The sequence below is a fragment of the Marmota monax genome, unplaced genomic scaffold (genome assembly GCF_021218885.2).
Source record: "Marmota monax isolate L192 unplaced genomic scaffold, Marmota_monax_Labrador192_F-V1.1 WCK01_AAM20220418_F8-fsc00131, whole genome shotgun sequence".
NCBI lineage: Eukaryota > Metazoa > Chordata > Mammalia > Rodentia > Sciuridae > Marmota > Marmota monax.
Genome location: NW_026693141.1, coordinates 3,895,184 through 4,158,673, shown reverse-complemented (window position 1 = coordinate 4,158,673; position 263,490 = coordinate 3,895,184). Strand labels below are relative to the sequence as shown.

The following is a 263,490-nucleotide window of genomic DNA, read 5'->3' as shown; positions in this document are numbered from 1 at the left end:
AACCCTGCAGTGACCTACTCCCTACACCAAGTATGAGATCACAGCCCTGTCCAGTGCACTGAGGGTAATGATAGCAAAACCCACAGTGGTACCAGCTCAGCTTCTGGGTAGATTAACTCAACCCCTAACAATAGTAGCCTAGCAGAAAACAGGGCATGACCATTTACCAGCATAATACACTTTTTAGTTTCTACTAGCTTGTTACACATAATGTTCTGCATTCAATATCAAATCATGACATTAAAAGAAAAGAAAAATGAGAGAGAGGCTTATTGTCAGGAGATAAAGCAATGAAGAGAATTAGCAATTAGGATCCATCAGACAGGGATTTTTAAAATAACTATGACTAATATGGTAAAAGTTCTAGTAGAAAAGTTAGAAACACATATGTGAATATATGGAGCGTTTTGGAAAATATGATTTATTTAAAACAGTCAATGTGAGAAGTAACAGTAACAAAGATGAAGGATTCTATTTTTTTTTTAAGTGCTGGGGATTGAATTTGAGGTATTAACCACTGAGCTATATCCCAAGCCCCCTTTTTATTTTTTGTTTTTAGACGGTTTTGCTGAGTTGTTTAGAGCCTCACTAAGTTGCTGAGGCTGGTCTCAAACTTGCAATCTTCCTGCCTCAGCTTCCTGAGTTGCTGGGATTACAGGCATGTGTCACTGCACCCAGCAAGAATTCTTGTAATAGAATTATCAACAAAGTGGATACAGCTGATGAGAGAATCAATGACATTGAAGATGAAACAACAGAAATAATAATAATAATAGTAATTATTATTGTTGTTGTTGTTATTATTAATAACTATTATTATTATTTTGGTAGCAGGACTGAACCCAGGGCTGCTTAATCACTGAGTCACACCCTGAGCCCTTTTTATTTTTTAAGACACTTCCTTTTAGTTTCTAAGTTGCTTAGGGCCTCACTAAGTTGCAGAGGCTGACTTTGAACTTGTGTTCCTCCTGCCTCAACCTCAGAGTCACTGGAATTAGAGGCATGCTCCTCCATACTCAGCAAAACAGTAGAAATTATCTAAAAGGAAACACAAACAGAAAAAAATCAGGGAAGAGCTTACAGAACATTAAAAATTGTGGGAAAATATCAAGGAGAAGCTGAAGAGGGAATTGGACAGAAGAAATAAAGACATAGGGCTGGGGTTGTAGCTCAGTGGTAGAGCACTTACCTAGCATGTGTGAGGCCCTGAGTTCAATTTATGTACCATATAAAAATAAATAAAATAAAGGTCTATCAACAACTAAAAATATTTTTTAAAAAGAAACAAAGATATAATGATGAAGAATTTTCCAAAATTAATGAAAGACAACAAACTAAAAATCCAAGAAGCTCAACAGCATAAAAGCAACCAAACCAAATCAAGGCCAAAACATATATATTCATCATAGTCACACTGCTGGAAGCCAAAGATAGGAAATTTTAAAGTCACCCAGAGAAAAAAAGATATATTACATACCGAAGAACAAAGATAAGATTAGAGCAAACTTCTGGTCAACAACTTTATAACACAGAAGACAATGGAGGGACATTATTTAAATTCAGAAAGTTTAAAAAAAACCAACCCTGTATTCTATATTCAAGACAAAGTATCTTTTTAAAATAAAGATGAAATAGATATTTTTCAGACAAAAGTGAGAGAATTCATTGTCAGTAGACTTGTATTACAAACTGTTAAGGAAGTTCTTTGAAAGAAAAGGTATGCTACTAGTGGAAATTTGGTATACATCAAGAAATAAGTAATGAAAATGATAAAATTAAGGTAAATGAGAGAGATGTTTTCCAGTTAATTTTTAGTCTTTTTAAAAGAACATTTACCAAGTACAATATTATACTAAGTATGATATTTATAGCATCTAGAATTAAAATGTAGGACAGAATTAGCTCAGAGGTTAGGAGAAGTGGCAATTTACTCTCATGAGGTCCTTAAGCTGTACATGAAGTGATATGTTATTTAAAGGTAGACGATAAAAAGTTTAATATGAATAGCAAAGCATGTTGGTGCACTCCTATCATCCCAGCTACTTGGGAGGCTAAGGCAGGAGGATTACAAGTTAAGGCTAGTCTCAGCAACTTAGCAAGACTCTGTCTCAAAATAAAAAATTTTGAAAAGGGCTAGGGCTGTAGTTAAGTTGTAGAGTGTTTGCCTATCATGTTTGAGGCCCTGAGTTTAATTCCCAGTACCATATAACACAAAAAGCTTAACATTCATATCGTAAATCTTAGAGCAACTAGTTTAAGAGAGAGAGAGAGAGAGAGAGAGAGAGAGAGAGAAACAACTAATCAGGCAACAGTGAAGATAACATAAATTAAATAAAAGGATTCCACTTTTTTTTTCTGAAAATAGCGGAAGATAAAAAAGAGAAATCCAGAGACTAATGAGACAAGTAGAAAACAAATAGCAAGATGTTAAGTTTAAATCCAATCACATCAAGAATTAGAACAAATATAAATGATCTAAACCAGGGGTTGGTAAACCCTTGTCTCCAAGCTAGCCTGCTGTCTGTTCTAAGAAAAGTCTTGGTGGGGTACAGTTTCACCCCTGAATTTATGTATTGTGTATGGCTTCTTTCTCATGATGCCAGAGTTCAGAACTTACAACAGAGATTGGATGAGTTGCAAAACATAAAATATTTGCTATCTAGCCCTTTACAGAAAAAGCTTACCAATCCCTGATACAAACACCCCAATTAAAAGGCAAAGATTGTCTGATTAGATATAAAAAAAGTATTGCTATCTGCAAGAAATACACCTTAAGTGTATAAGTACAGAATGGTTAAAATGAATAGAAAACGTTATCTATGCAAATACTAATCGAAAGAAAAGTTAGACAGGAAAAAAGACTATTCAGAAAAAAAAATTATTCAGAAATAATTCTGGGAAAACTGGATAGCTCCATGCAAAAGAATGAAGTTGGATCCTTCCCTTACCTTATACTAAATATAAAAATGAACCCAAAATGGATCAAAGACTTGCTTTAGTCTGTTTTCTCTTGGTATCACAAATACCTGAGATCAGGCGAGTTATAAAGAATGGAAGTTTATTTGGCTCAAAGTTCCTAAGAAGTTCAAGAATACAGAGCCAGTGTCTGTTCATTACCTAGTGAGGACCTCCTGGCTGCATGTAACATGGTGAAAAGACATTGCCTGGTGAGACAGAGCAAGTGTGCCAACTCTCTCTTCTTCTTGTAAAGTCACTGATGCCATCATAGGATCCCTAGCCCCGTGACCTCTTCTAATCCAAATTACCTCCCACAGGCCCCATCTCAAATTCCATTAACATATAAATTTGGGAATTAAGTTTCCAACATCTGAGATTTGGAGGAACAGATTCTCCATAATGAGGCCTTTGAGATTCTGTTCTCTGCCCACTGTTTCAGCCCAATTCCTTGACATCCTGAAGGCTCTAGCCATTTTGAAGTGCAACTCTTCAAATACGCTGTGTGGTCTATTGGCCCTGATTCGTTGTATCCGCTATTCCTTCTGTTTGGTAAGTCCTCCCACTCTTCACCTGGCTATCTCCTACTCATTCTTTAGAATAAAGATGAAATCCCCTCTTTCTAGGAACCCTGCTATCCCCTACCCGCATCCCAGATTTTGATAGGTGCTCTATTTATATGCCTTCAACACAGTCATTTAAAAAGGCCTCCAGTTGAGCGTGGTGGTACAGGCCTGTAATCCCAGTGGCTTGGGAGGCTGAGGCAGGAGGATTGCTGATACAAAGCTAGCCTCAGCAACTTAGCGAGGGCCTAAGCAAATTAGCGAGCCCTTGTCTCAAAATAAAAATATAATAAAGAGCTGGGTATATGGCTCATTGGTTAAGCACCCAGGTTCAATCTCTGGTGTAAATAAATAAATAAATAAATGCCTATGCTGTGATCGATGGTTTCCTCATCTGTCTCCTTCACTACCCCATCAGCTCCTTGAAGGAAGGGATATCAATCCTCATTCCTTACATCCCAGAGCCTAGTAGGGCATCTGGCATAAGGAAGGCAACTCAATAAATATTTGTCAAGAATGAAATTCTGTCAACACGGGAGACACGAACATGGGAAGTCTCCCCCTTAATCACTCCGGTAATTTTTGACCTTTTTTCCTGCTGTCTAGAATATCAGGACATCAGGAATGGAGGTGAAGTATCTCCCCAATCAATAAGTAATATCATCCTTTGCTTGTTAAAATAATGAGATCTGCACACAATGGATGTGAAGAAACGTCTGCAAATGTCATCTTAGGAAACAGGATGCAGCAACGCCTGGAAATCTAATCAAGGCATGACGGAATGTGAAGGCGAGCTGTAACCTAATCAATGGCCTTAACAGCTGAAGAAAGAATATGGGAGCAGAAGGGGGGTGGTCTGTAGGGAGTGCTGAAAAGTGAAGCCAAGGAACAAACATTTGTCATCATGTCTCCAGCCCTGTCAAGGGAAAGAGCTGTTCTTTGACCATTAGACACAAATATGCAGTCCACCCTACATCCCTATGGATGCCACAGAGCTCATCCAATTCCCTCCCTTTGTTCTGATTTCATGCTCACTAACAACCTCCTGATTATAATTTGGCTTCCCATGTAGATTTTCCAATTGGAGAGAATGCGCTGACCAGTCAACATGAACATCTGGTCCATTTGGCAAGAAGCATTCCCTTTGTATATGAATGCATTGGTGTTCTGGTTTATACATCAGTCAGTTTATACACCCCAGGGGCTACAGAGGTGCTCATTCTCCCAGCTCTTGCTAAGACTGCCAGAAGTCCTGTTCTCCTTTGTTTGCACCCTCCCTCAGCCTGGGTGGAGGACAAAGCATCACGAATGAGCCACAGCTCCCCTGGGTCAAGCCCCTCTTGCTTCAGGCTTACCTCTTCCCCATCAAGAAAGGGCTTTGGACCCACCATCAGTGGTGGTGGTCTCTGCTCACAACACAGTTCTTACTCTCCCATTGGTTCTTTGACAGTATGTTCCTTCAGCTTAGCAATCACATTCAAAGGTTAGGAATTAAGAGAAACATTTCCAAAGAGCATGTTAAGAGTTTTAAGAGTTGAGATGGTTCTGGTATCAAGGGCTCAGATACAATTAGGATGGAGGAAGAAGAATGAGGTGATCAACCTCTGCCTGGTTGAGTTAGTCATATAGATGCTTAAACAATTCTGTGGGCACCAAGGCCTCCACTAATAACTTGGGTAGTTCAGTGGCTGTTATGGGGTACTTTGTCTCAATGAGCTGCTTTGAATTCTGAGAAAAATTTAGGAGCTAAATTAATGGGATCTCTGAGAGGGAATGCCAAATGGATCAACAGTTGGTCAGGAGAGAGACCTTGTATATATTTTCAGACTGCAAAGATATACAGAGAATAGAGAGAAGGAAGATGGAGTTAGTATCTAAGAAAAAAAATTGGAAATTTGTACGAAATGGAAGAGAGTATGCATTTATCCTTCTTTTCTTTTAGGGACTGATTTGGGGGTAGGAAATAGCCCATCTGACTTAGTCCATTTTCTGACAATGTAACAGAATATCTGAGTTGGGGTTAATTATAAAGAAAAAAAAAGTTTATTTTGGCTCAGAATTCTGGAGGCTGGGATATCCAATACTGGGCACAAATATCTTTCCAGCTTCTGGTGAGGGGCATGTGCTATGTTATCTCATGGTGGAAAGCAGAAAGGCAAGTGGGCTTGTACAAAAGAGAGAAAAGAGGACTTCACTCTCATGATAACTACCTTTTTTCCTTGAGAAAAGCATAGATCCATTCATGAGAGCTCTGTTTCCTTTACCCAAATATTTCCTTCTAGGGTACCACTTCCCAACACTACAACATTGAGGAACTAAGTTCTAATACAAGAACTCTGGAGGGACCCATTCAAACATGGCACCAAATAGTTGATGAGGAAAGCTCCACCAGAAGAATGTTAGCAATCAAAAGCACAAGAAATTATACAATAAGAAAAACAATATTTTGGAAGCCCTCATGAAATTGTTGACTCAGGCAAAGAGCTTCATTCATTAGTGTTAAAAAACTGGTGAACAGTTGTTGGGGAGTTAGATACTTGTGCAGTGCTAAAACACAATACTTTTTGTAGAGGCAAAGGGGAGCAATCCATACAATAAAGGAATAAGGCTCTCCTCACTCTCATATCTGGGGGTCAATATTAATGCTACAAATGCTAGTCAATAAGATAGATATTACACATCCTCTGATGTGACTATGTAGAATACACAATATAATCTATGGTGTGTTCTAGCCAAATATATTTAACTCAAATAGTTTAAATATCAATTTCTCTCTCTCTCTCTCTCTCTCTCTCTCTCTCTCTCTCTCTCTTTAATTTTTTGGCTAGGCAAGTACTCTACCATTGACCTACATCCCCCATCCAAAATATCACTTTTATTTTATATGCAAAATAGGAGATGGAGGAAAAAACTGGATAATTCCATGAGTAAGCAACCAGACAAGTCCAGAGAATAGGATATTGTGTATTAAATGCCCTGGCCTCTTCAACAAGTCAAACTCATAGAAAAGGGACTGTGCTATGTTCAAAGAGACTTGGGGCATCAAAGCAAGATGTCAAGTAGTGTCCTGAGTCAGAGGTTGATTTGAGAAAACTAGCTATAAAGAACACTTTTTCAACAAATGAGAAATTCATATGTGGACTGAGTATTAGATGAAATGAAAACTTATTAAAACAAGATTACAGGGTAGTAATCTATCATTTAGTTAAAAAATACATATGGCGTAGAGAAAGATTTTAAAAGATATTCATGTGGGTCTTAGGCATAGTATATTAGCCTTTTATGTCTGGCATGTATCACTCAGCATGTTTTCCAATTTCATCTATATTGTTGCATGAATCATTACCTTTATTGCTTTTTTGATTTATCCATTTATGGATATGCCACATTTTCTTTATCTATTCATCAGTTGATAGACGCTTGTATCATTTTGACTATTATGATTAATGAATGCTGCTATGAACATTCATGTACAAGTTTTTGTGAGAACATATTTTCAGTTTTCTTGGCTATATGCCTAGGAGTGGATTTGTTTGTCATGTAGTACCTGTGTGTCTAACTTTTTGAGGAAATGCTATTTTTCAAAGTAGTTGCAGTGTTTTACATTTCCACCAAGCAATGCATGGGGCTTCAATTTCTCCACATCCTTGCTAACACTTGTTCTTTCTTTCTTGTCTTTTTAGTGGTAGGGGATTGAACCCAGGACCTTAGGCATTCTAGGCAAGCAGTCTGCCAGCTCAGCTACATCTTCAATCCTAACACTTGTTATTTTCTGTTTTTTTTTTCCTTGATAATAGCCATCATCCTACTGTGTATGTAATTGTATACACACAATAAATGGTTTGGCTTTTCATTTTTCTTACCACTGATGGTAAGCATCTTTTCATGTGCTTATCGGCCATTTATATATATGTATATATATATTTTTTGGGGGGGATTGAGGGTCACTAGGGATTCAACCCAGGGGTGCTTAACCACTGAGCCTCATCCCCAGCCCTTTTTATTTTTTATTTTGAGACAGATTCTCTCTAAATTGCTTAAGGCCTCACTAAGTTGCTGAGGCTGGCTTTGAACTTACCATCCTCCTGCCTTAGCCTCCTGAGCTACTGGGGTTACAGACATGCACCATAGTGCCCTGACATTTTATATCTTCTTTGAAGAAGGGTTTGTTTGAGTCCTTTGCCAATTTTAAAATTAGGCTATTTTGAGGGCTGAGGTTGTGGCTCAGTGGCAGAACACTTGCCTAGCATGTGTGAGGCACTGGGTTGGATTCTCAGCACCACATATAAAGAAATAAAATAAAGGTCTATTGACAACTGAAAAAATATTTTTTTTAAAAAATTAGTCTTTTTTAAAAATAGTTGAGTTATAAGAATTATTTCACACAAGATCCTTGTTGGATATATGATTTGGAAATCTTTTCTCCTATTCTGTATTTTTCACTTTCCTGACTGATCTTCAAAGCACAAACATTTTTTAAATTTAATGAAATTCAATTTATTATTTTACAATAGTTCTTTTTTCAAATATTTTTAGTTGTATATGGACAACATACCTTTATTTTATTTATTTATTTTTATGTGGTGCTGAGGATCGAACCCTACCACTGATTCACAAACCCAGCCCCTATCTTTTTTTTTTTTTTGGTGTTAAACCTAAAAAGCTATGCTAATCTATATAAAGATTTACCACTATGTTTTTTTCTAAGAGTTTTATATTTTAGCTGTTATAGTTCAGTTAGTCTTTGATCCATTTTGAGTTGATTTTTGTATATAGTATGAGGTAGGGGTCCAACTTTCTTCTTCTTCATGTTGGTATCCAGTTGCCCCAGAAACTTTTGTTGAAAGGATTATTTCCCCCCACTGAACTGTCTTGGCACCCTTGTCAAAAATCAAATGACCATAAATGTATGGGTTTGTCTCTTAATCCTCAAACCTCTTCTATTCATCTATATGTTTATCCTTCTGGCAGAACCAGCCAGCCTTCAAGACTGTGGTTTTAGTGTTTTGAAATTGGGCAGTGGAAATGTGAGTCTTTTGGTTTTGTTCTTCTTTTTCAAGATTGTTGGCCTCTTCTAGGTCTCTTGCATTTCCATTTCAACTTGAGGATCAGCTTGCCAATCTGTGCAGGAGGGGATAAAAACACAACTTCTTTGTGATTTTCCTAGGGATTGTATAGAATCTGTAAATAAATTTGGGGAGTTTTGCCATCTAACAATAATAAATCAGCATGTGTTTTCATTTCTTTAGGTATTCTTTCACTTATTTAAACAATATTTTATAGTTTTCTTTGTGCAAAACTTGTATTTCTTTTGTGTCAATACAAGCAAACTCGAAGGGTCTTTGCTGATCACGTGCACAGCTCTGGGCAAGAGCATGCTGTATGTATACACACAGCTTTCCCAAGAACATAGAGATCTTTTTTAAAGCCCCTAGGGACATTTCATTCCCAGATTTTTCTTTTAAGCTTTTTGGTTAGTCTATTATTTGGCCTAACCATTATTCATTGATTCCACCATGAAGTTAAACAATTATCTGTAATTGTTTTTGACAAACATCCTAGGGAAAAATTTTTTTGCACTGATGAACTCTAATCAAATAAAGCAAGCCTCACAAGTGGGGTCTCCCAGGGAAACACTCGATAGGTAAAATAATGACAATTCTTTGTGAATAAGGCTTTTAACTAGCTCTAACTCCTTCAAAGAGGGGAGAGGGGAGTGCTGCCCTCTCTGTATCTGCTAGGTTGTTGATCTTCATTGCAATCACGGCTTCTTTGTTTTCAAGGCTACTGTGGAACTGGGAAGAGGGGAATAGAAACGGAGCAAGTTAAATTATTACAAAACTCACTGATTTGACTGAGATTCATCTGTTTTTCTTGAATAAATGCTCTCTTAATTGCTATAAGCCTTAGTTAATTTCTGGAGCTCTGAAAAAAAATTGATTCTGGAGTTTTTTTCTAGTCTTTCTATTGCTTTTATGAAGGAGAGGATTTTTAAGTTCTTAGGTCACTATTTTTGTTAACATTACCAGCAATGTTAGTCTCTTAGTGATAGTCATATAGTAATTTATTTTATAGTGTCAGTTTGTTAAATTTTCTGATTTTTCTACAATATACATAATGTATATTGCAATAATAAATGCTCATTTATATATAAAGTAAAAGAAATAAAATCTAAAACTAAAGTTCCTTAGAACTTCAGTTTTCATCTCAGAGTGAATTTTGTCTATGAACAAAATGAACTAGCATCATTTTTTAAACTTTCCCTTATTTGTTATTTCAGTGATCACTAATACTTTACATCTATTGACTAGACCTAAATTCCTTAATTAATTAATTAATCAATTAATCTTTTTTTTGTGTGTGTGGTACTGGGGATTGAACTGAGGGAAGAGCTCCCACTGAGCTATGCTCCTAGCCCTTTTATTATTTTAATCTTGAGACAGGGTCTCTCTAAATTGTAGAGGCTATCTTTAAACTTGCTTATCTCCTGCCTCAGCCGCCCCAGTTGCTGGAATTACAGGTGTGTGCACCACTGTGTCCACCCAGCTGAAATAAAACCTTTAAAATGAGAAGTTTGTTTATATTTTTGTAGGGGTAAATAAAGAGAACAGTGCAGTGATGTGGCTTTCTGGTTAGATTTGAGAGAGGGGACTCCTTGGGATGGAGAGGTAATTATTACAGTGATTGTATGCCTGGTTTTCCTGGGACAATTACAGTTTATATCTGATATCACAGTATCATAATTAATAGTATCCACTTTTTCCTCTCAAAAGGGGTCCCAGTGTAGATGATAATTTAATTGTTGACAGCAGCAGGTGAAGGGAAGCCAACCTGTGATTCAGAGACTGCTTCAAGAATGGAAAACGTGGGAGGCCGGTCTGGCACCAGGAATAGGCCTGGGGTTGAGCAATTGGAAGGTGTGAGCATGGCGCCCCAATAAATGCAGAGAGGTGTTTCACGTGATTTCTCAGGTATCTTTGGGGCCTCCATTTCAGGGGAGTTCTTGGTTCAAACTGACTTCTTCTGGGTTACTACACTATAATCACCAGATCCTCCTCCCAGCTGCTCGAAAGCAGGAGAATTCAGGCCCACTGATACCGCTGTTGACCGGTGACGAGTCCTTGCTTCCCCAATGTTGAAGAATAACACCAAAGAAGCACGCCGAGGCAAGGTCAGAGTAGAAATTAGAAGTTTATTAAAGGACAGCAGAAAAGACTTCTCCCGGAGGAAGAAGGGGACCCAAGAGGTGGAATCCGTGGAAGGGATGTTGTCTCCCCTTTTTATAGTTCTTTCAGTGATGGAATGTAGGTGGGAAGGACCGAGGGGTGGGACACAGGTGGGCCAAAGAAGTAATCTGGTCAGGAAGGACTTCTGAGTCAGCACCTTTTTGCTGGGGGCTGTTCATTAACATTTCTTTGAGGTGGACTTTGGCCTAGGGCCTTTTCGGGACTTCCATGAGTTGTCCTGTGTTTTCCAGGAGTCATTCTCCGCATGGTCTCCATTTTAGATTTCACTCGATATTAGACCCGATTTATCTAACTACACTGACTACCTAACTTTAAATCTGGCTTCACCACTTCCTCTCCTGCAGACATTTCCCATTATCTTTGGTAAGAATTGCCACATGATTGTCCTTCTCTGGGCTCCTTGGGCCAGGATACAACTTGGGATTTGTGGTACTGAGTTCTCTGGGTGAAGGAAATGCTGCTTGGATGGTATTCTGGAGTCTGCAGTCTGTCTGATGCTCCTTTGGAGATGCAGGAAGAGACATATTGGCTTCAAGAACTTAGGTACATGATCAGGGTTGGAGGCACCGAGGCCAAATCCTGCTTCCAAGAGCTGAGGGAGAGCAGATTCTCAGGATTCAGGGGGCTGTTAAATGCAAACTCTGGCTTTAGTCAAAAGAACTCTTTGGATTCCATGGATTGAGGCAGGCAGCTCATTTCTCTATCTTCTTGGTTTTGGTGGAGTGGAACACCAGAAAGGAATTCTCGCCTGGGGCAAATATCTGAGTGTTGCTCATTGAGAAACTCAAGCACATAAATTGAGAAACCTTGTCAGTATTACAGTACTGCAAACCCTTTCTATGAAAGGGATCTTTCAAGGAAGCAGTCAAAGCAAGGGGAAGGTTCTTCTCTGAATGCTTGCTCTCACCCTCCTGTAGGTGTGAGCCTGGGTGTTGATAAGGCAAAGCTCTTTCAAAATAGAGTTGGTGATGAGGTGTGAGGCAAATCAGCAGGTGGGGTAAAGCCCATATTGATCTAGACTCTGCTGGAGGGAGGCTTGTTTAAAAGGTATCGAGTGTATCTACAAAATCATCTGTCTCATTTACCTTTGTCAATCAATGTAGTGAATTCTATCAATTGATTTTCAAATGTCAAGCCAATCTTTCACTCTTGGGGTAAACTTTACTTGTTCATGATGTATTGTCTTAAAAGGAATTATCCATTCACTATATTAATTTTTTTCTAGGTTTATATAAGGGATATTGGTTTGAAATTTTATTATCATATACATGGGTTTTAGCTTCAAAGTATTTCTGGTCTCATAAAATGAATTGAAAAGTGTTCCTCCTCTAATTTCTGAAAAAGTTTGTATTTTTTGAAAGATTGGTATTATTTCTTCCCTAAATGTTTAATAGAAACCAGTGAAACCATCTGTGCCTGGAGTTTTTCTTGTAGAAAGATTGTTTACACTCAACTTTATTGAGTATAATTTACAAGCAATAAAACGCACCAACTTCAAGCATACAATCCAATGAATTTTGACAAATGTATATATCCATGTAGCCACAACTGCAATCAATTCTATCACCCTTCAAAATTTCCCTTCATCTCAGTCCTGGCAACGTACCTCTCTGTAGTCCTAGGCTACCACTGATCTGCTTTTGTTACTGAGGATTAGTTTTGCATTTTCTATAATTTCATCTATGTAGAAACATAAGGGTATGATTACCGCTGTTAATCATACTTTTTTAAAAGTGTATTTTTATTTTTAAATTGGCATATATTAAGTATACATATTTATAGGGTACAGTGTGACATTTCAATCATACATACATTGTGTAAAATCAGGTAACTTGGGGCTGGGGTTGTAGCTCAGTGGTTGAGCGCTTGCCTGGCATGCGTGAGGCACTGGGTTTGATCCTCAGCACCACATTAAAAAAAAATTAAATAAAGATATTATGTTCATCTACAACTAAAAAAAATTTTTTTTTAAAGTCAACTAAAAAAAAAAAAAAGGGTAAGTTGCCTGTCACCTCATCTTACTGTTTTTTAAGATTTATCCATGTTACCGTGGGTATTAGTCCTTACTTCTTTTTGTTACTGGGTATGGACAGACCACAATTTGTGTATCCATGCATGTTTTAATTGACAATTGGATTAATTTCAGATTTTAGCTTTTGGAAATAAAGCTGCTTATTCATGTACAAACCTATATAGGGGAACACTTTTTTTTTGGTACTAGGGATTGATCTCAGGGGCATTCAACCGCTGAGTCACATCCCCAGTCCTATTTGTATTTTATTTAGAGACAGGGTCTCACTGAGTTGCTAAGTGCCTTGCTTTTGCTGAGGCTGGCTTTGAACTTGAGATCCTCCTGCCCCAGCCTCTCAAGCTGTTGAGATTATAGGTGTGTGCCACTGTACCTGGCTATGTTTTTACTTCTCTCATGAATTGCTGGTTTGTATGGTGAGTGTATATTTAACTTCATAAGAAACTGACAAATCAAAGTGACTACACCATTTTCCATTCCCATCCGAAATATATGAGAGTTCCAATTTCTCCACAGCTTCTCCAGCACTTACTATTATAATCTTTTAAAACTATCTTCATTTTAGTGGTTGAATAGTGGTAAATTATTATGGTTTTGGTTCACATTTCTCTGATAATTAATGATATTGTGGATTTTGTGTGTGGATTGTGGATTGGCTAATTGTATATCATCTTTTGTGAAGATCTCTTCAATCCTTTGCCTATTTTTAAAGTGGATAGTTTGTTTTCTTTTTCATGACTTTTAAGAGTTCTATATACATTTGGGGGCTGGGGTTGTGGCTCCCTGGTAAAATTGCTCCCCTCACACATGTGACACCCTGGTTTCGATCCTCAGCACCACATAAAAATAAATAAGTAAAATAAAGGTATTGTGTCTAACTACAACTAAAAAATAAATATTAAAAAAAGAGTTCTATATACATTTTGAATATAAGTCCTTTGTCTCAAATCTATGTTGTGAATACTGTTTTTTGGTATTAGTTATAACTTTTATTTTTCAGGACTTTCCTCATTGCATTTCAAATTTGTTGGCATAAACTTATTGATAATATTATTTCATTATTATTATTATTGTACCAGAGATTGAACCCAGGGTGCTTAACAACTGAGCCACATCACTAGTCTTTTTTTTTTTTTTTGAGACAGAATCTTGCTAAAGTTGCATAGGGCCTCCCTAAGTTACTGAGGCTGGCTTCAAACTTGTAATCCTCCTGCCTCAGCCTTCTGAGCTGCTGGGATTACAGGCATGCACCAGCACACTCAGCCTTTTTTTTTTTTTTTTTTTTTAATCTTTTAGTGTCTATAGGATCTGTAGTGATGGCCTCTTTTCATTCCTGATCTTCTATGTGTTCATTATTCCTTGATCCATCTAGCTAAGGGTGTTTCAGTTTTGTTGATGCTTTTATAGAAGTTCCTTTTTACATTGTTTAATTTTACCTTATTATTTCTCTCCTTGTTAATTTGTGGTTCTTACTTCTGTGGATTATAGCTGCCTTTGCTCTTCTCTTTCTAGTTTCTTAAGGCAGAAGCTGCAGTTACTAATTTCAGGTCTTTCTCCTTTGGGTCGGGTCTGTTTCCCTATGAACACTGCCTTAGGTGCATTCCAGAAATTCCAATATATTGCATTTTCATTGACATTCAGCTCAAATTATTTTCTTATTCTCTTTGTGATTTCCTTCTTGATTCATGAATTTATTATAAATTTTCTCATTTAATTCCTTTCGACTTAGTTATGAAGACCATAGGAAAGACTATTGGTAATTTACTTAGTACTATACACCTCTAAGGGTTTTTTCCTGCCTGGGTTGGTTGCCTTCTGCAGCATAGTGATAAAGTTCGGGAACCCCTAGGTCCCACAGGCACATGTATCTGCTTGCTGCCTCTCTGAAATCTCCTGTGAGGTGAAACCTCTTTCGGATATCATGTTGGCAGGACTTCTCCTTTATAAAATGTCACCTACTCCCTGTGCACGCTTCTTCTGTGTTCTGAGCTTTCTCCCAGAAAGCCATCTTTTCTGCCACTCACACAGGGATTTCTACTCCTATGTGAGTAATTAATATTCCTTTGATTATATCAAAGGAGTATTGTCATGTTGACATCCAAACATAAAGCTGGTGCATTTCTATGTCATGGTAAAATTGCTATAACAGGTTCTTATTGAGTTCTAATCTAATGTCTTTGTGGCCAGAGAATATACTCTGTGTAATTTCCATCCTTTCACATTTATTGAAAATTTCCATGTTCCAACATGCAGTCTACCATGGTGAATATACTATGTTAACTTGAAAAGAATGAGCATGTTGGGCTGCGGCTGTGGCTCAGTGGCAGAGTGCTTGCCTTGGTGAGGCCGTAGGTTCCAACCTCAGCACCACATATAAATAAATAAATAAATAAATAAATAAATAAAGGTCCATCAACAACTAAAAAAGATTTTTAAAAAAAGAATGGGCATGCTAAAATAATTGGGAATATGTTCTAGAATGTAAGGTCAATCTAGTTAATTGTGTTATTCAAGTATTCTGTATCTTAATCAATTTTCTATTTTTCTACTAATTACTGAGAAAGTGTGTTTCTTAGTTTCATTAACATTTGCTTTATGAATTTCAAAGCCCTGTTGTTAAGTATAAACACATTAAGTTTTGCTGATGAGAAGAATCGATTAGTTTAGCATTATGAAATATCTGTGACAGAGTTCTAAGATGATCCACAAAATTTCCTGCCCCTCTAGTGGACATGACCTGAATAATCTCCAGGACTCTAAAACAATGGATTTTAATACCAGGATGAGATTATGTTAGAAAGGCACTATGGAGCTTAAGAGGGGGAGAATTATTGGTGGGTCTGATCTAATCACTTGAAGGCAGAACATCACAGGAGTCAACAATTTGAAGCATGAGAAGGATTCAGTGTCCTGTCACTGGCTTGCATTTGGAGGGGACCACATGTCAAGAATGGCAGGACTGAGAGCACTGGCCGCCAGCAAAAAAATAGGGAACTCAGTCATAAAGCCACAAGGAATCGAATTATTCCAACAACAAGAGTATGCTTCCAGATAAAGATCAACTTGGCTGATTTCAGTCTTGTAATAACCTGAGTAGAAAATCCAGCCATGTGCAGAACTCTGAATTCACGCATGGGAATTGTTTTAAACAACTAAGCTTGTAGTAATTTATTATGGAACAATAGAAAATGGCTACAATTCTTCTTTATCTCTGGCAGTACTCCTCATTTTGAAGTCTACTTATTCTGATATTGTGTAGTCACCTTAGATTTTTTTAAGATTAGCATTTGCATGTTATATTTCTTTTCATCTTTTTATTTTAGTCTATATATCAAGTGTGTTCCTTGTAGCAATCATATATTTGAGTCTCGTCATGCACTCTGATAATTTATACTCGATAATCGAATTTATTTATTGGTACTGGGGATTGAACACTGAGCCACATCCCCAGCCCTTTTTTTATATTTTATTTAAAGACAGGATTTTGCTGAATTACTTAAAGCCTCACTAAGTTACTGAGGCTTTCTTTGAACTTGTGATCCTCCTGTCTCAGCCTCTCAAGCCCCTAGGATTACAGGCCTGCATCACTGCACCCAGCTATTTTTATTTATTTACATTTAATTTAATTACATGTGTGGTTTGATTTATGTCTACCACCTTGGTATTTTGTATTTGTTTTGATCCTTTCCTCCCTGTCCACCTTCTTTTGCTTTGATTGTATATTTTTTAGTGTTTTCTCTGTTGTGTTACTAGCTGTGGCTCTTTGCTTTATCATACAATATCCACACTTAACTTACTACATGGCATCTTCAAGTAATATCATTAAGTATGCAATTGTACATTATGGATAGTTTTCCGGTACTTTATGTTCTTATTTTCATACATTTTGCTTCTACACATACATCCACAAAACACACCTATTACTTTAGTTTAAGCAGTTAGTTAATTATATTTGAAGAAATTACAAAAATAGAAAAATTTATTTCGACCCACACACTTACAGATTCCTTTTTTTGGGGGGGAGGGGCGTGTGTTGTGGGTAGAGAACTGACATTCCTTTCCTCATTTTCCTTCAGACTGAAAACTTTCATAAACAAATGTTGAGGTCTGGTAGTACTGGAGACATACTTTTTTAGCTTCATGTTTGTCTGAAAATATCTTTATTTCATCTTCATTTTTAAAACCTATTTTGAAATAAAAGGGAGTTCCCCTAAGTCCCTGACCATTTCTCCTATGATTAACACTACATTACCATGGTCCATTTGTTAAAAGTAAAAACCCAACATTGGTACATTTCTAATAACTAAACTCCAGACTATCTGCATTTCAGCAGTTTTCAATTAATGTCTTCTTTTTCCCTCTACCACATTGCATTTTGCGGTCATGTGTGCCTAGTCTTCTCTGGTCTGTGAGAGTTTCTCAGTCTTTCCTTGTTTGTATTACTTTGACAATGTTGAACAGCAATGGTTAGTGTGTGTGTGTGTGTGTGTGTGTGTGTGTGTTTAACAGAATGTGCTTCAGTCAGGGTTTTTCTGTATTTTTCTCCTGATTGGATGAGGGTCATGGGTTTTTGGAAGGAAGGCCACAGAGGTCAAGAGCCCTTTTTGTTGTATCCTCTCAGAAGGACATCATTTTCACATGACATCACTGGTGATATTAACCTTGATGACTTGCTTAAATCAGTATTTTGTAGGTTTCTCTGTGGTGGAGTTAATATTCCTCCCTTTCCATACTTGATTATTTTTGTTTTTAGTAGTGAGTCACTAAGTCAAGGAAAGAAGGGCTTAATTTCATCCTGCTGGAGTGGAGAGCGTCTATATATATATTATTATATATATTATTTGGTTATTTTTTTAATCCGCATAGGAGATTTTTTTTTGATGAAATGTCATATAAAGTCAAGGTTGGTGAAGACATAGAAAATGTGTACCTTGTGTCCTACTATCCTCTCACCTGCTATAATTTTGAGGGAATTAAATGTTTAATGAATGCCTGCCACATACTAAGATATTGGCTTAAATGCTTTTGCATGAATTATCTGACTTAACTCTCAACAAATCATGAAATAGGAATGATTTTCTCTAACTCACAAATGCAGAAACAGGGGTTCTGAGAGGTTAAGTTGCTTCCTAAAATTACCCTGTTATAAAAGCATGGAAATAGATGGTCTAATTCTTCTTTTTTTTTTTTAGCTTTATTGAGGTAAAATTGAAGTACAGTAAAATGCACATATTTGAAGTATGCAATTTGATCAGTTTTGACATGTATGTAACCAATACAATGAATATAAAGAGCATTTCTATTACTTAAAAAATTTATTGCTGTTATTATTGATGGACCTTTATTTTTTATATGTGGTAATGAGGATCGAACCCAGTATCTCACACATGCTAGCCCAGTGCTCTACCACTGAGCCACAACCCCAGTCCTCCATTACTGTTTTTAAAATTTGAAATCATTCAGCCTGTGTTTCCTGCATGATTTATTACATTAGAAATCAATCACCTTGGGGCTGGAGTTGTGGCTCAGTAGTAGAGCACTTGCCCAGCATGTGTGAGGCCCTGGGTTTGATCCTCAGCACCACATATAAATAAATAAATAAATAAATAAATAAATAAATAAATAATCCATTTACAACTAAAAAATATTTTTTAAAAAGAAATAAATCACCTTAAGATATATAGAACCCACCCCCACATGTCAACTATTTCAAAATTAGATGGCACACTTATAAATATTTCAGAGGTCAAGGAAGAAAGCATAAGGAAAGTAAATAAAAAGTGGTTTGAACTAAGTGATAATAAAAGTTTAAAATACCAGGGTCTCTGGGATGAAACAGTACTCATATGAGCATTTATAACTTAAAGTACTTGTGTCAGAAAGAAGCCAGAATAACAATCAAGTTATTTTCAAGTTATGTAATATGAAAGAAAAATAAGAGTAGGAGCAGAAATATATAAAATAGAGAAGAAATAATATAGCCAAAACTTGAGTAAAAAAATCAAACAAATCTAATCAAGGAAAAAGCAAGAGCACAAAAATTAACATCAATGGAAAGGGAGCTATCAAAATGACCCTATGGATGCTAAAAAAATGTTAAGGTAATATTACAATTGTATACCAACATATGTGATAGCTTATATACATGGTCTATATTAGAGAAGGAACTGTGTGCTGCTGAGAAGAAAGTGTATTCAGTCACTGATGGATGAAATATTCTACATATGTCTGTTAATTCTAAATTATCAATTGTATTTTTTACTTTGATAACTTCTTTAGTAGTTGTTGTTTGGAGGATCTATCCAATGGTGACAGAGGCATGTTAAAGTTACCCAGTATTATTGTGTTGTGGTCTATTTGATTCTTGCAATTGAGAAGGGTTTGTTTGATGTAAGTAGATGCTCCATTGTTTGGGGCATAAATATTTATGATTATTATGTCTTGGTTGATGTATATGTCCTTCTTTGTCCCTTCTGATTAACTTTGGCTTAAAGTCCACTTTATCTGATATGAGGATAGAAACCCCTGGTCATTTTCGTGATCCACACAATATGTTGTTTTTTTTTTTCCCCATCCTTTCACCTTCAGTCTGTGGATGTCTTTACCTAAGAGGTAATTCTCTTTGAGACAGCATATTGTTGGGTCTTGTTTTTTAATTCAATCTGCCAGTTTGTGTCTTTTGATTGGTAAGTTTGGGACACTAATGTTCAAGGTTATTATTGAGATCTAATTTGTATTCCTGGTCATTTGAAATTACTTGTAGTTTTTAATTTAAATTAGTTTCTCCTTTGATTGACTATTACTTTAGTGTCCTTTAGTGTAGTTCTTCCCTTTGCTGGTTGGCTTTCTTTCTTTCTTCTTCTTTTTTCATTTTCATCTTCATGGAATATTTTGTTGAGAATGTTCTGTAGTGCAGGCTTTCTAGATGCAAATTCTTTTAACTTTTGTTTCTCAAGGAAGGTTTTTATTTTATCTTCAAATCTGAAGGTTAATTTCACTGAATACAGGATTCTTGGTTGGTATCCGTTTTCTTTCAGAGCTTGGTATATTTTATTTTAGGACCTCCTAGCTTTGAGGGTCTAGGTTGAGAAATCAGCTGAGATCCAAATTGTTTTCCCCCTATGTAATCTAATATTTTTCTCTTGTAGCCTTTAAAATTTTATCATTATTGTGTATGTTAGGCATTTTCATTATAATGTGCCTGTTATAATTTTGTACATTTGGGGTCCTGTAAGCCTCTTGTATTTGATTTTCCAACTCATACTTTAGGTTTGGGAAATTTTCTGATATCATTTCATTGAAAAGATTGTGCATTCTTTTGGTTTGTATCTCTGTGCCTTCATCTATCCTGATAATTCTTAAATTTGGTCTTTTCATTTTAAAAAAATTTTAAATGTTTTTTATATAGACTTTTATTTATCTATATGTGGTGCTGAGAATTGAACCCAGTGCCTTACACATGCCAGGCAAGTGTGCTACTGCTGAGTCACAGCCCCAGCCCTAGTCTTTTCATCTTATCCCATAGTTCTTGGAAGTTATGTTCATGGTTTCTTAACATTTTCTCTCCATGGTCAACTCTATTTTCAGGATTATATATTTTGTCTTCATTGCCTGAGGTTCTGTCTTTCAAGTGGTCTAGTCTGTAGGTGATGCTTTCTATTGAATTTTTAATTTCTTTTATTGATTCCTTCATTTTGAGAGTTTCTGCTTTTTTTCCCCCAGAATCTCTGCCTCTTTATTGGAATGATCTTTCACTTCCTGTATTTTCATTTCTTATATCATCCTTTACTTTGCAGATTAGTTTAACTAAGAACATTCTAAATTCCTCCTCTGTCATGTCTTCCTCCGTCATTGTTGATGGATTCTGTTATTGGAGTATCTTGGCTTGTTTGGGTGATTTGTTTCCTTGCTTTTTCATGTTCTTTATGTGTCTACCCATCTAACAGTATGGATCTGAGGCAGTAGAGTTTTTACCTTGTGGACTTATAGTGTTCCTGAAGGTTTCCAGTATCCCACTGTTTAGGGGAAGACAAATAATAACAACCAATGCAAACAATATACAGCATTAAACCAAATAGTTCCTATTAACATCTACACTGTTAATTATTAATTATCACAATAAACAGAAAAGATATGATTGGTTATTGCCTACAATGAAAACAGTACATTTGCAAAATGGTTTATGATTTCAAATGGTGGACAGAGAGAGAACAAAAGTGATATGGATGTGATGATTATGAAGGAAAAAGTGGCTGTGCTGCTGGGAATTTCTTCCTTATTTTATTATATCCAGCCTCCTGAATCCCTGATCTGCTTTGAATGTTCAATTTTAAATTCCAGTAAAGTTCCCTGCCTTTTTATTTTTTTTCACTCACCTTGCTGAGAAGCTGCCTGTTTTCTTGGTTTCACTCTACCAGGAGAATTTTATTCTTAGTCAAGAAGAGGAGAATCAAGAGAGAGACTCACAGATCAACTTCTCAACCCATTTGGGGTCAGAAGATTACAGATACAGGGTAAAACAAATGAGGGGGAGTGATAGACTAATCAAAGAGAGGAATATTCAGGTCCTTACTGGGAATGAGTGGAGATTTTCCAGGAATTCAGGTGCTACTGCTTTTTGTTCCTTTTGTATTTTTTTCCTGTCATTGGCATGGCAATTGTCCACGATCGCGGTGCTGAGGGGTGTGTCATTGAGCTTGCAGATGGAATTATATGAAGTCAGAGGCTGTCTGGAGGTTACTCTGGCAGCCATCTTGGATCCAAGCTGTTTTGGCCAACCCACCTGGGGAGGGACTCCCAGCCGAAAGGCATCCTGTCCTCAAAGATAAACACATTATTTAGTTCATATCTAAAGAAGATTGATCTCTTTGCTTCTATTTTATTTTATTTTTGTTTGTTATGTATTTAATTAATTCATTTAATCATTAGGGACTCCGGTATGTTTGCTTTGTACTTTGGATTATAATTCAATGCTGATTTGTGTTATTGCTCAAATTGTTCCTGATTTTGGGGAGTTGGGAGGTCTTTAGGGTTGATTCCTTATGTTCCTTTGGCAGAGCCTTATTTTGGGAGATTTTGAGTATTTTTTTAATTTCTGTTACAAGAAGATGTTCTAGGCTTACCTTGGATTTTCCCCCTGCTCAGCCCTTAGAATCAGTATTTTTTTTTCAAGATAAGTATTTTGTTTTACTTCAGTTTCATTATCATTGTTATTCTTATTTTGTAGAGCTGTATATTGAACAGCAGCTTCATGAAATATTAGGTAAGTGTTCTACCACTCAGGTATATCCCAGTCCAGTTTTGTTTTAATTTGAAAATGTTACATAGAAACCAAAATCTGAGCGATAGATCTATTTGTTACTGCTAGGCTATCATTGTTTTTAGACTTTCTGAGTAGACAAAGCTAGAAAATATATGTATGTATGTAAATTCATAAATATAAATACACCTCTAATTGTTTTTCCATCTGTGTGTGTGAATCCATACTGATGCCTGTCCATCCAGCATCAGAGTCCACTCCACCTTTTCTGTCTTGCTTTTCTGTCACTTCCCTTTCCAACAGTGAGAAACCTGGTTTCCAGCATCCACCATCCATCCACTTAATTTTTCTTTTTTCCTATACATGTAAAACAATTTCAGAATTGTTAATCTGTACTCCAGTGGGAAATTAATTAACTATCTAGGATACAGTGTTTATATACAGTTTCTTTTGTCTCTAGCCTTAAAGCTTCCAGCTAAAACTTCCAAGGTTACTTTCAGCAGCTCTTCTTCTTCTTCTTCTTCTTTTTTTTTCTCTCTCTACACCGTGAAGAGTGGTTTTGTCATATATTTGTAGTACAGTTAGATTTATTGAAATAGTTGACATTCCATTCTGGGATTCCTCCAACAACTTGGCTGATCTTTATCTGTATCTACATCTAATCACTGTCAGGATTTCTGTAGTGTTACAGCAATAGTGAGTCTTGGAATCAGGTAACACGTTCCTCTTTTTCAGAATTATTTGACAATTCTAATTCTTGAGACTTTCCTTGTGAATTAAAAAATATAAATATATTAAAAGCTACCCCCCAAAAAAAAACACCTGGCTTTTTTTTTTTTTTTTTGATTGGGACTTCATTGAATCTATAGAGCATGTTTGGTAGAATTGATACCTTTTTTTTTTTTTTTATACTGTAACCACTGAGCCACATCCTCAGCCCCTTTTATTTTGTTTTGAGACAGGGATTTGCTAAGTCATTTAGGGCCTCACTAAATTGCTGACTTTGAACTTGTGATCCTCCTGCCTCAGCCTCCCGCCTTGCTGGTATTACAGGCATGTGCCTCTGTGCTGGGCTAGAATTAATTTCTTAATATTGTCTTCCAATCAATGAGCATGGTATATCACTCCATTTATTTAGATCTTCTTTTATATCTTTCATCATTTTTTATTTTTTCACATATAGATTTTGCACATATTTTGTTAGATTTATAATTAAGTCCATTTTTTTTCTTTCTCCCCCCTCCCCACCACAATGGGAAGGTGCTATTATAAGTGGTACTGTTTTGTTCTGTTTCATTGTTTCAGGTTCTAATCATTCAGTCTCCGACTATAGGAATGCAGTTGACTTTTGTGTGTTAAATTGGGATCCTAACAATTTTTATAAGCTCATTGGTTAGTTTCAACAGATTTTTAAATGCAGATTTTTGGGGGGATTTTTATATATGCAATCATGTTACATGTGACCAAAGTCAGCTTTAGTTATTTCTTTCTAATCTTTACAGCTTTTATTTCTTTTTCTTACCTTATTTTACTAGCTGAGACTACAGTGTTGAATAGAAGTGGTAAAGAGGACATCCTTTCCTCATTCTATATCCTAGAGGAAAGATATTCAATCTCTTACCATTAAGTATGATGTTAGCTATAGGGCTTTTATTTTTTCTTCTTTTTTAGCTATTAGGTTGAAGAAGTTTTATTCTACTCCTAGTTTGCTGAGGGTTTTATCATAAATTAATGTTGACTTCTCCCAAAAGTTTTTTTTTCTACATCTACTGATTTGATTATGTGATTTCCTTCACTTAGTCTATTAGTACAGTGAATTACATTGATTTTTGACTTTTGATCCAGACTAGCATTTCTAATATGTATCTCACTTAAACCTCATGAATTATCCTTTTTAAAAGTTGAGGAAGTCAATTTGCTAATATTTTGTTATGAGTTTTTGTGTCTATGAAAGGTGTTAGTCTGTGGTTTTTCTTGTAATGTTTCTAGTTTTTATGTTTAAGATAATGCTAGCCTCATAATGATATCTCAGGGATTTTTCTGTCTTTTTTTTTTAATGTTGTGGAAAAGAGTGTGTAAAGTTAGTGGTATTTCTTCCTTAAATTAAATGAAACTATCTTGCTATGGAGCTTTTTATGGGGAAAAGTTTTAATTACCAGTTTAATTTCCTTAATAGATATAGGGTTATCAGAACTATATTTATCTATTTCTTCTGTAGCAAGTGTTGGTAGTCTTTAAAAGAATTGGTCCATTTTATCAAAGTTTTTGAATTTGAAGGGATAGAGTTACTTGTAAAATTCCTCAGTTATTCTTTTAATATCTGTGGGATTTCTCCTCTTTTATTCTTAATATTGGTAATTTGTATCTGCTCCCTTTTTTCTTGTTTTTTTTTTTTTAACAAAGAGGGGGTCACTTGGGGGACATTCAAGGAGTATTGACATTCCTAGAACATTATACAATATGCACTGAACTCAAACATTAGTCTAAGAATACCTGTAGAATTTTTATTTTGGACTAGAATTAGATTTCTTAGCATCAGGAAAGCCAATCTTATTGATCCTTCTGGGGACTCATATATCCAGATAGATAGTAAATTTATATTCAAGCATAATTTCTTAACAACTTGAGTTACTTTAGTTGTACCAATTAGGTAAGTCCCTTTAGATACTAGACTGGAATGCTCTTGTGATAAGGGGGAATAATGGCCCAGGTTCCTGGAATCTTGTTTTTAGAAGCTCATTGTTCTTTGGAAACCAATGAAATTGATAAAGCTACAATCATCCTGATGAGGAAGAAAACATAAAGTACCAACATAAGTGTATCACTACTACTACTACAGATATTGAAAGGATAATAACAGTTATGAAAGACTGTATGCCAATAAATTTGATAATGATATAAACCACCAAAACACACTCATGATGAAATGGGTTACCTGAATCATTATATACCTCTTAAAATAATTGAATTGTTTTCAATTATTTTATGGAGAATTGAAATCAGAAAGGGTCTGGCTAAGTTGCTGAGGCTGGCCTCCAACTTGTGATTATTCTGCCTCAGCCTCCCAAGTTGCTGGGATTATAAGTGTGCACTGCTGTGCTAGGCAAAGTAATTGAATTTGCAGACTAAAAATCTTTCTCCTCCACAAAGCAAACTAAACAACAGAAACAAACAATAGTAACAAACCCTCCAGGCTGAGATGACTTCACAGATGAGTTTTAACAATTCTTTTTAAAATTTCTATTTTCTTATTTATTTATTTTGTGGTACCAGGGATTGAAACCATGGTGTGCTCTACCACCGCTTTTTATTTTTTATTTTGAGTCAGAGTCTTGCTAAGCTGCTTAGGGTCTTCCTCAATTGCTGAGGCTGGCCTCAAACTTGCCATCTTCCTGCCTTAGCCTCCCAAGTTGCTGGGCTTATACGCATGTGCCAACACGCCTGGCAAGTTTTATAAAATATTTAAAGGAGGAATAATGCCAGTTCTACACACAATTTTTCATAAACTGAAAGAGGAAGAACCACTTCCTAACTCATCTTGTTATGTTAGGTCAGCATCACCTTGATACTAGAACTGGTCAAAAGTATTATAAGAAAATGAAAATTATATGCCAAAGTCTGTAAAGAACATAGACACAAAAATTCTTTTTAAAACTTTGCTCTTTTTAGATATACGTGACAGTAGAGTGTACTTTGACATATTGTACATACATGGAGCATAACTTCCCATTCTTGTGGTTGTACATGATTAGACACAAAAATTCCTAACAAAGGTTTAACAACTTGAACATAAATTAAACAATAAATCAACAGTATTTACTTAAGAGAAATATGTCCACACTAAGCCTTGCACATGAATGTTGAATAATGTCTTTAGTTATGATATCCTAAAATGGAAACAACCAAATGTCTATGAGCGGCCAAATAAATGAATAAATGAACAGATTGTTGATGGCTATATAATTGATTCCACATAATAGAATACACTCAGCAATAAAAAAGAGTAAGCTATATACACAACAGCATGGATGGAACTCCAAACCATTATGTTAATTGAAAGAAATGGGTCAAAAAAAAAAAAGCACATAATGCATGGTTTCATTTATATCTATAATTCTAGAAAAGTCAAACTAATTTATAAAGACAGCAATTGGATTTGGATCACCAATGACCCGGGGATAGGGATAGTAGATAAAAGGTGGGGCAAAAGGAAGAGATGAATTATAAAGGAAACAGGGAAACATGGGGAGCAGTGATGGATTTGTTCATTACCTTGAATATGGTGATGATTTCAGAAGTACGTACACATGCTGAAATTCATGAAATGACATAGCTTTAAATATGTGGTGTTTTTTCTTTGAGGTATTAGGGATTGAACCTGGGGCCTCACACATGGCAGACAAGGGTCTGGCTTCATCTCAAGATGAAGATGCTCTTCATCTTGAGAGCATAGAGTGCTACACCAGACTCTGCCACTGAGCTACACCCCCAGCTCAAATAGTTGTGGTTTATTATACCTCAGTTATTTCTCCATACAGCTGTTAAAAACTCCAAAAAAAAAAAGTGGAGAGAGGGCTGAGAAAAACTTTAGATGGTCTTATTCTCTGGCAGTCACCCATTTCTGGCTTTCCCACTTGCCTAGTTCTCATCATTGGATTTCCTGGGGCCTTGATCCTCCCTCATTTTGGCTCTGTGTCTTAGCTTCTATTTCCTATTGCAATGTCAGCAGTTTACAGGGTTAGAACTTGGAGAAGACTCTCTTCAATCTTTTGCTAAGCCCCCACTATGTCTTTAGTTTGCCTTCTCTCGTTTCCAAAGCTAAGACCCTTTCCAGAGCAAGTGTTTGTTCCCTATGTTATGTCCTGTTTGTAGTCCCTATCCCCACTGGCTGGGCCCTTCTACTATATCTATGTGAACCCAAAAGTTGAATAGTAACAAGAATAGGTAGTTTGTTTTTAATGCCCTTGAGTTTTTAGCTGTAAAACTCTATCCTTGGATTGCAGAAGACAGTCTCACTTCTGATGATGGTCTCTGCCCCCGTATCCAGGGCTTTGGGCCCCACCTCTAATCCTTCATATGCAATTTTCTTTCTTTTTCCAGGAATCATTTTAACCAGTTCCACAGCTTCCAGCTGCTTCATCTTGAGAGCATAGAGTGCTACACTAATAGCAGGCAGTTCTCCCAGCGCAATTTATGGCTTCACAGTTCTGAAAATGACAGTCATTTACAGTCTTCTCCATTAGTGCCCTGACCCCATCCTGTTATGTCTGCATGTTTTTGGTTCCTGATGTCTGAAACTTCTTGTTGCTTTCCTACCTGATCACTCCAAGCTGAAAATGTTCCTTTTCCATTTTTTTTTTTTATGGGCCTCTCATCTGTAGACCTGCTCCATATTAAGATCACGGGGTCACCTTTGTTTGTTTTCTGTTACTGGGCTCACTAATCCTTTCATTACAAACCCTTAGTTTTCCATAATTATTTCTTCTAAAGGGGAGAGATGGTCATTCTTTCCAAAGTCCTATTGCAAAAGCTGGTGCTGTCTATTTCTCTTCTATGATTGGGCTAATTGCTGTCTCCCCTGTCACTCTAACACCTGGGTCAAACCCAGACTCTGCTTCTTGAGGCTCCCAGTTAGTGAGTCTTGCTGTCTATTTAAGCCGACCCAGAGCGTTTCCTTGTTTATTTGTTTGGTTTTTTGTTTTTGCTTTTTTTTTTTTTAGGTACTGAACTTGAACTCAGGGTCCTTGTGCCACCGAGCTTAAACCTTTTTAATTTTTTATTTTGAAGCAGGTTCTCACTGAGCTGCCTAGGTTGGCCTCGAACTTGTGATCCTCCTCCTCAGCTTCCTGAGTACCTGGGATTATAGGTGTGTGTCACTGTGCTGGCTGGTCTGGAGTTCTGAGGGAGTCCTGCCCCTCAGCTATCTTGAGCCCAGCAGTCAGGGCTGCTATATAATAGCGTGGTTCTCAAGCTTTGGAGTATATCAGAATCACTTTGAGGGCTTATCAACACAGATTGCTGCTGGGTTTTGACCCCAGAGTTGCTGATGCGGGGGGAACTGAGTATCTGTGTTTTACTAAACCCCCAGGTGCTACTGCTATGATTAGACAGGGGACCACACTTTGAGAACCCCAGCTTTAATTCATTCTCAACAGTATTCCATGGCCTTTCTTCTTTTTAAAAAATATTTTTTAGTTGTAAAGGGATCTTTTATTTATTTATTTATATGTGGTGCTGAGGATTGAACCCAGGGCCTCACACATGCCAGGCAAGTGCTCTACCACTGAGCCACAACCCCAGCCTCTCCAGAGCCTTTCTTGATGGTTATCCAACCTCCGTGTTGCTCTTCCCTTTGTCATTGGTACTGTTTTCAGCTCCATATCTGTCCTTTGTGCTCTTTCTCAGGCTTTGTTCTCTCACTTTTCTCTTATCTCTAAGCTCTTGGACTTGTCTTTCTGGCTCTGCCTTTTCCAGGTTACCCAGGTAGGATCCCCTTCTCTGGTTCTGGCTTCTCAGGGTCCTAAATTCAGTACCAAACCCCTAAGCCACCTTGCAGGGTGTTGTTCAAACCAACTCTGAATGAATCCAAACACAAACTTCCTGACCAACTTTTCCAAGCCATTTCTCATGAATCATTGCCTTCAAACTGGCCAATTAATATCAGTGCATTTCACATTAGCTCCCGATTTTCTCCTTTCTCATCTGCCACTTCAGATTATCATTGTGGGTATCAGGGACAAGGTGCTGGAATTTATTTTTATTCTTACTTTTCTATCAGTGATTCGCATGAGCACATTCTGCTGGTATGTTCTGGGGCGGAGGAAGGAGATAGGCAGGTAGATCCCAGTCTGTGCACATAGCAGATTCCCTGTTCCCTTCTGTTAAATCACTTGAGTGTCTGATCACCCATCTTCACCACTAAATGGAAACAACGAAAACAGCTTCCTTCTTCCTAACTTCATTTTTCAAAGCAGATAAATCTCTATTTGTCCTTTTAAGTATATTTCTTTCATGTAGTCTCGTCTGGTTTCTAAGAGTTCAACCATCTTAAGTAGTGCCTTTTTTTTTTTTTTTCCTTCTTCTTCTTTCTCCCTTAAGCCCTTGTTATTTTCCTATTTGCCATTTCCAAGCTAAAACTGTCTCCAGGGCAACGGTCCTCTGATCCCCGTGAGTCCTCAGCCCTGGCCCCTCCTTGGCAAAGTCCCTTCCACTATGTGCAAATTGGATTTTCAGAACCTAATGTTCCAGGTAGAAGCTGATTGTCTTTTTTTTTTTCCTCCTTCCCCCTCCTTTTCCCCCCTTTGGGTTTATAATTATTTAATTTTTTCAACACCTCAGTCAAAGAAGCTATATTGCCAATTTAATTCTCCCACTTAACTTCACCTGTTCCTATTCTCTGTCCTTTAAAATACACAGTGATAATCAAGATTTATTGATTAAAATTTTCAGAAGACCTCCAACCAAGAGAGACAGAATTGGCAGTGTCCTTGGACATCTTGTGGTCACAGATTTCATGCTGATTTCCAGGAATTGGTCTTCTGGCTTTTTTTTTTTTTTTGTACCAGGGATTGAATCTAGGGGCGCTTGACCACTGAGCCACATCACCAGGCCTTTTTATGTTTTATTTAGAAACAGGGTCTCATTAAGTTGCTTAGGGCCTTTCTAAGTTGTTGAGGCTGGCTCTGAACTTGCAATTCTTCTGTCTCAGCCTCCCGAGTTGCTGGGATTACAGGTGTGCACCACCATGCCCAGGGTATTTTGTTGTTGTTGTTGTTTTGTTTTTTAAGCTGAAAATACAATACAGTTCTTTATTATATGTTTAACTTATAATTTATTTAAATTAATACAATTAACATACAAACTAGTAGCAGTAATTGTCTTTAGGTTCAATAAGTACTTCAAATACAGAAATGGTGGTATGGCAAATCTTTATTTAAGCAAGTTAATCAATGAGTCAGCCTGGTTTTGAATACAGTCCTCCTGGGATAATTTTTATATCATCCCAGAGTGCATGAAGAGAGAACTCATCCTGTCACTGACTCCCATCCTTCAGAATGATGTGATCTATAATAGAGATTCTTTTTTTGAGTGTGGCCTGTGTAATAGAAAAGAAAAGAAAGAGAAAAGAAAAGGCCAGGTGTCAGCTAATGGACTTTTTTCTTCTGGGGAAGGACTATCACTTTCCATTTTGTCTTAAGATTTTTTATTTTTATTTTTATGACCCTTTGTGGAGTTCCCATATTTTATTAAACCTGTGAATTCAAAGCCTCTGGGCTCCATCTCTGTCTTCCACCAATTCTAAAGTTAAGAGCCCGTTCACTAGAGCTTGTTTTGAGATGAACTTTCTCTGACCCCAGCATTGAATCTGCCTCTCCAAGAACACTAGATTCCTACTCCTACCAAGAGACATTCGTCCAGACCCTCAGCCAGGGCAGGATCCCATGCTTTCCACATGAGATGTCACCCAGGAATGCAGCTGCTCTGAGGGTTTGTGTGAGCAGCCCCCAAACCTCAGTCCCTCATGCATATGCTTATATTGGTTCTGCCAAAGCAGCCAGATGTTAGCCCTATCCTCAGAATCCCAAATCTTTCCTTCTGAATCCTTGCCTGGCTTCCTCTTCTGGCAAAGTGTCTGGACACTGTAAAAAACAAAAATAAACAACAACAACAAAAATCCAAGAACATCCCTGATCCCCAGCCCTTATTCCTTATTCCTTAAAGAGGTACTTCTCAAATGTTTCCCCAAAGTCTTCCTAATGACAGCAGAGAACATCCTGAATTTACATGAAGGGGAGCGTGAAAGGCAATCTGAAGGGGTTATTGAAAGAAAGAAATGCATATTTGATCTTAAAAATCATGCAATATTTGTATTTGCCTTCATAATATATTCCTATTCGTGTTACTTAAAAGAGTTTCAAATGATTGATCATCAGGCAAAATGGGCGTGACCTTCAGAAGTGTACCTCTTGCAGATGGCATAAGAAGTGACCCCACAAGTGTTTCATCCCATCCATCCCCACACCCCAGGGCATCCCTTCATACAATCTGACCCATACTCAGCTTGGCTCAGAGACCTTTTATTCATCTATAGAGCTAACTTTCTGTGTCATTTCCCTCAAGGGATGACTCTACTAATGCCCTCCAAGCCCAGTCGTACGTCCACCTCTTTCTACAAATTATCTTCCATTTCTGTAAGAAAAGAGTTCCCCTTGGAGGGCATCTTTTCCGATCCATTTCAGATAATGTTGGTAAGTGGGTTTGAAGAGTGAATCCCTCCCCATCTAGGATATGCTGTCTTAAGATCACCAAAGGATATTGCCTTGGGCTCAGTTATTCCAAATATTTTTTAAAAATAATATTCTTTTTTTCTGATTGCAAAACTAGTAGATTAGAATAGTTACCTGCTGCCTCTGTTTGACAAGCTGCCTACTCTGATATCAGACCCTCCTTTTATTACCCACCCGCTGCTTTTTGGAAACCACTCCTCAGTGTGGGGCTGATTCAGCCCTGTTCCTGCTCAGCTATGGATGGTCCTGTGACTTGGGCCTGTCCATCAGTATCAGTGCTCAGGGAAGGGCATGTGTCTAAGCTGGGCCATTAAGAATTGGTCCAGAATTTACTCTATATGTTTTTCTGTGGGGTTTCCAAGCTTGTTGGCTGCTCTGTCATCATTACATGGGGAGAGAGGCAGCTGGAGAATGAAGACTTAAACAGAAGGAAGAGCTGCCAATAGATGGGTAAAGCCTTATTTGCAACAAATTTATCAGGGGCCCTGGATTCAGCTATGTCTGAATCCACCCCCAGACTCTTCAGGCCCATGAAGCAATAACTTCGTCCTTTTCTTAAGTTAATTCATTTTGGGTTTCTATTATTAGTAACCAAAAGAATCCTGACTAATATAGAAGTCTCTTTGTACACAGATTTAACACAATAGAAATACATAATGAAGTGAACCAAAGTGTTTTAAAAAATATTTTTATGTTCTGGTTAAGAAGTCTTTGCCTAACTAAAGCCCAGTAAGAGTTTTCTTTTGTAACTACTATAGTTACAGTTCTTACAATATTTAGGTATGTGATTCATTTTGAATATATTTTTAATATTGTCTGTGATTCATTTTGAATTAAGTTTTGTAATTTAGGTTTTTTTTTCATTTTTGTGTGTGTGTTTTGCATATGTATATCCAATTGTTCCATATTCCAAAAATATTATCCTTTTACTACTGAAATGCCCTGGCAACTTTGTTGAAAATCAAATGATCATATGTATGTGGGGCTGTTCCTATGCTCTTAATTCTGTGACATGGTCCTACCTGTCTATTTTCATATCCACATCTCTTTTTCCTAATTATTATAGCTTTATAGTTTTGAAATAAGATAATTTACATTCTTCAAGTTTGTTCTTTATTTTTAAAATTGGTTTGGCTATTGTATATCTTTTGAATTTCACATAGAATTTAGAATCAGCTTGTTATTTCTACAAAAAAAAAATCCTCAGATTTTTATGGTGTTTGTGTTGAATCTATAGATCAATTTGGAGAGAATTGGCATTTTTAACAAGGTCAAGTCCTCTAATACATGGACATGGCATAACTTTACTTATTTAGATCTTTCTTGGTTTTTCTCAGCAATGTTTTCAGGCTAGAGTAATATTTATTTATTTTCTTTTTTAAAATATATATATGACAGCGGAATGCTTACAATTCTTATTACATATATAGAGCACAATTTTTCATATCTCTGGACAAGGACTTAGGAATAAAACCAGAGACCCTGTGTCTAATAGAAGAAAAAGTAGGCCCTAATCTCCATCATGTGGGGTTAGGCCCCAACTTCCTTAATAAGACTCCTTTGGCCCAAGATTTAAATCAAGAATCAATAAATGGGATGGACTCAAACTAAAAAGTTTCTTCTCAGCAAAAGAAACAATTTGTGAGGTGAATAGAGAGCCTACATCTTGGGAGTGGATCTTTACCCCTCAGACTGGAGTAATATTTAATGTTTTCACAGTATTTCAATATTATTAGATGTTACTGTAAATGGTATTCTTTAAAACTCAATTATCAATTGTTCCTTGTTGGTAAACAGATATACAATTAATTTTGTTTAACCTTGTGTTCTATAGTCTTATCAAATTCACTTACTGGTTTTGGAAGTTTTTGCATAGGTTTTTTGAGACTTTAACATGCACAATCATATTGTATGTAATAGACACAGTTTTACTTCCTCCTTTACAATAGGTATAAATTTCATTTCTTTTTCTTACATTATTCCTTTGTTTAGGCTTCCCATACAGTGCTAAATGAAAGTATAAAAAGTGGATATCATTGCCTTATTCACTATAGTAGGGAAAAGGCATTAAGAATCTTCTTAGCTGTAGATTTTTCATAGATGGTATCCTTTACCACATAGAAGAAGATCCCCTCTATTTGTAGTTGGCTGAGAGTTTTTTAAAAAACGGAGTTTGGGGTTTGCTAAATTCAGTCATGAATATATTGAGGTGTTTTTCCTTCTTCAGTCTGTTAATGTGATGAACTGCATTAATTGGTTTCTGAATATTAAAACAATTTTGACATTTCTGAGATAAGCCCCATTTAGTGGTGATTTATCATCCATTTTATATACTGCTAGATTCAATTTTCCAAAAAAAATGTTAAGGATTTTTGAATTAATGTTCATGAGAATATTGGCATACAGTTTTCTTTTCCTGTAATGCCTTTTTTTTGTAACTAAATAATGCTTGGCTTATAAAATGTGTTGGGAAGTATCTCCTCCTCTTCTATTTCTAGGAGACTTTGGGATCATTTATTCCTGAGATGTTTGGTAGAATTCACCAATGAAATCTCCTCTTAGGCTTGGGATTTCTTCATGGGAATGTTTTTGACTATGAGTTCAATTTATTGGTTAGATATAAGGATATTCAGTTTATCTCTCCTTGAATGAGTTTCATTAGTTTGTATTTTTCAAGGAATTTGTTTATTTCATTAAAGTGATTAGATTTATTGGTGTAAAGTTGTCCATAAAATTTCCCTTTCACCTTTTAAATGTCTGGGGATCTGCAGTATTCTCTATTTATTTATTTTTTTCAGTGCTGAGGATCAAATCCAGGACTTCATGCATGCTAGGAAAGTCCTCTACCACTGAGATACACTTCCAATACCTCTTTTCTTCTTGATAGTAGTAATTTTCTTTTTATTACTCCTGATTATTCCAACTAGTTTTGTTAATTTTATTGATTTTTTTAAGGAATTAGCTTTTATTGTCATTGATTTTTTTATATTGAGTTCCTGTTTTCTTTTTCATCACTTCTCTATTGTTTCCTTTCTTCTGTTTACTTTGCTCAAGTTAAAATTGTGGATTTACCTTTTTTTCTCTAAGTTTTTTCTTTAGTTACTCTGAGGTCTAGTGTCATATTGTCACAAGTTTATACATTTTTAGGATTCTCCTTTTCTTTTTCTGGTAAATTGGTTCCATTTTTTATTATGAAGTCTTTCTTTATCCATGGTAGTATTCCTTGTTCTGAAAAATTTTAAATGTCAATTATGCTTTTCTGCTCTTTAAATTATCTTGGTATAGGTCTTTTATTTTTTAATAAAATTATTATTGAGATATAATTTACATGTAATTCACCTATTAAAATATATAATTCAGTGTTTTTTAGTATATTCACAGAGTTGCATAATTATCACCACTATCAATTTAGAATATTTTCCAGCTCCATAAAATCCCTGTATCCATTTGTAATCACTCCCTTCTGTTTCTCCTTCAACTCCAGACAACCACTAATCTACTTTCTGTCCCTAGAGATTTGCCTCTTCCAGTTGTTTTATAGAAATGGAATCATACAAAGTATGTTCTTTTGTGATTGACTTCTTTCACTGGGCATATTTTCAACATGTATCCATATCATAGTGTCCATCAGTCCTTCAATCCCTGTTTTTAAATTTTTTTTTTTGTAGTTGTAGATGGACAGAATGTCTTTATTTTATTTGTTTATTTTTATGTGGTGCTGAGGATCGAACCCAGTGCCTCACACTGTGCACGCTGAGCTACAGCCCCAGCTCCCTTTAATCCCTTTTATTGCTGTGTAATATTTCATTGTACAGATAGTCCACATTTTATTTATCCACTTATCAGTTCATGAACATTCAGTGGATTTGACTTAAAGGACTTGAACATTCTTGAGAAGCAGTGTTGTGGGACAGAGATAGTAGAAATGGGGGTGGACTGAGTGATAGATGAGAACTAACCCTTCTATGTTCATTTCAGAGAAATGAAACAGTCAAAGAGATAAGTAAATCCTGGGTCTGGCTTTCTTCATGTTTCAGTCTTTCCTGTTTGGTGCCATGTTAAATTCCCCACTGTTCAGACCACAGATGAGAAAGTCTCTGACATACCAACTTCCGTTCAGTGAAATCTTTTCAAATAAATAATATAATTCGACTGAAGAATTTTCTTTTTAAAATATTTTTTTAGTTGTAAATGGATATTTATTTATTTATTTACTTATTTACACGCAGTGCTGAGGCTCGAACCCAAGGCCTTACACATGCCAGGAAAGTGCGCTACCACTAAGCCACAACTCCAGCCCCTGAACTGAAGAATTTTTAGTGGATGAAATGCATAGTATGGATCTCACCAGTCTTTTAGCTGCTACCCCCACACAAGAGGATGTTTTATTTGGAAGTGTTTTTTTGTTTTAGTTTAAAGGTAAGGTAGGGGCTGAGGTTGTAGCTCAGCGGTAGAGTGCTTGCCTAGCACGTTCAAGGATCTGGGTTCGATCCTCAGCACCACATAAAAATAAATAAAAGGAAGGTGTTGTGTCCAACTGCAACTAAAAAATAAAAATTTTAAAAAGAATAAAGGTAAGGTCAATCTTTGCAGACTGTAGGGTTTTTGTTGTTGTTGTTTTTCTTCATTATCTTGAAGTTAACTGTGGAACCACTGGTTCTTTTTTCCAGACAACATGAGCAGACCTCGACTCAGGGTCACTCCCCTTTGATTTCAACCAAACCTTGGGTGCTGACAATGCTCACTTCCTCTACAGCTGGTGCACATAGAGCAAAGAGGGAGGAATGAACTCCCAGGCAGGAGCACTCCTGGGAGGGTAGTCTCAGGGATGACTAGGATCAGACAGAGTGGGCCTCCCACAGTGCACCGGGGAGCTGCCCAATGACTCAGGTGATAAACTACAGGATATAATTTCCAGGGGGTAGAAGGAAGGGACAGCGAGCCCAGACATTCTTTTAATTACAGCAGCTGAGAAAGAATTTTAAAGGTTTCAAATCTGGGGTTCACAATTTATCTTTGCTTTCCAGCTAGTTCAGACACTCTTTGCTCCTTATCTGGGCTATCGCAATAGCTTCTAAACCAGTATCTCTTTTTCAGGATCTTTATTCTCCTCCAGTACCAAATCTCCTTGACGGGCAAAGATGGCAGTCTCCTACCCCACACTCGCTAAAGGTACAAAAGTCATGTTTGCTTGCAGAATAGAAATGGAAAGTAAAGACTAAGAAGCCCGGTTTCACTTGCCCTCACACCCTCATTTCTCTTCTCCTGTGAATTTAGAGACCAAATAACAACTGAGGGAAGAAGGGGGTATAAGATAATAGGGAGGAATAGGGACTGCAAGGTGGCTCCTCCTTAAGGTATTCAAATTTAAATCTAAAACCAACCAACCTATCAAACAAATCTTCCTGCAGACATTTCTTCCTGGACTGTCAATTTTCTACTTCTAGGTCTTTCCAGGCATTTCAAATATATACATAGACACAGACATTAGATAACATGGTACACACATGTTTTTACACAAGCAGGATTGCAATATACATAGTTTAAATTTTTTTTTTTTTAGTTGTTGATGTACGTTTATTTTATTTATTTTTATTTGGTGCGGTCGATCGAACCCAGTGCCTCACACATGCTAGGCAAGCGCTCTACCACTGTACCACAACCCCAGCCCATACATACAGTTTTGAACTTAGCTTTTTCATGTAACATTGAGAAGCTTTCTATATTGATTACTTTGTATTAAATACTGGATCATAAATTGTATCCTATAGATGGACATTAAGGTTATTTCTAGTTTAGAAAAAAAAATTTCAAATACTGCAGCACTGTTCATCCTTGGACACATGTCAGGGAGTATACACATGGGATAATTTGCAAAGTGGGATTGCTGGGTCAGTTTTGATATCCACTGCCAAAACACCCTCCAAAAAAGTTGTATCTATTGAATTCTATCAACAGTGTTCCTCTGTTTAATTTTGAACTTTTTCCCCTTATGTGTCTCATTAGTTATTCCCATCAGAATAGCTGCCCTCTTTTCCCTGGGCCAGAGTGAATTACCCACAGTAAGTTTCTTTACTCTGTTTATTGAAGAACTACAGGAACATAAATATGTTTTGCCTACATAAAGTTAATGGACTGTGGTAAAGAATGTAGACTTTTAAGCAGCCTTCCATGTCGTTTGGCTGGGGAAACACTGGATTAGTGTGCTAGACACCTGGCATGGGTTTGAAGGAAAGAGGTGGGCCTTCTTGGGCCACGCTCGCCAAGTTGGACCACAGCCTCCACGGCCTACCCCTTTCCTCTTGCTTAATGTACACATCACCATGTCTGTGCTCAACTGTTTCTCCTCTCTAGGGAGGTACTCGAGCCTGGGGGATGGGAATGTACTTTCCCTTCATGGAGTCTGATTTTCCCATTTAGACTACCCGGTGGGGCTGGAGCTTTCTTTGGGTACTGAGATACACCACCATAAGCTTATGTGACCTCTTCCATCTCTCATATCATCTTGGTGAAAGTCTTTCTCCTTAGCCCAGTGGCCAAGCCTCCTGCCTGACAGGCACAAAGGAATGCTTGGAATGGTGTGGGCATTTTAAACCTGATGGGTTCTAAGAAACTGAGCCTCTTGTAGTACAATATTTTGCTAACGAATATTTTTGCAAAAGCTAGATAGTATTTCTCTGGTTCTAGCAACTTGCTCATTCTTCAATCACGGGATCTCTGCCTATCATCTTGTTTCCCTGCCATTCTTCTGATTCCCTGACAGATCCTCATCTCTTTGAAATTCCCACAGAATTTCCATCATGGATGCATTATATCACTTTTCACATTGTTTGTTGTCAGCTATATGTTTATCTCTACACTGAATTGGGAACTAGTTGAAGTTCTTAACAACACCAGTAAGAGTGATAATAGAGGGCTTCCTATGTGCTGGGCACTCTACTGAGTGTTTTACATATGTTAAATCATCTAGATTTCACATATCTTCACAATATCTTGATATCGCCATCTCTGGCAACTTCTTGAAAAGTCTATATTGACTTTCAACTTAGATCCCTCTTGTTCCACTTCTCCAGAAGCTTAAAATTTTTTTTTAAATTGCTAATTGATCTTTTATTTAATTTATTATATTTGTATGCAGGGCTGAGGATTGAACTCAGGGCTCACACATGCCAGGCAAGCACTGTACCACAACTCCAGCCCCTCCAGAAGCTTTTTGTAAAAAAAAAAAAGTATTGGTTTACAATACATCAGTCCCTTAGCAAACATACTCATAACATTTATATAATAAGGACATGATATAGAATAATAAAAGGACTGTCTTTTCATTTAGCCTGACATCAAGAATATTTATTTGGCTTTATATGCCATTAGTTTAAATTAGAACACTTTATTTCCATCTACTAGACTAAAATAGCTATGTGCTTTCCCCTTAAAAGATAAATTAATTCTGTAAGCATTTATACTTTCAAGAAATGATCTGTGATTTTTCAAATATCATTTTAATTCTACCATACTTTTCAATAAATGGATAAACATGAGGCGACAGATCTGGATTCATATCCTGACTCCACAATTTACCAGCCCTGCAATCTTGGCTAAGCTCCTCAATCTGCCAAAGCCTTTTCAGCTGTCTTGTTGGCAAAATTAGTATAATAACAGTTCTTCTTTTGTAGGGTAATCACCAAAAGTAACTAATATACACGAGGAGTTGGGTGCAGTGTCTGGCATAAAGTGATCAACAAACGTTTGCTGTTCATTCTTCTCACCATGATAAAATATTAGGTTGAGAAAAGGGACACAGAAATCAATGACACTGTCCCTTTTCTCAAGGAGCTCAGTCATATGGTAGAAGAGACAAGGTAGACCTGCAAACATCACTGTAAAACAGCATAAGTGCAACTGTGTAAGTGTGTCCAAGGGACAGAGTGCACAGGGAAGGAGATATTCTTTCTGTAGAAGATTTCCTGGAAGTCATGTAAGAGAACATTACAACTAAATTGACTTTTGAAGACTGATTAGGAATTTTTTAGGTAGCCAAAGCAGGGAAGGATATTTGGTCAGGGAAAAGGGCATGAAAATGTGGAGAAAGAAAACTGGATGGTGTTTTGGGAGGAACTAAAATTAGTAACATGAAGTCAAATTATGAAGTTTTGGGGGATGGACAAGATGGAAGGAATGAAAGAGAAGATTCTGGAGGAAGGCAAGGACCAGATTTTGAAGTGTTTTGCATATCAAGATAAAAAGGTTGAATTTAATGTCAGTAGAAAGTTTTAGAAAAGAGGTGTGCTCAGGTTTGCATTTTGGAAAAATCACTGCCCAGTGTGTGAATGAGGAACTAGAAAGGTGTCATGGTGGAGAGCCAATCAGGAAGCAATAGTCCAGATGAGAGATAAAGAGGCTTGAAGAAGTGCAGATGGCAGTAGAATTGGAGGGCAGCAAGAGGAGTTCAAGAGAGGCTTGGGAGGTCAGATGAAAAGGACCAGGAAGATTGAAATCACTGACAGCCTGAACTCTGGGTCTCATTCCATCATGCCCTGAGTTCTGGCGATCTTGTGTGGGAAACTAGAGTGGATGGTAGTGCCATTAGTCAAGGCAGAGAATATAGAAGGAAGCAAAGATTCTGGAGACAGGGGTCAGTTTGTGGTGTGGCAAAGAGCGGGTGGAGAAAAGGTGGTGAATTTTACCTAGCCATTGTTGAGTTATGAAAGTTTGTGTGTAATGTGAAGATAAAGAGAAGGCAGGCAAATAATTCCGATCTATAGTGTGGGGGAAGAGGGTAGGGCTGGGGATAAAAAAAAAAAAATGATAGTCTTGAGGTAACTATGAAATTAGTGTAATGGCTGAGGTAGGGGAGGTTCATCAGGATCTCTCCATAGTTAGTAACTATCAAAATATCGCTTCTTGGGCCTTCGCTTTAATAATCTAACGCGGAAAGTACTCAGATCAGGCCTTATATAATTCTATTCTCCTTTATCCACGCCTTAGACCCATGTCCAAGGCATGGCCTGCCATTTCATACCCTTTGCAATAGGTGGCGCTGACGCCTGGCAGGGAGAAGGCGGCAGCACATGCTGGGCTCGGGGGCGATGGGCTTGAGTGCCCAGGAGGCGACGCTCTAGCCCGGAGCCTGATATTCGGTGGCTTGGCCGAGTCTTCCCTGGGGACTGGGTTAAGGCCGAGAACCTCTGGCCCCAAGGAGCGCATGCGCGCCCGGTCCCCCAAACATGGAGTCCTGTAGCCCAGGTCTTACCTGAGTCAGGTAAGAGACGGGCGGGAAAGGAGTGGAACCTCCACCCTCCCCCTCGCAGCCCACCCAAGAGTGGGACTGGCCCCACTTGGGGTAAATGGATGGTGCAAATGGACCACGCCTGTCCTGGGACCCAGCTGAGTGACAGTGGCCTAAGGGTGCGAGGATCTGGCGAGCGCAGGGTGCCCGGGGGTGTGTGGGTGCGCGCACGAGGCGTGCCACATGGGCGAGGGCCTCGGTCGTCGTCTCCCAGATCTCGGCCTGGACCAGAACACAAAAGGGCCCCAGCCATCGCCCGAGGCCTGGCTCCCCTCCAGCGTTTCCCCTTTCCGTTGGGCAGCCTGACCAGCCCTCCCGGGCGCCCTGGGGGGCTGCGCTTTCCCTCTTGGGATCGGCCTTTGTGTCTGGAAAGGTCGCAGGCACACCGATGTGACCGAGGGGTGGAGGGCGAGGCGGGGGCCAGCGTGGGAGGTGGAAGGAGCGCGGGTGCGCTGCAGCCTGGCGCGTGGGGGCTTCCCGGGGCGAGCGCTGCGGCTGCAGCGGCAGCACAGGACGGGCTGGGGCTCCCAGGGCAGGAGAGCTGCACTGGTGGCGTGGGCGGGGGCCCTGCCAGGCGGCGGTGGGGCAGTACAGCTGGGAAAGGTGTGAGGTGACGAGAGCAGTTGAGGAAAACCGAAACACCTGCTCGTGGGTTGACTCATCCAGGCTAGGAGGAATAATCTAATATGGAAAGTAATGGGGGGAAAGGAGCCGTGTGCTGTAGCATTCTTCCCGGGCAGCTAGGAAGAAGTTGCCTGTCTGTCCGAAAGAAGGTTTTCTTAGAGGGCTGTGGTGAGCGGCAGATGAGATATGTGAAAGGGCAAAGAGCTGAACACGTGTAAGATACTATTATGTGTTAGGATCCTTCAACCTATTTATCCGTTAGAGTGGCTAAAATGACCTCGAGGAGTGGAATTATGGGGTAGTAGTCCCAGTCCTGGGATTGTGGGGTGTGTGAAGTAATGTAGAGAGTGTGTAAAGATAATTTAGGGGTGCCCAGTAATTCTGTAATATATGGAGACAACTACAGTATCTGTCCTTTTTTTTTTTTTTTTGGTTCATCAGATCCTGGTTACAGGGGTTATTCAGCTGTGTTGTTTCCCTCTACCATTATCTTTGGAGATTTCCTGCAGAGATTGTTATCCACATATGGTTCCAAAGAGGGAGAAAGACAATAGTCACTTTAGGAATATGTTGGTTAAATTTGAGAGAGAGGATGATGTGATTTTATTGGTAATTTATTCAATTTGTCTTGCCCTCAGCATGAAAGCAGTCTGTTGTACAAAAGTGCTGGGCTGAGGGAGACTTGTCTCCTGGGTAGAAGGACCACCTTGGCCAAGTTCCAACACTTCTCTGAACTTTAGTTTCTATCAGGAACGAAAAGAACTTAAAGGTCATTCAGCCACATACCCAGAGCTTGCATACATTCCGTAGGGTTACCCAGCCTCTAGTGACAGGGAATTTGTCATGTCCCAAAATGGCCAAGCCACCTCATCCCTCTAGACACTCCTTCCTGACTGTTGGAAAATTCTGTATGTTGAATCGACATCTGTTTCTCCACAGTTTGCACTCACTGGAGCCATACAGAGTAAAATGTCTAATGCTGCTTCCACAAATATTTGAGGACTGCTAACACATTTCCTTCTTCCACTCACTCCACAAGGCTTCTTTTCTTCAAACTAAACATGCCCAGTTATTTCAAACAGGGAGGCAATGTGGGGCAGTGGAAAGAACGTCAGTTCTGGAGCCAGACACATCTGATTCCGTTCCCAGTCCCTTCACATACTAACACTTAGCGCTCTGAGCTGCTATATCTTTCTCTGAGATGTGTGAATGAAAATACTCATTTAGCTGGGTTCCCGAGAGGATTAGGGATAAATTGGGTGATGATCCATGCTCATAGTAGGAGCTTAAAGTATGAGAGCTGTTACACTTTTTATGACATGATTTGCAGTACATTTTAGTTGATCTCTGAACACACTGCTGTTTGTCTGTTTGTCTTAATATCTGCTTTGTAGAACAGAATAAAATACTCTCTGTGAGGTCTAGCTAGCAGAACAGTGTAGGATTAGCTTATTTTGAATACTTCTCTATAGTCTACAATCACAGTAGTTTTTTTGGACCTGTATCCCATTGATTTACTAAACTTTTTTTGTTAACTGAAATCCTAAGTTTTACAAAATGCTGCTGTTCAGGTTTCTTCCATTTTGCACCTTTTTAGTTTATTCAGATCTATAATTACTGCTCTTAAAAGTGGCAGCCCCAGTTCTATGCTGTTTTTGTAAATATCCTTGAATTTGGGTCCAAAATTGAGGTTAGAAAAATATGATTATTGAGCCCGTGGAACCAGCCCTGATGATTTCCTAACGCTGTTGTGCATCAATGAGATGGAAAATGCAGAGCTTTCTACACTAATTTTTGCACAAATCTGAGGTCTTACTGTGATGTGGACCTGTGATAGAATTGGAATGTGATAGGAATGTCTGATAAGCTGTTGTCTGAGGAAATACTGCTGCATGTGATGTTGGTCAAGATAGGTTCCGTTTGGAAGAACTGAAGGGGTGCCCTGAGAGCAAGCCAGAGGCTGACTTAGTATTTATGTACGGTCTGTTTTCTCAGGCACTTCCAAGGGTTACATACCTCGGGCCAGATTCTCCCTCTGCAGAGAAGCTTCCTTCTGGAATTAAGTCGGGCACCACTAGAAGATTCCTTAACTCTTTGACTCCTGGGGCATCATGGTCAGCATTTTCTCCCTCCATTTCCGAAGGCAAATTCCCGGCTTTAACCAAGCTGATCTGTCATAGCATGCTCTGCATTTTTCCGACTCATTGTTATTGTGCAGAGATTTTTCCCAACTGGAATGCTTTTTCTATTTAACCAAGTTCTGGGCTCCATGGCTATCGACCTCCATTCTCCTTCTCCAAAGAAGTTTTTCCTAGTCACTCTGTGCGGGGAGGATTTCTCCTCACCATCAGATTTGGGATTTCTGTTAGTTTTTGGGAGCTTTCCCTGGCCCTCCTTTTTCCCCTAGGGGCTTACACTGTTTCTCCCCCAGTCTACACACTTGTTCCATGTGGGTAGATATGTTCTGTGGCCTTCAGAATAGGATCCTTTGTGGGGCACTTAGTCTGTTAATTAGAAAATTGCCTTCATCTTGGATGCTGGTGCTTCTGGCCTGTGAGAATGAAAGTATGGAATTGTTTGTAGGACTCAGAAGTTCCATTGAGGATAAATATGAGAAATATATAATGCAGAGGCTCTTGCTATTGTTTTCAATAGTTAAAATAGGAATGTCCTTACTTTGTTGAAAGGACCAGTTTAAATCTTGCTGAGTAATTCAGTCTTTAAAAAGTGGCAGTGGCTAGTTAGTATAGGTAATCCTCAATTTGTAAAGAGACTCATTTAAATTTTGTTAGGTAACCAATTAAGGCCTTTTAGGGTTTAAATCCATCTGTGGCTTCTCCTTTTCTTTAGGACAAATTCCAGCCTCTTTCCGATGGACTACTCTTTCTAGCCTAATTTTTTGTCCGTTGGGGCCCGGGGCCCGAAGGTCGTGCCTTTTTCCCCAATGGTTGTGCCGTCCTGAGCCTCCCGTGCTTTGCGAATGCAGTCCCCTCTGGCTGGAATGTTCTTTGTCTCTCCCGGTAAATGTCTATTCATCATTCAAGACAACCCTTCCCCCCTCCTCTTAATTACTTCCTCCCCTTTGCGCCCTCAAATTTTTGTACTTATTCATGCAGTATTTGTTAGGGGCCTGCTTTGTGACTGGCACCGTGGCGGGCTCTGGGGATACAAAAGGTGAATAACACTTGGGTTTGGTCTTTGAGGGCCTTACCCGTTGGGGAGGAGGGCGCCGATCTGTAACAAAATGTTGCTAGGAAATCAAAAGGAAATTTTTAAAAGCATCAATTCTTATCTCTCCCCCCACCTCCAGATGGCCAGTGTCCTTCTCTGGGGCAGGAGCCCTTTCTCATTTATTTTGTACCCGGCTAAACAAGCATTTGTTTCATGCCCCTCTTAATCAGACCCTGGTAGGTATACCCTCTATGCGCCACACGTTCTGATGACTTGTTCCTATGGCTGGTGTCTACAGAGTCTGGTGGGTGGCCCTAGGCTCCTGGTGTGATTAGATACCGGCAGCCTCGGCTAGCCCTGTGGCCAGCCTTTTGCCGAGTGGTGCTGTCTGCACTGCTGCCCTAAGATTCTGCCAAGTATTGGAAAGGCTTCTGCCCGGTGCGGAACAGAGGTCTGCAGCGCCCCCGCTGGACCGGCCGGCTCTGGGCTGCAGCCTCGCTTGTTAACGCTCAGCCTGAGCGCGGCCATCAAAATTTCAATTTATAGCCAGAAAATGTATGTAGATACTCTGATGCTCGACACTTCTCTTTTTAAAGGTGTAATAGATGCCTTTTAAAGGACTATGGGTTAAAGAAAATCCCTTTCCTCTTTCCTGCACCTTTGGTGTCTCTGCATTGTGATTTGCTGCACGTAAAGGGGGTCTTGCTGCCCTGATTGTGTGGCAGGTCCAGTGCCGCGCGCGGAATCCGCGCTGCGGTGGCCTCCGGCATGCCAACCACGTCGCACTGCTGTAGAGGAAACGTGTCCCGCACTGCTGCGGTTGCCCGAAGGAAACCACACTTTGTGCAACTTTGGCCTGCTTTGCTCCGTAGCAGCCATCCTATATGTTCCCCCTAACCTGGAGAGTCCCACAGAGCTTATGGTTCCCTTGGTCATTACCCATACTTAGAGACTTGGGAGATGTTGGGTGCTCGTGGTCCGCTCTTTCGGACATGGGCACTCATAGGATTTGGCATCCACACTTTGGGCATTGAATGCAAACAGGCGCTGCGGCAAGGACCACAGCCCTGTTCTCCTTTAGGTCAATTGGCCACCCTCTAAGGCTGGGGCCTGTGGTTACTGTAAGGGGAGTTTTGGGGTCTCAGGGTTCTGCCATCTTTGCCTGAGGCCTTAACTTCCAAGGAAGGGTTCTGCAGCACAATCACGAACTCAGGGTTTGGGGTCTGCGAGGAAGCGGTGGGGTGCTGGGGGCGATCCACACTTCTGAAGGCGCGTGAGGGGGGCACCCCACCACTGCGGCGGTGGCAGGGCTGCAGGGAGGGGCTCTGCGGCTGGCGCGCTCGGGAGGGGCGCTGCGGTGTGGTGGGCGGTCCAGGGGCGGGGCGCGGGTGGGCTCTAAAAGTCGGTGCCCGCTCGCTCGGCACTGCTGCGGCCACCAGCACTTCTCAGCGCCTTCTGGCAGGCGGCGGCAGCCCGGGCACCTCCTCTGCGGCAGCCGCGCCTCGCCAGCCGGAGCAGTGCCGCATCGCCCAAGTGGCCGCTCATTGCCGCCGCTGCCGGCTGCCCTGTGCCGGCGGTGGGCAGCGTTCCTGCCGCCACCGACCTCGCACAGCTGCAGGCGCCTCAGCGCGCCCAGTGCTCTGCAACCCTGCGGCGGGCGGCATGGGATAACGCGGCCATGGTGCGCCGAGATCGCCTCCGCAGGTGGGTGCGTGCGGGCTGCGGTGGAGGGCGCGTGGGGGTGTGGCCGGCTGATCCTAGTCTCGGGTGCTGGCGGATGCTGGGGACTCTGCCTGGCAGAGCCCAGCTGCCTTGTAAAGAAAACCCCACCCAGCCAGCCACCGTTCTGTCTCCTTGGTGTTAGTGGGGTCACTTCTGTCAGCCGTAGAGCGTTTCAAATTTGGGGTCTCTCTGGCTTATTTTTAAACCCCGGGGTCGCCCCAGTAAGGTTTGAGATTTTTAGACCATGAGCTCACCCCAATATGATGTATGATCTCCAGACCCCCGGTATCGCCTTGCTGCGAATTAGGATTTTTAGACCCGGTCATCTTTGTAGTGGTGACTTACGACCTTTACATCCTGGAATCACTCGTGTGGTTTACGATTTTTAAGACCCCACCATTGACGTGGTGTGATTTAGGATTTCCAGATCTAGTCATTGCTGTGGCGTGACTTATGATTTCTCGATCCTGGTAATGCCCCGGTGTGACTTAAGATTTTTAGACCCGACCCTCACTGGTTTGTGACTTGGGGTTTCTAGACCCCAGTACTGCCCTGCTGGATTTATGATTTCCAGACCCCTGGTATTGTTGTGGTGTGATTTAGACCCCGCTATTGCAGTAGCGCAATTTAAGATTTCCAGATCCTGGCGTCTCGGTGGCGTGTTACCGCAAAGGTGTGACTAGAACTTGCCGCGCTGTATCTCCAAGATGTTAAGTATTGTTCAGAGGTCAGTAACGAGACGTGCGAGGGGTAATGGGGATGCAACCAAACTGTCATGCTGTAACCGGCAATGTTTGATTTAGCGGGTTTACAGAGCAGTTCGTCCTCTCACAGCGATGCCGTCAGGTAATATTAGACAAATGCATTTTTCCCATGTACAACATGAAGAAATCAAGGCTCAGGTTAATTTCCATAGTTTTCACTGGAGTTTGTTGAATTTATACTCTGAATCATGACTCCATCAAATAATGGGAATTTGACCAAAAAATGGATTAAAATGTTAATCCATTTTATCTACGTACTCGCTTCACTACTAAAAATTCTAAAATGTCGGTGGAGCAATTTTACCGAGGCAATTAAGACCGAGAATAACTCTGTAAGGGGCTGATTTGCTTTCTCAGAGTAAAAGAGGGCCAGCGGTGGGTTGTGCAGGAGCGCAACGTGGGTATCAGGCGTGGGGTTTTTGGTCCCCTCCCCCTCTCATGGTTTGCTGCCAAAGGAGCCCCTCCCTGGTGCTTTGCTGAGTCACTGCAGATTCTGCTGCTGGGACTGTGAATGGATGCCAGGAGAGATGATTTGAAAAATAAATGAATTGAGGTATAGGGCAGATAGCACTGAGAAAATGATAACGAAAATCAATTTTTTTTGTTGTTGTTGTTATTTAGGAGGCGGTACTGGGATGTAGCCTGCCGCTATTGCGCGGCGCAGATTGTGATATAACCCTCTTGTTCCAGCACTTTTCCAATCGTTTCTATTATTACCATGAAAGGTAGAACTAAATCTTGGTTTCTGTTTTATAGGCAGGTACTTCAGGGGCGAGGAAGACTACCCTAGTGATGGCTAAAAACCATATGCAGGGAACTGAGCTTAAGGGACATGGTTATTTTAGCATAGTGGAATCATGGGTATATTTTTTAGTTAAAAAAAAAAAGGCATTTTTGTGAATGAATTTGCTCACGTTGGGTAGGGGTTGTGGCCAGATTACGGGTAACACAATGGCAGGGTGAGCGCATAGACGCAAAGCCGGTTTCACCAAGGTGTGAGCAATTGATCTCCTTTATTTGTGGCTATTTTAATGACAATTTTATTGACATCTCTTATTTAAGTTTTGGAGGATATTGTTTCCATTCTGGCTGTTTGATAAAACAACTGGGAATTCTTTCCCTGGTGACCATGGGGAGTCGCAGACTGGACAAGGAAACAGTTTCTAATTCAGTGTGCATGAATTATCTGGATCTTTGAAGTTTTGGGCATGGCAAGGCTGGGTGTAGAAACCAGTGCTTTCTTTCCAAAGAGAAAAAACAATTCTCACATGCTGGGTCTGTCGGATTTGGGGTGGTGGTGGGGGTTGGGGTGGTGGTGGGGGTTGGGGTGGTGGTGGGGGGTGTCATGAAATTAACTAAATGAGTCTGCTAAGAAAAGGAGGAATATAATCTGTTGCCCATACTTATTTTTAAGAGATTAGATATGCAGGCTCATGACAAAGCTGCTTATGTTGGAATATACAGTAGAGCAGCTGTCTTGTTGCTTTTACAGACTCTTTACCCTAAATGGTTTCTCAGCCCAAATCTGGACAGTAGTGCTAAAGGGAGCTTCACTTGAATCAGAGGGTTGACAAGTATTTAAAATCAGAAGCAGCTCTCTATTTAAGGACATGTGATAAGTCAGTCTCTCTTTCTCACACACACAAACACACACACATTTTAAGACATTAGTAGCATGTATATGTATTTTAAACATTAGGAGTTGTTGAATAGGTGTTAGAGTTTTTATAATATACAGTAAGTTATATTTTTCCTTGGGAAACCTCTTTAGCAGATATCAGGAAGTGCACAAAGGTATGTGTGTGTGTATGGGGAAGCTGAGGGGTTAAAGTGGCTGAAGGTAGGTAGAAGGTTACATACTGAAATAATATATTTTCCCCTTAAAAGTAGAGTGGTGAGCAAATTATGGTGATTGCCACAGCCACAGAGGTGTGATCCAATTCTACTTGATAAAACTTTTTGCCCTTGGTGGTGGTGGTGGTGGGGGGCTGGTGGGCAATATAGTCACTGTATGGTACAAAAGTTTCCTTCTCCATGCTTCCAGCTCAGGTTGTGGAAGTGTACCATATTACCCCAACTGCTTTTCCCACAGGATGAGGGAGTGGTGGGTCCAGGTGGGGCTACTGGCTGTGCCCCTGCTGGCCGCATACCTGCACATCCCACCCCCTCAGCTGTCTCCTGCGCTGCACTCATGGAAGACTTCTGGCAAGTTTTTCACCTACAAGGGACTGCGCATCTTCTACCAGGGTAAGAACTGGATTACTGGAATACCCTATAGGTGTGATCCACGTAGGTCCCAGCCAAGGTGCTTATTTTGTGTCCCTTGGTCTCTATTGCCCCTTAGTGATGGAGGGGAGTAACCCCTTTCTCTGTTTAGTGTCCCTGAAGGAATGAGGGGCATGGATTAATTCCCCTCATTCACTGGAGAGCCGGGAGACTCAGAAAGCTGTGGGGGTGGGGGTTGGAATTAAGAGTCCAATCTCTGTATACGACTTTTTAGTAAGTTTTTTTTTTTTTTTTTTTGGTGTGGCTTGATTTGTATTCAGATATTAGTTTTCTCTTCTGAGCACCCCTAGTGTCAGGTTATATGTACAATATTCAGAGATGTAACTACCATTGTTTCTCTCCCCCCAATTCCTGATTTAATTTTATTGAATTGTTTTCTATAAAGATTTTTAAATGTGATTTAAGTCTTATACTGTTGTATAAATTAATTTGCTAAGGATAATTACTATGACTGTACTTACTAAGTAATAACCATATGCCAGGCATCGAGTTACATTTTCAACCTTCATTGTTTCTTTGAATCTTTACAACAGCATTTGGAGATAGGTGCCATTAATCTCATTTTATAGGTGAAGAAACTGGGAAACAGACTGGAAAAGATTTCTTTTGGGCGGGGGTCAAGAGCAATAACGAAAAATGTTTGTCATAAACCGTTTTTCATTATTGCTCCTGACCTCCTCTCATTTGCTATATTCAATTAAGTAAGTATATATTATATTGGTTTGGTTTATTTCCAGATCTTCAATATTTGTTGTTGTACAGATTATTTGTATAGATTAAGAATAAAGCTCCTTGGCTAAAGTATATAACATTTTTAATTGCTGTAAATTATTTTTAAAAATCTTATTATTGAATTTTCATGCCACTGGCAGTATATAAATGTATTCATTTTAATCCAGTATTATTAGTAAGGCATTTTATTGTCTATCTGGCTAATCTGAAAGATGTATAATTATTCCATGTTATCATATGCATTAAAAAATGTTCCTATCTGTGTGTATTGATTAATGCTTTTTTGTAGTCGATAGAATTGTATAATAGTTTGAACATTATGCTTTTGATACCAGATTGGTTTTCTTCTGCTAAAACAGCATAAAACTATAAAGTGCTCACAGGAAGAATTGCTCAGTATTATAGAATTTTTGCAATAAGTTACTGATAAATTACAAAAAAATTTTAGTTTATGTGTTGATGATATATTTTTAACTGGGAAAGTTTACTTTTTACTGTGAATAAGCTTGTATTTTAACTTAATATAAAGTAAAGGGAGATATAGATACGCCTTTCAAAGGAAATTTAAGTAAAGCAAGCTACCTTCATATTTTCACAGGAAGTATCCTATTTATAATTTTTCAATACACAGATTAAAAAGTGCCTGTTATTACTTGAAGCAATTAGCTTTCATTTTAAAAAGCAATATATCAGTTTAACTTGGTTATAGATTTTTGTCCTTTATACCATATTAGTTAAGATTTTAACATATTCAAAGTTATTTTTATAGGGAGTTGGCCTAATCGATCTGCCTTTTTTTCCAGACTCTGTGGGTGTGGTTGGCAGTCCTGAGATAGTTGTGCTTTTACATGGCTTTCCAACTTCCAGCTATGACTGGTACAAGGTAATGAAGTCAGATTTCTAGGTCCTACTATGTCTTCAAAAATACAAAAATCAAGGATTTTCTTGTTAGCACTACAAGGCTCTTGAAAATTTAAATCACTTTATGAAATAGCATTAAACATCTAACTGTTTCATTTATTGTAAGGGAGTAAAAAACTCTTTGGCAGTCTGGAAAGGCTCATTGCGAAGTTAACAATGCTGGAGCTTCACCTTCAATAGATTAATCACTAGGAATCAAGCACTTTCCAGGAGGATCAACTCGGGGGTGGCTAGTGGTAGTTTCATTAGGTTTTCACTTTATCAAAGTCCATCTGTAAAGCTGGGATAGGGATGAAGCTTCTGTGCTGCTGTGGGTCACGGGAGGGGTGGCGCGGCGCAGGAGCAGAAAATCCAAACCATCCTTTCTTTCTTATAGATTTGGGAAGGTCTGACCCTGAGGTTTCATCGAGTGATTGCCCTTGACTTCTTAGGCTTTGGCTTCAGTGACAAACCGGTGAGAAGCACCTATATGGAACCAGTATTGGGACTGGGGAGGATGTGGATGGAGGGGTCAGGCTGGCAGAGAGACCTGTACATGACTTTATCCTTTATCCTGTGTATCTGGCCTTTCCTTTTCTTAGAGACCACACCACTATTCCATATTTGAGCAGGCCAGCATCGTGGAGGCGCTTTTGCGCCATCTAGGACTCCAGAACCGTAGGATCAACCTGTTGTCTCACGACTATGGAGACATTGTTGCTCAGGAGCTGCTGTATAGGTCAGTGAAGCCAGATTTCTATCCTCTTCACAGGCTGCACACTAGCTTAAGATGCTGGGAAAGTAAATTGTTCCTGGCCCCCTGCTATTCTTTTCCGGGGGGGGGGGGGGGGGGGGCGCTGTGATCGGCTGCTGCGCTGGTGTCAGTCTGCTCAGCTAAGTGTGTGTGTTTCCTCATCCCCTGCTCCAGGTACAAGCAAAATCGATCTGGCCGGCTTACTATAAAGAGTCTCTGTCTGTCAAATGGAGGTAACTGTCTGTCTTGGCAGAGGGTGGAAAAGTGGGGCATAGCCTAGGAGGGCCACCTTTAGATGATATAGGGACATCTAAGTATAATCTGATGATACTGCAAGCACACACAGTATTTTGTGCCGTGAATTGCTTTGGTGGTCGATGACATTTATGAACCCCTTTTCAGAATGATGATTTTAAATATAGAAAAATAAATAGGCTTACAAAGGAAAGTAATTATGTTGACATACAGTCAATAAGAACCTATATCATAGTAATATGTACTGCTTTTGGAGTGCATTACACAGTGAGATCTAATGATGGGTCTGGTAGCACTCTGATTAGAAGTAATGAGGAGGGTAAGTGCTGCTTTGATGTATTTGTAATGACTATAGCAGGTTATGAAAAAAATAAGTTATAGATACCATAGAGTCTTAAAATTCTTATTTGATGGCAATACCAAGTTTCAGGAGGAAATCAGTGGGCCCCAGATTAGAACTTTTGGAAATGTTTCTTTTTCTTTGTGTGCCATTGAGCACAGCTTTAAATCCATGAATATCCAAATGTCCCCTGAATGCCTGAAGGGCAGCTTGGGAGAAGAGTCAAGTCTGTTCCTTTTTCAGCAATATTTATGTCTTTCTTCCATTGATTCTGGAGAGAAATGGAAAAGAAAAAACTAGTTGTCCCCCCCCCCCCCAATTTTCTTTTAGGACCTTCACTTACTGAAAGAATCTTGTGTTTCTGCAGCCCAAATCATTAACAACACTGTGTTCTGTGTGGTGGGAGGAAATGCTAAGTGGAGTCAGCCTAGTCATCAGCATTATGGATAGTTGTGTAATTATTTTTCCCTACCCTTAAAATGGGGGAAAAAATTCCAGTAGGATATAATTTAATTAGGTAAACACAAAACACTCTGGAGAAGTAATCATAGAAAATAATAGTCATGCCTTGCTTAACGAGGGGGATACACATATATGCAGTCCGCTGTTGGTTGAAATTTGTTATGTAGTGCGTGGCTGTACTAAGTTTTATTTGTGTATCCATTTTGGCTAACGGCCCAAAAGGTGACAACGGATAGGGTGGATACTTTCTGATAACAGTCTTACTTTTGACTTAAAAGTTGATGGTAAATGACTAAGAGAAATCTCTTCTTCTACAGGTATCTTTCCTGAGACTCATCGGCCTCTCCTTCTCCAAAAGGTTGGCTACTTCCCTGAATAGGTCCTCAATTTTAAGGCTTGTGTTGATATTAAGGAAACTAGACCTTTTAACTGTAGCTCATTACAGCAGGTATAACCCTTAAAAGTTTTCTCCTCCTTATGAATTCACTTTAATAAAGTTAATTTTCCCCTTCTTAGGCAAACAAAGCAGTGGAAGTGGCTCCTACATAAAACTGAAAACTATTTCTGAGAATGAGAGATGAATAGATATTTGGAGAAATACAACTATATAAAGATTTGTGTCACAAGTATGAAGTATGATATCTGAACAAACTGGGATCCTGGTCTAAGCTTGAATACACAAAAGTTAAAAGCCCTAAGGATTTATGGCCAGGTGCTACGGAGTACACCTATAGTCCCAAGCTACTTGGGAGGCTGAGCTAGGAGAAGGTCTTGAGCCCAGAAATTTAGGGCCAGCCTGGGCAACATAGACTCTGATTCTTTTCTTTTTTTGAGACGGGTCCCACTCTATTGCTCAGACTGGCCTTATGTTTTTAATCCCCCTGCATCAGCCTCCCAGGTAACTGGGATTACAGATGTGCACCACGGTGCCTGAGGTACTGCTTCTTTAAAAAAAAAAAAAGAAAAAAGCATATTAGGGGTTTAGTGAAGTATAGAAGTGTAATCGTAATGATAATTAGAAATATATTTGTCTTCTGTGAGAGAATAATGTGGGTAGACAAAACAAAACTGAAGCTAACCATGGAACTTTTCATGGGGAGCTTTTTAGTTCCTAGTATAAAACTTTTTGTCCTGATGAGTTGGTTTCTCTGGATTCTTGATTTTTACTTTCACTTATTATCTACAGCTACTTAAAGATGGAGGTGTGCTGTCACCCATCCTCACGAGGTTGATGAATTTCTTTGTATTTTCTCGAGGGTAAGTCGTTATCAAAGATGGAGTATGGCCTGGGAACGCTGTAGTGAAAAGTTGCTGCCATTACAATTCAGGGCCAAATCCTGGGGTTTGAGATATTCAGGCAAAGGTGTTGGCCACTTGCCAGGAAAGTAGTAGAAGGAATTCATAAATCAGTTAAGGGTCAGACTTCATGACCTCTGAGGTTCCAGCCATATTTAACATTCTGAATTCTCTCCACACTTATCTTCCTGCATTCTGGCCTCTTTTCAGTCTTACTCCAGTCTTTGGACCATACACTCGACCCTCCGAGAGTGAGCTGTGGGATATGTGGGCAGGGATCCGAAACAATGACGGGAACTTGGTGATTGACAGGTAAGAAATAAACCTTTCCTTTGGGTTCTGGAGAGGCTTTTTCGGAAAGTGGGGCAAGATGCAAGATTGCTTCTATTTGATGACTTGTTCCTATCACAAGAAGGCTGGTTAGGACCTATGAGGCAAACCGAAAACTGGTCTTGGTCTCTGCTTTTCAAAAAGAAATAAATAGATATGGTGAGCCCTGTGCCTAAGCCATTTGGTGCAAGAAGGGTGGATAAATAGCTATGAATTCTAATGCTAATTGACTGATATACTTTAGATGTTTTTGTTAATGCTTCAAAATGTCCAATCATAGTTGTGAAAAGAGCCTAGTACCTCTCAAAAAAGTATCAAGGCTCTTTCTTTTGCATATCTTTTCAATAGCAACAGGGAATGAGATGCAAGACTTCTCTGTCTTATACCAAGAACTGCCATGCCTTGGTTCTCACTGAGGGACCTAGAGATGGTAATATCCATAACTACTTGAGGCCCTGTCTTTTTTATCAGTGGGGTCAAGTAGCATCAGTGTTTTAACTGATGGCTTTGCTGGGATTGTGTGTTAGCAGGAGTCATTCCTCTCTCCTAACCTAAGTCCCTGTGAAATCCTTCAAGATTAGTTTTAATATAAAAAACTGAAGAACAAACATGATCTCCTTAAAATTTATTCTTCAAAAAAGTAAATAATAAGGTGATATTTGGGTTCACAAATAATAATAATAATAATAATAATTATTATTATTATTATCATCATCATCATCATTCTGGAGTTGCCAGGAAGAACAGTACATGAGTCTGAGAGCTGAAATGTGGCTACAACATTTTGCACTTTAGGAAAAGGAATTCTCCCCATTCTGTCTGTGATCAGATGAAGTACAGAGATGACATTTTATGTTCATGAGCTTCTACATTTAATTTTAGAGGACAATGTCAACTTAGAGATCATGTAGTTCATTCCTCCTATTTTAAAAAAAAGAAAACTGAGATCAGAAGATGTGTGTTATAACTTTGAGTCATTGAGCTGGTTAGTGGTGGAGCTAAAATCAGAACCTTAAGTCCAGGTTTTAGTCACATATGCTCCAAAACAACCTTCAGCCTTCCTGAGCTCTCATCCCTGCTTAATAAATGCATAGGCCCATTTGTGCTTCTGTTGATATGAGAGGTATGATCACTGCTGTAGCCAGAGGGTACTTAATACAAATGGATAAAGTGGCCATTCCCAGGACATCTAAGTTGCTTCCAGATGCAAAAGTGTTCCTTGTGGCTCAGATCAGGCTTTGGAGTTCCACTAATAATCAAGGTTTCTTGTTCTGCTCCTGCTGACTTACCTGTCCTATAGTCTCTTACAGTACATTAATCAGAGGAAGAAGTTTAGAAGACGCTGGGTGGGAGCTCTTGCCTCTGTAACTATTCCCAGTGAGTATTCTTACATTACTTTTGATAGGAAAACTTAAGTTAAAATAACTGCAACTCAGTTAAATCTGAATTTTAGCTAAACAGTAACTATATTTTGAGAATTAGTATCAACATAGAAAACCAAAATTTTTGTTTTTTACCTGAAATTCATATTTAACTTGGTGTCCTTTTATTTCATTAGCAACACTACTTCTAACATCTGGAACACCAGTGATGTATGTAGAGTCAAATGTATAAACCACTGAAACATGTAGTTGGCATTGCTGAACTACTGACAGGAGGCTGTTGAGATTACTAATCAAGAGGCTATAGGTGGTTTGAGCTCATTGGTGTCTTCATTCTCACAGAATGAAAATATTGACATAGGCCTCACATACAGTAGTTAGTGCTCAAGAAATTATTGGTTGATGTCAAATAACTGTAGAGACTTAAACTATGACAGTATCTTGGATTTACAAAATGAGAATGTTGAAAGCTTATTCTTTTTGGTCCAGGAACAGAAGACCTGGAAGGATAAAATGGCTGTATATAGGAGAAAGTGTGCCAAATGAAACAACTGACTTGGTTGCTAGGTTTCCTATAAGAAAAAAATTTGTTTAATTTGCAGAAAATCTTTTTTTTTTTTTGAGGTAGGGGAGTTAATTTTAGGATGGCAGTAGGAAAACAGAAATGAGAGCTGTTGGTAATTCATCCCTCTTCTGTTTCTTAGTTCATTTTATCTATGGGCCATTGGATCCTATAAATCCCTATCCAGAGTTTTTGGAGCTGTACAGGTGAGTCTTGCTTAGAGGTGTTTTGTCAGTATTTCATCCTGACAGGGGTAAACAGAATTACCTGTTGAGGCTGTTGGCACTAGCTATTGTCTCTGACCTCAATGGCTGTTCATCCAGAAACCATATCATGGAAAGATCAAGAAACTGAGTTATATATTCTCTTATTGTGTATAGCCTGTTTTCACTATTACGGCTATTTCATATTCCTAGGTATAGAGATAAGAAAAAGCTATCATGTGAACCAAGGAATGAAAGTGGATATATCTTAAATGTTTGTTTTAATCTGACTGTAAAGCCAGTTTGTTGACCTAAACTGAGTAGACTGATAGGAGAGATTAAGAGGAAAAGTGCCTTCTCATTAGTTGTTATGCTCTCTGGGTACTTACTTGGAAGGTGTTGGAATATGAAATCTTTTGACTATGTCACGTAAGACTGTTCCATACCTTCTTATAGCCTAGTGGACATATATGGCCTAGTAGTAGATGGCTTGCTTGTAATTTTAGTCAAAATCCCCTCTCTCATCGCCTCCTGAGATTAAGGATGGTCCTTGGTTATCTTTGCTTGGGGCAGTGAGTTGCTGAGTGATCCACTTGTTCTATGCTTCATGCTTCTCTAAAGAGCTGAAAGTCATCCTGTTTTGCAACTGTTGCAAAAGTGTTATATTTTCAAGTTGTTGTTTGTTGAATTATGAACAATTAAAAACTAGTCTGCATAAGTGGAATTGGCAAGTTTATCTGCCTTAGATAATTCCAAAGTAGAAGGCGAATAAGCTTTTTGTTGGTTCCTTCTAGTGTGGTCTATATCTGCAGGGGCATTTGCTGGGGCTTCCCACTGGCTTACCTCCTCCCTTCCCTCCAGCCTTAAGTTCACCTACATGCTGTTCTCTTCCACTAGGAAAACGCTGCCGCGGTCCACAGTGTCGATTCTGGATGACCACATTAGCCACTACCCACAGCTAGAGGATCCCATGGGCTTCTTGAATGCATATATGGGCTTCATCAACTCCTTCTGAGCTGGAAAGAGTAGCTTCCCTGTATTATCTCCCCGACTCCCATATCTGTTGTGTATTCCACTTAGGAAGAAATGCCCAAAAGAGGTCCTGGCAATCAAACACTGTTTTCTCACAAAAGTCCACTTTACTCACATTGATGGATCAGAATATAGAAAAAAGGCAGCAGAAACTCTGACAAAATAGCCCACCTCATTCCTTTGATGTCTGATGAAGTATATAGACTTGTCTTTGTGTTATTAGGAAATTCTGATGAGCATGACTTCTCATGGATGCATAGAGACAGGCATTAGACATTCTTTTGCTTAGAAGACTTTTTAACACTTCTGTGGAACTTTCCTGAAGTATCTGAAAGTGCTAATTTCTGGCCCAACCCGAATTGGAATTCCACAGTAGAGAATGAGGAGTGGGGCCTGTTATCTCTCCTTAAATGGCTTGAAGGGTACATGGTTTTTAAAGTTCTCTAGGCAACATAGTTTAAGTGAGAGTGAATATCCCTTGTCATACTTGGATTAGTTTCATCAGCTGCTTCAAATTATAGACATTTTGTTAAAATATTTGTTTAAGTAATGCAGTATTTTAAAGTATGGTATAAGAGTATGATATGCCTACACATTGTATATAGTTTATAAGGACACTAAAATGGCAGACCTTTACTCTGCTAAAGTAGTGAACCTTATTAAACGTGTAATTTCTGAGTAAACTAAATCCAAATTATTTACAGAATTTCCTAAAATCACAGACATTAAGAACCAGTTGCATCTGTGCCAGAGATTTACTGTTATTAGCTGGAAAGATCAATTCTAACAGCAAATAATAGTCTAACTACTCATACCTCAGTGCTTAGAAGCATGTCCCTCCTGGGCTGAAGTGTAGGGAGGGGACTGTTGTATACTCGGAGTTAGCCTTGCTGAAGTACACTGACTCCTCTGGTGATGGTGGCTTAGCTTCCCATTGGCTGTCCCAGAGAGGCTTTCTCATGCAGCTCAGCAGTTCCTGTACTTAGCTGACAGGATAGTTCCCAGACACTTTAAGAACAAATTCTCAAAGACCTATAAGCAAATGGTGCTGAATAGTTTTTTTTAAGCCACAGTTTCATTGTCTTAGTCAAAGTAGGATTATTAAGTGATTAATTTTAAATTCGTTTTTTAAAAATTAGGAACTTCAAGTATAACAACTTTGAAACTGGAATAAGTGTTTATTTTCTATTAATAAAAATGAATTGTGACTAAAGTGGATTCTGGCTTCCCCTCCCCCACCACCCCTTTGGGATAAAATTTTCCAACATTGCCAGGAGCTTTCACACATTAAACAAAAGAATACAATGAAGTTAAGCAGCTGGAATATAGGATAATATTTGATTTTCAAGCTCACCCAAAGCTGCACTGTCATACCAGAGCTGACCAAGTGAGAAAGGAAAAATCCAAAACCAAAGAACACCAAAACCCATGCACAAGGACAGACATTGGCTTAATCTGCTGGCTCAGGGCCAAGCAGTTAGTCATTAAATCTTTACAGTGTGATTTTGGGAAATTCATGCCGCTAGCCTAAAAGCTCTCTGACAGTGATGTACATACATACACATCAACTTCATCTTGCCCAGTAAGAACTTATCCAACAGAAGCCAAGATAACATCTACAGGTGTTCTCTCTTTGCTTCTGACAGTCACCTGCATGGTCACTCCATCTGCTAAGGCCAGCCTGGACCTCACCAATAAGTCAAAGCCACCTCTGTATATACCTGAGAGGAAAAAAGTGAGGAAAACCATATTTAAGAACTCAAGCTCTAAATAATGAAATTTATCATGCTCTGCCTACATCTCCTTTCTATTATTTTAGTTTAGCTTTTCCAGAAATTTGTGGGAATTGAATCCTTCATATAAATTCTATTTTTTAACAATAGTCCCATGAGACCAGGCACACAGAAAGCTTTGAATAATATTGATTTGGAGTATTCAAAAGACCGAGGGAGAGGCAGCACTGGTAGCTGTGTGAGACTTCAGTGTCTTGGTCCAGATATACATCTTAAAAGAACCTAAGAATGGCATGCAAAACAAATTATTCATTTTGACTGTACTTCAAATTCTTGCTCACATAATGGGATGATGGACAATAGCAGGGCACAGGATGCTCATCCACATCCCTTCCTATTAAATTTGGGACAAAATTTAAGAGAAATGTGATCCAAGTCTCTTACCTGCCAGATAGAGTGAGTGGGAATTCTTATTCTCAGGTACTTTATCTGACCTCTCACATGGCTGCATGCCCAGAAATGTGATGATATTGCTGACAGCTTCTGTGTAGAGAAGGTTTTTGCAACAGTATTAGAATAGTTCAGCACAGTGATCTGCTGCTGTTCTGGGGTGTCTTGGGAGCTGGGGGTAAACAGGGGTATAGATGGCATATAGGGAGGGTACTGGCCTAGAAAATAGTTGACTTAATTAGATGATGAAGACAGGAACCTGGCCTTTTAAGTAGATGAGTTATGAAGGATTTAAAGAAAAAGGAGTTCTGGAATAATATATATGTCTATTAGGTTGATACTGCTATCAGGCAATAACACTGGCAGCAAAGTTGTTCTCACCTTCAAGAGTTTTTGTAGAGCTGAGGGCAAAGGTTTCCTCCTTCTCAAAGGTATCTCCCACCTCTTCCCAGGCGGCAGCAAAGTTAGGTTTCAGAACCTTCTGAATGTGATCAGACACAGTCACTTCAAGATCTTCCAGCTAGGGGTAATAAGCAAGGATCGATAAATAAAAATCCTTTTTGGCACAGAACAAAGAGGGAAGGAACATAATCATTTATCATTCTATGTTAAATCCCTGTTGGGGCCTAAGAAAAACTCTGTTACCACAATAGTTTAAGTTATGTAGTCTGTATAAACCTAATGTTGTAGGCCTTAACACAAGCAAGTAAGAAAACAGGACATCCGTCAGATCACCACCTGTAGCCCTGAAGTGCACAGCAGTCCTGTTGCCACACCCAACTATGCATTTCAGGTTGTTCAGTACCTTCTAAATATTACATTCACAAACAGGTTTTTTTGTTTGTTTGTTTGTTTGTTTATTTAAAGTTTTCCCTCCTTTCTGTGAAGGCTTTTCAGTCCCTGATCTGGCAGTAAGCAAACTAAAAGTGTTGAAGCAGAAATAATACAACCCACTTTTAATAAAACTGATCTCATATATTATAATCTCATGAAAAAATCATATAATTATTTCCATCTCTTAATTATCCCTTTTCCCCTTATATCTTGGTGTTCACCTTAAATTCTCTGTAACTTCTCATTGTATCAACCAAACCATTTTTAGTTTGAACACCAAGATATAAGGGGAAAAGGGGTTGAGTTTCTTTGTTTTAACTAATCTTGAAGTGGTCAATTTTAATTCTCTTTGCCATAATGCAATCCCATTAGAGAATAGGATTAGTTCAGGTCATCGTCAGCTGTAATCTGTTTAACAACAGGAAGCCCATGGTTCATGTCAGCTGTTCCTAGAAAAACACTTCAAGGCATAAGTACTTAGTGTTGTAAAGGTGTGAAAGCTCTGCAGGGTCGACTCACCACATACTCATCATCATACCCATCCTCATCTGGAACTCCAGTGTTAGGGTCACAGTCCCGGACTGTAAACTTCAAGGTGCAGCTAAATGTGACTGCAACTGGGAGAGAAAGAGCAGGCAAACCCACATCAGTGGGTAGTGCAAGTTTGAAGTTTCCATCACTACTTAGGAAGCACCATCCATGCTGAGTACTGTGCTCCACATTTTCAAGTAACACACCCACATGCCCTATTTTCTAGGGTTATATTTCTCAAAGCAGCCTGCAATGAATGGGTCCAAAAGGCAGTCTCACTGAATATGATGCTATGGATTAAAACAGTAAAGATGACATGGGCAAACGGTTTTTATATTGATGTGAACAAAGCAGCCGGGGAAGATACTTTTGGGGGCTTTTTGCCATGCCTGTCAAAAGGGTGTGTATGTTGAAAAATAAAAACAACCAGTGTTCCGGGACCTGACAAAGCAAAAAATACTGATGTAAAAAGCATACAGATCATCAAATTTACACTGACCAAGTACATCAGAGTTTCAGTATTAAATACGATCTTTAGACTGTGGACTGACAGGGAGTCCACGGATCATCAGAATGAACTTGCTGTAAAAGTCAACTTTTAACCTACAGTTAGTAATTACTGTCAATAACGAGGTTCTAATATTGATAAAGTCAATGTCTTTAAATGGAAAAGCATGTGGGCATCTTTTCTGTTTGAGATGACTGGTGGAAGTATTAAGAAATGGAGTTGTGGGCACATTTTTGGAAGGTGAAGTCTTCAGGAAGATAGGACTGTCTAAGCTGTTTGAAGGAGGGAATTTAGGCAGAAGGAATACTTAGGGTCTAATCCATGGTTTAGGAAAGGCTTACAGGTACAAAAAATATTAGAAATTGGAGCACTAGTTTGGGGGATGAGTAAGGAGAATAGATGCAAATGTAAAGATTACACATGACAGCTTGGGTAGTAAGACTTTCATCTACTCATCTTAACTTTAAACTCCATCCATCCATCAGTTCATCCATCCAACATACTGACATTTACACACAAAGGTATAAGCTAATGTGGCAGACACTTCTGACAAAAAAAGGTGGCTGAGGCATGACCTCTCTAAAAACTGATTATGCTGTAGTTAAATAAGTGTGGTTTGTGGGAGTGTGACTTATCTATCTATAATATAAATTTTAATAAGTGCTGTGTGAGCTTACAGGATTAAGTGACAGGATATAACAGTTCAGTTGGATCTCAAAACTTGGTAGAAGAGCAAAAGTAAAGAGACGGGAAAAGTCCATGGGTAGTTGGCAACCATTTTGTTTAGGAACAAGTTGTGAAATACCTTGCATTTAAAATTATTTTATGATGACTCTGAGCAGCTGAGACTGAAAGATTAGAGGCAAGATAGGTAAGAGAGTGCTTAATTCAAACCACTGGTGGGAATCTTATTAAGAATGAGTCTGATGGTTTCAGGAGAATGCAGAAAATAGAGGATGGTAGTGAGCTGACCCATATAGGAAAGAGTATACCTATCAAGAGTGCAGAATCTGTTTCAGTATTATAAGGGGTGATCAAATTCTTGGGACTGGTTAAATTAGGTAGGATTTTCTTCAAGAGGAAGAGGAGAGAAGTGTATGTTAACACAAATCTAGCACAGGTCAGCTGAGAGAGATAGGACTATGGTAGGAACAAAGGTCATGATCAAGTATGAAGAGTCAGGATAGACAATAAGTAATAATGAGATGTGTTCAGATTAAGCAGGGAGGCTATAGGCAAACGAGGAAAGGGAATAAGAGACAAAACCAGAAACAATGCTAGATCACAGACTGGAGACAAAACTGATTGAATTTAATGTAGAAGTAAAGACAGAAAACTGGTCAGAAAAATGTTCCTGAAACTTTTATGGCATTTATTTTTGGTAATGGGAACTAAACCCAGTGGTACTTTGCCACTAAGCTATATCCCCTGAGTTCTTTTTATTTTTTATTTAGAAACAGGGTCTTTCTAAGTTGCTGAGGGTCTCACTTGAGTTGTTAGGGCTGGCCTCGACCTTAGATTCCTTCTGCCTCAGCCTCCAAAGTCAAACTGGGATTATAGGCATGTACCACCATTGCCTGTCTGGTGGCAATTTTTTTAATTAAATGATTTGGTTGATACAATGAGAAGCTACAGAGAATTTAAGATGAACACCAATAAAAACCACTGGTAGTAATATCTCAGTGTAGTCAGAAAGGATGATTGACACTGGGTGATGAAGAAAGGAGGTAAGAGTGGCTTTTCCAGGGCAAAAACACAATACCAAATGCACCACCATAATATCAAGATGAGCACTTAATAAATAAGAATGGCAAATAACCAAAGGGAATAAGGAAAGTATGTCCTGAAGAGCTACATTAAAATTATTTTCAGAAGTGAGGCTCCTCTTATGAGGGCTGGCTGAAAATGAGAGGTGACTACTGAGGTGATTTGTATGAAGAGGAGGCAGAGTTAGAGAAAAGATGGATGCTAGAAATTAAGTAAGGAGAGGGGTATGTGAAGTGAGCTAGGGTGTACAGCATATCATGTAGCAAATGTCAGAGTGGGGAATTTGGAAGGAAATTGTCAGGTCTCAACCAGTGGTATCCCTCAGTGGAGGGAAGACTGACAGAATAAGAGAGGGGGGCGGGTTAGGAAAAGAGTCCAGAAAGCTTTGTAGGGATAATAATTAAAGGAAAGGGTTGTGTTAATAGGGCAAAAGAGTAGGAAGAGGGTAAAAAGGGTGGATCTGAAACAGGCCAGCTGCAGCAGTCCACACAGATCTGGACTGAATTGAGAAGGAACAGATAAATGCAGTGTAGTTTGTAGGAGGGTGAAAGCATGATGATCAGTGAGTGCCAAAATGAGCAGACACCTACCTAGAAGACAGTCTTCCATCCTTGGGCATGCTACACTAATGGCAGGAGGGCTGTTCAAGGTACTTAAAAGGTTTTTCTCTAGGACAAACAGGAGGAAGGGAGGAACAGTACAGAGAAACACCATTAAAGTTGCCCTCCGCTGTAAAGGAGTCAGTTACTAATGAATGACAGATGACTTGGAGGATAAGGCAGCATTCCTGGGCCAAAAGTCAGGAGGAAATAAGAAAGAAAAGGGAAGGCTGGGGCTTTAGCTCAGTGGTAAAGTGCTTGCCTCGAATGTGTCAGGCACTGGGTTCGATCCTCACCACCACATAAAAATACAGATATTGTGTGTTCATTTACACTAAAAAAAAATTAAAAAAAAAAAAAAAAGAAGGGAGAATGGAAGCAAAGGAAGGGACTAAGATATAGTGGGAGGCCTATAGGCAAAGCAGGTATAGAATAAAGATCTCAAATGGGGCATCGTATAAGCTCAATGTCAACTAGGTCTAGTTGGTCACATTTTACTCACAAAGGAAATGGGAAAAAATAGGGTGAGAGACAGGATTTGAGTAGGAGGCTGCAGGAGATTAGGTCTTGAAACTTTGGAGAGAAACTGTTAGGTTAAAGGTCTTGGTTGAAAAGAAAGTTTATAAGGAAGATGATTAAATGATTTGCTAATAGAAAGTTATTGCTGACAACTTCAGAGATATTGGGCTTTCTTTTTTTTTTTTTTGGGGGGGGCTTTCTTATTCAAGAGTATGAATACGTAGTTTGTCCAGAGAATGGATTTCTGCTATTAGATGGGGAATGATTGAAGATTATGAGGAAGGAAATATATCTGAGGAGAAGAATTCTGCATCCATTTATTTTGTAGCGAGATGGTATGTGAAAGTAGGACAGGTGGTTAAGATATTGTAGATTACTGTATAGTGTGTGTCATTAAAGTTGCTCATAAAAGTTACCCTGCTTTGGGGAGATAGGCTAAAAGCAACACACATTTCCTAGGGAGAATACCACAAAGGACAAGATGGAGGCTAGAAGCTAAAAGGGAGAAAAGAAGTAGGATTTAGTCTGGGAGGTATAATACAAAATGTGGGCAGGGAAGGGCATTAAAGAGGGCCAAAATGAAGAATACGGGAAGATGGCAGAATTGAATATGAGGAATATGTAGGTGAGAGTTAAGCTAGACTATAACTATAGGTGGAGAAAGCATGTGAAGAAAAAATGGCTAAATAAGAATTTTTGTCATGAGGGTGAGAATCTTTGCTTAAATGATATTTCAAAGAACAATTATGATCAATAGACTGAAAGGCCAAGGAGTTTAAATGGGATGGATCTGAGCCATGGTCAGTGGCAGGAACTCCTCCTATGGTCTGGACTAAACTAAGAATGTAAATGTATTCAGAATAATGTAGGAAACAAGGGAGATGAAAGAAAGAACTATCAAATTCATGAGAATGATCTAAAGATGGCAGCTGAAAAAAAAAAAGCAATTGTATAGGTAACAAGGGTTTCACTAGGGTCAATCGGGAAAGAGTGGAAGAGCATGCAGAAAAGATGGAGTCATTTGAAGACTGGCAGGTATTGATAAGACGGATATGGCATGATAATTATACTAAAGATCACAAGTAAGAAAGGGAAGACAGGGAACTAAGTTTTGGGAGCACTATATGAAGAGTAGTTAAGAGCAGGAGGAATTGCATTGGGGAGATAGGATGAGAAATGGTGTTTCCCAGAGTGGGAGACCCTGTAAGACCTTATAATGTGAGTCTTTTGGTCAAATGTTGGCTCTTAATGCCAGACTTCAAAAAGCAGCATATGCAATGAGAGAACAAGGGTCTGACCAGTTAGGACAATCTTTGGTGAGAGATTTTTAATTAAAATGGTCAGAAAGACAAGAATTAAGATGAATTAAAGAGCCAGGAGAGAACTCTGAGTATTTTTTTCTGTAGAATAGATTACCATACAAGAGTGTCTGGAGATCATGCTGGGAATGTAACTAAAGAGTAAAACTTCATTTGTTATTTCCATGTATAGATGGGAGATGAGTTTATGCCATGTGTAATTAAGATATTGGAGGGAAGGTCACCAAAGGGAGATAACAAATGAATATCATGTAACGTGCTCTTTACATGATGCACTGAGGTTACTCATAGAAGTAACTGTAATATGACAGGTCCAACTTAAGTCATTGAGGACCTCTATACTGTAAGTCCTGTTTGGGTGGAATCTCCATTTCTCAATGCTGCCCTCTCTGCAAGCATCTTTGGGGTAGGGAAGAAAGCACTAGGGTATGTCACACTGGCAAAGAAAAGTTTCAGCTTGGAAGTGATACCGATCACCAGAATTGATCACATGGCTGCTACCAACCAGCAAAAAGGTTCAGAAGTACAATCATGCCTTGTGTCTGGAACCACAGGAAAATTTGCTGTACAGGAGACCAATGGACATAATAATTTTTCCAATTTACAATGTTAAACACCTTAAATCACCTGAACCTGTATTTAAAACTTACTATATTAAATTTCCCTTCTCATTAATTCAATTATCTTTTTGAAAAACAAACTTTACTGAAAGCATAAGTAAGTTTTGCAAATATAATGAATTAAAAAAAAAAAAAGCAGTAACTCCATCATGTGGAGGTTTTTTGGCAAATCAAAGTCAGATCCTGGAGAGAGAAGCTGGATAGGGAGCACTGTTCAAAAGTAGACTGAATCCATTTGAATGAAACATAGGTTTTAAATGAAGAGAGCTTGGCAATAAGGCGTTTTATTTAGTTCATTCCTCCCTTCCTCCCTTTCCTTTCCTGTTTGTTGTTGTTTACACTTTATAGCTCAAGCACTGGTCCCTGGATAAGTTATCAAGAAGGACAGGAACAGGAAAGCAAGAAATGAAAATATCATCTGAAGGCTGCCAGATACTGACTGGAGGGAGAAGGCCTCATTTGGGCCAAAAGACATAGAAGAAGAGGGATTAAAGCTTAGAGGAGCACTATATAACCTAGAGAATGATTCTGAGGTGGAATGGTAATAAGAAAGACCACAGCACCATAAAGATTCCCAGAACAGAGAATTCAGTCAGATCCAGAGTGGCCTGCATAGTCAGATTTGCACGGAGAATTCAGTAAGATCCAGAGTGGCCTGCGTAGTCAGATTTGCTAGGTATGAGGCCAGATTACAATGATAAGTATATGGGAGTAAAACAAAGACCTGAACAACAAGCGTCAAAAATAGACTTATTTTTGATGTTTTGGTGGAAACTTTTTAATTAAAGGATTTGGCTGAAGGGAAAGTTAATGGCAATGCTTCTTAAATGACAGCATTACCTAGGAATTTGTTAGTAGTATAAATTTTTTCCCCAGACCCTGACCTTAGACCCACTGAGTCAGAAACTCAGAGTAGCCCCTGTCAGTTTGATCTTTAGTAGTCTATAGTTTGGGGCTACTGCTTTAGACGAAGGCAGATTAAGAATAATTCTAAAATAGAACCTTTTCTAGCAACTGTCATTAGAATTAGCTGAAAATTGGAGAAGCAACTGAGGAGACTTGTATGAAAGGATAGGAGAGAAGGAGAGAATGAAGAGGATGAAGGCTAAAAATGGCAAAAAGGTGAGGCTGGAGGGTGCAACTGGTAGTGTGCTAAAATGGCCAATGGGTAAGGGCATTAAAGAGTGACAGGATGAAGAACACAGGCAAGGGGTGAAGGAAGTCCGGAAGAGTAATTTTATGTTAATCCAGGAAGATGGCTGAATTGAATATGAGGAATATGTACTAACTGGAGGGATCTGGCAAAATACTTGGGCCAAAAGTCATGATGGAAAAGGAAGAGGAAAAGTTAGATGCTATCTAAGGGGAAAGCACATCTAAAGAGCAGAAAAGTGGTTCTGAGTGAAGGGAAGAGTGGGGACATGAAGAGGAGGAGACCTCAAAAAGAATATATGTCCTTCATTACGAAAGGTTTGGATATACCTGGGAAATCTCCAAAAAGAAATCTAGAAGAACCTTCTATAAGAGGAACATCAAAGATGTACTTAGAAATTAACATGTTAAGATTTGTCAAACGTGAGGGAAGCAACTGAGGAGATTTGTATAAAAAATAGTGAAGAAGTAAAGAGTAGAAGATGGACATTGAATGCTAAATAAAGAGAGAGGATGTGTGAATTAGGCTAGAAGCAGAACATGCAGTATAGAAAATGAGCTGAACAGCAACTTTAGGAAATGGGAATTAAAAATTTGTCAGAGTTGTGTATTAACAAGGAGAGACAGTGAGATAAGAATGTGGCAGAGGTGTAAGGCTTTGCTGTCCAGAAAGCTTTGTTGGAAAAATACTGGAGGTTATCTGTGTGGTCAATATAGTGAGAGGTAAGAAAGAGGCTAAGTAGGACGGGCATAAAAAACAGGTCAGTAGCAAGATCCTACCAGATTTTAGGCTGAACTGTGAGTACAAGCAAATACAGTAAAGAAAGTAGGACACAAGGGGAGATGGCAGTGCACTGTACAGGGAGGGTTCAACATAAGGCAAGTATCCAGAGGAAACAATTGAACTTGTAAGAAGGTCATGTACATGGTAGCTGAAAGGAGGGTCAAAGAGGATAGATAGGGCTGCATAATTCTCTAGGATACAATAAGAAACAGAGGGGAAAGAAATGGAGGAACAAAGTAAGATGAATGATTTGAATAAGGGAAGAAGTTATAGACTGATGGGTTATGGCACATATTTGAACCTAGGTTATGATGGAATAAGAAGGAAGTATTTATTAGCTGAGTTAATAGACTGATGTACAAAATACAAAAGAGTTCATGGAGGGGCAGTGAGGTAGATCAGATCAAGTGTCTGAAAAAGAGATCCACAATGTTCAGATCTCAAATTAGGCCCAACTGGTCAACTTGAATGGGAAGGCTCAATGGTAATGAACGGGGTATCTAACAGAGGTTCAAGGACCTGGATAGAATGGGAACTAGTAGACTAGCTCATGATGCCATACATTTTTAATTAAAATTTTGGTTAAGAGCAAAGTTTAAGGGCATTTTAGTAAGATAAATTCTAAACAAGCACTGCTAGCAACATTAACAAATATCAGGATCAACCAGCTAGGGTGTCTACAAGGTGAGTGGTCTGTCTATAGAGAAGACTAATTTTATTTCTTGAGGAATCATGTGAATCATGAGGGACTTGTACCTCAGGAGAATACTATATCCTTGGCTCTGATGAAATGATGGTCAAAATGAACAGGTGAGCTATGGTAGAGTATAATTAAGAAAACAGAGAAGGACTTTAGTGATAAGATGAGGGAGTGTGAATTAGAGCAGGGTTCTGGGTAGTCAGAGCAGTAAAAAGGCAAAGAAGCTATGGATTTAAGAGACCTAGAGGGTTCTTGAGAAATATGTCAGATTTCAAAAGGGGCATAACTGGTTAAATGTTTGGTGTTATAGATTGCAGGGAGTGAGTGGTGTAGATAATGAAAGGAGCAAAAATCTGGCTCTGGAAAGTAAGATTAGTTCTTGATATCTTTTTTTAAATTCTTTTTAGATATACATGACAGTAGAGTGTATTTTGACCAATTATAATACATAGAGTATAACTTAATCTAATGAGGATCCCTTTCTTGTATATGATGTGGAGTTTCACTGGTGGTGTATTGACATATGAATATTGAAAAATTATGTCCAATTCATTCTACTGTCTTTCTGTTTAGTTCTTGAAGTCTTGATGGGAATTAAAAAAAATTATATAAATTTAAAACCCTTAAGACAGTATTACAAATGATTACTTTAAGCAGCACATTAAGATAGTGAATTTCTCTTGGAAAGAAAAGTGGTAAATGATTTGGGGAGTGGAAGACAGGAAGTCTTAATTATATGTGCAATATTTTATTTCTTTAAAAAAGATCTAAAACAAATACCACTAAGTTATGAAGTAAGGCAGTGGTTTTATGAATTTTGGGGTTTTAATTAAAACTTAATTATTAAGAGTTGGGCTGATAAGAAAGGTTATAGGGGAAGATTAGCATGAATTTTGATAAAAAGATACTGACAGCAATGTAAAAGACATTGACTTGACTAGAGAGTGTGGGTGGGTAGTTTATTTGGTAAGCGGATTATCTGTACTTCATAAGAATTGAGTGGTACCATTAAGGGAGTGCACCTCAAAAGTACATGCCTAGAGAAGAATAATGTATTCATTACTATGATTATAGATTAACTAGGAAGAACTGTTCAAGTTTGTTCAGAAGTCAAAGTGTCATGTTAGAACTGGGTGTAAGAGAAACTACTGAGACATATATAGAGAGAAGAGAGAAAGATGGAAGTTGAAATGTAAGTCAGGAGAAGGGGACCTAGGATTTAGACTGGGGTGCATAGCATGCAGGTTTGCAAAATGTTAGAATACCTAGGGTATCGAAGAGGACCAGGACAAGACACACGGAAGGATAGCAGAACCAAAGTTCTAAAAGGGGTGTCTGTGAAACCAGATATCAACCAAGGGAGATGAGAGGAAGGCAAGAAAATGGCAAGATAAGAAATGAAGAATGGTATCTGGCTGCCCAGAAAGTCTTGCTGGAAAAAAGATTTGAAGCAATTGGTGCAGAAATAGAATGAGAGGTTGGAGTGAGATTAATGTGGATCAGAGCAGGAATCCTAGCAAAGTCCAGACTACATGGAGGGTGGAAACAGATTCAGTACAGAAATAGGAAGACAGAAGAAGCCTGAATAGTGCTGAATATACATATCCAAAAGAAAGACTATGTCCATTAGAATGATCTAGCTGAAATAAGAAATTTTGGAAATGTAAGGGTCTGCAGCAAAAGGAGGAGAAAAAAGAGAAAAGAAGAGCCATGTTCCAAGTTGTTAATAGACAGAATGACATTATTTGAACCATCATAGAGTTTGACGAGACAAATGGCTGTTGCTTCATACTTAGGCCAAAGGTCATGACAGAAGAAAAATAGAGGCTAGTCACTAAGCAAAGGGACATTGTATGAATTAGTAGTTTTTAAGAAGGTGGAATGACTGGGCTGGGGTTGTGGCTCAGTGGTAGAGCACTCACCTAGCATGTGTGAGGCCCTGGGTTCAATCCTCAGCACCACATAAAAGTAAATAAATAAAATAAAGGTATTGTGTCCAACTACAACTAAAAAAAATAAAAAGAAGGTGTAATGACAAGACTATAGATTAGGCATGAATTAAAAAGACAAAGCTGTCAGTCTCAGAAGTGTGTAGAATGGAGAAGATCAGGGGTCAGAAAAAGTGTTAAGGATTACATGGGCTGGTGCTTGATCTCTGTGGGAAATCTCAGTGACTGGAGTGATTGTTTGCTAGGAAATGTCAGAAATTAAGATAAAGCCTGAAGCAACCATTGCTGGAAGCCTTGAAAACATTAGGATTAATCTTTTTTAAAGTAGACATGAGAGAGTGTTTTGGTATAACAAATAAGTTCTACTAGTTGAGGATGGCTGGAATCATGATGAGGTAAAACTCAGGAGATCAATCTAGATTCACTGATGTATCAGAGTTTGTGGAGAAAAGAAGTTCAGAATGTTTAAGATAGGGCAGGGCAAGTGATCAAAGGGAGTTTAAGGAATCATGTCAAGACTGGCTAAGAGTGAGAGAAGCAACTAAGAAAACATGTATTTTAAAAAGAGAGAGAAAAGGGGGAAGGAAGAGATGTTTGGGTAAAGAGGAAATGTATGAATTAGGTTTGGTTTGGAATCTGCAAGGTACCATATGGCAAATAAGACTGAGACTAGAAAGAAGAATGCAGGTATCATTAGCTCTCCTGTCACACAAATTAAATACTGCTTAACATGAAAAGTTCTTATATATAAAACATCATGTGCTTGAAAAATTTGGTACAGCGAGTTACCATTCTTGTGCTAACAAAAACGATTGCTTGCACACAAGCCTGCTTGAAATGGTACATTTTTGCTGTGGCCATAGCTCTTCTATCAGTAGGCTCGCTTCCTATGCTGAAGGATTTTAAACATATGCAATATTCCTGTCATCTCCCCAAAATATGAGTGGGAAAACTTGAGCAACTCGTCAATTGGTAAGTAAACATTTCCACATTTCTTCTTTATATATTTCATTTAAAAATACGTTTTTGTTATTTATCTTGAAATTATGTCATTGTTACTTGCAGTGTAAAAGGAAAATGCAATTATGATCTTTATTTTAGTATGGGAACTTCTGTACCACACACAAACATGTCTACTATTAATGAAATATATGTAAGATAATGAGGCAGGTGTCCTTTAAAATAACCAAGAAATTTGTGAAAGTTTTCATCAGTGTTTTAATGATGATTTGGAAACTATGTTGGGTTTTTTTTTAAAGGGAGATGGATTGGGGCTGTTTAAAATTTAAGATAATGCAATAGAAATGTTTATTACCAAAAACTGTTATTTAAGTGCAAAGGATATTGAAACTTTCCTGTGCTCATGGCAGTTAAGTCAGGAAGAGGACTGTGGAGTGTGGTTGTTTTTAAAGAAAGACGAAAAGAAAATGCATTTATAAAGAAAAGTCTAATCAATAGAAAAGTTGGTGACAAGTTCAGTGAAGTGGATAAAAAAACAAGTGGTAGGAATCTTATCAGAAACAAAGAGAGAATGAAAGCAACTCAGCACAGTATATAAGAAAGCAGAGATTCAGAAATGGATCAAGCAATGCATGTAGACAAAGAGGTACCTAACAGGAAGACATCAGTGAATGAATAGTGGTGATACAAGAGTATATAGGTGCTAATAAAAATAGTTTTCCAAGGCTAAATAGGGAAAACATAAGAAAACCAGTGGATAAGCAATGTAAAATTTACTTTTAGATAAAGGTCATGTAAGGTTGACATATTGCCAAGATTTGGCACTGTAATTATAACAAATGGAGCAAGAAAAAAATATAGGAGGAAACTAAGTGAAATGAAAAGTGTATAGACTTGATAACATTTTGGAGAAATTTGAATAAATACAGGGCTGATAGCATCACAATTAGGAAACCTATAAACAATGAAGTCAGTAAAACAAGGGCGTAAACCAAAAAAACGGACATAGGGTTAAGAGGAACCAAAGTTACCCAAGAAGAAAAGAGTGGAGGTGAGAGACACTAAAGTGAGAAGACAACTATATGTATCAGAGTGGAATGTTAGATTTTCTAAGTCTGGGATTAAAGTAGATGCTGAGAAAAACAAGAGAGAAAAATATCATCAATATACACAAGGAAAGAAAAAACAGAAAAAAAAAGAAACATGTAGATTAACAGGAAGAATGTAGATAATGACCATATTACAGTGCATTAAAAAGAATGTGTGATGGGGAGAGAAGTAGACAGTAAGGGATGGTCCTACATGCGGGATCTGGTGACACTTGATGGTACATAATTTTAAAGACAGAAAATGTTACAAGATACCAGACTGACAAAAGGGAATTAAGAACATGGGCAGCTTTTGGGGCTGGGGTTATGGCTCAGCGGTAGAGTGCTCACCTAGCAAGAGCGAGGTGCTGGGTTCGATCCTCAGCACCACATAAAAATAAATAAAATAAAGGTACTGTGGCCAATTACAACTAAAAAATACACACACATATATATGTATATGTATGTGTGTGTGTGTATGTATGTGTGTGTGTATATATATATATATATATATATATAATATGGGCAGCATTTATATATCTAAGCTTCTGGAAAGGTCAAGTTTACAACCTAGATATTTTAGAGGAATCACTTAAAAGAGTGTGAGTGTGAAGTAGAAAAAAAAGGAATGGGAGAACAAGGCACAAGCAAGTCATGGAGGCGGGGAAAGAGAATATACAAAAAGATGGCTTCCTTGAGAATTCTGGGTTTTTATCAAAGTTTAGAAAATAATGACAATGTAAATGTAAGAAGTATAAATGCACAATGGATCAAGGTACACAAAAAAGAAAGATAAAGCTTACAACATAGGTTAAAAGGAAAAAGGAATTGTCTAACTCTCTAAAACAATTATTTTGAGGAAAAGAAGATGAAAATGAGGGGGAGAAAACATCAATTGAGTAATTTAAGCTGGGGTTGAGGCATGTTGTATGTGAAGGAGTAGACAGGGAGGGGAAAGGGGTGGATCCCAATGGAGAGTGCCAGATCTAAATCAGAGGGGGAAGTGCTGAGATCCTAAAGTGAGGACCTCCAATGGTCACCACTGGAGGAAGGCTGGAGGTAGGAGATGGGAGAGTGAAGTCCAGAGAGTACAGGTGGCGTCCACACCAGTGATTCTTAACCGGGGGTGGGGGGGGGTGGATTCCACCCGAGGGGGGGCTGTGGGCACGGCCCCCAGGTAGGCCTATCAGAGCATCAGGGGGAGCACTGATTTGCTCACAAACAGAAACAGCAACAACAAACTGACCCAAAGATGACTCTGATAGGCCACCTGGGTGTTGTGCATCCCCGGGTGGGAATCACTGGTGGAGGGGGGAGAAAGGAGATGGGGCAGAGATGGGAGGGTGAGCACCTGACACCTGTGAGTCAGGGTAGGTGGAGGCATCAGAGATATGACTGTCAATCATGGGAGGAAAGGCCCATCAGACCAAGGAAATGGATGAAGCAGAGGGGCACCTGGGAGGATGGAGGCTGAGTGGGGGTTTTCTGCCAAGGGCAGGGACAGCAGCACCAACAGTGTGGTTCCAGCTGAGGACTGAGGTGGAAGTGAGGCTGAGAGGGGTGGGTGGCACACAGGAGGACAATGTGTGGGTGTGGGCAGAGAGGAGCAGGCTGGTAGCACACAGGAAAGGAAGGGGCAGAGGGGAGTGGAGCCAGCACTGAAGGTGAGCTCATGGAGGAGCTGACTGCCGACGAGGAACAGAAAGAGCAGAGGCGATGGGTGGGATGGATGGCAGTGTCCAGGAAGAGACTGTTGTTAGGCCCAGTGTCAAGTCAGGCTGAGAATGGGGGTGTGTGCATTGGGATATAGTGGCAAGTGCAGGGCAGGAGTGAGGGCAGGAGACAAGTGTGTGTGTGTGGCGGGGTGGGGGGGGGCAGGAACAAGGTAGGTGAATCAGAATACACTTCTTAAGAGCCTTTTCAGAATGTGAAAGAAAGAATGTGAAAGGCCACCTGAAAGGTTTCAGGGACTCATGGATCCAGAGCTCCAAATAGAACCCACAGCCTGCAGCCACAGGGACTGCTGGGTAGAACATGGAGGTCTGGTTCAATCTTTGTGATGCAAAGCTCGCTGAATGTGGGAGAGCAGTGGTTGTGAAGGGCAGGTCGAAAAGGGTGTGCACACACAGGAGGACTACTGGATCAGCCAGCTGATTCACAGATGGCAGCTGAAAGAATGGCAGATGGGGAGGAGATGACTGGCCCTCGCTTTGCAGTAGAGACAAAAGCAGGAGAAAGGATCAGCTGGGCCCAGGAGAGGGCAGAGGAGGTGAGGGGTTTGCAACATGTTGCAGAGCAGTGGGCAACAAGAATGAGAAAGCAGAGGAAGGAGCCCAGCAGCTGGGAGAGGAGAAGGCTGTTGAGAGATTGAGGAAGGTACTGCACCAGAAAGGGGCATCAGGACTGAGGAGGGAGAGAAAGTGATGAATCCGGGTGAGCAAAGGCAAGCAGAAAAGAACATGGCACAGGTAAGACATGAAGGAGAGGTGCGAGGAGGCCGAAAGTAATGAAGTTTTAGTGCTTGTATCATTTTGGAATCAGGTGATCAATGGTTGAGAGAATTACTCTGATATAGCAAATGACTATCTCCAATACTGCAGAACTGAGAAGCTAGGAGTATTAAGGATGAAATCTGACAGCAGATGGACTCAGTAGAGCCCTCTGGGGGCAAAGAGTTTGACAATGGTGGCAGCAGTGAAGACAGGTCAAGAAAGGAGCCATCAGAAAGAAAAGACTCATGAGTTCATGGATTATCTGGCAGGTGGCAGGGCAAGTAGGAATGATGACAACGAAAAGTAGAGAGTCTCTGGAAAAGTAGAGAGTCTCTGGAAAAGTAATGGTAGAAAATGCAGGGGATTGCTATGCAAGGGTTAAGTCTGTATCCAAGGTGGAGAGAGAGAGAAATGGATGTTGGGCTGTCATGGGAAGATGAGATATCTGTTATGTAAAAGAGTCAGCTGAATAATAAGGGAATAGGAGGCACACAATGGGGACAGAGACTCATAAAGTAGTAGGGGGTCAGTTTTGAACAGGAGCTAGTGAGGAAAAGGAGCAAGTACAAAGTAGAGTTCCCAAGATAGAGGTCTTGGCACATCTCAGGGCACAAGTCAGTAGGATGCATGGTGTCAGGGTCTGACCTTAGAAGCAAAGCACAGAATCAAAAGTCCAGGCATTTGCAGAATGGGGCCCTACAGAGGTAGTAGGGCAACGGTCCACAGTGAATTGTGTGAAACAGACAAAACCAGGCAGCAATGCACTTTATGATAGCTCCTGCATAGATGGCACTGGCAGGTAACCTCAGGGACATGGAGATGGATCCATGCAGACGGGTCTCCAGAATATGGATAGAAAGATGCTTGCAAATGTAGATGAGACAATTTGTAGTGTTCACTGTTTCTGTGCTTCTACCATTCCAAGGTTGCTAGAAGGCTGGACATGTGGCCTGTGGGGGCTAACTCCACAGGGAGTCATGCTAAAGTCAGGGTGGGGTGAGAAGTTGATAGTGGAACCCAGTGGGGCATTATGGATTTAATATGAGAAAGTAATGAAGGCAGCCAAATGCAATTCAGGAGAAAGCAAGTTTTTAGAGTTGGGGAACTTTGGGATTTGAAGAATTTCTAATTTGGGTCAATTCATCCAGAGGATAAGAGTGAAGGCAGGAGAACAGGATGGAAAGTTAGTACCTGTATAAGGAGAGACTCTTAAAATTTGAACATGAGTGATGTGAAGGTTGTATGTCAAGAGGGAAAGAAAAAACACGTGGACTCTGGACATGATTAGGGGTACTATGAGGGCAAACTCTTTGAACAGGGGTGCATTTGGTCAATGGCACTTTACTGGGGAAAATGGAAATGATGGAGAAAAAGAGGAACAGGAAAAAGTAGCAGGACTGACTAGAGTTTTGTGGGAACTTGCTTGATGGAATGGGAAGAAAGAAGAGAAAGAAATTATAGCAGAAAAGAAGTAGGAACGGGAAGCTTAAGGAAAGTAAGAGGAGGGAATCAAAGGAAGAAATGGTAGGTCAAAGGTTCAGAAAGAGAAAGTGGGACAGGGAGAGAATATAAAGAGTTTGAGCAGTGAGAGCACATCCAAAAAGTGAGAAGACTCATAGGGAGAAAAGAGTGAATTCAAATAGGTGGCAGGCACTAGGCCACACCATAAGGGGTTCATGCTGAAGTCAGAGTGGAGTGTGAAGTTGACAGTGAAACCCAGTGAGGCATCATGGGTTTAATATGAGAACGTAATAGAGGTAGCCAAATGACAATGCAGGAGAAAGCAAAGTTCTGCAATTTAGGGATTAAGGGTTTCTAAGATAAGCATGGGCCATAGAGATGAGGCAGGGAGCCTTCGCTTGTCCAGGCAGAGAAAGAGAAGAAATGGTCTGAGAAAGAAAGGCAGCAAGGTGCCGGGCGTGGTATAATCCCAGCAGCTTGGAAGACTGAGGCAGGAGGATCACGAGTTCAAAGCCAGCCTTAGCAAAAGTGATAGCGTAACTCAGTGAGACTCTGTCTCTAAATAAAATACAAAATAGGGTTGTGGATGTGGCTCAGTAGTCCAGGTGCCCCTGACTTCAATTCCCAGTACCAAAAAAAAAAAAAAAAAAAAAGGATGTAAGACGATTCATCAAAAGGGAGAGTATCGTCAGAAGACACTCAAAAAGGATAGAGTGAAGAGAGAGGGGTGGTAGGGAGATGGGCCAGTCTTGGAGTTGCAATGAAGGTACCTAAGTGCTCAGGCTAGACTGCAAGCCTGCATGGAAAGCAGAAAAGGGTTGGGCATGGAAGAATATATGCATTTAAAGCCTTGAATGTTGTTGCATGGGTGCAAATTTAGGGCCAGACTCTATTATAGGGAACGGTGGATACTCAAATGGGTGGATATAGGGATTGAAGTTTAGGACAGATCGGGTTGGGGTATACTGGGTTGTACTGGAGGACATGTTTAGGAGAAGAAATGTTAGTATTGAAGGTAGGAGTGGACTTGGACCTTCGGGCAGGCCCCAGACATAGAGAGGTAACAATCATCTTCTACCAAGCTGGTGGACTATTCCATTTTATTGTTGAGGGTGATGAATTCAGGCTAGGGAAGACCAGAGTCCACCCAGAGAAGAAAGAGGAATTTTAAGTAGGGAAAAAGGAAGGAAAAAGGTAAGAAGCTGGTCTGTAGGAAAACTAGGAATTTGGAGACCAAACTGGCAGGATCTGTAAGGGCTTTTTTTCTGGTTAGAAAGAAGAGGATAGATTAAGGAAAAGAGATAGTAACAACACTCAAGGATCAGATTGATAAGAAACCTGTGAGTGGGAGACAGAGCCTTCAACTGGAGTTGGAACAGATCCTGGATGAAGGAGTAAACAGGGAGGGAAATTTGGTGGATCCCAGTGGAGAGTGCCAGGTCAGAGAGGGAAGTGCTGAGATCCTTGAGCGAGGACCTCCAATGGTCACCACTGGAGGAAGGGTGGAGGTAGGAGACGGGAGAGTGAAGTCTGGAGAGTACAGGTGGCGTCCACACCAGTGATTCTTAACCAGGGGTGGGGGGGGGTGGATTCCACCCGAGGGGGGGCTGTGGGCACGGCCCCCAGGTAGGCCTATCAGAGCATCAGGGGGAGCACTGATTTGCTCACAAACAGAAACAGCAACAACAAACTGACCCAAAGATGACTCTGATAGGCCACCTGGGTGTCATGCGTCCCCGGGTGGGAATCACTGGTGGAGTGGGGAGAAAGGAGATGGGGCAGAGATGGGAGGGTGAGCGCCTGACACCTGTGAGTCAGGGTAGGTGGAGGCATCAGAGATATGACTGTCAATCATGGGAGGAAAGGCCCATCAGACCAAGGAAATGGATGAAGCAGAGAGGCACCTGGGAGGATGGAGGCTGAGTGGGGGTTTTCTGCCAAGAGCAGGGATAGCAGCACCAACAGTGTGGTTCCAGCTGAGGACTGAGGTGGAAGAGTGAGGCTGAGAGGGGTGGGTGGCACACAGGAGGACAATGTGTGGGTGTGGGCAAAGAGGAGCAGGCTGGTAGTACACACGAAAGGAAGGGGCAGAGGGGAGTGGAGCCAGCACTGAAGGTGAGCTCATGGAGGAGCTGACTGCCGATGAGGAACAGAAAGAGCAGAGGCGGTGGGTGGGATGGATGGCAGTGTCCAGGAAGAGACTATTGTTAGGCCCAGTGTCAAGTCAGGCTGAGAATGGGGGTGTGTGCATTGGGATATAGTGGCAAGTGCAGGGTAGGAGACAAGTATGTGTAGGGAGGAGGAACGCGGTATGTGAATCAGGAATATGGTTCAGAAGATAGTGTAAGAAAGGATGTGAAAGGCAATGTGCTGGGTCACCTGAACTCTTGGATGTGGGGTGCTGGAAAAATTTCATTGCTGGGCCACAAGGCAGTGATCATGAGAGTCTGAGTAACAGGTGTACATCAGTAGTGTTATGCAAGTTGAGTGAATGTGGTTGAGAAGGGAGTACACATCAAAGAGGACTACAGAATCAGAGGACTCACAGACAGTAGCCAAAAGCATGGTGGATGTGGAGGATATAACAATACATGCAGTAAAGGAGGAAAGATGGAGAAAGGATCAATCTGAGCCCAGGAGAGGGAAGAGAAGTGAGGAGTTTTCCAGTAGGGTAGAGCATGATAGTAGCTGTTATAGTCCACTGGGTAAGAAAAATGTGAAGAGAAAAGGAAGGAGCCCACAGCTGGGAGAGGAGAGGCATGCTGAGAAGCCTGGGGAAGGTACTGTCTTAAGGGAGAGATGGCAAGGACAATGAACATGTGAGTGAATAAACATATGAGAACTGTGTCTTAATGCAGGCAAAGAGCATAAGAAAGCCCAGCAAGGACAAAGAACATGGGCAAGATAAGGAGTGAATGAAGAGGAGGTGGTAGGAAGTTTAGGGAGAATGAGGCTATAGTGATCATGGTACCTTGAAAATGTTGGGAACCACTTTTTAACAAGGTGCATGGTGAGATGATGAAAGGGTAGGGCAGTGGCTCCAAGCAAGGGGACAACTGTCTCTAAATGTGGCAGCACTGAGAAGCTAGGATTTTCAGGGGTGAATTCAGGCAGCAGATGGACTCGGTAGAGCACCTTAGGAACAAAGAAGTTTGCAATGGTGGCAGTAGGAAGGGGTGGGTTAGGAGGAGCAGATGTGGAGAGAAGGACTCCTGAGTTCATGGCCTGACTGGGAAGTGGCCAAGGACATATGACTGAATGATGGAAAGGAATCAGAGGATCTCTGGAAGATTAAAAAGTGGGGGGAAAATGCAGGAGATGCCCTGGCAAGGGTTAAATCCACATCCAGGATGGAAAGAGAGAGACATGGGAATTGGATTGCCATGGGAAGGTGGTATCTTTGATTTGAGTTGTTTTGGGGGAGTTGATGGGGAAGAATGGCACTCTGGACATAAGAGAATATGAGCCTGTGGTAGACTCAACACAGGTAAGGGAGCTAATATGGAATAGGGGGCAGGCAGAATGCAGAGTTCCCAAGCCAAGGATTTTAGCAGGTCATAGGGACAAGCTGGTAGGATGGGAAGTATCAAGGCCAGGCCTTAGGAGCAGAATCAAAAGTCAGCATTTGCAGAGTGGGGCTCTAAGAAAGGAGTGGAGCAAGGGGCTACAACAACTTGTATAGAACAGATGAAACAGGGCAGTGTTGCACTTTAAGATGGGTCCTATATGTATAGCACTGCAGATACCCTGGGGACATGGGGTAGACTTATGCAGAATGAGTCTAGTATGTGGGAGAGATGCTTGCAAAAGAGGAAGAGCAACTGGGAACCAATGTGGAACAGGCATTTTGCAGTGACCAATCTGTTCTTCTGCTATTAAGAGGTGGCTGAAAGGAGAGAAGTGTACTATACAACAAAGAGATTCGACGGAGGACACAGTAAAGCCACAGGGAGATAGAAACCAGAACCTAGTGAGGCATTAGTTTGTATGAGAAGGCAGCAGTGAGGGTAGGTAAGAAAGAGAAAACAAGGCAGTCCTGGACAGTCTTCGGGTACTGGGAGGGTAACTGTGATGGGCAGTGGTGCATTTCCTGTATGAGGCCCTATCCAGGGGAAAGAGAAACACTGGAGGAGAGGAGAGGTTGAAAGGAAACATAGGAGGTATCATACTTCTGTAGAACCTGCTAAATGGAAAGGAAAAAGAGAAGTAACTATAATGGAGCGGGAGAGATGAAAGAAAAAGCAGCCTAAGGGTAGGTAGAGGCCAGAATTAATGGGCAATCTGGGGAGTGACAGCTGATGGTTGCAAAAGAGAAGGTGGTAGGAGGAGGAAGCAGCCTGAGCATGACAGAAGGTTCACGAGGAGAGCAGGCTCCTATAATGAAAAAAGAGATGTGAATCTGATGATGAGGTGAGTCCTAAAAGTCACTGAGAGAAATATGGGATATAGAGATGAGGCAGGGTGCCTTCTATAGGCTCATGCATCAGAGAAGGTGTACATAACAAGCAGAAAATGGCAAGTAAAATTTGCCTAGGGGACAGAAATGCAGTACAATAGGAGAGTCACCTAAGGAAGACAGACAGGATTCAGGAGAAACCAAGGGAGAGCAGACAGCAGAAAATCGGGTAGAAGGACACAGGCTGGACTGTAAAGGAAAGCCTGAAGAAGGAGGTGGTGCTAGAGTCCGAATGAAGGCACTTGAGTGTGCAGACCAGCCTGCAAGGCTCAGAGTGGGAAAATAAAAGCAAAAAAGGAATGGACAGTACAGAAAGGAAGGAACATATGCCCTGAAGCTTCAGCATTGTTGCAAGGATGGAAATTTTGGGTCAGGCTCTTTACTACAGATCTGGCAGGGAAGGGTGGGTGGCAGGGATAGGATTTTGGTTGTGGTTTATTGGGGAATAGGAGGGCAAGATTGGAAACAGTGGGCTGAGAGTGGGGAAAGGGAGTGAGGGAGGATAAGAGATATGAGCCAGGCTTCAGGCATTAAGAAAAGAACGCTATTGATCTGACCCAGAAGAAGGTTCCATCTCCAGTGCTGGCAATAATATTCAATTTACCCCAAAAGGAAAAAGAGACTAGCTGCCTGGAAGGTGAAAGGAAAAGCAAAAGTAATTACAAAGAATTTTCAAATCAAAGCAGAAGGCTCTGGAGGGGCTCCTGTCTCTGACAGAAAAAGAAGGGGATTAAGAAAAAGGGATAATAGTTAGCAAACAGAAAGATTAAATTAGGACCAAACATACTGACAGAATGCCTGAGAATCTATCAGGTGGGTCATGAGGACTCTGAGGGTAGGTGTCTGGGCAAACAACAGCTCTCTTGTGCACACTGGGGTGAGGTAGGTCGTAGATGAGGAGTAAAGAGGGAGGGGAATGGGGTGGATCCCAGTGGAGAGTGCCCTATCCAGTAGTGTATGAGACCCTATCCAGGGGAAAGAGAAACACTGGAGGAGAGGTTGAAAGGAAACATAGGAGGTACCATAACTTCTGTAGAACCTGCTAAATGGAAAGGAAACAGAGAAGTAACTATAGTGGAGCGGGAGAGATGAAAGAAAAAGCGGCCTAAGGGTAGGTAGAGGGGGAAGTGCTGAGATCCTAGAGTGAGGACCTCCAATGGTCACCACTGGAGGAAGGGTGGAGGTAGGAGATGGGAGAGTGAAGTCCAGAGAGTACAGGTGGCGTCCACACCAGTGATTCTTAACTGGGGGTGGGGGGGTGGATTCCACCCGAGGGGGGGCTGTGGGACGGCCCCCAGGTAGGCCTATCAGAGCATCAGGGGGAGCACTGATTTGCTCACAAACAGAAACAGCAACAACAACAAACTGACCCAAAGATGACTCTGATAGGCCACCTGGGTGTCATGCATCCCCGGGTGGGAATCACTGGTGGAGGGGGGAGAAAGGAGATGGGGCAGAGATGGGAGGGTGAGCACCTGACACCTGTGAGTCAGGGTAGGTGGAGGCATCAGAGATATGACTGTCAATCATGGGAGGAAAGGCCCATCAGACCAAGGAAATGGATGAAGCAGAGAAGCACCTGGGAGGATGGAGGCTGAGTGGGGGTTTTCTGCCAAGGGCAGGGACAGCAGCACCAACAGTGTGGTTCCAGCTAAGGACTGAGGTGGAAGAGTGAGGCTGAGAGGGGTGGGTGGCACACAGGAGGACGATGTGTGGGTGTGGGCAGAGAGGAGCAGCCTGGTAGCACACAGGGAAGGAAGAGGCAGAGGGGAGTGGAGCCAGCACTGAAGGTGAGCTCATGGAGCAGATGAGTATTGAGGAGGGAGGGGGAGGAGAGGTGGTAGATGGATAGGAGTATCCAGGAAAAGACAGTTGTCAGGCCCAGTGTCTATGCAGGATGAGAGTGCATGAATGTGCTGGGATGTTGACGGGCATATGTGGGATAGGAGTGATGGCAGAAGGTAAAAGCAAGTGGGGACAGGAATGTGGTAGGAAAATTAGAGGCATATGTACATTTGAGAGCGTTTTTAGAAGAGTATGAAAGAAAGGACATGAAGTGGAAGGACACTTGAAAGGTTACAGGCAGCCATTGTTGTTGGAGCCAGAAAAAAACACACATCTTGGAGACAGAGACATGAGCACAAGCTACCAAGTAGAGCATGTGAAGTTGGTACACTGTGTGTAATGGTAGGAGGAATGAATAGTTTGACTCGTCAGGAGCTGCCAACAGATCAAAGAATAGTACACACTAGAAAGGACTGCTGAATGACTGGACAAATCACAGATGGAAGCTAAAAGAATTACAGATGGGGAAGGTGACAGTACTTTGCTATGCAGTCAAAGAGGAAAGCAGGAGAAATGATCATACAATTGTGCACTAGGAAAGAAGGTGCGGAATTTACAAACCATGGAAAGCATAAAAGGGGCAGTGATTCAGTGGACAAGAATGAGAAAGATCAGAAGGAGCCTAGTGGTCAAGGGATAAGAGGTGGTTGAAAAGACCAGAGAAGGCACTGTGCCATTAGAGCCACCACAAGGACAATATAGGACAGAATTAATGTGGGGAATTCAGAGCCTGTTCCCTGCAAATGGGGCAAAGTATGAGGGAAGTCCACTGAGAAGACAGATCATGACATGGATAGAAAAGCCAGGAATGAAAAATAGATAGGAGGGGCCTAAAGGGAATGAGTTTGTAGTAGTCATGGCACCTAGCAAAGGCTGGGATCACTATGTCATCAAAGAGTATGCTGAGGAGCTGGGGTAGAGCTCAGTAGTAGAGCTTGACTAGCATATGTGAGGCACTGGGTTTGATTCTCAGAACCACATATAAATAAATATAGGGGTCCATTGACAACTTAAAAAAAAAAAGCATGATAAGATGAACAGAAATCAGGGGGAACAACTCTAAGAGAGGAGATGACTGTCACCAAAATAGTGCAAACAAGAAGCTAAGATGGTTAGGAGTGAATTCAGAAGCAGATGGACTCAGTAGAGCACCCTGGGAACAAAGAAGCTGGCAATGGTGGCAGCAGTAAGGACAGGTCAGGAAGGAAATAGACATGGAAGAAAAGACTCCTGAGCCCATGGAATGACTGTGAGGTGGCAGGAGAAGTATGAAAACTGGATGATGAAGCGGAAGCAGAAGATCCCTGGAAAACCAAAGTGGGAGAAAATGCAGGGGATGGCCTAGTAATGGTTAAATTCACATCAATGGTGGAAAGAGAGACACAGGATTTGGGCTGCCACGGGAAGGTGGTATGTGGGACATGTCCTGTTTTAGGGGAATTAACAGGAAAAGAAAGGGATAGGAGGCACTTTGATAATGAGTGAATGTTATGTTTGTGGTGGCACCAGCATGGGATGGGGGGTAGGGAGACTGCAGAGTTCTGAAATTTGGCATATTGGCAGATTTCATGGATAAGGAGGTGAGGTGAGCATTATCAAGGCCAGACCTCAGAAGTAGAGCAGAGAAGAGAAGCAAACCACAGGTGTTTTCAGAGTAGGCGTATGATGGAAGTAAAGCAAAGGGCCAAAGTGACTTGGGTAATATGATGGTAAACTGGCAACTATATTAATTAAGACAGGTGCTGTACATATAGCACTGCAGGTACCTCAGGGACATGGGGTGGTCCCATGCAGAGTGAGTCCAGTATATGGAAGAAAAAGTTTCCAAATAGCAGAGGAACAGCTGGGAACCAATGCGGAACAGGCATTTCGCAGTGACCACTGAATCTGTTCTTCTGCTGTTCAGGGGTGGCTAAAAGGAGAGAGGTATACCATGCAACAGAGACTCTGCAGGGACACAGTGAAGCTAGGAATGGAAGGAACCTTCCAACCCAGTGAGTTTCACAGGCTTAGGGGAGACAGAAAGGAAGGCAGTGAAATAGTAGTACACAGTAGAGGAAGGCCCTGAGAGGAAGAGAGGAAGGCCCTGAGAGGAAGAGAGGAAGGCCCTGTGGGGAGCTTAAGTATTCAATTGCCAGGCTTCTTTCTTGGGGGCTTGATCTAGAGATAAAAGAGGAGGAAGGCAGATTAGATTGGAAAGTGGTACCTGTGGAAGAAGAGGGTCTTAAAATGTGACCATGCATGTTGTGAAGATATTACAGTGTTGATAGAGAAGGAAACGGGAGAACAAGATGACCTCAAATGGGTGGTGAGAGGCAATCACAATGGGCTTCAGTCACTTTATGGGGCCCTTCTGTGGAGAAATGGAAGTAAGAGATGAGAAGAAAGGAAGATTAGCAAGAAGTGCAGGAGTGGCTGTAGGGTGTTGTGTCAGTCTATTATGGAAAGGGAAGAGAAAGGAGGAGAAAGGTTGCCATGCAAGAATTGAAGGAAAGGCCACCTAAGGGACTGTTCCATGAATGGAAGATCTGGACTAATGAAAGTGAATGGCTGCAGGAGAGAGGGAGGGAGGAATGGAAAGTTTCTGTGGCCAGAGCAGGTCTAGGGAGGAAGAAGACTCTGGAGAACAGAGGAGTGAATGTTATGACATGGCAGGCATTAGATCATTAAATACAGGCTGCAAAGGTGAGGTAGGAAGCCTGACCTTGGCCAGGAAGATAAAGAGAAGAAGCAGGTCACAAATGAATGCAGCAAATAAGGATGTGACTGCAGAAGGCCCCCACAGAATGATGGAGAGTAGGGTAGCAGGGAGACAGGCTGGACAGCAACAGAGGGAACAAGGAGAAGAGTGCTCTCAGAGGTGAAATGGAGGCACTTAGAGTGCTCAGGTCAGCCTGTAAGGCTTGGCTTGGGGAAGGGAAAGCAGAACAGGGTGGACAGCAACAGGCAAGGGGAAATGTCTGAAATTTTAGGCCAGGCTCTTTACTACGGATCCGGCGGGGAAGGGTGGGTGGGTGGGTGGGTGGGGAGGGTTGGGGTTTATTGGGTTGGTGGGGAGGGTGGGGCTGGGAACTGGGGTGGGGTGGGAGGTTGGGGCAGGGGTGGGGGTGGGGTTTGGGGTCAGGGACACGAGCCAAGTGCCAGGCACTGAGAAATTAAACCTGTTGTTCCGATCTTAAGAGACAATAACATGTCCACTGTTCAGACAGACAGACAGACACCTTCTGGGAAGACAGGGTAGCTTCAAGTAGGGAAGACTGGAAAAGTGAGGGTAAGAGGCTGGTTTTATAGTAAGGAAGAAGAGATTTGCAGACAAAGCAGAAGGCTCTGGAGGGGCTCCTGCCTCTGACAGAAAAAGAGGGGGGATTAAGAAAAAGTGATAATAGTTAGCAAACAGAAAGATCAGATTAGGACCAAATATACTGATAGAATGCCTGAGAATCTATCAGGTGGGTCATGGGGACTGCTGAGGGTGGGTGTCTGGGCAAAGAACAGCTCTCTCGTACACACTGGGGTGAGGTAGGTCATAGATGAGGAGTAAACAGGGAGGGGAATGGGGTGGATCCCAGTGGAGAGTGCCAGGTCTAAATCAGAGGGGGAAGTGCTGAGATGCTAGAGAGAGGACCTCCAATGGTCACCACTGGAGGAAGGCTGGAGGTAGGAGATGGGAGAGTGAAGTCCAGAGAGTACAGGTGGTGTCCACACCAGTGATTCTTAACCGGGGGTGGGGGGGGGATTCCACCGAGGGGGGGGGCTGTGGGCACGGCCCCCAGGTAGGCCTATCAGAGCATCAGGGGGAGCACTGATTTGCTCACAAACAGAAACAGCAACAACAAACTGACCCAAAGATGACTCTGATAGGCCACCTGGGTGTCGTGCATCCCCGGGTGGGAATCACTGGTGGAGTGGGGAGAAAGGAGATGGGGCAGAGATGGGAGGGTGAGCACCTGACACCTGTGAGTCAGGGTAGGTGGAGGCATCAGAGATATGACTGTCAATCATGGGAGGAAAGGCCCATCAGACCAAGGAAATGGATGAAGCAGAGAGGCACCTGGGAGGATGGAGGCTGAGTGGGGGTTTTCTGCCAAGGGCAGGGACAGCAGCACCAACAGTGTGGTTCCAGCTAAGGACTGAGGTGGAAGAGTGAGGCTGAGAGGGGTGGGTGGCACACAGGAGGACGATGTGTGGGTGTGGGCAGAGAGGAGCAGCCTGGTAGCACACAGGGAAGGAAGTGGCAGAGGGGAGTGGAGCCAGCACTGAAGGTGAGCTCATGGAGCAGATGAGTATTGAGGAGGGAGGAGGAGGAGAGGTGGTGGATGGATGGTAGTGTCTAGGAAGAGACAGTTGTCAGGGGTAGGCAAGTCAGGTTGAGAGTGGGAGAATGTGTTGCAGGTATGTGGGGCAGGAGTGAGGGCAGAAGAAAAAAGTATGTTGTGCAAACTGTGGCAGGTGAAATAAGAATATGGGTCCCAAGAGATTTTTCAGTAGGATCTGAAAGAAAGAATATGAAGGGAACATGAAGATTACCGGGAGCTTAGGTGGGAGGAGCTGGAAAGAACCCAGACTAGAGCCACAGGGACATCACCATTAGTATGTGGATTTGCTATTCTGTCTTGACACAAAGATGCTAAAATATGGTTGAATAGTGGGTATGGGTGGAGGCTAAGAAAGGAATAGTCCTGAGAGTTCTATAGAATCAGTTGGGCAATTGAGAAATATTAGCTGAAAGAATGCAGATGGGGAAGTTATGACAGTACTTTGCTAGGCAGTACAAAGGAAAGCAGGAAAAAGGATCAGTTAGGTTCAAATGAGAGGAGATGAGGAATTTACAGACCATAGGGGGCATGACATAAGAGAGGCAATATGATGTGCTGGCCAAGAAGAATGAGAAAGAACAGAAGGTAAAGTCTTATCAGATGCTGTGAAAGAGGGCTGTTGGGAACATCAGGGAAGGGACTGCACCTACAGAAACAAGGCTAAGAAGGAGAGGGTGTGAACATTAAGAATCTAGAAACTCTTCTCTCAAACTTTGGCAAATTACCTGATAAACCCATGAGTGAGAAAAAAACATGACATAAGTAAGACAAGTGAGGATGCAAGAGAGATGAGAGGAGGCCAAAGGAGAGTGAATCAGCACAAGTAGTGGCCCCTTAGAAATATCGTGGACCAATGTTCAATGAAGGGCATATTGACATAATGAAAGGCTAGGGAACAACTCCAAGAGGGGTATTAAATGTTTCCAGCATGTAAATTTTTAGGGGAAAACAGATTTAATAGAGTATGGTGGGGACAAAGCAGCTGGCAATGGTGACCACAGTGAGCAAAAGTCAGGAAGGAAGCAAATGCAGAGGGAAAGAACCTTGAGCCCATGGACTAACTTGGATGTAGGAAAGTACAATTGGACAGTAGAGAGGAAGTAGAGGGTCTCTGGAAGACAACAGAATTGCTTGGCAAGTGGTAAATCCACATCTAGGGTAGAAAGTAAGAAACAGCAATTGGGCTGCCATAAGAAGGTGGTATGATGGACTTGAGAAATTAGTGGAGGGAAAGAAAAAAAAAAAAGGAACAGGAGATGGTCTGGACAGGAGAAGACCACTTCATTAGAAATGGTCAGTGTGGTATAGGTGCCAATATGGAAAAGGAGAAAGTAGAATGCAGAGTTTGCAAACTGAGGACATCAGCAGATTCCATGAAGCAAGTTGTTGAGATGGGGCTATTAATGCCCATCTTATAGGCAGAGCAAAGCAGAGCAAAGAAATCAAAAGTCCAGGTATTTACAGATCCGGGCCCTTTAGGGAAAGAGGGTTAATGGGGAAACTAGGCAGTGCTGCACTTTAAGTGACATCTACATAGATGGCAGTATAGGGTATTGTAGGGACATGGGGTAGACTCAGGCAGAGTAAGTTCAATACATGAGAGAAAGATGCTTGCAAATGGTAGAGGAGCAGTTGGGAACCAGTGCGAAACAGGCAGTTTGCACTGACCACTAAACATGTTCTTCCACTGTTCAAGGGTGACTGAAAGGGAGTGTCTGGCAGACAGACCCATAGGGGGATCTGCTTGGTGAAGGGGTATTATAGTTTTGATGCAAGAAGGTGGCGAAAGAGCCAACTATTACTGCAGAATCAAGCAATGGCTGTGGGGAATATGTGGATTGGGGCTTGGCTTCTTTTTTGGAAGTTATGGTTCAGAGGAGAAAAGAGGAAGGAAGTGGTTGGAGAGTGGGCCCTATGTAAGAAGACAATGTTAAACACTGAACGCAAGTGCTTTGAAATTAATGACAGTAACAAAGGATGAAGAAATGGGAGATCTGCACTGAAGAGACGGTGGCGTCCAGGGCAATGGGCAGGGGTGCACTTCGCTTCATGAGCCCTCCTGGTGGCAAACAGAAGTGACAAAGGAGAGGAAAGGATGCAGAGCAGTAAGTTAAGGACTGGCTGTAGTTTTGAGGGAACCAGCAAAACCCTAATGGAACAGGAAGAGAAAAGAATAAAAGGTTGGATTGGAAAAGGCAACCTAGGGAAAGGCTAGGTCAAAATCAATGAAAGATATAGATAGTGACAGCTGATAGTTCTAGAAAATCAGAGGAATATGGAAAAGAAGAAAGAGACTGAGCAGTGAGGGTGGGTTCAAGAGAGCAGTCCCTTACTGGGTGTGTGTGTGGGGGCAGGCATGAATCTGATGATGTAGAAGACACTAGGTCACTAGATAAGTATAGGTCAGAGATGAGGCAAGAAGTCTGCCCTTGGCCAGGAAGACAAAGAAAAGAGAGGAGGGCTGGTGTTGTGGCTCAGCGGTAGAGCGCTTGCCTAGCATGTGTAAGGCACTGGGTTCAATCTTCAGCACTATATAAAAATAAACTAAAGATATTCTGTTACCTATAACTAAATAAAAAAAAAAGGGAATCACAAGTAAAAAAAGCAAAAAGTGTGGCTATAGGAGGATGCAGAGCACAGGAGTCACCTAAGGGAGGGAGACAGGTAGCAGAAAGACCAGGGAGGATGGAAAACAGAGAGCAAGATGGAAGTGACAGGTTGGTCAGCAACATGGGGAGCAAGAGGGAGAAGGGAGTGATACCAGAATCAGAATGAAGGTCCTTAGAGGGCTCCAAATTTTGTGTCAGGCTCCTTATTAAAGATCTGGCAGGGAAGGGTGGGTCATAAGGATGGAACTTGGAACAGGAACTAGCTTGGGGTTGACTAGTTGGATGGGAGGATAGGGTTGAGGAGTAATGGAGTTCAGGATGGGGACACGAACCTAGCTCCAGACATTGAGAAGACATCTCACTGACTGAACTGGTGAATTATTCCATGTTGTGTTAAGTAACAACTAGAGACTGGAAAGACTACTGAATCTACCCAAGGAACAACAAGAGTAGCTAAGGGAGGGTGGAAGGGAGGGGAAGGGGCTGGTTTGTAGGGAAGGTGGAGGGACCAGAAGATCAAAGTGGTATGTGGAGGAGCACTTGTCCAGGAACCTTAAGTGAAAGGAGTGATTAAGAGAAGGGCAATAGTATTCTCCCAGAGGACCACATTTGGGTCAAACATACTGATAGCTGCATTGTAGTCTCATGGGTTTTGCGGTTCAGGAGGGCTGGGGTGAGGTAGGGCCTTCAAGAGAACAGTTCTCTCATACACACTGGGATGGGTCAGATCCTAGATCAGGAAGGGGAATGAGTAGACAGGGAGGGGAATGGGGTGGATCCCAGTGGAGAGTGCCAGGTCTAAATCAGAGGGGGAAGTGCTGAGATCCTTGAGGGAGGACCTCCAATGGTCACCACTGGAGGAAGGCTGGAGGTAGGAGATGGGAGAGTGAAGTCCAGAGAGTACAGGTGGCGTCCACACCAGTGATTCTTAACCGGGGGTGGGGGGGGTGGATTCCACCCGAGGGGGGGCTGTGGGCACGGCCCCCAGGTAGGCCTATCAGAGCATCAGGGGGAGCACTGATTTGCTCACAAACAGAAACAGCAACAACAAACTGACCCAAAGATGACTCTGATAGGCCACCTGGGTGTCATGCATCCCCGGGTGGGAATCACTGGTGGAGGGGGGAGAAAGGAGATGGGGCAGAGATGGGAGGGTGAGCACCTGACACCTGTGAGTCAGGGTAGGTGGAGGCATCAGAGATATGACTGTCAATCATGGGAGGAAAGGCCCATCAGACCAAGGAAATGGATGAAGCAGAGGGGCACCTGGGAGGATGGAGGCTGAGTGGGGGTTTTCTGCCAAGGGCAGGGACAGCAGCACCAACAGTGTGGTTCCAGCTGAGGACTGAGGTGGAAGTGAGGCTGAGAGGGGTGGGTGGCACACAGGAGGACGATGTGTGGGTGTGGGCAGAGAGGAGCAGGCTGGTAGCACACAGGAAAGGAAGGGGCAGAGGGGAGTGGAACCAGCACTGAAGGTGAGCTCATGGAGGAGCTGATTGCCGATGAAGGAACAGAAAGTGCAGAGGCGATGGGTGGGATGAGTGTCTAGGAAGAGAGAGTTGTAAGGTCCACTGGCAAGTCAGGTTGAGAGTGGGTGAATTTGTTGGTATGTTATGGGCATGTATGGAGCAGGAAGAGGGCCGAGGACAAAAGCCATGTGGGGACAAGAATGGTAGGCGAATCAGGGCACAAATCCCCACCATGTTTTTAGAATTTGTTTTCTGAATGGACACTAGAAAGGTTACAGGAACTATGATTGCGATGAGTCAGAATGAACCCATGGCTTGGGGCCACAGGGACATAAGTGTACGCTTGCTGGGTAGAGCACACAAATTTGGTATAGTTTATGTGATGTAAATATGACTGAATGTGGTGGAGCAGGGGCCTGTGGACAGGTCAAGATAGGAGTACACATAAGAGGACAACACAATCTCTCAGATGAAAGAATGACTGTACCTCACTATGCAGTAGAGACAAATGAATAGAAAGCCTCAGCTGGGCCCAGAGGAGAGAAGTAAGGAATTTGTAACACATGGCAGAGCATGACAGATGTGGGTCCACCAGGCAAGAATGAGACAGAGCCAAAGAAGGAGTCCAGAAGATGGAAGAAGAGTGGGCTACTGAGAAAATAGGAAAGGCACTGCACAATGGAAGGACAGAACATGCAGAATCCAGGAACTGTATTCTCAAAAGGAGACAGTGTTCATGATGTTTCCTAAGGAGAAAAAGTATGGCATGGGTAAGACAAATGAGGGGCAAAGGAGAGGTGTGAGGAGGCCAAAGGAGAATGAGGCTGAAGGGACCATGGGCACCTAGGAAATGTGGACCATGTGATAATGAAGGGCTTGGTGAGAGGCTGAAAGGTTAATGGATGGATTTGTGACACAAAACAATGATATCTAATATGGCAGAACTGAAATGGTAGGATTATCAGGGGTGAATTCAGATAACAGATGGACTTGGGAGAGTTGACTAGGAACAAAAGGCTGGCAATGGTAGCAGGAATTCAGGAAGGGGGCAAACTCAGAGGAAAAGACCCCTGAGTTCATGGACTGATTAGGAGGTGGCAGGGAAGGTACAATTGGACGTTATGAGAAAGCACAGGGTCTCTGGGAGAAAATGCAGAATATGGGTTGTGTCAGTACAAATCTACATCCAGTAAAGAAGGCAAGACTTGGGGTCTGGCATCCATCAAAAGGCACATATAAGACCTGACTTTGTTCAAATGGGTTAACATGAAAAATGGAGAGGAGGTGAGTACAACGAGAGAAACCTCAGGAGTTTTTCGGGTACTCTTCATTGGTCACCGATCCAATGTGTAAGAGGGGACAGAGAAATGCAGAGCTTCCAAACAGATTTGTTGTAATATAGGGCAAAAATGTGCCTTGTAGGGTATCTAGACCAGACTTCAGGAACAGGACAGCCAAGAGAAACAAAAGCCTGGGCATTTGCAGAATGAGGCCCTTTGGAGGAAGGTCAAGATAGGAGTACACATAAGAGGACTACACAATCTGTCAGATGAAAGAATGACTGTACCTCACTATGCAGTAGAGACAAATGAATAGAAAGCCTCAGCTGGGCCCAGAGGAGAGAAGTAAGGAATTTGTAACACATGGCAGAGCATGACAGATGGAGGTCCACCAGGCAAGAATGAGAAAGAGCCAAAGAAGGAGTCCAGAAGATGGAAGAAGAGTAGGCTATTGAGAGAATAGGAAAGGCACTGCACAACGGAAGGACAGAACATGGAGAATCCAGGAAGGGTCAGTGTGACTTGGGTTCAACAGAGGAAGTTGGACAGTGTTGCGCACTGGGATGGCTCCTTTACAGACAACACTGGCAGGTAACAGCATGGACTCATGTAGACTGAATCTAGTTTGTGGAAAGGAAAAGACCTGAAGTGGCAGCAAAGTGGGAAGGAACAAATGCAGAGAAGATGTTTTGTCATCATCAGTAAGTCTGTGCTTCCACAGTTCCAGGTTGATGAAAGAATGGAGATTTAGTGGGCACATATCTTTGCAGTATACTACAGTAGCTGAGCAGGGGGTGAGGGTGAGAGAGATGGTGAACTGTGGAAGTGCAGAATTAGAGGAAGAAATTTAGAGAAGCAGATATTTGACACAGTTGGAGAGAACACGGCCAGGTGAGGGTATGTTAGCAGTATGAATTCTTCCTTTTTGGGTGGCTTGATCAGATGATGAGAGAAGTTGACCGGCACTAAGGATGGAGAATGGTCCCTTTAGAAGAAGATGGTCTTAATATCTGAATATGGCTCTTGTGTAGACAGTGTTGAAAAGAGAGAAAATGGAAAGAGACAGATCTGGACAGCCTCAAATGGTAGATAGAGAGCAACACTGATGGGGCAGGGGTGCATTTCTTTGGTGGGGTCTATGGTGGGAAATGGAAGGGATGGGGGCAAGGAAAGGATGAAGAGAATGAAATGCCAGGATGCCTGTAGAGTTTGTAGAGTTTTGTGAGAACTAACTTGTTGTAACAGGAAGAGAGATGAGGAAGAAATGTGGGAGTGGAATGGATAAGGAAAAGACAGCCTAGAAAAGTAAAGTGAAGGCCAGAATGATGGCAATTACAAATTAGTGACAGCCAACTGTTCCATGAGAGAAAATGAGAGAGAGGTTGGAAAGAATTGCAATTGTGAGAGTAGGTAAAAGAAGTGTGCACACAACTGTACAGAAATGGGACCACCTCAAAGTGACAGGCACAGGGTACTTGAGAAAAATATGGGCATAGTGAAGAAGGAAAACTGCCTTTATCAAGGATGCAAAAAGAAGAAATGGGTATGACATATACAACTGGTAAGCAACTGTGGGACTATAGGACAATAATGCATTGCAGGAGGAGATATACCCCACGGAAAGTAGGGTGGAAAAAGCAGAGAGTGGAGGATGGAGCCCAGAAAGCAGGGTGGAAGTGAGACAATACAGAGAGCAACAGGAGGAGTAAGGAGAAGAGGGTGGTTCCACAGTTGGAAAGAAGGCAAAAGTACTCAAGCAAGTCTCAGTTTGGGGAGGCAAACGCAGAAAAAGGGTACATAACACAGGAAGAAAGGAACATGGGCTGTAAAGCCCTCAACATTAGGGAAGGATGTAAATCATGGCCCATGCTCTTTATTGAATGTTTGAGCCAGGTTTTTATTATGAGTCTGAAAAGGGAGAGAGAGAGCTGAGGTGGATTTCTGGTTTGGATCAGGGTTGATAAGGCAGGGTTAGTAAGCAGAGGGGTTTGGAATTGGGGGGGGGGGGCATGGTGGTAGGTGGGTATGGCAGAAGGAGATGAGACAAGTTGTAGAAAATTAGAAAACAATCTTCTTGGAGTGTGGCCGTAGAGGATTCCGCCAGTCAGTGCTGAGGGAAATAAATACAGTCAGGAAAAAGACAAGTGTTTCCATGGAAAAAAGTAAGAGAGTAACTTCAGGTAAAATGCAAGGAAATGCAAAGGTAAGTAGGAGGTTTTGAAGACAAAGGGATAAGCTCTGGAGGAGCACCCCATCTCTCACTGGAAAGAGATAAAGGAAAAGAGATAATAGTAAAATCTTAGAAGGCCAAGACAGGGATCAAAGATTGATCAGGAATTCAGGGAAACATATCCAGATGGCAAGGCATTAAAAGTAGAAGATAGGCTTTTAAAAGAACAACACTGATGGAGACAGGAGACAGGCCAGGTCCTAGATCAGAGAGTAAACAGGGAGGGAAAATGGGGTGAATCCAAGAGGAAAGTGCCAGATCTAAATCAGAGGGGGAAGTGCTGAGATCCTAAAGTGAGGACCTCCAATGGTCACCACTGGAGGAAGGCTGGAGGTAGGAGACAGGAGAGTGAAGTCCAGAGAGTACAGATGGCGTCCACACCAGTGATTCTTAACCGGGGGTGGGGGGGGGGGTGGATTCCACCCGAGGGGGGGCTGTGGGCACAGCCCCCAGGTAGGCCTATCAGAGCATCAGGGGGAGCACTGATTTGCTCACAAACAGAAATGGCAACAACAAACTGACCCAAAGATGACTCTGATAGGCCACCTGGGTGTCGTGCATCCCCGGGTGGGAATCACTGGTGGAGGGGAGAGAAAGGAGATGGGGCAGAGATGGGAGGGTGAGCCCCTGACACCTATGAGTCAGGGTAGGTGGAGGCATCAGAGATATGACTGTCAATCATGGGAGGAAAGGCCCATCAGACCAGGGAAATGGATGAAGCAGAGAGGCACCTGGGAGGATGAAAGCTGAGTGGGGGTTTTCTGCCAAGAGTAGGGACAGCAGCACCAACAGTGTGGTTCCAGCTGAGGACTGAGGTGGAAGTGAGGCTGAGAGGGGTGGGTGGCACACAGGAGGACGATGTGTGGGTGTGGGCAGAGAGGAGCAGGCTGGTAGTACACAGGAAAGGAAGGGGCAGAGGGGAGTGGAGCCAGCACTGAAGGTGAGCTCATGGAGGAGCTGACTGCCGACGAGGAACAGAAAGAGCAGAGGCGGTGGGTGGGATGGATGGCAGTGTCCAGGAAGAGACTGTTGTTAGGCCCAGTGTCAAGTCAGGCTGAGAATGGGGGTGTGTGCATTGGGATATAGTGGCAAGTGCAGGGCAGGAGTGAGGGCAGGAGACAAGTGTGTGTGTGTGGCGGGTTGGGGGGTGCAGGAACAAGGTAGGTGAATCAGAATACACTTCTTAAGAGCCTTTTCAGAATGTGAAAGAAAGAATGTGAAAGGCCACCTGAAAGGTTTCAGGGACTCATGGACCCAGAGCTCCAAATAGAACCCACAGCCTGCAGCCACAGGGACTGCTGGGTAGAACATGGAGGTCTGGTTCAATCTTTGTGATGCAAAGCTCGCTGAATGTGGGAGAGCAGTGGTTGTGAAGGGCAGGTCGAAAAGGGTGTGCACACACAGGAGGACTACTGGATCTGCCAGCTGATTCACAGATGGCAGCTGAAAGAATGGCAGATGGGGAGGAGATGACTGGCCCTCGCTATGCAGTAGAGACAAAAGCAGGAGAAAGGATCAGCTGGGCCCAGGAGAGGGCAGAGGAGGTGAGGGGTTTGTAACATGTTGCAGAGCAGTGGGCAACAAGAATTGAGAAAGAGCAGAGGAAGGAGCCCAGCAGCTGGGAGAGGAGAAGGCTGAGAGATTGGGGAAGGTACTGCACCAAGAAAGGCGCATCAGGACTGAGGAGGGAGAGAAAGTGATGAATCCGGGTGAGCAAAGGCAAGCAGAAAAGAACATGGCACGGGTAAGACATGAAGGAAAGGTGGGAGGAGGCCGAAAGTAATGAGGTTGAAGTGATTTTGACACATAGGAAATGTTAGTTTCAATAAAAGGCATGGCAAATGATGAAAGCTCACAGGGTTCACAAGTCTCAGACCAAAATGAATGTCTCTCCTAAAGTGGAATTGAGAGGCTAGGATTGTTAGTGGTATATTCAGATGGCAGATGAAGTGATAAAAGCATACTGGGCACCAAGACGCTGGCCATATGGCAGCAGTGAGGGCAGATCAATAAGGGAAAAGAAAAAGTAGGAGGGACTCCTGAGTCCGTGGACTGACTGGCAGGTATTGGGAAATTATGACTGGATATTGAGGAGGAAGCAGAGGGTCCCTGGATAAGTAAAGTAGAAGAACACACAAGGGATGTTTTGGCAAAGGTGGCATGAGAGACACTGGAATCGGTGTGCCACTGGAAGGTAATATGAGGGTTTCAAGTTGTGTCCAGGGAGTGATGGGGAAAAAAAGGGGCACTTTGATCATGAGATAATTTCATGAGACTTTATTGGCTTCAATATACATGAAGACACCAATATGAAAAAGGGGGCACATGGAATGCATGTTTAGTTCCCAAACCAAGGGCATCAGCAGATCTCAGGGAATAAGTGGGTATGATGAATGGTATCAATGTCCACTGTAAGAGCAAAGCAGGGAAGAGAAGCACTTGTAGAAGTGGGCCCTTAGGAAGAAGTAAGGAGGGGGGCCAAAGGGACTCAGGTTAACAAGAAGAAACTGGGTGGTGTTGCACTTTAAGATGGGTCCTACACAGACAGCACTATAGGTACCTCAGGGATATGAGTGGACCCATGCAGAGTGAGTTCAGTATGTAAGAGAAAGAGGCTTGCAAATGGCAGAAGAGGAGCTGGGAATCAATGTGTGACAGGCATTTCACAGTGACTACTGAATCTGTTCTTCTGCTGTTCAAGGGGACTTAGTGAAGCCTGGGTTGGGGAGAACCTTCCAACCCAGTATGGTGTCATGGGTTTAGAGGTAGAAGGTTAGGTTAGTAGCAAATGGGCACAGTCGGAAGGAGCCTGGCCCAGAACACAAGGGTTGAGGGATAGATAGAATGGGGGCTTTTCTTCTACAGGCTTTACCTAGAGGGTGATGGAGGACATGAAAAAGAGGGTGTGGATGCTACCTACATAAAAATAATGTCTTAAAGTGAAGGTAGAGTGGTCAAATGATAATAAGGAAAAAAAGCAGCAACACCAGAGGGCCACAGGGGCTGTCAGTATGACAGGCAGGGTTGTATTCTCTATGGTACCTCTTAGAGGGCAAATGCAAATAATGGAGGTGAGAAAAGAAGAGCAAGGGGTGGCAGGACTGGATATAGAATTTTACATCAGCCTAGTAAATGAAAGGGGTTAGAGAAAAGAGAAAGGTTGGCATGGGCGAGATGAAGAAGGCATCTAATGAAAGGTAGAGGTGGAATAAATGGAAAATTCAGACCAGTGACAGTGAACAGCTGAATATGAGAAGGTGAGAGAGGGAGGTAGAGAGATTGAGTAGAAGAGCAAGTCTAAGAAGGGAGCAGACCCCTATGAAGAACAAAATGAATATGATGACATGGCAGGGACTAGGTTGCTGAGAGACTTACAGGTCAAAGAGATGAGCCATGAAGCCTACCCTTGGCCAAGGAGGCAGAGGAGAAACAGGTCACAAGCCAAAAAGTATCAAAAAAGGATGTGGCTGTAGAGGGTACTGTAATGCATAGGAACATCACACACAGAAGATTAAAGGATGCCCCAGGGAGGATGGAGAGTAGAAAATGGGGTGGAAGGGGGACAGGCTAGAAAACAGTGGGGAGTAAGAAGAGGGTGATCTCACAGTTGGAATGAAGGCAATTAAGAGTGCTCAGTTCAGCCTGCAAGGTTTGGCTTGAGGAAGAAACCGGGGTGGACAGCAAACAGCAGGGAGGAACACATGCTCTTAGACCCTTGACCATTGTTCCAAGCATGCACATTTTGTGCCAGGCTCTTTATTAAGGAACTGGCAGGGAAGGGAGGGTCACAAGGATGGAACTTGGAACAGGAAATGGATAGGGACTGGGAGGGGAGGGTTGGGGAACAGTGAAGTTCGGGATGGGGACACGAGCCTAGCTCCAGACATTGAGAAGACATCTCATTGACTGAACTGGTGAATGATTCCATGTCATGTTGAATAACAACTAGAGACTGGGAAGACTACTGAATCTACCCAAGGAACAACAAGAGTAGCTAAGGGAGAGTAGAAGGGAGGGGAAGGGGCTGGTTTGTAGGGAAGGCAGAGGGGCCGGAAGATCAAAGTGGTATGTGGAGGAGCACTTGTCCAGGAACCTTAAGTGAAAGGAGTGATTAAGAGAAGGGCAATAGTATTCTCCCAGAGGACCACATTTGGGTCAAACATACTGATAGCTGCATTGTAGTCTCATGGGTTTTGCGGTTCAGGAGGGCTGGGGTGAGGTAGGGCCTTCAAGAGAACAGTTCTCTCATACACGCTGGGATGGGTCAGATCCTAGATCAGGAAGGGGAATGAGTAGACAGGGAGGGGAATGGGGTGGATCCCAGTGGAGAGTGCCAGGTCTAAATCAGAGGGGGAAGTGCTGAGATCCTTGAGGGAGGACCTCCAATGGTCACCACTGGAGGAAGGCTGGAGGTAGGAGATGGGAGAGTGAAGTCCAGAGAGTACAGGTGACGTCCACACCAGTGATTCTTAACCGGGGGTGGGGGGGGTGGATTCCACCCGAGGGGGGGCTGTGGGCACGGCCCCCAGGTAGGCCTATCAGAGCATCAGGGGGAGCACTGATTTGCTCACAAACAGAAACAGCAACAACAAACTGACCCAAAGATGACTCTGATAGGCCACCTGGGTGTCGTGCATCCCCGGGTGGGAATCACTGGTGGAGTGGGGAGAAAGGAGATGGGGCAGAGATGGGAGGGTGAGCACCTGACACCTGTGAGTCAGGGTAGGTGGAGGCATCAGAGATATGACTGTCAATCATGGGAGGAAAGGCCCATCAGACCAAGGAAATGGATGAAGCAGAGGGGCACCTGGGAGGATGGAGCCTTAGTGGGGGTTTTCTGCTAAGGGCAGGGACAGCAGCACCAATAGTGTGGTTCCAGCTGAGGATTGAGGTGGAAGTGAGGCTGAGAGGGGTGGGTGGCACACAGGAGGACAATGTGTGGGTATGGGCAAAGAGGAGCAGGCTGGTAGTACACAGGAAAGGAAGGGGCAGAGGGGAGTGGAGCCAGCACTGAAGGTGAGCTCATGGAGGAGCTGACTGCCGACGAGGAACAGAAAGAGCAGAGGCGGTGGGTGGGATGGATGGCAGTGTCCAGGAAGAGACTGTTGTTAGGCCCAGTGTCAAGTCAGGCTGAGAATGGGGGTGTGTGCATTGGGATATAGTGGCAAGTGCAGGGCAGGAGTGAGGGCAGGAGACAAGTGTGTGTGTGTGGCGGGGTGGGGGGGGGCAGGAACAAGGTAGGTGAATCAGAATACACTTCTTAAGAGCCTTTTCAGAATGTGAAAGAAAGAATGTGAAAGGCCACCTGAAAGGTTTCAGGGACTCATGGACCCAGAGCTCCAAATAGAACCCACAGCCTGCAGCCACAGGGACTGCTGGGTAGAACATGGAGGTCTGGTTCAATCTTTGTGATGCAAAGCTCGCTGAATGTGGGAGAGCAGTGGTTGTGAAGGGCAGGTCGAAAAGGGTGTGCACACACAGGAGGACTACTGGATCAGCCAGCTGATTCACAGATGGCAGCTGAAAGAATGGCAGATGGGGAGGAGATGACTGGCCCTCGCTATGCAGTAGAGACAAAAGCAGGAGAAAGGATCAGCTGGGCCCAGGAGAGGGCAGAGGAGGTGAGGGGTTTGTAACATGTTGCAGAGCAGTGGGCAACAAGAATTGAGAAAGAGCAGAGGAAGGAGCCCAGCAGCTGGGAGAGGAGAAGGCTGTTGAGAGATTGGGGACGGTACTGCACCAGAAAGGCACATCAGGACTGAGGAAGGAGAGAAAATGATGAATCCGGGTGAGCAAAGGCAAGCAGAAAATAACATGGCATGGGTAAGACAAAAGAGCATGAAGGAGAGATGTGAGGAGGCCAATGGAGAGTGGGGCTCTCTTTTCTTGGGTACCTTGACAATTTTGGAGACCACTATGCTATCCAAAATAACATTTTGCTATGCAAAATAACAGGTAGTAGGTGCAAGTCCTTTAGAGAACAGCAAAGCACCTGTAAATATGGTGGCACTGACAAGGTAGCATGGTTAAGGGTGACATCACACAGCAGAGAGAGTACAGCCTTCTAGAGATAAAGAGGATGGCTACTGGCAGCTGTGAGTATAGGCCAGGAATAAAGAAGACACCAAGGAAAAGACTCCTAAGCAGTTACATCGACTTTGACAAGGTGGCCAAGAAGTCTAACTGGAGTTTAGGAGGAACAGGAGGATCTCTGGAAAAGTACAGTGGAAGAAAATGTAGGGAATGATTCACACAAGGATTTATTCCATATTCATTGTCAGAAAAGACATTACAGTAGGTAGCAGTAAAAAGAAAGTGATGGTTGTAAATTGAGATAGGTCAGGTGAATTGATGGGATACAAAGTAGACTGGACAGTACAGAACCTCCTGAATTTGTGGGTGCTCACCCTCACTAAGGGGGTCAGTGTGAAAAAGCAGGAGGTAGAAAAGAGTTCTCAACATGGAGGTGTTCTCACATCTTAGGAGATAAGTCAGTGAATGATATGTGGGATTTCAAGGACAGACCATAGGTATAGTGTAGGCAGAGAAGTTAGTGTCTAGAAGGCAAGCAATGTCTTGCAGAAATTACTTCATTGATTTAGAAAATAGAACAAAAATGTACTTATACATTTCTATACAGTTAAGGCTAACTTACAGGAAAGGTAGTGGCAGAAATTATTGAGAGTTCAGGAATTGGAAAGAACAGAGTTCAGTATAAAATTCCCAAATATATGAGATTTGAACATAGGTTGAGTTACATTTAACATGGTTTCCATTATAATTAACCTGGTTAAAAGACAAATATTAGTTAAAGTCAAAATTGGGTTGAGGGCATAATATTCATTTAAAAATTTCCTGGAAATTTTGCTTACAGAAATTATTTAGGAAATTTTGAGTTGATAAGATAGATAGTATTTCCCTTTAAGCTTCAAGTACAGAAAAAGAGAAAACAAGAAATTGTCCCTAGATAATTTGGTGGCTGCCTGAAAGTTCCATCAGATAATCACTTGATGAAAGAATAGAGTCAGGAGAATAAATGCACATATAGAGATAAATTTGTGAAGTGAAATCTGAAGGGAGAGCCTGACCAGAACCTCATAAAACCAAGGGTGCAGGCTGATTGTGTTGGAAGGTAAAAGGGTAGAGATGTTTGGTCACTGAAAGCAGGTTAGTAAGTAAGCCAACACATATTCACATGGGAATCTCATTTCTATGATCAATAGATCAGGTTTTCTCCACTAAGGCAAAAAGATTAAATGAGTGTGTACTCTATGTTTAAGTTTCATTCTGGAGATATGGGATCACCTGAATAAGGTCAGCAGTAAAGATTAACGACATTGAAATGATGGGATCATTATATTTCTCATCATCTGGAACCATTTCAAATAGGGAACATCAAATAGGATAGGAAGATGGCTTGAAAAGAAAATTCCAGTGAGTTTAAAGAAAGGCAGGCTGAGTAAAGATAAATGAAACAACGAAAAGTAAGTTCTCCAGTAGGAATCCAGTCAGATCCTGAGAATACTGGCAGATCTCATAGTGGGTCCAATTGTAGAATATTGAGTTTCAGGCCTGACTTAAACAAATTCTAGTTAAAAACAGAGGAGATGGTAGTTGAATATTAATGTGGTATCAAACATGATCTTTCAGTATTTGACCAAGAACTCAGATTAAATGCTTAGCATGGAAGAATGCAAAGTTTCATTATGGGTTATTAATGTAGATCCCAGTAAGTAAGTAGAGGTGAGTCAAAGTAAAAAACTCCAAGGTAAATATTACTTAATTGAAGTTGTGAATTCACACAGAATGCTAAGAGTCAATATGGTTAATATAGAACAAAAAACAGTGAGTGGAAGGCTATAGATTCAAAGAAGAATTCTGGGTCCATCAGATTGCAGTGGAAGCTTAAGTCAAGATGGCACTTCAAGGACATGTGGGCAGGAAGTCCAGAGTTGAAGTATATATGAAAACATCATGTGTTGTTATATAACAGGCAGTATCCCCTAGTGAAAAACAGAGAAAAGAACTCATATACCTGTACTGTTGGAAGTTGATTTTAGAATAGATATTTTGTATCAAAGACTGTTTTTAAAATTAGTTATTTATAATTGTGAAATGGTTCCAGATAATGAGAAATATGATGCAATAAGGACTGGTAGTAAAATAACAAAAGCAATACAGGGTTTAGAATGGTTCTGAATAGGTAGTAGAATAAAAAGGTCAAGAGGTAGGGCCAAAATGGGGAGTAACTGATTGATGTTGCATATATACTATATATTGTTAACTGATACAAGAATTATTTAGAGGAAAGTAAAAAAAAAAAACAAAAAACATTTTTGCTAGGCATGGTGGCACATGTCTATAATCCCAGCTACTTAGGAAGTTTGAGGCAAGAGGATCACAAGTTGTGCAAGGTCCTGGGTTTAATCCCCAGGATTTAAAAAAAGAGAGAGAAAGAGAGAAAGAGAGACAGAGAAGAGGGGAGAGGAGGGGAGGGGAGGAAAGGGGAGGGGAGAAAAAGGAACGAAAGGGAAGAGAAGGGAAAGAAAGGAAAGTTGCTGAATGAGGATGCAAAAAAGGAATGTTGCCTTTAAAGGTTTTCTAAGCCTCAGTGGGTAAATGAGTAAGAGAACAAAAGATAGTAAGTAGGAGTAACTGAGTCAAAACTTACGAGGTTGATAACTTTTTCAAGAAATTACCCAAGCTTTGAAAGGAGGTGTTATGATAATATCATGATGCTTGATTAAAGTAGTTTTTTTCAGATAGGGTACATTTTTGTACATTTATGAAGTAAGGGGGTGCAAGGAAGTTTAAAATTTGAGAGAAGAAAGGTATAATTGAAGGAACAACTTTCTGGAGGGTGTATGTCTTTTCACCTGTGGAAGACTAGATTTTAAAGATGATAAAGGGAGAAAATAAATAATTCCAGAATTAAAATAGCATTTATTATTTACTAGGTGTCCAGCACCATGTTAAATACCCTACTTAATAGGCTTACACAGACAAAATAATTTGTCCAAAGTCACCAAGTCAGTACGTAACATGTTCAGAAATCAAAACCTATATTGTTTTCAAGTTGAAGGAAATCTCGACCAAGTACTTCTATTTTTTTCCCTTGTAACTATAAGGAAAATATTTTTCTTAGATGAGATGTAGAGGTGACAGATTTTGATGTAACTGGTAAAACTGGAGTAATTGTGATGGAAAAAAGAAAGAAGGAAGGAAGGAAGGAATAGTAAGGAGAGAGAGGAAGGGAGGGAGAGAAAGAAGGAAGGGTAAAAGACTTTCATTACCATCTATGCCCTGGTATTTCACTTTTTTCATTGAATATAGCAAATATTTTGGATTGGCCATGGATTATAAAAAAAAAAAAAACTAAAGAATAGAAAGGAGTTTGTAATGGGTCAGACATTATTGATAACTAGCACAAATTTTAAAGTCTACACATTGAGACAAGATTCCACTTTTTTTTTCTGAAGATGCATTGGTAAGAGTTTATAACCACATTCTATCACTGAATTTAACATAAAAGAAAGAAAATTCTCTAATTGCCACATTTTTATCAATGAAAATTAAAAGAGTCCACAGCCAGAAGACCAAAAGTTGAAACCTCTGGGCTAATTTGTAAGATCCGTTTCAAAAAGAAATATAAACATCTTAATGAAGAGGGGCGAGAAAACTTCCTCTTTCTTCCTCTCAGTGGAAGTGCTTTCTGTTATTGTTGTTGATGTTGTTGTTCTCCTATAATATATGTAACTTCTGTAACTTCAATATTATTGTATTGTGTATTTTGGTATTGTAATTGTACTTATTGTATTCTGTTAATTCCACTCCCTGGGGTATGGGGCACCTGTGTTATCAGTTATCAAAATGAAAACCTGGGGAATGGGAGGAGCTATTATTCTCAATTGACAAAGACTAGATTTTTCAATGAGTTCAGCATTTCATTTCCCTCCGAAATTAAATGGCAAATTAATGGCATCCCTTAAAAAAACAGAAATTTGGTGAGAAGTACAATGGGAGAGGAATTTTGAAGCAAGAACAGATAGATGGCTACTGGAAAAAGAATGATACAATGTAGAGTCTCCCAGGATGATGGCAGAAGCCACAGGGCTACATTAAGCAAGGCTGGGCCCAGATACTAGTTTGGATAAGGGTAAATAAATCTAGCTTTACTTAAGAGTACAGCCAGTTTAATTAGTGGCTAGTGGACACATTTCAGGCATATCTAACTGGCAAGGAAAACAGAGCAGCAGAGAAAGTGAAGCTACAAGGAAACAGAACTTGAGGAACCTCACAAAGGGACAAAGGAGGTAATTAAAGGTTAAAGCCAGATGGCCTAAAGCTCAAAGGAGAAGTATCAGAGGCCAGATAGGAAAGTGCCTTCCCACCCTGGATCTATAACCTCCTGGGTGGCTGTGGAATAAAAGTGCAGTTCCACCCAAGACCAGAGGGAACAACCTGGGATTCAGACTTAGCAATGGTGCCAACTTGAATCTACCTCGTGCCAGAGTCTGAGTAGCCTGGTCTAGCACCCACACAGATAAGAATGGAAAGGGGCTCCAAGGAACCAACATTAAAGAAGGGAGTTAGAAGAGAGGCTAAAGGAAAGCAGGTTAAGTCTCAAATGTTAATGAATGATGACCAGGGATAACTATTTACTAGTACTTCTATGATTTCTTGTAACTCTGTAACTTCCCCAATATTTGTTAACTTTGTTAACCTCTGCTTTTCCTGTACTTACAAGTAGTAAAAATTGTTCAAAACATAAATGTGATGTGTGCTTATTCTGTTAAAACTGAATAAAGGTTAAGAAATCAAGTACAAAAAAAAAAAAAAAAGAAAGAAATGAGAAGAAAAAAGAAATTAAATACAATAGATACTTGACCTTTATAAGTGATAGATCACAAATCTTGTAAATACTATACTATTGATAGTAGCAATTAGCTCTCTTTTAAGGTCCACCCCTTACCCCTGTATTTATAAAAGTAGAGAATTACAAAGCTTTTCTCAAATATGAATACACAGTGGTTGGCTAAGCTACTCACTAGGCTAAACATACAACCACAATCTTTATGCTTCAAGACCTTTAAAAAAAATGATGTATTTTTAAAATGCCAACCATCTATTAAATAAACAAGTTTTTCCAGGATGCCCCCAAAAGAAATATCAGGAAAAAGTAGATCATGATTTTTCACAGGAATGTCAAATTTTTACACTTATACACATGCACACACATACATCGTTATTAAATTAAAGAAAAGAATCATGTTCTTGAACCTTGAACATTTGTCCAGACATTTTAAGAGCTCAAGAGGTAATGCATGCACAATCACATAAGTATCTTCTGCCTTATGTGGGTTAGTACCTGCTGTAGGGTCCTCATCAGGTAAACGAACAAGAGTGTAACATATTCCTGGTTGATTATAGGTGAGGCTGGGGGCTGGGATACAACACAGTACTTCATAGGAATCTGATGGCTCCATCTGCACTGTCACTTTCTCCAGAAGCTGATCATTCAGAGTATTGGTACAGTCAAACTAAAAAGTCAGCAAATGAAAAACATGTGAAGAAAAAGAAATGTGTTTCAATCAAGTTGTTCCTGTCCTCTCACATAATCTAAGATTCAGTTCTGGAACCCACTACAACTTCCCTCTCTAAATAGCACTATAAGTCTCCTAAGATTTTTTTTTGGGGGGGTGCTTGGCATCAAACCCATGGCCTTGCACATGCTAAATATGTGCTTTATCACTGAGCCATACCCGAGCCCCATCTATTTCTATCATTCATGAGTTTTTCTCTTTCTGATTCCTACAAAACAAGATGGCAGAAATCAGATGGCTGTCAAATCTAAGTTCCCAGCTCATTTAATTAACTTTCCTCCATCCCCCAGTACTGGAGATAGAACCCAGGGCCTTGTGCATACTAGGCAAACACTCTAACACTAAGCTGTATCTCTAGCTCCCTCTTTTTAATTTAAAAATGTTTTAAAAAAATTTATTTTGAGACAAGATTTCACTATATTGGCCTTAAACTGGTGATCCACCTACCTTGTCCTCTCAAGTAGCTGGGATTACAGGGATGTGCCACCATGCCCAGCTTACTTTGATGTTAAATGTTCATTTTTAAAATGGTTAAGACTTTATATTGTCTAATTTCTTCAGATATTTCAGTTTTATGTTCTTTAAAAGATTTTAACCATCAAAAGTTACACATCATATGAAGGGATCTCTATAATTCTGAAAAGAAAACTAAAATTGCTGCCAAATTAATTCTTTATAAAAGGAACTAGACAATTCAAAATAGCCAATCTATGGAACCAACCTAGGTGCCCTTCAACAGATGAATGGATAAAGAAAATGTGGTATATATACACAATGGAATATTACTCAGCTACAAAGAAGAATGAAATGGCATTTGCTGGTAAATGGATGGAACTGGAGAATATCATGCTAAGTGAGATAAGCCAGTCCAAAAAAACCAAAAGTCAAATGTTCTCTCTGCTATGTGGATGCTAACCCACAACAAAGGAGGGTAGGGAGAGGAAGTACAGAAGTTCATTAGATTAGACAAGGGGAACAAGGGGAAGGGAAGGGAGCGGAGATGGGAATAGAGAAGACAGTAGAATGAATCGGAAATAACTTTCCTATGCTCATTTATGAATACACAACCAGTGTAATTTCACATCATGTTCAACCACAAGAATGGGATCAAAATTGTAATGAGTTGCACCCCGTGTACGTATAATATGTCAAAATACACCCTACTGTCATGTATATCTTTAAAAAAAGGACAAAATAGAGATTTGTAAACATGTGCAAATAGATAAGATAGATAAAAATAGCATCATTCTAACCTAGCATGGTGGCTTGTGCCTATAATCACATTTACTTGGAAGGCAAAAGTTGCAAGTTCAAGGCCAGCCTGGGCAATTTAGCAGTCCTTGTCCCAAACTGAATTAAAAAAATAAATTAATTAAAAGGGTTGACCCTGGGGTCAATCCCTAGAACTGCAAAAAAAATAAAAATAAAAAAATAAAAAAAATAAAAACAATATTTAAAAAAAAACAGAAATAAAATGCCTGATTTACAAGTCAAAAAATAAATACATAAAATTAAATGAAATGAGCTAGAATCATAAACTAAAGGGGAACCAACTTTGTCTCCAAACATACCAGTTTATACTAATTCCCTACAGGAATCAAGGGTACTTATCTCACCTGGAACACAATATGATTGGTAAACATGTGCTTGATACATCGAACAAAATATTCTGTCTCTGCTTCTGTAAGTTGAACAGGCTCAGACGACTTGAACAAGGGTCCTAAATTCATAAACTCAGGAATGGCTGCCAGTTGTTCTAGCAAGAAAAAAGAAAAGTAGGAAGAAAGTTAAGACATGACGAGGACAAGGACAGGCTTTACTAAAATATTTTAGTTTCCACAAAATGGAAATATATTTCAGATCCTATAGCCTTACTAACAGTTGAACACTCAATTAGTATGTTCCCAGGTGAATGCATCTTTAAGTTAGTCAGTTTACTGAATTACTAAAAGCAAAAAAAGAAACTAAATTCCTAACTTCTTAGAATCTCAGTTCCCTGTTAAGCAACAAGGCATAGGTAAGAACAATATTCCCAGAGTAGTTAGCAACTAAAAACTAGAAAATTCCATAGACTGTACATAGTCCAGTAACTATAACATATGATCTTCAGCCATACACAGACATTCTAAGCTGAGAATTAATTAAACCGAATAAAAGCAATTTACAATGCATGGGGATTAAAGAATATTACTTCTACCTGTAAAATCAACATACCTTGGAAAATGTCTTGCCTGGAAGGAGCTAACTTCTCTGGCTTCGAAGTCACAAGTGTGATTTCTACAAAGATAAAAGCCATCAAGTGAGCTTCCACTATTAGCTCACAATGCAGACAGAAAGAGATGAGGGCAGAAACTTTTGGTAGCTATACAATGAGCTACTGCTAAATCATACCAATAAGGTTCTCTGTCGGTTTGAGGGAAGTGGGTACTCACAATGCATTTAATGAACAAAATCTTATATAATAATAATAAAGTAAGTCATAAAAATACAGAATTTGCCTTAAATAGACAAGGATGCAAAAAAATTACTTATAAAAGGTAAAATAATTTATAAAACAATTCTTATGTTCCAAACAGGAAATAATACTTGTATAGAACTCCTTAAAAAAACCTGAAAATTAAGCATAAGATCTTTCATTCCCAGTTCTTATGTGTTCATAACCACCAAATACTTTTTCTTTTTTTTTTTTTTTGAGTTTTAAAGTTAAAACACACATACATACACACACACACACACACGTATAATATATCTGTTTTTTTTTGGGGGGGGGGTAGTACCAGGGATTGAGTCAGGGCCTCGCATATGACAGGCAAGCATTCTACCACCTAGCTACATCCCAAGTCCTTTTCTTTATTTTATTTTGAGACAGGGTCTCTTTAAGTTGTCCAGGTTGGTCTTAAATTTGCAATCCTCCTGCCTCATCCTCCCAAGTAGCTCAGATTATAGGCACGTGTCACTGCACCTAGTTTCTTTAGAAATTATTTTTATGATCTTGCCCTACATTCTTTCAAGATAAACTACCAGTAGCAAAATTAAGTAAGAGATTACACAATTCAGAAAATAAAAATAGGTGGTCACAGTGTTGTTATTATTACTGCTCTGAAATACATATTGGCAACTAATTTCAAATGCTGTTTAACACTTTGCATTAAAAAAAGAAAAAAACTTTCATTTTGGGACATGTTTAATATTCTTGCTCCTTACACAAAAACCAATAGATGTTTAAAAAAAAAAAATTCCTAATAAAAAACATCATCTAGGGACAGGGGTTGTGGCTCAGTGGTACAGCGCTTGCCTAGCATGTGTGAGGCACTGAGTTTGATTCTCAGCACTGCATATAAATAAATAAAATAAAGGTCCATTGACAACTAAAAAACATTTTTTAAAAAATCATCTATCTTAGGGGCTGAGATGGCGGCTCAGCAGCAGAACACCTGCCTCACATGTGTGAGGTCTTGGGTTCGATCCTTAGCACCACATGAAAAAATAAAAAGATATTGTGTTAACCTACAACTAAAACAAAAACAAAATCATTTATCTTAGTTGTCAATGGACAAACAAGTTCTAGTTTTATTTCCTAGTTCAGAAAATATGCTAACATTTACTAGTTTTGCAAAACCTATTTATACACAAAAAAACCTAACAGAGTTAGCTGTTGCCATTACCTGATTTTTGTTCAAAGACAGGAGCCATAGCAAGAGGAACTGATTTCAGATCAAAGGGTTTTTCTGAAGGCTCCAATGTATACTGATGTAAGGCCTTTTCCATCCCGGGAACAGAGACTGTCAGACCTGTAAATGCAGAGAAATCTCAGCATTGTAACCCGAGCCAATGACTGGTAATGTTTATGTAAACTTTCAGAAGGAAGAGAAAAATAAAACCACAGACTTTAAAACTTCATTTTTACTTTAAAAGTAAAAATGAAGGTTACTATATAAACTTCCTTATCAACTTATAAACTGCCTGATTTCTTTCAAGAAAACAGAGCAAAAACTTTTCAACAAACTGTAAGTACCTCTCAGAAAAGAAACCATTTTAGCTGTATTACAGCAGTGAGAGCATAAGGAAAGGGGAAAAAGAGCCAACACATTCAAGAGGGAGATCAAGAAGAACCAGGAATAAGCAATATTCTTTGGGCCCTTACATGCTTTAAGTAATACATTCTCACAGATTATTTTGCAGGAATTTCCATTCCCAAATTAGAAAATATCCTCGCGCACACAGGTTTCCCTAGAAATGGAAGTACATTCAAAGACAAAAACCAAGCATTTACCTAGTGGAGTCAGCTAACACACAGATCACAAAATATGCTTCCAGATACCACTGGGGAACTAAAATATATCTATTTCTTGACTCTCACTGACCATTGAAGATGTATGTAGCATTTAATGCCATCTGCCTCTGCTGCAGCACATTCAGATAGAAGGTAGCTCTGTCTCGTACCTCATCATCAGTATCCATCATACACCTGACCAGAGGACAAAGAATAGGCATGTTACCTCAAAGATTTACAATAGTTTACCACCATACCAAAAGGACACAATTCAAGTTATCTGATACTACCTTTATAAAATAATTTGGTAATTGCCAATATTGGCTCCTAATGTCTCCACAAATCTTGGGAATTCATCTGAATTACTACAGAAATACTGTCAGAGTGAATCAGAAGTACTACATAGGGAGGCATTAAAAGAACTACAAAGAACATAATAACATGAGACAGCAGTTGGTAATCTATTCTTGCATATGCAATTACACACTTCTGTACAATTACAAAATAGAAATATTATACTTTCCCAGGATACTAAAAAGACAAATAGCATTCCGAATCCAGTCATTGTTATTGTTCGAATAGCAATTTGTTTCATTTAAAATCAGTCAGCCTTTGACTTGTGACTTATCTGCTTCAATTATTAAAATGCAATCACAGAGCATTTACTAAAGCAAATCTTTTCCTTATCAAATATGGCATTATGGAGACCACAAAAACCTAATATTTTCAACTCTGTGTATGAATTACATAAGATCTCCTTAACGTTAGTGCCTCAGTCGCGCTTGCCTAGCACATACAAGGCACTGGGTTCAATCATCAGCACCATATAAAAATGAATAAATAAAATAAAGGTATTGTGTCCAACTACAACTAAAGAAAATATTTTTTTAAAAAAGTTAGTGCCTACTATATAAACTGAAGTACATTTATGTTTACTTTCTCAAAATCCAAACTCAAATTTTATTTGTATCTAGCACTTATGTAATTATCAGAAAAAAAAAATGCCATTTGTCCCTGATTCACTATATGAGCTCTATTCTTAGGCCCTATAATGCATATAATATGGTTCAAATAAATCACTACTTAGCCATTTTTTAAAAAAAGTCATTCTTTTACTACTTACCTTTGTAAGAGTACAAGGATGCTTGGGAGAAGACTCTCATTCTGTGCCCCAAATTTTGCCAAAGCACTCACAGCAGCTATTATGAGGCATAAAATAAAGCAACATAAATACTGCCTTCTCAGAGTTAATCAATCATTCAAAAAAATTAGATAAACAATCCGTGTTCAATGAAGTCTCTTGTTTTACTGAGTGTTTCTTGATCTTATTTCTTTAATACATTAAAGTATAAACAGAACTCTGAAGGCCCTTGAGAGCTCTAAAGAGAAAATTCCCAAAGAATTGAGGATAAAGAATCATGTACATTTTCTAAAAATTATCTTTGCTTCACTACAACCTCCTACATCTCACTGGTGTGATTAAGTTCTAACCCAAAATAAGGCCTAAGTATAAAAAGAAACTCTATTATTAAAATTCCTTTCACTGCCTATTAGTAAAAAGGAAGGGGATGGGGGAGGGAGGAGAGGAGGGAAGGAATAGTAACAGGAGTTGGATATGATAAAATGTTATATGCATGTACAAATATGCTACAATTAAACCCATTATTCCATATAATTAAAATCCACTAGTAAAAACTTTTACAATTCCTTTCATTCAGTTATAATTCATAGCTTACCTAACTTCTGTCAAGAACTGTAGTAGGTGCTGGAGGTAGAAAGATAAAAGGCATGGTCTCTGACTTTAAGGAGTTATACTGCAGTAGGAAAGACAGGTTAAGTAAAGAGATACTTATAACACATCATAGTAAGGCCCTGGTAGAACTATATCCAGAATGTTGGGTGAGTACAGAGAAGGAGATTTAAATCAGAATTGGTGGTGGAAAAGAAAGACAAGGAGTTGACCCTTATTACTTGAGCTAAATTTTGAAGAATAAGTACTGTTTTAGCTAGAGGGAAAAGAGCATTTGAGGCAGAGTGAATAACACATCCAAATACTCTCTGCCCAGAGCAGAAAGCATAGTATATTACTGAACCCAGGTGAACAAGACTGAGCACAGGACTCACATTGGAGTGCAAAGGAGACAAGTGAGAAACCAATGATAAAAAGTGGATATGGGCCAGGCACCAGTGGTGTACGCCTATAATCTCAGAGGTTTGGGAGGCTGAGGCAGGAGGATCACGAGTTCAAAGCCAGCCTCAGCAAGGCACTAATCAACTCAGCAAGACCCTGTCTCTAAGTAAAATACAAAATAGGGCTGGGGATGTGGCCCAGTTGGTCAAGTGCCCCTCAGATTCAATCCCCAGTAGCAAAAAACAAACAAAAACTGAATATGGTTTAGCCTCAAAGTTGTTATTGCAAAAACATTATAGAAAGAATAAATTTGTATATTTTAAAGATCATTCTTTTAGCAAAGTGTGGAAAAGGGACTGGATATGTGTGAGACTTGCAGCAATCAAATCAGTTAGGCATCTGAAATGTGGTGAGAGCCTAAATGAGTACCCATGACAACAGATAAGAGAATGAAGAAAAGGTAAGGAAATGAAACTGGTAGGTCTTTGCTAAAGAACAGATGGAGGCTATAAAATAGAAGAATAAGTTTCTGTTTTCACAGCTGAATGTACAATAAAGGTGGAGATTTCAATTTGGGTTACTTTGAATTTCACATTGAATTTGAAGTACCTTAGGAAGGCTGGACACAAAAGTTTAGGAAACAGACCTGACTTGAATATCACAGTATATCAACAGAACTCTAAAAATGATCACTAAGAAGAATGTGTATGTTGAAAGAAACAAAACCCTAAGGATAAGTACTGGGTTAAGGAATAGATCTAGGAAGAGAATTTGTATAAATAAGGCTAAGGAATGTAAGAAAAATGCAGGCTATTAAGAAATCAAGGGAGGACTTCATGAAGAGTTTAGTTACATTGAACTGAATGAGGTGAACAAAGATAAGAACTTTAAAGTGTCTAACCTGATTTTTCAACCAGTTTTTAAGTAATTAAATAAAAAACAGCTTTCAAAGATTTTTAAGGGAAAAGGCTAAATTACATAGAGCTGAAGAAAAAATGGAAAATTAGTTCATGAAAGCAGCTAGTAATGGCTACTTCAATTTATCTCTGAGGGAAGAAAAAAGTGTAGTAGGTAGTTAAATGAGAGACAAAGGATTATAGGAGGGCTTACATTTTTAATGAGATATTAGTTAATAGAGACGTATTTACACATAAATTCTATATGCATTCATATTTATTGCTATAATTCTGAAAAAAAATGGAGAAGCCTGTAATAATATTCTTATCTTACTGAAAGCCAATCTAAGGCAGAACTCTGCATGGAAACTAGAACTACATATACAGGCCCAGTGTATGCTCCAAGATCCCACCATCAAATAAGTCTTGCAGCTTCATTTTCCAATTTCATTACCACCCTCTGAGTTCAGTATTTCAAAAGTCCAGCAGTTATATAATCATCAGTGTTCCAATAACTCACCAGCTCTGACAGCCTCATTCTCTAGGACGACCCTATTAAAAATGAAGCGGATGTACTTGGAGGGGACAGGTGTTCTAGGGCCCTCTTTGCCCAACAAGTGTAAAATCTTAGTAGCCAGAACAGTATGTTCACAGTCCTCAATGAATTCACAAAGGTGGGCTAGACCTGCTTCTTTACTCTCAGGGTTCTCTTCCACAATGTTGATTATGCAGTCCACAATGGCCCGCTTGTATTCAAAGCCTCCCTGGCAAAAGACAAGATAAAACTGTCATTCATTCTAAAGGTACTGGAGAAATGTTTATGCTCCAAGACTTATAATCTTCAAATTTTAATTTCCTCCTTTTTTTTGGGGGGGGGGGAGGGGCGGTTCTGGGGATTGAATTCAGGGACACTTTACCACTGAGCTACATCCCCAGCCCTTCATTTTATTTTGAGACAGGGGCTCACTAAGTTGCCCAAGCTGGCCTCAAACTTGCAATCCTCCTTCCTCAACCCTGAGGGGAGGGGATTACAGGTGTGCAGCACTATGCATAACCCTCCCTTTATTTAAAAAGAAAAACGAACGAAGTGTTTTTTCCTCCAAGTGAGAAAGGAAACAATATCATGTTTAGTAATGATAAAGTAGCAACCAGAATATTGAGACGCATACTATGATGATAAAGAAATTTGCATAAAATACTGATATTTAATGGCATTCATGAGAATTTAAGACAGCAACTTCTTGGGTTAAAAGCAGTCTACTTACATCATCTCGGAGCATGTTGGAGAGGAAAGTCATCATGACGCTGTGCTTCCTAGGGTACTTCTGACAGAGAGCACTAATTGCCTGTACAACTACCACCTGCAGAAAAACAAACAGAATATTCACCATAGAATGACACCATAGAATGACCATCACCTGTAAAAAAAAACCCCAAAAACCACAAAACAAGCATCTTCACAACTTTAACTGGGCATATTTTCCCTGTGATTTACTGCAACCTAAGAAGGTGCTAGTTACCTAAAATGACAATAATGGGTTTTCAAGAAAGCAGAGAGACCCCAAAAGGAAATAAGATATAATGGAAAAATGAAGTTCATTCAAGGGATCCCATATTTCTCCCCCAAACACATAAAATTCTTAAAGTGAGCAGTAAGAGATAAAAAGCTTGAATAGACTGATTTCTCATAGAGGAAACCAAGAAAGCCCAGGAACTATTTCATAGAGGTTTCTTAGGGAATGTTATCACAACTTTAAAGACAGTGTCAAGAACTGTGAAGGGTGTGAGATTTTATCCTCCTTGGAGCTAACCTTCATAATTTCTTAGGTGATGGTAGCAAAAGACTCCTATATCAGAGATGAAAAATAGTATGTTATAACAACAGCAATAGCAAGAGTATCAGCATTTTGGAGCTGGCTGCTTCAGCCCCAAATTGTATAAGGCAAATGCAAAGGACTCAGATAATACCTGGATCCACAGTGCATTGTGTCACAGCATAAGGATCCTTACCCATGGAATTTGATGATTTTGTAATTGGCAATAAGTATGCCTACACTTTGGATTGAAGGAAAACATTACTAGACTAGATAGTAAATATGCTGCTTTTGTGCTCCAGAAGGAAGCACTGTTTTTTCTAGAGTTGTAAGGAAACCTTCTTCTTCTTTAGAAGGATATTTTATCTTCTAAGGCTGGAAGATACCTTGTGCTATACAAAGAAAACACAGGAGAGCAGAAACATAGGGCAGTTGGCACATAACTTATAAGGTGTGTAGAAATACAGAGAGACTGGTGGGGAAGTGAGTATTGTCTCCCAACAACAAGCTAGCACATAATCTATATCTAACACACTGTTTCAGAAAACAGAAAATGTCTGTTATTTTTTATGAAGCAAAGATACTTAATCCTAATAAATTTCGCATACATGCATGAAAAGAAAAAAATTATAGACTGAAATAATTTGTGGATATTAATGTAAAAATTCTAAGGAATATATTAACTAAGAGACTCCAACACTACATTAAGAAAATAATACAACCATGAGGAAATGGGATTTATACCAAGAATGCAAAAATGGTTCAACATTAGAAGACTGATATAAATTATCTTATTAATGAGTCTAAGCAGAAAAGTTGTATGCTTACACCCAAAATGCTTTAAAGCCTTCAATAAAATCTGACACTAATAAAAGATCTCAAAAAAATAGGAATGGATAGATAATTCCATAACATAATTATATGTATCTAATCCTAATTCTAGCATATTTCTTAATATGGTATGCCGAGGGGAATTCCCAGTAAGGTCAGAAACAATGTAGGATGCCATTACCTACATTATTATTTGCCATTACTCTGGAGATAATAATCAATGCAATTAATAAGAGAAAACAACTAGAGGAATAGAAACTGGAAAAGACAAAATTCTATTTTCAGATGACATGATAGAATACTTGAATATCTTACAGAATCAATGATAAAACTAAGTAAATAAAATATTCAGCAAGAGAGCAGAATATTACCATAGAAAACATTAATATTTATCTACAAGAATAACAACCAGTTAGAAGAGTTAGAAGATATAATGGATTAAAAGGGGAAAGGTGATAGAGGGAGGCTAAATAATGGGTACCAAAAGTTATATAGAAGGAATAAGTTCTAATATTCCCAAGCAGAGTGGGTGAGTATAGTTTACAATAACCTATTATATATTTTACAAAGAACTAGAAGAGAGGAATTCAAAGTCTCCAAAAATAAAGAATGATGGGCTGGGGATGTGGCTCAAGCAGTAGCGCGCTCGCCTGGCATGCGTGCAGCCCATGTTTAATCCTCAGCACCACATACAAAGACGTCATGTCTGCCAAAAACTAAAATAAATAAATAAATATTAAAAAATCTCTCTCTCTCTCTCTCTAAAAAAAGACCATTTCCCACCTGCAACCCTCTTCTAACTTCCAACCACTCTTCATCTGGCTTCTTTCTCTATTAAAATAAATAAATAAAAAATAAAAAATTGAAGAATAATAAGGAGATGGAAAATGCCAACTACCCTGATTTTTTCAGTATATACTATATGCATGTGTTGAAATTTGATAATGTACCCCATAACTGTAGAGTTATCACACATTAATGAAAAATAATTAAAAAGTTATAACAGCAGTGAAAAGAATAAAATATTCAGGAACAAACACTTAGAAAATATTCAAATCCAATATGAAAATTCTTTTTTAAAAATTTTTTTAGTTGTAGATAGACACAATACCTTAATTTTATTTGTTTATTTTATGTGGTGCCAGGGATCGAACCCAGTGTCTCATGCATGCTAGGCAAGCGCTCTACCACTGAGCCACAATTCTGGCCCCATGAAAATTCTTGAAAGGCACAAAAGTAGAATGTGAACAAATTAAAAGACATCTCTTGTTTTTAGTCAGGATATCTGAATATCATCAAGATGTCTCTTTTTCCCTAATGTTAACTTACACATTTAAGGCGATCCCAATAAAAATGCCAATGAGATTTGTTATGAAGCTAGAAAAATTAATACTATTAAGTTCATAAGGAAAGTAAACATGCAAGAATAGTCAGGAAAATAAGGAACTGTAATGAGGATGCTAATAGATATTAATACAGACTACAAAACTTCTGTATTTTAAAACAGACCTGGGGCTAGAGTTGTGGCTCAGTGGTAGAGCGCTCACCTAGCATGTGTGAGGCCCTGGGTTCGATCCTCAGCAATACATATAAATAAAGGTATTGTATGCAACTACAACTAAAAAATAAATAAATATTTTTTAAAAAATAAAATAAATAAATCAGACTGCCTCTAAAACTCCTAAATCCTTGTCCAAACATTTAAAATGGATCTTCAGTATTCAATTATCTTGAGATTATACTTAGGAGTAAAATTGCTGGGTCATGTGGGATATGCATTCATTCAGCTTTTGTAAATACTACCAGTTTTCCAAACTGTAGTGACTTACATTCCCACTCAGTGTATGAAAGTTTTGGTTTTTCTCACCTTCATCAACATTTGTTATTTTCTGACTTTTCATTTTCATCTCTCTTATAACTGTATTATAGTCTTAGCTACATTTTCTTGATGATAATTTTTTTTCATTTTATGGCCATCTCTCTATCATTTAATATAGGACTGTTAAAGACTTTGCACTTTGTTTTTTCTAGTACCAGAGATTGAATCAAGGGCCACTTTACCAATAAGCTACATCTACAGCCTTTTTATTTTTGATTTTGAGATAGGGTCTAACTAAATTGCCCAGATTGGGCTTAAATTTGCAATCCTCCCACCTCACATTCCCAAGTAGCTGGGATTACAAATGTGTGTGCCACCATGCTTGGCTGTACTGTTTAAAATGTTTTTATTATCTTTTTCTTTATGATTTCTAAGAGTTCCTTATATATTCTCAAATTGAGCCTTTTAAAGTTCAACTATATATGTTATTGCAAATATTTCTTAGTCTCTGGATTGTTTTTTCACATTCTTTATGGTGTGTTTTGGTAAATGGAAAATTTTTTTTTCCTTTCTTTGGAAAAAGAAAAAGTATTGTTTGTTTTTGCTTTGCTAGTGTGATTCTTCCCAGCAGGAGAAACAAAGAGTTTTTAAAGAGGTGTTTCAAAAGCCACAGTCTCGGTATGCCCTGATGGGGGAAAATGGAAATTCTTTAACCAGGTCTAGGTTATAAAATTTCCTTTGTGTCTTACTTTTAAATATTTTTTTCACTCTAGAATCATGAAGATGTTCTAAGTTTTCTTCTAAAACATTTACTGTTTATGCTTTGTATATTTAGATATGTTATGTACCCTGGAACTAATTTCTGTGTATGGTATGAGGTAGGGTTTAGGATTTACTTTTTTCCTGTCAGAATGTCCAACTGATAAACTTTTATTGTTGTCGTTTTTTTTTAATATTTAATTTTTAGTTCTCGGCAGACACAACATCTTTGTTTGTATGTGGTGCTGAGGATCGAAACCGGGCCGCACGCATGCCAGGCGAGCATGCTACCGCTTGAGCCACATCCCCAGCCCTTCATATTGTTTTAATAATATTTTTATCTTAACACAATCATTACCTGATATCAAAGATGTCAGAAAAGGCAGACAATTAAAAGCAAACAAACAAAAAATCCAAAGGCCAAAGTCTTAAACAGACCCTCTATAAAAAGGACACAAACACTAAAATATTAGGTAAGAATCAGCAAAAGAATCAGAATGGCTGGGGGTAGAGGATGCATTTGAAATTAGAAAATGCAGATTTTGGTCTTGGCATTTTTAGTAATTCCTTTATATTATAAAGTTCCACACAATCAAAGAAAATAAGAACACTTAATTTTTCAGAACTTGATAAAATTTATTTTATAGGGTTAACAAACTAGACAAATTAGTGTCACAGGAAGGGATAGTGCCAATTGTAGAGGAGTTTGCCTCAGAAATTTGAAATGGGTTTTTGAAACTTTTTCTTATGACATATTTCATACTACATATTATAAATATATATTAACAAACCTTTATAAAAACAAATACCTATGTACTTACCATACGGTTTTTTTTTTTTTTTTTTTGGTACTGGAGATTGGACTCAAGGATGCTTAACAATTGAACCAATCCCCAGCCCTTTTTAAAAATTTTTTGTTTTGAGACAGGGTCTTACCAAGTTGCTTAGGACCTTGAGAACTTGCTGAGGTTGGCTTTGAACTTGTGATCCTCCTGTCTCGGCCTCCCAAGTCACGGGGATTACAGATGTACAGCACCATACCTGGCACCATACAGCTTTTTTTTTTTTTTAGTATTTAAAATATCCTTATTTTATTTTCATGTGGTGCTGAGGATCGAACCCAGTGCCTCACACGTGCTAGGTGAGCACTCTACCACTTGAGCCACAACCCTAGCCCCACCATATAGTTTTTTAAAAAGATTTCTAATATCTGAAATTCCTGTATGCCCCCTAGCTCCTCTGATCACACTTCACTGATTCCTGTCCAGAAATACTCGCCTCACTATCTTAACCATTTCCTCACTTTACTTCAGTTTCCAAACGTATCGGTGTTTTATATTTATATGAATACTATCGTATTGTATATAATCTTTTGTAACTTGCTCAACATGATATTTGCAAAATTAATGTATGTGATTGAAATGGTGTCATGGTTCCAAAGTGGAATTATGGGTTCTTTCTTTTTTTCAGAAAATATCATCTTCAGTTTTTGGATTATTTTCAAAAGTGGTTGCATACCGGAATATACAGAGATTTCCATTGTTCCAAACCCTCACACACGATATTTTGGTGTACTTTTTGGTGTACAAGCCTTTTGATTTTCTAAAACTGAAGCCAGTAAACTATGGCTCCTATTTTGTCTGCATCCCATTTTTTACAGCTAAGATGATTTTTAAATTTTTAAAGAGTTGTAAAGAAAAAAAAAAAAAAAAAGGAAGGCTATGCAACAGGTAATGGAGGGAAAGCTTAAAATATTTATTTTATGATCCTTTAAAGAAAAGTTTGTCAATTCCTATTCTAAAACATTACCCTTACCAAACTTACTTCCTTCATAATCCCAATTTATTTAATAAAATGCTGCAAAAATGACTGTCATCACCTCCTAAGGTTCTCCAAAGATTTAAAATGCCCACTAGAATATATAGGCTAAGCTTATTTGTTTAAAATTTTAGAAGTATACTTAGTGCAGAGAGTATTAGGGTCAATTATATGAAATGGCTGAAGTAAGAATAAAACAATAAAATCTTTCTACTTTCCTTCTCTTAACTGAAATTTTATTGTTTTTTTAAAATTATCTCTAATATACTCTCATTAGTTCTATTCAACACTGTACTGGAAATACTAGCTATTTTAATAAGGCAAGAAAAAAGAAAAGAAAGATATTGTGATTGGAAATAAAGTGAAACCGTCTCTATTCAGAGATGAGATGATTGTATACATGTTCCCAAGGAATGTATATAATAATAATTATAACCAATAAGGGAACTTAACAAGGTCAAAGGATATGGAATTAATATGGAAAACTAATAAAAAAAGCTTTTATATACTACCAGTAAACAATTAATTGGTTATTTGCTTTTCAAATAAAGATGCCAAAGCACTCCAATGAAGAAGTATTTCAGATAAATTATATTGGAATAACTGTACATCAATAGAGAGAAACACTGAAATTATCATACAAAAATTAATTCAAGTTGGGTCACAGACCAAAATATAAAAGCTAAAAACATAAAACATTTAGAATAAAACAGCAGAGATTATCTTTATGACTTGGAGATTGATAAAGGTTATTTAGATTGTATGCTTAATGACTGTGAAAGAAACAAATTGATAAATTGGACTTTTTAAAAATTAAAACTTCTACTCCTCAAAAGACTTTGTTAAGAAACAGATAAGTCACAGATTGGGAGAAAACATGTTCATGTTTGAACTTTTACCTTGAACTCATCTGAAATTTCAGATACAAAAGAAGATATCTGCTTCATGAGCCTGTCCACACTGCTCTCACTTCCTGTTTTGAGCAGTGTAGTAATGGCTAGGGTAGCAATGCTTCTGTTTGAGTCTGTGATCAAGTTTTCTAAATCCAGATTGCAGGCAGTAACAGCAGAGGGGTGCTTCATTGCCACCTTGTGGAAGGGCAGGAAAAAAATTAGTAAGCATACTGACATTGATAAAGGCTAAAACTTAAAATTTTAATGAAAATAAGCAGTAGTTAAAGGGGACAATAAAGGATAAAAGTAATTGTTCTGGTAGCTCAGTGGTAGAGTGTTTGCTTAGTGTATGCAAAGCCCTGGGTTCACTAATCATCATTAAAAAAAAAGTAATTGTTTAAGGATTATTTTTAATTAATAAGGTATAGTATATGATTTGTTAAATGATTAATTGCTACAGTATAGCACAATACTCTCTTATTGCCCTATAACAAAACAATATCACAGTCTTTTATTATAGTTGGCCTGCATTTCTTTACAGTACATGTGTCTATGTCTATCTACTCTTCTAGATGTTAGATCTGAGAACAATATCCACCATGGTAAACAATGCTCAACAGATATTAATATATTATCACTTAGAAAACAATTCTGTAATTAAACAAGCAAATTCTAGCCAAACTGCATTTCCCATGGTCACTAAAACATGTCTGTCATTCTCCCATTTCCTTGCTTTTGTTGATGTTGTTCCACCTCTCTGTTTATCTCAGATTGGTACAGAATCCCTGACTCACAACTCTGAAAATGTGAAAATGCTCTGCAAAGCACTATCATTAAAATTCATTTAACAGCAAAACATTACCCAAATTAATGAAAAACTAAATCTTCATTTGTCCTACTTAACAGGGATCATCATAAGTCTTGTGCAGAAATATTAGTGTGCCTTATGTTGCAGTAATTTAAATTTAAATAGTCACTGTGGTAAATAGTTACCATACTCAACAGTGTAGTTCTTGAACATAAAGTGCATAAAAGTGAGAAATGAATTATAATATTCTGCTGAATGATAGTGTAAATGGCCATACCTAGGGCTACAAATCCAAATGAGGTGTTGTAGAAATGAAGACCATAAATTATATATACTAACCTTGAAAAGAAAGCCAAATGATCACATTTAATGTTTCTCAATCAGTGATGTAAGTCCATAGCTAGCAAAAGGAAACCTACCTTGTTAAGGGTCCTTACAGCTGCGTATCTCAAGGCTGGCTTAGGTGAGCTGCAGAAAAGTTGAAGAACTAAAACAAACAAACAAAATCCCTACATTGTTCATTTCATTGTATACATTTAGATGAAAATACGTAATGAATCATTCAAAAAATGAATAAGAAAATTAGATTACAGCATGAAAAATTCACATGAAAAAAATGGAGCTGGGGCTGTGGTAGAGCGATTGCCTGGCGCACGTGTGACACTGAGTTCAATTGTCAGCACCACATAAAAATAAAGGTATTGTGTCCATTTCCAACTAAAAATATATATTTGAAAAAATGTATTATATCAGAAATAGGAAAAGCTATTAAACTTTACTATAAAATAAAGTTTGCTTCTAAGAATTATTGTACTCATTAATATCTGAATTTAAATGACAGAAAAATGGATAATTACAGACTGGGCTGTAGCTCAGGGACAAAGCACTTATTTAGCATGCTCAAAGACCTGGGTTCAATCCACAGCAATACACGCACGTACATATTATGGGAGCAAATGGACTTTCTAAACATTAAAGAAAACTTGAAGACATTAAAGTTATTTGTCTTCTAAGTAAAAAAGTTTTATATGAGGAAACAAACTTAAAAGTAATAAAGAACAACTCAAATAAATTACACATAAGTTATCAAAATGAAAAGGCTATATCTATATATAGTTAAGGTTCAAAAATCATTCTTGGGATGGGTTGTGGCTCAGTGGTAGACTGCTCGCCTAGCACTTGTGAGGCACTGGGTTCGATCCTCAGCACCACAAAAAAATAAATAAATAAAATAAAGGTACTGTGTCCATTTACAACTAAAAAATATTTTTTAAAAAATCATTCTTAACACCTATTCTGTAGATATCAAACTTAAAATCTTAAGACCATAAAAACAGTTATCAAATACACAACTAACCTGAGACAGCAGGTGCCAACTCTCTTGCAGTACAGTTAGGAAGATGGATGATAGCAGAAGCAGCTTCATAAATAACCATTTCATGTTTATTTCTCAAGCAACTCTCAATGAAATCAAAAAGTGGACTGTCATGGCTGCCAATAAAAAAAAAATATATATATATATACACACACACACACACACACATATTTAGAAGAGAGAGAAAGAGACAGAGGTGTCATTATCTAGATATCAAATAGAGAAACAATAAGCATAGTGGCTAAAAGCACAGACAGACTGAGATACACTTTTGGAATGATGAAGGACGTCTGAAAATTCACTTCTCCAAAGAACAATGACAAAAAAATTTATCTAAACCAGCATTTTCAAAACTCTAGCAGCCAAATACTTGCAATAATCCTTTAAGCATTAATTAAAAGAAAGAAAAAAGCAGCTGAGTCTTGATTAGAATGATAAGCTTTCTGGTGTTTTAACTTAACCTACTTCCAATTTCTATTCTCATCTTCCCAGTTTCATTGCAGCCCTGGAAACCAGTAGCCTCAGAACCACAAAAGCTATGAAAACCAGAAGCTTAGCAAAGTGGTTTAACAACAGAAAATCAATTCATGTTATATGCCACATTAATACTACGAAGGATGAAAATCAGAGTTTGTTTTTTGAGAAAAAAAATAATTCTGAGCCATACAAAGAAACAGTAAAGTATGGTGCATATGTTGGGGAAAAAAGCCATCCACAGAAATTATTCCTAAGGAAGCCCAAATGTTGGACTTACTAGGTAAAACTTTAAGTCAGTTAGTTCAAATACATTCAAGAAACTAAAGGAAACCAGTCTAAGAGTTAATGGGAAATATAATAATGATACCGCTCCACAGAGAGACTATCATCAAAAAGATACAAGTGATTTCTTTTTTTTTTCTTTTTTTTTAGTTGTAGAAGGACACAATATCTTTATTTTATTTATTTTTATGTAGTGCTGAGGATCAAACCTCCTCATACATGCTAGGCGAGCACTCTATCACTAAGCCACAACCCAGCCCTAAATGATTTCTTTAAAGAAAGAAATTAAAATTATAGATTTAGAAAGTACAATGACTGGAACAAAAACATTAACTAGGGAGGTTCAATAGCAGACTTGTGCTGGCAGATGAAAGAACCAGCAAGCTTGATAATAGGTCATCTGAGTTAACCAATGAGGGAAATAAAGAAAAAAAGACGAAGGAAAATGACAGAGATTTGAAGACCTGTGTAATATAAACAAGGGTACCAACTCTGCATAATAGGAATCTTAGGAAGAGAGAGACAAAGAAGCAAAAGAATATTCAAAGAATCAACAAAAACTTCCCAACACTGATTCAAAGACTAAGATAATTCACTGCTTTACAAAAAATACTAAAAGAAGAATGCTTTAGACTAAAAGACTGATTTTAGTGACATGAAGAGCAATAGGAATGTAGGACACAAAATTCAGAAGTTTTCTCATTTCTCAACTACTTTAAAGGACCTAAAATTGTACAAACCAATAATTATAACACACTATTGTGGATTTATAACATATACAAGCATCATAAGTGACAACAGCAAACAAGAAAGAGGGAGAAGGGAATGGAACTACATTGGAACAAAGATTCCATATTTAACTAGAATTACATTAGCATCCATCTGAAGTAAACTGTGATAAATTAAAATACCTATTATTATCCCTACAACAATAATTAAAACTGGGCTGGGGTTGTGGCTCAGTGGTAGAGTGCTCGCCTAGCATGCATGAGGCACTGGGTTCAATCCTCAGCACCACATAAAAAATAATAATAAGTTATTAAAAAACAATAATTAAAGCTAAAAAGTTACAATATTGACAGGAATTGAAATGAAATTATACACTTAAAAAGTAATTAAAGAGGATGCGAGGAACAACAATAAAAAGAACAAGAAATTTACAGAGAACAAACACCAAAATGACAAGGGTAAATCCAATGATACCAATAATTATATTACTATGAATGGTCTAAAACATCCAAAAGATAGAGATTGTCAGACAATTTAAAAAAGCATTCCTCCTGTGTAAGATATATATACTTTAGATTTAAAGTCCCAAGTAGAATGAAAGTAAGAAATGGAAAAAGATATGACAGGCAATAACCATAAGAGATCAGAAATAGCTATATTAATACCAGATGAAATAGAATTTTAAAAAATATTGAGACAAAAAGAGACATTTCACAATGATAAAGAGGTCAATATATCAGAAAGGTGTAACATAAGGATAAACATACAACAACAACAACCTCAAAAATACATGAAATAAACTTGACAAAAAGAAGATAATCAGGACTGGGGTTGTGGCTTAGCAGTAGAGCTCTTGCCTAGCACTCGCGAGGCACTAGGTTCAATCCTCAGCACCACATAAAAATAAACAAATAAAATAAAGGTATTATGTCCAACTATAAGTAAAAATATATTTAAAAACAAAAAGGAAGATAATTATTTAATAATAATAGCTGGAGTTGTTTATATCCCCCTCAAGTAATTGACAGAAAAACCAGACAGAAAATTTATCAAGGATACATATGACCTGAACAACACAACTAACTCAATTTGATCATATAAAACAATCAATCTGCTGGGCGTGGTGGCAGTACAACTTGCCTGTAATTCCAGTGACTCTGGAGGCTGAGGCAGGAGAATCAAGAGTTCAAAGCCAGCCTCAGTGACTTACCAAGGCCCTAAGCAACTCAGAGAGATCCTGTCTCTAAATAAAAATATTTTTGAGAAGAGCTGGGATGTGATGCAGTAGTTAAGCATCTCTGGGTTCAATCTCAAGTACAAACAAAACAAAACAACAACAACAACAACAAAAAAAAAATCCACAGTCAATGCAATGACTATAAAAGCACACCACCTTTTCAAGTGCATATGGACCCTTTTCCAAGGATAGATTAGATGTCAAGTCATACAACAAGACTCAACACATAAGCACAGAAATCATACAAAAATCAAAGAAACGCAAAGTTTTCCTTTTGCCTCAGCCCCCTGAGCCACTGGGATTACAGGCAAGGCATACACCACTGTGCCCAGCAGACTGACTGCTTTATATGATCAGGTTGATTTGGTTGTGTTGTTCAGTTCATCTGAATCTTTAATAAATTTTCTGTCTAGTTGTTCTGTCAATTACTGGATGGATATAGACAACTCCAACTATTATTATTAAATTATTATCTTCTTTTTGTCTGGTTTATTTCATGTATTTTTGAGGTTCTGTTGTTCTGTATGTATGTTTATCCTTGTGTTATACCCTCCTGATATACTGACCTCTTTATCATTGTGAAATATCTCTTTCTGTCTCAATTTTTTTTTAAATTCTATTTTGTTTATCTTTTCAGATTAACACAGCTTCATCTAGACTAACCAAGAAAAAAAGAATAAAAGACACAAATAGGAATGAAAGAGGACTATCACTGCTGATCCAAAAGAAATTAAAAGAATCGTGAAAAAATATTATAAACAACTATATGTCAAAAAATTAAGTAACTTAGATGAAAGAGACAAATCCCTAGAAATACCAAACCACTAAAACTGACTCAAGAAGAAATAGTCTAAATTAACTTCTATGGAGTCAATTATTAAAAAATCATCCCTTAGCTGGTATGGTGGTGCACATCTGCCTTCCCAACAGCTTGGGAGGCTGAGGCAGGAGGATCACAAGTTCAAAGCCAGTCTCAGCAACTTAGCAAGGCCCTAAGCAACTTAGTGAGACCCTGTCTCTAAATTAAAAGAAAAACAAAACAAAACAAGGGCTGGGGATATTGTTAAGCACCCCTGGATTTAAACCCTAGTACCATATCCCTCCCCCAATCACCCCTTAGGCAAGTTGGCATGGCATACCCCTCTAACTCCAGTGACTTGGGAGGCTAAAGCATGAGAATTACAAGTTTAAGACCAGCTCAGGCAACTTACACGTTTTTGTTTTGTTTGTTTGTTTGTTTTTTAAAGAAAGAAAAAAGGGTGGGCTGGAAGTATAGCTCAGTGGTAGAATGCCCCTGGATTCAATCTCCAGTACAACACACACACAAAACCCACCTCTCAAAGAAAAATACAGATATAGATGGCTTCACTGGTTAGTTCTATCAAATATTTAAATAATAATACCAACCCTTCACAGACTCCTTCAAAACAGAAATGAGAAGGGAATACATACAACTCAACTAACTATATGATGTCAGTATGACAAAAATTCACAAGAAAAACAATTACAGAACAATATTCCTTTCAACAGACAAAAACATTTTTAACAAAATATCAGCAAATGGAATCCAGTAACATACATAAAAATTATACACCATAGGTAAGTGTATTAATCAGAGGAATACAAAGTTGGTTTAACGCTAGAAAAACAATGTAATATAGTACAGTAATTTAAAGGATGAAAAAATATAATCATCTTCATATATACAGAAACAGCAACTAACAAATTCTAACACCCATTCATTATTTTTTTTAAATGCCCATAAACTAGAAATAAAAGGTATATCCTCAACTGAATAAAGCACATCTTCAGAAAATCCACACTTACATCATGCTTAATGCATTCCTAAGATTGGGGACCAGAAAAGAGTGTCTGCTTTCATCACTTCTACTTAGCACTGTGTTAAAGGCCTGAGCCAGTGCAATGCAACTCATAAAGAAATTAAAGACATCTAGTTTGGGGAAAAAAAAAAAGAAGTAAAACTGTCTTTGTTCACAGATGGCATGATCCTGTGCACAGAAAATCCCCAGGAATACAAACAAATATATGTACACATACCCAGAACTAATAAAGGATCATAGCAAAGTTACAGTATACAAGATCAACAAATAAAAATCAACTGTAGGGTTGTGGTTGTGGCTCAGTGGCAGAGCACTTGTCTAGCATGTGTGAGGCACTGGGTTCAATTCTCAGCACCATATATAAACAAAAAGTAAATAAAAGTCCATCAATAAATAATAAAAATTTTGTAAAACCCATAAGATGGGGCTGGGATTGTGGCTCAGTGGTGTAGCGCTCGCCTAGCATGTGCAAGGCCCTGGTTTTGATCCTCAGCACCATATAAAAATAAATAAAATAAAGATATGGGTCCAATTACAACTAAAAAATAAATATTTAAAAAACCCATAAGACATGCTGCACAATGCAAAATCCTTCTGAGAATTTGAAATGAAGAACTAATCATAGACTAGAAACTTCTTTACAATCAAGATGGCCACTCTCTCACATTCATTTATTTAAAATACATCTGCTGTTTTTTTCAGTGCAATTCTTATCAAAATGCAAGTAGGCTTTTTCTTGTAGAAATTCAAAGCTATTCCTAAAATTTACATGAATATGCAAAGAACCTAGAGTATTCAAAATGATTTTGAAAAACTTTTATTTCCCAGCTTCAAAATTTTTATAAATTATATAGTAATATATAAATACTATATAATTTTACATAAAAACTATATAATCTTACTTAAATAAATCATCATAGAGTAGTATTGGCATGAGAATAGATATTTAGATCAACTGAACAGAACTGGGAGTTGTTTTTTTTTTTTTAAATTGTTTTTAGTTGTAGATGGACACAATATCTTTTATTTATTTATTTTTATTTGAACCCAGTGCGTCACACATGTGAGGCAGGTGCTCTACCACTAAGCTATAGCCCCAGCCCGGGAACTGGGAGTTTTAATACATTTATGGTCCGCTAATTTTCAAAAAAGGTGCCTAGACAATTCAAAAGTTTTCACCAAGTGGCGCTTGAAAAATTGGATATCTATATCTTTTAAAAATGAACTTAGACCATTAAATTTTCATACACAAAAATTAACTAAAATGGACTACAGTCCTAAATGCAAAAGCTGAAACTACTTAACTTCTAGAATGAAGTGCTTGGAAAGTCTTTGCAACCTTCAGTTGGGCAGAGTTCTTAGATATAAGATCTAAAGCACAGTCCTTCAAAGAAAAGTTGATAAAATAAACTTCATCAAAACTTAAAACATTTATACTTTAACAAGAAGCACAAGGAAATGAAAGACATGCAACAGACTATGAGAAAAATATTTGCTGTATTTTGTGTAAAAATAGGGTGAGAAATTAGTCCGTGGTTTTCTTACAAAATTTGTTAGGCTTTGTTATCCAAGTTATTCAGATGATCGTGTATTTGACAAAGGATTTATATCCAGACTATCTAAAGAAGTCTTTTAATTCAAACATTAAAAAATGGGTAAAAGATCTGAATGGCCTTCACTCAAAAACAAATAAAGACCAGCTAATAAGCACTTGATAAGAAAATAATTACTAGTCCTAGGGAAATCAAAATAATAACCAGAATGAGACACCACTACAAGGGCAGGACAATGGCACATGCCTGAAATTCCAAGGACTTGAGGGGCTGAGGCAGGAGAACTTCATGCTCAAGGACAGCTTTGGCAACTCAGTGAAACTTATCTGGAGATAGCGTTCAAATACAAAAATCAAAAGGGATGGGGACATAGCTTAGTGGTAGAGCATTACTGGGCTATTTGATTTCCAGCATCATCGAGAGAGAGAGAGAGAGAGAGAGAGAGAGAGAGACCATTATACAACCACTTAAACGGCTAAAACAACATCAGGCAATATCACCTATGAAGATGTGGAAAAGTGGAATTTTTTTCTTAAAGAACTAGGAAGATAAATTACAAACAAAGTGGAATGTAAAATGCTAGGGCTACTGTGGAAAATAGTATATCAGTTTCTTTAAAAATTAAACACGGGCTGGGGCTGTAGCTCAGTGGTAAAGCGCCTGCCTCACATGTGTGAGGCACTGTGTTCTATCCTCAGCACTATCACATAAAAATAAATAAATATGGCATTTATACACAATGGAATATTACTCAGCATTAAAAAATAACAAAATCATGGCATTTGCAGGGAAATGGATGGCACTAGAGCAAATTATGCTAAGCGAAGTTAGCCAATCCCTAAAAAACAAATGCCAAATGTCTTCTCTGATATAAGGGAGGTGACTCAAAACAGAGTAGGAAAGAAGAACATGAGAAGAAGATTACCACGAAACAAGGAAAAGAGGAGGGAGGGAAAGGGAGGAAGAAGGGGAATTGCACGGAAGTCAGAAGGAGATCCTCATGGGTTCACAAAATACATATATGATGGTGTGAGGGGGAAGGGAAGAAAAAGAGAGAGAGATAAGTGTCACAGTAGAATGGGTAGAGAATAGTGATGGGAGGGGAGGAGAGGGGAGGGGGGATAGGGAGGGCAGCAGAATACAACTGACACTAGGATTGCTATATGTATACACATGGATGTATAGCCAATGTGATCCTGCAATCTGTACACGTGGAAAAAATGAGCATTCATACCCTATTTGAATCAAATAAATAAATAAATAAAGATATTGTGTCCATCTACAACTAAAAAATCATGCTCTATATGTGTAGTAAAAATTGTAATGCATTCTGCTGTCATAAATAAATAAATAAATAAATAAAAAGTTAAACATAGCATATAAACCAACTATTCCATTTATAGGACTCTTCCAAGAGAATGGAAAAAAAATCTATGTCCACACAAAAATTTGTAAGTGACTTTTCCTAGCAACATTATATTTAATTGACAAAAAAGGAAACAATCAAAATGTCCATCAATTGATGAACAAATAAACAAAATTTGGTTTACCCATACCACAGAATATTATTTAGTCATAAAAAGAAATACAGTAATGATGCAGGCTACAACAGTAAACCTCAAAAACATCATGCTAAGTGAAAGAAGCACAAAGTTAATGTGAAAGATGGGTATGTATGATTCTATTTATCTAGATTCTATTAATCTATTTAGACATGTCTAGATAGGCAAATTTATAGAGACAAAAGGCAGCTTAGTGGTTACATTTTAATAGCAGTTTATAAACTAACTGTAAGTCCAACATTTTCAAATTACCCTATTATAAATTATACTATATTTAAAAACGTTACTTAAGAAACTATCAGAAGACAGGCATGGTGGTACATGCCTGTAATCCCAGCAGCCTGGGAGGCTAAGACAGGAGGATTGAAAGTTCAAGACCAGCTGCTGCAACTTAGCAATACCCTAAGCAATTTAGCAAGACCCCTTCTCAAAATAAAAAAAAAAAAAAAGGGCTGGAGAGTGCTGGGATTGTGGCTCAGTGGCAGAGTGCTTGCCTCACATGTATGAGGCACTGGGTTCAATCCTCAGCACCACATAAAAATAAACAAACAAGCAAATAAATAAAAGCATTGTGTCCATCTACAACTAAAAATATGTATTTTAAAAAATAAAATAAAATAAAATAAAGGGCTAGGGATATGGTTCTGTGGTTGAGTGCCCCAGGTTCAATCCCTAATACCAAACAAGAAAGGGAGGGAGGGAGGGAGACAGAGGGGGAGGGAGGGATGGGGGGGAGGGACGGAGGAAGGAAGAAAAAAGAAACTATCACAAGGCCTTACTGCCTTACTACCTTACTCCCAATAGGCCTAAAATGCTTTCCAATATCCAGTTAGATATTGTAATTATAAAAATCATTTTTTATCATTCCATGAAAAAAACATATAATTCTTGTTTTTATTTTTATTTTTTAATTTTTTTAGTTGTACATGGACACAACACCTTTGTTTTATTTATTTATTTTTATAAGGTGCTGAGGATCGAACCCAGGGCCTCGCATGTGCTAGGCGCACGCTCTACCACTGAGCCACAACCCCAGCCCCGTAACACTTGTTTTTAAATAAAAAATAAAAAGTTTAATTAACAAACAGTATTTACCTTTAAATTTTTAAATTTAAATTTACCTTTTAAAAAAATCGGAGACAGTTCTCCATGACAATCATCCCTAGTGATGGTCCCTATGTACCTGGTCCCTAACAATAACCACTGTAATGAGAGTTTGTAATTTATCTTCCTAGTTCTTTAAGAAAAAAATTTTACACACACACACACACACACAGAAACAATATTTAGTGTTTCTTTCCTTTATAGAAATGGGTGTTCAGCTGCACATTTACTTTATCCTGTTTTTTTCAATATTTTAAAAAGATAGAACAATATATATGGTTATAAATTCAATTACAAATGTAATTGATTTCTCATTAAATGTTTATTAATATCCTATATCTAGACTTTTTATTCAATATTTTATTGAACAGATATTAAAGAGTCTCTTGATATTCTTACATTATAAATAATATCAGAAATGATTTTTTATATTTGTCTACTTATGTATGTGTATAAGTGTTCCACTGTAGTGGATTCTTAAAGAAAAACTGCTGGATCACAGGCAATATATGTACTCTTTAAAAGACACAGCCAAATTACTTTACAAAGTACTTGTACCAATTTATTCTCTCAGCAAGGTAGTATGTGAATATCCACATTTTAGCCAATGTTTGATTCTAAAAAACATTTTACATTTTGCCAATTTGATGGGTAAAAAAACAAATCTTGTTTTAATTTGCATTTCTCTGATAGTAAGGTGGTACTTTTTAAATAAATTTATTGCAAATGTGTTTCCTCATCTAAAGGTGCCTGTTAATAATCTTTGTACAATTTTCTTATTTGGTTATCTTTTCTCGTGATATGTAGGAATTCTTTATATACTTGGATAATTTCTTCCATGAATAGCAGATACATGTGTAGCAAATATTTGCTTCCAGTCCATTTTGTCTAACTCTATGAGATCTTTTTCATCATAAAAGAATTTAACTTTTTGTTGTGGTAAATCTTATCTATATTTTTCAATATTTTTGACTACCAAAAGGTGGCAAAGTATTTTTCTTATGTTTAACTTTAATTGGTAAAATTTTGGGGTAGTTTATTTAGGCTTTTACTCCACCTACAATGTATTCTTATGAATACAGAGATTTAAATTACTCAGAGTACCAACAGATTAGAAAATTATATGAACAGATTAAGGTTAAACTACATTAACAGATTAAACAGAAAAATCATTTGATCTTCATAATTTCAGGAAAAACATTTTGACAAAATTAAAATTCTATTAGTCATAAAAATTCCACAAACTAGGAAAAATAAGTACTTCCTTACTTTGATGGAGAATATTTTAATAAAATACACACATACAGCAACATTATATTTAAGTGCTAAAACACTGAAATTATTATTTTTGAGAGTAGAAATGAAATGTAGATGCCAGTATTATTTTATACTGTAGGTTCTAGCCAATTCAGTGAGAGATGGGGGGAAAGCAGGCTCAATAGCACATGCCAGCAACTCTGGAGGCTGAGACAGAGGATGGAAAGTTCAACCAGCCTCGGCAACTTAGCAAGACCCTGTCTCAAAATTAAAAATTAAAAAAAGGACTGGGGATATACCTCAGTGGGTAAAGAACCTCTGGGTCCAATTCTCAGTACCAAAAACTAAAAAATAAATAAAAATTTTTAAAAAGGGAAGAGAGAGAAAGGGGGAGAAAATTATGGGAGAAAAACCAAAATGTCACTTTTTAAATACCATTTATAAAAACATATTTGTGTGCCAAAACAACATTTTAGTTGTTCATGAGCAATAGACCACGTATATGATGGACTGCATATACAATGCATATATAGATCCATGAGACTATATCTAGTGGTGTCATAGACATCTAAGTTTAGGTAAGTACACTGTTCATGCAACAAGAGTTACCCAACTACACACTTCTCCAAATGTAGGCCCATCGTTAAGCGATGGATGACCATACATAGAAAATCCAAAATAACTGACAAAGGACTTATGAGTATTAACAAGTGAGTTTAACATGTGACAGAGTCATTTTATCCAAGTGATCTGCTGCCCCTTACATCATTAAAGGAGTTTGCTTCCTATTAACCACCATCAGAAGATTCCTCAAAAGACCAGACTGAAACTACCATATGACAGAGCTATACCACTCCTTGGTATTTATCCAAAAGAATTAGCACAATATAACAATACATGCGTACCCATGTTTACAGCTGCACAATTCACAACAGGTAAGCTATGAACCCAGCCTCAGTATTCATCAACAGATGAATGGATAAAGAAAATGTGATATGTATACACAATGGAGCTTTATTCAGCCATAAAGAAGAATAAAATTATGTCATTTGCAGGAAATGGATGGAGCGTGACAGCATTATGTTACGAGAAATAAGCCAGACTCATAAAGTTCAGTCAGGGTTGTATGTTTTCCTTTATATGTGGAAGCTTGAGAGAAAAAGGAGAAGAGCTTATGAAAACAGAAGGGAGACCAATAAACTAGAGAAAGGGGACCAGGAGAAGGAGGATTGGATGGAAAAGGTAAGTACTGGGGAATGAAACTGACCAAACTATGTTACATGCATGTACAAATATATGACAAATACCGCTCTGTATAATTATAATGCACAAATTAAAAAATTCTAGCCCCTGAGTATGCCAGGAGGGGCTACTGTGCCTCAAGATTTATATTAGGCTGTTAAAACAGAACTGAAGCCAAAGTTCTGCCACATTTTGTTGCTTCTGCATCTCACCTCTGATCACAATAACGGAAACTTCTATATTTAATGCAGTTTAAAAGTCTCAAAACCCAAGAGTCTTAATTCCTGTCAGGGCGTGAAAACTGCTCTGCTAGGCTTCTGTAAAGTGACCTAGAATGAACAGGCAACAGAGGAACCAGAGCATCTGGCATTACTCCATTCTCTTACGAGTTTCCATCCAATGCAATGATAGTCCAATAGGCTCTATATGAATTCTGCTTGGCCAATTGTGTTTAGTTGCACAGAAACTGTCACAGAAAACTGGGAATCAGGTTGGGTTTCTACTGTCATTTTCTGAAAGTGAATTAAAGAATCAGAGGTGAAAGATTCATTTTGGTTGGGAGCGATAGCACATGCCTATAATCCCTGCTACTGAGGAGACAAAGGCAAAAGAATTCTGAGTTCAAAGCCAGCCTTGTCAATTTGGTGAGACCTCATTCCAAAAAAAAAGGCTGGGGATGTACCCTGTAGTAGAAGATCCCGAGGACTAATCCTCAGTACTGAAGAAAAGAAAAAAAAAAAATGAGAATGAAAAAAGAATCATTTTGGCAGCATAATAACTCACTGGGATGCCTGGTAACTAACTGCTGTGGGAAATAGCCCTAAAGTACCAATGAAGGAAAAGTCCAGAAGTTAATATGCCCATGTTAGAACTCCTTGGTTGTTATTAATGGCTTTGGTGGGAGTTTCCCAAGAAGGAACAAACTCCCTGAATGAAGTTTTAAACAATGCCTGATAAAATTATACAGACTTACACAGAAATAAGGATGCAAAACAAGAGCTGGAAAATACTTTTACAGAAGAGTAAGTGAGGAGATTTTCTCTAGCATATATCTACACTATTGTAATAAGGCAGTAGTATATTGTTGGTTCAGGAACAGAAATAGCAGTTGAAAACATGAGCCTTGAAACAGAACAATGCATATAAAGATACCTGATTTATAACAAAGCTGATACTGTACGTCAGTGGGTATAGACAAATATTTCAACAAGTGGCCCAGAGAACACTGGACATTCATATGGGGATAAATGAAATTAAACTGCTATTTTATATCATATCCAAAAAACAATTCCAGGTAGACTATAGACTTAACACATGAAAATCAAAACCACTAATTCCTAAATAAAATAAATACAAAGGATATGTTGTGAACTTGGGCTAAGAAAGGATTTCTTGAGCAAGGCAACAAAAATATAATCCCTGTAGTAAAAGATTGCTTAATCTGATTTTCTTAAATTTATGAAGTTCTATTTATCAAAAGACACCAGAAAACAGGACAAGCTAAAATATAGGGAAATCTATCTATAATACATACATCCAACAAAGGATTCACATCTAGAATACATAAAGAACTCCTGGATATCAAAGCAAACAACCAAATAATAAACGAGGCAAAACTCAAACAGGTATTTCAATAGAAAGAATATTCAAATGAATAATAAACACAGAAAGAGGTTGTCAAAATCATTACCATTAGGGAATTATAAATCCAAACCACAATGATTAGATAAGAATGCCAAATAATTCAATAGAAAACAGTCTTTCACAAAAGGTGCTAAGACAACTAGAATAAATACCTGCAAAAAAAAAGTGAAGTTGAACCCCCACCTTACTCCACATTAAAAAAAGAAAATCATCTCAGAATGGATTTATAAAATTCTTAGAAGAAAACAAATCTTTGTGACTTTGGATAGGCAATGGTTTCTTAGGTATAATACTGCAAGCACAAACAAAGAAAAAAAAGATAAATTAAGACTTGATGAAAAGTTAAAATTTCCTAACATTAAACAATACTATCAAGAAAGTGAAAAGACAGCCCAAGCAATGGGAGAAAATATTTTCAAACTCTATATCTAATAAAAGTATTACATCCAAAATATATAAAGAGCTGTTATGATTCAATAATACTAAGACCAAAAACCCTAAATTTTTAATGGGCAAAGATTTTTTAAAAATTTCTCCAAAGGTATAAAAATGACCAATAAGCTCATGAAAAGATGTTCAACATCATCAACCTTTAGGGAAATGCTAATTGAAACCACAATTTGATTTATACAACCTATTCAAGCCTATGTGGGTGGGTATAATAAAAAAAATAATGATGAGTTCTTCGGAAAGTTAAACAGAGTTACATTGGGATCCAGCAATTCTACTTCTAGGTATGTACCTGTTTTAGTCAGCTTTTTCACTGCTATGACTTAAAGACCCTACCAAAACAACTTTAGAGGAGGAAAAGATTATTTGAGAGCTCACGGTTTCGGAGATCTTAGTTCACAGAAGGCTGGCTCCATTTCTCCAGGCTTGAGGTGAGGCTGAACATCATGGCAAAAGAGTGGGGCAAAGGGAAGCTGCTCACATGATGATCTCGAAGCAGAGAGGGGTCTCCACTCTCCAGATACAAACTATATACCCCAAAGCCATGGCCCCAATTCCTACCACCTCCAGCCACACCCTACCACTTCAGTTACCACTCAGTTAATCCCTAACGGGAGATTAATTCACTGATTGGGTTAAGACTCTTAATCATTTCTCCTCTGAACCTTCTTGCACTATCTCACATGTGAGCTTAAGGGACACCTCACATACAAACAATATCAGTACCCATAAGAACTGAAACCGAAGTTCACATAAAAAGTTATACACATTGTTCAACAGCAGCGTTGTTCATAATAGTTAAAAAGTGGATAGAATCCAAATGTCACTGAATGCTTGAATGGATAAACAAAATGTGATATATCTACAAAATGCAATAGTATTCAGCTGTAAAAAAATGAAATACTGATACTTCCACAACAAAGATGTACCCTGAAAACATTACATTAAGTGAAGGAATACAGGAAAAAAAAAAAAAAAAAGGTCATGTACTATATAGACTCCATTCATAAGAAAAGTCCAGAATAGGCAAATCCATGCAGATTAAAAAACAGGAAAGGTCAGAATGAAGACTGACTGTTAATGGTTGGGGTTTCTTTCTGGAATAATGAAAACATTCTGGAATTAGTAGGGATGGAAACATAACTTTGTAAATATACAAAATCACTGAACTGTATGCTTTAAAGAGGTGAGTTTTATGGATTCTGAGTTATATCTCAATAAAAAACATTCAAGATACCTTTTAAATTAGAAAAAACTTTAAATTTTACAAACATCAAGTCTTGGCCTCAGGAAATTTCATAATGCTAGCTAGAATGTAAACTGATACAATCACTTTGGAAAAACAAAGTCTGGTTGGGCTGGGGATGTGGCTCAAGAGGTAGCGCACTCGCCTGGCATGCGTGCGGCCCAGGTTGATCCTCAGCACCACATACAAACAAAGATGTTGTGTCCGCCAAAAAAACGAAAAAGTAAATATTAAAAAAAATTTCTCTCTCTCTCTCTAAAAAAAAAAAAAAAAAAGAAAAGAAAAGAAAAAAGAAAGAAAGAAAGAAAAACAAAGTCTGGCATTACCTATGTAAAGTGAAGCGATGCATATCCAATGATCTAGCACTCCCATACCTAGAGAAAGGCATACTTATATACAGAGACAAGCTATGGTAATTTCTAGGGTCTGAAGGTGTCCCCTAAATGTTCAAGTATTAGAAATTTAATCCCCAAATTCACATGTTAATGGTATGTGGAGTGGATCCTTTTTGGAGGTAATTAGGATTACATGAGGTCATGAGAATGGGGCCCCATAAAGGCAGTAGTGAGTTTATATGAAGAGGAACCAGATATCTGAAGCAGCATATTTTTAAAAAATATTTATTTTTGAGTTTTAGGTGGACACAATATCTTTATTTTATTTTTATGTGGTGCTGAGAATCGAACCCAGTGCCTCACGCATGCTAGGCGAGCGCACTACCACTTGAGTCACATCCCCAGCCCCTGAAGCAGCATATTTGATCTGTATCACCATGTGATGCTCTCCACCATATTATGAGAAGTTCCTCACCAAATGCTGAGTAGATGCTTGGAGTATGCTCTTAACTAGTCTTAGCCTTCATAACTGAGCCAAATAAATGACTATTGTTTATAAATTTCTGGGTCTCAGATTGAGATGTTCCTTTACTTATGATGGGGTTATGTCCTGATAAACCTGCTTTATTAATATTGCTATACTGTATTTCTTTGTGCATATATACCCATATATATTTGTAATTTATTATGTTTCCTTGTTAACTAGGAAAAGATCAAAATTCAAAATTCAAAGTATAACTTATACTGCATGCATACTGCTTTTACACCACCATAAAATTGAAAAATCCTAAATCAAAATATCATATGTCAGAAACCATATGTATTTTTTATAGCAACAAAAAAAATGGACTAAGACAGGATTAGTGTGGTACTAGCACAGTGATGCCATTTGTAGCATTTTTAATCATAATGGCCCCAAACAGAGAACAACCTAAATGTCCATTAATCGAAGATGAATAAATAAACTGGAAAATTATCAAGGAAATCTAAATAAACGAGCTGTCAGCAAAACCAAGAGTGACTCTTATAATAAAATACTAAATATAAAAAAATGACACAAAATACAGTATGATTCTACTGATTGTTCAAAACAAGACACAACTGTACTGTTTAGGGACATATACATAGGGTGTAAAAAGCTAAAGCAAAGAAACAACTACCTTAAAAGTCAAGGAAATGGTTTCTTCTGGAGGTAAATACTTGTGATGAAGTAGGATATATAAAGCATTTCAGGGATCCTAGAAATGTGCCGTAACCAGACAGCTAATGATCACAATGTGTGTGATCATTAAATGAAATTTTCGTAGCAATTTTATACATATAATGCACAAAAACCTGTGAGCTTTATATATTTTTCTATATGTACATTATTTTTCTCAATTAAAAAATTTAAATAACATTGCATATTCTTTATTGGATACAGAATTCTAAATACAAAGTCGGTTTTGTGATCAGTGATATACATTTTTCTAAGTACCGCTCAATTTCTGAGAGGGATGTGTTAAAGCCTCCTAGGAAGAGATGCAGAGGACTAAATTTCCTATAGTTATTTATGATTTTAATTTATATATTTTGAAACAAGTTCATTTAATTTACACATTTTGAAACAAGTTCATTCATATTATATTGTTTTTTAGACTGTTCTGTCAAAATAAAAAATCTCACTTTGTTATTTTTAACGCTGTACACTGATTCTTATTCTGGCTTACTAATATTGCTATATTATATTCTTTGTGCATATGTACCTAATACATATTTGTGAATATTTATTATAAATGTTTGTTATTTTGTTTAGCAGTGTATTTATAAAGGCATAATAGTTCTCCTGTTTCATTTATTCAATCTGAGCTCTTTTCATAGGTAAATCCACTTACATTCATTTCAATAAATAATATATTACATGTGCTAGTCAGACTCCAAGATGCCCCCACAAATCTAACTTCTGAATAGGCACATCCTTATGTAGTCCCCTCCCACATTATACCAAGGTTGCCAATGTGATCAAGAATACATGAAAGATGATGGCATGTCGCTTTTCAAGTTTGGTCATAAAACACTGCAGCTTCCATGTCAGGTTCTCTCTCAATTCACTTGTTTTGGGAGAAGTCAGTTGCCATACTACATGGAGATGGAGATACCCTACAGTGTCTCACTAAAATGGAAATTGACACATCTGGCCAGCAAGCAGGAAGAAACTGAGGACTGCCAACAACTACAAGAGTGAAATTTGAATCGAATCCTCCAGTCCCAGATGACTGCAAACTCAAGGGGAACCTGGAGCCAGAACCAGACAGCTAAGCCCTTCCCAGATTCCTGACCACAGCAACTGTGAGACAATAAATGTTTATTATAAGCAGCTAAGTTTGAGGCCAATTTGCCAGACAGAGAGCAATACCTAATACATTTACAACTTCCACCCAATTTATTTTGCTTTTTATTTACATGCTTTACTTATTTTTTCTCCTTAACAATTTTTAATCATGTTTTTCTTTTTTTTTTCTTTAACATTCTGAAAGCTTTACATTCATTTTATATTAATACTGCTGTAGTTTAAATGTGCCCCCCAAAATTCATGGATCAGAAACTTCATTCCCAGAGCAACAGTGTTGAGAGGTAGGACTTTTAAGACTTAGGTGACTGGTTCATAGGGACACTGTTCTCATGAATTAGGGCTGTATCACAGGAGTGATCTCAGTGTAAAAGGGGAGAATTGTGCCCCTTTCTTCCTGCTTTTTTCATGCATGTGTATGGTCTCTCATGTGTGATACCCTGTACCTTGTTACACGTAGCACAAAGGCCCTCACCAGATGCTAGTGCCATGCTCTTGTATATTCCTGTATCCAGAACCATGAGCCAAATAAACCTCTATTGTTTATAATTTACTGTTATAGCAGCAGAAAATGAATTAAGCAATTAATAACTGATATACTTTTCTGACAAAGTTAAATATTAAGCATTATAATAACTTCCTCCCACACCAAAAAATAAGGTCTACTTTTACATCCAATATCGCCATCTACAATACTGTTTATCAGGTTGCCATCCTCTAGAACTTTAGACCTTATTATTCAAATTTTAAGAGCTACAAAAAAAAATCAATATAGAATTACCAACTTTTATAATAATTCTATTGCTCAGTATTACTTCTTAAATCTCATCACTGCCTTCTGAGTATCTATTTCTTCTTGCTGCAGAAAATCTGTTCTTATAAAGTGACTGGTAAACTATTTATGATAAACCTATATGTCTGAAAATATCTTTCACCTTCATGGTTGAATAACAGTTTGGCTGTTCTGGGTTGCCAGTTATTTTCTCACAGCATTAGGTGGACATTGCTCTACTGCTTTCTTGCATTCGATGCAGCTGAGAAAACTCTGAAGTATAGCTACAGGTCAATATCTTTATTTCCCTATGACTTGTATAATTTTCTCTTAACTCTTGATGTTGAAAAAAAAATCAATGTGCAAATGTGCTTATCTTTGTCCTTCACTTTACTCAGCACGTTTTTGTTTTTCAATCTTAGATCTTTCTACAAGTCTGAGAAATTATTGGCCATTTAAAAAATTTAAACTTGTACTAAAATTACATCAAAAATACAGAAGAGTGTACAAAGTAGCTTGTAAGGACTGAATGTCTGTGGCCTCCTAAAATTTATATGTTGAAGCACCAATCCCCTGTATGGCTATATTTGGAGATGGAGTCTTCAAAAAAATAATTAAAGTTGAATGAGGTGGGACCCTCATTACACAGGTGATTACACAGGATTAGTGTCCTTTTATGAAAAGACACCAGAGAGGGCACTTGTGCACTTTCTCTTCCTCTGTCCCTGTGTTTTTCCCCAGACAAATACTGAAGGCACCCATCTACAATCCAAGGGAAGATCCCTAACCACCAGAAATTAATATAAATACAGAATGTATTCTTTTATGTATGACTTCTTGGAGAAATTTATCCACATGGTTGTCTTTATTCATTTCCACTGTTGCATACTAGCACCACAATCTATTTAAGAAAATAAATTTCTGTCATTTAAGCCACCTAGTTTGTAGTATTTTGTTATGGCAGTTCAAGAATATAGTAACCAAACTTGAAAATAGCTTCCAATGATTCTTGGTTTCTGCTATTTGTTGCCTTGATATAGCTGGACTTTTTACTCAAAAGAATATTAATGATGACATGTGGCCCCAAGACCAGGTCAGAAAAAATTCATGTTCTCTTTTATCACTCACTCTAGGGAAAGCCAGTCATAATGTTGTGAAGATATTCAAGAAACCTTACAGAGGGAGAGGTCCACATAACAAGGAATAGGGATATCCTGTCAACAGTCCGCATCAAGATACCAGAGAATACCTTGGAAGCAGATTTTCTAGCCCCCATTAAGCCTTCAGATGACTTCGGCCCTGGCCAACATCTTGATTGCAACCTTGATTGGAATACCACAAACAAGAATAATCTAGCTAAGATTCCCAAATCTCTCACCCACAGAAATGATGTAGAAAAAAATGTTTATTGTTCTTTAATATGGTAAGTTGTGAAACAATTTGTTACGCAACAATGGATAATAGAATACTCAAATCATAAATGAATTATAATAAACCTGACAAGAAAATAAATATTTCAAACACTCCAGAATTTCCCTCATGAGTACTAACCTTGATCCTACCTCAAAAACAACAACACTATCCTTATTTTTTTGTTTGTTTGATGGTTCTGAGGATTGAATCCAGAATCACACATACTATGCAAGAACTCTACCTGAGGCACACTTTTAACTCTATCCTAACTTCCAGTACAAATTAGTTTTGTGTTTATTAAATCTAAAATTAATATAAATACAGAATGTATTCTTTTATGTATGACTTCTTGGAGAAATTTATCCACATGGTTGCCTTTATTCATTTCCATTGTTGCATACTAACACCATATTTTTTTATTCTAGCACTGATGGAAATTTGGACTGTTTCCGCCTTTGGGCTATTATTAATAAATTGTCCTATAAACTTTCTTTGATATTTAAAAGAAGCTGATTGGGATTTTGTTTGGGAAGGAATTCATGGAATCCATGGGTCAATTTAGGAAGATATGACATCTTTGTAATACTGAATATTCTGGTCTAAGAACAGATATATGCTTCCATTTATTCATGATAAAATGCTTCCATTTATTCAAATAATTTTTGTAATTTTCTGTATATTTATACACAATTTTTGGAAAATTTACTCCTAAGGATTTGATTGCAATATGGTACTATCTTTCCAAAATTTTATGTTATTTATTGGTTGCTAGAATAAGAAACAAACTGATTTGTTAACAGTAGCACCCTATTTACAGGTACCAAAATCTGTTTTAGTTTTATCTATTGCTGCTGATCCTGTACCCAGCAACCTTGATAAATTCTAATAGATAATATAGATTATCTTATAGTTTCTATGTATATATAATCATGTTATCTACAAATAAAGAGAGTGGTACATCCTCCTTTCAAATCTTCAGACATTTTATTTTCCCTTTCTTATTTCACCAAGGAGAACCACTAGTAAAATACTACTACTAAAAAAAAAAAAGGGGGGGGGGGGCTGGGCTCAGTTGGTACAGATAATTCCATGCCAATTTGTGATTAAAAATCTGTTTACAAACCAGGACTGGAAAGGAACATCATGATGCTTGCAGGTATACTCTACCAACTCATCCCTTAAAACATTAAGACATTTCTCCTTCATTTTTTAAATGAGGTATAGTTGTGTTGAATTTTGACTGTTAAAAAAAACACACTATATTCCTAAAATAAGCCCATACTGGGAAATATCCATTATTTCTTCAAATATCTTCTAGATTCCAAATACATATATGTTAGGTTACTTGATATTATCTCACAATTCTTTGAGGTTCTCTTTATTTAACCTGTTTTCTCTCTGTTCTTCAAATTAACTCCTTTCTATTGCTCTATCTCCATTAATTTTAATGTATTCGCTCTTTTACCAGTCTTCTCTAATTTATTATTAAGTTAATGAAGCAAATTATTCATTCCAATTACTGTCCTTATGAAGGCAGTACAACCCCTCTCCCAAAGAAAATGTCAATGCCTTCACCTCCAGAACTGGTGAATATGTTACATCATAACACGGCAAAGGAATTCTGCAGGTTTAATAATTAAGGTTATGCAACTGGATTATCCAGGTGAGTGTGCAATCTATCAAATGAGCTCTTAAAAACAGAGATGTGGTGAAAGAAAAGGAGGAAGAGCTAACACACAAGGGACTGAGAAGAGGCCTTCAGTTGTTCATTCAAAGTATGAAGAATGGGGACAGCTTTAGGGGCAGAGAACAATCTCTGCCTGAAAGGCAACAAGGAAACAGGGACCTACAACCTACAACCTTTAAGAAATTAATTTGGAGAACAACTTAAATGAGATTGGAAATGAGATTCCTCCCCAAAATCTCTAGTAACAGGCACACTGCCAACACCTTGACTTTAGCCGCATGAGACCTGAGTCAGACTTTTAATCTCCAAACTGTGAGAAAATACATGGATGTTTTGTAAGCTGTTACATTTGTGGGAAATTGTTATGGCAGCAATAAAAAAACTAAAACAAGTACCTGTTAGTACCTGTAAATAGGGTGCTACTGTTAACAAATATCTAAAAATTATGGAAATGCCTTTGGAATTGGGCAGTGGAAGCTAGAAGGACTTTGAGGAGCATAATGGACAAAGCCTAAACTGCTATGAACAGATCTATTAGAAATTTGATCTTTAAGACAACTGGTGGTGAGGACTCACAGACTGTCCATGGAAACCTGAACTTGAAGGACACTATAAGTGAGGACTCAGAAGGAAGTAAAGAACACATTCTTGTAAACTGGAGTAAGGTGGATCCTTTGTATGTTCTGGCAGAAAGCTTAGTGAATTTGTGTCCTGAAGTTATTTGGGAAAAAAACCCCAAAAACTTGTAAATGATGAAATTGACATTTACTTGAGGTAATTTCTAAATAAACTCCACCATACCTGTGATGTTCCCTTCCTGACTGCTTCCTCTACGGATGTGGGGCTTACCTAGTCAGCCCCCAAACTGCATGTACCAACTTCTTATAATAAATCTCTTCATGTATTTATATCCTGAGTCTGCTTCTCTGGTTGAATCCTGACAAAGTACTTTTAAGCTCTAGAACTTCTTTCTACCTTTTTTTTTTTTAAGGTTTCCATTTCCCTTGTTCATTCAAAGATAACTATTTCCCTAGTCCTAGACAAATTGATAAGAGATCCTTTAAAGTTTTTATCTGCTAATTCTAATATCCAGATCATATCAAAGTCAGTTTCACATTTCTCAAATTCTTTGCACTCTAGTAATTTTCATTATATTTTAGACATGGTGAATGATATAGTGCAAAGACTGTAAAACATGATATTGATTGAGACAGAACTCTAAACTTCATGTTCTCCACAATGAGTTGCAACTGAATTCTCCATTCAGTGCTTTTACCTTAACAGTTCCTGCTTTAATCCAGGCTCCTAACTTCTTCCCCTGTACATGCACACTCAGTGGTCAACCAACAAGGTTCTTTATAGAGTTTAGACTGAATTTGAAACTCACTTCTTTTCAGAATTTCCACGCTATGTTTTCAGTCACTCTTCTAACCTCAAGCTGTGTTCTGACTTTGTCCAGTAAATACTATAGCTTTCTGTCATCTCATATCCAGGAATTGTGGAATGATCTCAGAAAAAGAGTCATAAATGAACTTCACCCAGAAGAGTTTTTGTCTTCTAGGCATCAACTGTTACCTGCTTTTCACCATTCACTTTCAAATTCTTGTGGGTTTCCTTCAACTGTTAGAGGCATATTTCTATACTAATGATATAATCACTTTTTGCAGAAGGGTTAATCTGACCAAGCCACACCACTGCACAAGAAATGGGAAACTTAAATGTTTTAAACATTCTACTTCATCTCCTCATTAGCTTTATTTATTCATTTACTTGATTGCAGTACTGGGGATTAAACCCAGGTGTGCTCTACCACTGAGCTATATCCCCAACCCTTTTTTATTTTGAAACTGAGCAAGTCTCACTAGGTTATCCAGGCCAACCGTGAACTTGAAAATCCTCCTGCATCAGCCTCCCAAGACGCTTAGATTACAAGTGTGTACCACTATATCCAGCCTCTGTTAACATTTAAGGCTTTTTAGTGATTACAACATTCATCCTCATAAGATTAGAATATTCACCATACTGTAATGTAATTAAGTATAAATTAAGCCATAATCCTTTGCACAGGGGAAGAAGGCCTTTTTTACTCCCTAGATTCAGCACCAGCTTACTGTACCACAAAAAATTTCTCTCCTCTTCCTGTTCTTTTCTTAAGGCTCCAAAAGACTACTAAAGTATATCTTGTAAGGTCATACATGCCTCAGACTTGCAGAATGATCTTGAGAAGATTGTTAATTCAGTAACTTTTTAAAATAAGAATAAAGGATATCTAAGATGATTTTTTTTTTAGTTGTAGATGGACACAATACTTTTATTTTATTTATTTATTTTATGTGGTGCTGAAGACGGAACCCAGTACCTTACACATGCTAAGCAAGTGCTCTACCACTGAGCTATAACCCCGGATGATTCTTAATGTCTTTCCAGCTTTCATAGTTAATTGTTTGTATATCCTATAATCTATAATTATTTTGTTCAATATCAGCTTATTAGTATATTATTAGCAATTGTAATCTATTAAGTACATATACAAAAATCTATATTAAAGTAAAAAAACTGTATTGCTTGGAATCCTCTAATTTTTTTTTTTAAATTTGGAAAGCATCAAACTTATCACTAAAGTCAGCACTGCCATAAGATATTCATAAAGTAAATAAACGCTAAGGTGTATTACTTTGCAAATAGAAAATAACTCAGGTTTACATGAAGAACTTACCCATCCTCAGCTTCTTTTAGTAGGCGACTAGCAATTCTGATCAGCATACAGTAAGCAAACTGTGATTTAAGACCAGATTTAGTAAACTTATTTAACATCTTGGAAACAGCAAGACGATCATTCTTTCTAAGGTGATATAGGACTCCCAATGCATGGTACTGAAGAACAAGAAAAAGAATGTTGCATGCAGATTAGACAGAAGTAAAAACACTTAACATGAAAACAGAATCACATGGAATTATTAAGGTAAAAGGATACTCAAGTCAAATGTACATGAACAGAATCTTTTTCATACTGAACTAAAGATAATCAAGACTAAAAGGAGAAGAGGTATTAAATAATCCTAGAAGTTGTAAATTCAGATGGAAAGAGTATGAAGGAGGTGACATACAACCTGAAGATGGTTCTAGCAGGTTCAACAGCTCCAGATCCAAAGCTTTACCAATGTTACAAGTCTCTTTTATTTATTCATTTTTATTCCTTTTGTCTGTTTATTTAGAGACATGGTTATGTTACCCAGGCTGGTCTCAACTTCTTGGGCTCATAACTCCTGCCTCAGTCTCCTGAGTGACAGACTATAGGCATGCACCACTATGTCCAGCTACAGAATTCTTTTAATGGCGTTAAATCATCTGTGACCACCTTAGGAGGTCTAGAATTAATCTCCTAAAGTAAGCTAAAGGAGTATTATTATCAAGACACTTTATATAAAAACACAAAAATGAAAGTTAGGAAAGCGAGAGTATATTCCAAGAGAAAATTACTACTCTCTTTTCTTATGATTAAATATGCTAACACAAGAAGCTATAAACATCAAAAAGGCATAGATATCTTCTCAAATACACATGGATTATTGAACATAAAACTGCCAGTTACGAATTTAATCCTGTTCCTTTAATAAGAAATAGCTTAATAAATACCATAAGGAGATCTTTTTGACAAAATGATTTCTCAATTTCATAAACTAATAATTAACAAGAACACTGAAAATATCTTTACATGTTGTGTGAGTTGTAGTACTTTAAGTGAATTACATAATTAGAAAATCACTGTTCCTTAATTTAACAAAATTTAAAAATTGATTTTCTATAATTTCACTGGAGCTGAGAAGAGACAACCTAGGGAAAGAGGAAGTGTTCCAAATAAAATCTCACTTAGCTAATTTCAAAGTGATTCCAAATAAAACTAACTAAAATGAAACAAGAAGCTCCAGAATCTGGAAACTTTTTTTTTTTAATATATTTTTTTTAGTTGTAGATGGACACAATACCTTTATTTTGTTTTTTATTTTTATGTGGTGCTGAGGATCGAACCCAGAACCTCACACGTGCAAGGCAAGCGCTCTATCACTGAGCTATAATCCCACCCCTGGAAAAAAACTTTTGTGTAAACTTTTAATCTAGATCTCTCACAAAACACTTAGTACAACACTTAAATAATAGAACATTAAGCAGATGATCTTACTATATGTGATTAATACTAAAACTGATCCAAGAATGAATTCTGTTCAAAGCTACCCTTGTAATCTCTTTGTCTTTCCTTTTTGGTTCATGATCTTATAAGTTGTTTCAATTGCCATGCTGGTGTATATGCTTAATAAAAATTAAAAACCAATGTTATATAAAACAATTTTAAAAGTAGCTCTTTATTATTTTTAAAATGTCTATAATCAAGGCTTGAGAAATTTGGGATGGAATATCTTTCTACTCAAATTATTTTTCAAATAAAAGACTGTAATGCACTGAAATAGACTGGCATTTCAATCTACTACAAAACATAAGATTAGTTCCCAAACATTCCTATAGCAGGTCATCTAGCTTCTATTGGAAGGCCTATGGCATTAATCATGATTACTGAAACACTTACTTGAGAATATGCACCAGTAGTCGGCTTAATATGCCAAAGAATTTGCCTTTAATTAATGCTGGAGAATCAATACATTGCCCTTTAAGAAAGCTGATTCTGAGACATGCTAATGTGATTAAATGATAGTACCTGGACCATAATATTGTCACTTGATGCAGCTTCTTGGGCTTCATTTATCCAGCGTTTAACCACATCATAGCTTATCTTCATCATATGCTAAATATAGCGGGGGGGGGGGGGGGGATGAGAATAGAAATGCATGATCACTAAAAGTTTAGAAGCACAAATTTATTTCCTTGCAAAATTACTAACAGACATTTCACAAAAAAAGAAAACTTTGTAACTGTGTAAATCTATTCCTAAAACAATAAGCCAAAATATTTTCTTCAACATCCCTTCGCAAAGGTAAATACATGTAAGCTGGAAGGGAAATAATAAGAGGGGAAGAAAGGGAAGGAATGGATGTTAACCTGCTTTACTTCCAAGAAACTCCCTTGGAAGAAGGACCAGAATACAGTGTAACCCCTGCTATAAAAAAAAACCCTGACCAATGACATTCCAAAATCAGGAGGTCTTGTGATTCAGCTGCTCTAATGCATTCACACTTTGAAAACTGATTTTAATCAAATACAATGCAACAGGTTTTAATGAATACAGTTTATTTTGAAGAAAAGGAGGGAAAAAAAAGCTGTTATTAAAACAAAAACTACGTCCTTAGAGGAAATTCAGATTTGGGACAGAAGACTTGGGATTGAAAAATGTGCAGACAGGGCACCTAGGACAAAGAGGTAGTATGCAAGTCATAAAGGAAGATTTTTAAAAAAGAATGCCCTCAGTTTCTTCGCTGTCTCCTACTTTGCTGTCTCCTCCCTCTCCCCCATCTTTTTTATGTACACAACTTTCAGATTCCCAAAACTCTTCAAATGTGTTTCAATTTTTACTGCTCAGTGCTCCTCTAGATAAAACACAGTTGGATAAAGTAACAGAGAAGCAGTATGTACTTTTTATCTGTTTCATTTATGAGAAAATCATAGTAATGTTATGTTTTAGCAATTAGAAACTACATCATACTTAAGAATCAGGAAGATATTTGCTCACTTACTAAGGAAGACACTAGTGCTGAACTGGACACGCTGGAGACTTTATCCACAATGGCCTGTTTCATGTATCTTTCAATGGCTTGTAACATTGTTCCCTAATAACATTCAAAAAGAAAAAGCTGTTGAAGAAAAACATGTCATGCAAAATTACTCCTTTAAAATAACTCACAAAAACCAGTCATATACTTGTTTCTGTGCAAATATCCAGATGCCTTAAAGGAATTATCATGTAATACAGTAATCATATTCCAGAGGGCAGAACCCAATCAACCCAGTAGAAGCTTCAAGGAAGAACATTTAGCTAGGAATGGTGGTGCACACCTGTAATTCCAGTAACTCGGGAGGCTGAGGAAAGAGGACTGCAAGTTTGAGGCCAGCCAAAGAAACTTAGCAAGACCCAGTCTCAAAATAAAATATAAAAAGGCCTGAGGATGTAGCTCAGAGTTAAAGCAATATTGGATTCAACCCCAATTAAAAAAAAAAATTAAGATTATTTGTAGGAAAACATAACTTTTCAACAATGAAATAAACAGTCTCAAAATGGAGAATTACAGTTTAAAGAGAATAGAGAAGTTAAACCTATAAGTTAAAGATATTATAAAGAAATTTCTGTATAGGGACAAAGGCCAGTTTTGAAGTTCTGAAGATACTTCTATGTGAAGTGCATATACATTATATGTGAATCCCAGACAGTCCTATAAATTAAATATAACTCCTGATTATCTTAGACATATAAGAAATCAATGTGTAATTGTAATATCCTACTATAGTAAAACCTCAGTATGGAAGTCTTGAGAAATAAAATTCTTTTTAACCTTCACTGGGAAAAATGTGAGCAGTAAGAAGGTGGTAATACAGTGGTGGCAGATAAAAATGAGTGAACCAAGATCAATATTCTGGCATGGCCAAATCTTATGTTACCAATCAAACAATGAACACAAAAACAACCACAATGAAACAAAAAGGCAGCAAAAAAATTAACCTGTTTATATTATTCGTTCTATAATCCAGATTTACTAAATTTACAATTTGATCAGGCCCAAACTTTAAAACATGAGAAGGTTGCAAAGACACACATAAGATATATCAAAGCATGAATTATAGTACAGCTGTTATTCAATCTGTTTGGCAATGCTGGCCTACCTTCATTTTAATCTTTTCTACTCAGAATTCCTAGAAAGGAATAACTTGATGTACTTTATATGACTTAATCCTTCCAGACACAATGGACTAGATCAAAGTTAATCACCTGACTCAGACCCAAGTGGATACAAACTACTGGCTTTACTAAGGGATAATGAGATTCTCTTAAATATCTTGAACAAGGGGGCCTAAATCTGGTAGAAGATAGATCATCACAGCAAATATCTGAGAAATCTTACTGCTGAGTTAGTTCCCTTAGAGCTTTCTATTTCTTGCTCTGGTGACTAGTTAATAAGCCTCTAATTCTGAAACACTTGTGTCCTATAATAAAGTTTTTTATTTTTAAAATGAAATTTGAATGGGTTTTGTTTCCTATAACCAATGTGCCTGTTATAGTTTAGATATGAGAGGGTTCCCCAAAAGTTCATGTATAAGATAATACAAGAATTTTTATAGGTGAAATGATTAGATTATGGGGTATAATCTAATAAGTGGATTAATCCATTGATATGGGTTAACTGGCCAGTAACTGTAGGCAGGTAGGTTACGGTTGGAGGACATAGGTCACTGAGAGTGTGCTTTTGGGATTTATATTATGCCCCTGGTGAGTAGAGTTCTCTCTGCTTCCTGCTTGCCAAGTCTTGAGCTGCTTTTCTACTTCAGGCCCTTCTACCATAATGCTCTGCTTCACCTCATACCTAAAGATATAGATTCAACTGACAATGGACTGAACCTTTCAACCCAAGAGCCAAAATAAACACTTCCTCCTCTATGTTGTTCTTGTCAGGTCTTTTGGTCACAGTGACTAAAAAGCTAAATAAAAACAGTGCCCTAATTACAATAAGTTTGTGAGGGCAAATACAGAGAAAATAGACTAATACGAATAAACAAAAGGAAAAAAACAAACTGAAAGAAAAAAAAAGCCTGGAATCACAAAAGCCTTTCCGGTGGTCTTGTTTCTCTTACACAGAAGATTGACCAAGTCAAACCAGGGGATCATACTAAATGTACACATCATTAGCAGTTAAAAAGCTCCCTTAGGTAACTCAGTAAGACAAGAGAACTTACATCTGTGATTCGGCAGAGAGCCCTGATGGCTGGACCTCGGTATATATCTTCCTTTCCAGTCATGTCCTTAGTCAGACTAAAAAAAACCAAATTAGTTAAATGGACATCAACTGAAATGTTCTCTCCTAAGGAGTCCACTCCTAGCTAATTCTCAATTGTTCCCGTAGTTATCTTAACACAGTTACTGAATCAACAAATGTTTGCAGAGTATATTCTTTTTTAAAAAATATTTATTTTTTACTTTTTAGTTGTACACAATACCTTTATTTTATTTATTTACTTTTATGCAGTGCTGAGGATCGAACTCAGGGCTTCACATGTGCTAGAATAGTGCTCTACCGCTGAGCCACAACCCCAGCCCCTGCAGAGTATATTCTTTTTGTAAGTGCTAAATCTATTAGAAGTGGACAATTCTAAGCTACAGAATACAATGATAAAACAAAGTCCTTTGCCTTCATAGAACTTAATGCCAGTGGAAAGAGAGATAAAAATCACATAAACAATAACAAGGGAAAAAAACACAATTTAAAATATTGAAAATTTGCATTAAAAAATAAAATAAGGACAACAGTACTGAGAGGCCTAGGCTGAAATCCACCCAAATCCTTTAGTAGACAGAACTTTTTATAAGCAACTCTCAAAAATTATTAACCCATGAAGTCTATCTCACCCTCCTGTACAACTTTCTAAAATAATAATCAACAGCTTCAGATATTTCTGCTGAGCTTTAGAAACAGGTATAGACATGAAGACTGAACAACAAAATTCTACACCCATACTTTAAGAAGGTTTTTAACGGAGGACTCTCCCTTCTCTTGTCTTCCATGCACTTATACTATCCCCAAACTATCAATTCCCCATTCTTCAACTCCTCTTACATAATCCAAAATAGCCCAACTCACAGCATTAGGACACCAGAGGAAAAAGTTGAGAGTAACCAAGAGTCCTCTGATTTCTTTCTTTTCAAAATTATAAATATAATTCATTTAACAATACATTTTTAAAATATTCAGAAAAGTATAAAATAATTCTTAAGTCTCTGCCCACCTACCTAGCCTTTAATATCACTTAGAAACAACCACTGTAAACAGTTCTTTATTAAAGAAGTTTTTAAAACGGTATACACATTATCAAAATGTACATCAATGGATGTTCACTCCTTTGACACCTTTCCTTTTTTACTTAATAATATGAGAACTTTTCCATATCAGCACTTACTATCTATCCATGTATTTTAAAATATACAAATATTTCTAAAACACATAAATATTTCTAAAATATCTTTTTAGTGGCAGTATAAATTTACATTGTTTACATATAAATGATTTATTAACCATTCTTTTTAAACAAAATTTACAGTTTTCCAATTAAATTTAAAATGGAGCCTTCTGTTACTCAAATTTGGAATAACATGGCATCACAAAATTATATAATGATAGAAATTATTTATAACAGAAAAAATAAAAGTCCAGGATTCCAAACTGATGACCAAAAAAACATTCTTTTTAAAAGGCATTTTTTTTAAAGGGAATAAAGTTATTTTTTAAAGAACGTCAAGTAATAAATGATAAAAATGGGGGGAAAAATGACCATTTTCAACCACCATAATAATAAAATCAGGCAAGTAATATCAACGAATGCTAAAATTATTGGTAAAAGATTGTCAGGAAAACAGATATGCATAGTATCAAAGTAAAATAGTGAGTTAACTTTTGTGAAACTTGTAGAATAGAAATCCATATTGCCTTTCCCATCCCCCAATTGGTAGCTTTTATCCCAGCTTAATAATTCTTTTTAAATTTTTGCACTGATTGGGAATGTTGGGGTTTTTTTTTTCACTTTTTTTTTTTTTTACTATTAATATAACTTGAAAATCTTTTCATATGAGCACTTATATAATGAGACTCTAGCAATAATCTGCAATGCCATCTTTTATATACTAAAGTCATATGTGAATTTGAGTTTATTTCTGTACTTTCTCTTATATGACTCTTGTTTTGGGTTTTTTTTAAATCCTTTTCAGTGGAAGTTTATTTTAACTACTATACCACCATACAATTTTTTTTTTTTTTAATTGAGAGAGGTTTTCCCTGCCCTCATTCTTTATCTAAGTTATCCTGGCTATTGTCAGACTATTTCAGATGAGACTTAGAATCATTTGCCAAATATTAACATTTTACTTAGATAACAATAAATGTTGGCAAGGATGTGGGGGAAAAGGTGCACTCATACATTGCTGGTAGGACTGCAAATTGGTACAACCACTCTGGAAAGCAGTATTGATATTCTTCAGAAAACTTTGAACGGAACCACCATTTGACCCAGTTATCCCAATCCTCAGTTTATTCCCAAAGAACTGAAAATCAGCATATTATGGTGACAAAGCCACTTCAATGTTTATAGCAGCTTAATTCACAGTAGCTAAGCTATGAAATCAATCTAGATGCCCTTCAACAGATGAATGAATAAAGAAAATGTGGTATATATACACAATGAAATATTACTCAGACATAAAGAAGAATGAGATTATGGCATTTGCTGGTAAATGGATGGAACTGGAGACTATCCTGCTAAGTGAAATAAGCCAATTCCAAAAAAACCAAAGGCCAAATGTTCTCTCTGATATGCAGGTGCTAACAAACAATAATGTGGGGGGATAGAAGTTCACTGTATTAGACAAAGGGGAATGAAGGGAAGGGAGGCAGGATGGGAATAGAAAATGGAATCAATCGTCCATAACTTTCCTATGTTCATATATGAATACATGATCAGTGTAACTCCACATCATGTACAACCACAAGAATGAGACATTGTACATCCATGTATGTATAATATGTCAAATACACTCTACTGTTATGTATATCTAAAAAGAACAAATTTTTAAAAAATTTTAAAAACAAAAATTTAAAAAAGAAATTTTTACTTGGAAGTGTCCTCTACTCAACACATAGGCTAACAAAGGATGGATTTTTTTCCAATTTTCCAAGCCTTCTTTAAATGTTCCTCATTTCATTGAGATAGGCCCTATACATTTAAGTTTGCTTTTCAATATTTCATCATTTTTGTATGCCACTATAAATTGTACCTTTTATTATATGTTCTAATAAGCATTTGAATATAGGAATACTACTAATTTAATCTCCACAAAATCCTAATGGGAAGGGATTAGTACTATTATAGATTAAAAAAAAAACACCAGGGCTGGGGTTGTGGCTCAGCAATAGAGCGCTTGCCTAGCATGTGCAAGGCCCTGGGTTCAATTCTCAGCACCACATAAGAATAAATAAAATAAAGGTATTGTGTCCAACTACAACTAAAAAATAAATATAAAAAAAAAAAAAGCACAGAATAACTTGTCTGGAAAGCAAAAGGGTAGGGGAATTCAAATCCAAAAAGTTTGGTATATTAGTCAATCATGTTAAATAATAATTTTGCCACCTTCTTTACAGTATTATTTCTATCATGCAGTTACTGGTTAATATGTGTAGAGCAGTGGTAATATTGGTTATTTCATATTGTTCCTGACTTAGTAAGTATGTTTCCAGTTAACTATAATGCTGACTTTAGATATATAATATACCTTTCTTTTAATTATGACAGCATGATGTACCTCTTTCTCTTAAGAGTTTTTTAAAAAAAACAGGTATTGAATATTGACAAATATCTTCTGGGCATATAATTATGTGGCTTTTACCTTTGATCTATTAATACAAGAAACTATATTTGAAAAATTTCTCACATTCTATTTGTCAAAATTTTATTTAAGACCTTTCTATCAGAGATGATACGTAATATCATTCTCTAGTTTTCTATACAACACTATTTTTATAAGCCTTTAAGTGTAATCACTTTATTCTACCAGTATGGTCTACTTAAGGCTTTCTGTCTCTTTGGGGGTCAGTTTTGATAATTTATGTTTTCATAGAAAAAATTGCTCTGAATTATCTATTATTTTTCTCAATCAATTTTTATTCATCTCTGATTACCATTGCTAACATCTTCCTATGGCTTTCCTTGGGCTTTTATAATTTTTCTGACTTCATAAATAAAATACATAATTCATTGCTTTTCATATTTTCTCACTGCAAAATATTATAAGTTAAAACACTGAAAACAAACATACTTCAAAAATCCCTTAACATTTGCTTTCCTTTTCTGCTGGAAAACTAAGAAGCAAACTTCCTAAACTCTCTGCAGCTAGGATACACACATATGACCTAAGTCTGTCATGTAGACATAACTAAGTCCATTTAAATACAGAAGTAGGCAATGTGTAGGAAAATAAGATTTTTTCTTTTTTCATTTTTTAGTTGTAGATGGACAAAATACCTTTATTTTATTTATTTTTATGAGGTACTGAGGATCGAATCCAGTGTCACACATGCTAGGCAAGTGCTTAACCACTGAGCTATAACCCCAGCCCCAGGAAATAAGAACTTTAGTTAGAGACAGCTGCTTTTTCTAGTGTGACTGTGGTGGAACTTTGGATATTTCTTGAACGTATTACAGTGCTTAGCAGGTGACCACAGCAACAGTATGTTGCTAAAACACTTCTGTAGTGTGAGTGATTTTCCCTGATGTTCTCTTTCTGGCTCTGTAGGATGCAAGCTTGGTTCTTTAGACTTCTAAAAAGTCTACAAACTAGATTCTATAGTCAATGGAGAACCCTAAGGAATACATTCATTTAGTAATTTCAGTGCTAATAACTGCAAATTTTCCTTTGAGGCTGGGGCTGTGGCTTAGCAGGAGCGCAGCACACTTGCCTGGCATGTGTGAGGCACTGGGTTCGATTCTTGGCACTGCATATAAATAAATAAAGGTCTATCAACAACAACAAAAAAAATTCCTTTGAGTATAACTTTAGTTGAAATAATAGCTTTTGATCATTCATATTTTTTAAATATACTGCAATTTCAATTTTCATTTATACTCAGGCAAAAGATGAGGCCTCTTTTTTATTTTTATGTATATTTTTATGTACCTTAATATTGTTATTTCCTTTTCAAATAAATTTATAGTTTCCACTGTAACAAAAAATATAGTCTCTACTATATTTCCGCTCTCTGAAATTAAGTAGTTTCAGGGGATGAATGTATGCTAAACACTTAACAAGTTTTCCATGAACACTTGTAAAGGTAACTTTTCTATTATAAAGGTATAATTTACATAAAAATTAATCTTTATAAAGCATAATAGTCAGGGAGTTGGGGTTGTGGCTCAGTGATAGTGTGCTCACCTAGCATGGGTAAGGCACTGGGTTCGGTACTCAGCACCACATAAAAATAAATAAATAAAAATAAAGGCATTGTGTCCACCTATAACTAAAAAAAATATTAAAAAAAAAAAAGCATAATAGTCAGATCCTTTCTACCCCTCGGTGGGTTGGTTTTTGTTTTGTTTTGGTTTTTTTGCCTTCTATTTTTAACAGGGACTGATACTATTTTGTTTCTGTTTATATTTTTTGTGATTTTTGGTGATTATACTTTGATGCTATATTAATTGGTAAATAATAATTCATTATAGTTCTATTCTTGTTTTGGGTATTTATAATGTACTTGTAAAGGTAACTTTTCTATTATAAAGGTATAAGTTACATAAAAATTAATCTTTATAAAGCATAATAGTCAGGGAGCTGGGGTTGTGGCTCAGTGGTAACAGTGCTCAGTGGTAGAGTATTTATAATGTATTCCTCATTCAAAACTTTTCTGCACTAAAACCAGTTTCCTAATATTATCACTTGAGCTTCCTTTCAATACATCCTTTCACATTCCGACTTCATGACCTTGTTTACAGTATATAGTATCTAGTTAGTTGTATTTTAATTTTTAAACTAATCTGAATTTCTTTTAAGGGGCATGTTTAGGGTTAGTTCCATTGATTTGTTTTGTGTTAGGACTATTCTGAACACTTCTTTTTCCTATAAGGCAGCACTAATAGAACTTTCTGCTATGATGGAAATGTTCTACATTATCCAACACAGTAGCCATAGTTAGATGTGGTTACTGGGCGCTTACAATATACTAAGCAAAACTATGTAACTGAATTTTAAATTTTATTTAACTTTAATTAATGTTCATTATACTTTTTTATTTTTAGTTGTAGATGGATACAATAACTTTATTTTATTTGTTTATTTTTTATGTGGTGCTGAGGATCAAACCCAGTGCCTCACACATGCTAGGCAAGTACTCTACCACTGAGCCACAACCCCAGCCCTAATGTTCATTATAATTTAAGTACACACATATGTGTATACAGCTAAGGGCTACCTGATTGGATAATACAGCAATAAGGGTTGTGTTGTGTTTTGCAGTGTTGTGGGGTTTTTTTCTGAAATGTGGAAGACTTACATTCTAACTTCAGTTCTTTTTGTGGTTGCAATAAGTTTAGATAAAACAGTTGTCCTATGAAAGCCAAAAAAATTAGTGTACAATGTCTCCTCTTTCATCTGCCCTCCCTTCTCTATTTTTGTTAATATCATTCTTTTAGTATTATCATGAAAAACATTTATAATTATGCACATTATAACATTTAATTCTATCTTTAACCATAATTCCGAAAGTAGTTTAACCTTACTTCTATAATTGAATAAATTTAATGTTTACTGCTAACTTATTTCCTACACTCTCGCTATTACAGAATTCATTCTTTTGACTTTTGGATTACTATAATTTGAATTTTTAATTTTTAAAGAAAAGCTTATAGGTATTATGGTCCCTGAATTCTGAAAGCCTGATTGCTTTCCCTATACTTGAAAGACAATTTGCTTAGCTATACTATTCTTGGCTCTCATTCTTTTTCTTATAATTTTGCAGACAGAGTTGGCATGCTTTTTCCAGAAAGGTTTGGTTAGTAAATATTTTCAATTTTGTAGGCTATATGTCTCCTCCACACTATTCAATCCTTCAGCATGAAAACAGCATACTGAATACATTAAAAAAATGTGTGTAGCTGTGTTTCAATACAATTTTATTTACAAAATTAGTAGTGGCTTTGGCCATGGGCAATAGTTTGCTAATCATGCTCCATACTTCTGTCTTTGCTTGGGCTGCCCTAGCTGCAAAGGCTTGACTACAAGACTTTTATTTAGGAATGTGTTCAGAGGACAAGTAGAGCACAGGGATGTTGAACAGGGAATAAAATCAACATAAAGAAGTTTTCTTGAGTGGGTCACTGGTACAGGCAACTGGTTGTTTAATAAGCATTCTTCTCAGAACTTTATGAAATACATTTCAGACCCACTAGATATTGATCCCTGGCTGAATATTAACCCCAGAGTGTCAATTCCTCCATGCTTTTGAGGAGTAAAATGTGAACTGCAAGTGAGTAATGAACATCAAAGGAAAACAAACACACAGGCACTATTAATGTGAGTGAGCTGAGCCCTGCAAAGAATTGCTCACCACATCATAGCTTGAGTCAAAGATGAGATCATGCAAAGTGGCTCAGAAAAGGCATCTAATGCAGTCTACTCTGTGCACCCCTCAAATTTGTACATGTCCTTCATTAACTCCAATCTACCACTGAGGTTTCAAGGTAGTAACCACCAGAAGACTAAAGATAGGAAGATAAGTAGAACTTGGTATAATCCTTGCTGCTACAACTCATTCTAAGACCATACTGGATAAACTTCATCTCCTTCCTATAACCACCTATACTATTTTTCCCTCAACCTTAGTCAGCACTTCATCTAGTCTTGGTTACTTGTCCAGTGGCTGACTCAAATACCCTAAAGGATCTGATACCCAAGTTGGACCACTGATTGTTCCTTATTCCCTATACACCATTGTCACAGGCATGAAAAGAACTAAAATATGCCCAAGTAAATTCTAGAAAAAGTCCTCCATACCACCATTATATAGAAATAATCCTAGCTTCTGACTGGAATCAAGACCAATTAGTTACCTCTATGAGTATAGTAGCACCTTCTTTACCTTCACTAACATCATGAATCCAAAGTGACCCAATAGTAATCATAATTCCAGATCTGCAAACTGGCTCACTTCCTGCTCTAGCTCTTCTGACATGGGAGTGTGGGATGCCTATGATTGACAACTTCTCACTTAGGCATGTATAATGGAGAAGTGTTAGGTATTTCTGTGCTAGCAAAATTCCTCAACCAACAGGAACTAGGAGCCCAGAGTGAAATGTATCTTCCCTTTCATCCCTCAAAAACATTGTCCCCTGGAAATTAGACCTCTAATCTCAATTCAGGGTGGTAATTATATGCCACCTTAGTCCATTCTGCTTGTATAATAAAATACCTTAGACTGGGTAATTTATAAGGAAAAAAAAAAATTATTTGCTCACAGTTCTGGAGTCTGGGAAGTCCAAGATCAAGGCACTAATGGATTCAATGAAGGCCCATTCTTCATAGATGGCACCATCTAGGTGTCTTCACATGGCCAAAAAGATGATGGAAGAGAGGAAGGCAGCTCTCTGAAGCCTCTTTTATAAAAGCATTAGTCCCATTCATGAGTTCATGGCCTAATCACCTTTCAAAGGCCCTATTTCTTAATACTATTACATGAGGAACTAAGTTGCAACATGAATTTTGCAGGGACACAAATGTTTAAACCATAGCAGATACATATATTCTGTCACTGGAATGAGAGTGAGATGGTCCAGTCCTACTTCCACTTCTTAATTCCTAGACTCATGTATTTATTGGTGACATTTCCATATACTTGCCATCAAATCAATGTATATATCATGGAGGAACATTCCCCAACCAATCACAGGGTCCCATCTCCAACCAGGTATCTCACCTGAGTATTTGATAGGCTATATTACCATTCCATTAGGCTGCCTTCTCCTAGGTAAAATATGATAAAACAATTGTATCTCATAGTCAAGAGTCCACTGTCACATTATTGTATCATAAAATGGGTGGCAAGGTCAAGCAGTATACCATGACAATAATTGAAAAGAGCTGTTTGTATCACAACTTGGACCTATGAAAAACCCTTAGTTCATTTTATATTCCATTGACATGCTTTACAAAAATTATGTATTCAAATTCATCAACCTTTTATTATTTCTGGAATTTTAGTCATAAGTAACAAAACCTTACCTTAGATGAATATTAAAGAGGAATATATCCATGTTTTCTTCTAGTATAATATGTATAATTTCATTTTTTAAAAATTTATATTCCTTATTCATCTACAGTTTATTCGTGTGTATGAGATATGGATTGCTAATGGTTTGATTGTGTACCCCAACAGTTCATGTGTTATAATCTAATACCTGTTGTGAGGTATTAAGAGGGTAGAAACTTAATCTGACTATAGGGTTTAGAGATGGAGCCTTTGGGAGGTGATTAGATCATGGAATTGAATCCTCATGACTGGAATCAGTGCCCTTATTTTTAAAAATATTAAAAAGAGTACAGAGAGCTAGCCTACCAAGTGAAGATCACTTTGGGGTTTAGAACTGAAAAAAATATGAATTTAAGGCGACATGATCATGTAGACCCTAGAAGGGATTTTAAATTGTTTTTCCTCTTAGAAGTTTTGTATCTTTACTATCAAATTTATTCCCAAGTATTTAATCTGTTTGGTTCCTGTTGTAAATGGGAAGGTCTATCACTATGACCTTTGTGTGTCTATATGAAATCTTCTGAGTTTTATGTTAATTTTATACCTTGCTACTACACTAAATTTTTAGTTCACTTTACTATTGAGTATCTAGAGTTTCCATGAATTCTATTACATCATTTAAAAAGAAATTTTATACTTCTTTATTGATTCATTCTTTTAAAAAAAATTGTTTTTTTTAGTTGCAGATGAACACAATACCTTTATTTTATTTACTTTTATGTGATGCTGAGGATTGAACCCAGTGCCTCACACATTCTAGGTGAGTGCTCTACCACTGAGCCACAACCCCAGCCCTTAATTCATTCTATGTTTCAAATTGGTTTCTCCTAATTGCATTGCATAAACTTCTAGTACAATGCTGAATAGCAATAAAGATAATGAACACTCTTGCCCTGTTTCTGATCTTAGTGCAAATAACTTTAGTGTTTCCCTGCTTTTGAAAAATATTAGGATCATTTTTGGCAATTTGTACTTCCCTAGGAAGTTATACATTTCATCTAGATGTCAAATTTATTTCAAAGAGCTCTATAAATCTATTTTAGGATTTTTACATTTCTCTTGTATTCATTATTTCTTCCTTGTCATTTCTTATTTTGTGTGTTTGTGCTTTTTCTCTTTTTATTTTTATTTCCTTTTTTATCAATTTAGTTAGTGGTTTCCTATTTTGTTAACTTTTCAAAAAGCAGAATTTTGATTTATTAGATGTATTTTTCCATTATTTTCTTCATTAATTTCTGCTTTGATCTATGTTTCCTACCCAATGTCTTCTTTTAAATTATTTTGTTATCTCATTTTTTAGCTGAGAATTTAATTTATCCATTTTTATTCTTTCCTTTTCATAAATAAACACCTTCGTGCATTCCCATATGAATTTTAAAATCAGTACCTTCAATTTCTACAAAAAAGCCTACTGGGATGTTTGTTGATGGATCTGTAGATCAAACTGGAGAAAATAAGCATCTGAACAATATTGAGCCATTCAATATTGTGCAGAGTTATAACTAATTAAAGTTATAACTAATTAACCTCTCCATCTATCTTATTAAATTTGTATCAGCAATGTTTTATAGTTTGCAGTGTACATATGTAATACATCTTCCAACAGATTTACACCAAAGTATTTCACATTTTAACCCTATTGCAAATAGTATTAAGTTATAATTTATGATTATTCTTTGCTAATATATTGAAAAGTAATTGATTTTTGTATATTGATCTTATATTCTGCAAATTTGCTAAACTCACGTATTAGTTCTTGTAGCTTTTGTTAGATTCTACCAATTTTCTACATAGATGCCACAGGCAAATAAACAAGTATTGCCTTTGTTGCTCAAGTGTTCACATCCTTAATAATTTTCTGTGTACTTGCCTTATATTTTTGAGAAAAAAAGTATTAAAATTGCTAACTATAATTATGGATTTGTCAATTTCTTCTTGCAATTCTATCAGTTTTTGCTTCAAATTCTACCAGTTTTGCAATTCTATCAGTTTAACAGGAACCTGTTAACAGCTGCATAAACAACCAGGAGTATTATGTCCTCTTTATACGGTGAAATGAAACCCTTATCCCTGATAGTATTACTTATACTAAAATTCATATTATCTGATATCAATACAAAGAATGCAGCTTCCTTGTTGTTAAGAGTTTGCGTGTTGTTATCTTTTTACAATTTTTACTTCTGTTTGTTTCTACATATTTAAACTATATTATTATAAACAGCACAGTTAGATCTGGCTTTTTAGAAAATCCAGTCCAACAACCTATGCCTTTGAAATGGGGTGTTTAGAGTATTCACCTTTAATAGGATTGGTGTGGTTAGGTTTGAAATTATCAACTTGTTGCTTCTTTTCTGTTCATCTCATCTGTTTTTTGTTCTTTTCTTTTCCCCCTTCTTTTGGATTGAGTGTTTTATTATGATTTAGTTTATCTCCTTTGTAGGCTTTAATTAGTTATAACTCTGCATTGTTACTTTAGTGTTTGCTTTAGGGCTTACAACAAACATTTTTAACTTAGCACAGACTGCCTTCAAATGCTATTATTTCACCTCATACACAAAGTAAAAACTTTATAGCAATAAAATTCCATTTCTCCTCTTGGCCTCATATTTTTATTATCATTCATAAATTATAAAAACCAAACTAAATTATTATTTGTATTAGCTATTTAAATAACTAGAAAATTTTCTTATATCTTCAGCCCTCTTCACTCCTCTGTGTTGATTTACATTTTCATTTAGTCATCATTTTCCTTCTGACTAAAAACTCCCTTTAATATCTGCATGTTAATCTGTTTTGGTATATCTGACGTTGCCTTTATGTCACCTTCATTTTTGAAAGTTATTTTCACTGAGCACAGAAGTCTGGATCGGCAATTGTTTTTAATTGTTTTCTTTTAGTGTTATCAAGATGTTGCTCTGGGCCTTTCTCTAAAGATCATTCTAGTATTTCCTTTTAACCTGAAAAGCTTCACTTAATCTTTCCTTTAGAGCAGGTCTTCCGGTGACAAACCTTTTAGTTTGCTTTATTCTGAGGAACTCTTAATTTCATCTTCATTTCTTAAAGATATTTCTGGTGCTATCTAATATTCTGGGTAGTCAGTTTCTCTTCTTTTCAGTGCTTTAAAGATGGTGTCCACTGTCTTTTGACTTCCATGTTTTCTGATAAGAAGTCCAGAGTGATTTATTTTGAAGTTCTTCTATATGTAATATTTCGTTTTTCTCTAGCTGCTTTCAAGAGTTTTCCTTTATCTGGTTTTCAGCAGTTTCATTATGTGTTTGAGTGTGGATTCCTTTATGTTTATCTTATGTAAATTGCAATGAGCTTCTTAAATCTGTAAATTTATATATTTCCTCAACTTTGAAAAATTTTGGTCATTACTTCTTGAAATATTTTGTTCCACAACAATCCCTTTCTCCTCCTCTTCAGGAGCTTCATTGACATGAATATTATGCTCTTTTTCATACAGTCTCAAAGTCAGTGGGGCTCTTTATTTTTCTTTTCAATCTTTACTCTCAATTCTCAGTTGGGATTATTTCTATCCATTGCTTTCTAGTTTGCTGAGCCCTCTCTTCTCTTTTTCTTTCTCTCCATTTTAAGAGTGTCCACCTTTATGAAGCACAGCTGCAGCACTAATCACAACTGGATCATCTTGGAGAGGACATCTATTGATTCTCTTTTCCCTTGAGAATTGGCCAGACTTCCCTGGTTGATTGATTCTGGATTGAATCCTGGACAATTGAATCCAGGACAAAGTATATTTTGAAACTTTGGGTCCTATTAAAAGACTTTTGAATGTTTACTTTGTTGTTTTAGAAAGAAATCAACTCATTTAGTTCCAGATTGGAAGTTACACCTGTTCTGTATGTGTTAGTCCAATAACAGTTCATATTTCAAAACTTTTGTTATGTTTTTGGTTTCTCTCAATATTATCAAGATGATCCTTCAGGTGTATTCCATACATGTACTGCTTTGGTAAGGCATCCATTTTTTTCTAATGTCTCCTCATGTCATTTCTCCTATATTCTCTGGTTGTCAACGACCTTTTTTCCCCCAGTTCTTCTCATATGGGGTTCTCTCAGAGTTTTAGCTCACTGTGCTACTACACAATTCTACACAAGCTCACCTTCAGGACAAATAGGTAAGAAAGACGACAAAAAAAGAAATGATAACAGCTTGGATTCCCACACACATGCTCATATAACAGGAGTCCCTTTGCTCAGAAATAGTTTTTAATCTCAAGATTTTAGGTGACCATATCACCATTGTTACATCACAGAGAAGTTGTTCCACAGCAGGGGCTACCCTCAGGACAGGAATAAGAGAGCAAAAGAGAAAAACAAACAAACAACAAAAAGAGAATTCTCCTCCGTGTTCTGCAGGGTCCTTAAGAAACCAAACCAACCAAACTAAAGTACAGGCCAAAGAAATTTAATTCTCTCTTGAGTCTTATTGACCCTGCCCACTAAACAGTTCAGGATTCAGCCTGCCCTTGGTTCAAATCTCAGGTATAAAGAATAATTTAGCATGGAACTCACTGTTACCATATTAGTCATTCATTAAGCACTGTTTATTCTCCCTAATTCATCTGCTCCTATTTACTTTCTGGAGGCCTCAGATAGTCATTGTTCTATTTTTGTCTAGGGATCTTTGTTGTAGTTTCTGGGAAATATGGGCTGTAATGGCCTTATTTTATGTCAGCTGAAACTAGAAGTCCCTTGCTTTCACTTTTATTCACTATTGCTCATTTCATTACAACTTAGAAAGGAAGTTTTACGATGTGGCATCATTTCATTATCTTTCCTCAAAAGTCTGCTACAATTTCATTTCAAAAGGGAGTAACTATTAATCCAAATAATTCAGGTCAGTTGGCTTGCAGACAAGGCAGGAAAAAGCAAAGGGAAGCAAGACACAGAAAGGTTTCTCATTACCCATCAATGAAACCACTTTCTGCACTCTGCCCACGTGTAAGTGCTTTCTTGAGATAGCCCCGATGATTCCAACTCCTTACTTGAAGGAGAAAAAGGATTATATCATGTTTATCTCCTGCAACAAACTTTGGTTGCATGTCTCATACAGGAAAAGAACTTTTCCAGGTATTAAAAATGCAAAGTTATGTAAGATATGGTTCTTTGTTCTCAAGAAACAGTACAGACAGCAGTCAAATATACAAATAACTGCAGTAGAGTGAAGTACTAGAATATAGGTAAAAGAAAATTATTATGAGAACAACAAAGAGAATAACAACTAACCTGTCAAGATTAGGAAAGTTTGTGCAAAGATAGGTATTTCTGTCAAGAAGAACAGAGAAGTCAATACATACAATGAGCTATGTGGAAAAGGAAATAGGATACTTCCAGGCACAGAGAGAAATGTACAGGGTATTAAATAGTATAAGAAGTTTGGGAAAGAGCAATGGCACTGCTATAAACTTCCAAGAATGTCAATATTTAGATGACAGGCAGAAGAGTAACCACTTCTAGAGAAGAGTAAAACAGGATCATCAGAGATGGGAGGAAAAGTAGGACAATGGTTTCTGGAAGCCACAAAATTATAGAACTTCAGGAAATGTTTTTTAAAACTATGAAAGAAGTCAAGATAAATGTGGACTGGAAATTCGCTTTTGGATCTTGCAATTAAAAGACCACTGTGGTGGGGGGGTGTTGCTGTGGCTCAGTGGTAGAGTGCTTGCTTAGGACGGGTGAGGCCCTGGGTTCGATGCTCAGCACCACATAAAAAACAAAACAAATGACAACAAACAAATAAATAAAATAAAGGTTACAGTCTTTAAAAAAGAAAGAAAGAAAGCAAAAAAACACTGTGTGATCCTTGAATGGGAATTTCACTACAGTGGAGGCTAAGTTAGATTATAATGTCTCACTCCCTTTCTTGTTCTAAACCATATCCTGGCAGTCACTCCTCAGAAGCAATTCTTCAGGGACAACTGCACCTTTCAAAGAGAAAAACTGTTTCAGACTTTTATATTTCTTACCAAATGGATGGACTTGGCTTCTTAGTTCCTTCAGGAATCTCAAAGTCTCTATCACCTACCCCCCATTCCATACCGAACACACACATTATCCCACAAATGATTTCAAAACTGTGTGCCTGGTGACAATCTCTACAACTCATATATTTCATCCCAACTCATGGTTAAGGAATTGTTCATCTGTTTTACTGAGATGTGGAATACAACTTACCATATATTGATATCCACCCCCTCTAACCAGCCCCACAACATTACTTCTGAGTGAAAGATCATTCCTGAGAACAGACTTCCAGAATCTAAGCACTCCTCAGATGTAGACTTTCAATGGGTGAGTCCTTCTAGTAATGGATAGGATAGTATCACTGAATGCTCAATATACTTGATTGTCCTTGAAAGAACGATCAAGGCTTCTTTGGCAAGGCTCTAACGCGCAATAAAGCAAGGGGAGAGCAAGGGGAGTACCTTTACCCAGTGAGCTTGGTGAGCTTGGTGAGGGTCTCTTTAAGGGACCTATTGGTCCTTTCAACCTTTCTGGAAGCCTGGGGCAGTAAGGGCAATGCAAATGCCAAGGGAGTGATAGCATGTGAGCCAGTCCCTGAGTTACCTGCGAGGTGAATTCTGGGCCATTGTCTGATTGGATAGAAGTGGGCATCCCAAAACGGGGGATTATGTGAGTCAACTACAGTGGAGGCCTGCTTGTTAGAAGTGGGAAAGGCTTGTTTTTTACTCGAGGCATGTTGGTGAAATCAATCTGCCAGTCTGCAGCTGGGGTATGACCACGGGCCCGATGAGAAGGGAAAGGTTTAGGTTTTAATGGAGTATTGGTATTGGTTCTCTGGCAGATCTGACAAGCAGAAGTGATCTGTTGTAGGAGGGTCTTATCGCATGGGGAAAGGGTGAAAAAGGAGTGAAGGAAAGTTGGTGAGACTCTGTGGACTAGAATGGAATAGAGAGTGAAGAAACTGGAAGAGTTGCTGGGGATCTTTGGGCCGATCCCTGGTGGTAACGAAGAGTAGCAGAGAGGAGGTAAAGCTCTGTAGGGCAGCTGATCGAGCCGCTTGATCGGCCTTGGAATTCCCCATAGTAGTAAGGGAGGAGTCAGTTTGGTGGGCCTTGCAATGGATTATTCCCAGTTGGGAAGGCAGCCTGGAGGCTTATAGTAGGCCAGAAATAAGTGTGGAATTAATGACTGCCGTCCCTCTGGTGGTAGCCCCCCTTCTTTCCAAATGGCTGCGTGGGAGATCAGGATATGGAAGACATATTTGGAATCTGTATATAGGGAGAGGGTTTTTCCCTCCGCTAGCTCGCATGCCCTTGTGGCAGCTATGAGTTCAGCTTGTTGGTTGGTGGTATAGGGTGGGAGAGGTTTTACCTCTATGATGGATGAGAGGGAAACGACAGCATACCCCGCCACTCTAACCCCTTTGTGTATAAAGGAGCTACCATCTGAGAACCAGACGAGGTCTGAAGAGGGCAGGGATCCCTCAGAAATGGTGGTAGGGCAGGATAAAATTGTCTCTAATACCTCCAGGCATTTGTGAACGGGATCTTGTGAGGGAAAAGATGGGAGGAGGGAGGCAGGGTTTAGAACCCTGGAAGGAGGAAGTGACTGTAGCCCCTTGTAAGTGAGGAAATCCTTTAGAAGGTGAGGAGATGAGATGGTTAGTGGGGAGCCAAAGGTAAGCTTGTGTGCTTCTTTCTGGAGGTCATGGGCTGCTGCTAGGGCTCTGAGGCATGGGGGCTAGCCCCTGACGGTGGGGTCAAACTGTTTGGATAGGTAGGCCACTAGTGCAAACGTGGGGCCATATTCCTGACCCAGAACGCCCAGACTTTGTCCCTGTTTTTCATGTACATAGTGGGTGAAGGGTCGGGAGAGGTTGGGGAGATGCAGGGCGGGTGCCCAGAGGAGGGTCTTTTTGTAAAGGGCTTCCCTACAGCTGAGGGTAGGGGTTCATCTTGGGGGCCCTTGGCTAGATTATATAGCAGCCTGGTGAGGAGGGAGAAATTCAAAAGTAATCCAGGCTCTGAAGTACCCAGCCAAACCCAAGAAGGAGAGTCAACTTTGGTCTTTGGTGTAGGTATAGACACAATAAGCTGTTTTCTGTCTACTGTAATGGCCTTTTTCCCTTGAGAGATACAGAACCCCAGATACATGCTATTTGGGCCTTTTGTGGAGAGGCCTGATATCCCTTTAAGGCCAAGAAATTAAGTAGGAGAACTGTGTCATCTGTTGAGTGCCCTTTAGATGGGCTAGAAGAATTTGTAGAGGTTTGCAAGGGGTGCAGAGAGCAGGACTGGATCAGAGCAAGAAGAAAGCCTAGAAGAGATCCCTTAGAATGGAGGGATCCAGGGACCCAAAAAGAGGACATCTGCTTTGGTTGTCTAAGGGATAAGTGGGCCAGACCTGGGTACTATATTTGATCCAAGAGGCATTGTAGGGGAGAGTCGACTGGCAGAGAGGACACATTACCCATGTAAGGAGGAGGGAAGAGGACGCAGAGAAGGAGGAAACTGATTTATTGGCAAAAAGGGCGTCCCTGCTAGAGCCAAAAAATCAGGAGTGCCTTAGTGGCAGGCTCGAGCTGCAGAGATTGGTCGTCACCGAATCCTGACAGTCGAAGCTCTCATCCTGGACGTGGGACGTGGGAGACCTTGGCCAAGGCTTTTTGGACCCCTCCTGGAGAGGCCGGATACTCCCAGGGCCGGAAAGAGGGGAGAGGAAGGGGAGGGTAAGTGTCTCTCTAGTGGCTGAGTCTTAAAGTGAGAGGACTAGGACTTTCGAATCTGCCCAAGGAAGGAGTCCCTGAGGGCCACCGTAGCCTTAAAGGCTGTGGGGGGGGGGGGGTGCTTTCCTTCCCACAGGTGGGCAAAGAGATTTGCGGGACGATTATCAACATATTACAAGAGGGTGGATTCAGGGCACTGGGGGTAAAAAGATTGGAGGTGGGAGGCCAAGGTTTGTCCAAAGAGGTGTAGACTAGCTCAAAATCCCTGAGGAAGGACAGTCCAGGTTAAAGGCAAAAAGATATCCTTTAAATCTATGACCAAGAAGTGGGTGGCAGTGTAGAGGATCTGAGACAGCAGAGTGTATGGTTGGGAACCAAAGGATGTATGGGCCTAACGGAGGTGTTGATGAGTCATAGATAGGACCCGTTGGGCTTTTTTACCGCTAGTATGGGAGTATTGTAAAGGGAATGAGCAGGATGGAGGTACCCCTTGCTAAGAAGGTCCTGAATAATAGATTGTAGGCCCAGAAGAGCTTTTGTGGACAGGGGGTATTGAGCCTGATTTGGGAAGGTGTTAGGATCTTTGAGATGAATATTAACTGGTGGGCAGGAAACGGTGGAGGGGGTGTGGGTATCCCATACAATCGGGTCAACCAGGTTAGTATGGTATTTCATGTCAGCCTCACAAGTGAAGCAGAATGGCCAGTCTTCTGCCAAAAGGGCCAGCAAAGATGAACAGGCCGATTCTGGGGCCTGACTGATGCCAGGAGCCCGTATGTTGATTGTCGTATTGAATTTAGAGAGAATATCTCAGCTGAGCAAAGGAACTGGACATTGGGGCATAACTAGGAACGTCTGAGAGAATGGGAAGTTGTCTATGGAACAGAGAAATAGGGGAGTCTTTCTTGGATAGATGGTCTTTCCTCCTACCCCAACAATAGGAGAGGTGGACGGCACTGTTTGCCCCCAGAATTCTGTCAGGACTGGGAAGGTAGCCCTGGTGTCAAGGAGAAAGTCAACCTTGAATTCATCCACCTGAATCCGCACCCTGGGTTCCTGTCTATTGATCGTTATAGCTGGGGACAAGGACCCAAGGCACCGTCAATCGATTGCCATGCCCAGAAGGTCGGAGGGTTCCCTGGCCATAGGCCTCCTATGGGATCTAGGACAGTCAGAGCCCCAATGACTTTGTTGTTGACATTTAAGGCATGGAGTATGCGGAGTGTGTGGTATGGGGCATGCCCCGGCCCAATGTCCCTCCTTGCCACACTTGAAGCAGACACCCAGGGGGGTTTTCGGTGTTGGGCGGCGACCCGAGGAAGCACCCTGCAGGGCCTGGGCGAGCATCTGAAATTTCTCAGTCTGGGGAGTGGCAGGGCCATGTTCAAGCTTTTTTAGTTAGGTCCAGATGTCTGCGGGGTAGCTCTGTGAGAGGAAATATGTCATAAGGACATGATGGCCATCTGGGGTTTCGGGATCTAGGTTAGTGCTGAAGGGCTTTTGTAAGCCAACCCAAAAATTCCAATGGGGTCTCTTGTAATTTTTGGAAATTGACGGCCTTACGTGACGCTTTTTTGAACCCAGCAATAATACATGCGGAGAATCGGTCCCTACTCTGTATGCCAGCTTGTGTATTATAATCCCAGTCGGGAGTTTGATCTGGGGCAGCAAGTGGCCCGGGAGGGTGATTTTGGGATTAACTCGGTGAGTTTCATCCACATGGGCTCTGGCAAGTTCCCAGACTCTGGTACGTTCCTCAAGAAGGAGAGTATTAGCCAATAACATATAAGTGAGGCTATAAGCTTAGAGGACCCATTGAAACTATCTTCTGTGGTGAATGAGCCCAACCTTCGCTGAGTTGCGTGAGGTCATTCACAGAGAATGTACCCGGATAATGCCCTCAGGTCCAGCAACCTCTCTTAAAGGGGCCATGGTTTGTGGGACTAGGGGCGGGACCTAGTTTGGGGGGAACTAAAGGTATCGGCCGAGTCAGGGGGAGCACCTAAGGGGCTGGACGGAGCCGATGGGGGAGGTCGGTAGGGAGGAGGTTCATCTGTGGGACAGGCAGGGGTGAGAATGAAGAAGAGAAAAAGCCTCAACATAGGGGAACTCCTTCCACTTTTTCGAGCGCTCGCAGAAGTTAAACAGATCTCTGAGAATTGCGGGATCTAGGGATCCTCCTGGGGGCCATTGACTTTGATTGTCTAATTGATAGTAAGGCCAATCTTGTGTGCAGAATTTAATAAGGGGGAGTCTGAAGAGAGGGAAGAAGAGGCCCCCATAGGTCAGGAGACGACAAGGTTGGTTGAGAGAGAGAGAGACAGAGAGGGAGGGAGGGGATTGTCTGTTCTTCCACCCTTCAGGACCTCTCGCTCACGAACCGGGTTCCAGCGAGTCCACCATGACCTTGAAGGTCATGGTGGGGTGCATTCTCTCCTCCAGATTGGGCGTCAGAGGTTTGCCGGATGATCACGGTCAAAGCCCCTGCATAGCCCGTCTGAAGTTGGATACCCGATAGCCCGTCCAAAGGGCGCTCAACAGATGACACAGTTCTCCTACTTAATTTCTTGGCCTTAAAGATATCGGGCCTCTCCACAAAAGGCCCAAATATCATGTATCTAGGGTTCTGTATCTCTCAAGGGAAAAAGGCCATTACAGTAGACAGAAAACAGCTTATTGTGTCTATACCTACACCAAAGAAGCCTTCTAATGTCTCACCTTAGGAAGTCATGTATGGCCGTCCCCTCATTCCTCCCGGATTGCCTACAGAATCCATACCCATCTCCGAAACCTATGCCCTGCCCCTCCTCTTCCATCTACGCTCTGAACTCTGGCGCTATCAAGACTGGCTCCTTCCTGACCCCAGTCTCTCTCAAAACCCTACCTCCTTAACACCTGGTCAACTTGTTTACTATTGCCCACCGGGGGAAAAGTCCCTCTAAAACGAAAATGGGAGGGTCCTGCTCAGGTGACTATGTGCACTCCCTTGGTGGCCAAACTCAAGCTGTCTAATAACCAACTTACCCGGTGGATTCACATTTCCAGGCTTAAGCCCGGCACTCCTACACCTTCATCAGAAGAGCCAACAATCATCACCTGTCATTAAGTACTCTTGTCATTCCTCCCCACAAGATCTCCTCAAGCTCCGCCTCTCCTGTGTCTCTGTTCTTAGCCCAGTGTTCCATAAATGGGTTCTGCTAACGCTCCCCCTCATTTCTGGCCCCTCTTGGGTCCTCTCTTTGCCCTATATTCAAGGCAAGTGACCTAAGGGCCCCCTCCAGCCAGACCCCCCTTCTCTTCCTTACAGACCCCCTACTTGCTTGGATCTGGCCGGTAGTGGGACCGTTGTGTGTTGTCCTTCTGACAAACCACTTAGGTGTCCAGAGCATGGTGACCCCTGAATAAGTGTGATCATAAGAGAGCACTTTACCAGTTGCCTTCTGGGCCTAAGGAGGAACGTGTGTGTTTTGTTTACCCTCCCGGTTTTGTAAGAAATCCAAGTATCAGTATTTAAAGTTGAGGTGTTTCACATGAAACCTGTAGAGTTCTGACTGCTCTCAAAGGGAAATATGGTAACAATGGGCCACCGTCCTCCCTTGGCCTTTGGCCGCCTTCGAGAAAAGCAAAGAGATAAGCAAGCTGGTACACCCAGTTAGGAGAAAGTTTGAAGAGCAGCCTTAATAGAGAGGGGAGGGAGCTAGACTGGACTAGGAATGAAGAGTGGAACTGAGGGTGTTAGGTGCAGGACAGGCTGGTCTGCAGGTCATGCCAAACAAAGTTAGCAGCAGGATGACCTGGCTTCTCAAACCGTCTGTCTGGTTCTTTATCACCTGTTTGCTTCAAGCCCAAATGCCCAAGCCCCCGCTCAAGGCTGAATACTTAACCCCGCTTGTGCCAACAAAGCAGCTTGCAGACCCAGAGACCCCATTAGATTTGGGCTATAAAAACTCCCTGTGCCTGTTCCTTCCCTTTATCATAAAGTTCATTCAGACTCCAGCTTCTCCTCAGGAATTACCAACTTCCTGGCTACTGATGATACCTCCAGTAAAGACCTATGCCGAATGGACTGACATCATCATGGATCTGTGGTGGCAAGGAACCTTCGTTGATACCGGTCTTCTCTGCCCTCCTGTGGGGGCGCCTTACTTCCCTCCTCTCTTTCTCTCACACTGCCCCATTTCATCAAGGAGCAGCCAGAATGAGTAGACGCCCACTCTCATTTAATAACAAAGAGGGGGGAATGTTGGGAGTCGCCCTGGCTCCAAAGACTAACTCCCCATCCCCCAAGAAGAGCCTTCCAATGGTGAGCCCTGCTGGCTCACATGATACTGCCGTCCAATGGTGAGCCCTACTGGCTCACATGATCCTTACCCACCATTCAGACTAGCCCTGCTGGCTCACATGATCCTTACTCACCAATCAGAAAGCACCACAGCCAACTGTCAAACCGTTCAACCATTAAACTGTCATGACTGTCAAACCACCCCCGGCTCTATAAATATGCAGAGCTGTTCTTCAATAAACGGGCATTTTCTCCGATGGCAAGCCTTGATCGTTCTTTCAGTTCTTAAGGCACTAACTAAATCTCTTCAAGTTATTTTTTTAACTGAGTTATAATTTACATACAATAAAAACAGACATATGTTGTTAAATGAGTTTTGGCAATTGTGATTACCCATATAACCTCCATCCAAAATAAATTACTGAACGTTTCCATCACCTCAGAAAGTCCCCTTCATTCTTTTTCTAGACTATTTCCTCTAACCCACCAGACTTCTGGTTTCTATCATCACAGATGAATTTAGGTTATTTGAATCTACATCATCTAGGTTGTATTCTTATGTGTTTTTCTCTTATTCCAATATAATGTTTGAGAAGGTTATCCATGTTGTTGCCTAAATAAGGAATTTGTTCTCTTTCATTACTGTGTAAAAGTCCACTGCATGAGTATACCACAATTCATTTATCCATTCCTCCACAGATGAACATTTGGGTGGTTTGAAGTTTATATAACAGAGCCCCTTTGAAATTAAAAGCTCTAAAATGTATCCCCCCCCCCCCAACTTTCTGGTTAGTATTTTCTCCATCTCAATGAAAGCTAAGAAACTACACCCAAAGCCCAAGTGGCACCCACAAAGGTTAAGAAAAAGGAATTATGACACGTTCTGTGTAAATATGTACATTTTCTGCCTTTTGTTCCACTGTACCCCCTTCTTTTATAAAAGCTGTTTGAATTTATGAGCTCCCTGAAGATGGAGATTTGGGACAGAAAAGCCTCTATCTTCCCCAAGACGGGTTTTGAATAAACTTATTCTCCTTCAATCTCTGTCTCCCAAGCTCTAGTAGAGCAGTAAGCAGTAGAACCTTTGATTCCCAATAACATAGAGGTCTACCACAAGTGATCAGAAATTCTTGTACAGTCTTTTTTTGTGGCTATGTTTTCATTTCCTTTGTGTAAATACCTAGAAATGGTATTACTTGTCACAGGGTGAGTATGTGTTTATAAGAAACTGCCAAACCTTTTCTAAGGTAGTTAGACCAAGTCTCTTTCCTATCTACAACTTGTGAGTTTCAACTGATCTACGCAATACTCTGTACTAGAGCAGACTTTTTTGATTTTGTTATTGTCAAGCCTTTTTATTTTATCCATTCTAGTCAGTGTAGTATGATATTTCATTAAGGGTTTTATTTATATTTTCTGGGATAATAATGTTGAGAACATTTTCATGTGCTTATTGTCTATTCAAATATTCTCTTTTGTGAAACATCTGCCTTCTGGTTTCCTTAATCTCTATAGTTTCTTGCAATAAAACACAGCTGTCTATGTATGCAGAATGGTCATCTACAATATTAGTCTTCTATTCCTTTTATGACAAATTACCACAGCTAGGGACTTAAACAACATAAATTTATTATTTTACAGTTCTGTAGAATAAAAGTCCAACATCTCACTGGGCTAAAAATCATTGTGTCATTAGCCCTGTATCCATTTCACATGCAAAAATACACTCTCCCAACCCCAAAATCTCTCCAAATTTTAACACACTGCAGCATGAATTCAAAGTCCAAAATCTCACTGATTCAAAAGTACCCCAGTGGCCTATTTCCTCTAGCCCCACCACCCAATAAGAATTTCCTCTAACTAGGCCCTACCATCAAATATGAATCCCTGAATGGGTTAATCTATTTTAGATGAAGTCAGAGCCCCCATGATCCAATCACTTCCCCAAATCCTCACCTTTAAACACTGCTACACTGGGGACCAAGCCTTTAACACATGATTCTTTAGGGGACCATAACAGTGAAATTTTTTTTTTTTTTTTAAAGAGAGAGAGTATTTTTTCATATTTATTTTTTAGTTTTTGGCAGACACAACATCTTTGTTTTTTTTGTATGTGGTGCTGAGGATCGAACCCAGGCCGTACACATGCCAGGCGAGCATGCTACTGCTTGAGCCACATCCCCAGTCCCCAATAGTGAGATTCTTGATATAAACCATCCTAAAGCAACATACCTCTTCATCTCTGGACCCGTGAAATCACTCAAGTTGCCTGCTCCCAAAATACAGTGTGAGAATGCCATAAGATAGCATTATGAATTATTCCCATTCAGAAACAGAGAAAATAGAAAAAAGTCTCTGGTCCCTATTTTAAAATCCAGCCAGGCAAACAGCAATAAGATTCTGCCTGGGCAGAACTCCACAGAGTTCTCACAGCCACCCCATAGGCTTGTGCCTCTGTCCTTGGAGTCACCACCATTCCTTTTTCATAAAGGGTAGACTGCATGTATTCAAAGCTGAGTAGTTCTAGTAGCCTATTTCCTGCCTGGAGAATTCTGGGCTGTTGACAACTGTCTTTCACTTCATCCTCTTTCACTTCGTGTCCAAGCTGATAGAATTTCTGCTGGCATAAGATTCTCAAGAACCTTGTGGGTCTACCATAAAAGTACAGAGACTCACTCCATTACACAAGAGGCTCCTGTACAGATCTTGCCTAGATAATCCCATCTCTATTTTCAGCTTCTGCTTAGATGCTAAGGGAATCTATGAGTCTTATCCTTGATCTCTTAAGTGTTCTGTGTGAGTGACTACTCTGACCTTTTGATCTGAGGTTCCAGCAAAAGGTTGTGCAGTAACTCCTTTAGCTTTTCCACTAAAAATACACTTTCCTGGCTGTGAATCTTTTGATTTAAGCACCTTTGCCTTTTGGGTAGACTGTGAATTTCCAAAATTATGAAGTCCTAACTCTTTTTTCTTTAATCTCCTCTCAGTTTACTTCTCTACTTTAAAATTTTACTAAGAGCAGCAAAAATAAACCAAGTGCTTCTTCGACACTTTGCTTGGAAGCCTGGTAAATAGTCAAGTTCACTGCTTATAAGTCCTGCTTCCAACATAATCTCAGGAGAGAATTCTGCTAAGCTTTCTGTCGCTATAATAATAAGAGTCCCCTTTTTTTCCAGTTTCCAACTTCCTCATTTTTCTGAGTCACCCCAGCAGCATCTGTAGTGTCCATATTTCTACCAATTCTGTTCACAATGATTTAGGTCATCTCTAAAATGTTGATCTCTCTATCCCACTCATTACTTCTTGAATCTGGTATAGCCATTAACATCCATATTTTTGTTAATAACCTAGGATTGTTCTACCATCTCCCCAAAATGATTCTAGCCTGTTCTCATTGTCTAACTCCAAAGCTACTTCCAGATTTTTAGGTACTTTTTATGGTACCACCCCTCTTCCAGGTCCCAAAATTTGCATTAGCTTTTTATATATATATATATATATATATATATATATATAAGGGATTGAGCCCAGGGGCAATGAGCAACATCCCCAGACCTATTCTGTATTTTATTTAGAGACAGGGTCTCACTGAGTTGCTTAGTGCCTCGCCATTGCTGAGGCTGACTTTAGACTCATAATCCGCCTGCCTTAGCCTCCCAAGCTGGAAGTACAGGTGTGTACCACCATACCTGGCTTGCATTAATTTTCTATGGCTGCAAAATACCACAAACTTAAAGGTTTAAGATAATATTCATTTCTTTATCTTATATTTGTATGAGTTAAAAAGTCCAAAGTAAGTCTCACTTGTCTAAAATCAAAATATCTACAGGGCTGCATTCGTTCCTGGAGACTATAGGGGTTATTATGGTTTGAATATGTTCCCCAAGAATTCATGTGCTGGCAGATTAGTGCCCAGTAGTAATGTTGAGGTGGTGAAACCTTCCAGAATTAGGACCTAGTAGAAAGTAGGTTAGGTCACTGGGGGCACCACCTTCAGATGGAACTAATGTAGTTCTCTCAGAACCCAAACAGTTCTTGAAAGAATGAGTTGTTATAAAAAGAAGAAGCCTGGCTCTGAATCCTTCTGGCTTCCTGTCTCACCACATGATTTCTTCTGCACATACTCCTGGCACTGTGATGTCATTGTGATGCCATGTGACCCTTGCCAGAAGTCAAATGGATGGGACTAGCAGATCTTTCAGCCTCTAAAACATAAACTAAATAAACCAATCTTTCTAAAGTACCCAGCTTCAGGCATTTTCTTTAAACAATATAAAATGGACTAAAACAGGGTAAATCCATTTTTTATTTCAGCTTCTAGAGGTCACCCATGCTCTTTGGCTCATGGCCCCTTTCCTCTGTCTTCAACTTCACGACAATGGCATCTCTTTGACCTACTTCCATCATCACTCTCTTTACTGAACCTCTTCTTCTGCCTCCCACCTCCATTTTTAAGGATCCCTGCCCTTACAGGACAATTATTCTACCTACATATCTAGTAACCACTTAAAATGAACTAGAAGTAAACCATAATTCAAGGTAGTCTAGTAACAGAGAAGTACTAATGACTAAAAGAAATAAACAAAAAGCAGGTGACTAATTAAACTTTCCAAATATTTAGTGAATCTAGCAATATAACTGTTTTCTGTTTCTTACTTGCAGCAGACACTGTTAGCTGACTAATCCAACACCCATTTGCAATCCCTTCTCCCTTGCCTGCCCCTAATACTTGGGCTACAAAAGCTAAATACTCACTTTCCTGGCCTCCTAAGGATAGTCATATAACACAGTTGTGCCAAATGAAATCTAAAAATTGCCTTGGGAAAAGCAATTGCATTCCTGATAAAGAGGCAGATGGTGCTGGCACTCCCTGGCCCACTTCCCAGTAGCCCTCCTGCCTTGAGTGTGGTGCACTGCCAGTAATTCAGGCATCTATTTTGCAATAATGGAACATATCCAAAAGAACTCAAGAGACACCAGCCCTGCCACTGTTGAATGACTGAACCAACACCAGCTAGTCTGTGCCTCCAGACTCATGGTTATATGAGGAAAAATAAACTCTCATCTTGTTTTAAATCACTGTTTACATCTGCTTTCCTGACTTCAGCTAAAATCTTTCCTAATTGAAACTATATACTGCTGGTTAAATACAAGCACCCTCTTCCAAAAATGTATTTTGTTGTCCAAAAACCATATCCAGTTAAATAAGTTATAATTAATAATTAAAAAGGCAACTTTAAAAAATAACATTTATCATACATTTTAGAACTATAAATTGTACATGGTCATTCTAAGACATTTTGAAATTATCAAAAGCTTGGGAGAAAAAACAGACTGTTAGCCGCAATCCCCAAACCAGAGATAACCTACTGGTAACATATCACTATACTTCCATCCATGATTTTTATATGTGTACATAAAATATTTTTAGTGAGACTATATGGAATACATAGATTGAATCCAACTCTCAGCACTAAATTTAGCAAGGACTTTTCTGTATCATTAAAGATGTATTAAAAATATTTTCAAAAACTTAAAAATATTTCATAGAATGATTATAACATGGTTAAATCATTTTATCAATGATAAGACACATAAGTTATCCTTTTTGCTACTGTAAACAGTGCTGCAACATACACTATTGTATATCAGTTTTGCTACCTCTGATCATTTTCTGATGATAGTTGCAGAGATGTGGTATTACTGAGCCAAGGGAATAAAATCTTTTTAGTCATTCAATAAATGCTACCAAACTGCTTTGTAGAAAACCTGAATCAATTCATTACTCTACCTTCTGTATACAAGAATATCAGTCTCTCTTACTAAATGTTGCCTTTTTGATTTTTTTGTCAATTTGAAGAGTAAAAATATTTAACTAATTGTTAAATTTTTAATGTACATTTTTTTGGTCACTTAAAATTTTGTGACTATCTAAAGATATTAAGATCCTTTACACTAGCTATTTTACGAATTATCACTTGGTATTATTTTTAAGAATAAGAGTTCTTTATATAATATGGATGGTAGCCTTTTGATGTTATACTGTAAATATTTTATTTCAGTGTCTCATTTACTTCTCAGTGCTATTTATATATTTTATGAGCATTTTTAAGGTAATAAATTCTATTGGCATTACTCTATGATTTATTTATGAGGGGTGGTTTTTACATGCTGATATCTGCATTTTTTGAAAAGAATGCTTTAAAACACAATATTCCTTTAGGCTTCCTTACAGTAAAGAAAAAGGAAAGTCAACAAAGGAGAACAGAAAATAGTTCATAAATATATCATCCAAATTTTGATACTAGTAGTCACATACCTGCTTGTGACAATTATCACATCCTCCGAGATGGTAGCCATTTCTTTGATGGTAAGGTAGCACATTCTCCTCAATGTTTGCTGAAAAATTATTTACAGAAGGTAACAGGTTATTCAGAAAGAAATGTTTTCTTTAATTTCCAAAGTAAGGATTCCTAGTACAAACATTTAGAGAGAGAGTCTTAAGCATATTCTTACCTGCCAAAAAAAAAAAAATCTTTTAACAAAATGTCTAGGTAAGAAAATATTTAGAATATTATTATTTCCAGGGCTGGGGTTGTGGCTCAGCAGTAGAGTACTTGCCTTGCAGGTGTGAGGCACTGGGTTTGATCCTCAGCACCACATAAAAATAAATAAACAAAATAAAGGTATTTAAAAAAGAGAGAATATTATTATTTCATAAGCACAAATACTTGATGCCTTGACACCCTGGGAAAAAAGAAAAACTGAAAAATTCAGTTATATGGGTCTTTTTACAGAGAGTTCTGAACTTAGACTCTGATAGTTTTAGTTAAAAGACATAGTTTTCATCAAAGTGTTAAAGGCTTGTCATAGAAGAAGTATTTTTACAATTCTTAAAAAACATGTATGGAGAAATGTTCAGCCTCTCTTCAGTGTATACCAGTGTTTCTCCTGAATAATAAATGATTTGTGCCAACTTTCACTTATCTCCTCCTTCCCTAAAAACACTCTGAATTTAAAGCTTATGCTTTAAATGTATCATTTTTACCATCATGTCTGGTAACATATAGACTCCAGGTTACTTCCTTATTTAAAAAAAAAAAAAAATTACACACACACTTACACACTATTACCTTGCTCACTGTCACTCTAATAAGAATTGGTGATCTTACCAGCCATATAGACCTTATCCCTGAAACTCTGACTTCTCCATTTCCTGACCTCCTTTTAATGATCCTGTCCTTTCTCCCATAAAAAATCATTCACTTCCATTGTCACAACCTTTATCATTGAGAGTATCCCTTTCTATTTTATTTCCAAGCAACTCACTCCCCAAATACCACTCCTGATCCAACCATTCTTTTCATTCCACCATGACCTACAATTTGTTGATCCTATTAACTTATGCTGACCCAACCAGGCCTACCACCAGAAACCTGGCTGCAAAATCAGAGCCACACAGAGGCAACAGCCTTCCATGACTTTTTTAACAGCAACCCTCTAAGATCCACTCCAACAGTGTGAAATGCCTCATTTTCTAGTCTCATGCCTCTAATAAATACTTAATCCCATAATATTCTTAGTGATTCCACTTCCCTGATTGAACACTAAATTTCTGGAACAGAAAGAGGTTAAAGGGAAACAGTACCTGCTATGAACTAAGATTATTTCTCTGATTTGATTAAAAGCATTAATGACTCTGTTTCCAGTAGTAAAACACAAGTAGTCTAAGGTATACAGAGGCAAAATATTTAAATTACCATCTGCAGGCAAGGACCTATGAAAGACAAAGTAAGCTGACGACATCAGAGAACATTTTAGTAAAAATAAGTTGCTAAAAATTTAAGTTGTTGGGTTAGGGATGTAGGTTAGTGGTAGAGTGCTTGTCTAGAATGCACAAGCCTTGGGTTCAATTCTCAGCACCACAAAACAAGTTTTTATTATAAGTTGCTCAATAAAAATAATGAAATAACTAGTTGTTCCTTAGTATAATGGAAAGCTATTCTGGGGGGAAAATAAAAGGATAAGCTTAGAGCTTTAAACGCACAGCTCAAGATCTGTATAAGGGATCAAAAATCTTCTATAACTACCTTAATGTCAAGTGGCCACAGAATGGGAAGGCAAATCCTGCAGGTAGCTGAATTCCAATGCAAATTTAATTCAAACTCTTGCAGGAGCAGCTTATGTTAAAGTTAGCACCTTGACTGGCAAGAGGGCCTTGAAAATTGAGATGGGGACACATGAACAGAATCTGATAAAGGTGAGTACCTAGAATTCCTAAATTCTGCCAAGCATTCTTTGCCAACAGAAACAGTTCTTCATTTCATGTCTGAGGAAATTAGTCCCCCTTTGCCTTACAGGGAACTGATGATCTACCTAAGGATCTACTCCTACAACCTTACATTAATCTAGACACATGACCGGACTCAAATCCCAGGAAATCCTGGGGATAGAACATAAAACATGACCTGTGCTAATATGCAATACATTTGAAAAGAACAGCAAGACTGGCCAGCTTGGGCTGTAGCTGTAGCTCAGTGGCAGAGCACTTGCCTAGCATGTGTGAGACAGAGGGTTTGATCCTTACTACCACATAAAAATAAATACAATAAAGGCATTCTGTCCATCTACAACTACAAAATAAAAAAATTTTTTTAAAGATTGGCCAATTTATGCTAATGGCTGAGAGACAGAGATCCTAGATCACATTTCTGTATGTTTCTGTGTTAGAATTGGGCAGAAGAGAAATATGTGCCACATTTACATGAAAAGAAAAGCAGCAGCCATTACTCTCTGAAGGTTGGGTGGTCTGTGGTAATGAGAGGCAGATGCAGAACTGCTGGCAGAATTAGTTTGTCTCACTCTTCTCTTTTGCTATCCCCTGCCCCTTCTCTACTCCATAGTCAGCTCTTCTTTACTGCCAGCCCTGCTGACCAAAAACCTCAAGTACTCCAGAAACTTGACTAAGAACTGACAGGTGTGGTAGCTATGCACACTGACTTCTATACCAGTCCACCTTTGCAGTGTCATGGCAGAAACTGAATATTAACTGTTTTTTATAACTGCAGGGTAGATCTGTGGAGGAATAGCTATAATACTATATACTTTCATTAACTCAATTCCTTCATTTTCACATGTCCTTTAATGAGCATTTAAAAGTTTTATAAAGACAGTTTTTCAGTAATTTTAAACATTTCAAGCAACCCTCCCCTAATTTAGAACACTCTAAGTTCCTTAGGAAAAACAAATTAAAAGTTTTTTTCATTGAAAAGAATAAAAAAAGAACTTACATCATTAGATTGAAACAATCGGGTCATTGCAAAGAAGGCTTCTGTAGCTTCCATAGTTCCAAAGTGTTCACCCTAAGTAAAATGTAAAACAATTTAAACTGAAATATGTATGTATGTGTGTGTGTGTGTTATGTGTGTGTACACACATATACATACACACACCCACAACACACACGCACACACACACACGATTTTTTTTTTGGATATTTTCTTATGCAAAAATCTTTCAGAATTCAGGAAAAAAAAATCCTTTGTAAACATTCTGCCTCTTGGTGGTTTTTCTGGCTTTCGATTTATAAACCCACATGGCTATTTATCCACTTCTTACTTAAAATAATTCAGTATCACACACTACACTTAAAAGTTCTAGATTAGTGTTCTCTAGGCTTTCAGTAGAAATTGTTTTTATTTCCTTCAAGAAGGATTTACCAAGAGGCAAGTACAGCTACTAATCAGAATAGAATGTTACTGCCGAAGAGCAGAGATCATACCTTATACATTTCTATAATCTAATGCCCAGCACAATGCCTGACATATGATAGGAGCATAATAAATATGAAACTGTAAAGAACTGTCTATGAGGAATCCCAGAAAACGCAGCAAACTGGGATCCAACCAAAAGGGTCAGACTCAGATTTGTCATATTAATAAGATTTACAAGGCTGCTAGAGATCTGAAGACACTGGCCCAAACCTTAAAAATATAATTCGGAACAGAGCTTTACAAACTTAAAGTAAATAACAAATTATCTGTGGATTTTGCCAAAAACTGCAGATTCCAAATCAGTGGAATCCTAGGGTGAAGGCTGAGATTTTTGCGTTTGTAACAAGCTCCCAGTGATGCAAAGGCTGCTGATCCAAGAATCATATTGAGTAATAAGGGTAAGATAACCTACTGTCACTTATTTTCAAAACATTCATATCATAGAATATCTGAAATAATGCCATTTCAATATTTAATTTCTTCATTAAGGGCAATTTATACAAAATTTTAGGCTCAATCTCTTTTCAGAGCTTCAGATTTCACATCAAATATAGCCAGTTTTCAATCTATTTACCATGGGTGTTAAGAATAACTTTTTTTTTTTTTTTTTTTAAGAGAGAGAGAGAGAGAGAGAGAGAGAAAGAATTTTAATATTTATATTTTAGTTTTCGGTGGACACCACATCTTTGTATGTGGTGCTGAGAATCGAACCTGGGCCGCACACATGCCAGGCGAGTGCACTTCAGCTTGAGCCACATCCCCAACCCAAGAATAACTTTGATTAAAAAAAAAAAAAAAAAAACAGCAAAAGTTTTTATTTAAAAAAAAAAAAGTAAAAAAGGTTTGACCACTATTCTAGAAGTGTGTGATACTGAATTATTTTAAGTAAGAAGTGGATAAATAGCCATGTGGTTTATAAATTGAAAGCCAGTGAAAGTTTAGAATGAAAGACAAAGTATAATAAGAATTTTCAATTATTTAAATCAGAGTGTTCAACTTGCTCATTAGCAAGAGATTACCTTCTTTCTGTCATAAATATTTACTGAATACCTAGAAGCCCATGTACTTTACAGTTCTATTAGAAAACCTTAAATCCCTATTTTTTTAAGCCATAGTCAATTTGGATAAATTTTTGTAGCACACTTTGTGTTCAAATTGGTTAAACCTACTTTTTGACTTGAAATTCAGAGAACATATGGCTCTGTCAACTCCAGTAGAAACTGAAAAGTATTTTTCCATAAAGCTCTAATAAGAACAAGGAAAAAAGATAAAAATGAATGTTCCCAAATCTGTTTATGTAGTTAGCTGTGTTTATGCTATGCTTGATAATTTCTTTATCAAGATAATGCAGTGTTTCAACATGAGTTGCCCTATTAAAACTGGTATTGGCCAATGTAAAAATATGGACACTCTGAATCAACTTTGTTCTAAATTATTTATATAATAGGTTTAACCAATTTGAACACAAAGTATGCTACAAAAATTTATCCAAATTGACTATGGCTTAAATGTTTCTAATATGCTGTCAAAGAGGGGTTATGCTGTTTGTGAACAAATATATTTTATTTAAAACTATATGATTGTTGCCCAGTCTCCATTTGCAAAAAATATAGCTTCATTAAATCTCTGGATGAGGTTTTCAGTTACAAAACAGTAAAGGTAAAATATTCTCTCAGAATTCAAATTGGAAGCTAAGTTTTCTTAGCATCATATATAAACTACCTGATACATATGGTATATTATTTGCGTGTGTGTGTGTGTATACATGTACTTATATACATAATACAAACATACACACACACACATATATATGGGATCAACAAAATCATAAGGCTCTATGATTCTGATCATATGATCAACAAAATCATAAGGTTCATGTTTTTTAAACAGTTTGAAGCAAAAAAGTAAATAAATGATAAAATTAATAATAATAAAGAATCTACATTCTTTTTTTTTTTTTCTGGTTGTATACAGAGTATATTCACACCAATTCGTGTCTTCATACACGTACTTTGGGTAATAATTATCATCACATTCTACCACCATTTATAACCCCATGCCCCCTCTCTTCCCCTCTAACCCCTCTGCCCTATCTAGAGTTTCTATTCCTCCCAAGCTCCCTCTCCTATCCTACTATGAATCAGCCTCCTTATATCAAAGAAAACATTCGGCATTTGATTTTTTGGGATTGGCTAATTTCACTTAGCATTATCTTCTCTAACTCCATCCATTTACCTGCAAATGTCATGATTTTATTCTCTTTTACTGCTGAGTAACATGACTCAGCGGTAGAGCACTTGCCTCGCATGTGCAAGGCCCTGGGTTCAATCCTCAGCACCATATAAAAATCCTCAGCACCACATAAAAATAAATAAAATAAAGTTGGGGGCTGGGGATATAGCTCAGTTGGTAGCAGGCTTGCCTCCCATGCACAAGGTCCTGGGTTCAATCCCCAGTACCACCAAAAAAGAAAAGAAAAGAAAAAAAGAATCTACATTCTATGACTACAATTTTTTTTTGTTTATTTTGTCCACTATAACCCTAGTGCCTAGAATAGTGCATAGGACACAGTAGGCATGCAATAAATATTTGCTGAGTGACTCAATGAAAATCATTCTTGAATGCTACTGTGGGTTCAGTACTATTCCCATTGCTTGATATTTATTTCACTTAATCATTATAATTCTATACAACAGATATTATCATAATGCCAATTTGCAAAAATGGACATTAAGGCAATCAATGGTTAAATTATTTGCCCATAATCAGATTACTGAATATGAATATTCAGTAGTAATATTGAATATTACATTAATAATGAGTAGTGGAATAAGAATAATAAGTATAAATCTGAATATTAAAAATCAAAGCCTTAAAACATCACTATTATACAAAAAAAAATCTAAAATTTGTCTGACATTACAGTATATTTTCAGAGAGACATAAAGACCCCTAGATACATGTAAACAATGTGTGCTAACTAGTGGTTATTAAATTCAAATCAATGTATTTGTTGAGAATATACTATATGCTTAAAGCCAGTTTAAATACTTCATAATATAAAAATAGATTTCATAGTCCCTTGCTCAAGAAGTTTTACACATTGTTCTGGTGAATAAACATTTTGGATTTTAAAATTAAATGAATTTTTAAAAAAATAATTATATTCCAGAAAGTAGTTTCTGTATGTTACACATGTGTTTCTATTCTAGGACACACATCTAAGGAAAATAAAAAGAATTTACCTGGTTCAATAAATAAAGAATCTTTGTAAGAATATGCAAACATCTTCTTGGATTGATGGGGGTTTCATTGAATATACGAGCCTACAGAAACATGCAAAATATTACTGTTACATATAGTGTATTTTCTACCTTTTTCTAAATCAGAATACAACAAATCAACTTTAATAATGAAGACTTTTAAAATACAATATCCAAAGAATGTTAGTTGTCTCTAGTCCTCAGTTTACTATGGTAGCTGATAAATTATTAGATACGGCCTTGATTTTCCAGCCTGTATTTTCTAATTCATTCCCTAAGGTCTACTACAACTTTATGGGCTTTATCTGTTAAGAAAGAGTCAGAATTTTTACCTACCTCATATGAATGCAAAATGCTCAATATCTAACTTCTTCTAACAACCTTGCACTAAACACCTCTTTTCACATTTTATTTAATGTTACCAATACATGGCAGAGCCTGCATGTCTTTGCACTTCTCTCAGCTTTAGATTCTCCTGTGACAAGTCCTCTTCCTTCTCCCTCCAGTTTATATGCTCTGCAATCAGTTACATTCCTTAATATTTATTTCGGAGGTCCTGACTCTAGTATCCCAGAGGTTCTCTGCCCGCCATTCTAAAACAGAAAAGAGGAATTACAATGTAATTCCAAGTCATACCTCCTGTAAGACAGCACTCTTCTCCAGATGCTGGAAAGGATTGGAACCACTACCTATAGCATAAAACAAAAGAAATGTCTTCAGTAGCTATCCTACATACTTATTTTCTAGAGAAGGGTACTGAATGCTTTAGAAATCTCACCTAAGTGAGCCCTCACTTGGCTACTACAGTGATAGTCATTACTAGTATGTACATAAATTGAATAAAATCATTTTGATTTTGATACGAGTTCTGTCATTTGACACAGTGTAAGAGGTTGGACTTCTCTTTTACAGGAGTGTCTTCATTCTCTACCCTCTTTTTTATTCCCATGAATGTTTATAAATATGTGTCATTTCCACAACAACCAAGATTAATGAGATTATGGTAGGGAACTTTTTTCTTAAAAGCAAGCCTTATTTTATGTGTTTTTAACATTTACTGAGAGGCAGAATTGGAAGAGTTTTGCAAAGAATTACATAAACAAAAAGTTGGATGGGGCCGTGGAGGTTAACTACCCCAACCCTCTTAACGCACTACGTGAGAGTAGCCACTAACACTGACAATTTTTTTCTTTTTTGAGGTGACTTGGCATATTCCCGGTTTGCCTTGGACCACAGGCGGGTATAAAGACGCAAGTCACTTTGGGATGCCTGAGCATTAGTCCATCAGTGTCCCACGGGGCAGGTTGCCCCCCCCCAGGAAGATTAGAAGGTACAGACACCTCAAAGTCCATATATACGCATACGCTGCATCGTCTACCCCAGCCCCGAGAACAGGGCGCTCCCATTCCGAGCCTAACCCCACCAGCAACCCCCACGCTGCCGCAGAGAGCAGCGCACGCACTCCTTAGCCCCCGCCAGGAGCCCTCCGGGAAGCAACACGGAGGGGCTCCGTCGGGGGCGGGAACGGGGGTGGGGACACGGGCCGGGGCGGAGCCGCCCATCAGGCCCAGGCAGCGCCGCGCGCCGAAGCGGGAGCGCGCGGCCCAAGGGGAGGCCCCGGCACCCGGGGGAGGGGCTACGGGCAGGCCCCCGGCAGGAGCGGACGGCCCCTCGCACGGCGGCGCCCACGCCCCCAGCCCCGCCGTTCCGGAAAGCAGGTGGCGGCGAGCGAGGGAAGGGGACCCCCGAGGCTGAGATTGAGAGTCAGAAGCCCCGCGCGTACCAGACTCTTCGTCCTTCTTGTCGAATTTTTTAATCATCTTGGACGACTTCCCAGCGCCCAGACTCACAGCAACCGTCCCAGGCGCCGCTGCCGGCAAGCGGAAGAGGCTGCAGGAAGGCCGGCCCCGTGTTCTCTCGCCGGTTGGGCCTCCAGGCCGTCACTCGGGGCCAAGGCCCGCCCTCCCGGGCCGTTGTGGCCGCCTTCGCCCCCTGGGGAGGTAGCCACGCCCTCCCTGGCCGTGCGGGGGCGGGGCCAGGCGCTGCCCCAGGGGCTTGTCCCGCCCACCCAGCTCGCGCCTACGCAGCCCACGCCTGCGGCAGCTGCAATGTGATTTTATTTGGTCAGCGATTTCTGCAGACCCCTCCTATCCCTGGAGAACTAGGCGGGAGGCCTTAAGAGGTTTTTTTTCACTTAATGACAGTGGCATTTTTGATAATCCACTGTTGAGCCTTTCCGTTGCGGAAGGAGCTTTCCCCTGGCACGATTCTGGTGGGCTTCTCTTCTAGCAACGATGAAAGTGTGAGTGGTTCCCAAAGCATCTGGGGAGTCAGCATTTCATTCACAGACTTCTTGGAAACTACGACAAAGCACAGGACACCTTGGTGAATGTGCATTTCCAAAAGTAGTAGAGGAATACTTACTGAGTGGCACGGAAGGTCCAGAAACTTGATCTTTACTCTTTATCAAGAGTAACTATCATTTCCAAACTTCTTTATAATTCTGGATCCTTACTCTTCATCAAAACCCAGTTTAAAGTATATTGCCAGTTTAGGATCTTCTTTGCCTGGTCCCACCCCTTTTAAATGATTTCCTCTGCAATTATATTGACACTTCAGTCACAGTTATTATCATGCACTCATTCATGTGCATAAAAGGCCTTTACTCAAAATGTATGTTCTATTGTCTGAGACTGTGACAAACTTTTGCTTCATTTGGCTTCAGTGATACCACTTTAGTCAGGCTCTTTTTCAATCTCCACCTGTTCTTTGCAAGTTTCTATCGTGGGATCTTCTTGCTCCTGCCTTTCCCCACTTTTGGACACTTTTTGCCTTGTAAATATCCCTTGAATCTGTAAGCTTATTCCAAACTGCTCTCACCTTGGTTCAGGTCCTATGGTTGACCTCTTACCTTCCTTAATTAAACTTCACAGCTTCCCCGCAAACTGTTCTAAGTGTACTCTTTCCTGATTTGGATGCCTGATAAACAAGGGGCATTATGGGGGGGGGGGGGTTGAGGAGATATTAGCTGTTCCTTTGCTTTAAGTGGGAATACTGGTTCAACTCTCCAGCAGATTCATTTTTGTATAGGAAATGCATCATGACAGACTTTATGTACAAAAGCAAACTAAGTATCCTTTGATTTTATTTATGTGTTTTTATTAGGAAAACTGAAAAGTCACCCTAAATCTAAAGAGAAGCTACATACTGAGATATTAAAGAGTTCTCTTTATAATGTAAATTGGGTGCATCCTGTTAAGGATGCATCCTGTGCTCTTGCAAAATTAGAGGAATTCTAATCTAGGTTAGATTCTAGAGAAATTCCCCCACATATGGATTTAAGCTTAACTGCCTCTATCCTACATATGGTATCATTTAAGATTTCACTTCGACTTGACTAAATGGACTATATTAACTATTATATTATCTGACTTATAAAGCTCAAACCATACTTTCCGGGTGAAGTCTCTCTCTTGAAAGAAAAGATACTTGTACATCTGAAATATTCTGGGACTGAAAACAAATATAGTATTTAGGACTTTTTTTTTTTTGGTAGTACTAGGGATGGAACTCAGGAGCTTAGGGGTGCTCTACTACTGAGCTACATTCCCCAGCCATTTTTACTTTTTAATTTTGAGACAGGTTATTACTAAATTGCCCAGGCTGACCTTCCTGTGTCAGCCAGTGGAGTGACTAGGATTACAGGCACGTACCACCATGCTCACAGGACAAAAAATTTTAAATCCTTAGGCTGGGGTATAGCTCAGAAGTAGAGTGCTTGCCTAGCATGCACCAGTAGTCCCTGGGTTCAATCCCCATCAGCCAAAGGGTGGGGGAAGGATTTTGCTAAGTAAATAATGGAACAAATAATACATAAATATGTCAAAAACTATGAAAGTGGTAGATGATAGAGTTTGGAAAAAACTGCTAGTGCTTTCTTGAAATTTGAGGATTTAAACTTCTTTTAGTTCTCAGCTTCCTTGCTACAAGGGAAAACAATGTCTAGAACCACCATGACAGGTGCCAATCTGCCCATATCTCTTAATCCCTGTAGGTTCTACCTCCAGCCCACATCTCAGTTCAGTAAACCACTGCATTGAGAGAAAAGAGCTTACCATTTTTCCTCATATCCCTTTCACAGACTGGAGCAAAATTGAGCTGAGGGTACATTTTTTTCTGTTTCTTCAAAGCAAACACTTTTGAATACTTTCCTTCACTTTTGAAGTCATTGTCAGTGGAAAACCTTAACAACGACAACAACAGAAGTTCATTTAGTAGACCCTAGGGCAAGGAGTTAATGGTACCAGTCACTTTAAAGTTGGCTACATCCTCAGAGATTCTGTGGGAGAAGAAGGGACAATGCCAAGAGACTGCCCATAGGGACAGAGAGGCAGTATTAGTCAGCTGCAAGGAACATTTATATTACTTAGCACCATAACCATTGGTGCCAAGTTAACTTGGAAGTAACTTCAAAATCTCTTTTTTCTCTGCAAACTAGATAAAGGTTGCTCCAGTAACTAATTTCAAATAGAACTTCTTTTGTCTTTTTGTTCTCATAGCACATTGCTCTAATTCTATAGTTCTTAACTTGTGCTAAGGGTCCATGTCTTTGGTTTCCTCAAAACACAGATTAGAATACAGCACTTTCCTTCACTCTTTGTCAGTAGAAAGCTTTAGTTATGCATTACTGTTTCTCTTCCATTAGCATGGAAATGAAGTTGAAGGTCATGTTGAGAAGCTATTAGACATGTTCCCCACAATCAAAATTTTGTGACAAGCATTCTTATTGCCCCCTTTTTCATACAACCTTATCCCAAGCCCCTTGGAGCCCCCTTTCAAGTTTGTTAAATTGTATAGAGAAGAGACAGTAACACAAATAAGGAAAAGATAGGAAAGAAATTAAGTAAAAAAAAAGAGCCAGAATTTCACCTAAACCATTGTTCTCGCTTGGATGTAGGATTGTCTAGCCGTTTCATAGGGAAGATTGGTTTTAGTCTGGATCTTAACTTTTTTTTCTGAGACATCAGGGGCAGGAAGAAGTTCTCAATGGGTTTTTGATTTTGATGAATTTCCTGTGGCAGAGGGAAGAAGAGAAAGTGAGGAAGTCGGCCCAGTCTCTTGGAACTTCAAGGTTGGACCAAGTTCCTGGACTAAGTTATGATTCCCCTAAAACTATGCAACCAAATATATCAAAGTGGGAAGTGGAAACTCAGAAGCCAGAACCATAGGAAGCAGTGCCCTGAGCCGGATAATATGTATTCTTTCATTGCCAAATGATTTGTCCAAAGCTTGGTCAGTTTCCTAAGCAATTGATCAAACTTGCCTACTGGCCCTTGGAAGTGAATGGCAGAGGAAGTTGCCCAGTTTGGAGAAGGATTCTATTAGTGAATTTGTTAACAAGTTGAGAAATAGATCCCATATGGAACTCTACCTTCCTTTTTTGGAGATGATTATGTTATCCACATTACTTTCTCCATCTACAGGGATAGGGCCATGGAATGGGATGTTTTGTGAGGTAATAATTTCATCATTCTTAAAGGTCATAGAATTGAGGATTTTCAGTCTTAAAAGTTATCCTGTATGACTGTTCATCTGATACTTTTATCCCCTCAATTTCATTATCAAGTGATCAGTCTTCCTATGCTTCAAAACAAAACATAAAATAATTTCATCTTTGATCAGCTATCTCCCTATAACTTTTACCCAGTAATCCAATCAGAGCAAATCTAATGCCTCTTTCACAGACAAATTTTTGAAGAAATCTGTCATGTTCCTCCTAAGCCCTATTTCTTCCAGGCTGAACATTGCCAATATCTTGAAGTTTTCCTCATATGACATGGTTTTGTTTCCTTATTCTCCTGATTTATCTCATTTGAGAAAGTTACAATTTATATTTTCCCCCAACATGTGGCAATCTGAAATAAAAACTATATTCTCACCTTAGGGATTGCATGACACCAACCCCATTTAAAGTGTCTACTAAAAAATCATTATCACTTCTGATAACCTTCCCTAACTACACTATCTAAAGTTGTCATTCACAGTCCATCCATTTATCTTGCTTTGGCATGGTGTCTATCATGTTATGTATTTTCTGTATGATGTTTAACTTCCTTATGGTCTGTCTACCTCGCTAGAATTAAACTTCATTGAAACAAAGACTGGTTAGTCACATATATACATATACATATATATATTTGGGGGGACCAGATATTGAATTTAGGGGCACTCAACCACTGAGCCACATACCCAAACCTATTTTGTATTTTATTTAGAGACAGGGTCTCACTGAGTTGTTTAGTGCATCACCATTGCTGAGGCTGGCTTTGAACTTGTGATCTTCCTGCCTCAGCCTCCTGAGCCACTGGGATTGCAGGCACTATGCCCAGCTAGTCATAATATATTGCTACTACCTCTAATGGTGCTTGGCACATAATAGGTTCTCAACAAATATTGTTTGAATGAATGAAAGAATGAATGAATGACCAACCTATTCATTGTCATGTCAAGCTTTTTCTTTCAGAATGTTAAGTCCTTTAAAGCTGCTGCTGAACCATGATTTCTTAATTTTGAACTCATTGTCTTTAATTGGTTTTAGTTTTATTAAAATCTATTCAAGTTACCTCAACTAATAGGTGTTTTAGTGAAAGAGCAAATGTGTCTAGGAAGTAAAGACATAGCCAATGACTCAGCCATTAAAAAGAGCAGAAACCTTAGTAGAACTGTATTTCATGGCAAGAAAAAATAAATAAATAAAACTAAAAAGATATTTGGAGTCCAAAATGGCACTATAAAAGATCCACCATTTTGACTCTCGCATATCACTAACATGTCCCTCCTACTTTCTCCCTGCTTCCTTCTTCTCTACCTTGTTCATTCCTCTCTCTCTTTCCCCTACCTTCTCCTTCTGTATTTCTATTTTCCTATAAATTCAACCCACCCATACCCTACTTTCATGGCCCCTGCAGTACCCCTCTTCCTCATGTTTTGGTTCATGGCTTTACTCTGTGAGTCCTTTCTGCTTTTCATTCTTACTGCTTTCCCAATTCAGGTGCCTGGAAGCAAGAATCTGAGTCGCTCAGGAATGTCAGTTATTACTAAGCTGGTTGACTTCTGTTTTGTTTGGGTTCATTTTGGTTTGGGGGTACTAATCCATACCACAGATCACTAACCAGACTATGAATTATGCTTCACTGGGTCCAGTATCCTTCTCTGGTCCATGATAGAAGTAGAAATAGGTCAAATTGTACAAAACAGAATAGGGGATATTCCCTTTTTCAGGAGACTGTGCGAAGAGCCATTTCACTTAAGAGGGACTGTAACAGTCATCACTGTGATAGACACACTAGTATCATTCTACAATTTGCCTACTGGAACCCACACTCTTCTTCTACAGGACCTGGGCAAAGTAAAAGAATGCTTTTCATGTATACAATACTAAATTCACAAAAGATTGTCTTTCCCAGTCAGGGAATGAGAAGATGCAGCACGAATATTAAAGAGCCATTGTAGATATTGCAAAATCAGTCTTTAACAATCAGAGCCTAACTTTGTCTATTAATTCAATTTAGTCAGTTCCACAATTTGCTCATGAATATGATCAGGTTCTGCACCTGACCAGCTGTTGGAAGAAAGCTCTTCCTGCACCAGGTTACATGTTAGCCTTGTATTTCCTTCTCTGTGTTGAGCAGGGCAATCCTAGCCTGGCATTTATTTCTCTCTCAGTGCACATTATACCCATTAACAGGAGAAATGACCTCTGCATTTACTTTCAAAGTGCACCCGAGAGACCACAAGCAATGAATTCATTAATTCCTTTGTCAGTATATTCCATTAGATATTAACATTTTATCTTCTACTTGAAGAGGATACTCTGATTGCTATCCATCTAGGAACTAAGGAAACACTGACTCCAAATGCACCACATTTTATTATAAGTGTCTCTCTTGGGATACCGCGTTTCCAGAATCTAATTTCTATCAAGATTCTTTCGTTTGCACTTTCACTTATCTCATTTAATTTCTTCCTGTTAGATTAAGCCCTCTCTCAAGGCTGTCAAGATCTTTCTTAGATCCTGATGCCTAAATATCTCTTAAATCAATTTGCTTTATTTCCTCTGCTATTGACTTAGTTCAAATATTCAGTATCTCTCATTTTGACTATTATAGTAACATGAAAACTAATCTTTCTAGTTTTTGTCTCTTGGATTACTAATGCACCTTCTTCAACCTGCAAAATGCTCTTTCTAAAACGCAAATTTGATTACATCCTTTTATCTCCTACCATTTACTCTCTACATCTCCCTGAATGTGCCTGGCTTTCTCACGTCTCCATGCCTCCACACGCTTCCCTCTGATTGGAACATTCTCCTATTCTTTTGTCATGAGTCACCTCCTTGATTACTCCCTTTTCCCCAACAGAGGTACTGTTCTCTATTCTATGTTACTTCTATATCTTGTCGATTCTTCAATTATTCATATATCCTGGTGGGTTAGAATTACTTTTTTATATCTTACTTTTTTTGATCTTTTGGATTCCAACTTCCTTCAAGATAGAAACTGTCCTGTGATCCATCTTTATATTCTGGTTCTTACCTTATTGAGTGCTCAGCAATTGTTTATTGAATGGCATTTGAACATCTTTAACCTATAATGGAGTTCCAAATGTCTATCTGTGGTAATGGTTAATTTCCTTTTCCCCTCTCCTATCATCCAGAAGCAATGGGTATAACTCAATTGACTCTCTTCTCATTTAGATATCCGCTTTTCTTCATTACTCATTTGCTGATTCATCTTTTACTATTTTATTCTCGATTACAAAGCCCGTGGACAGTTTCCCCTTTGTTACAAATGTCTTTGATCAAATACTCAAGAAGAACACTTTCTAATTTACACCCCATCTTCTCCCTGAAATAAAGTTTCATGACTTAAGCTGATAGAATTCCTATTCTGCCTATTTGCCAAGCCCTCCAGATTCTGTTTTGTGAAGTATATATCCAGAAATGAGAAGGAAGAGGTAGTTTCCTGAGTACCATTCTCCATGTTGTTAGTTCCTTAATCCAGATTAATTAATTAATTCCTAATTCTTCAGAGTTCATACTTGAGTTGCCAGGAAAATCCCTGGGTGCCTTACCTCGAGCAGTAACTTCTGGGAAAAGTATTTTGGAGTGCCATCCTTTTCCTGCTGGTTGATTGAGTAGGGAGGTGGGTTATTGGTCATAATCAGTAAGGTCAAATCCTGATCAAACTCGGTTACTTTTAACATGAAGCTGGTGGTTTTCCTGTTTTGATCCAGGAATTTCTGTAGTACAGTGGATTTCAAAGGTTCATAGTACCGGGCCTGAGCAGATAGGTTTCCAGAGAGACAAAGAGATTAGATCAAGAGAAGACTAGCAAACCAATTGACTCATCTTTCTTCTCTGTGGGGTAGAGTGAGAGGTTGAACAGTGACTGGGAAAATCTGTCCCCAAAACTGTTGATCCAAAACCACAGGAAGCTCTTTGTCCCTGACTTCCTTCAGAGTATTAATTCCCCTGCAAAAAGACCCAGGGGCTGAGGCAAGGCAACAGAAATGTTCACACAGGAACAGGAACAAAATGATTTAATTCTTAAAAAAAAAAAAAAAAGGTGTAACATAGTGTTCAGCACAGTGGGGCAAACCAAGAAGTTTTTTTGTGACTCAATGTTACTGGTCTTGTCTCAGCCACCATCTCTGAGGCAGAGAGTTTAACAAGGGACCCAAGCCCCTTGCTCAGGGAGTTCTCTAGGAGCATGCGCAGCTTCTCTTACTTCCCACCTGCAGACACCTCTCCCTTGGCACAGCAGCCCTTACAGGCTTTCATAAGCACAACTAGAAAGAAAAGACAGTCAAGAAACACACAGCATGTCACTTAAAAGCGTGGGAGGGCAAGGGCCGGCCCACTAAATTTGCTTTTCCAGCAATAGGATTAGAGAGAGAGGAAGGGAGGGGGAGAACTTGGATTATACATATGTTCTCCCTGATTATAAATATGTTTTCTCAACTTAAAAATTACCAACTGCGAGGACCACTTTCTGCCCAGGTCTCCCCTCCCACCTCACCACCAGGATCCGAGCTCTGCCTCAAACCTTATATTTCCAAGGCTGCTCTGCCTCCCTGTCCTGGGAAGGGGACCGTGGCATTGGGAGGTTATCAGGGAATTAGGGGTACTGTGTGGTGGGCCTCTGCCCTGCTGGTAAATTTGTCCTTAGAGATCTCTTGGGGAAATATTTTTCCACCTACCAAATTTGGATGAACTGAGTAATACCGAAGGTTCTTTAGGACAAATTTGGATTGCCCGGTGTAACCAAAAACCTAAAGGCAATAAAAAGAAATATTGGTTTCAAGTTACTCCTCCTTATCTCACCTTAGTCTCACTAAAAAGGGCTGTCCAATGCACACTAATGGAAAACACTGGCCTTCATGTTTTGCACCCTGGTTTTCTGGAATGAAAGCCACAGCAAGGAGAGCAGGGGTCTGAGAGGGACGTTTGTAAAGGAAATGAAGACCAGACTTATGAAATGTCAGATAAGGCTCTTTCAAGGTGAAGTAGACAAGCATAGCATCCACGCTTAGACAGGGACAAATCCCCAAGGAATCACACCCCTTGCTCTGCCTTTTCCTTATCTATAGGGGTCAGATGGAGTGGCCATCAACCTGGAGGACTATCTTGAAGGAGAAAAGCAAGTTACAAAAGGGCAATAAACCGGGGGTTGTGGATGCTAGGGGGCCATCAGGACAAGTCTGTCAATAGGGCTGGGAACAAACAGAGAAAGGGAGAAGAGAGTGCATTTTGCATTTTTGAACATCTCTCTATGATTCTTCCAAAAACGTTACAAAAAGTAATTGAATTTTAGTATTGCTCTACTACTTTGTATTGTTGCGGTGGTGGTCGAGCTAGTTATTTGTGGATTTTTTAGCATTCTCCTCTGGTAGTAGAGGAGCTGAGCCTCCTTCATCCCCAGCCTCCTGCTCCCAGCAGTGCTACCTCCTTCTTGCTTAGCCCTAGGTTGTTTTAAGTATGAACCCAAGGGAGGAACACAAGGAATGCGTTGTGTATGAATATAAGGAGTTGAAAGCTCCGAATTACCTTCTTTTGCCTTGGCAAAGTCAGAAATTTGGGGGGAAAAATGGTAGGGAGATGATCCTATTTTTGGATCAGCATTTCTAAAGATAGGTGCACCCACCAGGAGGTGATATGGTTCAATGTGGCGCAGGGGAAAAGAGACGAGCATGGGAAGGTGCATAAAGCAAGAAGGCAAACTGAGAAGAGGGAAGAAGTCAAGAATGGGACACAAGTGGGAGAGGAGTCGTTACTCCCCTCTGGGAGGAATATTGCAATTCTTGGGGGTTGGAAGAGGATGGAAAGAAGAATACACTCCATTTATTCCTTTTGGAAGGGTGAGATGAAATATGGGACAAATCCAAAGATACAGTTATTTAATTTTTATTATCTTTTGGAAAACCTAAATCTGTTTGTTCAAAACAAAAATATACTATGAAAAGCCTGTTCTGCAAATATATGTAACATTTAACTATTAGAGGTCTAAGAAAAGTTTACTGGGGAGACAGGTATGAAGACTTTTTTTCTTTAAAATATTTTTTTTTTAATATTTTGAGGAGGAAAATTCCCTGGGGCTTTTTTTTTTTTTTTTTGTAAATGTCAGAATGCCTTTATTTTATTGATTATGTGGTGCTGAGGATTGAACCAGTGCCTCACATGTGCTAGGCAAGCAATCTGCCACTGAGCCACACCCCAGCCCCTGAAAATGTTTTTAACTCCTGAATTTTTTCTGAGGAATTGAAACTTGGTTCCAAATTAGCTTCCAGTGGTTGACTAAACCCACAAGATTGTCCAAGTTGGAATATGTTTTTAGTTTTATCATGTTGACTTGCATTATTGCTGGCTGATGAAATAAAAGCTGGCCTGGTAAATTCACTTGAATATGACAAAGCTGGGAAAGCAACCAAGAGTTCTGCTACAAGCGGCAGCCATAAAGTCCAGGTAAATCAGGGGTTAACACTCCCTCACTCCCTGAGATAGATTTCTGGTTCCTGGGTTCCGTGCCCTGATTTGTTGCTGATGTTTGTCTCTTTTTTTTTTCCCCTATGCTTCTGTCTTTCACAAAATGAAGATAAATTAATGTTGTTCTGTATATCAGCTTTTACCCCTTTTACTTTACCACCAGAAGTCTGTAGCCCCAGCTGGTAAGCACTCCAAGCAAACCCAAAGATTACACGTGAATGCGTGCTACTGCTCTTCCTTACCTCTTCACTATCAGCAGATATTCCTTTCTCAGGCTTATCTGGCTTCTTTGATAAAGTCTTTGGTTTGCCATTTTGAAACCTGAAAAAGAGACAGAACATCCACCAGCATTTACTGACTCAGCATCCTGGCCTTCTGCATGTTCTCAGTCTCCTTCAGCTAAGTTTAGGAGCCTAATTTAGATTATTAATTAGGTGATCACAAATTGAATATGTGGTAAAGAATCATATTTATTATTCAGCCTTCATACTGGAGAAAATTCTAGTTTAAAGGGTTGACTGTGAGACATTTAGGAGATTGACTAACATCCAGATGAATTGTTTTCTTCTAAGATAGAAGTTTTTTTTTTAATTTTTTATTGTTGGTTGTTCAAAACATTACATAGTTCTTGATATATCATATTTCACACTTTGATTCAAGTGGGTTATGAACTCCCATTTTTACCCCGTATACAAATTGCAGAATCACATCAGTTACACATCCATTGATTTACATATTGCCATACTAGTGTCTGTTGTATTCTGCTGCCTTTCCTATCCTCTACTATCCCCCCTCCCCTCCCCTCCCTTCCCCTCTTCTCTCTCTACCCCCTCTACTGTCATTCATTTCTCCCCCTTGTGTTATTTTCCCCTTTCCCCTCACTTCCTCTTGTATGAAATTTTGTATAACCCTGAGGGTCTCCTTCCATTTCCATGCAATTTCCCTTCTCTCTCCCTTTCCCTCCCACCTCTCATCCCTGTTTAATGTTAATCTTCTTCTCCTGCTCTTCGTCCCTACTCTGTTCTTAGTTACTCTCCTTATATCAAAGAAGACATTTGGCATTTGTTTTTTAGGGATTGGCTAGCTTCACTTAGCATAATCTGCTCTAGTGCCATCCATTTCCCTGCAAATTCTATGATTTTGTCATTTTTTAATGCAGAGTAATACTCCATTGTGTATAAATGCCACATTTTTTTAATCCATTCGTCTATTGAAGGGCATCTGGGTTGGTTCCACAGTCTTGCTATTGTGAATTGTGCTGCTATGAACATCGATGTAGCAGTGTCCCTGTAGCATGCTCTTTTTAGATCTTTTTTTTATTTTTATTTTTTTATTGTTGGTTGTTCAAAACATTACATAGTTCTTGATATATCATCTTTCACACTTTGCTTCAAGTGGGTTATGAACTCCCATTTTTAGCCCATATACAGATTGCAGAATCATATCAATTACACATCCATTGATTTACATATTGCCATACTAGTGACTGTCGTGTTCTGCTACCTTTCCTATCCTCTACTATCCCCCCTCCCCTCCCATCCCCTCCCCTCTTCTCTCTCTACCCCCTCTACTGACCTTCATTTCTCCCCCTTGTATTATTTTTCCCTTTCCCCTCATTTCCTCTTGTATGTTCTTTTGTATAACCCTGAGGGTCTCCTTCCATTTCCATGCAATTTCCCTTTTCTCTCCCTTTCCCTCCCACCTCTCATCTCTGTTTAATGTTAATCTTCTTCTCATGCTCTTCGTCCCTACTCTGTTCTTAGTTACTGTCCTTATATCAAAGAAGACATTTGGCATTTGTTTTTTAGGGATTGGCTAGCTTCACTTAGCATAATCTGCTCTAGTGCCATCCATTTCCCTGCAAATTCTATGATTTTGTCATTTTTTAATGCAGAGTAATACTCCATTGTGTATAAATGCCACATTTTTTAATCCATTCGTCTATTGAAGGGCATCTGGGTTGGTTCCACAGTCTTGCTATTGTGAATTGAGCTGCTATGAACATCGATGTAGCAGTGTCCCTGTAGCATGCTCTTTTTAGGTCTTTAGGGAATAGACCGAGAAGGGGAATAGCTGGGTCAAATGGTGGCTCCATTCCCAGCTTTCCAAGAAATCTCCATACTGCTTTCCAAATTGGCTGCACCAATTTGCAGTCCCACCAGCAATGTACAAGTGTACACTTTTCCCCACATCCTCGCCAGCACTTGTTGTTGTTTGACTTCATAATGGCTGCCAATCTTACTGGAGTGAGATGGTATCTTAGGGTGGTTTTGATTTGCATTTCTCTGACTGCTAGAGATGGTGAGCATTTTTTCATGTACTTGTTGATTGATTGTATGTCCTCCTCTGAGAAGTGTCTGTTCAGGTCCTTGGCCCATTTGTTGATTGGGTTATTTGTTATCTTATTGTCTAATTTTTTGAGTTCTTTGTATACTCTGGATATTAGGGCTCTATCTGAAGTGTGAGGAGTAAAGATTTGTTCCCAGGATGTAGGCTCCCTATTTACCTCTCTTATTGTTTCTTTTGCTGAGAAAAAACTTTTTAGTTTGAGTAAGTCCCATTTGTTGATTCTAGTTATTAACTTTTGTGCTATAGGTGTCCTATTGAGGAATTTGGAGCCCAACCCCACAGTATGTAGATCGTAGCCAACTTTTTCTTCTATCAGACGCCGTGTCTCTGATTTGATATCAAGCTCCTTGATCCATTTTGAATTAACTTTTGTGCATGGCGAGAGAGAGGGATTCAGTTTCATTTTGTTGCATATGGATTTCCAGTTTTCCCAGCACCATTTGTTGAAGATGCTATCCTTCCTCCATTGCATGCTTTTAGCCCCTTTATCAAATATAAGATAGTTGTAGTTTTGTGGATTGGTTTCTGTGTCCTCTATTCTGTACCATTGGTCCACCCGCCTGTTTTGGTCCCAGTACCATGCTGTTTTTGTTACTATTGCTCTGTAGTATAGTTTGAAGTCTGGTATCGCTATACCGCCTGATTCACCTTTCCTGCTTAGCATTGTTTTTGCTATTCTGGGTCTTTTATTTTTCCATATGAATTTCATGATTGCTTTCTCTATTTCTACAAGAAATGCCATTGGGATTTTGATTGGCATTGCATTAAACCTATAGAGAACTTTTGGTAATATCGCCATTTTGATGATGTTAGTTCTGCCTATCCATGAACAGGGTATATTTTTCCATCTTCTAAGATCTTCTTCTATTTCTCTCCTTAGGGTTCTGTAGTTTTCATTGTATAAGTCTTTCACCTCTTTTGTTAGGTTGATTCCCAAGTATTTTATTTTTTTTTTGAGGATATTGTGAATGGAGTGGTTGTCCTCATTTCCATTTCAGAGGATTTGTCGCTGATATACAGGAATGCCTTTGATTTATGCGTGTTGATTTTATAGCCTGCCACTTTGCTGAATTCATTTATTAGCTCTAATAGTTTCTTTGAAGACCCTTTTGGGTCTGCTAGGTATAGAATCATGTCACTGCAAATAGTGATAATTTAAGTTCTTCTTTTTCTATTTTTATGCCTTTAATTTCTTTCGTCTGTCTAATTGCTCTGGCCAGTGTTTCGAGAACTATGTTGAACAGAAGTGGTGAGAGAGGGCATCCCTGTCTTGTTCCAGATTTTAGAGGGAATGCCTTCAGTTTTTCTCCATTCAGAATGATGCTAGCCTGAGGCTTAGCATAGATTGCTTTTACAATATTGAGGTATGTTCCTGTTATCCCTAGTTTTTCTAGAGTTTTGAACATAAAGGGATGCTGTACTTTGTCGAATGCTTTTTCCGCATCTATCGAGATGATCATACGGTTCTTGTTTTTAAGTCTATTGATGTGGTGAATAACATTTATTGATTTCCGTATATTGAACCAGCCTTGCATCCCAGGGATGAATCCTACTTGATCATGGTGCACAATTTTTTTGATATGTTTCTGTATCCGATTCGCCAGAATTTTATTGAGGATTTTTGCGTCTAGGTTCATTAGAGATATTGGTCTGTAGTTTTCTTTCTTTGAAGTGTCTTTGTCTGGTTTAGGAATCAGGGTGATGTTGGCCTCGTAGAATGAATTTGGAAGTTCTCCCTCTTTTTCTATTTCCTGAAGTAGCTTGAAAAGTATTGGTATTAGTTCCTCTTTAAAGGTTTTGTAAAACTCTGCTGTATACCCATCCGGTCCTGGGCTTTTCTTAGTTGGTAGTCTTTTGATGGTTTCTTCTATTTCCTCAATTGATATTGGTCTGTTTAGGTTGTCTATATCCTCCTGACTCAATCTGGGCAGATCATATGACTTAAGATATTTATCAATGCCTTCACTATCTTCTATTTTATTGGAGTATAAGGATTCAAAATAATTTCTGATTATCTTCTGTATTTCTGAAGTGTCTGTTGTGATATTGCCTTTTTCATCCCGTATGCTAGTAATTTGAGTTCTCTGTCTTCTTCTCTTCATTAGCATGGCTAAGGGTCTGTCGATTTTATTTATTTTTTCAAAGAACCAACTTTTAGTTTTGTCAATTTTTTCAATTGTTTCTTTTGTTTCAATTTCATTAATTTCAGCTCTGATTTTAATTATTTCTTGCCTTCTACTTCTTTTGCTGTTGTTTTGCTCTTCTTTTTCTAGGATTTTGAGATGAAGTATGAGATCATTTATTTGTTGGTTTTTTCTTTTTTTAAGGAATGAACTCCAAGCAATGAATTTTCCTCTTAGAACTGCTTTCAATGTGTCCCATAGATTCCGATATGTTGTGTCTGTGTTTTCATTTATCTCTAAGAATTTTTTAATTTCCTCCTTGATGTCTTCTATAACCCATTGATCATTCAGTAACCTATTGTTCATTCTCCAAGTGACGCATGATTTTTCCTTCCTTCTTTTATTGTTGATTTTCAGTTTCATTCCATTATGATCAGATAAGATGCATGGTATTATCTCTACTCCTTTGTATTGTCTAAGAGTTGCCCTGTGACATAATATATGATCTATTTTTGAGAAGGATCCATGTGCTGCTGAGAAAAAAAGTGTAACTGCTTGATGTTGGGTGGTATATTCTATATATGTCAATTAAGTCTAGGTTATTAATTGTGTTATTGAGTTCTATAGTTTCCTTATTCAACTTTTGTTTGGAAGATCTGTCCAGTGGTGAGAGAGGTGTGATTATTGTATGGTGGTCATTAGCCATGCTAATGAATAGACCACCATGATTATTGTATGGTGGTCTATTAGACTCTTGAACTTGAGAAGAGTTTGTTTGATGAACATAGCTGCACCATTGTTTGGGGCATATATATTTATGATTGTTATGTCTTGTTGGTGTATGGTTCCCTTGAGCAGTATGTAGTGTCCTTCTTTATCCCTTTTGATTAACTTTGGCTTGAAATCTATTTTATTTGATATGAGTATGGACACTCCTGCTTGTTTCCAAAGTCCATATGAGTGATATGATTTTTCCCAACCTTTCACCTACAGCCTATGTATGTCTTTTCCTATCAAATTCGTCTCCTGTAGGCAGCATATTGTTGGGTCTTGTTTTGTGATCCATTCTACTAGCCTGTGTCTCTTAATTGGTGAGTTTAAGCCATTAACATTTAGGGTTATTATTGAGATATGGGTTGTTCTTCCAGCCATATTTGTTTATTTATGTTACTAAACATGGTTTGTTTTCCTCTTTGATTATTTTTCCCCCCTTTACTGTCCTACCTCCCACTGTTGGTTTTCATTGTTATTTTCCATTTCCTCTTCCTGTAATGTTTTGCCGAGGATGTTTTGAAGAGATCGTTTTCTATCTGCAATTCTTTTAACTTTTGTTTATTGTGGAAGGTTTTAATTTCATCTTCCATCCTGAAGCTTAATTTCGCTGGATACACAATTCTTGGTTGGAACCCATTTTCTTTCAGTGTTTGAAATATGTTATTCCAGGATCTTCTAGCTTTCAGAGTCTGTATTGAAAGATCAGCTGTTATCCTGATTGGTTTACCCCTAAATGTAATCTGCTTCCTTTCTCTTGTAGCTTTTAAAATTCTCTCCTTATTCTGTATGTTGGGCATCTTCATTATAATGTGTCTAGGTGTGGATCTCTTATGATTTTGCACATTCGGCATCCTGTAGGCTTCTAGGATTTGGGATTCTGTCTCATTCTTCAAGTCTGGTAAGTTTTCTCGTATTATTTCTTTGAATAGATTGCTCATTCCTTTGGTTTGAACCGCTATCCCTTCCTGTATCCCAATGACTCTTAAGTTTGGTCTCTTTATGTTATCCCATATTTCTTGGATGTTCTGCTCATGGTTTCTTAACAGTCTTGCTCAGCTGTCTATGTTCTTTTCAAGTTGAAATACTTTGTCTTCATTGTCTGATGTTCTATCTTCTAAGTGTTCTACTCTGCTGGTAGTATTCTCAATTGAGTTTTTAAGTTGGTTTATTGCTTCCTGCATTTCTAGGATTTCAGTTTGTTTGTTTTTTATAACCTCTATCTCTCTGTGTAGTTGATCTTTTGCTTCCTGGATTTGTTTGTGTAATTCATTGTCGAAGTGATCTTTCATTGTCTGATTTTGCTGTCTAATGTCTTCCTTGAGACTCCAGATCATCTGAAGCATGTATATCCTGAATTCTTTATCTGACATTCCATTTGCTGCAGCTGTTACCTCTTCTAAAGTTGAGTTGACCTGCATTGCTTGTGGTCCTTTCTTTCCTTGTCTTTTCATACTGCTTGCGTTTCTTTCTGCTTGGTGAAAGTGTTGTGTTTTTGAAAAATTTTCCGCCCTATATATTTATATTGCTCTTGTATAGTTCAAAAGTCTCTCTTGCAGGGTTGGGCGACGTTCTGCCTACCTTGCAGGCGCGGGTGGCGGCTCAGCTCTGCCCCTCCTCCAATTGGTGTGACGTGTCTACCACGCCAGCGGACCCCTGGGCCTATTCTGCCGGTCGGTCGCAGGTCTTCCTACCTTGCAGTCTCGGGCGGCGGCTCTGCTCTGCCCTTACTCAAATTGGGGTGACGTGTCTACCACGCCAGCGGGTCGCTGGGCTTATTCCACGCGCAGGAGGCGGCTCTGCTCTGCCCCTACTCCAATTGGGGTGACGTGACTACTGCGCCTGAGGGCGGCTGGGCCTGTCCCGGGCACGGGTGAAAGATCTGCTCTGCCCCTACACCAACTGGGGTGACGTGTGTACCACGCCGGCAGGCCACCGGGCCTGATCCGCCGGTCGGTTGCAGGTCTGCCTACCTTGCAGGTGCGGGCGAAGGCTCTGCTCTGCTCCTACTCCAATTGGGGTGACGTGTCTGTCGCGCCGGCAGGCCACCGGGCCTGATCCGCTGGTCGGTCGCAGGTCTGCCTACCTTGCGGGCGCGGTTGGCGGCTGTGCTCTGTCCCTACTCCAATTGGGGTGTCGTGACTACCACGCCGGCAGGTTGCTGGGCCTGTTCCGGGCGCGGGCTGCGGCTCTGCTATGCCCCTACTCCAATTGGGGTGACGTGTGTACCATGCCGGCAGGCCGCTGGGCCTGATCTGCCGGTCTGTTGTAGGTCTGCCTACCTTGCAGGTGCGGGCGGCGGCTCTGCCCTGCCCCTCCTACCACGACTGCGGCCGCTGGGCCTGTTCTGCCGGTCAGTCGCAGGTCTGCCTACCATGCGGGCGCGGGTGGCGGCTCTGCTCTGCCGCTACTCCAATTGGGGTGACGTGACTACCACGCCGGCGGGCCGCTGGGCCTGTTCCAGGCGCGGGCGGCGGCTCTGCTCTGCCCCTCTGGCTTGATGACAAAGTGAGAGAGACTCGGGTGTTTGTGACTCACTTTCTTTACCAGGAGACCAACTGTTTCTGTCGCTGCTGGTATTCGATGAAGTTCTCTCCTCCGCCGCTTTCTGATGACATCAGATCTCTGCCATGTTGGTATCCCATGCGAATGGCAGCATTTCGTTCCCTTTGCCGGGTGACCAAAGCAACGGGCGAGTCCTGACCGGCCCTCACAAGCCCCATCTCAGTCCTGTTGCCACTGCCTATGAAGGCTCGGTTGGTATTTACCTCCACAGTATTCAGCAGGACCTAGACCGAGAAGCAGTTTCCACGGGTTCTTCATCCCTGGGCCAGAGCAGTTCTGGGAGCCGGAATTCGGCCGCTCCGGGCTCGGTGTATGTTCTGATAGGAGCAGGCTCCAAGAAGCAGTTTCCGTGGGTTATTTAGCACTGAGCCTGAGAAATTTGTCTGTGAGACGCAGGCCATTGGCAGTCTGAAATTACCTGTTCAGCTATAGCTGAATGAGCTGCGATCAGTCGATAACAGGGATGGTGACGTCAGCTCTCCAAGATGGTGGCCGCTGGCTTCCTCTGTGGTCTGACCTGTGTGGAGAACCGAATTGGACCGCTTCCTTCCCCCGTCTCAAACCCAGAATTCAGCACTGAGTATGGTGATTGCACAGCTGGCAGAAGCCCGCGGAAACTGCAGCACTGTATCTTTGCGTTGCTATCTCCTCGTTTCCCAGCGTGTGCCGCAGACTCTAGCCGCTGGGCGATTTGCTGAATAAGCAGCGTGACCCTCCGTGCGGAGAAATCTCTCGCGTTTGAGCCCCCGTAGCTGATCCTCGTGCGATGGAAATCCTTCCTCCAGGTTTTGGAGCACCCCAATTTTGCTGGAAATTCCTAACAAAATAGCTTTTAGCCGTTCTAACTCGTCATTCTCCCGCACAGTTACGCGGTACACGTCGCCGCCATCTTCCTAAGATAGAAGTTTTGAATCACCCAAATAAGTGCTCTAGTTGACTCTCTAAAGAAATTCTTTTGGGCAGCTAGACCCTTAGGATACCCTTAAAGACTCTGAATGCCTATTTTGAATGCCTCCCTACTATACTTCCAGGAAGTGGCGCTGTTTTTGCCAATGATGTACAGAGTTCATGGAACTTCACAACTAAATTTCCTGGTTTTTTTTTTGGGGGGGGAACTTGACCACTGAGGGGCACTTGAACTTGAACTCAGGGGCACTTGAGCACTGAGCCACATCCCCAGCCCTATTATATATTTTATTTAGAGACAGGTTCTCACTGAGTTGCTTAGCACCTCACTTTTGCTGAGGCTGGCTTTGAACTTGTGATCCTCCTACCTCAGCCTTCTGAGCCACTGGGATTATAGGCATGCACCACCATGCCTGACTAAATTTCCTATTCTTATTGACCTTGCATGGATTACTGTCTATCTGATCTTACTAACCACATCTAAAAGTTTGTCTTCCTAGAACTAAGGTAGTAAAACTAACCATTAATGGCAAATATTTTCAAACTCACTTACTTTCCCATACCTCACCAGACACCTGTTCTCTCTGGCAGAAAGGGGTAGGGGAAAGGGCAGAAGTTGCAATATCTAATAATAAAGTATTTTGGATTTCCTGACTGATTCTTTGTAACCCCGTTCAACTGCCTGAATATAATAGAAGATACTCATCAGTAAGAGTAGGTTAATGATTCAAATAAATGGTTCTCTTCCTCCTCAGAATTCTTTTCGGGGGTTGAACTAGCTTAAATTCAGAAGAATTCTGCAAGTACTACACCTCTGTCCTTTGAAAATGAGGCCAGCTAAATAAAGTCCAAAGTAAGAAAAGTAGAAATAGCCAGTCTATGTAGTTGGTAGGTCAACTGGCTACAGCATGGTATAAACAATCCTGAATCCAGGATCAAATCCCATCCAGGGATGATAACTTCCATTTATAACTGGCTACCAATTCTGCTATTAACTTAGGCAGTAGCTCTTAGAAATAATCCCAAGGGGAGGACATCCACTGTGGATAGATCAAAATAAATTAATTCATCTTAACATCTGGAAATTTGTGCCCTTTTGATGTGGCCTACTACTGTAAGTTATCTAATAATAAATAACACAATTTTTATTGTAGTGCTTTTTCCAATGATTCTTTGGTATCTAAAAAGCAGCATAGGATCCCAGATACTCTTCTTCAAGGCCAATGTAAGGCCTAGAACTACACGAAAAATATTTCTTTAGTCTAACAGTGCTCTAATGCTTTCTTTTTGGCTATAGTTGCTATATGAAACAAAGACCAAGTTCTGGTATTTTGATCTGCAAACAGCCAATTAAAATGTATTTAATGAGGATCTACTCTGTGATTAGCACTGTTCAAAGTGCTTTGGGATAAAAAGTAAGCTAGTGTAAAACAACATTTGTAACTTAGTTAAGCAAACAAGACTACCCACTTGCCATATCTCTCTTCATCCATTCTTGTTCACTGCTAATTGGGCCAACCTAAGGCAGGTATTCAACCAAGTCCAAACTCAGTGTCTCTAAATGGTCTGCGTTCTGCAGGGATTCAGTTCAATTCAAACATTCCTTCTTTAGCACACACTGTGTACCCAGCCTTCTTCTTCATCCTGTATGAAAAATAAGAGAAGACTGATAGACAATATTATAGATATAGAAAATACAAAATAGTGGTCCTTTTTCTGCAATAAATTAAGTTTATTTGGTCAATGGGGAGGAGCAGAGATAATTATTGTGAAGCAATAATGACACATACATGCTAATGAAATGAACTTCATCTCTCGGGGGAGGGGTCCTCAATTTGTTCATCTGTAAAGTGGAGGGCATTAACCAAATGATTTAAAGATGGCATTCTAATTCCATGATAGTGGAGATATTTACCTACATGAACTTAAATAAAAATGAACTTGCATGTATCAGTAGTGGGAGAAAGTTGGAGGAACTGCCATCTTTTAATTTATATCTCCTTTCAACACAACCATACCCATCCATAGATTAGGCCTAAGAAGCTGGAAAAAAAGTGTGGATATGTACTGCAGGGGAGGGGGTGGGGTTTGCTATGCATAGGCAATGAGAAGTGGAGATAGAGGCTGATGACGTGGAATGTACCACTTAGAGAAAAATAAGGGGTCAATTAGGTTGAGGGAAGAGGCTTCCTAAAAGATATGAAGCCTGAACTAGGCCTCCTTGCAGGATGGTGTATGAAACCTTTCATCTTCCCGGAAGGTGATTGTTGTTTTAAGTAGTGAAAAATAAGGGTAGGTGGACAAGATGGAACCACATTTTGGAGACCTTGACTCTTAAGGAGAACTTTGATAAAATGTATAGTCCAAGTTCCTATAAAGACCCCAGACTTGAAAAATGGTCTGTGTTCATGTTGAGAGGTGATTTTTTTTTTTTTTAGGGTTTATGTGTAGTTCAATGGTCCAGTCATAAATCCTAAAGATGATGATCCAGAGTTTGGAACTAGACTGAGCTTAATCCTGAAGTTCCCATCTGAAGAAACAGACTAATAAGTTTAATATCATTTCCCCCCCTTTATTTTTTATTTTTATTCTTTTTGGAATTGTAAATTCAGTTTGAGTATATATTAAAGCTAAAATTAAAAGGAGCTATCCAAGTGGGACTTACAGTTTGTGTTGTGTGGCTCATGCACAGCCCAGCCTGGGAAAAAAAATCACACTAACACAAAAACTACGCTCAAAATTAAAATATCTCTAGCTGGGTGTGGTGGTGTGTATCTGTAGCCTTACCCACCTGGGAGGTTGAGGCAGGAGAATCACTCAAGCCCAGGAGTTTGAGGTCAGTCTAGATAACAGAGCGAGACCCCCCTCCCATCTCACCAAAGAGAGAGAGAGAGAGAGAGAGAGATCTGAAAGATTTGGCATACAATACCTTTGAGGACATTTGGGAAGTAGATAAAATTCCTTGATATGGAAATTTTCCAATTTGAAAATATCTTAATGATTCTCTCGTGGATTCTGGAGGAGACATAGGAATTGTGATGAACAGGCAATCTAGAATGTGGAGGAGTTCTATGTTGAAAACTGAGAATTGTGAGAACAAAGATCTACTTAAACACAATCTGCTATGATCTGCTCCGTTTTATTTTTCTACCCTGTGGCTTCCCTGCACACACCATATACCCTGACCTGATCATCATCTCTCTTAATCCATCTCTACCTTAGCCAACATTTTCACCCCATTCCTCAGAGTGTTATAAACACAATGAACATTCCTCTCTTATTCCTCATACTTAAAACACTCTCCCTAAATATTTGAATCTTTTTTTTTCTTTATGTTACTATTCAGATCAAGATTCTTGAAAGAAGACTTTCCAAACTCTGGCCTATAGGCCTTGATTTTATTTATTTATTTGTGTGTGTGTGTGTGTGCGCCCACGCATGCATGAATATAGTATCTTGTAATTCTTATAATTTTCTTTTATGCAGATTTTGTCTGTCCCCGAGGCAGTCAGCTCTTTAAAAATGGAAATATGAATTTAAGCATATTTGCACTCCACCGTGCTTTGTATGTTAAGCATTCAAAGTCAGTTTTTGTTTATTTCAATGTTTTTACAGAACATGTACGACATGTTAGGAACCAGGATAAATCACTTGTATTTTTTTTTTTTTTTTTTTGGTACTCAGGATTGAACCAAGGGATGTTTAACCACTGAGCCACATTCTCTGTCTTCATATATTTTATTTAGACACAGGGTCTCACTAAATTGCTTAGGACCTTGCTAAATGAGGGTGGCTTTGACTCCCAATCCTCCTGCCTCAGCCTCCAGAGCCACTGGGATTACAGGTATGTGCCACCATGCCTAGCTCAGTTGTAATCCTCTATTTTAAGGAATTCACAGTTTATCCAGGAAGAGATAAGAAAAGTATTGACCACAATCGTGTGATGCCTCATCGATGAGTTCAGGATGCTATGGAAGCAAAGAGGAAGAGCACTTAACCCAGACAAGAAGAGCCTGGGAAAGACTTGGAACTAATACTAAACTGAGCCTGCAAAGGTAAGTGTGAGTTAACCAGGAAAGGAACTCAGAAAATGGACACTTGCGAAAGAGGGAACAGCAATTGCCTGTTCATCACAGGGAATTGTGATGAATAGGCAATCTAGAAAAAACACAAGAATACAACAAAGTACAACTTGTTTAGGGGAATTAAAATAATTGCAGAATGTCTGGAATATCAAATTTATGGGGATGGGTAAAATAGGTGAGAGTGGAGAGGTGGACAGGATTCAAATCCTGAAATGCAGTCTTTGCTAGGAAACTGGTAGGTTACTTTGAGTAATGAAGAGCTATTAAGGGATTTTAAGTACAGAGACCCATTGAATAATACATATTTCAGAACTATGAAAATGGTGGCAGCATTAACTCTAGATTGGAAAGATGGAAGAATTACAAATTAGAGCCGAGCAAGGTGGTGCATACCTGTAATCCCAGTGTTTCAGGAGGCTGGGGCAGGAGGATCTCGAGTTCAAAGCCAGCTTTAGCAATATAGTGAGGCCCTAAGCAACTCAGCGATACCTTGTCTCTAAATAAAATCTAAAAAGGTCTGGGCATTTGGCTCAGAGGTTAAGTCCCCCCTACCCCAGCCGTTTCAATTTCTGGTACCAAAAATAATTATAGATTAGAAAGTTGAAAAGAGGCAAGATGAGAAGGCTATGGCCCTACTGAGGAGTGGCTAAGCAATAGTAAGAGTCTGTAATTGTCACATACTTATTCCATTCACCTCCTGTGTCCTAGTCCTGGGTGACTTCTTTCTGCCAGGAATTTGAAAGATAATTGCATCTGTACCTCTTGCTGAGGGCCCAGAGCTGCCCCAGATGTTGTTCTCCCTGAAGCATGGTTATTCAGTTTTCCTTTCAATTCTCTGATCCTTCCCAGTATCCTTTCAAATACCTCCTCCCTTTTTGCTTAAGTTAGTGGAAATGAAAAGGTTTGTCTCTGGGGCTTGCAACCTAAATAAAGCACATACACTGATAAAAGCTCTGAAGCAGGGCAGTAGCAGTAAAGAGGGATAAAAGGATATGTGAAAGATCTGAGGGAGGTAGAATTAAGACTTGGAAACCAACTGAATCCATGGTAAGGAATCACATTTTTAATTTTGTTATTGGAGCATGGAAATGTAATTTACCAAATTGAGAATAAAGGAGTTGGAGCAAGTTTGAGGATAAATGTTGAAATTTGTTCTTGTCAGTTGAGCATGACAGATAGGTGGGCACATTGTCTAGTAAATGGCTTAAAAGATGAGTCTGGAGCTTAGGAGACATAATGTTGGTGCTATAGGTTGGGCTTTTATGTGACCCCCCCCCTCCCACATTCATATGTTAAAGCCCAATCCCCAACATTAGGGTGTTACAAGGTGGAACTTTTGGGAGGTGATTAGTACCATTATAAAAGAGACCCCAGAGAGAATCTTTGTTCTTTCTGTCATAGAAGAGCCATCAAAAAGATGGCCATCTATGAACCAAGAAGTGGACCATCACCAGACACAGAATTTGCTAGCATCTTGATCTTGGTCTTCTAGCTTCCAGAACAGTGAGAAATAACTTTCTGTTGTTTATATGTAACTCATTTTATGGCATTCTGTTATGGCAATCTGAACAGACTAAAACATTTGGTATTGAATTTATATTTGGTCGTCAGCCCCAACTATATGTGCTAGCTGAAGTCACTGGAGTAGATGAGATCAAATAGAAAAAATGGTGGATGGTTATAAAGAGACTGTGGCATAGACAGAGCCCTGGACTATGCCAGCATCCAAGGAAGAGCATCATAAGTGGATGATATGAAGAACACTGAAGACAGAGATCACAAGTTGGAGGAGAACCAGGAGAAAGTAACCACTTAAGTTATGGGAAGAGATGATGTCATATTAAAATAAGCAAAACATCTAGTTTAATGTGGCATCTGAACTGTAATTTCTGAAGAAACAGAAATGGATTAAAACTCACAAAATGACCAAAAGCTTAATTAACAATCCATACTACCAATTAAAAGGCAGGCAAGAATCTTACAGAGATTGATAAAACCTACTAGGCTTGAGATGGAAAAGCCAGGATTTGCTCACAGAAATAGGGACCATGTAATAAAAGATAATGTAAATACCCATTGATTGATATTTCCCCTCCCCAACTTTTTCAGAGACTCAAGGGCAGCCTCAACCAAAACTCAGGGTAGTCTTCTCCTCCTACAACTCCTATAACTAGAGTGTGGATCTAAGTCAGGACCTAACAATAATTCCTTTTCATCCCTTTACCTCCATTACTTTCTATATTCAGTTGGAGACTTCACTACCCAGGTATCAGTGGATGGGATCTTAGGGGTGGCTCAATGCATTCTAGGACAGGTGATCTCAGGAGCAAAGAGCAGGAGGTGAGGGCATGTTCAGGAAGAGCTCTTTTTTTAAAATAAAAAAATGTTTTTAGTTGTTGACAGATCTTTATTTTATTTATTTATCTGTGGTGCTAAGAATCAAACCCAGTGCTTCACACATGCTAGGCAAGCACTTTACCATTGAGCTATGGGCTGGGGATGTGGCTCAAGTGGTAGCACGCTCGCCTGGCATGCATGTGGCCCAGGTTCAATCCTCAGCACCACATACAAACAAAGATGTTGTGTCTGCCAATAACTAAAAAATAAATATTAAAAAATTATATCTCTCTCTCTCTAAAAAAAAAAAAAAAACAACCATTAAGCTACAATCCCAGCCTCAGGAAGAACTCTTTATAGAACTATTTTCTTCCTCTTCTTTCATTTCTAATTGTTCATAAGATAGAAACACCTACCCTCTTGCACATATTTGTATGAAAGTTAAGAAAGAGTGAAATGAAGAATCATCTTTCTTTCTTTCTGCAAAGAAAAAATGGTGGCACATAATGTTGAACACAGGTACCACATTTCATTTTTGGTTCATTCTTTTTCAAACAGCTGGCAACAACACATGATACCCTTCCTTTATCAAGGAGGCCAAACTTTAATTTATTTTAAACAGAAAAAAAATTCTTTAAAATGACTTTATTTATAAATATATTTTTATGTGGTGCTGAGGATTGAACCCAGTGCCTCACACATGATAGGCAAGTGCTCTACCACAGAACTACAGCCATAGCCTGAGGCCAAACTTCTATTAGTGATTAGGCAAGTAGTTCCAGTTAAGGGTATGTATTAGGAAGCCCAGTTTATGTTCACAACCCAGCCACAGTCTCTAAAGCAGCTTTTAGCAAAAAAGAAAAAGAAAACCCTGATTTTTTGAACTTGCCTGATACTTGAATGTGTTTATTAATTGCCTCAGAACCAATATGGATAAGAGACATGATTGGTACTTTAACATCTTGGCTGCTATAGTTTTCATGTCCTACATTGGTTCAGGTACCACAGAATAAGGAAACTGAAGTTTCAGAAATTATCTCCTTAGCAAAGGAAAAATGAAAACCTGCTAGAAATTGGAGACTGGGTAAGGAGCTTTGCCTAGCAACATGCCCTCCATCCATAGGCAGAAAGTAGAACCGGGGTTTATAAATTCATTCACCTCTTCTGTTTACCAACATGCAGTCTAAATAGAATTAGCATTATTCAGAGATGAATGAATGGAAAATGATTTTCACAGTTAATGAATTTTATGATGACATGAATGCAGCAGCAGCAATTGCCTCTGTAGCATAATTGAGAAGCCAAGAAAGACTGGCAGGCATGGAGAATACAGAGATTTGAGCAGAAGATTGGTAATTTGAAAATTGGGAATCAAGACCATGAAATTCATTTGTGTGTTTGTTAAAAAAGTGGGAAGTCTACTTCCAAAGAGAATGGAAGCTGTGACTTCCGTTGTTTAGCATTGGAGTACCAGGTGGATAGGAACAAAAGAGAAACAAAAAGGGGAGAAATGAGATTTTAAATATACCAGATACACAGTAAGGGATAGAGGACGGTCTCAGGAAAAACCTAGGGGCTGAAGATGCCCACCATGTAAAATTTCTAAATGTTTCAAATCTGATATATGAAGGAAGGAAAGGAGGTGCTGCTGTTCCCTCTCAAGGCACCTCCCCAAAATCTGATGTGCTCTTGTCTTTTTAGAGCCTTTTCCTTCATCTAATTTAATGGAAGGAAGAACACTGCCCACGTCCCCTGCGGGCCATGGAATCGGGATCCCTCTGCGTGGTGTGGGCTGGCTGTGAAAAGACCACAAGGACTTGGAAGTAATTTTTTCACAAAGCGGGGGGTAAGACAGCTCTGCGACCTTAAAGTCCTGCAATCACTCTGGAAGGCAAGAGACAGCGAGAGAGCTCATGCTCACGGAATCCCTGTAGGTATAGGGAAATTAGCAAAGGATTTTTTTTTTTAAATATTTATTTATTTTTAGTTTTTGGCAGACACAACATCTTTGTTTGTATGTGGTGCTGAGGATCGAATCCGGGCCGCACGCATGCCAGGCGAGCGTGCTACCACTTGAGCCACATCTCCAGCCCCAGCAAAGGATTTTTGATAGAATATTTTTTACCAAATAAGGCAGGGGGTGGACTAGTCAAGCTCCAATGGGTAACACCCAGCTCTAGAGCCATGAGAAAGCAAAACTTCTTTGCGGACTAAAGGGGGAGGTCACCTGCATTGCAAAGCCTACTGCGTGCAATGCCGGACCAACACCCTATTGGCTCAAGGCTGAGAGGGTGCTTAACATAGCTCATGGGAGGCCACCCAATGAAGAAGCAGATTCTTAGCTTTTAAGTCCAAACATCAAAGACTCAACTGTAAAACAGAGTGATTTAGGAAATAGATGAGATCAGTTCAGTTGCCTAATGAAGAAGGCAAACTGTTAATCTTGTAGCTTTCTACCCCCATATGGGAGATACAGTGTCACAACAGAGTTACCATTGAGTAGCTCGTAATGGAGTCCATTCATGAAGGGTAGATTCCAGGAACTAGTACTAATTTACATATTGAAACCAAGAAGCTTCCTCCCAACCCTCATACTTTGGAAATGTTTTTGGTTCTTCCAGTTGGTCCAAATAACTCCATATTCTGCATGCAGTTATAACCAGCAACAGTGATAAAGAATAATACATAATTGTGCCAAACTATATATTATATATATATATATTCCCTCATGTATTAAAAGTTCATACCAAACCATTCATTAAATTTCAGAAGTGCCAAAAACTTTGAAACACATCAATGTCAGTGGAGTTAGGTGATGGGAATGGGGATCTCTTCTGTTTCCCTTTCCCACTTTGCTTTCTCTCAAGAGGAAAATCGTATTGCTATTTGGGCTTCCTTTTCTTCTTTAGGGCGGTCTCTAGACATCTAAGAGTTCATGTAAGAGGGTTTGGCTTACTCCTCTGTCGAGGCTCTGGCCAGCTCTTCTCTTTTTCTCCTTTCTTTTACATGGCAGGCTAAGCCAAGCATTCGGGTTCAGTCAGATGACAGGAGGATGCCCCTTAGATGCTGTGCTTCTTGTGTGTAGCCGCCCATGCCAGTTATTGACCTATTGTTTTCCAGCTCCAAACTCCACCTTGTAAACTCCACTCTGAGATGCAGACTACATTTCCCACATTCCCTTGCCCCATGGACTACCTATTTGGTTCTGCCAGAAGGGGGACGAGTGGAAGATTGGAGTGTAGAAGGAAAAAAAAAAAGTCCTTCCTGTTTTCTAGTCCTTGTCAGCATCTCTCAGGCAAAACCAGCTGGCTCATCTACAATTTCTCTAGGCATCTAGAATATTGATAAATGGTCTTTGTTGCCAGTTTTCTTTTTATCATTCTGTTTAGCACGGGCCACGGGCCAGAACTTCAAACCATAAAGCCCCAGACTCATATTCATTCATTCATTCATTCAACAAATATTAAATACCTATCATGTACCAGCATCTACTTCAGTAAATAAAAGAGACACAAGTCCCTGTCTTCTCGGGGCTATTTGCAAGAGTAGTCTATGTCTGCTCTTGGATGTGTCTAATAGGTAGCTCAGACTTGACAGTTCAAAATAATTCTTGATTTTACCTCCCCTTCAAACCCATTCTTCCCTCAGTCTTACTTCTCTTAGAAAGTGTCGATTCAGCCATAGAACAGGTAATTTCAGGCTGCCATTCGCCTGCGTCTCACAGACAAATTACTCAGGCTCAGTGCTAAAGAACCCGCGGAAACTGCTTCTTGGAGCCTGCTCCTATCAGAACATACAACGAGCCCGGAGCGGCCGAATTCCGGCTCCCAGAACTGCTCTGGCCCAGGACTAAAGAACCCGTGGAAACTGCTTCTCGGTCCGGGTCCTGCTGAATACTGTGGAGGTAAATACCAACCGAGCCTTCATAGGCAGTGGCAACAGGACTGAGACGGGGCTTGTGAGGGCCGGTCAGGACTCACCCGTTGCTTTGGTCACCCGGCAAAGGGAACGAAATGCTGCCATTTGCATGGGATACCAACATGGCAGAGATCTGATGTCATCAGAAAGCGGCGGAGGAGAGAACTTCATCGATACCAGCGGCGACAGAAACAGTTGGTCTCCTGGTAAAGAAAGTGAGTCACAAACACCCGAGTCTCTCTCACTTTGTCATCAAGCCAGAGGGGCAGAGCAGAGCCGCTGCCAGCGCCCGGAACAGGCACAGCAACCTGCCGGCGTGATAGTCACGACACCCCAATTGGAGTAGGGGCAGAGCAGAGCCGCCACCCGCGCCCGCAAGGTAGGCAGACCTGCGACCGACCGGCGGAACAGGCCCAGCTGCCCGTCAGCGTGGTAGACAGATCACCCCAAGGGAGGAGGAGCACAGCCGCTGCCCGACCCTGCAAGGGAGAATTTTCAAATATACAAGAGCAATATAAATATACAGGGGGAAAATTTCAAAAACACAACAGTTTTACCAAGCAGAAAGAAACGTGAACAGTATGAAAAGACAAGGAAAGAAAGGACCACAAGCAATGGCTTAAACTCACCAATTAAGAGACACAGGCTAGTAGAATGGATCACAAAACAAGACCCAACAATATGCTGCCTACAGGAGACGCATTTGATAGGAAAAGACATACATAGGCTGCAGGTGAAAGGTTGGGAAAAATCATATCACTCATATGGACTTTGGAAACAAGCAGGAGTGTCCATACTCATATCAAATAAAATAGATTTCAAGCCAAAGTTAATCAAAAGGGATAAAGAAGGACACTACATACTGCTCAAGGGAACCATACACCAACAAGACATAACAATCATAAATATATATGCCCCAAACAATGGTGCAGCTATGTTCATCAAACAAACTCTTCTCAAGTTCAAGAGTCTAATAGACCACCATACAATAATCATGGTGGTCTATTCATTAGCATGGCTAATGACCACCATACAATAATCACACCTCTCTCACCACTGGACAGATCTTCCAAACAAAAGTTGAATAAGGAAACTATAGAACTCAATAACACTATTAATAACCTAGACCTAATTGACATATATAGAGTATACCACCCAACATCAAGCAGTTACACTTTTTTCTCAGCAGCACATGGATCCTTCTCAAAAATAGATCATATATTATGTCACAGGGCAACTCTTAGACAATATAAAGGAGTAGAGATATTACCATGCATCTTATCTGATCATAATGGAATGAAACTGAAAATCAACGATAAAAGAAGGAAGGAAAAAGCATACATCAATTGGAGAATGAACAATAGGTTACTGAATGATCAATGGGTTATAGAAGACATCAAGGAGGAAATTAAAAAATTCTTAGAGATAAATGAAAACACAGACACAACATATCGGAATCTATGGGACACATTGAAAGCAGTTCTAAGAGGAAAATTCATTGCTTGGAGTTCATTCCTTAAAAAAAGAAAAAACCAACAAATAAATGATCTCATACTTCATCTCAAAATCCTTGAAAAAGAAGAGCAAAACAACAGCAAAAGAAGTAGAAGGCAAGAAATAATTAAAATCAGAGCTGAAATTAATGAAATCGAAACAAAAGAAACAATTGAAAAAATTGACAAAACTAAAAGTTGGTTCTTTGAAAAAATAAACAAAATCGACAGACCCTTAGCCATGCTAGTGAAGAGAAGAAGAGAGAGAACTCAAATTACTAGCATACGGGATGAAAAAGGCAATATCACAACAGACACTTCAGAAATACAGAAGATAATCAAAAACTATTTTGAATCCTTATACTCCAATAAATTAGAAGATAGTGAAGGCATAGATAAATTTCTTAAGTCATATGATCTGCCCAGATTGAGTCAGGAGGATATAGAAAACCTAAACAGACCAATATCAATTGAGGAGATAGAAGAAACCATAAAAAGACTACCAACTAAGAAAAGCCCAGGTCCCGATGGGTATACAGCAGAATTTTACAAAACCTTTAAAGAAGAACTAATACCAATACTTTTCAAGCTACTTCAGGAAATAGAAAAGGAGGGAGAACTTCCAAATTCATTCTATGAGGCCAACATCACCCTGATACCTAAACCAGACAAAGACACTTCAAAGAAAGAAAACTACAGACCAATATCTCTAATGAACCTAGATGCAAAAATCCTCAATAAAATTCTGGCGAATCGGATACAAAAACATATAAAAAAAATTGTACACCATGATCAAGTAGGATTCATCCCTGGGATGCAAGGCTGGTTCAATATACGGAAATCAATAAATGTTATTCACCACATCAATAGACTTAAAAATAAGAACCATATGATCATCTCGATAGATGCGGAAAAAGCATTTGACAAAGTACAGCATCCCTTTATGTTCAAAACTCTAGAAAAACTAGGGATAACAGGAACATACCTCAATATTGTAAAAGCAATCTATGCTAAGCCTCAGGCTAGCATTATTCTGAATGGAGAAAAACTGAAGGCATTCCCTCTAAAATCTGGAACAAGACAGGGATGCCCTCTCTCTCCACTTCTCTTCAACATAGTTCTCGAAACACTGGCCAGAGCAATTAGACAGACGAAAGAAATTAAAGGCATAAAAATAGGAAAAGAAGAAATTAAATTATCACTATTTGCAGATGATATGATTCTATATCTAGCAGACCCAAAAGGCTCTACAAAGAAACTATTAGAGCTAATAAATGAATTCAGCAAAGTGGCAGGATTTAAAATCAACACGCATAAATCAAAGGCATTCCTGTATATCAGCGACAAATCCTCTGAAATGGAAATGAGGACAACCACTCCATTCAAAATATCTTCAAAAAAATAAAATACTTGGGAATCAACCTAACAAAAGAGGTGAAAGACTTATACAATGAAAACTACAGAACCCTAAAGAGAGAAATAGAAGAAGATCTTAGAAGATGGAAAAATATACCCTGTTCATGGATAGGCAGAACTAACATCATCAAAATGGCGATATTACCAAAAGTTCTCTATAGGTTTAATGCAATGCCAATCAAAATCCCAATGGCATTTCTTGTAGAAATAGAGAAAGCAATCATGAAATTCATATGGAAAAATAAAAGACCCAGAATAGCAAAAACAATGCTAAGCAAGAAGTGTGAATCAGGCGGTATAGCGATACCAGACTTCAAACTATACTACAGAGCAATAGTAACAAAAACAGCATGGTACTGGTACCAAAACAGGCGTGTGGACCAATGGTACAGAATAGAGGACACAGAAACCAATCCACAAAACTACAACTATCTTATATTTGATAAAGGGGCTAAAAGCATGCAATGGAGGAAGGATAGCATCTTCAACAAATGGTGCTGGGAAAACTGGAAATCCATATGCAACAAAATGAAACTGAATCCCTTTCTCTCGCCATGCACAAAAGTGAATTCAAAATGGATCAAGGAACTTGATATCAAATCAGAGACGCGCCGTCTGATAGAAGAAAAAGTTGGCTACGATCTACAGTCGGTGGGGTCGGGCTGCAAATTCCTCAATAGGACACCCATAGCACAAAAGTTAATAACTAGAATCAACAAATGGGACTTACTCAAACTAAGAAGTTTTTTCTCAGCAAAAGAAACAATAAGAGAGGTAAATAGGGAGCCTACATCCTGGGAACAAATCTTTACTCCTCACACTTCAGATAGAGCCCTAATATCCAGAGTATACAAAGAACTCAAAAAATTAGACAATAAGAGAACAAACAACCCAATCAACAAATGGGCCAAGGACCTGAACAGACACTTCACAGAGGAGGACATACAGTCAATCAACAAGTACATGAAAAAATGCTCAACATCTCTAGCTGTCAGAGAAATGCAAATCAAAACCACCCTAAGATACCATCTCACTCCAGTAAGATTGGCAGCCATTAGGAAGTCAAACAACAACAAGTGCTGGCGAGGATGTGGGGAAAAGGGTACACTTGTACATTGCTGGTGGGACTGCAGATTGGTGCAGCCAATTTGGAAAGCAGTATGGAGATTTCTTGGAAAGCTGGGAATGGAGCCACCATTTGACCCAGCTATTCCCCTTCTTGGTCTATTCCCTAAAGACCTAAAAAGAGCATGCTACAGGGACACTGCTACATCGATGTTCATAGCAGCACAGTTCACAATAGCAAGACTGTGGAACCAACCTAGATGCCCTTCAATAGACGAATGGATAAAAAAAATGTGGCATTTATACACAATGGAGTATTACTCTGCATTAAAAAATGACAAAATCATAGAATTTACAGGGAAATGGATGGCATTAGAGCAGATTATGCTAAGTGAAGCTAGCCAATCCCTAAAAAACAAATGCCAAATGTCTTCTTTGATATAAGGAAAGTAACTAAGAACAGAGTAGGGACGAAGAACAGGAGAAGAAGATTAACATTTAACAGGGATGAGAGGTGGGAGGGAAAGGGAGAGAGAAGGTAAATTGCACGGTAATGGAAGGAGACCCTCAGGGTTATACAGTGGAGGGGGTAGAGAGAGAGGAGGGGAGGGGAGGGGAGAGGTGGGGAGGGGGGAGGGTGGATGATGGGAAAGGCAGCGGAGCACAACAGACACTAGTATGGCAATTTGTAAATCAATGGATGTGTAACTGATGTGAATCTGCAATCTGTGTATGGGGTGAAGGTGGGAGTTCATAACCCACTAGAATCAAAGTGTGGAATATGATATGTCAAGAAATTTGTAATGTTTTGAACAACCCACAATAAAAAATTAAAAAAAAAAAAAAATTGAACTTGGAAAAAAAAGAAAAAATTGAACTTGAAGGTGAAAATATGTAATAAAAAAAAAAAAATTCTTAGAGATAAATGAAAACACAGACACAACATATCGGAATCTATGGGACACATTGAAAGCAGTTCTAAGAGGAAAATTCATTGCTTGGAGTTCATTCCTTAAAAAAAGAAAAAACCAACAAATAAATGATCTCATACTTCATCTCAAAATCCTAGAAAAAGAAGAGCAAAACAACAGCAAAAGAAGTAGAAGGCAAGAAATAATTAAAATCAGAGCTGAAATTAATGAAATTGAAACAAAAGAAACAATTGAAAAAATTGACAAAACTAAAAGTTGGTTCTTTGAAAAAATAAATAAAATCGACAGACCCTTAGCCATGCTAACGAAGAGAAGAAGAGAGAGAACTCAAATTACTAGCATACGGGATGAAAAAGGCAATATCACAACAGACACTTCAGAAATACAGAAGATAATCAGAAATTATTTTGAATCCTTATACTCCAATAAAATAGAAGATAGTGAAGGCATTGATAAATATCTTAAGTCATATGATCTGCCCAGATTGAGTCAGGAGGATATAGACAACCTAAACAGACCAATATCAATTGAGGAAATAGAAGAAACCATCAAAAGACTACCAACTAAGAAAAGCCCAGGACCGGATGGGTATACAGCAGAGTTTTACAAAACCTTTAAAGAGGAACTAATACCAATACTTTTCAAGCTACTTCAGGAAATAGAAAAAGAGGGAGAACTTCCAAATTCATTCTACGAGGCCAACATCACCCTGATTCCTAAACCAGACAAAGACACTTCAAAGAAAGAAAACTACAGACCAATATCTCTAATGAACCTAGACGCAAAAATCCTCAATAAAATTCTGGCGAATCGGATACAGAAACATATCAAAAAAATTGTGCACCATGATCAAGTAGGATTCATCCCTGGGATGCAAGGCTGGTTCAATATACGGAAATCAATAAATGTTATTCACCACATCAATAGACTTAAAAACAAGAACCATATGATCATCTCGATAGATGCGGAAAAAGCATTCGACAAAGTACAGCATCCCTTTATGTTCAAAACTCTAGAAAAACTAGGGATAACAGGAACATACCTCAATATTGTAAAAGCAATCTATGCTAAGCCTCAGGCTAGCATCATTCTGAATGGAGAAAAACTGAAGGCATTCCCTCTAAAATCTGGAACAAGACAGGGATGCCCTCTCTCACCACTTCTGTTCAACATAGTTCTCGAAACACTGGCCAGAGCAATTAGACAGACGAAAGAAATTAAAGGCATAAAAATAGAAAAAGAAGAACTTAAATTATCACTATTTGCAGTGACATGATTCTATACCTAGCAGACCCAAAAGGGTCTTCAAAGAAACTATTAGAGCTAATAAATGAATTCAGCAAAGTGGCAGGCTATAAAATCAACACACATAAATCAAAGGCATTCCTGTATATCAGTGACAAATCCTCTGAAATGGAAATGAGGACAACCACTCCATTCACAATATCCTCAAAAAAAAATAAAATACTTGGGAATCAACCTAACAAAAGAGGTGAAAGACTTATACAATGAAAACTACAGAACCCTAAGGAGAGAAATAGAAGAAGATCTTAGAAGATGGAAAAATATACCCTGTTCATGGATAGGCAGAACTAACATCATCAAAATGGCGATATTACCAAAAGTTCTCTATAGGTTTAATGCAATGCCAATCAAAATCCCAATGGCATTTCTTGTAGAAATAGAGAAAGCAATCATGAAATTCATATGGAAAAATAAAAGACCCAGAATAGCAAAAACAATGCTAAGCAGGAAAGGTGAATCAGGCGGTATAGCGATACCAGACTTCAAACTATACTACAGAGCAATAGTAACAAAAACAGCATGGTACCGGGACCAAAACAGGCGGGTGGACCAATGGTACAGAATAGAGGACACAGAAACCAATCCACAAAACTACAACTATCTTATATTTGATAAAGGGGCTAAAAGCATGCAATGGAGGAAGGATAGCATCTTCAACAAATGGTGCTGGGAAAACTGGAAATCCATATGCAACAAAATGAAACTGAATCCCTCTCTCTCGCCATGCACAAAAGTTAATTCAAAATGGATCAAGGAGCTTGATATCAAATCAGAGACACGGTGTCTGATAGAAGAAAAAGTTGGCTACGATCTACATACTGCGGGGTTGGGCTCCAAATTCCTCAATAGGACACCTATAGCACAAAAGTTAATAACTAGAATCAACAAATGGGACTTACTCAAACTAAAAAGTTTTTTCTCAGCAAAAGAAACAATAAGAGAGGTAAATAGGGAGCCTACATCCTGGGAACAAATCTTTACTCCTCACACTTCAGATAGAGCCCTAATATCCAGAGTATACAAAGAACTCAAAAAATTAGACAATAAGATAACAAATAACCCGATCAACAAATGGGCCAAGGACCTGAACAGACACTTCTCAGAGGAGGACATACAATCAATCAACAAGTACATGAAAAAATGCTCACCATCTCTAGCAGTCAGAGAAATGCAAATCAAAACCACCCTAAGATACCATCTCACTCCAGTAAGATTGGCAGCCATTATGAAGTCAAACAACAACAAGTGCTGGCGAGGATGTGGGAAAAAGTGTACACTTGTACATTGCTGGTGGGACTGCAAATTGGTGCAGCCAATTTGGAAAGCAGTATGGAGATTTCTTGGAAAGCTGGGAATGGAACCACCATTTGACCCAGCTATTCCCCTTCTCGGTCTATTCCCTAAAGACCTAAAAAGAGCATGCTACAGGGACACTGCTACATCGATGTTCATAGTAGCACAATTCACAATAGCAAGACTGTGGAACCAACCCAGATGCCCTTTTCAATAGACGAATGGATAAAAAAAAAGTGGCATTTATACACAATGGAGTATTACTCTGCATTAAAAAATGACAAAATCATAGAATTTGCAGGGAAATGGATGGCATTAGAGCAGATTGTGCTAAGTGAAGCTAGCCAATCCCTAAAAAACAATTGCCAAATTTCTTCTTTGATATAAGGAGAGTAACTAAGAACAGAGTAGGGACAAAGAGCATGAGAAGAAGATTAACATTAAACAGGGATGAGAGGTGGGAGGGAAAGGGAGAGAGAAGGGAAATTGCATGGAAATGGAAGGAGACCCTCAGGGTTATACAAAATTTCATACAAGAGGAAGTGAGGGGAAAGGGGAAAATAATACAAGGGGGAGAAATGAATGACAGTAGAGGGGGTAGAGAGAGAAGAGGGGAGGGGAGGGGAGGGGAGGGGGGATAGTAGAGGATAGGAAAGGCAGCAGAATACAACAGACACTAGTATGGCAATATGTAAATCAGTGGATGTGTAACTGACGTGATTCTGCAATCTGTATACGGGGTAAAAATGGGAGTTCATAACCCACTTGAATCAAAGTGTGAAACATGATATATCAAGAACTATGTAATGTTTTGAACAACCAACAATAAAAATTTTAAAAAAAGAAATATGAATGGTCAACAAATATATAATAAAAATGTTCAACATCTCCAACAATTAGAGAAATGAAAATTGAAACTACACTGAGACTCCATCTCACTTCAGTCAGAGTGGCGATGATCAAGAATATAAGAACAAAAAATGTTGGTGAGGATGCTGGGAAAAGGTATACTCATACATTATTGGTGGGACTGCAAATTCAGCCACTCTGGAAAGCATTGGAAGTTCCTAAAAAAAAAAAAAAAACCCTAGGAATGAAACCTTTTAACCCAGTTATTCCACTGCTTGATATATATCCAAAGGACTTAAAATTTCATACTACTATGACACAGCCATATCCATGTTTATAGAAGCACAATCCACAATAGCTAAGCTATGGTACCAACTTAGGTTCCCTTCAAAAGGTGAATGGATAAAGAAAGTGTCCATATATACATAACAGAGTATTATGCAGCCATAAAGAAGAAGAATGGCTTTATGACATTTTCCCATGAAAGGATGGATATGGAGACTGTCATGCTAAGTGAAATAAACCAATCCCCCCTGCAAAAAAGAAAGTGTTGTTGCCATTCATTTTGTTATTTAGGCAAAAAAAAAAACTTTGAAGTTTATTCCTGATTTATCTCACTCCCTCCTATTCATTTTTTATTAGAACATTATAAATATACATACTGATTGGGTTCATTTTAACAAAATCATACATGCAAGGGATTTAATTTTAAGCCCCATTCCCACCCCCTCTTTTCCACCCTTTCTCCCGCCCCCTATTCTCTTTCCTTTACTCTATTAAACTTCCTTTCTTTCACATAGACATAAAAGTGAAATTCCCTTTGGTATCTTTATATATGAATACAACATGATTTTGTTAAATTCACTCCATGTACCTTCCCCTTTCCCTCCCTTCCTCCCTCTCCTACATCCACTCCACTGCCCTTCCCTGTATCTTTATGATATCTGATCCCCTCCTCGACTGCCTTCTTTCCCTTATTTTGCTCTAGCTTCCACATGAGAGGAAACATTCCACCTTTGATTTTCTGATTTATTTCACTTAGCACGTTTTTCTCCATTTCCATCCATTTACCCCCAAATGTCATTATTTCATTCTTCTTATGACTGAGTGAATTCCATTGCACCTATAGACCACGTTTTCTTAATCCATTCATCTATTGACAGGCATCTGGGTTGATTCCATCATTTGGCTTTTGTGAATTGTGCTGCTTTAAATGCAGTGGCTGTGTCACTCTGCATGCTGATTTTAGATCTTCGGGGTAAACACTGAGGAGTGGGATAGCTAGGTCATATGGTGGTTCCATTCCTAGTGTTTTGAGGACTCTCCACACTGTTTTCCAGAGTGATTGTACTAATTTGCAGTCCCACCAACAATGTAAGAGTGTACCTTTTTCTTCACATCCTTGCCAGCATTTATTATTATTTTTGTGTTCTTGATAATTGTCATTCTGACTGGTCACTCCCTTCTGTTGTTAATTCTACACACCCAATCTGTGCATTGTCAAGTCCTATTAATTCTATCTTCAAATGTATTACAAATCTGAAGTAAGGGTACTTTTCAACTACCCTTGCCCAATCCAAAGTTCCCTGTTGCTATGGGCTGTTTAAACACAGTCATTTCTTTCCTTGGTATAAATCTCTTTACTAGAAGAGAGAAAAATGGAAGTGATGTTAGGGAGTAAGGACTCTATCAGGCAGCAGTTAACTGCCTGTTAGAGGTTCTCATCTGCTCTGTTTCCCTTAAGAAATTATAGACTTCTATAAGAAAGAGTTCCAAATGATCTTTCTTAAGCCCTGAAGAAAAATCTATGAACTATAGCCTAAATATGTCATTTCCTTGAGTGTGCAAGCTGTGCTTGCCTCACAGTGGAACAAATACACAGAAGGGAAGAGAAATGTATTTCTATATATAGATTATTTTTTAATACAAAAAAATCACAGGATTTTCTTGCTCAAAATCTGCTAATACATTCCTATTATCCTAAGATCCTGGGGCTTCTCCATGCCCCTTCCCAACTTCATCTTCTGCTAGTCTTGTATCCTGTCAGCCACGCTTGCCATTTTAGGCTTTGTGCTATTCGTTAGACATGCTAAAGTCATTCCCTTCCAGGGCTTTCTTAATTCTATTCTCAAGAACTTCCTAGAGCTTACTCCCTTCATTCATTTTTCTATTCAAATGTCACCTTACAAGAAAGGTCTTCCTAGCTGGGAATGGTGGGGCACACCTGTTATCCCAGCTACTGGGCAGCCTAAGGCAGGAGGATTGCAAGTTCAAGGTGAGCCTCAACAACTTAACAAGACCCTGTCTCAAAATAAATTTCTATATATATATATAAAGAAATTGAACCCAGGGACACTCCACTATTGAGCTATATAAAAGGATGGAAATATATATATATTATATATATTATATATATTATATAGTAGATGAACATAACATCTTTATTTTATTTTTATGTGCCTTCCACATACAAGGCAAGCACTCTACCAGTGAGCTACAATCCCAGCCCCCTGAGTTCAATTTCTAATAAAAAAATGGGGGAGGACTTTTAAAATAAATACTCTGTCCCAATCATATTCTCTTTATTCTGCTTTATTATTCTTCAAAGTCCTTAGATTTATCCCTAATGCATTTGTTCATTTATCAAAGACTTTGGTTCACTACTATATCCCCAGGTGCCTGGGGCAGTAGCACTTGGCACACGGAGAATATTTGTTGATTGAAAGAGTGACTAAAAACTGAAAAGTTCCATTTGAGATTTTTTTATTTTGATTTATTGTTGGAACTACCTGATAGCCATCCCAAATTTAATTCCTTTTTATCCCATCCTGAAAGAAGAAATACTAGATCCTAGGAAAAAGCAGTCGAACCACTATCCAGGGGGTTATGTGGCTTATCTACGACCTCTCTGAGGCATTTCAACCTACCCACCCTCTGTTCTATGCTCTCAGTTGACCTTGGTATGTCCCTTAGTTACAGTCTAATCACATGATGAGTGCCATGGCAATATAGCAACGGCCAGAGAAAGATAAAGATTCCTCTTCCTACAGCAAGAATAAAACAGTGTCATTCCAAAGGCTCAAGGGAGCCTGCCTCTGTTATGCCCTCAGTGCGGAGTCAGGTTGGCCCAGGAACAGTGGGAGGGCTTTGGCCAGCAGGCAGGGCCAACCTCTTGGGGTGGCTCAGATGAACAGAGAAGTCAGACTTGAGAGTGTTAGCTTTAGAATAATGACAGAAAGCAAACTCAGGAAAGATCAGCAGATAAGTGAAGAGAGATGATACTTGGGGAAGACATGAGATCTAAAATGTCCAAACTAGTCACATAAGAGAAAAAGGGTGTCTCTGATTTTATATCTGGACCTACCTGCTTTTATATTTAAAGAGTAGGTGAGAGAAGGGTTGGGGGGATGCTTTTGATGATAGCATGACCCAGAGAGTTTTAATGGAAGAGGAAAGAAATTGGAACAATTTGGAATTATACCCCAAGAGGGAGCCTCGATCCAGGAAACTATTGAAAGTCGCCCTCTGATGGTGACAAGTAGAAAGTCATTGATGAGAGCAGTTGGGGGACTTGGATGATGGGGACAATACCCAAGATGGTTAGAGAAAATTTAGATAGGTTTAAGAAAAGAAGACTCCCAAACTGATCAGAGAGTACTTTAGGCTTTCTTTTCTGATTTCACTTTTTGACTTTTGTAGGTGGAGCAGCATGACCAGCACATGCCATGAGGAGCACGTTCAGGTAATAGTCCAGGGAATGTGTGAGGTCAGGACTCTACTGAAAGGAGGTCTGCAGAAAGGGGCAGACAGCAGCACAACAAAATGGGTCTAGGACATTATGGGAAAATGAACTCAGTTCTTCCTACTCAGCTGAAAGGAACTTCGGGAATATTGCGTGTTGAAATTTTAAAGGTAATTACCAAAGGAAAGTATGAATACTTCTCACAGAATATCTTGCTTGTTAATATTGTGAATGTGTCCTGGCTTCTAAATACTCATTTTATAGAAATATATCTCTCCATATAACTTTTTTCCGTCTATTGTCTAAGTAAAATTTGTATTGATGTTCTCAAAATTCAATACAACTTTAAAAGCATGCATTTTAAAGATGTACAAGTAATAATTTGATTTATGTTCCAAGTACAATTGTAGTAGAATGTGGAAATCATATTGTAGTCACTTTACAAAGCCCAAGTTTTGACAAAGGGATATGAATTTCAGATGTTACTGGTGCTGAGAGGCCAAATTACTGCATCAAATCAACTGTTTGTTAACAATTACATTGTTTCTGATCAGAGTGTAATTCTAAAGCATTTTTCTTTCCAACACGATAATTTGTTAATGATATATAGATGTTTTGGTTGTTTTAGAAACTTGAGTGGGGGATTTTTGTTGACATACAACCCATGATGACATTTTCCACTTTAAATGATCGAAAATATACTCTTAACATTTTCATACATAACATTTGGTTTTCAGGAAAGGATTATTGACTTAAATGGGAGATGCCCCAAAATTAATTCATAATTTTCGAGAAAATACAAGGGGCTAAGGAAAAATTAATGGAATATGTCAAGAAAGGAAAAAGAATAAAAGCAAAGACAAAACATGGTAAATTGAAAACACAAAGATGGTAAATTAAAGTAAAATAAATCAAATAAATTAATAATCACAATAAATAAACGGATTAAACTCACTTATGAGAAAGACATTTTCGGGTTAGATTTTAAAGCATTCAGTCATGTACTCTTTGCTTGAACAGGCCTAATATATAATAGCAGAATGGCTGAAAAAGGAATGCAGTCCAAAGAGAGTTTTTTCCTTCTCTTTTCCCTCCTTTTAAATGTCCCCTACCTCCATCTAATTCGCCTCCTGTGCCATAATATTGCTATTTTATAGGTGTTGTCCATGTGTCTTTCCCCAACAAAAACAGCCAATAATGGCAGCTTGATGATGCCCAGGTGGATGGAGGCAGGTATTAGGTTATGTCGGCTATAAACAATAAATTCCAGAAGCCTCTTTCATCTGGCAGGGACAGTACAGCTTCACCATTTTCTGCATGTGTTCGGGCACTCACTCTGATCTTTCTATGCTCTGCACGACGATGCTGTAACTAGATGCTCCAGACGTTGTTTTCCAGATTCCCTGGCTAGCTACCTTCCCATAGGTTCTGCCAAACTGGAGACACTTTCAAGAACTGAAAGTGGAGGAGGGAAGGCAGTCTCTCCCAGTTTCCAGTTTGGCTTTGCATACCCTCCAGCTCCAGCACACAGCTGTGATTCCAGCCACTAGTTTCTCTGACAACTCCCAGTAATAATCCCACTTTGGTCCATTAAGATGCTCGTAGCAGCCAAACCCCCCATTGACTTGGATCCATTAGGCCATTGCCCTTAACATGGTCCAGCCTCCACCCCCTTAGCCGCCTGAGCACTAGCAGTAAAGCGTCCGCCTCTCTGTGTTCTGGGAACATTGCTTCCTCTTTTTCATTCCTCTAGCCCTGGGGTGATAACTGCTTCTAAAGATATTCATCTTCGGGTGCCTTCTACCTCTATTTTTTGCTTATTCAGTGCTCTAACACCTGTGTAGATTATTCCCTTTATTAAATATCTTTCACTTGAAATAGCCACTGTGGCTTCCACTATGCTGACTGGACCCTGACAGGTACAAGTACCTTGATCCTATCATGAAACCAAAGAAAATTATGCTGGTCCACTACATTGAGGGCTTAGAAAGCAGGAAATATCTTTGTGGTAAAAGACATGTATGCCAGGAAGCAGGAAATATGAGAACTTTGATATTAATGTTATTGTAGAGGGTCCAGTTTGGGGGTATATGGGATCTCTCTCCCAAAGTGGACTGACTGTCTTAAATTAAGAAAAAGGCACAATTTGGGGGTGGCAACAAATGACATATCTGGGTGTATTGCATTGACAAATACAACAGACGACTCTTTGAAAAATGGCTAGATTTGAATGGGGCCCAAAACAAGAAAAGATTCTTCAGCTGATTCAGGCTGCAAACACTTGGCTGTCATGATTCAGTAGATCCAATGAAGCTGAACGGTCAGGACGGTGAATGGAGCCTGTGTGGAGCCTTTGAAGGAGGCTGACATTAGTGACCCCTAGGGTTTTAGAACAAAAGCCATGCCCTTGTGGGCAACTAAATATTTTCCTTGTGAACCCATGCTAGAATTCCTTTGGGATACAAAATGAGGATTCAGGGTTATATGTGTTTGTCTACTATCATTTTTTCCTAAGAAATGCCAGTTTGCACTCCGTGATGGCTGCTTCCATCTCGTACCCACTGGTCGTCCAGGGAGCTTCCTGTATTCTTGTACATCTTGCAATAGACGTCATTGCCGCTACGGCCAGGAACTCATGAAATCTCTTACGTTGATTCTGTGGGCCCATCTCCTAGTTTCTATGTGGTTTGCTTCTGGTCACACCCAAGATCTTCTTTAGAGTACTGGCCCTGAAGCTGAGGAAATGCTGGGGAGGTTAGGCATCTTGGGACACCCTGCAGTCAGTGAGCCATTGCAGTGCAAGTAGGAAAGTCTAGCTCCTTTGGCTTAGACTGGTCCAAATGGAGGTGTAGTTTCTTCTCCAGAACTCCCCCACAGGATCAGGTGGAGACCAGAATTCCATCTGAAATACATCTTTGTTTAATTGATTCTGTTTTTCTGTCTCCAACTTTCCTATTTATCCTGGGATGACTTCCTTAATAAATTATTTGAAAATGAATCCAAGCCTTAAGGTGAGCTTCTGGGAACCATGCTCTAAGACACATCTCCCTTTCTAATTTTTCCTCTAGATGCAAATTAACCTCCCTGTAGTTTTAATTTGAATTTCTCTGATTATTAATAAATTGAAACATTTCATTATATCTTCATCAATGTTTGGCATCAGATATCTGCCTATATTGCTTCATATCTTTTACCTACTATCTTACTAAGATTGCTTCCTTTTTCTTTTTAATTTACAAGATTTTCCTGTGCATCCTAGATATTAGTCCATTATCCCTTTTAAAGATGACAAGTAATCTTCTTTGCTTCTATTATCTATCAATTTTCTCCCTGAATAGAAAGCTTTTTTTCTTTAGTGATTCCATCAAAATTTTTTTTTCATTAACCATTTTAAAGTGGATAATTCATTGACATTTATTTCATTCACAATATTATGCAACTACCACCTCTATCTAGTTCCAAACATCTCCACCAATCCAAAGTAAAATTCCTTAGGCATTAAGCAGTTTCTTTTCATTCTCCCTAACCCCCTAGGAGTGCTTAGCAACCACCAATTTGTGTTTTGTCTCTATAGATTTGTCTATTCTGGATATTTCATATTAATGAACTCATACAATATGTATCCTTTCATGTCTGACTTCTTTCATTTATCAGAACATTTTAGAGATTTAAAAATGTTATATATATATTCTTTTATTTTATTTATATATATAAACATGTACCAGTACTTTATCCTGTTTATGGCTGAATAATATTCCAATACAGAATACCATAATTTGTTTATCCATTCTTCCATAGAGAGACATTTGGGCTATTTCTACCTTTTGATTATTAAGAATAGTGCTGATATAAACTTGCACACACATATGCTTGTTTGAGCGCCTGCTTTTTATTATTTTGGATATAAACCTGGGAATAGAACTTCTGAATCATATGGGATAGTTCTATTTATCTTTAGGAACCAATAAATTATTTTCTTCAGTAACTGAACCATTTCACATTCCCACCAGGAATGTATGAGGGTTCCAATTTCCCTACACCCTTGAAAACACTTGCTATTTTCCATTTTTAAAGAAATTATAGCCATCCTACTGAGTGTGAATTGGGACATCATTGAGTTGTTGGAGAGTCTGAGTTTGATGCAATCAGATGTATCAGTGTTTTGCCTTATAGTGTGTGTTTTCTAAGTTTTGCTTAAAAGTCTGTCTCAGCTCCTAGAACATAAAGATATTCTGTTCAGGGTTTGTTTTCTTTTCTTTTTTTCTTTGTTTTGTTTTGCTTTTATTGGAATTTTTCTTTACACACTTAAGACTTTAGCCTATCTAGAATACCTCTTTATATTTGATATTATATAAGGATTCAGTTAGCATTTTTCAACAAAATAATGATATGGCATCAGGTCATAATCTAGTTACATTGGTCCACCTATGAACCAGTTTTTACAACACCATTTCTAGAAAACAATTTCTTAATGGAATTTTTATGCCTTAAATATATATTAAAGTCAGATACATAAATAATTTTTTTTTCTATTCCACTGGTCTGTTTGTTCTTGAGCCCAAACCTGTTAATAGTAGCTGGGGCAAACTCCAATATTCTTTTTTATTTTTAAGATTGAATGTTTTTAAAGTTGACTTTTATTCATACTTCATACTTAAGAGTCAGTTTGTTGTTTTCCCCAAAATGTCTAACTAGAATTAGTTTTTAGTTGGATTTAATCAAAATTCGAGATTTAGAGAAAATATTTAGAAAATACCATAAAGCTGTACCATATAAAAGCATGAATTTTTTTCTATTTAGGTTTTCTTTATTGTCTTTAGTAGTTTTTTCCCTCAAAAATAAATTATTATACTACCAAGTTATGCCATTTTAAGAGTATAAAATTTAGATAGTTTTGTATCCTTTATTGGAAGTTCAAAGTTTTCTTTATACAAGTCTTCTGTATTGGGGATTAAATTTATTCCAAGCTATTTTATAGGTTTTGTGGCCACTGTGAATAGTGTCTTATTTTTTACTACCTTTTCTAGTTGGTTGTTATTGGTTTAAATTAGTTCTTTCTTTAAAAAATTATATATATATATATATATATATATATTTTTTTTAGTTGTTGATGGACCTTTATTTATTTATTTATTTACATGTGGTGCTCAGAATTTAACCCAGCGCCTCATTCGTGCTAGGCAAGCACTCTGCCACTGAGCTACAACCCCAACCCTAAATTAGTTCTTAATGGTTTGTTGATCCTGTTAGTTTTTTTTTCATATCCTCTGCAGATAAAGACAATTACATCTCTTTCTCTTTTCAACCACTTATATCATCTTTCTTCCCCTACAAAGTTGGCCTGGATCTTGAGCATGAACAATAGCAAAGGTGGGGATCCTACTCCTGATCTTTTTCTTTTTCTTGAACTAATTTCTGCATTAATAATGTTTGCCGGGGCTGGGGCTGAGGTTCAGTGGCAGAGCACTTGCCTAGTACTTGTGAAGCACCGGGTTCAATCCTTAGTACCACACACACACAAAAAAAATTAAAAAATAAAATAAAGGCATTTTGTCCATCTATGACTATAAATAAATAAATAGATAAATAAAGTTTGCCATTGTTTTGTTTGGTTTAGGATTTTTGGTTTTTGGTACCAGAGATTGAACCTGGGGCACTCAACCACTGAGCCTCATCCCCAGCCCTTTTTATTTTTATTTTGAGACAAGGTTTCACTAAGTTGCTTAGGTCCTTGCTAAGTTTCCTCAGTCTTCCCAGCCACGGGGATTACAGGCACACACCTCTGTGCCTGGTGCCATTGGTTTTTGACATATCAACTTTATCATGTTGAAGAATTTTCACTAGAATGTGCTCTGAAAGTTTTACTGAAGTCATTGTTAAGTGTTGAGGTATAACAAATGTCTTGGCCCCTGCTACTGCAAGCTCTTTCCCTTCATTATCCCTTTAGTCTATCCATGTGGGGAATTGTGTTGATAGATTTTCCTACATAAAGTCATATCACAATGTCTAAGATAAAATTTAATTGATCATGATGTATTTTTTTGATTATGATGTATTTTTTAAAACTTTTTAAAAATCGTTATTTATTTATTTATAATTTTTTTAATATTTATTTTTTAGGTGTGGATGGACAATGCCTTTATTTTTATGTGGTGCTGAGGATCGAACCCGGGTCCTGCCTGTGCTAGGTGAGCGCTCTATCGCTGAGCCACAATCTCAGCCCCATGATGTATTATTTTTAATGCTCTATAGACTCAATGATCTATTTTAAATTTTATTTAAATTTAGTTTGTAGATGAAATGGGCCTATACATTTCTGTGTTTTACTCAGCTTTGGGGGTGTTGATTTTGTTTCTTCCCATTACAGTAACCTCAAAAAATGATTGCTTGATTTCTATTTTTTGGAACAAATTACATAAACAAGACAGAAATAAACTATTCTTTGAAATTTTGATAGAAATGACCTGTGAAAAACATGGATTTAAGAGTTTGGTGGAGAGAAAGGGAATCCTTTGTACTTTGTATTTAATATTTATTTATGTGCTCAACATCTCCATTTCTCCTTGTGCTAATGCTAAAAATGTACATTTTTCTAGGAACTGATAAATAGATACTTTAAAAGTCTTCTATATCTATATAAGTCTTCTATATCCTCCTTTTAAAAAAATTTTATAGTTGTAGATGGATAGAATGCCTTTATTTTATTTATTTTTATGTGGTGCTAAGGATTGAACCCAGTGCCTCACACATGCTAGGCAGCACTCTGCCACTGAGCCACAACCTCAGCCCTATATCCTCCTTTTTTGTTCTGAATATTTTAGATCTTTTTATATAGATTACTCTTACCACAGATTTACCTAATTAATGCTTTTATCTAACACAGTTTTTGGTTTTGTCCTCACTGACTTAACTCACTGACTTACTGATTTCTGCTTCTATCCTTATTATTTTCTTCCTCCCACTTTTTTTTTTTTAGTACTGGGAATTGAACCCAGGAGCGCTTAACCACTGAGCCACATCCCCAGCCCTTTTTAACATTTTATTTAGAGACAAGGTCACACTAAGTTGCTTAGGGCCTCACTAAGTTGCTGAGGCTGGCTTTGAACTTTTGATCCTCCTGCCTCAACCTCCTGAGCCGCTAGGATTATAGGCCTATGCCATAGCACCCAGCTATTTTCTTTCTTTTTATTTTTTGGGTTTACAATGTTACTCTTTTGTCAACTTCTTTAATTTTGTACATAGTGCATGTATTTTATCCTGCTAGCCACCTCCAAGAGTAATCAATATTTCTGACTTCTAACAGCATAGATTAGTTTTGTCTGCTTCTGTATTTGATTTAAACAGAATCATATTTTATATATCCTTTTGTGTCTATTCTGTTTCCTACTTATGTTTGTGAAACTCATTCATATTTTGTATATAGTTGTATATCCATTCACTTCATTTTAAAATATTATATAGTGAAAATATACCACAATTTTTTATCCATTCTGTTGCTGATTGGCATTAAATAGTTTCCAGTTTGAAACAATTATAGAGTGTGTGACTATGAACATTCTAACTGAAGTTTTGATGAACATATATATTCACTTTTTTGGTGAGAGGGACCTCAGGAATTGAACTCAGGGGCACTTGACCACTGAGTCATATCCTCAGGCCCTATTTTGTTTTTATTTAGAGACAGAATCTCACTGATTTGCTTAGCGCCTCACTTTTGCTGATGTTGGCTTTAAACTTGCAATCCTCCTGCCTCAGCCTTCCCGAGCTGCTGGGAAATACTCACTTTTATTAAGTGTATATTGAGCAGTAGATTTCCTGCTTTTGTGTATGTTCAGCTTTAGTGAATACAGCCAAAAAATTACCCATAATGGTTGTACCATCTATATTATCAACAGCATGGGTGAGAGTTCAAATTGCTCCACATCTTCTTAGACACTTGGTGTTTTCCATTTTTTTTTTCATGTTTGCTATTTTGGTTTAGTTTGTAATTGCACCTGATTGTATTCATATTGGCACTTTCTTGATGGCTAGTGAAGTTGAAATAATTTTTATTTCTCAGCCACTTAGATATTCTGTTTATTTATGAATGACTTTTCTATTTCTTGATATGTGAATTTATAAATACCAATTTCCGCCTAAGATCCCTTTAGCTGTGCCCACAAATTTCTGCCATCCTGGAGACCTGCCTCAGCTCAGATCTCATGAGAAATTCTCTATGAACAGTTAACTGAGAAGGAAACATGTGAACCTTGTTTATATAGGTGGCGCTTCACAATGGTAGTAGACAGAAACAGAATGTAGTGGCATTGCCGTCCCTCTCAAGGATAACAAAAAAGGAAAAGAAAATAGGAAAATAGACCAGATGGGTAGGACTTGCAAGCAGAAAAGCCCATCATCTCACGCCTTACTCTGTACTCAAGATGAGACAGTATGTTGTGATTTCATGAACAGATGAACAATTTGTTCACTTATGAACGAACGCTTGAGCAGAGGATTCACACTGGCTTGTAGGTGGAGCCTGATGGTTTGGTCACATAGGAACTTGGAAGGAAGAAGATTAAAGGTTTAAGAAAAAGGATTTTAAAATTTCTCCTGTTTTTAAGAATTTTCTCTTGAGCTCATTCCTCCTCTAGCTATAGCTCCATTTCTTTCCTTCCCCTTACAACATAATTTCTCAAAAGATTGTTCTGTAGTATGTCCAATGTCCCTGTCCCCTTTTTAGCCCACTTTGAGCCAGCAGACATCCTTAACACTTTGCTAAAATTGCTATTACAAATTTTATCTGCATTACTTCTTCCAATGGGAATTTTCAGTCCAAATCTTATTTAACTTCTTGGCCACACCTTTCATAACTCATCATCTCTTCTTGGTCTCCAGGGAGATGCATTTGTAAACTTTCCCTCCCTCCTAAAATCCAGATTCATATATCCACACAACATCTTCCCACCTCCTCTTGGATATCAAACAACACATCCAAAAATAGTCTTGTCATATCTACTCAGCGACGCATATACACCTGACCTAGACTTCTTGTGATCCTTCCCATCTCAGGAATGGCAATTACTATTTTTCCACCAATAGCCAATAAATATTGGAGTCAACTTCCTCTCTGTGTCTCATACCCATATCCAATCTTTCAGCACATTTACCCTCCTCCCGCGCTGCTCCCAAGCAGTCTAAGGCATCATTTTGCCTTGGCCACATTGCTAAACTATCCTCCCGGCTGGCTCATTTCCTCCCCCTCACCTCTTCAGTCCATCTCAACACAGCAACCAAAATGGAGCTGTGGACACAAGTCAGATCATGTTGCCCCTTTGCTCAAATCCCCTGCCCTCACTAATTTGTCAATTCACTAATGATGTCCCATGAAGTCTTACATGGCTTGACCTCTGCCCTGCCTCCCTACTCCTTCGTCTCTCTGATGATCTCTTAATACTGACCCTCTTACTCAGTCCACTTGACCCACTAGTCTTCTCTCTGTTCCTCACATTCCCCAGGCAGGCTCACTTCTCAGGGCTTTTCCCCTTGTTCTTTCCTATGCATGGTTTCTTTTTCCCGGGAACCTATAATCTCACTTCCTTTTCTCCTTCAGGTCTTCTCAGAGCCCCCTCTGCTACTTTATTTAAAAGGGTGCTAGTTCCTTCTCATGCAATATTTCCTGTTGTATCATTTCATTATTACCTGTGAATATTCAATAGACTACATGTTTTAGGCAGGTCTCTTATTTGCTTTACAATTCCATGAAGTTAAGGGCTTTGTCTGTTTTTTGGTTGCTCTGTCCTCAGCATTCAGAATAGTGTTTTGCACATAGTAGGTGATTTGATAAGTGCTGTTTGAAGAATTACGTGTTGACTACCTCCTGTGTGCCTCGATCAATCCACTCATTTCCATGTCTGCCCATTTGCTCTCTGCTTGGGACACTAACCTGTTTGGTCCACTCTCTTTGTCCTATGGCTTTTGGTTGGGTTTGGTAAATAGGAACCCCAACAGGAAATAAGTGGAATAAGGAGATTATTCCTCTTCTGACTTCTCCCTATTGGGGCATCTCAACTGAAGGGGATAGCTTTTCTCTAGGTGGCCCTCCGCTTGAATTTCTCCTTCTGGGTCCTGGAAATTTCTCTTTCCCTCTGATTTTGGAGTCTGGCATGGTAAAAAAAAAAACTAGGGTACTATACTGTCCTTTGTGGTTTCTCTATATGTGGCCTTTTATAAATAAGTCTCTTTGCCTCCTTGAAATATCTTAATTTATGTGTACCATTGTTTCTGCTTAGACCCTGAGTGATAGTGAACCCATGAATGCACTGCTCTGAACAATCCCCAAATGTAAGAATATTTGTTTCACGTGACTGTCCGTCAAAGACTCTTTTTGCAGAGCAGGCTGAAGTATCAGGTAGATAAAATGACCTGCTCTGTAGATGTCAGCCGGCCTCTTTCCCAGCATTGAGAACTTGTTTCATGGGCTCATGAACACAGTGTATTAATGGCAGATGGAGTTTTATGAAGAGTCTTAATAACATGGATCCGTTTTCCTTTTCATGTTAACAACCCATGAGCAGCAACCAGTGCTCAGCCCTCCCAGTCAGACAAGTGGTGGCAGATAAGTCACACTGAATCCCTTCAACCATAAATGGGATTGTGCTTTTTCCCACATGGAAGACACACTCTGGCCGGGAGCATGTTTCCCTTGCCTTCCCTGCATCGTCTCCCATTTGCATCATCCTTGGCTTTAGTGTTCATTCAGTAATACAATATCTTTATATATATAGTTGCTCCCGTGCTAAAAGGGCAAGAACCGAGGGCAGGGCGTGGATGGAGTCCAACTTTCTTAGCAGGGAGCGGAGATAAATGTCTGCACATGTAATGTAGTAATGTCATTGTCTCAGAGAAGATTCTCAACTATTGGTATAAAGTGAAAAATGTTCCCCCAGTGACTACTATTATCTGTTTTCTTTTGAAGTTCCCCTTCCTATCAATTCAATATTTTCCAATAACTTTCATCTATTGTAACAATCATTTTCAGTTCTTATAACTCCTTGCTGTTCATTTTACAACTTAGATCTTATATAATTTTAAAGCGTCCCCCTAAGCCCCTTAACAAACCTAGTTTCTGGCAGCTTAGAGTGGAGAGAGGCAGTATAGCCCCCTACACGGGCCCCTTGGAGGATGGAGCAGGGAAGAGGGATAGCAAGGGAATTTCTTGTGGGATTGCCTGTGGAGAGAGTAAGGTCCTCTTATTGGTTCAGTGTCCATGGATTTGGTGTGGACAAGGTGCTGGTTCCAACAGGCTGTACAGCAGACCCCCCACCCCAGCCATTCTCCCCATGGCTACCTTCCAGCTGGGATCCACACGTCCCCTTCCTCATGTGTGTGCACATCTGTGCCTCATGGTAGCAACTTCAGCAAGATGTAGCCCCAGATCCCATTCACCCTTTGCAACTAACTCGGGCCCACAGGCTTTAGGAGACCTCCACATGCTGTTTCTCCTAGAAACCAGGGACTTGGTGAGGGAATAATCGTGGCTGCTTCTCTCTCTCTCTCTCTCTCTCTCTCTCTCTCTCTTTTTAAGCCCAACCATATTATCTCCCCTTTACATTTTTTACCTGATCTCAAGGTGTAGGGGCAGGTCCCTTGGTGGTCCTTCCATTCACCTGGAGTGCCACCTAGCAGCCTCTCTCACAGGACATGGATAGTTTTCTTCAAATTAAATAAACAAATAAAATAAATGAAAATCACTTTGTTAGGAATTACTATGTTAAAATGAGTTTTTCTCTTATTGGTTAAGAAAGAGTCTCCTGGGCTGGAGATACAGCTTGGTTGGTAGAGTTCTTGATTTGCATGCACAAAGCCCTAGGTTCAACCCCAGCACCACAAAAAGAAAAAAGAAAGAAAGAAAGAAAAAGAGTCTCCTAAGTTATAAAAAAATCTCAGTCTGTAAGGAAGAAAACAGAATTTCTCTTTAAAAATAGGGCCAAGCCAGGTGCAGTGGCGCAGGCCTGTAATCCTAGTAACTTGGGAGGCTGAGGTAAGGGAATTGCAAGTTTGAGTCCACCCTGGGTAATTTAGTGAGACCCTGCCTCAAAACAAAAAGATAAAAAAGGATTGGGGAGGACTTCAGTGGAAGAGTGTCCTTGGGTTCAATACCCAAGACTGCTAAATAAACAAACAAACAAACAAACAAATAAACCAGGGCTGAGTGGCCAAGTCTGGAATCAGATAGTCCTGCCCTGTCCTTGAGAGGCCTGAGTTGGAGTCTCTTGGCTCACTTTCCACTGACCTGCAGCTTAATGTCAATCTGTAGTGCTTTGACTCTGTTGCTAAGTCTGTCCTGTTCAGCTTTCAGAAGCGTGGACAATCTGACCATCCTGGCTGCACGTCTCTGGGGATGACAAACCAGCAAGGCACTTTAGCATCTGGCTCTATTTTATGCCAAGACTCAAGGTGATGTTCTATGCCTGAAAAAATTATTTAACCCAGTCCCAAATCAGCACCTGACAGCTAACAGAAGGCCTTAATTTCTATCTTTTCCCTAGTGATTCCACTGCAGGGGAGATTGTTTACGCCCTGGCCAGAATGACTAATTTCAAACCTGTTCCCTCTGTCTTCTATACGGAGGAGCATTTGTAAGTGGACACCTGGAACTGATGTCTCCAAAATGATCGACTACATTCTAAATTAGATGGGATGCCAGGAAACAATGTCCCTGAAGTGGAAGATCCTTGTCCTGTTGCCTATGATCTACCTTAGTATCTCCAGAAAGCCCCTCACAGGTAACCTTGAAGTTCCTCCCTGAGCCCTTGAAGGGCTACCTAGGATCTCTTAGGCTACCCCAGTTTAAAAAGTTTCACCCCCAAATAGGAACATGACTGAGCATTTTTCAAACAGGACCCTTCCTAGTCTGTCTCAGGATGGCGATCACACTCCAGGTATTTACAAAATCTGTGGGTGCTCACTTTCTAGCTAAGTATGTTCTGATCTGATGGAGATTTCTTGATAAGAGTTCTGTATCCTTCTTGTTCTCTTATTGTTAATTTTGGGCAATGCTTATTAAAATTGGAGATAGTGATGGTTTAGAGATTATTGGCCCAACTTGCTTTTGTTAAAATTTTAAAGTGGATTACTCTAAAATGATTTAGGGAAAAGATACACATATATGTACATACAAATTATATTTATGTGTGTCTGTGTTACACAGACACACATATACATATATGTAAAGAGAGGTAAGTACGGTAAATGTGGTAAATTCTTTACATTTGGAGAGTGATTTTGAAAGGAGCATTGGAATTTTGTGTATCATTATTGCAATTTCTCTGTTAGTCTAAAATTATGTCAAAATAAAAGTTGGAAAATATATAAATACACATGTAAGGTAAGATTAAGACACTTGAAAAACATCCCATAATATTAGCAGTGGTTATTGCTAACCTGGAATTACAAGACAGTTTTATTTTCTCCTTTTGGCTTATCTATATTTTAAATTGTTCTACAGCAGAAATGTTTTGCCTTTGCTCTGTGATAAGGATGAAAGAACATTAAAGTTATAAATTAGTAAAAGGCAATATTTTTTCAAAGTTGATCTTGTTGGCATGCTAACCACATAACCCTATTGCTCTTCCTGGGAATGCAACTTGACATTGGATTCAGTAATGTGTGGTCTAGATTTCCTGTTTTGAGTGAGTAGATGTTTTGTTCTGTGATCAAAACAGGGGGAACAAGTAATTGAAAGGGGCTCCTCGCATTCCTACTGCCTTTGAAAATTATTGATATTTTGCTGGCTCTCTGGGTACCAGTCCATATTCATTTTCCACCTTTCTCTGTTCTTCTTCCTCAGAAGTCTGACAAAGTCAAAATGTTCTCTGGCTTCACTGGGTTTGGCCAATGTCGATCAAGGAACAATAACAACAACCAGAATCCGCGGAAGGGAGTAAAAATCAGCTGTGGGTATTTTTTTTGGGGGGTGGGGGATTCCACCCTTGCAGGCTTGCTACAAGTTGGCTTCGTCCATTACTGCAAGAACATTGCACCGGTCAGGTGTCCCTCTCCACTTGGCTCTTTTCTAAGCTCCAGGATCTCAGTGTCCTTTTGAATTATGAGCATTAACCCTGGTGTCACAGGGTTTCCCCCTGAAGTTGAGTTTTATCAAGGAGGTATAATACCTTGTTAATTTATTTACTATTATTTACATACCTGTCTGTCTTCTACCCTGGGACTTCCTTGAGTGGGGAGTCCAAGAAGCAGGACAGACTCTAAAGTCAGTGCATGGGAGGAGAGTGATGTCATTCTGGACTTGAGGTCTCATTCACTCTGACTGGCCTCTGACCATTGCAGCCTCCTCATTAGCTGCCAGGTCTCTAGAAGAGAAGAGCTCTAGAAGAGACTGGACTCTTTCTTTCAAAATGAACCTTCAAACATCTGCTATCACCAGCTCCTAATTACTGTTCTGGAGAAAAACAACTATTAAATCTTGTGGAATTTGAGGATCCTTATTTCAGCCGTGATGTCTATCCAAGGGCCAGAGATTCCCATTTTTTCTTGGGTGTTTTTTGGAACCAGAAAACCAAATCACCATGCCATAAAGGCCTCTGAATTATTCAGTGGACCTGGAATGGGTAGGACAGGGACAAGCCTGGCCTGACCAGTCTCCCACTTCCAAGAGGCACTGGCCAGCCACCCCATACACCTTCAAGAGGTGCAGGTTTGGCCCTTCCTGGCCCACAGCCGCCTATGGGAACGGAGGCTGTCCTGGCCAGGGCCACTAATGGCTCAGTGATCTCTACTCCCTCCAGGACATGGAAGCCAGGGATTATACTTTTCTGGCCATGGGAACTTTCCTGGTGAGGGAAGGATCTTATGTCTTAAGTGTTTGCTGGGGAGGTGACCCCTTGTAGAGTCCACACTATGTGACTATATCCATAAGTTATTTGCCTTGGGTGTATCTTCCTGGACTCTTGGATTCCTCTCAGGATAAAACACACTGGCTGAGATGGTTAATTTTATGTGTCAACTTGATGATACCATGAGGCACACAGATATTGGTCATACATTATTCTGGGTGTGCCTGTGAAAGTGCTTGTGGATGAGAATAACATTCAAATGGGTAGACTGAGTTAGGTGGATTGCCCTCTCTGATGTGGGTGGGCCTCATTCAATCAGTTGAAGGTCTTATTAGGACCAAAAAAAAAAAAAAACTGAGTAAGAGAGAACTCCTCCTGCCTGAGTGCCTGTAAGCTGGGACATCCATGTTGTTCTAGCCTTTACACTGGTTTTAAAGTTGCAGGTCTTTGGTCTAGAACTGCACAACCAGCTCTCCTGGGTCTTCAGCTTGTCCACTACACATCTTAGGACTTGTCAGCTTCTGTAATGGTGTGAGCCAATTCCTTGTAGTAAATCTCTTTATACACGCACACACACACACACACACACACACGCACGCACACACAGTATTTGGTTCCTACTTCTCTGGAGAACCCTATCCTGGCTATTCCCAGAGGGCTCTTTTTCTGGGTTCCATGCTGCCTTTCCTACCATCAGAGTGGTGAGGTCTCTCTCCATGGCATGCCATGACGCCTGTTTATCTTCTCTGGTAACCAGGATTTCATTGCCCTGTTGCCTCTATTCAGCCCTGGGTACGAGGCCACAGTACCTGGTGAATGGCTCCCTGAACTCTCCAGCACCCAGCATTAATGGGGAAAGTGCTTGTTCCATCTCTACCTGCTGCCTGATCTCCTGGGGCTCTATCTGCCCACACAGTGCAGACCCAGCTGACCCAGGTGCACATTGCCACCACCAGCTCCTACCTGGCTCCTCTGAGCATCAAGCCAGGTCAAAGGGGAACACCGGGCTCTATGTGTTAGGGACTCCTGTCACTGTGCCTCCTTAGATTCTGAAGCTGCATAACCTCCAAACCTCATTGATAGGATCCCTCAGAACTTTGTCAGAAATGCCATCCCCTAGCCACCTTTTAATGTGTATGGATTGGCCTAGAGATTTTTAAAAAATATTTTTTAGTTGTCAATGGACTGTATTTATTTATATGTGGTGCTGATAATTGAACCCAGTACCTCACACATGCTAGGCAAACACTCTACCACTGAGCTACAACCCCAGCCCTGGTCTAAAGATTTGTTTTTCCTTTTTTCCTATATGTTTTTTTTTTCTTTTTGATACCAGGTATTGATTTCAGGGGCACTCGACCACTGAGCCACAAACCCAGCCCAATTTCATATTTTATTCAGACTGTCTTAGTGCCTTGCTATTGCTGAGGCTGGCTTTGAACTTGTGATCCTCCTACCTCAGCCTCCTGAGCTGCTAGGATTACAGGCGTGCACCACTGCACCCGGCTTTTCCTACACTCTTAAACAAAAAGAGAAAAAGTTTCTCACAAATCTTAAAAGATGAGTCAAAGATCGAGAGCTATTTTATAAAGATAACCTGTGTAAGTCAGCAATTAAAAATAAGAAATCCCATCTCAAAGAGTCTGGATTAGGGTACCCTAAATCCACCCCCAAAATGAGAGGTTAAAAATAAGAGCCAGACAGCATTGGCTGGGTATCAGAGGTAGGACTAGCCACTTATAATTTAGCTTAGAGATTCCCTAAAACTAAGAGAAATATTCTTCCCCCTTCCCATCCTCCTGCTCCTTGTTTGCATCGTAGAGTGTGGGAAAGGGAAAGATTTTATTGTTTGATATCTGGAGCAATGATAGGATGTGCAATTACAAAGACAGCCCAGATGCTAACTCCTGTAATAACCAAACAGCAGGCCTGTTACCTGTTTGATTTGACAATCTACCAAATACTGTGCTTCAAATTGCAAGGGTAATTTGAGTGAATATGTGTATTTAGGGAATCAAGGGATCAAATCTCTGCTCCTATTCATTTATAAAATATTCAATTTTTGAAATGGAGTAGGAGTTTACTATGGTACATGGGAGCCTAAAACTTGGTGGTAGGGTAGATTCTAGCCTATTGCAAGATAAAGGATGACTGCAGGCTTTCACATAAGTGACTCATGATGTCACCAAAAGAGCAACAGGATGCTTAAGCAGATTCATTCATTGTCTAATATATACATACATATATTCATTCCTCCTTTATATATTGCAAAAGGAATCTTGGTTTTCTTCAGGAAGGCACGAGACTATGGATCATAATTAGGCTGATTCCATTATAACAGTCCCTTCCTAAATTGTTCAGAATTTCCTGCAGCTAGACGTTCTTATATGACTCAGTTCTTTCCCTTAAGAGGTGAGGAGAAGTATCACCCACTGCTTGGGGCAGGTGGGAATAATTGTGGAAAGCTTTTGCTTTTCCGGCAAGAGGGAGAGACACAAGTGGTTCTACCTTCCCTTTCTTCCTGTGTTAAACCTGAACAAGAGGCACAGAGCTGGTTTGATCACTTTGCAACCCTGATGTAGCAAAGCAAGAGACGCTGACACAGAGCTGCTGACCAAATTCTACAGGCGTTTCCCTCCAGATTTCTTATTATAGAAGAAAAATAAACCTCTCCTGGTTAAGTTACTGTAGGGTGTCCTGTTGCTTGCAGCCAAAAGCAATCATACCTAATACAGGTGCTTGAGCCAAATTAAGAATTTCAATATATGTTCACCAGGGGGACAGAAGCTTCTAATACATCCTTTTCCAAGGATTTGAATCCTAAATTGACTCTGATATGGCCAAAGGGTACACTCTAAAGACTAATGGGACCTAGCTGGTAAGCTACATTTTCTCTTGTGTGAAAGTCGAACAGGTGCAGTTGCAAATATAAAATGATAGCATTGAATGATAATCACACTCGTTTTCCCACTAGGAGATAATAGGACTGGCCTCTACTCTTAGTACCCAACTTGAATTTGCCAGGGGTTTCCAGCTGTGGGCCATGGAAGGTCGGTGTGCAACCAAGATGCTAGGTTCTCACTTCTCCCAGAACAGCTACTCGAAATACAATTTGGTCTGTGCCGTGAACAAGGGTGCTGCCTCCCAGAGCAGCTCATCCAGCAGCCCAGGCTGGGCATGTACTCAGAGCTTGGTGGGCCAGAAAAAAGAAAAGAATTTTGCCCCACAGTAACTGCAATGTCAACCTACGTTTCCTTGATGAACAAAGTGGGGTGGCTAGGAAAAAACCTTCAAGAATGTTTCTTAGGCTTCTTGCAGTCAAACAACCCAACCAATGGTACTAAGTGGAACGAAAGCACAACTTTCCTGTCCTCCCATGGAGCATGTTCCCCTAAGTACACTCAAGGGATTCAAGGGGTTCATGCCAAATGAAGTTGTGAGGCGAACTCTTTATGCCCGAGGACTGTTCTGAGACGTGTCAGGAAGGTTCACCTGCGGCTCCTTAGTCAATGAGGACCTTGTGCCTCATGTCTCAACCGAAGTATCAAAAGTGGATGCTGAGACCCTCTAATCCCAGACCTGGATAGCTTATCTGAGGGGCTAAGGAGGCATCTCACAGATATCCCTTGGGAATAAATATCACTGGGTCCTTCTTAATGACCCCAAATCCATTCATCTAATTGTTGCCTGGGGATACATGTTTTTGCTGTATCTGTACAGACATGTGGAAAGATGGGAAGGTAAACTATAGCTAGGACTTGAGAACAAAACCATCTCTGCATCACAGGGGCTGTATCAGGATGGGCCCAACTATGGACCCAATCACAGTGAACCTCCACCTGTCCAGGGTCTCCTGGGTGACAAGGCCAGATGGACTTACTGTTACCAAAAGGGAGTAGAAGACCCAGTTTTGTCCCAGTCACTCCAGTCATAAAGGAGATCAAAATGCCCTATCAGTTTTAAAAATGGTAATGGGAGCCAGGCATGGTGGCACAGCCTGTAATCCCAGTGGCCCACGAGGCTAAGGCAAGAGGATTGCAAGTTGAAAGCCAGTCTCAGGAATAGTGAGACCCTGTCTCTAAGTAAAATACAAAAAATGGCTGGAGATGTGACTTAGTGGATACCAAAAAAAAAAAAAAAAAAAAAAAAAAAAAGAAAAAAGAAAGAAAGAAAAGAAAAGGTAATGGGAAAAGAAATCACAAGAAATTAGCAATCTAGGGAGAAAGCTATAGCAAATAATTTGGAAGTCTAAACGCCTCCAAACTCTTGGTCCTATCTGATTGATGTCCCATCGTACATTTTAGATTAGTGTTCAAGTAACTAAGGGCCAGTGTAATGCAGAACAGGCCTTAATAGAGGAAGAAAAAAAAAAAAACCCGAATCTCCCTAAAAAATGAAGGCATAATAAAATGAAGGCATAAATAAATCACTGGAGCAAATGGAAAGGTTTGTTGTGTTAGCAGGAGTCAATTTATTGCTTGAAGAAACAGCACAAAGCTACCTTTTGGTTTGGGCACAATCCATGTTTTCTGTATTACCTGATGTGATTTTTTTTGCAAATAAATATAATATATGGTGGTAATTATAGGAATAATACTTACAATGTATGAATCATTACATGTTATTGGAAGGAAAAACAGAACTAAGAAGTGTACTGTTGAAAAAGAAAATGTCTCTCTTCTTGACATTGCTGGCATAAAGCAGGAATCTCAGTTCAGAGGCACGGCTCTCTGAGAAAGAAATCCTTAAGTAGTGGAAAATACTGACAGGGTCCCTGGGGAAATCTCTCCTTGCTGGACCTGTACCCTTTAAGTAAATATTACTCAGCAATGTTTTGTTTTGTTGAATTGTGTGTTTCAAATACTAGATTTAATTAAGTGATTTACTTTAAGAATGTCAGTGGGTTATTCCCTCATATTTCTTAATGATTTTACCTCTTGGCCATTACAACCCTTTTCTTAACCTTCATGAATGCCATATATGTGTAATCAACCTCGTCCTCTCAGCTCTTGACCCTCCCTTTTCCAATAATCTTCTTTGCACACTCCGCTACTCACTTCCATGGCCGTAACTTAGATCTCATCATTACTTACAGCTGTAACCTCTCCACAATTTCAATTTCATGTTTTACTCTTTTATTACCTTCTTTTAACTTTCTAATTTACTCCCTAACTCTGATAAACCTTTGCATCCTGCAATCAAACTATCTACTACATATTCTCTCAAGATAGGGATGTGTGTGTGTGCGTGGTGTGTGTGTGTGTGTGTGTGTGTGTTTATCAAAGTCACATCAGGTAATGTAGAAGACAAGGAGTGTATCAAAGACACAAAGAAAGAACATTTAGGGTCATATCATTATTTAAAGCAATAAACTATCTTCCATAAAACACACACCATTCCATTTGTGCCAATAATTTCTTTTCCACTCTTCTTTCCTGTCCTTTGTATCTCACTTCCCTCCTCATCCAGTTGGAATTTCATGGTTCATCTTATAAGCACTTTCATTCACCTACCTTTGATCCCCTCACCTCCTTTCATTTCTACTTGGTAAAACTAAAATGTTTCTTAATTCAGGTTCTCTGTCCCATCTGTTTCCAAATCCAGAGGCCAAATAAGGCTGATATGTGTGGGTGTGCACACTGTACACACACACACGCACATACAGACTACTGTCACTTTAAATTCATGATCACTAACTTCAAGTGAATTATTTTTTTAAGGTGCCGGGGATTGAACCCAGGGCCTCACACACGCCAGGCAAGCACTCTACCACTGAGCTGCAAACCCCCCTCCTATTCCCAGCCCTTGAGTGAATTCTTTTTATTTTTTACCAATTTTTTTTTATTTTACTTTTTATTTTTTACAATTTTTTATTCATTCTTTTTAGTTACACCTTCGAGTGAGTTCTTAAGGCTGCTTGGCACTCACATGCTCTAGTCCATTGCTCTCCAGGCTCCTAAAGGACTGTTTCACACCTTTCCCTCTCTTCAAATCCTAAAGGACTGTTTCACACCTTTCCCTCTCTTCAAATCCTAAAGGACTGTTTCACACCTTTTCCTCTCTTCAGATCCTAATAGCCCATGCTCCATTCTCAAGCTCATTTGATAACCTTATTTTGTATTTTACTGATAAATTCTAAGCAATTAAGGAAGAGCTTCCTCAGACTCTCCCATGGCTTCTCCCCACCTACCAGGGTCTATCCCCACATATTAAGCCCTTCCAGTGGCTTCGCAGTGAACTATCCATGCTCCTAGCCAAAATCAACCCCTCCACACGGCCCTAGATCTCATGGCTTGCCTCTTCAAGGATACTGCTTCTGCAGTCTGTCTCTCGTCTTGCATTAACACCATTTTCCTCCCTCGAAACAGGCTGTTTTCTTTCCCTTCTTTAAAAAAAAAAAAATAGCAGCATTTCTCTTGACCCTGTTTTTTTTCCTGCCAATTTCTACTCCATTTCTTTACAGAAAATGTCTCAAAAATGAGTGTCTTATTCCCATGATCTCCAGTCTCTTTCCTCTCATTCTTTTTCAAATCCCCTGCTCTCAGGCATTTGCTTCTACTAGGCTACCCCATTTGCTCTTACCAAGGTGCCAGTGAGTGCCTGGTGGCTAGAGCCAAGCGCAGCTCCCCAGCCTTCGCCCACTTAGCATGAGCATCCTACAAAGCAGGCTGGTGCCTTTTAGATTTTTGGATTTCTTTACAAGGCTTCTGGGAAACTATGCTCTTGACTTTCTTCCTGTCTTGATACCTGGTCACACCTTCTCAGTCTCCTTTGCCGACTCCTCCTGGCATCTCACAGTTCTTCATGTTTGAGAGCTCTAGGGATCAGTCTTAGTCTTTCTCCCCTTGGCCCTCTGTATTCAGTCTTGTTGATATGTGTCAGATTTATAGCTTTAAATAACATTTATAGGGGCTGGGGTTGTAGCTCAGTGGCACAGCACTTGCCTCACACATATGAGGCACTGGGTTCGATCCTCAGCACCACATAAAAATAAATAAAATAAAGATATTGTGTCCATCTACAACTAAAAAAATTAAAATAAATAACATCTATAAGTTGTTAACTTTCCTCTCTAGTCCAGACTTCTCTCCCAGATCCTAGAACTATTTATTTCATGATTTATTCAAAATTTCCACTGGGATATCTAATACACATCTCAAACTCAACATGTCCAAAAATGAAACTAATGAGTAATGAACTAGAGCATGTGAGTGCCAAGCAGCGTTTTTCTTCTACAAATCTGCCCCATTTCCAGCCTTCTTCTCAATTATGCACTCCACCCACCCATCTGCTCAGATCAAAGTCTTTTGAGTCACCTTGACTCTCCTTTCTTTTTGAAATTTATCAATATCTGACCACTTCTCACCATCCCCTCTACCATCACTCTGGTCCAAGCCTCCATCCCACCACCATCATTTCTTACCTAGATTAATGATTTGCCCCAGCAGTTCTCCCTGATTAATGCCTCAAACAGCAGTCAGAATGATCCTTTGAAACATACAGAACACTATCTTGGGCTCAAAGTCCTCAATGGATCTCCATTTTATTCAAATAAAAATCCAAAGCCACCACAGTGGCATCTAAGATCCATATCATCTGATATCCCCTCTTCCTTCTGACCATAAGTCTGCTCCAACCATACTCGTCTCCATGTTTTTTTCTTGACCTTATCATGTATGGTTTGTATCTGGAATGTACCCCCAGAGCTCATGTGTTGAAGATTTGGTCCTCAATCCAGCAATGTGCAGAGGTGGGGTTTTGGGGGAAATTACTGGATTATGAGAGCTCTAACTTCGTCAGTGGATTAATCCATTGGATGGATTAAGAACTTGAATGGACTACTGGGAAGAGATGGAAACTGTAAGCAGGTAGGGCATGGTTGGAGGAAGTAGGTCACATCCGGTGAGTACTTGGGGACCATATCTTGTCCCTGGCCCCATCCTCCCTCCCTCTCTCTCTGCTTCATGGCTGCCATGAATGGAGCAGCTTCCCTCTGCCATGCCCTTCCACCATGATGTTCTGTCTCACCTCAGGCCCACTGCTAAGGAGCCATCTGCCTATGGACTGAAACCCCTAAACCATGAGCCAAACAGACCTTCCTTCCTCCAAGTGGTTTGTGTCAGGTCACAGTGACGTAAACTTGACTAACACAGCATTGTTTCTTTAGCAGTGCCTTCTGCTTAGAACACTTTTCCTCTGCTGGCTGACTTCCTCACCTCCTTCAAGTCTTTGCTGGTATCTTAGGTGACCAATGAAGCCCAAGCAAATCACCTCACTTATTACCTCAATCTAACCCTACTTCTACCCAGTCTTGAACCCACTACTCTGCTTCATTATCTTCTACTACCTAACATATCATTTATTTCTTGTTTATTTTCTATGTCCTTTCTGTGGGAATATAAAGTCACAAGGGCAGGGACCTCTGTTTTATTCACTCATATATCCCAAAGTATTGATAACAGTGTCTGACACATTGCAAGGGCTCAGTAAATGGTGGTGGAGTCACATGCCCTTCTCAGGAAAGCTTGGTTTTCAAAGATCAAAGCCATGGCTATCCAACAGCCCCAGAAGGAAAGCCTCTCTCACACCTCTGGGCTGCTCCGTGCATTCCAGTCCAATCCATTGCTGACCCCTGCTGGAACTCACTGACCAAGTTGCTGTCCCTCCCTTGATGAGAAGAGAGGATCTAGAACTCTCTGGGGACCAGCGGAGCAATGAGACACTGGAAACACTCCCTCTGCCATCTTCTGTGCCCTCCCCTGCATGAAGCAGTAATAATTATAATCCTTCCTCTCCCTTGGGCTCTTCCTAATTCCAGGGGCCAGCAGAGGGACAGACAAAGTTTCCTTTTGTTTTATTTATATGTGATAAGTGTCTTATAAGGAATTAGAGGGGAAATGAATTTTAAAACCCTGTTTTTGGTCTACCTTCAGTACCAAGAACTTAATCTTTAACCAGATGAAAAGTTGGCATGAGGTAGATCATCGGTTTTGAAAAATGTTATTATGATTTTTTTTCTTATTTTTTTCCCATATGACCTTTCCCTTTTCAACCAGAGGCATCCTTTTTCTCCAGAGAGCATCGTGATTATGACAGAAATGTGAAGGTAAATAATGACTAGTTCAACTTTTGAAGCCCATTATTAATAGCAGACTTGAAAGGTTTGTTGGGAATGAAAAGAGAGCTCTAAGTTCCCAAATCTCTTAAATATCAAGAGTAAGGTATGCAGCCTGGACATCAAGTTTCACTATGATCAGTAGGTAGAGCAAACTTGGAGTAGGAGGGGAGCTGCCACCTATCAAAGGAGGAAGTAAAGTCATCTTCCGGTTGGAAGAGCCCAGGAGAGGGGGAAGGCTGGAGGGCTTGAGAGTGGACTCACTTGGGTGCTTGGGTTCCTGAGAAGGAACCCATCAGCCGCTCCATTCCTTAGGCCAGGATGGGGAAGAGGGACATGAACATCAGGAACCCTGTATAAATTGAGGTAGAATCCAGAACTTCTGGGCTAGTCTTTCAATTGCACTCCACACTCAGCAAGGTACTGTGGCAACATGGTGCCATTCAAGAGGTAGTTCTTAATAGCCAAGAAGGAGGCAGATGGCCCTGTGTTTGCACCCCAGTTCACTGTGACCTTGATGTGGTATGGAGGACAACCATACTCTATTTCATGTCTTGGTGTAAGGGTTCAAAATACTGAGAGAATCTCAGGTTCAGAAGAGATCTACACTGGGGATGAGACTGTACTCCCTGCAGGGACCTCACAATAAGAGGTATAGCAAGACCACAGACTCCTGCAGTAAATGCCAAAAAGGCATCAAAGAAAACCCCAGACCTGTCACAGTTCTTTGGACACAAGCATGGTATGCACAGAGACTCCCAGAAAGTCAGCATAGCCTGGAGGATGAGCAAAGACCCAGACAACAGCACAGCAGGACCCTGAGCCTGCTGCTCTTTCTGCTCTTAGGAGCATAGAAACCATGGCAGGTAGGCAGGGGCGACCCTTGGGAGGAGGCAGCTCCTGCGGAGAATCTCAACTTGGAATTGAATATCTCAAAAACACCAAATTAAATTGAATGGGAATATTTTAAGCTGAAAATGACTCACTGAAATATAATTAAGTTATATTAATTGACAAGCTTAGCTTTTTCCTCTGTCATTAAACAGGAGTGGGAGCTTATTAATAAGACAAGCAGATGTAGATAATAAAGAACACTACAAATTTTTCTTTCAAATTGACTTGTAAATGTTTGCATGTTCTGTCTGTTTTGCTCGTCTGCCCCTTTACCAAACTACAATATTGTAAGAGGGGGAGCTAGCATTCTGGATCAAACTTTGGATCATTAAGGGACTGGAGTTGCGGCTCATTCGTAAAGCACTTGCCTTGCATGTGTGAGGCCCTGAGTTCGATACTCAGCACTGCATATAAATAAATAAAACAAAAGATCCATTTACAACTAAAAAATATATTTAAAAAAAACTTTGGATCATTAAGAATTACTGTGAGGGGCTGGGGTTGTGGCTCAGCAGTAGAGCGCTCGCCTTATACATGCGAGACCCTGGGTTCGATCCTCAGCATCACATAAAAATAAATAAGTGAAATAAAGGTATTATGTCCAACTACAATTAAAGATAAATATTTTTAAAAAAGAATTACTGTGAGGGGCTGGGGTTGTGGCTCAGTGGTAGAGCGCTCGCCTTGCACGTGTGAGACCCTGGGTTCGATCCTCAGCACCAAATAAATAAATAAATAAATGATATGTGTCCAATTATAACTAATAAGTAAAAGAATTACTGTGAAAAAATAAGAAGGACAAAGGATATTTTGGAGGAAAAGGAAGGGATGACATTTTCCCCAAAGGAATTCTGGGGAAATTCAGTGCCTGTGTGATTTAACCTGTGTTGGCACCCCTCTATCTGGCCACCTGTGATAAACTTTACAATAGGACTGGCCCTTTGAACTTCTTATGAGGGATGAGAAAAGACAGACACCCCCTGCCTAAGACCTAGACTAGGCACCAGAGCTCCTGAGCTGCCATTCCCATACTGCATATAGAAGCAAAAATGTTCTTGATTATTTTGGATTCTTAATGTACTACACTTTTCTCCATATAAAATAATCTATCCGCTAAGCATGGTGTGCATGCCTGTATTCTAGCAGCTTGGGAGGTTGAGACAAGGGGAATCACAAGTTCAAAGCCAACCTCAGCAACTTAGTGAGGCTCTAAGCAACTTAGCGAGACCCTGTCTCTAAATAAAAAATAAAAATGTCTGGGGCTGTGGCTCCGTTGTTAAGCATCCCTGGGTTCAATCCCCAGTACCTAAAAATAAAATAAAATTTTCCACCTTTTTATGCTTTAGAACAATTTATAAAAGATGGAAGTCATTTCTTAAAGGCTTGCAGAACTTGCATATATAACTGCCCAGACAGAGTGCCTTTGGGGGGTATATCTTTGCCCCACTGTTTTGTGCTTGGAATTGTATTTTGACTCTGATATGAATCTTGTCACACCTGTTTACTTTTATTTACATTTGCCCGGTATGTCATTTCCTACCCTACCATCTGCTTTAGCTTTTTAATCAATAGTATTTTGTTTCTCTCCTTTAAAATATTTTTAAAATATTATTCTTTTTAACATATGCAAGCGATACATGAAGACATTCTCCTTTTAAAGAACAAAGGCACTATTGCCTATCACTATCCTTTGACCATCTTTTTGTGCATCCTCGATTCTTGAATTTTGAATTTTTGAATTTATGATATATTCTGGACAGTAGTTCTGTGCCTGTTAGTTTTTTTTCTCAGAGTGTAGGTTGATATTTAATTTTGTTTACATTTTCATGTGAAACATTATTGAATTTTCATACATTTAAGGGTCCTTTTCTTCTTTAAATTTTTGTTTTTAAAATTCTTGTGCCCTAAACAAGACAATCTTCCTTGTTCAGTGATAATAGATTTGCCAGCATTTTTGACTAACATATTTCATAGCTTAAAAATGTTTATGCATTTGCTGTCTACAAATTTTTTTTTGAAAAAAAAAATGCTTATGAAGAGCATCTACCAATTAGTCTACCTTTTCCCTACAAACATGAAGTGTCGCCACTTTTATCCACAGATGCTACAGGTACAGGTCTATTTCTGAGCTCTTGATATTCAACTCCACTTACTTATACATCTGTTTCTTCACTACACCACAATGTTTTGATCACTATAGTTTTATAATAGTTTGATATCTGGTAAAACAAATTTTCTTTCCTATGTCCAAGTTCTTTTGTAATGTTTCCTTTAAAAAGTTCATGAAAAATCATTTTGGGATTTTGTTTGGATTTCTTCTTCTTTTTTTCCCCCCATGTGGTTGAACCCTCACACATGCTAGGCAAGTGCTCTGAGTCACATCCCCAGCCCTGATGTTTGTTTAGAAGTGCATTAGACACAGATTAATTTGAGGGAAGCACTGACATTCTTTATAGTATTAGATTTTACCATCCAGAGATACATTTTTATCCACTTAGTCATATTTTCTTTTATGTCATTTGGTAAGTTTTTATAGTCTTCTCCATAAAGATTCTTTATGCTATTTGTTGCTACCATATATGGAATCACTTAGTCTATTACATTTTCTGATTGATGATTGCTGGCATATAAGAAAGTAATTGACTTTCTTCTTTATTCTATTAATATAGTGAAGTATACTGATAGATCTCTATTTTTGAATTAATCTTGCACTCCTGACAAAAACTTCACAAAATCATGATACATTATTTTTTTTCATTCACTACTGAATTAGAATTTCTAATATTTAGGATTTTTGTACCCTTAATTATAGATTAAATTGGTGCATTTTTCTTCTGTTTTGTTAGGTATAAGAATTAACTATTTAAAATAAATTAGTTAATTTTCCATCTTTTTATGCTTTGGAACAATTTATAAAAGATGGAAGTCATTTCTTGAAGGCTTGCAGAACTTGCATATATAACTGCCCAGACAGAGTGCCTTGGGGGGTGGGGATAATCTTTACTATTTCAATTTCAAATTTTCTACATCTTCTTAGACTATTTTGAAATTTTATATTTTTATAAGAAATTTTATATTTTTCTTATAAAGTATGCATGTATTCTATTTTTATTTATTTAAAAAATTTTTTGTAAATGGCCACAATATTTTTATTTTATTTATTTATTTATTTTTAAATTAAGAATCAATTTTTAAGTGCTGAGGCTCAAACCCAGTGCCCCACACATACTAGGCAAGCTCTACCACTGAGCTACAACCCCAGCCCTATCTTATGTATTCTTAAGCTTGATTGAAAAAAGCTGTTTGTGTCATTCTCTTATAATAATAAAAAAAAATCTGCTCATGTGTTATATAATTTTAGCTATTTTTCATTTTTGATAACTTCTTTGTACCATCTGTCTTATCCTAAATTTATATTTGCCAAATAAATCAATTTTATTAGTATTTTTAAAGAGTTTTTCTCAACTTTTTACTCATTTTATTTTACTAATTTTATCTATGACAATTTTTCATTTTTTTCAATTTTTTATTATTATCACTTTACTATTGTTTTTAGATTTTTTTCTAATTGCTCTCTGCCCCCGACCATATAAAATCTTAAACCACAAATAAAGCATATATTTATGTAATATTTATGAATAATATTTTTATTATTTTAATATGTATTTATGTATAATATCCATGTTCTTTTGGAAGTCACAATCATTGTGATGTCTATACTCCCACTCCAGCTTTTAAGAATCAATTTTTAAGTGCTGGGGTATAGCTCAGTGGCAGAGAGCTTCCCTAGCCTGCATGAAGCCTTGGGTTTGACCCTCAGCACTACAAAACACAAACAAACAACTTTTTGCTCTTTGGTGTCAATATCTTCCCAATTGAGGATGCATGGTTCATGATAATGTCTATCTACTTTCTTTGGGCTGTCTTCCTTTTCTTCTAGAGTTAAAGCTTAATTAACTCACTTTCAATTGATATTTTGTTTTCAAATCAAAATAGGCTTCAAACTACATTTCTTCCTCTAGTGCTTTTGATGGCTACAGGATTTTTCCACCCATACATTATAGTTGTATTGGTGCAATTTTTCCTTCTCTTTTGCTTGTTTTGTTATCAGGATTAGCTGCGTCAAAAAAAAAATCAGCTAATTTTCTTTTTCTATTGTTTTGGAACAATTTATAAAAGATTGAATTTATCTGTTCTCTGTCACTCAGTTCTAAATTTTTGTAATTTGTCTTCTTTATCTGAGCTATGTAGAGGTTTGCATCTACATTTCCCAAGGTATGACCTTTTAGTGATATTTTGTTCTATTTTTATATTATTACCTATTTGGAGGTTATTGAGACTTTCTATTTTACCATATGGCCAACAGGAATGTTTTCAATCTTTCACTATCCAAATTTGATGTTTATAGTGGGCTTTTGGTAGATAGTCTATCAATTTCAGAAATTATCTTTTGTTACTGGTTACTAAGTTGTATTATTATTATTATTACTATTATTATTATTATTTCTATTAATAATAATTATTATTATTATTTGGTATGGGGATTGAGTACAGAAGTGCTCTACCACTGAGCTATATCCCAGCTCTCTCTCTCTCTCTTTTTTTTTTTTTAGCTTTTAAATTTTGAGAGAGGGTCTTGCCAGGTTGCACAGGCTGACCTTGAACTTGACATCTTCCTGTCTCAGTATCCTGAGTTGCTGGATTAGGGGTGTGTGCCACTGCATTTGGCTTACTAAGGTGTCTTAAATAATAATTGGTGTTTATTTTAACAAAGACTTATTTGGGAACCTATTGACATGATCATACCCTTTTTTTCTTCCCTATTTCAATTAATTTTATTGTTTTAACACTAATGTATTATTTATGTATTCATGTATCTCATCTTTCTACGCTTTCTCCTAGAGACCTAATCCTGTACATTTTTCCAAGTCATTCTTGTGCTCCCACTAACAATGGCAAAACTAACCCAAAAAGGTTGGAAATATTGTCTATGTTCTTTGTAACCATCCTCTCTACCTTTTCAGGGTTGAAGGGATGACTTCCCATTCAGGTAGGTACTTCTCAATATTACATTTTTTTAGACCTAAGACCTCTGGTGGAAGTAGACATTCCTGCTTTTCTCTGAAAGCTTGTTTCCATTCTTCTGTTACATCTCTTTCCAATCACCTGTTCTAATTTAGCAATGACTAAAATACCACCCCTTTTTATAATCCTATCTTTAAGATTCATTATCTCCTGGTTTTTCTTATTTTTTTCCTTTCTTATTATTAATATTGTCATCTAAGAAGGCAGCTTTTCTTCTAAAGAAATATTTATTTTCCCCCAGCTTTATCAGCCTTCCTTATTTTATTTATTTTCCACCATTCTACTGCTTCTCTTTTGACTTCAAGTTCTAAATATATATTTAAAACAAATATGGCTCCTACTTGATTTCCTGGATAGAGCTGATTCCTAATAGGAATTAGCCCTTTTTAATTCCCTTTTGTTTTTGGAATCATAATAGATTCCTCTCTCTTCCTCAAACCCCCATATAACAAATACTTCCATTCCTTTTTGTATATTTATGGTAAAATCCATCATTACTCTGTGGTTGAACACACAGAGAATTTCAATTAAGTACCTGAAATCCTACTCTCAGAGCTTACCTACTCAACAAATCTACCAGCACTAGGAACAAAAATAGAAGATGTTGTGCTCGCTTCGGCAGCACATATACTAAAATTGGAACGATACAGAGAAGATTAGCATGGCCCCTGCGCAAAAATAGAAGATGTGTCTCTACCCCATATGAAATAAAGAAATTGCTCTCTCTACTCCTAAAAAGGATGCAATTCAAATCAAGATAAAGGGGAACCAAATTAGTTAAAACTGATCTAAAGTACAATCTAAGCACTACAATCTCTTAAACTTGTACTTTTTTTTTTCTTTTGGTATCAGGGATTGAATCCAGGGGCACTTAACCACTAAGCCACATCCCCAGCTTTTTTATTTATTTATTTATTTATTATTAATTTTGAGACAGGGTCTCTCTAAGTTGCTTAGGGCATCACTAAATTGCTGATGATGGCTTTGAACTTTTGATCCCTCTGCCTCATCCTCCTGAGCTGCTGGGATTCAGGTGTGCACCAGCATGCCCAGCATGTATTCCTAAGTATATGTGCAACTTGTGCCGTTGGCTGAGAATATAAAGGTTACACAAATTGACCCATTCGATGGTACATTGCTTTCCCTTTCTATATATTCCCATATATAGTCTCAGCTCTATATATGGGAATCAAGATCAGTCACAGTGGCCCATACAGCTCACTGTTTTAAAAGCCTATGCCCAGTGCCTCTAAAAAGTAGTCACTTGCAGATGGATTGTAGCTACCATAAACTGTTTAAACATGACAAATTCAAAGACTTGTAAGGTCCAAGGTTGCTAAAGTATTAAAGTCCTGTGGTCTGGCACACCAGACATCCAACCTCTCTACACATCTTACTTTGGTTCCTCAATTCCAGATGGAAAGCCTATTCCTCCATATTAAACAGCTGTGATAGGTCTAAGGGAAAAAAAAATTAATCATATTCCTTTTCCCTCCAAGGAACCAAAATAATGAACACCAAAATATCAGTGTTTTGCTAATGAAGCTGTATCATGATCAAGACTTTCTAATATACAACATCACAATTCCTGATCTTGGGATAACCCACCCAAAGGACAACGTGTAAATAAACACTTACCTGGATAACAGCAAGGGGCTTGGCTGTCCCAAAAGTAGGAAAAGAAAGGCACTCTTCGATCTGCCTCTGGAAGATAGACCTGGATCTCCGCAGGTGTGCTTACCATATGAGAGCCAGATCCAATCCAAGTGGAGTGCTGATGCGCAGCATCCAGGTAGATGTGAGAGAGATAAGGGAGTGTAGAATGTGTGTGCACAATGACCCTCTTTTCTAAGTGTCCATTAAAGACCATAATCTTTTTCCTTAGGGGAGAAATGTGTCATAGAGACAGGGCAAAAAGGCCTTGGGCAACATGGTTCCCCACTTGAAGAATAGAGAATAGGGACAAATGACAGATTCTTCTCTCCATGGGTGGGGACAAAGCCTTTGTTCTTCATTTCCTCCCAGAAGTAGGAGTGGATCCATCTCCCTCACAT

At 39.0% G+C, this 263,490-nt stretch overlaps 3 protein-coding genes and 1 pseudogene across 3 annotated transcripts; 2 read left to right on the top strand and 2 right to left on the bottom strand.

Moving 5' to 3' along the window:
• Positions 1 to 45,849: 45,849 nt before the first annotated feature.
• Positions 45,850 to 57,976, top strand: Mest (mesoderm specific transcript). Its single transcript, XM_046455084.2, has 12 exons — positions 45,850 to 46,125; positions 49,000 to 49,154; positions 50,729 to 50,808; positions 51,223 to 51,300; positions 51,428 to 51,564; positions 51,754 to 51,812; positions 52,954 to 52,994; positions 53,823 to 53,893; positions 54,143 to 54,244; positions 55,563 to 55,639; positions 56,349 to 56,412; positions 57,307 to 57,976. The coding sequence occupies exons 1-12, from the start codon at positions 46,100 to 46,102 to the stop codon at positions 57,422 to 57,424; spliced, it is 1,008 nt and encodes a 335-aa protein (XP_046311040.1). The 5' UTR covers positions 45,850 to 46,099; the 3' UTR covers positions 57,425 to 57,976.
• Positions 57,977 to 58,599: 623 nt separating this feature from the next.
• Copg2 (COPI coat complex subunit gamma 2) lies at positions 58,600 to 190,245 on the bottom strand. Its single transcript, XM_046455083.2, has 24 exons — positions 190,100 to 190,245; positions 188,953 to 189,005; positions 188,299 to 188,379; positions 184,571 to 184,642; positions 181,600 to 181,679; positions 153,186 to 153,261; positions 150,977 to 151,069; positions 150,004 to 150,090; positions 148,009 to 148,166; positions 124,115 to 124,248; positions 123,177 to 123,244; positions 121,956 to 122,144; positions 115,281 to 115,376; positions 114,536 to 114,779; positions 112,112 to 112,187; positions 111,080 to 111,183; positions 110,381 to 110,506; positions 108,930 to 108,992; positions 108,332 to 108,471; positions 106,481 to 106,652; positions 60,978 to 61,075; positions 60,006 to 60,144; positions 59,619 to 59,717; positions 58,600 to 59,162 (listed from the first exon to the last, which is right to left on the bottom strand). Exons 1-24 carry the CDS (start codon positions 190,134 to 190,136, stop codon positions 59,032 to 59,034), a joined length of 2,616 nt encoding a protein of 871 aa, XP_046311039.1. The 5' UTR covers positions 190,137 to 190,245; the 3' UTR covers positions 58,600 to 59,031.
• A 261-nt stretch (positions 190,246 to 190,506) lies between these two features.
• Tsga13 (testis specific 13) lies at positions 190,507 to 243,869 on the bottom strand. Its single transcript, XM_046455100.1, has 7 exons — positions 243,772 to 243,869; positions 200,602 to 200,680; positions 198,577 to 198,648; positions 197,449 to 197,655; positions 193,246 to 193,388; positions 192,432 to 192,559; positions 190,507 to 190,676 (listed from the first exon to the last, which is right to left on the bottom strand). The coding sequence occupies exons 1-7, from the start codon at positions 243,867 to 243,869 to the stop codon at positions 190,507 to 190,509; spliced, it is 897 nt and encodes a 298-aa protein (XP_046311056.1).
• Positions 243,870 to 262,042: 18,173 nt separating this feature from the next.
• LOC124099884 (U6 spliceosomal RNA) lies at positions 262,043 to 262,112 on the top strand (annotated as a pseudogene).
• Positions 262,113 to 263,490: the final 1,378 nt, after the last annotated feature.

Excerpts from the sequence above, each read along its gene's own strand:
- Copg2 (XM_046455083.2), bottom strand. The coding sequence starts at position 190,136 with ATGATTAAAAAATTCGACAAGAAGGACGAAGAGTCTG. Across the intron at positions 189,006-190,099 it reads CAAGAAGGACGAAGAGTCTG|GTAGTGGTTCCAATCCTTTC; the intron begins GTACGCGCGGGG and ends TTTATGCTATAG. Across the intron at positions 153,262-181,599 it reads GTGATAATTGTCACAAGCAG|TCTGACTAAGGACATGACTG; the intron begins GTATGTGACTAC and ends GGTTTTTTTTAG.
- Tsga13 (XM_046455100.1), bottom strand. The coding sequence starts at position 243,869 with ATGGTCAGATTGTCCACGCTTCTGAAAGCTGAACAGGACAGACTTAGC. Across the intron at positions 200,681-243,771 it reads AAGCTGCAGGTCAGTGGAAA|GTTTCAAAATGGCAAACCAA; the intron begins GTGAGCCAAGAG and ends TCTCTTTTTCAG. Across the intron at positions 192,560-193,245 it reads AAGCGAGAACAATGGTTTAG|GTTTTCCACTGACAATGACT; the intron begins GTGAAATTCTGG and ends GTCGTTGTTAAG.
- Mest (XM_046455084.2), top strand. The coding sequence starts at position 46,100 with ATGGTGCGCCGAGATCGCCTCCGCAG. Across the intron at positions 55,640-56,348 it reads TGCCTCTGTAACTATTCCCA|TTCATTTTATCTATGGGCCA; the intron begins GTGAGTATTCTT and ends TCTGTTTCTTAG. Across the intron at positions 56,413-57,306 it reads GAGTTTTTGGAGCTGTACAG|GAAAACGCTGCCGCGGTCCA; the intron begins GTGAGTCTTGCT and ends CTCTTCCACTAG.